Source organism: Puma concolor, chromosome B1 (assembly GCF_028749965.1).
Source record: "Puma concolor isolate L17-30 chromosome B1, mPumCon1.1.hap2, whole genome shotgun sequence".
In the NCBI taxonomy this organism is placed as follows: Eukaryota; Metazoa; Chordata; class Mammalia; order Carnivora; family Felidae; genus Puma; species Puma concolor.
The window spans coordinates 107,369,362-107,657,719 of NC_141670.1; the positions used below are offsets into that span (position 1 = coordinate 107,369,362).

Below are 288,358 nucleotides of genomic sequence, written 5' to 3' on the forward strand. Positions count from 1 at the left end.
CTCTGCCTCTTCAATCCGAGTCGTCGTCGTTTCCATTTTGTTTTGCATTTCCTTTAAAGCGTTTTTCAGCTCCTCCTGACTGTTCCTTAGTCCCTTGATCTCTGTAGCAAGAGATTCTCTGCTGTCCTCTATACTGTTTTCAAGCCCAGCGATTAATTTTATGACTATTATTCTAAATTCACTTTCTGTTATATTATTTAAATCCTTTTTGATCAGGTCATTAGCTGTTGTTATTTCCTGGAGATTCTTCTGAGGGGAATTCTTCTGCTTGGTCATTTTGGATAGTCCCTGGCGTGGTGAGGACCTGCAGGGCACTTCCCCTGTGCTGTGGTGTATAACTGGAGTTGGTGGGCGGAGCCTCAGTCAGACCTGATATCTGCCCCCAGCCCACCGCTGGGGCCACAGTCAGACTGGTGCGTGCCTTCTCTTCCCCTCTCCTAGGGGCGGGATTCACTGTGGGGTGGGGTGGCCCGTCTGGGCTACTTGCACACTGCCAGGGTTGTGATGCTGGGGATCTGGCGTATTAGCTGGGGTGGGTTGGCAAGGTGCACAGGGGCAGGAGGGGCAGGCTTAGCTCGCTTCTCCTTAGGTGATCCACTTCAGGAGGGGCCCTGTGGCAGCGGGAGGGAGTCAGACCCGCTGCTGGAGGTTTGGCTCCGCAGAAGCGCAGAGTTGGGTTTTTGCGCAGACTGAGCAAGTTCCCTGGCAGGAACTGGTTCTCTTTGGGATTTTGGCTGGGGGATGGGCAAGGGAGATGGCGCTGGCGAGCGCCTTTGTTCCCCGCCAAACTGAGCTCTGTTGTCCGGGGACTCAGCAACTCTCCCTCATTTTGTCCTCCAGCCTTCCCGCTTTCCGAGCAGAGCTGTTAACTTATGACCTCCCAGACTCTAAGTCCCGCTTGCTGTCGGAACACAGTCCGTCCGGCCCCTCCACTTTTGCAAGCCAGACTCCGGGGCTCTGCTTGGCCAGCGGGCCGCCTCTCCCTGACCCCGGCTCCCTCCTGCCAGTCCGTGGAGCACGCACCGCCTCGCCGCCCTTCCTACCCTCTTCCGTGGGCCTCTCGTCTGCACTTGGCTCTGGAGACTCCGTTCTGCTAATCCTCTGGCGGTTTTCTAGGTTATTTAGGCAGGTGTAGGTGGAATCTAAGTGATCAGCAGGACGCGCGGTGAGCCCAGAGTCCTCCTATGCCGCCATCTTCCGACCATAGTGTTCTGAAAGGATGATCTTAAGGGAGCTGAGAACCTTTGGTGTCTGACCAGCATAAAAAGTGCAGATCTCCATTTATGTTGCTACACTAGAAAAGAATAGTGATTCTTGGAAGATTAGCTAAGGACTGGAGAGAGGAGAGGTCCCCAATTTTGGCAGGTAAGTTCTATTTTCATATTCCATTCTGTGAGAACTACTGACAATTCATCACTTCAGTAGAGAGCAGTAAATACAATATGGCTTAATTTGGAGTCTCTGAAGTAAGATTTTGTTTTCAAACTACTACTATTTATTAGTAAGTTATGAAATCAGTTTCATCAGTTAAAACGAGAATTTGTTTTTTTGTGAGAATTTTATTTTTTAAGTAAATAAAATAGAATAAACCAAAAGCATAAAATGAGTGTGTATTATATATTAAAAGTAAGGAAAGCATTTCTGTTGGAAATGTATGTTTCAGTTATATATGTACATGATATGAGTACTTGTGAGACTGTTTAATTTTGTATTGGGTTGTGAAGAAAGATATGCTTCTAACAGGATCTTGGTCAAAAATTTAAAAATTACTATCTAAATGGAGCAGCAGGGGTATAAATTAGATAGTCATGAGATTTTTAACATTGAGATGAAAACACTTAAGATTTTTGCTCATTTGCTATCAAAATTTTTAAATATATATTTTTCTTATCATGAGATATAGATAAGAAGTTGGACTGACTCCAATGTGGAGGTTCCTCAAAAAGTTAAAAATAGAACTACTGTATGACCTAGCAATTGTGCAACTAGGTATTTACACAAAGGATACAAAAATACTGATTCAAAGGGGCACATTCATCCCAATGTTTATAGCAACATTATCAACAATAGCCAAAGTATGGAAAGAGCCCAAATATCCATTGACTAAAGAAGGAATAAAGAAGGTATGATATGATATAGATATATATATATATATATATATATATATATATATATATACACACACACATATATATACACGTGTATATGTATATACATATACATATATATATGAATAGAATATTCATATATATATATGAATAGAATATTACTCAGCCATCAAAAATGATGAAATCATTTGCAATGATGTGGTTTGAGCTAGAGTGTATTATGCTAAGAGAAGTAAGTCAGTAAGGAAAAGACAAATGTTATATGATTTCACTTATATGTGGAATTTAAGAAACAAAACAGATGAACATAGGGGAGGGGAGAAAAACAAGAGAGGGAAGCAAACCATTCAAGACTCAACTACACAAAATAAACTGAGTGTTGCTGGAGGGAAATTGGGTGGGGGATGGGCTAAACGGGTGATGGGTTTGAAGGCAGGCACTTGTGATGAGCACTTGGTGTTTTAAGTAAGTGATGAATCACTGAATTCTGTTCCTGAAACCAATATTACACCATATGTTAACTAATTAGAATTAAAAAAAAAACTTGAAACAAACAAAATCCAATTACTAAAGTGTTTGTAAACATCAATTTTATTTTATTTCTTTTAACATTTTTTTCAATATATGAAATTTATTGTCAAATTGGTTTCCATACAACACCCAGTGCTCATCCCAAAAGGTGCCCTCCTCAATACCCATCACCCACCCTCCCCTCCCTCCCACCCCCCATCAACCCTCAGTTTGTTCTCACTAAACATCAATTTTAACATTCTGTAGTAGGTAGGATGATCCCTCAAAGATCTCCATGCAATCCTTGCAGTGTACGAATATGTAATACTAAGGCTATCTGCTTTAAAATTGTATTTGTATTTAAGGCTATCAGCCACATCTTGACAGAATTCTAATTCTATGGAATTGGGAGACAATGCATTTTTGTGTGTGTGTGTGTGTGGTTTTAAACGGCTGAGTTTGTGGTAATTAGTTATAGCAGAGTGGAAAACTAATACACATTCTTAGCTTAAATGTTTACCTCCATATGCTAAAATGATTACAGAACTACATAGTGACAGCTACTCAGTGAAAATAAATATTGTTCTGACAACAATTTTTCAGTCTTTACAGTATTCCAAAAATAAGTCGGACTTTGCTATCGGTAATCAGAGGGGTTATATGGAAGTGCTCACATTTTGTGCGTAACATTTTAAAAGTGATAAATTGTAAAATATTTACTCCTTGGTGATTTCTTCCTTTGATGAGTGTGTGAAAACTTTTGCCACTTAAAAAAACTACCAATCTGGAAACACTGATTTCTTTTAAAATGTATTATTTTTTTAAGATATTTCTTAATGCTGGGCAAGCACAGAAGAAAAGATCATCTATGATGAAGAGTAAGCACACAAAATCGTTTTTCTGATTCGTTCACTTTAAGGTTGCATAAGATAATAAGAGCAAAGAAGAGAAGTTTGCAGTGGCTTTTGTTAAATATGTGCTTTGACCTTAAAATGTTTAATACCGTGCTTTTTGACATAATAGGAAATTTACGAACACATATCTTATTTTCTGGCTCAGTTAACGTTCTCTTTCCTACCATAAATAAACACTACTTTCTTTTTCCTTGTCAAAGTGCTTAAAATTAAAGAACTAGCACTTAAATGAACTATTTAAAAGTAGTGTGCATTTCTTAGAGGAAAACTCTGAACATCACGAGGGACTTACTGTGACTTTTACTTATGTCCTCATTGAACACAAAGTACAGAAATATCCTTAATTTTGTTCTTCTGAGTTCTAAACCTTCATATTTACTGTAATCCTTCATTTCAGCATTCATTCTTTCTTGTCCAGATAGAGAAGAGAAATATGTGAGTAGGTGCACGCACACATGCACACACACATACCTACAAAGACTAAATTATTATGATTTTGAGAAAAGGAAAATTTTTCCTTGGACTTCATGAAAGAAATAGGTGAAAATTGTATACGGTGCAGCACAGGGGAGAGGCAGACTGGGGGCCTTGCTACAAGGTTGGGAGTTGGGTTTAAAGCGAGCTGAGCCTAATGGATCCTCCAGCCCTACGTCTCAAGCTTTGAGACATTGAAATATCTGCCTCATTTTTCAAAAGAAATAGAAATTCTAGTTTGAGAAACAGGTCAAACTAATTTGGTAAAATGAGAAAATGTTTAGCTTTTCTTCCCACACTAAGCTACTGCCTGGAGTCTCATGATTCAGAAAATATTCCTTTAAATTGTACAAGTGGATTGAAGCTAGGTGTATAACATTTTAAATAATATACGAAGACTGAAAAGAATGAACTTTTTTTTAGTTTTGTGGTTATTTTTGACAATGCATACCAAAATTTTAATTGACAAAATTTATTTAATGTGCTTTCCTTCTTATTTAGTTTGAGACTTATTTTTGCCCTTTCTTATCCCTTATTTCTTGTTTTCATATTTAAATTATTTATCTGATAGTTTTTCAATATTTTGGAGGTAATAAATGTTACTTGTAGATAATATGCAGGTAACAATAAATTCATATACAATTTGGAGCATTTGGCAGGTTGTTTATGTTTAGAATATTTACTATATGCAAGTAAAACAATTTTCTCTTTCTAAAATCCATAAAAAAGTAAAAAAAAAAACACGGAAATGCAATGCTTGCATGTAAAACACTTATAAGAAATGGGTAAGAAAAAGAAAAACATAATTAGCATAAACAATAAATTATGTACACTCAAAAACCACCCTTGAATGACTAAGGGAGAGAAAAAGTTATTTCTTCTCATCACAATGTATTGTTAAAGGCAAGGCTGTTAAAAAGACTGAAACCACAGGGGGCATAATGTCAAGAAATGACTTTGTCTAAACCCTAGCATCATTTCTTGAAGGCTGATAGTTATGGGCAGAAGGGTCAGTGCGTGAATGCATTGTCCTCCAGTCATCCTGCAAGAAGACAAGTTGGTCTAGGACTCAGATGAATACTCTGTCAGGCTTTGTTCCTTATAAAGGATCCCATCTTCAGCTGTCCCATTTATATCAGATGAGCTTGATATTAGCCCTGCCAGTAAAGAACAAATTGTTTTCTTGGATCCAGCTGTTTACAGAGATGCTGGGAACCAGTTTCTGAGAAGAAGTTGGAATTTTGTGTAACCCCTCCCCTTTGTTCTGTGGGAAAAAGAGTTGAGGGTAGCTAATCTTAATGGAATGGAAGCCTCAGTTCCTATTTTTATGTTTTCCAGGTTATCTGAAGAGAACTGCCTGGAACATTCACCATGTACAATCCTACCTTCTCCACACTTAATACAATATTAGTTTAAGTTTTGCTTTTGTAAAGATCAGCCAGCAGGGAAATAGGTATATGGAAGGGCTGACATACTAAACCTGTGGTTTTCATTACAGTCTGGGGATCTATACCTGGAAAATAAGAGAAAAGATAAAGACTCACACAAGATATGGTATAAACAATGACACACATCACTTCCACCGACACTTCATTGACTAAAAATAACTCATCCGTGTTCATTTAACAGCAAGAAAGGTGTAGCTACTTTGCTTAGGCAAAGGTACATGGTTCAGCGAACAGCTAGACAGTCTGTGCCACAATGAAAGTAAGACAAAATTGTTGTATTTCCTCCTCAGATAATTGTCCTTTCAAATGTTTGTTGAGACATTTCCTTGAAGCATAACAGTCTTACTCACCTAACAGAGTTTCCTTAACCTAAGTGTTGGAAAGAACATGGTAAATATGGGTGATGATGTCATTTGTTGGAAGGAAGTGTGAGATCTCATGGACCCATCAGATCATGACCTAGGTCAAAGTCTGACACTTAACCAAGTGAGCCACCCGGGCACCCCTAGAGCCTGAAGCTTTTAGAAAGACTTTTGATTTTAAACGATGTGCAGAGTTTTTGAAACAATAACAACCATACTGTAATTTTGTATAATGCTACTCCAGCAATAGCAACAAAAGTACAATTTAAGAAGGAAAACATAATGAGAAATCTGTTAACAGCTAACAATAACATATAAGAAATCAAGAAATAAGTTCATCTTAAATTTATAGAGAGTGCTTGACAAAAAGTATAGTTCATAAACCAGCATTTATCTATTTAATCTTACATTATAATGTTCATTAGTGATCAAAAATTGTTCCCCAAACTTATCACTTCTAGAAAGATGGGAGTTTTAACTTTGATGAGTAACATGGATACTTGTAGTCAAAAATAAATTTAAAGAGATATGCATTTTAATATACTAAAAAATAAAAGGCATAATAGAGAAACTTTGCCACTTGAATCTCTGCTTTAAAATTATTGATAACCTAATATCAAAAGTGTTTAAAATTCAAGACGCCTCTGAGAAATGTATTTTAGGGGAAAGAGAAGAAGGAAAATGATGGAGAGAACGAGAATCACAGCATACCTGCAGTCCTCATTTAAAGATTTCTTGGGGCACCTGGGTGGCTCAGTTGGATGAGTGTCCGACTTTGGCTCAGGTCACGATCTCACGGTTTCCGCGTTTGACCCCTGTGGAGGGCTCTATGCTGACAGCTCAGAGTCTGGAGCTTGCTTCAGATTCTGTGTCTCCCTCTCTCTCTGTGTTCCTCCACCACTCAAACTCTGTCTCTCTGTCTCTCTGTCTCTCAAAAATAAATAAATATTAAAAAAATTAAATATTTCTTTTTTTTTCCAGCAAAGATATTTCAGCTTTTTCAAACATCCCAAGTAGAAGTCTAATGGGGGAGGGAAGGCATTTGGAAACCTTAGCTGACTTTCGTTATTTGGCAGGCATGGGTGGAGTATTACAAATTTAGTCTTGCTGTTAAAAGATTTTGTCTAACAATGATTCTGCTGTACGCAGTGCTCTGCATTCTTATTTGATTAAGCTTTACCTGTTCTTAACTGTATATCTGCACTGTATGTAGCTCCATGTACTCAGATGACAAATAATGGGCTGTCGAAGAAGTGCCTGCTGCTATCAGTCTGACTTGAAAACCACGATTAACAGGATAATGAGTAGAGTACTCAGAGGTGCATGCCTAAGTAGTGGGGAATAATCAGCATTCAGCAAAATGGGGATTTAGTCTTGCCAAGCAAATATTAAAAGTGAGATCCAAAAATAATAAATAGTTTTTGTAATTTAACTGCATATCTAAAATATTTCTTTAAAAATCATCACAGATACTCACAAGAATTTTAAAAATATACAGTTCCCAACAAGGCAAGTTTCATGTTATCTAGCATGCCATAAAAATTACTGAATATGCAAAGAGGTAGGAAAATATAATTCATGATGAGGAAGAAATCAGTCAAATTAAAACTAAAATTGGCCCAGAATAACACAGATGTTGAAATTAGTGTAAAGGACAGTAAAAGTTATAATAGTATTCCATATGTTCTAAAAGTTGAGTAGATGCGTATATTTTTTCTTGTTATAGGAACAAATTTTTTCTCAGACCACGTTTTTGTTCTCATACCAAACCTAGTACCTGAAATCTGTTTTGATGGTCAAGAAACATTTTATTCAAATTCCACCCTTACAGCACAATCTCAGTGTCAATATTTTTTTTATTTTTTTATTTGTAAAATTTTTTTTAATGTTTATTTATTTTTGAGACAGAGAGAGACAGAGCATGAATGGAGGAGGGGCAGAGAGAGAGGGAGACAGAATCGGAAGCAGGCTCCGGGCTCTGAGCTATCAGCCCAGAGCCTGGCGGGGCTCGAAGTCACGAACTGTGAGATCGTGACCTGAGCTGAAGTCGGACGCTCAACCGACTGAGCCACCCAGGCGCCCCAATATTTTTGTACTTCATCTAGAACATCTAGAATGAGATATATGCAGAATATGATACACATATAGTTACACCTTGATCCTCTAGTTATCTAATGAATTTCATTTTATTCTCTAATTCCTCATACAAATTTAAAATAGAACATTTCACAACTTCATAAATGTGAACAATAAATATTTGCATGAAATGAAATTATTCTTGGCATCGTACCATGTTATTACTTCTGTGTTCCATGTGATTTTCACCATATTTCATTTCATTGATTGCTTGTCAAATATTTTCAATTTTCAGAAAGTTTCTGTTCACCCTTACTTTGCCATTACACATGGCTGAAGATAAATGGTCCTCTTATAAAAGTTAAAAAAAATTTTAATTTATTTTCGACAGAGAGAGAGAGAGAGAGAGAGAAAGAGAGAGAGAGAGAGATCGTGAGCAGGGGAAACAGAATTTGAAGCAGGCTCCAAGCTCTGAGCTGTCAGTACAGAGCCCAACATGGGATCGAACTCGTGAACCGTGAGGTCATAACCTGAGCCGAAGTCGGCCACTTAACCAACTAAACCTGGCAGGCACCCCTACATGGTCCTCTTATAAAGGTGAGGTTCATTACTGCAGGGAGGGAAAAACCTGTCTGTCCGTGTTAATAATCTCCAGTGATGGTTGCCTGATGAATACTCCCTGACTCCACTCATTATGCTGTTATACATTAAGTATTAAGAAAACAACTTTAAAATACTTTCTGATTCCAAGAACACATACAACTTCCAAAAATAGCTCATATTTGAATTAACAACCAATCCAAATAAATCTTGAGATAGCTGAAATACTCTTAAAGTTTTTTTTTCTTTTTAGTTTGAAAGTTCTAAAGTTCAAAAAATGTAATGACTCTTTTTATTTTTAAATTTCATAGCTCTTTCTGGTATTAGATCAGTTTTGCTGATCTTTAAGAAAATCAGTGACTGTCAGTGAATCACACTATTTCTTTTCTGGGAGGCTTAGCAATGGATGCTCAGAAAGGTGAGGTAATTCACATAGTTTTCAAACTGTGCTTCATGATTGCCTGGGAGAACCTGCTACAGACTCAGATGTTTCAGTTCCCCAGCAGTCCTACTAACACATCATCTCTGACATGGAGTCCAACAGCTGTAATTTTAACCAGCTTCTTGAGCAATTTTAAATTACTAAGACTGTATCACAGCCTTTGATTTTTATTTATTTATTTATTTATTTTTTAATTTATATATGAAATTTATTGTCAAATTGGTTTCCATACAACACCCAGTGCTCATCCCAAAAGGTGCCCTCCTCAATACCCATCACCCACCCTCTCCTCCCTCCCACCCCCCATCAACCCTTAGTTTGTTCTCAGTTCTCAACAGTCTCTTATGCTTTGGCTCTCTCCCACTCTAATCTCTTTTTTTTTTTTTTTTCCTTCCCCTCCCCCATGGGTTCCTGTTAAGTTTCTCAGGATCCACATAAGAGTGAAACCATATGGTATCTGTCTTTCTCTGTATGGCTTATTTCACTTAGCATCACACTCTCCAGTTCCATCCACATTGCTACAAAGGGCCATATTTCATTCTTTCTCATTGCCCTGTAGTACTCCATTGTGTATATAAACCACAATTTCTTGATCCATTCATCAGTTGATGGACATTTAGGCTCTTTCCATAATTTGGCTATTGTTGAGAGTGCTGCTATGAACATTGGGGTACAAGTGCCCCTATGCATCAGTACTCCTGTGTCCCTTGGATAAAGTCCTAGCAGTGCTATTGCTGGGTCATAGGGTAGGTCTATTTTTAATTTTCTGAGGAACCTCCACACTGCTTTCCAGAGCGGCTGCACCAATTTGCATTCCCACCAACAGTGCAAGAGGGTTCCCGTTTCTCCACATCCTCTCCAGCATCTATAGTCTCCTGATTTGTTCATTTTGGCCACTCTGACTGGCGTGAGGTGATACCTGAGTGTGGTTTTGATTTGTATTTCCCTGATAAGGAGCGACGCTGAACATCTTTTCATGTGCCTGTTGGCCATCCGGATGTCTTCTTTAGAGAAGTGTCTATTCATGTTTTCTGCCCATGTCTTCACTGGGTTATTTGCTTTTCGGGTGTGGAGTTTGGTGAGCTCTTTATAGATTTTGGATACTAGCCCTTTGTCCGTTATGTCATTTGCAAATATCTTTTCCCATTCCGTTGGTTGCCTTTTAGTTTTGTTGGTTGTTTGCTTTGCTGTGCAGAAGCTTTTTATCTTCATAAGGTCCCAGTAATTCACTTTTGCTTTTAATTCCCTTGCCTTTGGGGTGTGTCAAGTAAGAGATTGCTATGGCTGAGGTCAGAGAGGTCTTTTCCTGCTTTCTCCTCTAAGGTTTTGATGGTTTCCTGTCTCACATTCAGGTCCTTTATCCATTTTGAGTTTATTTTTGTGAATGGTGTGAGAAAGTGGTCTAGTTTCAACCTTCTGCATGTTGCTGTCCAGTTCTCCCAGCACCATTTGTTAAAGAGACTGTCTTTTTTCCATTGGATGTTCTTTCCTGCTTTGTCAAAGATGAGTTGGCCATACGTTTGTGGGTCTAGTTCTGGGGTTTCTATTCTATTCCATTGGTCTATGTGTCTGTTTTTGTGCCAATACCATGCTGTCTTGATGATGACAGCTTTGTAGTAGAGGCTAAAGTCTGGGATTGTGATGCCTCCTGCTTTGGTGTTCTTCTTCAAAATTACTTTGGCTATTCGGGGCCTTTTGTGGTTCCATATGAATTTTAGGATTGCTTGTTCTAGTTTCGAGAAGAATGCTGGTGCAATTTTGATTGGGATTGCATTGAATGTGTAGATAGCTTTGGGTAGTATTGACATTTTGACAATATTTATTCTTCCAATCCATGAGCAGGGAATGTCTTTCCATTTCTTTAAATCTTCTTCAATTACCTTCATAAGCTTTCTATAGTTTTCAGCATACAGATCCTTTACATCTTTGGTTAGATTTATTCCTAGGTATTTTATGCTTCTTGGTGCCATTGTGAATGGGATCAGTTTCTTTATTTGTCTTTCTGTTGCTTCATTGTTAGTGTATAAGAATGCAACTGATTTCTGTACATTGATTTTGTATCCTGCAACTTTGCTGAATTCATGTATCAGTTCTAGCAGACTTTTGGTGGAGTCTATCGGATTTTCCATGTATAATATCATGTCATCTGCAAAAAGCGAAAGGTTGACTTCATCTTTGCCAATTTGGATGCCTTTGATTTCCTTTTGTTGTCTGATTGCTGATGCTAGAACTTCCAGCACTATGTTAAACAACAGTGGTGAGAGTGGGCATCCCTGTCGTGTTCCTGATCTCAGGGAAGAAGCTCTCAGTTTTTCCCTGTTGAGGATGATGTTAGCTGTGGGCTTTTCATAAATGGCTTTTATGATGTTTAAGTATGTTCCTTCTATCCCGACTTTCTCAAGGGTTTTTATTAAGAAAGGGTGCTGGATTTTGTCAAAGGCCTTTTCTGCATCAATTGACAGGATCATATGGTTTTTCTCTTTTTTTTTGTTAATGTGATGTATCACGTTGATTGATTTGCGAATGTTGAACCAGCCCTGCGTGCCAGGAATGAATCCCACTTGATCATGGTGAAGAATTCTTTTTATATGCCGTTGAATTCGATTTGCTAGTATCTTATTGAGAATTTTTGCATCCATATTCATCAGGGATATTGGCCTGTAGTTCTCTTTTTTTACTGGGTCTCTGTCTGGTTTGGGAATCAAAGTAATACTGGCTTCATAGAATGAGTCTGGAAGTTTTCCTTCCCTTTCTATTTCCTGGAATAGCTTGAGAAGGATAGGTATTATCTCTGCTTTAAACGTCTGGTAGAACTCCCCTGGGAAGCCATCTGGTCCTGGACTCTTATTTGTTGGGAGATTTTTGATAACCGATTCAATTTCTTCGCTGGTGATGGGTCTGTTCAAGCTTTCTATTTCCTCCTGATTGAGTTTTGGAAGAGTGTGGGTGTTCAGGAATTTGTCCATTTCTTCCAGGTTGTCCAATTTGTTGGCATATAATTTTTCATAGTATTCCCTGATAATTGTTTGTATCTCTGAGGGATTGGTTGTAATCATTCCATTTTCATTCATGATTTTATCTATTTGGGTCATCTCCCTTTTCTTTTTGAGAAGCCTGGCTAGAGGTTTGTCAATTTTGTTTATTTTTTCAAAAAACCAACTCTTGGTTTCATTGATCTGCTCTACAGTTTTTTTAGAGTCTATATTGTTTATTTCTGCTCTGATCTTTATTATTTCTCTTCCTCTGCTGGGTTTAGGCTGCCTTTGCTGTTCTGCTTCTATTTCCTTTAGGTGTGCTGTTAGATTTTGTATTTGGGATTTTTCTTGTTTCTTGAGATAGGCCTGGATTGCAATGTATTTTCCTCTCAGGACTGCCTTCGCTGCATCCCAAAGCGTTTGGATTGTTGTATTTTCATTTTCGTTTGTTTCCATATATTTTTTAATTTCTTCTCTAATTGCCTGGTTGACCCACTCATTCGTTAGTAGGGTGTTCTTTAACCTCCATGCTTTTGGAGGTTTTCCAGACTTTTTTCTGTGGTTGATTTCAAGCTTCATAGCATTGTGGTCTGAAAGTATGCATGGTATGATTTCAATTCTTGTAAACTTATGAAGGGCTGTTTTGTGACCCAGTATATGATCTATCTTGGAGAATGTTCCATGTGCACTCGAGAAGAAAGTATATTCTGTTGCTTTGGGATGCAGAGTTCTAAATATATCTGTCAAGTCCATCTGATCCAATGTCTCATTCAGGGCCCTTGTTTTTTATTGACCGTGTGTCTAGATGATCTATCCATTTCTGTAAGTGGGGTGTTAAAGTCCCCTGCAATTACCACATTCTTCTCAATAAGGTTGCTTATGTTTATGAATAATTGTTTTATATATTTGGGTGCTCCGGTATTCGGCGCATAGACATTTATAATTGTTAGCTCTTCCTGATGGATAGACCCTGTCACTATTATATAATGTCCTTCTTCATCTCTTGTTACAGCCTTTAATTTAAAGTCTAGTTTGTCTGATAGAAGTATGGCTACTCCAGCTTTCTTTTGGCTTCCAGTAGCATGATAAATAGTTCTCCATCCCCTCACTCTCAATCTAAAGGTGTCCTCAGGTCTAAAATGAGTCTCTTGTAGACAGCAAATAGATGGGTCTTGTTTTTTTATCCATTCTGATACCCTATGTCTTTTGGTTGGCGCATTTAATCCATTGACATTCAGTGTTATTATAGAAAGATATGGGTTTAGAGTCATTGTGATGTCTGTATGTTTTATGCTTGTAGCGATGTCTCTGGTACTTTGTCTCACAGGGTCCCCCTTAGGATCTCTTGGAGGGCTGGTTTAGTGGTGACAAATTCCTTCAGTTTTTGTTTGTTTGGGAAGACCTTTATCTCTCCTTCTATTCTAAATGACAGACTTGCTGGATAAGGGATTCTCGGCTGCATATTTTTTCTGTCTAGCACACTGAAAATCTCGTGCCAATTCTTTCTGGCCTGCCAAGTTCAAAAGAGAGATCAGTCACGAGTCTTATAGGTCTCCCTTTATATGTGAGGGCACGTTTACCCCTTGCTGCTTTCAGAATTTTCTCTTTATCCTTGTATTTTGCCAGTTTCACTATGATATGTCGTGCAGAAGATCAATTCAAGTTACGTCTGAAGGGAGTTCTCTGTGCCTCTTGGATTTCAATGCCTTTTTCCTTCCCCACTTCAGGGAAGTTCTCAGCTAGTATTTCTTCAAGTACCCCTTCAGCACCTTTCCCTCTCTCTTCCTCCTCTGGGACACCAATTATGCGTATATTATTTCTTTTTAGTGTATCACTTAGTTCTCTAATTTTCCGCTCATACTCCTGGATTTTTTTATCTCTCTTTTTCTCAGCTTCCTCTTTTTCCATAACTTTATCTTCTAGTTCACCTATTCTCTCCTCTGCCTCTTCAATCCGAGTCGTCGTCGTTTCCATTTTGTTATGCATTTCGTTTAAAGCGTTTTTCAGCTCCTCGTGACTGTTCCTTAGTCCCTTGATCTCTGTAGCAAGAGATTCTCTGCTGTCAGCTCTACTGTTTTCAAGCCCAGCGATTAATTTTATGACTATTATTCTAAATTCAGTTTCTGTTATATTATTTAAATCCTTCTTGATCAGGTCATTAGCTGTTGTTATTTCCTGGAGATTCTTCTGAGGGGAATTCTTCCGCTTGGTCATTTTGGATAGTCCCTGGCGTGGTGAGGACCTGCAGGGCACTTCCCCTGTGCTGTGGTGTATAACTGGAGTTGGTGGGCGGAGCCGCAGTCAGACCTGATGTCTGCCCCCAGCCCACCGCTGGGGCCACAGTCAGACTGGTGCGTGCCTTCTCTTCCCCTCTCCTAGGGGCGGGATTCACTGTGGGGTGGGGTGGCCTGTCTGGGCTACTTGCACACTGCCAGGCTTGTGATGCTGGGGATCTGGCGTCTTAGCTGGGGTGGGTAGGCAAGGTGCACAGGGGCAGGAGGGGCAGGCTTAGCTTGCTTCTCCTTAGGTGATCCACTTCAGGAGGGGCCCTGTGGCAGCAGGAGGGAGTCAGATCCGCTGCCGGAGGTTTGGCTCCGCAGAAGCGCACAGTTGGGTGTTTGCGAGGAGCGAGCAAGTTCCCTGGCAGGAACTGGTTCTCTTTGGGATTTTGGCTGGGGGATGGGCGGGGGAGATGGCGCTGGCGAGCACCTTTGTTCCCCACCAAACTGAGCTCTGTCGTCCACGGGCTCAGCAGCTCTCCTTCCCTTTGTCCTCCAGCCTTCCCGCTTTCTGAGCAGTGCTGTTAACTTACGACCTCCCAGAAGCTAAGTCGCGCTTGTTGTGGGAACACAGTCCGTCAGGCCCTTCCGCTCTTTGCAAGCCAGACTCGGGGGCTCTGCTTGGCTGGCGAGCCGCCCCTCCACCCCGGCTCCCGCCCGCCAGTCCGTGGAGCACGCACCGCCTCGCCACCCTTCCTACCCTCTTCGGTGGGCCTCTCGTCTGCGCTTGGCTCCGGCGACTCCGTTCTGCTAATCCTCTGGCGGTTTTCTGGGTTATTTAGGCAGGTGTAGGTGGAATCTAAGTGATCAGCAGGACGCGGGGTGAGCCCAGCTTCCTCCTAAGCCGCCATCTTCCTCAATTATCACAGCCTTTGATTTTTAAAATTTCACTTCTAGACCTCAGTCTGCATATGCATCAAGCAAAATGTAAATCAATTGTGTTTAAAGAGTGTCTTCAGATTTTGAATGTAAACACTAGAGTCTTCTAGCATAAACACTAGAAATAAAGTTCCTAGAGTTCAACATACTTTTTCTGCTTAATACTGAACTCTGTTAGAGTATTATGCTAAGCAAAGTAGGTCAGACAGAGAAAGACAAATACGATGTGATTCACTCATATGAGGAACTTAAAAAACAAAACATGATCATGGGGGGGTGACGAAATAGAGGCAAATCATAAAATAGACTTTAACTATAGAGAACAAACAGGGTTGCTTAAGGGGAGGTGGTGTGGGTGGGAGATGGGTTAAATGGGAGATGGGTATTAAAGAGAGCACTTGAGGGACCCTGGGTGGCTCAGTCCATTAAGCTTCTGACTTCAGCTCAGGTCATGATCTCGCTGTTCATGAGTCGAGCCCCACATCAGTCTCTGTGCTCACAGCTCAGAGCCTGGAGCCTGCTTCAGATTCTGTGTCTCCCTCTCTCTCTATGTTCCTCTCCTACTCTTGCTCTGTCGCTCTCTCTCTCAAAAATAAACAAACATTTAAAAAAATTAAAAAAAATAGTGCACTTGTTGTGATAAGCACTGGGTATTGTATGGAAGTGTTGAATCACTAAATTCTCCTCCTGAAACTAACATTATACTCTATGTTAACTAATTGGAATTCAAATAAAAACTTGAAAAAGAAAACAAAATACTGAGCTCTGTTTATGAATCCAGAATGACTTTGAATTTGGTTATGCAAACTGAAATACTCTACTTTCAGGTATCATTGCACACATCTGGGGATTCTAGAAGCATCTTATGTTCTTTTCCTAGTTCAGTCATGAAGGTACAGACACTTAGAGTGGGTAAATGCACTTTCAAAATTATGTGGCTGGCAAATGATTTACTAAAGATTTGCATTTTACCATATCTGATTTTACTTGCAGTATTTTCTTTAGTTACCATCTTGTTACATCATAATCAGATGAGTATAACTAATTTTTCTTTTGAGTTAACAAAAAATTGAAAGTAGAATTTTAGTTTCTAATTTTGATGAGGGCAGCTGGGGAGAAACCATGTACTTTAGGATGTTATAGTTATCCATAGCAAATTATTTGAGTCACTTACTACCTTAATGAGACATTATTCTACTTCTCTGTGCCCCATTGTCACTTAGAATAACCTACCATTTAGAGGAATAACAATAAACAGCAATTAAATATAAGCTTTAGAAATCTTTCAAGAAAGAAAAAAATGCATACACTTACAATACGTGTTCAGTATGCACTACATTATTAATAATATAATTGCAAGTTAGAAACTTTATGAGAATACATAACAATAAAATTAGTATAAATTGATAAATAATGCTCTATGATAGCAACTCACATTGAAAAGTGTTGTATAATGGAATTAACAATCAAGTTGTTTCTGTCCAAAAATTAAGAGGAATCAGGCACCTGGGTGACTCTGTCAGTTGAGTGTCTGACTTCGCCTCAGGTCATGACCTCACAGTTTGTGGGTTCACACCCCATCAGGCTCTGTGCTAATAGCTCAGAGCCTGGAGCCTGCTTTGGATTCTGGTCTCCTTCTTTCTCTGCCTCCCCCCACCCCCACCTCTCTCTCTCTCTCTCTCTCTCTCACACAAGAATAGACATTAAAAAAATAAGTTAAAAAAATATAAAGAGGAATCATGCACTGTAAGAAACAAATCTGGTGAAACATTTGATGAAGCCACTCTGTGAATAAGACAGAAGGAAGAACACACAGGGCGAGCTCCTCAGTGGAGGGAGAATAACAGTAGAGAAGTCATGAAAATGTTGGTGGAACTATTTACAGTCAAGCTATATGGGAAAATGAAAGAAAATACTTGAGAGTATGTCGTAGACTCTGGGTATAAAGTTCTTTCTTGTCTAGCAAGAGAGTGGGATGCAGGATGAAAAGTGAGAGATAACTAATGCCCAGGAAAAGACAAGAGCCCCGAATAAGGGTCTCTGCCCTGTATTTATTAGATCAGAAGGATTACAAAAGTGATGGGTGTGTACAAAGAGAAAAACAAAATGGAAACATTAACCTGGGGATGTGAGGGAAAAGGGGGTTTTAAAGATATACAGTGTTTGGGGTTTGGGTCAATATAAAACAAAATCCTGGCACTGGGCAGATGGGCAGATGGTTGTTAAAGGCAGACAGGAGGCGCTGTGTCTGTTTATCTTAGCTAGCCTAGGGGATAAGGCAGATAGGGGGAAAACCTCAGGGTTAACAAGACACCTTTTCTTTTGTTAACCATCTCCACTCTGGGCTGCTTTGCCTGCAGGGCCATAGTCCAATTCACCAATTTACCCAACTTGGCCCTATCCACCTGTGAAAGCAGCTTTTCTGCTATAGTACTAAATTGGGGTTGCTTCCACCCTGAATACCTAATCTTGTGTATTTCATATACCTATGTATTGGGCACTTTTGTGCCCATTCCTATTTTAGGCCTTTGCCTCTCCCTCTCTATTCTGGGGGCTCTGCACCCCCTCTCTATTTTGGGGTGCCTTTTCACCTCCATATTCATGGTGCCTTTGCACCCCCTATTCTTGGGGTGCCAATCTGGCTTACCTAAACTCGGGTGTGAGCATTTTAAGGCTTTGTATTTCTTTATGCCTTGTTAACCCATTGGTATAAGCCCAGGTATAATTCCTAAGCTTATCCCCCACAGAGTATATTTGGGCTTGCTCATGAGAAAACCTGTCTCACGGACACTGTTATGCAATGTAAACTTTCTGGTAATATTTTCAAACTAATGTATTTGCTTTAGTTAATGCAAAGTTGAAGGGAAGTAAGAGTGTTGTCGTATTATGGCTGATTTAATGGCATTAATAACTTTATGTAAGTTATTTTCATGGCTCACTCCTTTGTATCCAAATATGAACAAGCAAAATAGGTCTCTCTTCTGTCTGGTGTGTATGTGTATATCTGTGAAAATATGAGTAAAGAATGCTTATTATTATTTTTTTTTACTTAATACATTCACAAAAAAGTTATAATTGAAACTAACATCAAAGTGTAACCTGTGACTTGACACTAAGTCATAGTGAACAACAAAATAATAGTAGTAGTGACCATGTTATCCAATGTTAAGGGCATTTCATGGTCTTTATTGCCTGTGGTATATCTCACACAGCTATTCTCTCAATTTAAAACTCCTTTTTTTTTTTTTTTTTTTTAATGCATCTCACGTTGATTCCTTTACCTCTTATCTTATCATCTAGTTCTTAGCGTAAATGCCAGTTTTCTCCAGGAAGTGTAAGTATCTTCTCTTTTCTCTTACATAATTCTAAAAATAAACTGTGCGGTTTCCCTGTAATCACACTCTATTGCAATCTCTTGTCTCAGTGCCTGATGTCCCCAGTTAGACTCTTTACTCTTGCAAAATAATGTGTCTTCCAGATTGTTCACTATTATGTACTGACTTCCTAGCACAGGCCTGACCTAGCTAAATTTGCTAACTACCTTTTGTAAAAAGGCTTCCATATACATATACACAAATTCACTGATTCAAAAATGATGTATGCAATTACATAACAAAAACATTTAGTTAACAAGTATTTTAGTAAGTCATTTACATGTATATGTCTTAGAATAATACTGTCTGGGTTTGGATCCTAGATCCACTATATATACCATTTAATTTTCAGCAATTTATTTATTTTACTTGTTTCTTTTTCATCATCTGTAAAATAGTGTAATTGTATTATCATAAGGATATGTTAAGATTAATGTTAAGATTTTTTTTTTTTTAATTTTTTTTTTCAACGTTTATTTATTTTTGGGACAGAGAGAGACAGAGCATGAACGGGGGAGGAGCAGAGAGAGAGGGAGACACAGAATCGGAAACAGGCTCCAGGCTCTGAGACATCAGCCCAGAGCCTGATGCGGGGCTCGAACTCACGGACCGCGAGATCGTGACCTGGCTGAAGTCGGACGCTTAACCGACTGCGCCACCCAGGCGCCCCAAGATTAATGTTAAGATTAAATGAGATAATACATGGCAAATATTTAGAAAAAAAAGTCTAGTAGACACAGAAAAATGGTAAATATAATGATTATCTACTAAACAATGATATGGGCATAAAAAGATTTAAAATTACAGTACTATTTTTTCCTGGAGCACAAATTTAAATAAAGGAAATAGAGATACATAAATACAAACCTTATATATATAAAAAATACTGAAGTACTGTATAAAATATATAAATAACATTCTATGTAAAATTAAAACAGGCATTTTAGAAGATTCCTTGGTCATGGTAGAGTTGGCCTATTTTCAAAAAGGAAATACATAACAATTTTGTATGTTGATTATACCTCAATAAACCTGAAACTGGGAGAAAAAAAAAGAAATACAAAATGTCTAACATATTTGCAGAAGTGGGACTGTAAGTGAAGCAACATGCTTACATTAAGACCAGTACCCCAAAAAAGTCCATAGGATACTCAAGGGAGGCTGAGCCCACACATGGTGAACTGGACACAGGGTGGAATGAAGACATATCTGAAGTTTAATCTGGATAGAGAAGAGCAAACTGTAGAAGGTTTACAATGCTAGACTGAAGAATAAAACTTTCATTCTAGATTTCATGGTATTTCTATAAAATTTTGACTGAGCAAATCGCATATTCAGTTACCTATCTGTAATTCATAAATATTACAATAGAAAAAGTCAGTAAGAAACAAAATTTCATTAAAATGAAGTTTGATATACTTTTTATTGTAATTCTTATTACCTTTATACTCTTACCATAGATTTGAATCAGAATTTTATTTGGTTAGAGAGATAGCAGAGGAAGGCAATCTAGAAAAAAGCAGTTCAATTTGGATAAGAAATGTGATTATTTAAGAATTATCATTATTTAATAATAACATTTTTGATTTTCAGAAGTTTACTCTTCTTTCCAAAAGAGCATGGATTGGAAAATTTAGAAAAGCATGATAGACTAGATTCTAAAATTGAAAACTCAGCCTAGAGAATAGAGAAGGGAAGAAGTTGTGTTATAAGAAGAATTTTACTACCATGAGGGAAATGAACTCATTAAACCACAAGATTTGGAGATGATGACCCTGATGTTAGGATGTTGCCTGGGTCCTGAGGAGTCACCCAATTATCTAGATACTTGAACCTTGTCTGGTAAGATGTGGGTGCTAGTCAACAGAGTCAGAATTTGAAAGTATATGGGCCATGTGATCTGTGGCCACACGCACATGGTTCTCTAATCCCAGGCTGGCAAGTGGTGTTGAAGGCCCAGACATTCCTGTGGCCTACAGAGGCAGGTAGAGAAATGTTTGAGAGGCCAGGATGCAGGAAGGTGTTTGGATTTCAAATATGCGGGGCATGTAAAGGTCTTTATGACTCTAGCCAGTGACTGTGCCAAGGTCATCAGTGTTGGGGTTCTGCTTCACAACCAAAAGCCAGGTGCAATAAGCATCCTCAGTATAGAGTCTGATATAAGCCTGACTCCCTGCTCTTATCCTGGAAGTCCAATCAGAAATTTCTCCTTCTACACACTAGTGAAGAAGTTTCCTGGCTCTGGAAAGCCAGTAGGGAAGGCTAAGAAGGAGGATACGTATAGGGTAGGGCCCCTTGGTGTTTGTGGGAGGTCAGAAGACCAAAGTGTTCTATATGCAATATTACACCATCATGGAGCATGGAACACGCAGCCATCCTTCTTTTTTTTTTTTTTTTTTTTTTAACATTAGTAAGGAAAGAGTTTTGGGAAAAAATATTTTTTTTTAAGTTTTTATTTAACTTCCAGTTAGTTAACATACAGTGTAATAGTGCTTTTGGGTGTACCATATAGTGGTTCAACACTTCCACATCCTTGCTTTTTGAATGAACCCAAACTAACTTTCAGTTTTTTACAGGGAATAATATCTGTTGTTTGTTTAAACTAAGGTTTTTTCAGTTTCTTTTTATAAGTTTTTTTTTAAATTTCAATTAGTTTACAGACAGTGTGATATTAGTTTGAGGTGTGCAATTTAGTGAATCAACACTTCCATACATCACCCGGCACCCATCACAAGTGATGACTCCTTAATCCCCATCACCTATTTCACCCATCTCCCCACCCACCTCCCTTCTGGTAACCATCAGTTTGTCCTTTATAGTTAAGAGGCTGTTGCTTGGTTTGCCTCTCTCTTTTTTTTCTCTATGATCATTTTTTTTTGTTTGTTTGTTTCTTAAATTCCACTTAGGAGTGAAATCATAATGGTATGTCTTTCTCTGACTGACTTCTTTTGCTTACCTTAATACTCTCTAGCTCCATCCATGTTATTACAAATGGCAAGATTTCATTCATTTTTATGACTAATATTCCCTTATATATACACTTTATATAATATTATACATTATATAATATTCCATTATATATGTGTGTGTATGCATATATATAAAGACCTACTTTATCCACTCATCTGACAATGGACAAGGACATTTGGGTTTTTTCCATAATATGGTTATTGTTGATAACACTGCTGTAAACACTGAGCACAGGTATCCCTTCGAATTAGTATTTTTGTATTCTCTGGGTAAATACCCAGCAAAAGACCCCAAATAGCCAAGGCAACCTTGAAAATGAAAAGGAAAGCTGGAGGCATCCTAATTCCAGATTTCAAGTTACATTACAACACTGTAGTGATCAAAACAGGGTGGTACTGGCACAAAAATAGACACATAGATTAATGGAACTTAATAGAAACCCTTGATATGAACTCACAACTATATAGTCAATTGATGTTCCACAAAGCAGGAAAGAATATCCAATCAGAAAAGTTAGTCTCTTTGACAAATGGTGTTGAGAAAACTGGACAGCAACAGGCAGAAGAATGAAACTGGACCACTTTCTTATACCATACATCAAAATAAATTCAAAATGTATGAAAAACCTAAATGTGAGACAGGAAATCATCAAAATCCTAGAAGAGAACCCAGGCAATAACATCCTTGACATTGGCTGTAGCAACTTCTTACTAGACATGTCTCCCATGTCAAGGGAAACAAAAGTGAAATAAACTATTGGATTTCATCAAAACAAAAAGGTTCTGCACAGTGAAGGAAAAAGAAATCAACAAAACTTAAAAGGCAACCTATGGAGTGGGAGAAGATATTTCCAAATGACATATCTTTTTTTATATTAAATATAATTTACTGTCTAATTGGTTTCCATAGAACACCCAGTGCTCATCCCAACAGGTGCCCTCCTCAATGCCCATCACCCACTTTCCCCTCTCCCCCAACCCCCATAAATCCTCAGTTTGTTCTCACTATTTAAGAGTCTCTTATGGTCTGCCTCCCTCTCTCTCTGTAACTTTTTTTTTCCCTTCCTCTCCCCCATGGTCTTCTGTTAACTTTCTCAGGATCCACATATGAATGAAAACATATGATATCTGTCTTTCTCTGCCTGACTTTTAGCATAATACCCTGCAAATGACATATCTGATAAAGGGTTAGTATCCAAAATATATAAAGAACTTATAAAACTCAACACCCCCAAATTGAATAATCCATTTAAAAATGGTCAGAATACATAAATATACATTTTTCCAAAGATTACTTACAGATGGGCAACAGACACATGAAAACCTGCTCAACATCACTGACCATCAGGGAAATACAAATCAAAACTACAAAGAGCTATCACCTCACACCTGTTAGAATGGCTAAAATCAACAATGCAAGAAACAACAGGTCTTGGCAAGGATGTGGAGAAAAGGGACCCCTTTTGCACTGTTGGTGGGAATGCAAACTGGTGCAACCACTCTGGAAAACAGTGTGGAGTTTCCTCAAACAGTTAATAATAGAAATACCCTATGATCTAGCAACTGGATCATATTTGGATATTTACCCAGAGAATAATATCCTTTTTGTGTTCCTCTGTGACTGTGTGCTCATCACATCTCATTTATCTTTCATTGTGTAATTGTCACCTATGCTCATAGTATTTGTCTATGTACATCATGACAAGAATTTCTCAGAAGTCAATATCAGTACTGTATCCTACAAAATTTCCCAATAACTTTTTATTTTAGTCCTATAACTTTTACTGTTACTTATGTCAAAACATCTACGTTACTCAAGATAAAAGCATTTACATTCCTCGTATTCTAATAGCACTGTATTCTTTTGTATTAAAACTATATAGATCATGTACAAAATACCAATCTTTTTTCTATGTTATGGACCTGTCTTAATGGTCTAAATTGCCATAAACCAGACCTCATCCTTCTCAAAACATGCAAATACATTTAACTAGCTATATCAAATAATTATATTTATTTTTAATATAATTTATATTTAAATTTATATTTAATATTAAATTTATATTTAAAACCTATAAAATTAAATCTAAATTTAAATACAAAATTACATGCTTTGTGTTCACATATGCATTTATATTTAGAATAGGCTCTATAGACCACAGAAATTATATTAATGTAATAAAAAATATATTGAATGTTGGCAAGACTTTAACATTCTTAATAATCACTAGAAAAAATGCAAAATCCAGTGTGGGAAAATAAGATAAGTGAATAAAAATGTAATTCAGTAAAGAATAAAATGCTGTTAAGCAAATGCAAAAACTCAGTCCAGTTCACCTAGTAAATTACTGACGATACCTTAATAGGGTGCAGATTCCCTGTCTTTACGTTCAGATTTCTTCTGATTATATTTTATTATCATTTCTGTAATTATTCTATCTGCTCACCATGTATAATAAGTCAATATTCTCTCTTTCAAGACATGGTCAGTTATTTATTTATTTTTGTTAATGTTTACTTATTTTTTTAGAGAGAGAGAGCACGAGCAGGGGAGGAGCAGAGAGAGAGGGAGACACAGAATCCGAAGCAGGCTCCCCGAGCCTGACACGGGGGGCTCGAATTCACAAACCCCAAGATCGTGACCTGAGCCAAAGTCAGATGCCCAACTGACTGAGCCACCAAGGAGCCCCAAATGGTAAGTTATTTTAAAATATTAGTTTGACTATAATATATTCAGGGACTCAAAATATGATTGATACAAAGGTTTTCAGAAAATGACACAAATAATCATCTATCAAAGTCGACTCTTATATGTAGTTATTTCGAGTCTATCTTTAGGTACTTAACATCCCAAACTAACTTTAAAAAAAATATATTGCAACATATATTTTTAAAAGGAACTTTTACATTATCTTTGTATTAAGATGCTTATTAGTATACTAGTTAACACATACATACTTTATAATTAAGAAGTATCCTAAGTGCCTAAACATTTCTTCATTATTTTTTCCATCACAGAAAAGTCATTTCTAATATTAGCCACCCATTATCTTTAAACAGTATGTTTCCAGCCAAATAATTATCCATATATCCACACAGAGCTAGACAACTTTACAGTTCAGAAAAAAATAGTGCAGAGTGGGCACAGTGCTTTTTGCACAAGACCAGTAACATAATATATAATGAGAATTCTTGTATATCCTAGGAAAAAATTAACATTAAAAAATTTTAATTTACTGAAATAGGACTGAATTTAAGGAAGCAATTGAATCTTTAACTTAGAAAACTATTGATAAGTAAGTAATAATGTATTAAAAACTCATGTTTTGGGTGCCTGGATGACTCAGTTAAGTGCCTGAGTTCACTTTGGCTCAGGTTATGATCTCATGGTTTGTGAGTTCAAGCCCCGCACAGGCCTCTCTGCTGTCAGTGCAGAGCCTGCTTCGGATCCTCTGTCCCCCTCTTTCTCTGCCCCTCCAGTGCTTGCACACACTCTTTCTCTTAAAAATAAATGAACATTAAAGAAAAGTCATGTTCACTAGAATTTAGCAATGAGAGCCAAATTTGTGAGAGAAAATGTAGAAGAGAATTTAGTTTCCCCTAATGCAAGCTCCTCTCCAATAAGTGCCTCATTGCACTGCTTCACTTCAAGCTTGAAACTACATTCTAACATGAAAATAGATGGAGAAAAGAAGTAAATTGTGTAGGCATGAGGAATAGGATATAAGCAAATATGATGTGAGGTAATACAAAGGTGATGGAAATGATAAAAAGCCCCTCACAGTTCTTTAGAATGGATTTAAAAGCACATTATCATTCTTACTGCATTAAAATAGGTTGTAGAAAATGCTTGTATTAGAGCATTTAAAATCATGAGCTGCTAATTTTCACAAAACATTGAATAGAAAAGGTCATATAGGGTAGCACTTCTTATTTTCTCTACTTTGAAATAAGACAAAAACTCTTATCAAACCAAAAGGATTCTGTTTAGCTTTATATGTAAACTAAACCTAGGACTGCAACCAATTTCTCATGACAAAATCCCCCATATACATTGCTGGTACCTGTTTTACTGGGATTTGAGATATGGCAGTAAGCAATACAATGTCCCTGGGGCTACAATCAGGAGACCTGCATTTTAGGTCCAATATCACCACATATAAGCTGTGTAAACTTCAGCAAACTATATAGACTCTCAGCTCCTCTCTTTCTTTATCAAAACTAGTAATATGTCAACACTCTTGGGTTCCTGTGAAGATGGGATAAGACAATATATGTGAAGTTTTAATTTCATAATATTTTCATTTCCTCATCTTTCAATCATGATTCTTACCTCATAGAGTGTCACAAATATTCCTAAATAACTTCTTGTAGGTCTAATTATTACATCAACTGGCTTTTATTGCATGATTACTCTAGTTTAGACACTGTATTCAATTTTATATACATTATATAATTTAAAATTCACAACTCTATGAGCTTAATACCATATTTTCAATATTTAGAGTTCCAAGAGCATATGTAACATCTCCCAGTTTATATAGTTAGTGACTTTTCAATTTCAAGTATATCTGACACAAGACAGTACTTTTTTTTTTAATTTTTTTTTTCAACGTTTTATTTATTTTTGGGACAGAGAGAGACAGAGCATGAACGGGGGAGGGGCAGAGAGAGAGGGAGACACAGAATCGGAAACAGGCTCCAGGCTCTGAGCCATCAGCCCAGAGCCTGACGCGGGGCTCGAACTCACGGAGCGCGAGATCGTGACCTGGCTGAAGTCGGACGCCTAACCGACTGCGCCACCCAGGCGCCCCAAGACAGTACTTTTAACTATCACTCCATATTGAAATAATACGAATAGGAAAGATCCAATGAGCAAAGTTAAGTAGAAGTATCCTCTCCTCCACTTTATAAAAAATATATCCTTCCTAAATAAATCCCTAGATTTTCATTACACAGAATCCACAAATGGGCAAAGTCAATCTATAATTAGAGCTTGGGAGAGAAGAAAGAAAAAAAGAAATGTTAAGTGGAATGAGGGTGAATAAGCAGAATTTAGAGCATTGGCAGGGAGAGGTTCAAGAAAATGGAATGTGTGGGGAATTAGGGAGAAGATTCTGAGGCTTAGGAATTGGATCCCATATAACAAATACCCTATGAAGGATCTTTCTGTGTTGTTGTTTTGAGGCTGTTAAATAGGGCTTCTTAAATAAAATACTATCAGGTACTGAACTGTGCTGGTCAGGACTTCAAATGTGTTACATTTCAGGATGTATCTTTGGGATTTATATTCTACATTAGAGCACAAACACAAAATTAAAATAAAATAAAATAAAGCACATGGTCATGGGATAAATTACATCATTCTTGTAGTCCTATAATCCTAAACCAGGAATATTTTTATTGTTTTCTTCTTCCCTACCTCCCTTACCCTCTTCCCTCCTTCCTTTCCTTTCTACTTCTCTCATTCATTTCATTTAAATCAGGAATACTAGAGTATTGCAATGTTGTAGTAAATGAACAAGATCAAATTCATTTGAAACATGATAAATACTGCAATAGTACTAAAAACACCAACCAAACAAACAATCAGGGACACATTACTAAAGCTGAAGTTGTAATTCATGGAAGGATAGCCTTTTCAAAGTTTTATGTCCTCTTCAGAGAAACAAATCGATACAGCACTGTGTAAGCTCACTAAATTAAACACATCCTCCTCACCCCCCCACCCCCAAAACAAAGTCTTTTGAAGTGTCAACCTAGAAATTAGCTTTAATTACAACTTTCACATAAAAATCATTTTTCCTTTTGGAGATTGAAGATGATAGATGCCAATCCTGAAATAAAATACCACTGTTCAGCTTTTCCAGTTGTGACTTAGAGTCTAGGTGTTATTCTCTTTTACAACTTAAAAATTCAAGATTTTTAAAATACTAACCATCATTTTTTTTTATGTGGGAAGTGCTGCACCTGCAAGGACTATCATACAAATTCCATAAGACAAAGCAAGGCCAGATGGGGAGGGTTGCTGCCTTGTATGTGAGAGTTTTCCAAATTCTGCCTCAAAGGACATTTCTATATAGGACCGGACCATTTTTCCAGAATTGGTATATGGCAAGGTGCAAGGTGATTGCAATTCATGTGTCAAATTCAAAGTAATAATGAAGTTGGGGCGCCTGGGTGGCGCAGTCGGTTCAGCGTCCGACTTCAGCCAGGTCACGATCTCGCGGTCCGTGAGTTCGAGCCCCGCGTCGGGCTCTGGGCTGATGGCTCAGAGCCTGGAGCCTGTTTCCGATTCTGTGTCTCCCTCTCTCTCTGCCCCTCCCCCGTTCATGCTCTGTCTCTCTCTGTCCCAAAAATAAATAAAAAACGTTGAAAAAAAATTAAAAAAAAAAACAAAGTAATAATGAAGCAACACTAAGAAAGTTCTAGAAGATCTTTTACTATAAGTAACAGTGGGAAGGAGAATGAGAGACAATGGTACTAATCTGGGGTCCATGGTTCTACGGAGGTCCCATATATGATCTTAAAGCTTCCATGAACCCCAACATTTAGATAAAATTTTGTGTGGAAGTGTGTGTATACATTTTGAGGGAACTTTTTCAGACAAATATGTGATCAAATATTTTTTAAAGTAATACTGGTGGCTCAGAAACACATTTTTCTTAGACTCCATTGGTTCAATATTCAGTAAATAATATTACAATTTCAAATTTCTGAGAAGACCCAGATACTGTGTATGTGACACACACACACACACACACACACACACACACACACACACACACACTTCAGGATAAAAGAGAAAAAGTATGAATCTGTGGCAATTAGTGAAATTTGCGTTCAACTTAGCAGGACAGATGTAGAAAGCTGAAATAACACATGTACAGATTGGACTAATGAAGATAGACCCCTGCTGAGGGTTGGTAGAAAGCTGTAGCTAGACCAACCACCCAGTCTCAGTCAGGCTGGGATTGGGAGACTATGACCTAAATTTACATCTAGAGATTTGAAATGAATACTGATTGAGTCCATTACAGTCATTCACTCATCCCCCGGTGTTTCTTAGACATCAGTATAGGTGAGATTAACCAAAAATGTTTCAAAGATGGGAATATCTTTGTGTGTCTCCAGTCACAGCAAAAGAACAGAGCTAGCAGGCTTTTGCCTGAAAGCTCCTTTCACCTTTCCACACTGAAGGCATAAGTGAATCTTCACTTGAGGAGTAATTAGTGCTGACTTATTTCCTAATGATGAGGATTAATACTGAACTATTTCCTTCCTCAAAACACGTGTGTCCACTTTTCAGTCCCAAGATTTGGGAGAAGATTATACCTGATTTACCTGGGATGAGTTACACACATTCTAGGAGAAAAAGGAGCAAATGTGAGCAATGGAATGCAAATTAAAAGGAGATACTTAGGATGCATTTAAATATTGCAAATAACTTATTGGCATATACAAAGATAGATCAGATTATATAATCAAATATCACTTACTGATGTGGGGATATTATGAAGTTTCTCTCCATCATTAAATACAATAACTCTATCTCCAAAAACATAAATAAAATAAATCCTATAATCTCCAATCTAATTTTTCTTGTTGAATTAGATATGGGGATACATAACCTGGATCCCTCCTCTAAGAACCTTCTTCTGTGTCACAGAAAATGTAGTCAAATGTGATCCAAATGCACAAGACTTCAATAAACTTACATTGAAAAATTCAGAGAAATGGGTAAAAGGCATCAGAAGTATAATAAACAAATAAATAAAAATTTAAAAATAAAACATATCTCTCAGGATATATTTACATGCATTCATGGACCTTACCCACATAGTCACTCAATAAATATTTAGTGAAAGAATAAATAAATATCATTAAAAAAGAAGACAACAAAAAAAGTTAAAAATAAGTGTAACTGATCACTATAAAAGATGAAAACAACTTGGCACAATATCTGGCAATTCTAACTATCAGATAAATGGTAGTCATTATTTTCCCCACATCACGTAACACGAGCCCAAATTCTATATTAAACCTCTTCTTACTTTGTCTTATTGGGATAACTTATACTTCCCCTTGGAGTGTGATCTCTATTGTTGTAAGTAGTATGATATTATTATTATTTCTACAGGTATGTTGTCTTTAGTGAGTGAAAATACATAGTTATGTTGGATGTCTTGACAGATTTTCCTTTCAGTAGCAAAGCTGTGTGGCGAATCTGTAAATCCTTCTTTAAACACTCAAACCACATTCCTATATTCGATATAACAAAACCACACTCTATTTTAATTCTTCATTTGAATGTCTACCTCTCCACTAGAATAAATCTATTCAAACAAAAACACTATCTTTTTATTCTTTAATCCTCAGAAACTACCTAGAACAGTGTAATCATTCTCATATGTTTTGTAAATGAATGAATATTCTTGAATTACCTCTCAAGATTTCCATTTTGAGTTACTAAACGTTATGCACTAGAGAAAGTGTGGTAACAAAATATTACCTTAGAAAGCAATGTCAGAATACAGTAAAGGTATTTGCTCTTATTTATTCATTTTCCTGTAAGCAGTCTGTTGCCAGTACATTTCTGATGCTAAAATATGCGTTCCTTGAGAAGATAATATTGAATTTTAACTGTATCATTTACCCACATGAAAATGACAAATTTTTATGGTGTGTGTGTGTGTATGTGTGGAGAGAGACAGAGACAGAAAGAAAGGGGGGGTGGGGAGAGAGAGAGGACTAGATAGAAAGACAGTGAGACTTGAGCCAAGCACTCAATAAAAACATAATTGAGAGACCAGGAGATTGGAAAAAAGACACCTGAGGGTGAAAGTTTTAATACCATCTACAGATGACATGGGAATTTCAACAAAGGCAATGCATGGAGAGTTAAGAGACAATAAGCACTACTCTAAATGGATATTCTTCACAAAGAGGAAAATTTTTGCTAAGGAATTTTGGGTGGATTCTGTAAAGAACATGAGGATGCATGATATTATCTTTTGGTCACCACAGAATGGATCTACAGAGGACAAGAGAGAGGATGGAGATGTGAAGGTCAGGACTGGGATAAATGAGTGGATACAATTTAATCAATATAGAAATTACAGTATTTGAATGAATATATCACTGGAGAATATTTCATTTGTGGGTAGGATGGTGGAGATTAATGGGATTGTCCAATCAATGACTGCTAGTGTTTCATCTGCATAAACATACGGCCAGATAATGTTAAAGAACAGATGTGATTAACAAGACTGCAATGTCTGCTAATGGTAGCAAATAGAATCATAATGCAAAGTGCTCTTTATTTTCCCTGGAGTTTTTCCTCAGATGGTTTAGATGGGGTTCAAAACAGATCTTAAAATTAACTCATGCTGATATAAATTGCATCACTTTTTAAGTTCTCATTTAGGTAATATAACCTATTGCTAACCTTTACTAAGAAAAATGTTCAAAATGGCATGGTTTAAGTTTATTTTTATTTACCTTCCGCTATTACCATTTAGAACACTATTTAGAAAAATTAGATGTTTAAGTACGACACATTCATGTCAACACAAATGCATAACTACTAATGCTGATCTTAGACACCTTGACAATTAACCTGGGGATATTATTTTATTTTTCTTCATTTTTCTAAATCAAAGAAGTTTATCTGAAAATTAAATATCACATGATTCCAACTGTATGACATTCATGAACAGGCAAACACATAGAGATGGTAAACATATCAGCAGTTGCCATTGGGCTGGGACTGGGGTTGGGATGGGGAGAGGTGAATAAGTAAAACAGGAATTTTTTTTAGGACAGTGAAGTTATTGAATGTGATACATAATAATGAGTGAAAGATATTAAGTATTTTTTAAAACCCATAGGATTTTATAACACAAAGGGCAATGTATGCAAGTAAATGTATGCAAATTAAAAAGAAATTAAGGGGTCAGGGGATCCCAGAAGGGAAGTCAGAAATCTTAAATGAGTTTCACTGGGCTAAAATCAAGGTTTCAGCCAGATGTTCTTCTTTCTGGAGGCTCATAGGTAAAATCTGTTCCCTTGCATTTTTCAGCTTCTAAAAACTACCCGAATTTCTTGGTTCGGTGGCCTCTTCCTTGAACTTCAAAGCCAGATTTGTAGCATCTTCCAATCACTCTCTGACTCTTCCCTTTCTGCGAATCTCTTATGAGGACTCTTATTGCAGTAGGTCCACTCTGATTATCTAGGATACTCTCCCGATATCAACATCTTGAAATTCATCACATTTGCAAAGCCCCTTTGCTGCATAAGGTAACATATGCACAGGTGTCACAAATTAGAACCCGGACATCTTTGGGGTGGCCATTATTCTGTTTACCACAGTGAATAAAATACATAAGTCAAATATGGAAAAATATTAAAATTAAACGAAGTAGAGGGATATAGTCATAGGTGTTCATGAATTAGATTAAATTAGAAAACAATTCTTGGATGCCAGGCTTTTGCATAGTCTAGATCTTCTGAGCAAAGAACATTGAAAGAATGTTTGCAAAACATGCAGCTTTAGAAACTAGACATAGTTTATCTAAATAGAGATAGTATCACTAAGATATCTTCCACATGGAAAGCCACAGAATGATTTGGAAATGTAAAATCCTCTTCTTCTTGACCTTGTAAATTTTTGATACATTTCAGGGTAATAAACCTAGCAGTGCTCTCTCTCTGTCCATCAGAGAACATCTTTCTCTTTAAAGGGAAGGTTGAACAGATGTCCCTGTCATCCCATTATGAGCTCTAAATCTTGTAATTTGGGGGATCCTTCCCTTTGGTATAACCCATTGGTGAATGTTTGGCTTTCACTGTGCTGTTCTTTAGGGAGATTGGAAGTAGGGAACCCATACGAGCTGTGAGATAACATTGCAGATCCTTCAGTTTCAAGGGTAGCATTTAGATATCTATCATTAGTCATAGATAGTATCTTTGTTGTATTTTCTTGCCATGCAATGACAACAGATTAAGATCCTTTTTATGTTATGTTATTCCACAGAGACATTTTTATTCCTCAGAATTGCATATTTTAACTGTATATAGACAATTACCTTTAGAAAAACACATCTTAAATGGAAATAATAAAATAATCCTGAAAATAACAAAACACGATCAGCATAGGAACAGTGGAAGTTCACAACACATGTTGTATGTAGCTGCAGGCACTTTAGATATTTTTTAACAGACCATGAACTCCCAGCTTTCTATCTGCACTTAAACTTTTGCTCCTCGTACTCAGTTAAAAACCTCAGTGAGATTTCTGTTTTGTTAAAAAGCCGGTCAGTCACTACTCTTCCTAGCCAGTTACTTATAAGTTAGAATAGATATTAAAGTGCCTCATTATAAAATCTAAAAATAAAATACAATAAAAATGGAGCTTTGTTTAGGCTTCAGCAATAACTCTGAATAAAACATTCTTCAGTTTAACCCCAAACATGACCAAGTTCACATTTCAATTCCTCTATTTTCATTAATATTAACAGCCATTTCTCCCTGTTAATGTATCCATATATCTATATCTGTTTATATCTAGTGTAAATATATCTTTTTATCTCTATTATCATTAATTTTATTTGTTTTAGTCATGTTATATACTTTGAAATGCCAAATAAAATTAGAGAGTGATCTCTAATTGTTCTATTAGAGATGAGTGAAAGAAATTTTAATATACTTTTCATAACTACTTCTCATACCATTTTTCTACCTCTATTACTACTGGATTTTTTTCAAACTCCATAGCATTTATCCTTATAAGTGGCAACATTCACCATCTGGCATCCCTGCTTCTAGTCTTAAGTCATTAAATTTATTTCCCAAGTAGCTACCAGAATAATCTTTTTTTAAGACACAAGTGTTGTTATTTAATCTCTTCACAAAAATAATTATAGGCCCACAAGATAAAGATCAAGATCTTTTTCCTGATACACAAAAAACGACCCCCATCTATATCTCAAACTTAGTTGTTTCCCCTAACTGCTTTACCAATAACAGTACAATATTGCATATACATTTTCCTTTATTGACTGTGTTTTCTGTGCTTTTATTTGTGGCTGTTCACGTGAATAGACAGTATTCTGCTTTTTCTGTTTCTAGAAAGTGTAGTTCATCTGTCATGTCTTTCTCTACCACCACACTCACACAAATGTTATATCTCTGTCACTAGAGTCTACACTCTTTGAAGAAGAGAAAGCCAATTTTATCTTGTATGTCTATAACACATACACAATTATATATACATACACAGACTGTATAGATATATTCCTATATACATCTATATAATGTATATATGCATATATTATACATAGAGATATATATATATGCATAAATAAATATTCATAAGGTAGAAATAAAGCTACATGTATATAATGAAAAAAAAATAAGACCAATTATTTGAAATGAGTAATTTCCTTTTCAAAATCTTGTTCCCCTTTTAAGGTATCCTTAAAACAAAAAAAAATCATACAATATGGAAGAAACATTTTATTAAAGTTATAAAGAAGTATGATAGTATACTGACTTCAGCTTAAATTCTTTACTTTTTATTTTCTTTAATTCTTTAAAATAGTATTTATTTCTTGTCAGGTAGTATCTCAAACAACAGGAAAACTCAATGTACAATTGCTAAATGTTTTAAATATATTATGCAAAGACAAGAATATTTTAGAATAAGAAAGAGAAGATTTCCAAAGAATATAATGGTATGTTGCATAGTTTGGTATAAATTATAGTTTTATGTAAAAAATGGCCATTTAACAATTTAATATTTTACATAAGCAAAGATTTTTTTTTCTGGAATTATAAGCCATTTATTTTGTTTTCAGTTCAGTATTGTAAATGGCCCTTTCACCTCCAAAATTAGAATAAGTACATTTACTTGTTACTATGACTAATACTTCCTCCTATTTGTATGCATCAGACTCAGGTTCATTTGTTAATATTAAAATTCTAGAATGACTGAAAATTTACTCTTTCATATATGTCCATGAATGGTCAGACTCACCTATATGAAAATATAAATCACAGTAATTGTAACAATTTTAAAAGGGAAATCAATTAACTCCTCTTTTCACATTGTCAGGTTTTCTCCCATCTGTGCAAAAAAATGAATTGGTGTCATAAATCTAGAAGCAGCCAAAAATACAAGCCCACATATAACATCCTACTTATGCAAATAGTGCATCTGCTGCTATATGAGCAGGCCAAAGACTATTTCCAATGAGACTTATACACCCACAATACTGCGAGGATTAAATCAATCAAAACCATATTCTACTAGAAATATGAAAAAAATCTTAATATATTCATGCAATATAATTATGTACAACTAGCTTATGAAGTGTTTTAATTACCCAGCACATCTGAAAGCCAACTCATATTTTGACTACCAATAACCAGTTGTCCACAAAAAAGAAGTTTCCTTTGCATTTCTATTAGTAGATTTTTTTAATTTTTAAAAATGTATATTTATATTTGAGAGAGGGAGAGAGAGAGAGAGTATGAGGGAGGGACAGATAGAGAGGAGGACAGAGGATCTGAAGCAGGCTTCCAGTGGACAGCAGCGAATCCAATGTGGGGCTTGAAGTCACAAACCTTGAGATCATTCCTGAGGTGGAGTCTGATGCTTAATGGACTAAGCCACCTAGGTACCCTAGAATTTTAATTTTTTTTTAAATTAAGTTTATTTATTTTGTGAGAAAGAGAACAGGCAACATGGTGGGGAGAGAGAGAGAGAGAGAGAGAAGAGAAATAATCCCAAGCAGGCTCTGCACAACCAATGCAGAGCCTGATGCAGGGCTCAAACTCACGAACTGTGAGATCATGACCCAAGCAGAAATCAAATCAGAAGCTTAACCAACTAAGCCACTCAGACGCCCCTAGAATTTTTGTTTTTTTAAAAAATATTTTAACATATTAAATACGTTAACTTATTTCCCCCTTCTAACCATACTAAAACTCTTCCATTATTTAGCTACCGAATTTGGAAATTAAATCAAGGGTGGCAAATATGAGATTTTCCTTATATTGAAATATTTTATAGAACCAATCTATCCTTTTTGTATAGAAGAAAATTTTGTTATAGATGTATAATGCTTTAATTTTTATTAAATGTTAAAATAATGTTCAAGATGTAAATGCAAATAATGTTTATTGTTTTAAAATGTATCTTACATGTTATCAAAAAAAAGTGTCACAACCATTGTATGAAGAAAATAAATCAAGTTACATTTTTATATAGCACTTGGCAAATGGCAAACACACTTTTTCAGTAAATGATATAGTCTAAGTGAAAATGAAGTTTTCTGAATTCAGAAGCAGTAACAAACTATGCTGTATGAAGCCATTAGGTTTGTTTCACATTATTTGTAAATTTGCTTATATGTTGACTTAATAACAACAAATTAAAGTCTATTAGTTAATAATAAGTAGTTATTAAATTATTCATAGAATAAATTATTCATAGGAGAAACATTCTAGTGCTTACTTTGGCCATGGGCATTGTTAAGTAACAAACTATGTTAATGATCACTAGATTATAATTTATGAAAATGTCATTAATGATGATTTCCCTTTAAAATTAATTTATATTTTATTTCTACAAATTTATAAGACTACCTACTATAATTGTTCTTTACCTAGGAGTATAACACATTTAAATAAACAACTCACAAGAGATTCAATAGAAGTACGGTAATTAAAAATATAATCTTTGTAATATTATATATATAATATATATTGCATATATTATTACATATATATGTACTCATAGGTTATATATATTGTCTATATGTATATTGTATTTATTATATTGTTATTGTATTGTATATTGTATTGTATATTATATATCATATTGTATATAGTCTATAGTATATATATTGCATTATATATATTATATATTACATTATATATTATATATAATATTACAAAGTTTATATTTTGTAATTACCATACTTCTATCGAATCTCTTCTATTGAATATAATCTTTGTAATATTATATATATAGTATATATATTGCATATATTATTACATATATATGTACATATATATGTACACATATAGGTATATATATTACCTACATATGTAATATATATACAATATATATGTACGTAAATTGTATATATATTACATTATATTATTATATTGTATATTGTATTGTATATTGTATATAGTATATAGTATATATATTGCATTGTATATATTATATATATTACATTATATATTATATATAATATAAAAAAGTTTAGAGGAGAGAGGGAAGATGGCGGCGTAGGAGGACGCTGGGCTCACCGCACGTCCTGCTGATCACTTAGATTCCACCTACACCTGCCTAAATAACCCAGAAGACCGCCAGAAGATTAGCAGAATGGAGTCGCTGGAGCCAAGCGCAGACGAGAGGCCCACGGAAGGGCGGCGAGGCGGTGCGCGCTCCACGGACTGGCGGGAGGGAGCCGGGGCAGAGGGGCGGCTCCCCGGCCAAGCAGAGCCCCCAAGTCTGATTGCAAAAAGCGGAGGGGCCTGACAGACTGTGTTCCAACAGCAAGCGCGACTTAGCGTCTGGGAGGTCATAAGTGAACAGCTCTGCTCAGAAAGCGGGAAGGCTGGAGGACAAAGGGAAGGAGAGCTGCTGAGCCCCCAGACGACAGAGCTCAGTTTGGTGGGGAACAAAGGCGCTCGCCAGAGCCATCTCCCCCGCCCATCCCCCAGCCAAAATCCCAAAGAGAACCAGTTCCTGCCAGGGAACTTGCTCGCTCCTCGCAAACACCCAACTCTGCGCTTCTGTGGAGCCAAACCTCCAGCAGCGGATCTGACTCCCTCCTGCTGCCACAGGGCCCCTCCTGAAGTGGATCACCTAAGGAGAAGCAAGCTAAGCCTGCCCTGCTGCCCCTGTGCACCTTGCCTACCCACCCCAGCTAAGACGCCAGATCCCCAGCATCACAAGCCTGGCAGTGTGCAAGTAGCCCAGACAGGCCACCCCACCCCACAGTGAATCCCGCCCCTAGGAGAGGGGAAGAGAAGGCACGCACCAGTCTGACTGTGGCCCCAGCGGTGGGCTGGGGGCAGACATCAGGTCTGACTGCGGCTCCGCCCACCAACTCCAGTTATACACCACAGCACAGGGGAAGTGCCCTGCAGGTCCTCACCACGCCAGGGACTATCCAAAATGACCAAGCGGAAGAATTCCCCTCAGAAGAATCTCCAGGAAATAACAACAGCTAATGAGCTGATCAAAAAGGATTTAAATAATATAACAGAAAGTGAATTTAGAATAATAGTCATAAAATTAATCGCTGGGCTTGAAAACAGTATAGCTGACAGCAGAGAATCTCTTGCTACAGAGATCAAGGGACTAAGGAACAGTCACGAGGAGCTGAAAAACGCTTTAAACAAAATGCATAACAAAATGGAAACCACCACGGCTCGGATTGAAGAGGCAGAGGAGAAAATAGGTGAACTAGAAGATAAAGTTATGGAAAAAGAGGAAGCTGAGAAAAAGAGAGATTAAAAAAAAAATCCAGGAGTATGAGGGGAAAATTAGAGAAATAAGTGATACACTAAAAAGAAATAATATACGCATAATTGGTATCCCAGAGGAGGAAGAGAGAGGGAAAGGTGCAGAAGGGGTACTTGAAGAAATAATAGCTGAGAACTTCCCTGAAGTGGGGAAGGAAAAAGGCATTGAAATCCAAGAGGCACAGAGAACTCCCTTCAGACGTAACTTGAATCGATCTTCTGCACGACATATCATAGTGAAACTGGCAAAATACAAGGATAAAGAGAAAATTCTGAAAGGAGCAAGGGGTAAACGTGCCCTCACATATAAAGGGAGACCTATAAGACTCCTGACGGATCTCTCTTTTGAAACTTGGCAGGCCAGAAAGAATTGGCACGAGATTTTCAGGGTGCTAGACAGAAAAAATATGCAGCCGAGAATCCTTTATCCAGCAAGTCTGTCATTTAGAATAGAAGGAGAGATAAAGGTCTTCCCAAACAAACAAAAACTGAAGGAATTTGTCACCACTAAACCAGCCCTCCAAGAGATCCTAAGGGGGACCCTGTGAGACAAAGTACCAGAGACATCACTACAAGCATAAAACATACAGACATCACAATGACTCTAAACCCATATCTTTCTATAATAACACTGAATGTAAATGGATTAAATGCGCCAACCAAAAGACATAGGGTATCAGAATGGATAAAAAAACAAGACCCATCTATTTGCTCTCTACAAGAGACTCATTTTAGACCTGGGGACACCTTTAGATTGAGAGTGAGGGGATGGAGAACTATTTATCATGCTACTGGAAGCCAAAAGAAAGCTGGAGTAGCCATACTTCTATCAGACAAACTAGACTTTAAATTAAAGGCTGTAACAAGAGATGAAGAAGGACATTATATAATAGTGACAGGGTCTATCCATCAGGAAGAGCTAACAATTATAAATGTCTATGCGCCGAATACCGGAGCGCCCAAATATATAAAACAATTACTCATAAACATAAGCAACCTTATTGAGAAGAATGTGGTCATTGCAGGGGACTTTAACACCCCACTTATGGAAATGGATAGATCATCTAGACACACGGTCAATAAAGAAACAAGGGCCCTGAATGACACATTGGATCAGATGGACTTGACAGATATATTTAGAACTCTGCATCCCAAAGCAACAGAATATACTTTCTTCTCGAGTGCACATGGAACATTCTCCAAGATAGATCATATACTGGGTCACAAAACAGCCCTTCATAAGTTTACAAGAATTGAAATCATACCATGCATACTTTCAGACCACAATGCTATGAAGCTTGGAATCAACCACAGGAAAAAGTCTGGAAAACCTCCAAAAGCATGGAGGTTAAAGAACACCCTACTAACGAATGAGTGGGTCAACCAGGCAATTAGAGAAGAAATTAAAAAATATATGGAAACAAACGAAAATGAAAATACAACAATCCAAACGCTTTGGGACGCAGCGAAGGCAGTCCTGAGAGGAAAATACATTGCAATCCAGGCCTATCTCAAGAAACAAGAAAAATCCCAAATACAAAATCTAACAGCACACCTAAAGGAAATAGAAGCAGAACAGCAAAGGCAGCCTAAACCCAGCAGAAGAAGAGAAATAATAAAGATCAGAGCAGAAATAAACAATATAGAATCTAAAAAAAACTGTAGAGCAGATCAACGAAACCAAGAGTTGGTTTTTTGAAAAAATAAACAAAATTGACAAACCTCTAGCCAGGCTTCTCAAAAAGAAAAGGGAGATGACCCAAATAGATAAAATCATGAATGAAAATGGAATTATTACAACCAATCCCTCAGAGATACAAACAGTTATCAGGGAATACTATGAAAAATTATATGCCAACAAATTGGACAACCTGGAAGAAATGGACAAATTCCTGAACACCCACACTCTTCCAAAACTCAATCAGGAGGAAATAGAAAGCTTGAACAGACCCATCACCAGCGAAGAAATTGAATCGGTTATCAAAAATCTCCCAACAAATAAGAGTCCAGGACCAGATGGCTTCCCAGGGGAGTTCTACCAGACGTTTAAAGCAGAGATAATACCTATCCTTCTCAAGCTATTCCAGGAAATAGAAAGGGAAGGAAAACTTCCAGACTCATTCTATGAAGCCAGTATTACTTTGATTCCCAAACCAGACAGAGACCCAGTAAAAAAAGAGAACTACAGGCCAATATCCCTGATGAATATGGATGCCAAAATTCTCAATAAGATACTAGCAAATCGAATTCAACGGCATATAAAAAGAATTATTCACCATGATCAAGTGGGATTCATTCCTGGGACGCAGGGCTGGTTCAACATTCGCAAATCAATCAACGTGATACATCACATTAACAAAAAAAAAAGAGAAAAACCATATGATCCTGTCAATTGATGCAGAAAAGGCCTTTGACAAAATCCAGCACCCTTTCTTAATAAAAACCCTTGAGAAAGTCGGGATAGAAGGACCATAGTTAAAGATCATAAAAGCCATTTATGAAAAGCCCACAGCTAACATCATCCTCAACGGGGAAAAACTGAAAGCTTTTTCCCTGAGATCAGCAACACGACAGGGATGCCCACTCTCACCACTGTTGTTTAACATAGTGCTGGAAGTTCTAGCATCAGCAATCAGACAACAAAAGGAAATCCAAGGCATCAAAATTGGCAAAGATGAAGTCAAGCTTTCGCTTTTTGCAGATGACATGATATTATACATGGAAAATCCGATAGACTCCACCAAAAGTCTGCTAGAACTGATACATGAATTCAGCAAAGTTGCAGGATACAAAATCAATGTACAGAAATCAGTTGCATTCTTATACACTAACAATGAAGCAACAGAAAGACAAGTAAAGAAACTGATCCCATTCACAATTGCACCAAGAAGCATAAAATACCTAGGAATAAATCTAACCAAAGATGTAAAGGATCTGTATGCTGAAAACTATAGAAAGCTTATGAAGGTAATTGAAGAAGATTTAAAGAAATGGAAAGACATTCCCTGCTCATGGATTGGAAGAATAAATATTATCAAAATGTCAATACTACCCAAAGCTATCTACACATTCAATGCAATCCCAATCAAAATTGCACCAGCATCCTTCTCGAAACTAGAACAAGCAATCCTAAAATTCATATGGAACCACAAAAGGCCCCGAATAGCCAAAGTAATTTTGAAGAAGAACACCAAAGCAGGAGGCATCACAATCCCAGACTTTAGCCTCTACTACAAAGCTGTCATCATCAAGACAGCATGGTATTGGCACAAAAACAGACACATAGACCAATGGAATAGAATAGAAACCCCAGAACTAGACCCACAAACGTATGGCCAACTCATCTTTGACAAAGCAGGAAAGAACATCCAATGGAAAAAAGACAGTCTCTTTAACAAATGGTGCTGGGAGAACTGGACAGCAACATGCAGAAGGTTGAAACTAGACCACTTTCTCACACCATTCACAAAAAGAAACTCAAAATGGATAAAGGACCTGAATGTGAGACAGGAAACCATCAAAACCTTAGAGGAGAAAGCAGGAAAAGACCTCTCTGACCTCAGCCGTAGCAATCTCTTCCTCGACACATCCCCAAAGGCAAGGGAATTAAAAGCAAAAGTGAATTCCTGGGACCTTATGAAGATAAAAAGCTTCTGCACAGCAAAGGAAACAACCAACAAAACTAAAAGGCAACCAACGGAATGGGAAAAGATATTTGCAAATGACATATCAGACAAAGGGCTAGTATCCAAAATCTATAAAGAGCTCACCAAACTCCACACCCGAAAAGCAAATAACCCAGTGAAGAAATGGGCAGAAAACATGAATAGACACTTCTCTAAAGAAGACCTCCGGATGGCCAACGGGCACATGAAAAGATGTTCAGCGTCGCTCCTTATCAGGGAAATACAAATCAAAACCACACTCAGGTATCACCTCACGCCAGTCAGAGTGGCCAAAATGAACAAATCAGGAGACTATAGATGCTGGAGAGGATGTGGAGAAACGGGAACCCTCTTGCACTGTTGGTGGGAATGCAAATTGGTGCAGCCGCTCTGGAAAGCAGTGTGGAGGTGCCTCAGAAAATTAAAAATAGACCTACCCTCTGACCCAGCAATAGCACTGCTAGGAATTTATCCAAGGGACACAGGAGTACTGATGCATAGGGGCACTTGTACCCCAATGTTCATAGCAGCACTCTCAACAATAGCCAAATTATGGAAAGAGCCTAAATGTCCATCAACTGATGAATGGATCAAGAAATTGTGGTTTATATACACAATGGAATACTACGTGGCAATGAGAAAAAATGAAATATGGCCTTTTGTAGCAACGTGGATGGAACTGGAGAGTGTGATGCTAAGTGAAATAAGCCATACAGAGAAAGACAGATACCATATGGTTTCACTCTTATGTGGATCCTGAGAAACTTAACAGGAACCCATGGGGGAGGGGAAGGAAAGAAAAAAAAAAAAGAGGTTAGAGTGGGAGAGAGCCAAAGCATAAGAGACTGTTGAGAACTGAGAACAAACTAAGGGTTGATGGGGGGTGGGAGGGAGGAGAGGGTGGGTGATGGGTATTGAGGAGGGCACCTTTTGGGATGAGCACTGGGTGTTGTATGGAAACCAATTTGACAATAAATTTCATATATAAAAAAAATTAAAAAGAAAATAAAAAAGTTTATATTTTTTAATTCCCATCCTTCTATCCAATCTCTTGTCAGTTGTTCATTAAATGTGTTATACTCCTCATTTAAATGTGTTATATATATATATATATATATATATATATATATATATATATACTGTGAAAAATAGAGATTTTGTAGATTAAGAAAAGAGAACTAAGGACTGACTTCTGGGACTCTTTCTGGTTTAGAAATCTAACAAGGTTAAATGAGAAGAAGCAGTCAGTGTAATTATAGGATAGTTAGGTAATGTGGAGGCCAAATAGAGAACATACTTCAAGAAGAAAGGAAGATGAAGAAAGAAGGGATCAAGAAGGAAGATCTCCAAGAAGAAAGGAATCAACAACACAAGAAATAACAGGTGTTGGTGCGGATTCAGAGAAAGGGGAACCCTCTTATACTGTTGATGGGAATGCAAATAGGTGCAGGCACTCTGGAAAACAGTGTGGAGGTTCCTCAAAAAATTAAAAATAGAACTACCCTATGACCTAGCAATTGCACTATTAGGTATTTATCCAAAGGGTACAAAAATGCTGATTAGAAGGGGCACATGCACGCCAATATTTATAGCAGCACTATCAACAATAGCCAAATAATAGAAAGAGGCCAAATGGTCATCAACTGATGAATGCATAAAGAAGATGTGGTGTATATATACAATGGAATATTAATCAGCGATCAAAACAAAAAATGAAATCTTGCCATTTGCAGCAACATGGACAGAACTAGAGTGTATTATGCTAAGCGAAATAAGTCAATCAGTGAAAGACAAATATCATGTGATTTCACTCATATGTAGAATTTAAGAAACAACAGATCAACATAGGGAAGAGAAGAAAAAATAAGATAAAAGCAGAGATGGAGGCAAACCATAAGAGACTCTTAAAAATAGAGAATAAACTGAAAGTTGTTGGAGGGGAGTTGGGTGGGGGATGGATTAAATGGGTGATGGGCATTAGGGAGGAGGGCAGTTGTGGTCAGCACAACTAGGTGTTGTATGTAAGTGATGAATCACTTGAATTATGTAACTAAAACTAATATTACACTATAGGTTAACTAACCGTAATTTAAATAAAGACGACAAGGAAGAAGAAAGAAAGAAAGAAAGAAAGAAAGAAAGAAAGAAAGAAAGAAAGAAAGAAAGAAAGAAAGAAAGAAAGAAAGAAAGAAAGAAAGAAAGAAAGAAAGAAGGAAAGAAAGAAAGAAAGAAGGAAAGAAGGAAAGAAGGAAAGAAAGAAAGGGAGAATCAAGCATTAAATGTGGCCCATAAGGACAAGAAAATGAAGGCAGAGAAATGACTATTTGATTAAACAATGTAGAGGCCTATCGTGATGTTGAAAAGAGAAGTTTGGGTGATAGAAGACTGATTAAGTGGGCCCAATATAGAAATGGGGAAGCACAACTAGAAACAAAAAATTCACATGGTTCCTTCCAGTAGTATCTAGTTCCCCATTTCTATCAGTTTCTAGTTCTGGAAACTGATGGTTTTTAGTTCCCTTTATTTCTATCAGTTTTTGCTTTATATATCCTGAAGTGCTGCTACTAGGTGTATAAATAATTATGATTGTTATATCTTCTTGATTCATTTACCCTTTTAGCATTCTAAAATGTCTCTTTTTATGCCCATGTCTTGAAGTTTTCGGCATCTGACAATAAGGCTATCCAAACCTTCTTATGCTTACTGCTTGCAAACAATTTAATCTGGTCTGAAAATATTTGCCTTTTGGTTAAACTGTCTAGTTCACTCATACTGAAGATAAGTGAATATATGACTGTTTTCATGCTACAATGGTAAATGTGAATACTTGCAATAAAGAATGAATACTTTTCATGCTAAATGGCAAATGGTGAATACTTGCAATAAAGGCAATAAGGCCCTAAAATATTTACAATCTGATTCCTTACTGAATGAATTTGCTGACCTTTACTTTAAAGAATGCTGAATTTTGTTCTGTAGAGCAGTTAAATTATTACTGGATTGCTTTAATCGTGTCAGGTTCGGTTTTATGATTTGTTGGGACAGGCAGGTCTGTTTCTGTTTTTTGCTTAATACTGCGCTGGTCCTTTTTCTAGGACAGGTTTCTTCTTAAAGTAAACCTTTTCTGGTAGCTTCAGCTGACTGACTGAATTCCTTAGTGACTACCATCACCGACTACCTGAACTGGAACTTAGACATCTCCAGTACTAGCTAAAGCTGGTGTATCTGTTTAGTTTTCAGCTGTACAGCAGCTACAGTGTTGTGCTTTAGAAAGTCTTTCCTGTGCTGGTCTGGATGTACAGTCCAGACCTCAGCTCAGGGTTAGAGGGGAACAATATGCACAAAAGCCAGCACATGAGTATTTGTAGTAAGTTTGTTTATAATGGCCAAAATGGAAGCAATCAAGATATCCTTCAGTAGGTGAATGGACAAAGAAACTATGGTACATTTACACAATGGAACAGTAGTCCATGCTGAAAAGAAATGAACTATCAAGACATGAAAAGACAGGGGCGCCTGGGTGGCGCAGTCGGTTAAGCGTCCGACTTCAGCCAGGTCACGATCTCGCGGTCCGTGAGTTCGAGCCCCGCGTCGGGCTCTGGGCTGATGGCTCAGAGCCTGGAGCCTGTTTCCGATTCTGTGTCTCCCTCTCTCTCTGCCCCTCCCCCGTTCATGCTCTGTCTCTCTCTGTCCCAAAAAAATAAATAAACGTTAAAAAAAAAAAAAAAAAATTAAAAAAAAAAAAAAAAAAAAAAAAGACATGAAAAGACATGGAGGAGTCTTAAATGCATATTTCTTTTTTTAAATTTTTTTTTCAACGTTTATTTATTTTGGGGACAGAGAGAGACAGAGCATGAACGGGCGAGGGGCAGTGAGAGAAGGAGACACAGAATCGGAAACAGGCTCCAGGCTCTGAGCCATCAGCCCAGAGCCCGACGCGGGGCTCGAACTCATGGATCGCGAGATCGTGACCTGGCTGAAGTCGGACGCTTAAACGACTGCGCCACCCAGGCGCCCCTTAAATGCATATTTCTAAGTGAAAAAAGCCAATCTAGAAAGGCTACCTGCTCTATGATTCCAACTATATGATATTCTAGAAAAAGCAAAACTATAGGGACAAGAGAAAGATCAGTGGTTGTCAGGGGTTAGGGGTGAAGGAGGGATGAATAGTTGGAACACAGAGAATTTTGAGGGCACTGAATCTGTTCCATATGGGATGTTCATGGTGGATACCTATCATTATACATTTGTCCACACTCATGGAAAGAACAACACCAAGACTGAATCCTAATGTATCTATCAACTGTGGACTTGAGTAATAATGTGTTGATATTGGTTCACCAATTGTAACAAATGTACCACTTTCGTGGAGGATGTTGGTAATGACGGAGGCTGCACATGACGGGTGGGGAGTATGTGGGAAATATGTGTGCCTTCCTCTCAATTTTGCTGTGAACCTAAATTACCCTAATTTTTAAATGAATGTGACAGAATTCATATTGCCTGGGTTCCTAATATTTCTCTTATTTCTACTCCCAGTTTCCCATCATCATGCTGCAATTCTGCCTCTGGGATCCACAGGACACCTTGCAAATATGCTTATTGAAATGTCTCATTTTGCTTTGGCTATGTTGATTGGTTTTCTCTTCCATGCAACTAAGCTCCCAACTAATACATGTCTCTTAGAAAATATGTAATTGAAAAGCCTTCTGGCCTCAGCATTTATCAGTGCCCCAACTAATTTTTGGTTAATGGTGTAAGGCGCATCCTGACTCAGCAAATACACACCTTTCTGCCTTATCTCTTACTCTTCATTCCTTGGACCTCAGATTCTGTGACTACAAGTAATGAATATGCAAATAGTGTACTATTTCATAGAATTGGATGCTGTGTGTTTCTTTCTCTTCTTTTTGTAAAAAAATATTTTACCAAAAGATTTTAAGAAATACTATCAGTAACCTGCAACTACCATTCTTCTCTCTGATTTTGCTCTACAAAGCAACATGGTTTTTGTTGTTGTTGTGGCTAAAATCTTTTTTAAATTTATATATTTATTTTGAGAGAAAGACAGAGAGACAGAGAAAGAAGGAGAGAGAGGATCCCAAGCAGGCTGCACACTGTCAACGAGGAACCCAGTGTGGGGCTGAAACTCAACAACTGCGAGATCATGACCTAAGCCAAAGTTGGACACTTAACCAACTGAGCCACCCAGGTGCCCCTCAAACAACATGTTACACTATTGAGGGGCTTATGGTATTTAACACGGTGTCTATAAAGAATGTAATCATGCTGCACTTATTTCTTTACATATGCATTTATTTACTTGTTTATTTTGCATTTTATGTACTCGTGTCTTGCTTTATAAAATGGGGATGTATCTAAAAAAAAAAAAAAAAAGAACACTCACCTGGCTCCCTACACTCCTCCAACTTTACCAATATAGATTTATCACTTTTTTTCTTCCTCCAAAGTTAACTTTTGTAACTTAAGAAATGTAAGCACATATTTTATAAATTTTATAATATGCAGACAGAATATGTTGACTCCTTATTTCTTTATTTTTTTTTTATTTATATATGAAATTTATTGTCAAATTGGTTTCCATACAACACCCAGTGCTCATCCCAAAAGGTGCCCTCCTCAATACCCATCACCCACCCTCTCCTCCCTCCCACCCCCCATCAACCCTCAGTTTGCTCTCAGTTCTCAACAGTCTCTTATGCTTTGGCTCTCTCCCACTCTAACCTCTTTGTTTTTTTTTTTTCCTTCCCCTCCCCCATGGGTTCCTGTTAAGTTTCTCAGGATCCACATAAGAGTGAAAACATATGGTATCTGTCTTTCTCTGTATGGCTTATTTCACTTAGCATCACACTCTCCAGTTCCATCCACGTTGCTACAAAAGGCCATATTTCATTTTTTCTCATTGCCACGTAGTATTCCATAGTGTATATAAACCACAATTTCTTTATCCATTCATCAGTTGATGGACATTTAGGCTCTTTCCATAATTTGGCTATTGTTGAGAGTGCTGCTATGAACATTGGGGTACAAGTGCCCCTATGCATCAGTACTCCTGTGTCCCTTGGATAAATTCCTAACAGTGCTATTGCTGGGTCATAGGGTAGGTCTATTTTTAATTTTTTGAGGAACCTCCACACTGCTTTCCAGAGCAGCTGCACCAATTTGCATTCCCACCAACAGTGCAAGAGGGTTCCCGTTTCTCCACATCCTCTCCAGCATCTATAGTCTCCTGATTTGTTCATTTTGGCCACTCTGACTGGCGTGAGGTGATACCTGAGTGTGGTTTTGATTTGTGTTTCCCTGATAGGAGCGACGCTGAACATCTTTTCATGTGCCTGTTGGCCATCCGGATGTCTTCTTTAGAGAAGTGTCTATTCATGTTTTCTGCCCATGTCTTCAATGGGTTATTTGCTTTTCGGGTGTGGAGTTTGGTGAGCTCTTTATAGATTTTGGATACTAGCCCTTTGTCCGTTATGTCATTTGCAAATATCTTTTCCCATTCCGTTGGTTGCCTTTTAGTTTTGTTGGTTGTTTGCTTTGCTGTGCAGAAGCTTTTTATCTTCATAAGGTCCCAGTAATTCACTTTTGCTTTTAATTCCCTTGCCTTTGGGGTGTGTCAAGTAAGAGATTGCTACGGCTGAGGTCAGAGAGGTCTTTTCCTGCTTTCTCCTCTAAGGTTTTGATGGTTTCCTGTCTCACATTCAGGTCCTTTATCCATTTTGAGTTTCTTTTTGTGAATGGTGTGAGAAAGTGGTCTAGTTTCAACCTTCTGCATGTTGCTGTCCAGTTCTCCCAGCACCATTTGTTAAAGAGACTGTCTTTTTTCCATTGGATGTTCTTTCCTGCTTTGTCAAAGATGAGTTGGCCATACGTTTGTGGGTCTAGTTCTGGGGTTTCTATTCTATTCCATTGGTCTATGTGTCTGTTTTTGTGCCAATACCATGCTGTCTTGATGATGACAGCTTTGTAGTAGAGGCTAAAGTCTGGGATGGTGATGCCTCCTGCTTTGGTCTTCTTCTTCAAAATTACTTTGGCTATTCGGGGCCTTTTGTGGTTCCATATGAATTTTAGGATTGCTTGTTCTAGTTTCGAGAAGAATGCTGGTGCAATTTTGATTGGGATTGCATTGAATGTGTAGATAGCTTTGGGTAGTATTGACATTTTGACAATATTTATTCTTCCAATCCATGAGCAGGGAATGTCTTTCCATTTCTTTAAATCTTCTTCAATTACCTTCATAAGCTTTCTATAGTTTTCAGCATACAGATCCTTTACATCTTTGGTTAGATTGATTCCTAGGTATTTTATGCTTCTTGGTGCAATTGTGAATGGGATCAGTTTCTTGATTTGTCTTTCTGTTGCTTCATTGTTAGTGTATAAGAATGCAACTGATTTCTGTACATTGATTTTGTATCCTGCAACTTTGCTGAATTCATGTATCAGTTCTAGCAGACTTTTGGTGGAGTCTATCGGATTTTCCATGTATAATATCATGTCATCTGCAAAAAGCGAAAGCTTGACTTCATCTTTGCCAATTTTGATGTCTTTGATTTCCTTTTGTTGTCTGATTGCTGATGCTAGAACTTCCAGCACTATGTTAAACAACAGCGGTGAGAGTGGGCATCCCTGTCGTGTTCCTGATCTCAGGGAAAAAGCTCTCAGTTTTTCCCCGTTGAGGATGATGTTAGCTGTGGGCTTTTCATAAATGGCTTTTATGATCTTTAACTATGGTCCTTCTATCCCGACTTTCTCAAGGGTTTTTATTAAGAAAGGGTGCTGGATTTTGTCAAAGGCCTTTTCTGCATCGATTGACAGGATCATATGGTTTTTCTTTTTTTTTGTTAATGTGATGTATCACGTTGATTGATTTGCGAATGTTGAACCAGCCCTGCATCCCAGGAATGAATCCCACTTGATCATGGTGAAGAATTCTTTTTATATGCCGTTGAATTCGATTTGCTAGTATCTTATTGAGATTTTTTGCATCCATATTCATCAGGGATATTGGCCTGTAGTTCTCTTTTTTTAGTGGGTCTCTGTCTGGTTTAGGAATCAAAGTAATACTGGCTTCATAGAAGGAGTCTGGAAGTTTTCCTTCCCTTTCTATTTCTTGGAATAGCTTGAGAAGGATAGGTATTATCTCTGCTTTAAACGTCTGGTAGAACTCCCCTGGGAAGCCATCTGGTCCTGGACTCTTATTTGTTGGGAGATTTTTGATAACCGATTCAATTTCTTCGCTGGTTATGGGTCTGTTCAAGCTTTCTATTTCCTCCTGATTGAGTTTTGGAAGAGTGTGGGTGTTCAGGAATTTGTCCATTTCTTCCAGGTTGTCCAATTTGTTGGCATATAATTTTTCATAGTATTCCCTGATAATTGTTTGTATCTCTGAGGGATTGGTTGTAATCATTCCATTTTCATTCATGATTTTATCTATTTGGGTCATCTCCCTTTTCTTTTTGAGAAGCCTGGCTAGAGGTTTGTCAATTTTGTTTATTTTTTCAAAAAACCAACTCTTGGTTTCGTTGATCTGCTCTACAGTTTTTTTAGATTCTATATTGTTTATTTCTGCTCTGATCTTTATTATTTCTCTTCCTCTGCTGGGTTTAGGCTGCCTTTGCTGTTCTGCTTCTAGTTCCTTTAGGTGTGCTGTTAGATTTTGTATTTGGGATTTTTCTTGTTTCTTGAGATAGGCCTGGATTGCAATGTATTTTCCTCTCAGGACTGCCTTCGCTGCGTCCCAAAGCGTTTGGATTGTTGTATTTTCATTTTCGTTTGTTTCCATATATTTTTTAATTTCTTCTCTAATTGCCTGGTTGACCCACTCATTCGTTAGTAGGGTGTTCTTTAACCTCCATGCTTTTGGAGGTTTTCCAGACGTTTTTCTGTGGTTGATTTCAAGCTTCATAGCATTGTGGTCTGAAAGTATGCATGGTATGATTTCAATTCTTGTAAACTTATGAAGGGCTGTTTTGTGACCCAGTATATGATCTATCTTGGAGAATGTTCCATGTGCACTCGAGAAGAAAGTATATTCTGTTGCTTTGGGATGCAGAGTTCTAAATATATCTGTCAAGTCCATCTGATCCAATGTGTCATTCAGGGCCCTTGTTTCTTTATTGACCGTGTGTCTAGATGATCTATCCATTTCTGTAAGTGGGGTGTTAAAGTCCCCTGCAATGACCACATTCTTATCAATAAGGTTGCTTATGTTTATGAATAATTGTTTTATATATTTGGGCGCTCCGGTATTCAGCGCATAGACATTTATAATTGTTAGCTCTTCCTGATGGATAGACCCTGTCACTATTATATAATGTCCTTCTTCATCTCTTGTTACAGCCTTTAATTTAAAGTCTAGTTTGTCTGATAGAAGTATGGCTACTCCAGCTTTCTTTTGGCTTCCAGTCGCATGATAAATAGTTCTCCATCCCCTCACTCTCAATCTAAAGGTGTCCTCAGGTCTAAAATGAGTCTCTTGTAGACAGCAAATAGATGGGTCTTGTTTTTTTATCCATTCTGATACCCTATGTCTTTTGGTTGGCGCATTTAGTCCATTTACATTCAGTGTTATTATAGAAAGATGTGGGTTTAGAGTCATTGTGATGTCTGTATGTTTTATGCTTGTAGTGATGTCTCTGGTACTTTGTCTCACAGGGTCCCCCTTAGGATCTCTTGGAGGGCTGGTTTAGTGGTGACAAATTCCTTCAGTTTTTGTTTGTTTGGGAAGACCTTTATCTCTCCTTCTATTCTAAATGACAGACTTGCTGGATAAAGGATTCTCTGCTGCATATTTTTTCTGTCTAGCACACTGAAAATCTCGTGCCAATCCTTTCTGGCCTGCCATGTTTCAAAAGAGAGATCAGTCACGAGTCTTATAGGTCTCCCTTTATATGTGAGGGCACGTTTACCCCTTGCTGCTTTCAGAATTTTCTCTTTATCCTTGTATTTTGCCAGTTTCACTATGATATGTCGTGCAGAAGATCGATTCAAGTTACGTCTGAAGGGAGTTCTCTGTGCCTCTTGGATTTCAATGCCTTTTTCCTTCCCCAGTTCAGGGAAGTTCTCAGCTATTATTTCTTCAAGTACCCCTTCAGCACCTTTCCCTCTCTCTTCCTCCTCTGGGATACCAATTATGCGTAGATTATTTCTTTTTAGTGTATCACTTAGTTCTCTAATTTTCCCCTCATACTCCTGGATTGTTTTATCTCTCTTTTTCTCAGCTTCCTCTTTTTCCATAACTTTATCTTCTAGTTCACCTATTCTCTCCTCTGCCTCTTCAATCCGAGCCGTGGTGGTTTCCATTTTGTTATGCATTTCGTTTAAAGCGTTTTTCAGCTCCTCGTGACTGTTCCTTAGGCCCTTGATCTCTGTAGCAAGAGATTCTCTGCTGTCAGCTATACTGTTTTCAAGCCCAGCGATTAATTTTATGACTATTATTCTAAATTCACTTTCTGTTATATTATTTAAATCCTTTTTGATCAGCTCATTAGCTGTTGTTATTTCCTGGAGATTCTTCTGAGGGGAATTCTTCTGCTTGGTCATTTTGGATAGTCCCTGGCGTGGTGAGGACCTGCAGGGCACTTCCCCTGTGCTGTGGTGTATAACTGGAGTTGGTGGGTGGAGCCGCAGTCAGACCTGATGTCTGCCCCCAGCCCACCGCTGGGGCCACAGTCAGACTGGTGCGTGCCTTCTCTTCCCCTCTCCTAGGGGCGGGATTCACTGTGGGGTGGGGTGGCCTGTCTGGGCTACTTGCACACTGCCAGGCTTGTGATGCTGGGGATCTGGCGTCTTAGCTGGGGTGGGTAGGCAAGGTGCACAGGGGCAGGAGGGGCAGGCTTAGCTTGCTTCTCCTTAGGTGATCCACTTCAGGAGGGGCCCTGTGGCAGCAGGAGGGAGTCAGATCTGCTGCCGGAGGTTTGGCTCCGCAGAAGCGCAGAGTTGGGTGTTTGCGCGGAGCCAGCAAGTTCCCTGGCAGGAACTGGTTCTCTTTGGGATTTTGGCTGGGGAATGGGTGGGGGAGATGGAGCTGGCGAGCGCCTTTGTTCCCCACCAAACTGAGCTCTGTCGTCCGGGGGCTCAGCAGCTCTCCTTCCCTTTGTCCTCCAGCCTTCCCGCTTTCTGAGCAGAGCTGTTCACTTATGACCTCCCAGAGGCTAAGTCGCGCTTGCTGTAGGAACACAGTCCGTCAGGCCCCTCCGCTTTTTGCAAGCCAGACTCGGGGGCTCTGCTTGGCCGGCGAGCCGCCTCTCCGCCCCGGCTCCCTCCCGCCAGTCCGTGGAGCGCGCACCACCTCACCGCCCTTCCTACCCTCTTCCGTGGGCCTCTCGTCTGCGCTTGGCTCCGGCGACTCCGTTCTGCTAATTCTCTGGCGGTTTTCTGGGTTATTTAGGCAGGTGTAGGTGGAATCTAAGTGATCAGCAGGACGCGCGGTGAGCCCAGTGTCCTCCTACGCCGCCATCTTCCAAGTTCCTTGACTCCTTATTTCTAAAATGAATATATAAACACCCAAGTCTATAAATGTGTCCCATTCCAACTTTCACCTTCAGACAGCAGCTATCCATACATTTAATTTTGTATTGTCAGCAGACACTCAAATGTATGTTTTTGTCTACAACCATATTAAAATTCCTGCATTTTGTCTTCAGAATAACCCCAAAACTTTAATACTCAACATGTTCATTTATTATATGAATAATATCTTTTATTATATCAATGATATTAATTGTTGGGGTATTTTATAAAAGAATGTTATTTCTTTTTTGTGCTATTTTTTATAAGTTCTATAGAAATGTAATTCACATTCACTAATATAATCCACTGATTTAAAGTAGCATGTTTTTCATGTATTTACAGATTCGTGCACCATCCCCATAATCAACTTAGGGACATTTATGTGTCTCCATAAGAATTCTTGTACCCTTTAGCAGACTCTTCCATTTTTTTCATCTTCTCTAACTTTAAGCAATTTACTTTGTCTCTATAGATTTGCATATTTTAGATATTTCACAGAAATGCAATCATGCAGAATGAGGTAGTTGGTGACTGATTTATTTCACTTAGCTTTAGATTTTAAAGGCTTATTTGTGTTGTAACATATGTATTTCATTTTTTCTTACAGGATAATATGTAATTTTAGGGATAGACCATTTTCATTTATTCAGTCATCAGTTGATGAACATATGTGACATGTTCATCTTTTAGCCTATGTAAATACTGCTACCATGAACATTTGTGTCAAGGGTGTGTGTGTGTGTGTGTGTGTGTGTGTGTGTGTGTGTGTGTGTGTGTTTATTTCTTTTGGAGTAGCAATTCTGAGTCAGATGGTAATTCTACATGAGTTTTTGAGAAAATGCCAGACTGTTTTCCAAAATGACTGTACCATTTTAAATTCCCACCAGCAATGTATAAGGGCTCCAATTCCTCCATATTCTCAGCAACCCTTGGTATTATCTATCATTTTGATTATATTCTCATGACTGATTATATTCAGCATCTTTTCTTATGCTTATTTTCCTGGCCATTTGTGTATCTTCTTTGGAGAAATGTCTATTCATAGTCTTTTGTTGATGTCCAGTTTACCTTTTATTGTTGTTGTTATTGCTTTTGTTTTTGGTGGTATGATTAAGGAAACATTACTTATACAAGGTCTTGGGTATTCATTGATGTTTTCTTGTAAAATATTGTAAAACATTGATATTTTCTTGTAAAAGTTTTATAGTTTCAGATCATAAATTTCTAGGTCCTTGATTTATTTTGTGTTTTTGTTATTTTTGTAATGCTATTATGTAGGGGTCCAACTTAATTATTTTGCATATAGATATCCGGTTTTTCTAGTTGATTTGATGAAAAATTATTCTTTTCTTATTGAATTGTCAAGGCATTCTTACTGAAATTCAATTGACTATAAATGTGAAGATTCATTTCTATACTCTCAATTCTAACATTTCAATTTATATGTTTATCTTTATGCTAATATTACAAATTCTTGATCATTACAGTTTTGATTCCTAGGTTAAATTCCACTTGGTCACGGTATGAAATACTGTTTATATGCAGTTGGATTTATTTGTTAGTACTTTGTTGATGGCTTTTAAATCTACAATTATAAGAGGTATTCGTCTGTAGTTTTCTTTTTTATAATGTCAGTCAGGTTTTGACATCTGTGTAATACTTGTAAAATAAAGAACTATTTCTTTTCTTTTTTGGTGGAGATTGTGTAAAAAAAATTGTTGTTAGTTTTTCCTTAAATGTTTCGTAGAATTCACCTCCAAAAATATTTTGTCCTGGACTTGTTTCTGTGGGAAGTTTTTCTGAATTATTAATTCAAACTCTTAAAAGTTATAAATTTATTCTTATTTTGAAATCTTCTTAAGGCAGTTTTAGTAGTTTGCATTTTTCTAATAATTTGTCCATTTTTATCTGAGTCATTTCATTTGTTACTTTCTAAAGTTTATTTTGAGAGAGAGAGAGAGAGAGAGAGAGAAAGAGAAGGAGAGGAACAGAGAGAGGGAAAAAGAGAGAATCCTGTCTGTCAGCCCAGAGCCCAATGTGGGGTTTGAACCCACAAACCTTGAGATCATGACCTGACTGGAAACCAAGAGTCGGTTGCTTAACCGATGAAGCCACTCAGGTGTCTCTAATTCTTGTTTCCGTAATTCTTACTTCAAAGACCCGTTTTTTGGGTCTTTTGTCTTTTTTCCTTTGGTAAGTTTAGCTGCTTTCTAAAAAATCTTTTCAGAGACCCGCCTTTTATTTCCTCAATATCTCTATTGGTTTTCTACTTCTTTTTTTAATTTTAATTTTTTTTAATAATTTACATCCCAAATTAGTTAGCATATAGTGCAACAATTATTTCAGGAGTAGATTCCTTAGTGCCCCTTACACATATAGCTTATCCCTCGCCACAACAACCCCTCCAGTGACCCTCAGTTTGTTCTCCATATTTAGGAGTCTCTTATGTTTTGTCCCCCTCCCTGTTTTTATATTATTTTTGTTTCCCTTCCCTTATGTTTATCTGTTTTGTCTTTTAAAGTCCTCATATGAGTGAAGTCATATGATATTTGTCTTTCTCTGATTCACTAATTTCACTTAGCATAATACCCTCCAATTCCATCCATGCAGCTGCAAATGGCAAGGTTTCATTCTTTTTGATTGCCAAGTAATACTCCATTATATATATATATATATATATATATATATATATATATATATATACACCACATCTTCTTTATTAATTTATCCTTCAATTTTGGGCTGTTTGCATACTTTGGCTATTGTTGATAGTGCTGCTATAAACATGGGGGTTCATGTGTCCCTTTGAAACAGCACACCTGTATCCCTTGGATAAATACCTAGTAGTGCAACTGCTGATTTGTAGGATAGTTCTATTTTTAGTTTTTTGAGGACCCTCCATAATGTTTTCCAGTGGCTGCACCAGCTTGCATTCCCACCAACAATGCAAAAGAGATCCTCTTTCTCTGCATCCTCACCAACATCTGTTGCCTGAGTTGTTAATGTTAGCCATCTGACAGGTGTAAGGTGATAGGTATCTCATTGTGGTTTTGATTTGTATTTCCCTGATGATGAGTAATGTTCAGCTATTTTTTCATGTGTCGGTTGGCCACCTGGATGTCTTATTTGGAGAAGTGTCTATTCATGTCTTTTGCCCATTTCCTCAAATGGGTTATTTGTTTTCTGGGTGTTGAGTTTGATAAGTTCTTTATAGATTTTGGATACTAACCTTTTATCTGATATGTCATTTGCAAATATCTTCTCCCATTCTGTCAGTTGCCTTTTAGTTTTGCTGATTGTTTTCTTTGCTGTGCAGAAGATTTTTATTTTCTTTTTTTTTTTTTTTTTTAATTTTTTTTTTCAACGTTTATTTATTTTTGGGACAGAGAGAGACAGAGCATGAACAGGGGAGGGGCAGAGAGAGGGAGACACAGAATCGGAAACAGGCTCCAGGCTCTGAGCCATCAGCCCAGAGCCCGACGCGGGGCTCGAACTCACGGACCGCGAGATCGTGACCTGGCTGAAGTCGGACGCTTAACCGACTGCGCCACCCAGGCGCCCCGAAGATTTTTATTTTCATGAGGTCCCAACAGTTCATTTTTGCTTTTGTTTCCCTTGCCTCCAGAGACATGTTGAGTAAGAAGTTGCTGCGGCTAAGATCAAAGAGGTTTTTGCCTGCTTTCTCCTTAAGGATTTTGCTGGCTTCCTGTCTTACATTTAGGTCTTTCATCCATTTTGAGTTTATTTTTGGGTATGGTGTAAGAAAATGGTCCAGATTCATTCTTCTGCATGTCTCTGTCCAGTTTTCCCAGAACCACTTCCTGAAGAGAATGTCTTTTTTTCCATTGGATATTCTTTCCTGCTTTGTCAAAGATTAGTTGGCCACACGTCTTTGGGTCCATTTCTGGGATCTTTATTCTGTTCCATGGATCTGAGTGTCTGTTCTTGTGCCAGTGCCATACTGTCTTGAGGATTACAGCCTTGTAGTATAGCTTGAAGTCTTGGATTTTGATGCCTCCTGCTTTGGTTTTCTTTTTCAAGATTGCTTTGGCTACTCAGGGTATTTTCTGGTTCCATACAAATTTTAGGATTATCTGTGAAGAATGTGAAGGTGTTACTTTGAAGGATTATCTATGAAGAATGCTGGTGTTACTTTGATAGGGATTGCATCGAATATGTAGATTGCTTTGGGTAGTATTGACATTTTAACAATATTTGTTCTTCCTATCCAGGAACATGAAATCTTTTTGGATTTTTTGTGTCTTCTTCAATTTCTTTCATAAGCTTTCTATAGTTTTCAGTGTATAGATTTTTCACCTCTTTGGTTAGATTTATTCCTAGGTATTTTATGGTTTTGGGTGCAATTGTAAATGGGATCAATTCCTTGATTTCTCTTTCCATTGCTTCATTGTTGGTGTATGGGAATGCAACAGATTTCTGTGCATTGAACTTATATCCTGAAACTTTGCTGAATTCATGAATCAGCTCTAGCAGTTTTTTGGTGGAATCTTTTGGGTTTCCATATAGACTATCATGTTATCTATGAAGAGTGAAAGTTTGACCTCCTCCTGCCCAAGTTGGATGCCTTTTATTTCTTTGTGTTGTCTGATTGCAGAGGCTATTCCAATACTATGTTGAATAACAGTGGCGAGAGTGGACATCCCTGTCTTGTTCCTGACCTTAGGGGGAAAGCTGTCAGTTTTTCCCCACTGAAGATGATATTAGCGTTGGGTTGGGTTGTTCATTTATGACTTTCATGATCTCGAGGTATGCTTCTTCTATCCCTACTTTCTTGAGGGTTTTTATCAAGAAAAGATGCTGTATTTTGTCAAATGCTTTGTCTGAATCTACTGAGAAGATGATATGGTTATTATCCTTTCTTTTAATGATGTGATGAATCACATTAATTATTTTGTGGATAGTCAACCAGCCCTGCCTCCCAAGTATAAATCCCACTTGGTCGTGGTGGGTGAATAATTTTTTTTAATGTATTGTTGGATCCGGTTGGCAAATATCTTGTTGAGGATTTTTGCATCCATGTTCTTTAGGGAAATTGGTCTATAGTTCTTCTTTTTAGTGGGGTCTCTGTCTGGTTTTGGAATCAAGGTAATGCTGGCTTCACGGGAAGTGTTTGGAAGTTTTCCTTCCATTTCTATTTTTTGGAACACCCTCAAGAGAATAGGTGTTAACTCTTCCTTAAATGTTTGGTAGAATTCCCCTGGAAACCTATCTGGCCCTGGACTCTTGCTTTTTGGGAGATTTTTGATTACTAATTCGATTTCCTTACTGGTTATGGATCTGTTCAAATTTTCTATTTCTTCCTGTTTCAGTTTTGGTAGTCTACATGTTTCTAGGAATTTGTCCATTTCTTCCAGATTGCCCATTTTGTTGGCATATAATTGTTGATAATATTCTCTTATTATTGTTTTTATTTCTGCTGTGTTGGTTGTGACCTCTCCTCTTTATTCTTGATTTTATTTATTTGGGTCCTTTCCTTTTTCTTTTTGATCAAGCTGGCTAATGGTTTATCACCTTTGTTAATTCTTTCAAAGAACCAGATTCTGGTTTCATTGATCTGTTCTACTGTTTTTTTTTTTGTTTTTGTTTTTTTTTTTTTGGTTTCGATAGCATTAATTTCTGCTCTAATCTTTAATATTTCCTGTTCTTTTTCCAGCTCTTTAAGGCATAATATTAGGTTGTGTATCTGAGATCTTTCTTCCTTCGTTAGGATGGCCTGGAGTGCTATATACTTTCCTTTTATGACCACCTTAGCTGCGTGCCAGGGGTTTTGGGTTGTGGTGTTATCATTTTTATTGGCTTCCATATACTTTTTAAATTCCTCTTTAACTTTTTGGTTAGCCCATTATTCTTTAGTACGATGTTCTTCAGTCTCCAAATATTTGTTACCTTTCCTAATTTTTTGTTGTGGTTGATTTTGAGTTTCATAGCATTGTGGCCTGAAAATATGCACGGTATGGTCTCAAATTTTTGTACTTCCTGAGGGCTGATTTGTGTCCCAGTATATGGTCTGTTCTGGAGAATGTTCCATGTGCACTGGAGAAGAATGTATATTCTGCTGCTTTAGGATGAAATTCTCTGAACATATCTATTAAGTCCATCTGGTCCAGTGTGTCATTCATAGCCATTGTTTCGTTGTTGATTTTTTGATTAGATGATCTGTCCATTGCTGTGAGTTGGGTGTTGAAGTCTCCTACTATTATGGTATTACTATCGATTAGTTTCTTTATGTTTGTGATTAACTGATTTGTATATTAGGGTGTTTCCACATCGGGTGCATAAATGTTTACAATTGTTAGGTCTTGTAGGTGGATAGACCCCTTGCTTATGATATAATGCCCTTCTGCATCTCTTGATACAGTCTTTATTATAAAGTCTAGATTGTCTGATATAATTATGGCTACTCTGGCTTTCCTTTGTTGACCATTATCATGATAGATGGTTCTCCATCCCCTTATTTTCACCTTCTGAAGGTGTTTTTAGGTCTAAAGTGGGTCTCTTGTAAAAAGCATATAGATGGATCTTGTTTTCTTATCCATTCTGTTACCCTATGTCTTTTGAGTGGAGCATTGAGTCCATTGACATTTAGACTGAGTACTGAAAGATATAACTTTATTGCCATTATGGTGCTTGTAGAGTTGGAGTTCTGGTGGTGTTCTCTTGTCCTTTCTAATCTTTGTTGCTTTTGGTATTTATTTCTCTCTCTCTCTCTCTCTCTATATATATATATATATATATATATTTTTTTTTTTTTTGTTGTTGTTGTTGTTGTTGTTTGTTTGTTTGTTTGTTTATTTGTTTTTTTCATCTTTTCTCCCCTCAGAGAGTCCCCCTTCAAATTTCTTGCAGGGCTGGTTTAGTGGTTACAAACTCCTTTAATTTTTGTTTGTCTGGAAAACTTTTTATCTCTCCTTCTATTTTGAATGACAGCTTCGCTGGATAAAGAATTCTTGGCTACATATTTTTATGATTCACCACATTGAATATATCTTGCCACTCCTTTCTGGCCTGCCAAGTTTCTGTGGATAGGTCTGCTGCAAACCTGATATGTCTTCCCTTGTAGGTTAGGGATTTTTTTTTCTCTTGCTGCTTTCATGATTCTCTTCTTGCCTGAGTATTTTGTGAATTTGACAATGATATGTCTTGTTGATGGTCGGTTTCTGTTGAATCTAATGGGGGTCCTCTGTGCTTCCTGGATTTTGATGTCTGTGTCTTTCCCCAGGTTAGGAAAGTTTTCCACTGTGATTTGCTCTCACATAGCCTTCTACCCCTCTTTCTCTCTCTCCTCTTCTGGGACCCCTATGATGCTGGTGTTATTTTTTAAGAGTCGCTGATTTCTCTAATTCTTAAATCGTGCTCTTTTGCCTTAATCTCCCTATTTTTCTGCTTCATTATTCTCCATAAGTTTGTCCTCTATATCACTGATTCTCTGTTTTGCCTCATCCATCCTTGTTGCCACAGCATCCATCTGTGATTGCAACTCAGTTATAGCATTTTTTATTTCATCCTGACTAGTTTTTACTTCTCTTATCTCTGCAGAAAGGGATTCTAATTTATTTTTGACTCCAGCTAGTATTCTTATTATCGTGATTCTAAATTCTGGTTCAGACATCTTGCTTGTGTCTGTGTTGGTTAAATCCCTGGCTGTCGTTTCTTCGGGCTCTTTCTTTTGGGGTGAATTCCTTCGTTTCATCATTTTGAAGGGAGAAAAGGAATTAATGAAGTAGAAGATTTAAAATTAAGAAATTAAAATTAAAAATATATTAAAATTTAAAAAATTGGGGTGCCTGGGTGGCGCAGTCAGTTAAGCGTCCGACTTCAGCCAGGTCACGATCTCGCGGTTCGTGAGTTCGAGCCCTGCGTCAGGCTCTGGGCTGATGGCTCGGAGCCTGGAGCCTGTTTCCGATTCTGTGTCTCCCTCTCTCTCTGCCCCTCCCCTGTTCATGCTCTGTCTCTCTGTCCCAAAAATAAATAAAAACGTTGAAAAAAAATTTAAAAAAAAAAATTAAAAAAATTAAACACACACACACACACAAATCGAATAAATGATGTTAGATCCTAGGTGTGTTTCGGTCTGGGTGTTGAAAGTGGTTTGATAGAGTAGGGCAAAAAGGGGGGGGGGGAAGGAAATCTTTTGAGAATTTGAAAAAAATGAATACACTGAAGTAGACTAAAATGAAATGTTGGAAGTAAAATAGAATTTGAAAAGAAAATACACAAAAGTAAAGAATATAGTGGAAAAAAGTTAAACAAAAATATTTTTAATAAAAGTTAAAAATAAAAATGAATTTTTTCTTTCTGTATTCAAGAAAAAGAAAAGAAATGAAAAAGAGAAAAAGGGAAAAAAAGGAATTGATGGAAATTTGAAAAAGTGAATACACTGAAGTAGACTAAAATAACATGATGGAAGTAAAACAGAATTTGAAAAAATTTACACAGAAGTGAAAAATAAAGTAAAAAAAAATTAAAGAAAATATTTTTAATAAAAATTGAAACTGAATTTTTTCTCTTTCTGTATTCAAGAAAAAGAAGTGAAAAAGAGAAAAAAAAAGAAATTGAATAGATGGACCTGCTAACAGATTGAAATATGACTGAAATTACTTCGTTTTCCCCTAGAAGTTAGACTATGAAGTGCTTTATAGTCCATAAACTAAGGAGGCCATGGGACTTGTGTTCTTGAAGAGCAAGGTTGGCCCAGTTGGGCAGGGCTTAGTGTAATGGCTCCGTTCTCCACTTGATGGCGCTGCTAGCCTACTGGGGTGGATTTTTGTGGCGTTTGTAGGTGCCTATGAACAAGCGCGGGAGTGGTGAAAATGGCGTCACCCAGCTACCCAATCTCTAGTATCACAACTCTGTTCTTCCTGATCAGCAATCGCTCACCTGTCCTCTCTCTTCAGCTCTTGTCTACTCCCTGCCTTTTCACTGTCTGTGACTAAGTCCCAGGTAGTACCTCTCTCCCGAGTTTTGTCTCAGATGCGACTGTTTTCCCTGGTCCCTTACTTCTGAATGGCTTTGACCCGTTCTTCCCTTTTTTGGGAGGATCTCACCGAGCAATGGCCAAATGTTGGTTGTACCCACACATGAATGCTTGCTGGACCCTGCTGCTGCCGGTGCCCCGAGATTGCAGCCAGGTGCCAACCTGCCCCAGAAAAAGTTCGCAGGATAGTGTACCAGCAGCGTTTCAGGGATTATGGGAAATCACAACACATATCTGGCACCAGTCTTCACCCTTAACGACCTTGTTCCAGCACCAGCAAATGTGGATTGTTCTCTGGGCTCTGCAGGGACCAGGGGGCTCAACAGTCTCTACCAAATGTCCTGCCAGCAGTGGAACTGCTTTTCCCTGTGTGGCCCAAGAATCTCCTGGGTCACACTCTGCTCCTGAGGGTTCGCCCTTCCCACCAGAGCACCACCAGTTATGGAGCTGTGGAGTTGCAGACTTTGCGCTCCCCTTGTTTACAGTATTAGTGGAATTTAAACCCTCTCCTTTCTGCTTTCTCCTTTCTCCTTTCTCCTTTCTCCTTTCTCCTTTCTCCTTTCTTTTCCCCTTTTTAGTTTAGTCCCTGGGGCTATTTCCAATTTTCCACTTTCTCTCCAGCTTTTTTTGGGGAGGGGTGCTTTTCCCATATTCTCTTCCCCATGCCCCCTGTCTCTGTTCTCTCTTCACCTGCAAAAGTGGTTCTCTACACCGCTGCAGCTTCTCGCTCCCCAAGTTCAAGTCTCTGTGCCGCGTACCTGCTGAATTCTGTAGTTCAGGTTGTGCAGATTGTTGTATTAATCTTTAGATCAGTTTTCTAGGTGTGCAGGATAGTTTAGTGTTGGTCTGGCTGTATTTTGTGGACACGAGACACATAAAAAACTTCCACGCTATTCTGCCATGTTGGCTCTATTTCTTATTTTATTGATTCCTGCTGCCTGTTTCATATTTTTCTACTTGTTTTGTATTTTGTCTGCTCTTTTCCCTCCTCTGTCTTGAGTTAGAAGTTTAGTTTATGAGGTTTTTAATTGTTTTTAACATAGGGGTTTACAGCTATATATTTCACTCTAAGCACTGATTTACTGAAACTTATCAGTTTTGGTATATTGTATCTTTATTTGCATTTATCTCAAAGTAACTTCTAATTTAACTTAGATTACCTTAGATATCTTCTTTACTCTTTGGTTATGGAGGAGTGTATTATTTAATTTCCCCATGTTTGTGGAAATTTCTTTTTGTTACTGGTTTCTAACATCACTCCATTGTGATCAAAGAACATAGTTTGTATGATTTAAGTCCTTTTAAATTTATTGAGGTTTGTTTTATGGTCTGGCACATTGTCTAGAAGATGTTCCAGGCATACTTGAAAAGAATGTATATCTTTCTGTTCTTGGTTGGAGTGCTCTTGGTTAGGTCTATTAGGTTGTTACTGTTCATGTGCTGTATTTACTTGTGGATCAGTTGTCTAGTTGTCTTATCTATTATTAAAAGTGGGCCATTGAAAGCTCCAATTATTATTTTTGAATTGTCTGCTTCTTCCTTCCATTTTCTAAATTTTTGCTTCATGTATTTTGGGGCTTCATAATTAGGTGCATTTATATTTGTAATTGTTATGTCTTCCTGATGGATAGTTTTTCATACATATTCCTTGGTTATCTATTAAAAATTTGTTTTAATATTTTGTTCTAATATTAATACAGGTTCCCTGGCTTTCTAGAAATTGTCGTTTTCACGATATAACTCTCATTCTTTTATTTTCAACCTATTTGTGTCTTCCTTAAATGTTTCATAGAATTCACATCCAAAAATATTTTGGCCTGGACTTGTTTCTGTGGGAAGTTTTTTAAATTACTAATTCAAACTCTTAAATGTTATAGATCTGTTCAGAATTTTGGAATCTTCTTGAGGCAATTTTAGTAGTTTGCATTTTCTAATAATTTGTATATTTTAGATATTTCATAGAAATGCAATTCTAAACTATGGCTCCTGTATAGAACATGTACTTGGGTCTATTGATTTTTCAAAGCACTCTGGCAGTCTCCACCTTTTGTTTTGATTGCTGAATACATTTTAATTTAATGTTATTATTGATACAGGTGAATTAATGCCTGTCCATGTAACCTTGCCTTTGTATCTCATGGGTTTTTGTTTTTGTTTTTGTTCTTTTAATGCTCCTTTACTGTTTTTCATTAGGTGAATATTTTAGAGTGTGCTAATTTAGTTCCTTTAATTTTTTTACTCATTATTTTTTAACTATTTTCTTAGTGATTGCACCAGGACTCATCAAATACATCTTAACTTATTGGTATCTACTGAGATTTATATTTACTTAATTCCAGTGAGAAACAGAAAGTCTTCTTCTATATAGTTTTATTACATCTTCTCCTTTATGTGTTATCTTTGACATAATTATTACATGCACTTACATTAGAATCCCAAAATACATTACTATAATTATTACTATAAAGTGTTGTATCTATTTTGAAAACTGAGAGAAGAAAGCAAAGCAATCTAAATTTATGATTGTGTTATATCAATTTTGTTTCTTTTTTCTGATTTTTTTTTTATTTGGTCTTTTGGATTTAGTTACTGACTGGCATAGTTTACACTGATAAACTTTGATTGCTATGAACACATATATTTCTGTATATTACACAATCAACAATATTCTTGTACATATATTATCTGATTTTTAAATCAGTTAAGTGAAAAAGGGAGAAATATGAATGGATCATCTTTCATATTTACATAATGGCTTATCCACGCTCTTTGTTGTTTTTTGTGGATTTTAATTACTATATTTAATTACTTGCTGACAGCCTAGAGAAGTTCGTTTTATATTTCTTATAAGTCAGGTCTGCTAGTAACTAACTCTACCAGTTTTGTTTAATCTGGGAATATCTTTGCTTTGCCTTAATATTTTTTAAGTTTGTATGTATGATGTATTTTTGAGAAGTAATTATAAAGTTTTATTCAATTATTTTTAGAAAAATCACTTACTTGAAAATTTATTTATGAATTATGTTCTAATTTGGTTAAACCCTGCATGGATACTTTTTTTGTTTGTTTCAAGTTATTATTTAAATTCAAGTTAGTTAACATATAGTGTAATAGTTTCAGGAGTAGAATTTAGTGATTCAACATTTCCACACGACACCTGGTGCTCATCACAAGTGCCCTCCTTAATTATTTGCTTTACCCATCCCCCTGCCTACCTCCCCTCCAGTAATCCCATTTGTTCTCTATAGTTAAACATCTGTTTCTTGGTTTGTCTCTCTCACTTTTTTCCTAAGGTCATTTGCTTTGTTTCTTAAATTCTGCATATAAGTGAAATCACATGGTATTTGTCTTTCCCTGCCTCACTTATTTTATTTAGATAATACTCTCTAGCTCCATCCACATCATTGGGAAAGGCAAGGTTTCATTCTTTTTATGGCTTAGTAATATTCCAGTGTGTGTATATGTGTGTGTGTGTGTGTGTGTGTGTGTGTGTGTGTGTGTGTGTATGACAGCTCTTCCTTATCCTTTTATCAGTTGATGGACACTTGGGCTCTTTCCATAACTTGGCTGTTGTTGATAATGCTGCTGTAAACATCAGGGTGCATATATCTCTTTGAATTAGTATTTTTATATTGTTACAGTAAATAGCTAGTAGTGCAATTGCTGGGTAGGGTAGTTCTATCTTTAACTTTTTGGGGAACCTCCATACTGTTTTCCAGAGTGGTGTACCAGTTTGCATTCCCACCAACAGTGCAGGAGGGATTCCTCTTTCTCTGCTTCCTTGCCAACACCTGTTGTTGATTTTAGCCATTCTGACAGATGTGAGGTGCTATCTCATTGTAGTTTTGAATGTTGTGCTGGCTATAACATTCTTGGTATATTTTTTTAATTTAATTTTTAAAATATACAATTCTACTCTCTTCTGGCCTCCACTATTTCTGATGAGGCGTCAGCTGTTAATTTCATTGGGGGTCCATTATTCTTGATAAGCGAGTTATTAGTTTATTTTTTTGTTTTGTTTTTCAAAATTGTTCTTTTTCTTTGATTTTTGTCTTTTTACCATAATGTGTTATTATTTTTCTTTAATATTCAATTCAGAAACTTCCTGTTAGGAATCCTTAATCATCACACTATACTTTGGATTGTTACCCTTTAAGTCTGTTATGCCCACTTTGTGAACTCCACTGATCTCTTACTTCAAAATTCATTGTTTTCTTGGTCACATATTCTCTTTCTGTCTTATTTATGTTTTATTTCATTTTTGTATTTATTTATTTATTTATTTGAGTGAGAGAGAGTATGTGCAAGCAGGAGAAAGGGGCAGACAGAGAGAGAATCTTCGTTTTTCTAAGTTTATTTATTTATTTGAGAGAGCAAGAAAACTGCAGAGGGGCAGAGAAAGAGGGAGAGAGAATTCCAAAGCATGGAGCATGTTGTGGGGCTTGAAGAAACCCACAAACCATGAGATCATGACTTGTGCCAAAACCAAGAGTCTGAGGCTTAAATGACTGAGCCACCCAGGCGCCCTGAGAAAGAGAATTCTAAGCAGGCTCAATGTTCAGCACGGAGCCTGAGGTGGGGCCTCATCCCAGGACACTGAGATCACAACCTGAGCTGACATCAAGGTTAGATTCTCAACCAACTGAGCCACCCAGGTGCCCCTAGGCTTTATTTTAAAGGAGGTTCTTGGGGCACCTGATTGGCTCAGTCAGTTAAGTGTCTGACTTCGCCCAGGTCATGGTCTTAGAATTCATGAGTTTTAACCCCACATTGGGCATTTTCTATCAGCACCGAGCCCCCTTCAGATCCCCCCTATTTCTCTCTCTCTCTCTCTCTGCTTCTTTCTCCAACTCTCTCTCTCAAAAATAAATCAACAACGGCAAAAGAGAGTTCTTTGAGTACATTTCTATTACATTCAGTGTGGAAGCTAAAATGTTTGCATCCATGTTTGTTTCAACATATATTACTGACAACTTATTAACCCGGCAATTGCCCTCCGATTACATCTCCTTTTCTCTTCTAAAGTAACCACCACCCTGAGTTTTATGTTAATAATTTTCTTGTTGCTTTTATAACTTTAGCATCTATATAAATGTTCTTAAGCAATGTATTGTTTCTTAAACATTACTTTAAACACTATATAAATGCTATAATGCTCAGTGAATTTTTCTGCGGCTTTTTAAACTCAACATTGTGACTTTTAAATATACCCATGTAGGTGTGTTTGAATTTCTTCCTTATGTACTGATGTATACTATTCCATTTTATAACTTTATCATGATGTATTAATTGTAAAATCAATAGAGACTTTTCCAAGCTTCATCATTATAAAAATTGGTGCTTTGGATAATGAAAAATGTTTTACTGTTTTCCAGTGCACATGTTTAAGAATTCCTTAAGTTTTATATTCATGAGTAAAGTTGTTGGGACATAAAGTTATAGTCATATTAAACTTTAGTAGGTATCTTAGCCAGGGTTTCTCTGAAAAATCAGAACCTGAAGCAATTTATATTATATATAAATATATATATAGTGTGTATATATATATATATATATATATATATATATATATCTCACAACCTCTTTATCCATTCATCTGTTGATGAACACTTAGTTCATCAACTAAATGTTGATGAACACTTAGTTTGTTTCCATCTTAGCTATTGTAAAAAATGCCACATTAAACATAGGGGTACATATATATTTTTGAATTAGTGTTCTTGCTTTCCTCAGGTAAATACCCAGTGTTGGAATCAGTGGGCCATATAGTATTTCCATTTTTAGTTTTTTGAGGAATTTCAATAGAGGATGCATCAATTTATACTTCTACCAACAGTTCATGAAGATTCCCTTTTCTCCACATCATCACCAACACTTGCTATTTCTTGTCTTTTTGATGCTAAACATTCTGACTCACTGTGGTTTTGATTTGCATTTCCTTGATGATTAGTGATGTTGAGCATCTTTTCATGTGTCTATTGTCCATATGTATGTCTTCTTGGGAAAAATGTCCATTCAGGTCCTCTTCCCATTCTTTAATCAGACTATTTACTTTTTTGGTGTTCAGTTGTATGTGTTCTTTGTATTTTTCTGATATTAACCCCTTACCAGATATATCATTTGCAGATATTTTCTTCCATTATATAGATTGCCTTTTTGTTGCATTGATGGTTTCCTTTGCTCTGCAATAGATTTTCTTTTAGTTTGCAAAAGTCCCAGAGATTACTACCTATGTTTCTTTTAGGACTTTTAGGACTTTAGGACTTTTATGACTTCATGTCTCATATTTAGATCTTTAATCCATTTTGAGTTTATTTTTGTGTATAGTGTAAGAAAGTGGCCCAGTTTCATTCTTTTGCATGTAGATGTCCAGTTTTTCCAACATTACTTATTGAAGAGATTGTTTTATCCCCATTGCATATTTTTGCCTCCTTGTCAAAGAATAATGGGTCATATAAGCATGGGTTTATTTCTGGGCTCTCAATTCTATTCCACTGATCTAAGTATCTACTTTTGTGCCATCACATACTGTTTTGGTGACTGTAGTTTTGTAGCATAGTTTGAAAAAAAATATTATTTATTTTGAGACAGACAGAAAGAGTATACGTGAGGGAGGGGTGAAGAGAAAAGGAGACAGAGAATCCCAAGCAGGCTCCACAAGGTCAGTGCACAGAGCCCAGTGCGAGGTCCCAACTTAAAAAGTCTTGAAATCATGACCTGAGCAGAAATCAAGAGTCAGGCACTTAACCAACTGAGCCAGGTGCCCTAATAGTATAGTATGAAATATGTGAGTAATTTTCCCTAGTTTGTGAAAGAGGTCATTACAACTTATAATTTCCCATGTTTAAAGAAACTTATTATTTTAATACATATACATTAAGTTTTCTTTATCATAGAAATCACATGTATAGCACACATAACCAGCATAAGTAGAGGAAATTTTCTCTTTTCTAGGAATCTGTTCTGATTTTTCATGGCTATTTGACTCACTTGGATTAACTTCCTTGTTTCACCACCAAACCAAAACAATTTTATTTAATTTTCAGTCTGCATACCTCCAGCTTGAGTTAATTAAATGTCTAATCACAATTTCTGAGGATAAAGTAGCATATCTGTGAAAGGATATATCATCTCACAAAGCAAAATCTCTATTATATTTGGATCAGGTTAATAATCTTTCAATTTAAATCTGGTGTTTTAGGATTTCTTAATGATCTGACCTCCTTTTTATACTGAAGGATTATATCTGAATCTCATGGTGTATTCATAGTATATTAATTCTTATAATCTTTTATAATCTCTATAAATTTATAATTTATAATCTTTATGAATTTTCCAAACCAAATAAGATTTAGTACTTGAATAAATTTTTAATCTAGTATATAAAACAGATGCCTTGTTACAGAGCTACTAAGCAGCTCTATTCTTGATAATAAAAATAATGTTAATATAAGTAACACTCTCAGTTAGGAAAATGAAAGTTTGCAGCTCAAATTCCCATTTGAACAAATCATCTATCTTTTCTTTCTTTCTTTTTTTAACATTGCTAGTTACTGGATTAAGAAAAGAAGCCATGATATGATAAATGAACTTATTTAAAAAGTCTAAAGACGCAATTAAAAAAACACAAAAGCTAATATATGACTCTGATAAATATAAAACGTACTGAAGGCAATGTAGGAAATTGTGTTCATAGAATTTTTACTTTAAAGGAGAAATAGAGTGAAACAGACACTTATGTTAATTTTAAAGTTTTAAAAATATGCAGTGCTACACAAAAAATTGTAATATGATTATTCAGTACCAACACGAAGACTGTTAACATTTTATTTTGAACTTTAACTTGTATCCAAATTTTCTGTTTATGGGTATGTGATTAATTTGATAATGTGGGAAAATCTTAAAAGAAAACGAACTAATAATTTAATTTAAATATATGTATATCTACAACTATGCATCTATAGATGTAAATGCATATCTGTACCTATATCCATGGCTATATCTTGCAGGTTTCAGAGAATTAAGATTAATAACCAAAATTACTCTCTAAAACATTCCACTTATTTTCAGAAAAATATATGAACATAAAATAAAAATATTATATAATAGCTTTTCTTTTGGCCAGTATGTTCTAACATATAGTAGGCCATGGAAATTACCAGAAATGATCTAGGAATATATCCTTTTATATTTTTACCTTTATCTTCATTTATTCTTCTAAAAATTGTACTTGATTAATTATTTGTTCCATGTTTTTATTTCAAGAAGACTATTTTGAGATAAGCTAGTATCCCTACATTTTACTATTTATTTTTAAATTTTTAAATGTTTATGTAGTTTTGACAAGGGGGGAGAGGGGGAAGGGTAGAGAGAGACGGAGACACACAATCTAAAGCCAACTCCAGGCTCTCAGCTGTCAGCACAGAGCCCATGCGGGGCTCGAACCCACAAACTGTGAGATTATGACCTGAGCCGAAGTCGGATGTTTAACCAACTAAGCCACCCAGGTGTCCCAGTGAATTCTTAAATCCATGGTGGAAAATCAATAAAAAAAAAAAAAAAAAAAAAAAAAAAAAAAAAAAAAAAAAAAAGACATTTCTATTGGTTGCTAACAATTTATTTAAAAAGTCACTCAGTATCACAAGAAATGTGAAATGGCAGGAATTCACAAAAGTCACTGAACACTCTTAAAACACTCTTAAAAGTCACTGAAGTGATTACTGTTTAACAAATAGCCATCACTACAAAAAGGTAGGTGTATATTATAATATATATTAAAAATATTTGTTAAAAATACTTGGATTTTTGTTAATTGGATTTTTCATGATCCCTCCTGCCTTTACCTTAAATTTTGAGTAATATTTAACTTGAGACTTTTTTAAGAGAAAGAAAAGAGATAAATCCACTAGTGTATTTAAACTATGGTGAGTTAAATACCAGAAAACTCCTGGCAAATCATAGCCATCTCAGAGAAGCAAAACAGTTTAGATTCATTAGCCAAGTGCGTTTTGTGCTGGGGCTGAGAGGGTGCTTTACCAAAGATGCAACTAGAAAGAAAAAGAGTACATAGTTTAGTCATTTTGTCTTTTCTCTCTCCCTATATCCTCCTGCATTCTTTTCTCTTTCTACTGACGATGTTATTTTACGAATTGCTCTTTTTTATTTTTTTAATTTTTACTTTTTTAAAGTTAATTTATTTTGAGAGAGAGAGATAGAAAGAGAGAGAGAGAATCCTAAACAGGCTCGGCACTATCAGTGCACTATCAGTGCAGAGCCTGACATGGGGCTTGAACTCGCAGTGAGATCATGACCCCAGCCAAAATCAAAAGTCTTGAGGCTTAACCAACTGAGCCACCATAGTGCCCCATGCATGGCTTTTTTAAAATGCAGTGCTCACACTTGGCCATGGTTCCCTAGATAAAATTTTCATAGTGTAAAATGAAACTATTTTTGAATCCTGGAGATAATATGAATAGTGGCTACCATATGTACTATTTATTGAATTCCTACCAGTTGACAGACTCTATATTAGAAACATTTATTGACTGTACAGTCAAAGTCACTTAACACTGTGGTGGGTTGGAAACAAAATTTTGATTGCTTAAATACAAGCAATACTCATGCTCTTTTGTGTATATCAGAGACCCAGAATATGTAACAATCTCTTCAAAACACACATCTGTGAATGAAAATAACATGTATACATAGCACAGGGTACACAACATAGATTGAGGAAGGAATCTCCATCCTGTTGCTACTAGGTCTTCAGCCCTTTGCCTAAGTAATAGCCGTGATATCCAGTGTTTCTAATTACTTTTGCAGTCAAGAAATTTTTGTTCATATATATCTAATTTTTTAGAGTTAGTTTACTTTTTCTTAATTTTCAAGAGATCAGTGATTAAACACAGTGCCTCATTAAATATATCAAAATATTCCAAGGCTATGCTTAGGTTAACATATGTGGCTTGAAACATTTTTATTAAAAAGAAAAATAGAATACATCTTCATCAATTAGATTATCCAGTAAAACAACCTACAAAATGAACAATGATGCAGCCCTGAGGCAAATATAAAGTTTTAGTATTTATTAGATTCTCTAGACAATTTAAATAAGAATATTTGAATAAATACAATTAAAATTTTTAAAAATTCAGATAAACAAAAGTTGAGAATGGGGGAAATAGATGAACACAAGTGTAGCAAAGCTATTTTCTTTTTTCCCCCAAGTGTTTATTTAAATTCTAATTAGTTAATATACAGTGCAATATTAGTTTCAGGTGTAGAATTTAGTAATTCATCACTCTCATACAACACTGGTAGAGCTATTTTCATATCAAGGACACACATGTAATCAAATTCTTATATGCTAAGTATTTTGAAAGTCTTGACATGTAACTTCTAGGTAAATAAACTAACATATTGATATAAGAAGTATGTAAAGTGATAGATTTGTTAGTTAACTCAATGTAGGGAATACTTTTACAAGGTATACATATATCAAATTATAACATTGTACACTTTAAATATTTTATAATTTTATGTGTCAATTATACTTCAATAAGGCAGGGAGGGGGAGAGGGAAGCAATAAAACGACTGACATACTTGAAAGTCAATTGTACTTTTACTGTAACTTTTGTTTTCATAAGAAAAATTCAAGTAGTTTAAAACTTTAAATTCCTATATTTTCCAAAATTTATTGGAAATAATAATGATCCAGAATTATTTGTACCATATAAAAATTTTATATAATTTCAAGAAACACATGATTCAATGCTAGTGCTTTTGAAGTATATTCAAATAAAAGGAATATTGGAAAACCTGGAAAATTGATAAATTTACTTAAAACTTATTTTTCAGGTGAAATACAAGGATTACAAAAAAGTAGATAAATCACTTAAAATATATCAGTAAAATTTTCAAATAAGTATTTCAAATATATACTTTCAGATAATAGTACATATATAAATGTATCAAATATATTTTTCAAAATTATATATTGCAATATATTAAAAGACTAATAATATGGCAAATAAGGTGATGTTAACTTTTGCTTAGGATTGCAGGAATAACTTAATATTAGAAAGTATTTTTAAAATTTCACTTCTTTTGAGAAAAATATGATTAGCATGACAAGTGCTATATGTGCATATAATTACATTGAACTATCTCTTTAGTGATTTAATGGGAATCACTAACAGCAACTTTGCCTCATGATCAAGTAATTCAGACATCTTCATGCTGAGGGTTAAAACCACCTAAATCAACCTCATGTAGTTACTGAGACTGAGAACTATGACCTGTCAGCATAGCTTACTTTATTCCAAGAAAGCATTGTCGTGGATGATAACAATGTAAACCAATATATAAAATCTACTTCATGAACCTCCTTCGAATAGATTTATCCAGACACCATTTGCTCATCTGGGAAAACGGTTCTAAATTATTCATGTGAATAAGTATTTCTCTTTTTAAAATTTGCTTCAGTGCCCTCACCTCCCTTGTTCAACAATTTTTACTGTATCTTGAATTTCTTCCAGTCCAAATCAGACTCTTGCCATGAAAGTCTCACTCTAAACTACTTAGGCTAAGAGCTCCAAATTCTATTTTCCACTTAATTTCCACTGTTTTTTGTTTTTTGTTTTTTCTTTTCAGAGATACCAATGAAAATTTGTTAAGATAGTGTTTGTTCTATTTAATGGCTTAAAAGTTTTATTTGACCAAATGTTTTTCTTTGTTTTTTTTTTTTTTTTTTTTTTTTTTTTTTTTTTTTTTTTTTTTTTTTGCTGGTAGTCTTTGAAGGGGGAGGGTTGACACTTATTAGGTCTCATGAAGATTCCTTCACCATATTCAGAGCTCTTGACATGAAAACATTGCCTTCCTAGGCACCTTTTTTTTTTTTTTTTTAATTTATATATGAAATTTATTGTCAAATTGGTTTCCATACAACACCCAGTGCTCATCCCAAAAGGTGCCCTCCTCAATACCCATCACCCACCCTCTCCTCCCTCCCACCCCCCATCAACCCTTAGTTTGTTCTCAGTTCTCAACAGTCTCTTATGCTTTGGCTCTCTCCCTCTCTAACCTCTTTTTTTTTTTTTCCTTCCCCTCCCCCATGGGTTCCTGTTAAGTTTCTCAGGATCCACATAAGAGTGAAACCATATGGTATCTGTCTTTCTCTGTATGGCTTATTTCACTTAGCATCACACTCTCCAGTTCCATCCACGTTGCTACAAAAGGCCATATTTCATTTTTTCTCACTGCCACGTAGTATTCCATTGTGTATATAAACCACAATTTCTTTATCCATTCATCAGTTGATGGACATTTCGGCTCTTTCCATAATTTGGCTATTGTTGAGAGTGCTGCTATGAACATTGGGGTACAAGTGCCCCTATGCATCAGTACTCCTGTGTCCCTTGGATAAATTCCTAGCAGTGCTATTGCTGGGTCATAGGGTAGGTCTATTTTTAATTTTCTGAGGAACCTCCACACTGCTTTCCAGAGCGGCTGCACCAATTTGCATTCCCACCAACAGTGCAAGAGGGTTCCCGTTTCTCCACATCCTCTCCAGCATCTATAGTCTCCTGATTTGTTCATTTTGGCCACTCTGACTGGCGTGAGGTGATACCTGAGTGTGGTTTTGATTTGTATTTCCCTGATAAGGAGCGACGCTGAACATCTTTTCATGTGCCTGTTGGCCATCCGGATGTCTTCTTTAGAGAAGTGTCTATTCATGTTTTCTGCCCATGTCTTCACTGGGTTATTTGCTTTTCGGGTGTGGAGTTTGGTGAGCTCTTTATAGATTTTGGATACTAGCCCTTTGTCCGATATGTCATTTGCAAATATCTTTTCCCATTCCGTTGGTTGCCTTTTAGTTTTGTTGGTTGTTTCCTTTGCTGTGCAGAAGCTTTTGATCTTCATAAGGTCCCAGTAATTCACTTTTGCTTTTAATTCCCTTGCCTTTGGGGATGTGTCGAGGAAGAGATTGCTACGGCTGAGGTCAGAGAGGTCTTTTCCTGCTTTCTCCTCTAAGGTTTGGATGGTTTCCTGTCTCCCATTCAGGTCCTTTATCCATTTGGAGTTTATTATTGTGAATGGTGTGAGAAAGTGGTCTAGTTTCAACCTTCTGCATGTTGCTGTCCAGTTCTCCCAGCACCATTTGTTAAAGAGACTGTCTTTTTTCCATTGGATGTTCTTTCCTGCTTTGTCAAAGATGAGTTGGCCATACGTTTGTGGGTCTAGTTCTGGGGTTTCTATTCTATTCCATTGGTCTATGTGTCTGTTTTTGTGCCAATACCATGCTGTCTTGATGATGACAGCTTTGTAGTAGAGGCTAAAGTCTGGGATTGTGATGCCTCCTGCTTTGGTCTTCTTCTTCAAAATTACTTTGGCTATTCGGGGCCTTTTGTGGTTCCATATGAATTTTAGGATTGCTTGTTCTAGTTTCGAGAAGAATGCTGGTGCAATTTTGATTGGGATTGCATTGAATGTGTAGATAGCTTTGGGTAGTATTGACATTTTGACAATATTTATTCTTCCAATCCATGAGCAGGGAATGTCTTTCCATTTCTTTAAATCTTCTTCAATTGCCTTCATAAGCTTTCTATAGTTTTCAGCATACAGATCCTTTACATCTTTGGTTAGATTGATTCCTAGGTATTTTATGCTTCTTGGTGCAATTGTGAATGGGATCAGTTTCTTTATTTGTCTTTCTGTTGCTTCATTGTTAGTGTATAAGAATGCAACTGATTTCTGTACATTGATTTTGTATCCTGCAACTTTGCTGAATTCATGTATCAGTTCTAGCAGACTTTTGGTGGAGTCTATCGGATTTTCCACGTATAATATCATGTCATCTGCAAAAAGCGAAAGCTTGACTTCATCTTTGCCAATTTTGATGCCTTTGATTTCCTTTTGCTGTCTGATTGCTGATGCTAGAACTTCCAGCACTATGTTAAACAACAGTGGTGAGAGTGGGCATCCCTGTCGTGTTCCTGATCTCAGGGAAAAAGCTCTCAGTTTTTCCCCGTTGAGGATGATGTTAGCTGTGGGCTTTTCATAATTGGCTTTTATGATCTTTAAGTATGTTCCTTCTATCCTGACTTTATCAAGGGTTTTTATTAAGAAAGGGTGCTGGATTTTGTCAAATGCCTTTTCTGCATCGATTGACAGGATCATATGGTTCTTCTCTTTTTTTTTGTTAATGTGATGTATCACATTGATTGATTTGCGAATGTTGAACCAGCCCTGCATCCCAGGAATGAATCCCACTTGATCATGGTGAATAATTCTTTTTATAAACCGTTGAATTCGATTTGCTAGTATCTTATTGAGAATTTTTGCATCCATATTCATCAGGGATATTGGCCTGTAGTTCTCTTTTTTGACTGGGTCTCTGTCTGGTTTAGGAATCAAAGTAATACTGGCTTCATAGAATGAGTCTGGAAGTTTTCCTTCCCTTTCTATTTCTTGGAATAGCTTGAGAAGGATAGGTATTATCTCTGCTTTAAACGTCTGGTAGAACTCCCCTGGGAAGCCATCTGGTCCTGGACTCTTATTTGTTGGGAGATTTTTGATAACCGATTCAATTTCTTCGCTGGTTATGGGTCTGTTCAAGCTTTCTATTTCCTCCTGATTGAGTTTTGAAAGAGTGTGGGTGTTCAGGAATTTGTCCATTTCTTCCAGGTTGTCCAATTTGTTGGCATATAATTTTTCATAGTATTCCCTGATAATTGTTTGTATCTCTGAGGGATTGGTTGTAATAATTCCATTTTCATTCATGATTTTATCTATTTGGGTCATCTCCCTTTTCTTTTTGAGAAGCCTGGCTAGAGGTTTGTCAATTTTGTTTATTTTTTCAAAAAACCAACTCTTGGTTTCGTTAATCTGCTCTACAGTTTTTTTAGATTCTATATTGTTTATTTCTGCTCTGATCTTTATTATTTCTCTTCTTCTGCTGGGTTTAGGCTGCCTTTGCTGTTCTGCTTCTAGTTCCTTTAGGTGTGCTGTTAGATTTTGTATTTGGGATTTTTCTTGTTTCTTGAGATAGGCCTGGATTGCAATGTATTTTCCTCTCAGGACTGCCTTCGCTGCATCCCAAAGCGTTTGGATTGTTGTATTTTCATTTTCTTTTGTTTCCATATATTTTTTAATTTCTTCTCTAATTGCCTGGTTGACCCACTCATTCGTTAGTAGGGTGTTCTTTAACCTCCATGCTTTTGGAGGTTTTCCAGACTTTTTTCTGTGGTTGATTTCCAGCTTCATAGCATTGTGGTCTGAAAGTATGCATGGTATGATTTCAATTCTTGTAAACTTATGAAGGGCTGTTTTGTGACCCAGTATATGATCTATCTTGGAGAATGTTCCATGTGCACTCGAGAAGAAAGTATATTCTGTTGCTTTGGGATGCAGAGTTCTAAATATATCTGTCAAGTCCATCTGATCTAATGTCTCATTCAGGGCCCTTTTTTTTTATTGACCGTGTGTCTAGATGATCTATCCATTTCTGTAAGTGGGGTGTTAAAGTCCCCTGCAATTACCACATTCTTCTCAATAAGGTTGCTTATGTTTATGAGTAATTGTTTTATATATTTGGGCGCTCCGGTATTCGGCGCATAGACATTTATAATTGTTAGCTCTTCCTGATGGATAGACCCTGTCACTATTATATAATGTCCTTCTTCATCTCTTGTTACAGCCTTTAATTTAAAGTCTAGTTTGTCTGATATAAGTATGGGTACTCCAGCTTTCTTTTGGCTTCCAGTCGCATGATAAATAGTTCTCCATCCCCTCACTCTCAATCTAAAGGTGTCCTCAGGTCTAAAACGAGTCTCTTGTAGAGAGCAAATAGATGGGTCTTGTTTTTTTATCCATTCTGATACCCTATGTCTTTTGGTTGGCGCATTTAATCCATTTACATTCAGTGTTATTATAGAAAGATATGGGTTTAGAGTCATTGTGATGTCTGTATGTTTTATGCTTGTAGTGATGTCTCTGGTACTTTGTCTCACAGGGTCCCCCTTAGGATCTCTTGGAGGGCTGGTTTAGTGGTGACAAATTCCTTCAGTTTTTGTTTGTTTGGGAAGACCTTTATCTCTCCTTCTATTCTAAATGACAGACTTGCTGGATAAAGGATTCTCGGCTGCATATTTTTTCTGTCTAGCACACTGAAAATCTCGTGCCAATTCTTTGTGGCCTGCCAAGTTTCAAAAGAGAGATCAGTCACGAGTCTTATAGGTCTCCCTTTATATGTGAGGGCACGTTTACCACTTGCTGCTTTCAGAATTTTCTCTTTATCCTTGTATTTTGCCAGTTTCACTATGATATGTCATGCAGAAGATCGATTCAAGTTACGTCTGAAGGGAGTTCTCTGTGCCTCTTGGATTTCAATGCCTTTTTCCTTCCCCACTTCAGGGAAGTGCTCAGCTATTATTTCTTCAAGTACCCCTTCAGCACCTTTCCCTCTCTCTTCCTCCTCTGGGATACCAATTATGTGTAGATTATTTCTTTTTAGTGTATCACTTAGTTCTCTAATTTTCCGCTCATACTCCTGGATTTTTTTATCTCTCTTTTTCTCAGCTTCCTCTTTTTCCATAACTTTATCTTCTAGTTCACCTATTCTCTCCTCTGCCTCTTCAATCCGAGCCGTGGTGGTTTCCATTTTGTTATGCATTTCGTTTAAAGCGTTTTTCACCTCCTCGTGACTGTTCCTTAGTCCCTTGATCTCTGTAGCAAGAGATTCTCTGCTGTCAGCTATACTGTTTTCAAGCCCAGCGATTAATTTTATGACTATTATTCTAAATTCAGTTTCTGTTATATTATTTAAATCCTTTTTGATCAGCTCATTAGCTGTTGTTATTTCCTGGAGATTCTTCTGAGGGGAATTCTTCCGCTTGGTCATTTTGGATAGCCCCTGGCGTGGTGAGGACCTGCAGGGTACTTCCCCTGTGCTGTGGTGTATAACTGGAGTTGGTGGGCGGAGCCGCAGTCAGACCAGATGTCTGCCCCCAGCCCACCGCTGTGTCCACAGTCAGACTGGTGCGTGCCTTCTCTTCCCCTCTCCTAGGGGCGGGATTCACTGTGGGGTGGGGTGGCCTGTCTGGGCTACTTGCACACTGCCAGGCTTGTGATGCTGGGGATCTGGCGTCTTAGCTGGGGTGGGTAGGCAAGGTGCACGGGGGCAGGAGGGGCAGGCTTAGCTTGCTTCTCCTTAGGTGATCCACTTCAGGAGGGGCCCTGTGGCAGCAGGAGGGAGTCAGATCCGCTGCAGGAGGTTTGGCTCAGCAGAAGCGCAGAGTTGGGTGTTTGAGCTGAGCGAGCAAGTTCCCTGGCAGGAACTGGTTCTCTTTGGGATTTTGGCTGGGGGATGGGCGGGGGAGATGGCGCTGGCGAGCACCTTTGTTCCCCACCAAACTGAGCTCTGTCGTCCGGGGGCTCAGCAGCTCTCCTTCCCTTTGTCCTCCAGCCTTCCCGCTTTCTGAGCAGAGCTGTTAACTTACGACCTCCCAGACGCTAAGTCGCGCTTGCTGTTGGAACACAGTCCGTCAGGCCCCTCCGCTTTTTGCAAGCCAGACTCGGGGGCTCTGCTTGGCCGTGGAGCCGCCCCTCCGCCCCGGCTCCCTCCCGCCAGTCCGTGGAGCGCGCACCGCCTCGCCGCCCTTCCTACCCTCTTCCGTGGGCCTCTCGTCTGCGCTTGTCTCCGGCGACTCCGTTCTGCTAATCTCTGGCAGTTTTCTGGGTTATTTAGGCAGGTGTAGGTGGAATCTAAGTGATCAGCAGGACGCGCGGTGAGCCCAGTGTCCTCCTACGCCACCATCTTCCCTCCCGAATCCTCGGCACATTTTTTTCCTCCAGTTTTATTGAGGTTTGGTTGACAAAAATTGTGTGTGTTTAACGTGTACAACATGATGTTTTGATATAACTATATAATGGGATTACCACAATCGAGCTTATTCACATATATATCACCTCACATAGTTACTTCGTGTGTGTGTGTGTGTGTGTGTGTGTGTGTGTGTGTGTGCTGAGACTGCTTAACATTTAATGCCTTAGAAAATTTCAGGTATATTCTACAGTATTTTTAACTATAGCCACCACATTGTGTATTGTCTCCAGAACTTACTGATCATAAATCAATAAAACTTTGTGTCATTTGACCAACATCTCCCCATTTACCCCACTCCATAGCCCCTGGTAACCCACCATTCTACTCTCTGTTTTTAGGAATTCAATTTCTTTTAGATTCCACGTGTAAATGAGATTATACAGTATATGCCTTTCTGTATCTAGCTTATTTCACTTAGAATAATGTGCTCCAGTTTCATCCATGTCACAAATGTCAGGATTTCCTTCTTTTATTTTATTTTATTTATTTTAATTTTTTTAATGTTTTATTTATTTTTGAGACAGAGAGAGACAGAGCATGAACAGGGGAGGGGCAGAGAGATAGGGAGACACAGAATCTGAAGCAGGCTCCAGGCTTTGAGCTGTCAGCACAGAGCCCGATGCGGGGCTCAAACTCATGAACCGTGAGATCATGACCTGAGCCAAAGTCGGACGCTTAACCGACTGAGCCACCCAGGCACTCCAGGAGTTCCTTCTTTTAAACACTTCATTATAGGAGCACCTGGGTGGCTCAGTTGGTTAAACTTCCAACTCCTGATTTCACCTCAGGTTATGATCTCACAGTCATGAGATTAAGCCCTGCAATGCTCACACGTGGGCACTCTCTCTATCCCTAAAAATAAATAAATAAATAAATAAATAAATAAATATTCCATTATGTATTCTATTTTGTGTGTGTATATATATGGGGATGTGTGTGTACATATATATGTATATGTATATGCATATGTATATGTATATGTATATAATATCGTATTTTCTTTTTTCATTCATCCACTGACAGATACTTAGGTTTTTCTATATCTTGGCTGCTGTAAATAATGCCACAATGAATACAGAATTGCCAGTACTCCTCAAGATCCTGATTTTATTTCCTTTGGTATATACCCAGATGCAAAATTGTTGGATCATATAGTAGTTCTATTTACTATTTGTTTTTAATTTTTAAACTTTTTTTCATTTTAGACAGAGAGAGAGAGAGAACATGATCTGGGAGAAGGGCAGAGAGAGAGAGAGAGAAAGTGAGAGAGACAGTGTATGCAAATGGGGAAGGGACAGAGAAAGAGGGATAGAGGGACTCCCAAGCAGGCTCCATGCTCAGCGCAGTCTATCACATTGCTCAGTCCCATAACCCTGGGATCACGACCTGAGTTGCAATCAAGAATTAGATGCTCAACAGACTAAGCAACCCAGGCACCCCATTTCTAATTTTTTGAGGAAACACCATACTAGCTTCCACAATGTCTGTACAAATTTACATTTCTACCAACAGTGTACAAGTGCTTCCTTTTCTTCACACATTCACCAACACATACTATATCATCTTGTCCTTTTGATAATGGCCATCCTAAAAAGGCAAGGTGTGATATCTCAATTTGGTTTGATTTGTACTTCCCTGATGACTAGAGATGTTGAGCATATTTCCATACATCTGTTGGCCTTATGTATGTCTTCTTTTGAGAAATATCTATTCCAGCCCTTTACCCTTTTTTAAACTTTTTCTAAGGAGTTTTTGGCAGTCCTTATGTACTTTGAATACCAATTCCTTATCAGAGGTATGCTTTGTAAATATTTTCTTTCATTCCATAGATTGTCTCTTCACTCTATTGATTGTTTCCTTTGCCATGCAGAAGCTTTTCAGTTTGATGAAATTCTGCTTGTCCATTTCTGCTTTTTTTGCCCATGCTATTGGGATCGTATCACAAAAATCATTGCCAAGACTAATGTCAAGAAGCTTTTCCTCTGTTTCTTTTAGTATTTTTACAGTTTCAAGTCTTACATCTATGTCTTTAAGTCATTTTGAGCTGATTTTTTTTACAGTGTGAAGAGTCCAATTTAATTCTTCTGCATGTGGATATCCCGTTTTCCCTACACCATGTATTTCAGAGACTCTCCTTTTCTCATTGTGTGTTCTTGGAAACTTTGTCAAATATTAATTAACTATAAGTGTGTGAATTAATTTTGGGGTTCTATTGGTCTATGTGTTTGTTTTTATTCCAGTACCATATTTCGTGATTAATGTACTTTTGGGGCACCTGGGTGGCTCACTGGGTTAAGCCTTTGACTTGAGTTTAGGTCAAGATCTTACGGTTCATTAGTTCCAGCTGTGCTGACAGCTTGGAGCCTTGAACCTATTTCAGATTCTGTGTCTCCCCTTTTCTCTCCCCCTCCACCACTTGCATTCTGTCTGTCTTTCTCTGTCAAAAATAAATACACGTTTAAAAATGATAAATGTATCTTTGTAACATAATTTGAAATCAGAAAGAGTGATACCTCCAAGTTTGTTCTTTCTTTAAAAAAGTTTATTTATTTATTTTGAGAGAGAGAGAGAGCACATAAGTGAGTGTGGGAGGGGCAGAGAGAGAGAGAGAGAAGAATCTTAAGTAGGTTCGGCGCTGACAGTGGAGCCGGACTTGGGACTCGAACTCATGAACATGAGATTGTGACCTGAGCTGAGATCATGACCTGAGCCAAAATCCAGAGTCAGACACTTAACCAACTGAGCCACACAGGTGTCACTCCAGGTTTGTTCTTCTTGCTCAAAATTGCTCTAGCTATTTGGGGTCTTCAATGGTTCCATTTGAATTTTAGGATTGTGTTTTCTATTTCTGTGAAAAAATGTCATTGGAATTTTGACAGGGATTGCATTTAATCCGTAGATCACTTTGGGGAGTATGGACATTTTGACAGTATTAATTATTCCAATTTCTTAGGCTCTGTAATTTCTCACACAGGGGTCCCCTTGACCTGAGAAATAGCTCTTCACACCTTGTACTAGTTTTTATAATACTCCTGTACTTTCAGTGAGGAAATCCAATGGAAGAAATTTGTTAAGAACCTCAGGGCTATAAACAAAATAGTCAATATTTACTTGCCTGTGGTATTGAATCCAAATACTATTTTGTAGTCAGGATCACTTGAGGCTGTATATTTTACAGTTGCAATTATGTGTTGTGCTTACTTTAGTGACCCTTTAGATCAAGAGAGCTAATACCTGCTCATTATTTCCTAGGAAGTCACAATATTTCTAAAACTTCAGTCTCAGAGGTTGACTAAGTCTCTTATTTCTTACAAGCCACTAATGAGGAACTAAAATATCTTTGTAACTCTACATTTATCCAGTATGTGAATGATCAATTGCTATTTTTTAAAGGTGAAGTAAACTCTAAGATAGATTCCATTTACTTATTTACTATTTTATTTCAGAGAGACATAAGGTTTAAAAAAATAGATACAATTTTCTAAAAAAAATAGATAATTCATGTGAAGAAGGCAACTTCCTCAATCTGGACAGACTATATGCCATTTAAAGTTTTCCCAGGCTAATCATTAGAATCAATTAAAAGTATTGGGGCGCCTGGGTGGCGCAGTCGGTTAAGCGTCCGACTTCAGCCAGGTCACGATCTCGCGGTCCGGGAGTTCGAGCCCCGCATCAGGCTCTGGGCTGATGGCTCAGAGCCTGGAGCCTGTTTCCGATTCTGTGTCTCCCTCTCTCTCTGCTCCTCCCCCGTTCATGCTCTGTCTCTCTCTGTCCCAAAAATAAATAAACGTTCAAAAAAAAAAAATTTAAAAAAGTATTTGTAGGATTTATTAACTACTACAACAAATAGTTTCTCAACTTCTCTGATGTTTCTTCAGTTCTGAAACTACTTGTGATCAAAACATGAGCAGATATTTTCAGATTTAAAATAAACTCTTCAGTACCTTTCTTCTCCGAGCCTAGCTAATTATCATAAATCTTTCCACCTATACACACACGAACAACCTGGACAATTGATTTAACCTCACAGAAATCATCAGAGACCAGTAGGTTACTAAAACCTCTCTCCTGACCCGGTGTCCATAGCCAGCTAATAATATCTGAAGACCAAAGCATGTTTATCTTCCCAGGATAGAGATTCAGGGACTGAAGAAATATGGTAACTCAAGTAAAGGAAATGTTGATGTTTGGGGCTGCTTTTATTTTTTTCAATATTTTATTTTTGTCTTAAGTTGACATTGAAAAGCATCTCATCTCCTGGAAATTTTGATTGTACTTATTCATATATAGTGATATATTAGTGGTGACTCAAGATGCTTTATGGAACAGTGATTAAATTGATATTTAAAATTGTGCTTTGTAAGCTGGTGCACACTTCTAAGGGTTTTATACAATTTTTACGTAACAGTTATCAAGCAGGAGACTTAAGGGAACACAAGAGCAAAATTTGTGACAGCTTACGGTAACAATAAATATATATATATATTTTTGCTTTTTAATTCAAGTCATTCGCAGTATTTCAAGAAATATATCAGGCAATATAGAAGCAGGTAAAATATTTTTTTTAAATTTCTGATGATCTCAAAAGATGGTCTTTCTGTTCCACTTTGTTGTTTTTATGTATATGTAATAAACATTCATGCTACAAGCTCTGAATTACATTCCTACTGAAGGAAATTCTGTCAAAGTGATACATAACAACTCACTATTTACAGCGGCTACAGATTAGGCCAAGAATATCATTTCCACATCATTGCTCTCAACCAGCCAAAAATGGTGACAATAAATCTTCTTGCCTCACTTTAAAACCTCCCATAATGTCCAAAGTGCTAAACAGCACCAGTTTTACCTATACTGAAGCCGGTTAAACTTTAAAAACAAAAATTAAAAAATAAAAAAGACTTAGGATGAATTTGCAAATGAGCATTGCGAGCTTTCTAATTTTCAATTAAGAACTTCTCAATAATTTTGAATACGTCCATGGGTTTTTTTTTTAAGTTTAAAGAGCTTTTTTACTTAGCACTATAAATAGCAAATCTAATATTAATAATGATAAAATCCATGGGGCGCCTAGGTGGCGCAGTCGGTTAAGCGTCTGACTTCAGCCAGGTCACGATCTTGCGGTCCGTGAGTTCGAGCCCCGCATCAGGCTCTGGGCTGATGGCTCAGAGCCTGGAGCCTGTTTCCGATTCTGTGTCTCCCTCTCTCTCTGCCCCTCCCCCGTTCATGCTCTGTCTCTCTCTGTCCCAAAAATAAATAAACGTTGAAAAAAAAATTAAAAAAAAAAGATAAAATCCTCATTAAGAACAATTTAAAAGAATAATTTTTAAAAGGTCATGCAAAATTTCAGCATTCTTGCAATATTTTCATCAAATAACCAGGATTCAGTAAATGTGTTTGAGAGAAAATATTGTTTTCTGTAACATAAATGTCAATTCCTTGTCACAAGAATTTTAATATTATATATATATATATATATATATATATATATATACATACCGGAAGTTATAATAATCCTTTAGAAGAAATCCTAGTTTATTCAAGACCAGTGGAAAAATTTATTAAATTTTACTGCTATTGTATATACACATATTTATACAATATATGGGATTTTAAAGACATAGCTGAACTAGGACAGGTATTCCATTTTTATTTTAAACATATAACAACCGTGAAAATATGCAGCCACTATAGATTCTAAAGCAATATAAAAGTATTTGAAAATTAGCATGTTCTTTTTCAAAAACTAAAGGGCTTTTTATATCTTTTATATTGTTTCTTCATCCTTTATATTTTTTGAATTGATACACATACCTGCCAGCACTGAGTTTTAACATGGAACATTTTCATACTAATTAACTGTGAACAGAATATTTAAGTGCTTACTACAAAGTTCCCAGACTTTCACATAAAATCCTAACTAACAGCCACACTTCATTAAATATAAAAAAGTAAGCTTAAGACTTTCATCTAGATATTAAATATCGAACACTGACTAATCATATAAAATGGTGTTATTTCACAGTGATTACAACAGTTATAAAAAAGCAACTCAAGTAATGATGCAAATTAGAACAACTTTTGTTTTGGGAAGTTTTTTGTTTTGTCTCTTAATTTGCTCTCTGTTTCTCTTAGTTTGGAGAATTCTTTTGTAGTAGAAGTTTATTAAAAATTTCCATGAAAATGGCAAATACATTTTCCACGAAAATGGCAAATACAATATATATATATATATATATATATATATATATATATATACACACACATATATATATTCCTGAAAGAGAAACTATATATATATATATATATATATATATATATATATATGTCAGATAAAATAACAGACTATTAGAGAAACTCATCTAATTTACAGTTCTAAACAATTTCCTGCTTGGGCCAGCGATGACCCCACTGAAGCCTATTTCTTAAATTTCTACAAGTCTCTGTCCTGGCTATCCCCATCCAGACACTACTGAATCATTGTCAGTTATTCCTACATTGCTTTGCATGCTTGGTAAACAGCTTGTAGTCTACCGCCCTGTCACCTTTGTGGGAGTTGAACAATTTTTGGTTCTAAACAACTGCCAGGAGTCAACAGAGAAGAAATGACATGAAAAAGCAAGAATTTAATAGTAACAAAAACATTTTTCACTCTTATAGAAAGAGTCAATGGGGGTGCCTGGATGGCTCAGTCGGTTAAGCGTCCGACTTCAGCTCAGGTCATGAACTCACAGTCTGTGAGTTCAAGCCCCACCTTGGTCTCTGTGCTGACAGCTCGGAGCCTGGAGCCTGCTTTGGATTCTGTGTCTTCCTCTCTCTCTGCCCCTCCCTTACTCATGCTCCGTCTCTCTCTGTCTCAAAAATAAATAAAAACATTAAAAAATTAAAAAAAAAGAGTGAACAATAAGTTAATAATATTACACAGAAATTTTAAGCATACAGTTCTGGGTATCCTATGGGAATAATTTAAAAGTTTTCATTTATGACTTAATTTCTTTCTTTTCTAAAATGAAAATAAAACAATTACCATCTATTTCACTTAAAATCTTTCCCTCAATGAAAACTGAAGGGTCTTTACTTACAAAACATTTTTGACAGAAAAAGGACCCCAAAATTGGATTAAAGAGCAATTATATGATAATTGATTTAATCTAATTTGATCCAATTCAGGTAGCTAACCTCATGAGAAATTTAAAATTGACCAGGGAGTGGTAATTTTTCTAATTTATGCTCAGAGATTCAATTGAGTCAGTTATTATGAAATATGTGGTAAGTTTTATTTCATTATTTAACAAAAATTCTACATAGTTAGACTTTAGAAAAAGAAAACATGTATTTCAGCCTACATTAAGAGGAAGAAAAAAAGCAGTTAGAACTTTGTGTATAATACTGTGGTAGGCAAGCTCCTGGGACAAGATTGCTGCCTCCTTTATTTCTTTTGCATAGGCAGAACCTGTGAATATAATGAGCTGTCACTCCTGGATTATTTTATGCTATTTGGGAAAAGGGATATTATTCTTGGTGCAGCTGATAATCAAAGCAGAGAGATTTCCTTGGCTGGTTTCACAGGAAGAAGTAAGAAAGAGGCCCTGTTTTCTTAGCAGAAAACAAACAGCCATGTTGTAAACTGCTGATGCGGAAGGGTAGCTTCTAGTCTCAGGTAACAGTTCCAGAACAGTAGCTGGCCAGAAAACAGACAAGAAACTGAACTCTGTCAACAACCAGTGATTTGTAAGGGAATCCTGTACTCTAGATGTGACTCACAGCATTGCCAATATGTTGGTTTCAGCCTTGTGAGACTCAGTAGAGGACCCAGCCCAGCCAGCCTATCCCTGGACTCCTGGTTCATGGGAACTGAGATAATAAATTTGCTGTTTTAAATAGAGACATTTGTGGTAATTCTATATACAATGTTAGAAAACAGATGTAAGTGCAAAGAGAATAAAATGTAAGCTAGACTGGCCTTTCTTTTGGCTTTTGTATAAAGCTTTTGGCTCTTTGTCCCTACTTCTTTTTTTTCTTAATGTTTATTTATTTGAGAGAGGGAGAAAGAAAGAGAGAGAGAGAGAGAGAGAACGAGCAGGGAAGGAACAGAGAGAGAGGGAGACACAGAATCTGAAGCAGGCTCCAGGCTCTGAGCTGTCAGTATAGAGCCTGATGCAGGGCTCAAACCCACGAACTATGAGATCATGACCTGAGCCAAAGTCAGACACCCAACTGACTGAGCCACCCAGGCGCCCTGCTGTGTTCCTACTTCTTAAAGTATGCTCCTTGAAATGATAAGAAGACCCCAACACAACATTCACAGAAATGAGTAATTTTAGTGCATTTGCTCATTCTTTTATATTTGGGTTTACACATTTAGTGTTTGGAAAAGAACTGTCATGTTGTGGAGGCTTGCCCAGAAAAGCCAAGTTGTGTAACTGCCAAAAAGTCTACAAAATAGCCCCTAAACTGGTATTTCCCAAAGGATCAGGCATCTGTTATTGAACTGATTCATTGGCTGACAATGAAATAACATATGAGACTCATATATTAACCAAAAAATAAGTTATCAATTTATAAAACATCCAATATCTCTTCAAATAACTCAACAATGATCGAGTCCCTTACCCAGATGATGCTTGTCCCTGTACCAAGACATCTAACCAGCAGCATTTACAATTGCTTGTATAGTAAACATGGAATCAGAGAGAAGAGGTGCACAAAGTCCTGAACATGGGTTATAAAAAGCTTGGGATTGCCTGATGATATTTATGTGTCTCTATTGAGAATACCAGTTCACCTGTCAAATCCATGTCTTCTAAAGATTGATTGCAACATGCACTCCATAGTTTATTTTATGAATCCTATTAACTTCTGTATTCCAGTCTTAATCATTTCTTCACCTGACCACTTGATTTTTCTTTAGATATATTAATATTGTGTTCAGTAGATCACTGGTCTGAGTAAAGCAGCCAATACTTTAGATATGAAGACATTTCCTGTGCTTTTAATACGTACTGAAAAAATTACTTTAACCTTCAAAGGTCATCCACATAACTCATTTCAGGAAATAGAAGTCATTCCAAATATTTTAATTAAGAAGAGATTTAATACATGGGATTTCAAGCATACAACATAATTGGAGGGATGAGGAAGCAGGTTTAGTGTTGAATGTTCAGCACACATGCCTGAAGCACATACCAGCTGTTAATGAAATTGCCTTTAAGTATCCTAGAAATTGGTGAGTACTCATCAGAAGCTTCAGTACAGAACTCTGGACCATAATGTGAATGAGAAATGAAACTTTATTGTGTTAAGCCACTGAGATATGAAGGTGTTTGTTATAGAGTTATATTAGTAGGATTGATACAAAAATATATACTTGTAGACATTATTACAAAAAATATATACTTTTAGACATTATTAGTATAATTTTTAACCTGTGGTGTATTTGAAAATATGAAAAATATATTCTTTTTAATTTGGAGATGATATGTTTGATTCAGGGTGTTTAAGTATAAGATCAAATAATGGGCTTATACATGCAGCCCAAATCCACAATCTTGCTTTGTATACCAATGTGTTATACATGGATTTTATAATTTAATAATCTGAGAAAGAAAAAAAAACTTTTGTAATAATTCTGTAAATATTACAAATAATAAAATAATTTTATTACAGTCAGTCATATGTTCAGGTGACCCACTCACTGAATCCATTCCTCCTTGGGCCATCTTCATGACTACACATTCATCAAGTTTTCAATATAAGTAATTAAGTGTCAGTAGTGTATCATACTAATTTATATTCCTTCAAACCAAATTTAATCTAGAAATGTAAATAATCCAAGCAATTCTATGTCTCTCAATTGCATTTAATTTTCAATATTTGTGTCTCAGCAAATTGAGACAGTATTTAGGATGACCATCAGCTTGAGACTGCATCAGACCCCTTTATAAATTGTTCTAAATTAGTGTTTCATAAATTGAGATTGTTTTTTGGATACTCAAACTTTTCTGAACATGGCCTTTGTTATTTGATTTAAAAAATATGTAAAATTCCAGCTCGTATTGCCACAAAATATCTGCATACATGCTTCTATTTGTCCTTCCATTTGCTTTGGATCGGCATAAAGCCAAACCATATGTAAGTTTGGTGATGGTTTTCTGTTTCAAATGGTAAATTAAAAATGGTAAAAGAACTGAGTCTTTGTATGATACATGAGTAGCAAGCTGAACTCGAGAGAATCTTTGCTATATAATCCAGGCCCTGTTAATTTTGGAACAAGAGATATTACAATTTTTTTTATTGTACTACTTTATAATAGGTCATTATATGATACTGAAATATGATAAAGAGAAAAAATTGGTTTTGGCTTCTAGCAATAATTGAATTAGATATCCATTTAATGAATATTTCAATTAGAATAAAATGCTATCTTTTTCTGAAGTGAAAGAGACAGCTTTACAAAGTTATTAAGCCATATATCATCAAAATGGAATTTGAGAATTGATGACTTAAAAAGTATTTTGTTTAGAAGTACTTATAAGGGTGCCTGGGTGCCTCTGTAAGTTAAGCGTCCAACTTCGTCTCAGGTCATAATCTCACAGTCATGAGTTTGAGCCCCAACATAGGGCTCCGGGCTGTCAGCACAGCCTGCTTGGGATTCTCCCTTTGTCTCCCCCTGTCTCTGCTCCCCACACCAAAAACAAAACAAAACAAAACAAAACAAAACAAAACAAAACAAAAAGAAACAAAACAAAAAAAACCAAACTTTTTTTAAAAGAAATAATTACTTATTTCACCTAACTAGCAAGTAAACACTGATTTCATTAATATTTGAAGCAGCATATTTACAAACACAGACATTTCCTGCATTATTCTTACTTCATCACATAGAGGAATAGATTGAATGGATAGTTGCACCTTAGGTTACAAGATTTTACCATTATTACCAACATAAGTGACAATGTACGAATAGGTAACATCATCCATTACACTGTACCAGAGTGAAATGAAATTTAACTGATTACATATTTTTGTATTAATATATGCATGAATATTCTTTTCCTTACAATTGATTAAGACCTAAAAGCATAAGAAATTGACAGAGTTTTATTTTTTGATGTATGTATGTAAATTATTACTATGTATAGTAATAATTTAAAAATATCAGCTGTGGGATTTGGGGAAAAAATCTTCGCTTCTGGTATAAAAACTACTAGTTTGCCTTCCATCCATCATCCCCCAGATCCATCTTTCTTCTACCATAGTAAAATATTCATTTATTTTTGGATGGGCTCAAAGCTGTCCAATGATTAACACTCCTTCTTAAGTCCCTTTGATGCTGGATATAGCTTGTGTCTTGTAGCCAAATGACTAACTTCCGTACAATGTGATGTGAATGGAGGAGATGTGTACAACTTTTGCACCATGACTTTAAAGTGAAAGAGCAGATCCTTATTTCCTACCTTCCCTGTTATTTCTGTATTATATTGCAGATTATGTGGTGACCACAAGTCTCTTGTACAGTGAGGACAAAAGTAATGAGTAATGTTAAAGAAGCAGAAGAGGAATAGTCTGAGAATCCAAGGTAGTGGAGCTTCCATAGCAACCCTGGAATATTTAACCATAAACTGTAACATTCTAGACAAAATTTTCTTTTATTTTAGCCACATGTTGTGGTCTCTATCATAGTAGCCAAAACTAGCTCCTAAGTAATACAGATTTTGGTACATAGTTGTAATATTGAATGGAATATAACCTAAAAGTGCCATGAGGTCGTAGAAATTGCAGGCTGGAAAATGATACTTATTTCACTGTGGAAAAAAATACCTATTGGTAAATTTACCATAAATAAGTTTTATACACTTTAAGATCTACAAATTTGGAATGCCTCTCATATTTGACAGATTTTCATAATTGTTTTCAGCTAGAGGGGAAACTTGACAAGGTTGTTATTGCCTATGCCCCTGGATCAAATAGAAATTTCTGTATAACATTCAACTATCCTAGTCTTAGATTTGAATTAGTTGATCTGTAGAGAAAATGGATAGTTGACCGATGCAGAGGGGTTTTATGGTAGAAAACACAGCCTTGGCAACTTGAGGGGTAGCGCCGTGATGGTTCAGCAGCCAAAGAGTGGTCTGGGGCAGAGGCTGACAGTTGTCCCCCATTAGTTATGAAATTAACTTTCATCCATAAATTTTAACATTTCTGAATGGCATTATCTTTTGGCATACAAGAGCAACACTCTAGGGAAGGCAGGTCAATGTGATAAAAGTGGTTTGGGTCTCCAGTTCTATTGGTCTGCCAAAGCAGCTATGGGCTGCTTACTCTGGAACTGTGCCTTGAGCTAGATAAATTACTGAGCTTAATTAATGGCTATTTTAAAGTCTCTATCAGAGCAGTAAGCTATAGCCCCAATAATGTACCTTTTTACAGGGGTTCAAACATTACTCAAAGTTAACAAGACAATCAAATTTTCTTGATATTGTTATAACTGTTTAAAAAAAACACTAAGAATGCTCAAAAGTCCAAAACAAATGATAGTATGATAATCCTTGAGTGTAACAATTTTATTATTACTAGGATAAGTTCTCCAATCATTAAACAAATTTATAAAGAAGTGATACACCAGATATGTTGTGATTCTAAGATGGCAATTGTCTGTTTTAGGATCTGATGGTATTTCCAGTGTAAATACCAATTTTAATAAGCTTATTTATCTTGTTATTTTACACAGATTGGCTTTTTGAAATGAGAAATGTGAGGCGTTTTTGGTCCCACAATTAATTAGTGCATTCTGATCTATTCTACATGTTATCAAAAATCATAGACTAATAGCACTGAGAACAACTCATAACGCTTGTTTAACTTTTTCTTATTACTTTGATAGGAACAAAACCATACGTAAGTTAATGTAAATGGTCACTAGAAATTTAATAATATTCCCCTCAGAAATAGTGTATATGCATTATTTGAGAAATTTCTTCTGGGGAAAGTAAGCCAAGTACCTGTAAAAGTATTATTTCCTAATTTGTTATTATGAAAGAGATATACTGATTCAGAAACTGGGAATTGTGGTAAAAGGAAAGGAAAGATATACTGATTCAGAAACTGGGAATTGTGGTAGAAGGAAAAGGAAAATTTCAAAAGGAAAGTTTGATGTCACGGCAATACTGTAGGTAATAACAAGTGTGACCTTGAAGGATAAATTTATTACCAGTTGTGGCAACAATTGCAGTAGATGAAAGATATGCCTTCTATATTGACAAATCTACAGATGTTTCTAAGAAAATTTTGGTTAATAATTTATGCCTACAATTGCAATCATCAAAATGACTTCACTGGTGAAGGTATAGCATTAAAGACTGGACAAGAATATAAGTGGAAGAGAGTTTTTTTTAAAAACTTGGACAGATTTATTTAAGGTGATATGGTTTTCACTGAAAATGGCATATAAAAAGCGCTATGGAAAGGGATATTAAAGTGATGTGGCACAAGAATGAATTGAATTGTTTTTCTCCATGCTTTAAACTTGAATTTGGGAATATCATTATATGCTTATATAAACACTAGTAAATACAAATTTGAAATCTCATCTAAACAGAGCAGTTAAAAAGGTAAATGTTATTAATTCCAGGGTACTGAATTAACTATTAGCATTTTAAATATTGTGTAAAAAACGAAATTAACTCACACCCAGTTGTTGCTTTATTCAGAAATGTATGGAGTATACGCACACGCACACACACACACACACACACACATATACACGCATACATATATAATGTATTTATATTTGAAATACAAAATAATTTAAGTTTGAAATCTGAAGTCAAACTTTATATGGCTAATTTATTTTGTAATTAGGGCTGACTATGCAAATTAGATTAAAGAGCAAACACCTCAGGGCACCTGGGTAGCTCAGTCAGTTAAGCCTCTGAGTTGAACTCAGGTCATGATACTGCAATTCATGAGTTCAATCCCCACATCATTCTATGTGCTGACAGTCTCTGTCTCTGTCCCTCCCTCCCTCTCTCTCTCTCTCTCTCAAAATAAATAAATAAACATTAAAAAAAAAACACAACACTTCCTATTTATTTATTTATTTATTTATTCTCTTGTTAACATACAGTGTAGTCTTAGCTTCAGGACTAGAAACCAGTGATTCATCACTTACATAAAACATCCAGTGCTCATCCCAACAAGTGTCCTCCTTAATGCCCATCACCTATTTAACCCAACCTCCCACCCCCATCAATCCTGTTTGTTCTCTGTATTTTAGAGTCTCTTGTGGTTTGCCTCTCTCTCTGTTTTTATCTTATTTTTTCTTGCCTTCCCTTGTGATCATCTGTTAAGTTTCTCAAATTCCATATATGAGTGAAATCATGTGATATCTTTCTCTGACTCATTTCACTTTGCATATTACCCTCCAGTTCCATCCAAATTATTGCAAACACCTCCTGTATATTGAATAAGCAAAAGCTACTGGACTATGATTTTGGTACAAAAAAATGTAAGAAAAGTGATAAGGCAAAATTAATAATCTGAAAATATTCCACTGACAAGGATGTATTCAGTTTAACGATATTTAAATGTTCACTCTTCTTGAGTATATCAGCTTCAATAAGGACTCTATAAGTGAACGTGTAAGTGGTCATTTTAAGAAACTAGTAGCTCAAAAAATAAATAAAAATGTAGTAGCTCTTTGATCAGCATTAGTAACAGTATTTGACATTCATCACAGAAATTGAAAGAGTGAATTATTGCAAAATTCATGTATTTTCCAATTAGTTTCCAATGGCTTGTTTAAAAATTTTTTTTTTTAATTATGTCTAATTGATTTGTTAGCTAAAAGGTCATTGTATCAGTCAGGACCCAGTCAGTAGAACAAGCCCATGGTCGTGGTGCAATAGAATGAAATTAGCCCTTCTACTTATGAAGGACTTAGAAGGGCTGAAAAGCTAAAGAGAAAACAGTAAAGCATTAGACACTAGCAACATTAGAATACTGTTAATACTTCTAGAAGCTGGAAGAACAAAGGAAGGAGTTGTGTTAACTAAGTAAAAGCTGCCACTAACGGCTTGCAATACGCCACTTGTCAGGGGGCATTGAAATACATTCCACGACGAAGTGCAGAAAATGAATCTGAAAGCAAACAGGCAAATGGCTGGCATAATTTGCACCTTTTCTTCTCAGCATCCATTTTCTTCCTCCTACATTTATTTGACTCTCATTCAGAACAACATCAAATTTTTCCTTATCCTACTGTAACTTTCCTTCATACTTACTTTCTCGTTTGTAGTCCTCACAAGATGACGGGGTCCTTCCCACCATCTTCCCTGACCTACAAAGAATAACCACCACAGACCTTCACAAGGACATTGGCACTTCCCAAATAATCGATTTAAAGACACATCGCTGGGGGCGCCTGGGTGGCGCAGTCGGTTGGGCGTCCGACTTCAGCCAGGTCACGATCTCGCGGTCCGTGAGTTCGAGCCCCGCGTCGGGCTCTGGGCTGATGGCTCGGAGCCTGGAGCCTGTTTCCGATTCTGTGTCTCCCTCTCTCTCTGCCCCTCCCCGGTTCATGCTCTGTCTCTCTCTGTCCCAAAAATAAATAAAAAAAAAAACTTAAAAAAAAAAAATAAAGACACATCGCTGAAGAAACTAACCAGATAATATAGATAAAAAATATGTTTCATTCCCAACTTGTCATGAGGTCATGTGCCCTACCTAATGTTTACAGATCATGTGTTTGTGGATGAAGGGCAGAAATCAAAGTGAAGAATATATGACAAAATGCAATCTGTGTCAGTCTGGGTATGACTTGGTGCACTCACTTATCTACGTCTGATGGTCCCAGTGCTCCACAAGGGCAGCTTTCGGAAGCTCTTTGGCACAGTCGGGCTGAAGTATATTTGAAGATGACTACTACTCGTATGATACCATCCAAGGAAGCTAAAAATTTTGAGCTCCAAAATATATACCCAAATTGGACAAAGGCAGAAATCATTCATTAGCAACATGTTTCTTGGACAACAGAAGCCAAAATGTCCTTCAAGGAACTTGAGCTAAGTTGGCACAGGTCCAGGACTCACAAACTGAATTTCCCTTAACTGAAGAGAGACATACTGGGGAAAATGACTCATTGTCATCTATTGGTTGCAGAAAATGTAACCAACCTCTTTCAGGAAATAGGGAGAGTGTGGCAAACAGCCTGGAAAATATCACACCTTTAAAAACCATATGAAACAATCTCAACAGATAGTTGGATAGCATGCTGAGGAAGAAAGGTGTAAGCAAAAAAAGCCCAAGTATCTTCACGGCAGAAATGCAAGGAATGAACTTATGGGGACGTATGATCCTTCTAGTGCACCAAAAATATAAATGGAAAACCCGAATACAAAGTACATTCTGTACAACTGAGTGAGGATTGTCGCGTCTGCCCCGGCTAGTTTTCAGATCATTCTAAGACTGCCTGTACTTTCTACTCATGTGACCTTAACCTTTCTTAGGGCTTTATGTAAATATACCCTGTGGAGTCTAATAAGTTGAGCTGACCCTGTGGAATTAGAGCAGTACTGATTGTGTAGTTCTTTGGAGTCATTTCACAGGTGCTCATAGGGAATATGTGATCCTTAAATTAGGGATGCAACAAATTAAGATAATCAACAAATTAACAGTCAACATTCCTCATTTATATTAAAGTCATATGCCCAGAAAATATTATTCCTAAGAGAAAAATACAAGAATTCTCCCTACTTCCTTGTGAGCCTGTGGAAAATGGCCCAAGCCTACTATTGTACCTAGAGGTGTCTAAAAATGAATTCAGGGAGAATATCCTAAGGGAAATACTTAATTATTTCCTAAAGTTGAAGAAATTTTTCAAGAATAAAGCAAAATTTCTTAAAAACTAATAAACTTGTTATTTGAAATACGTGTGCGAACGTTATTAAAACAATGCACCAAAAAATAAATACCTTTGCATGTATTTGTGTGATCACTATAGCATTTTCAGCCCTAAGCTGAAAACAACCAATTTTTCCATATCTAAATGAGTGGTTAGATAAATTTTAGTGTACTGATATTATGGAGAATTGTACAACTATTTAAAATGAAAGTGATACTGAGATAGAAGGAATTTGAGATAAAATATGGTAAAGATAATAAAGAAATATAAATGTAGTGTTTTACTTTATGTTGGAGAGTTTATATATGCATGCATATGCATTTAAATATAGACCAATATCTGAAAATATGTTTATATATTGCTTGAATTTTATAGAACAGGGATATAGTCATAAGATATATAATGGTATAATAAAACTACTAAAATAAATTATTTCTTTTAAAAAATATGTGCAAAGGGGCGCCTGGGTGGCTCAGTCGGTTGAGCGTCCGACTTCAGCTCAGGTCATGATCTGATGGTCTGTGAGTTCGAGCCCCACATCGGGCTCTGTGCTGACAGCCCTGAGCCTTGAGCCTGCTTCGGATTCTGTGTCTCCCTCTCTCTCTGCCCCTCCCCTGCTCATGCTCTGTCTCTCTCTCTGTCAAAAATAAATAAACATTAAAAATTTTTTTAAATAAAAAAAATAAAAAATATGTGCATGTAGCTCTCTACAGATGCACAGAGAAATGTTGAAGCATATTATTTATAATATATATTATATATAATATAAAATGTGTTTTTCCTAGTATTATACTCTAGGTTTATAAAAATGATACAGAAGATCTGTGTGTGGCATGCGTTTATTTAGCTTTTACTTTATTTTTTATAGTTTCCACATTATTTAATATTTGAAAGCCTATGTTGTATTTGTAATAAAATATATTTTTGAGTGTGTTTTCATTTTTTTAAAACTACATTTAACATCCTTATGCATATTTTTTTTCCTGGAGAAACTTTTATTATATCCCGCAGGATATACTGAAGAACAGTTTCTAGCTCAAAAAATTTTGCTGTTGGGGTGCATGTGTGGCTCAGTCAAGTAAGTGGTTGAATCTTGATTTTGGCTCAGGTCATGATCTTATGGTTTGTGAGTTCAAGGCCTACATTGGTCTCCACACCGACAGTGTAGAGCCTGCTTGTGATTCTCTCTCTCTCTCTCTCTCTCTCTCTCTCTCTCTTTGCCCCTTCCATGCATTCTCTCAAAATAAGTAAATAAACTTAAAAAAACATTTTACTGTTTTTAAAATTTTTATTTATTTTTTTGTCAAAAGAATATACTATCTCTTCCTGTCTGGTCTACTAGGTCACATGTATCAGATTACATCTTCTTATGTCTGAATAGGTTGTGTGAGGTTATGTGACTTCTCTTACATTGTCCTGGGAGATAAGTGTAACAATTTTTTTTTGTTTGCTTATAACTGTATAAAGGCAGCTCTTGTGTGCAAAACGTAAAGGATTGTGAAAAGGGGATGCGGGGTGTCATTAGAACAATGAAGCCTCCTGGGAGATGAGGGATACTGACTATGACTAGCTTTGTTAAAGTAGAATATTATTTACAATACTGGTAGTCTCCAGAGAGGTCTATAGTAAAAAAAATGGCCTCTAATGACCTCTAAAGGGTAAGGAAGAATTGAAGCTTGGGTCTGGGTTCAGTGACATGATCTAGAAGTTCATGGGAAGAAGCTAGCATGGTTATAGTATGTGAATGACAGAGAAAATCCTCTAGATCCACTTTGTTCTAATGAACCTGTTTTGAGAAAAATGACTGAGCAAGATTTTTTTCCAAATTGGTGGTTATGTTGGGAATTCAAAAGTGGGAGCCACTGTGGTACAAGTATGGGTCTGGATAATCAAGGCCATTGCCTCAGAAGTGGATAGAAATGCAACTCAAAATGTGGCAATGACATAAAAAAACAGTGGGCTAATCATGGTCTCCAGATGTCTCTGTCTCTGAATGACCTTCAGAAAAGGGGCTCATTCACACAATAGTAAAAGTATCCAGCACTCTTGTAAGATTTAAGACAGTGAAAACCTTAAGAGAGCGTATCTATTACTATCAGAATGGTTTAAGAAATGTATTAGTGATATCGCAACAAGATAATAATGATTCTAGTTCTTCCTATGATCTACAGTTGCATAAGAATGTCTAGAGACTTTTCAGTAATGGTTGTTGTGATCGTTATCTATCATATATTATTCCTCAATTTTATAGTATTGATTTATTGCTTTACCATTAATTTATTGTTAACTTTCTTTGAGATAAGGATCCATCAATCTACTCCTTGTTTGGCAAAAGTATAAAGTAAAAATAAAGGTTGACTTTATTGCCTTTGACGTATTTATTTCAAATTAGAATAACTAAATAATTGTATTTATTAATGCATATACCAATGTTAAAACATTCATGATTATATATGTATTTTATATATGTATATAATTTTTATGTACATTATAAAATTTTTTCTCCACCACTAGAACATAAACTATGAAATTCCATGAGAAAAAATACATTGCATACTTTGATGAATTGTTTTACTCCAAATTTAAATCAGAATCCTGACCATTTAGACACTCAAAAATATACATATAAGTGATTTAATTATCATTTTACTGTGATACTAGATTTGGCTTTCTGGTATTATTTTAGTTTTCTTTTAATTTGTATTATTATTAAATAATTGGAGTTTAGGGATACCATCTTCATCAGATTTTTTAACTTGAATTATATTAAATGCATTGAGACATAAAATTGTTGTACCTTCTCTTTAGATTTTATAGCTTGAGAAAATATTTTCTTTTTTTTTTTTAACGTTTATTTTATTTTTGGGACAGAGAGAGACAGAGCATGAACGGGCGAGGGGCAGAGAGAGAGGGAGACACAGAATCGGAAACAGGCTCCAGGCTCTGAGCCATCAGCCCAGAGCCCGACGCGGGGCTCGAACTCACGGACCGCGAGATCGTGACCTGGCTGAAGTCGGACGCTTAACCGACTGCGCCACCCAGGCGCCCCGAGAAAATATTTTCTAAAAACACTTAGAGACTTTTATCCATCAAACCACTTAGATTGGAGATATTTTCAAGATTTCCATAAAAAATTACTTAATTATATTTTACATACAATTAATGGCACATATTTAAGTGTGCCACTTGCATAGAGATTTCCTTGAAGAAGACAGGCAATAAGCACACGAGAAGATGAGAAGCCACTTCACACCCATTAGGACAGCTATTACTTTAGAAAGAAGAAAATAATAGATTGTTGCCAAGAATTTGGAGAAATTGAAACCCTTGTATATTGCTCGTGGGAATGTAAAATGGTGCAGCTCTTATGGAAAACAATATGACAGTTGTTTAAAAAATTAAGAATAGAGTGCCTATATGATCCAGAAGTACACTTTTGTGTCCATTGCCCATGAATTGAAAGCAGTAACTCAAACACGTTTGTACACCCCTATTCATAGCACTATTATTCACAGTAGTCAAAGGGTAGAAGTTATCTAATGCCTATCAGTGGATGAATGGATCAGGAGGGGCGCCTGGGTGGCCAAGTTTGTTCAGAATCTGACTGTTGATTTCGGCTCAGGTCATGATGTCATGGTTTGTAAGTTCAAAGCCCCTGAGTCCAGCTCTGCTGTCAATGCAGATTCTCTCTCTCCCTCTCTCTGTGCCCCTTCTTCTCTCTCTCTCTTTCTCTAAAAATATGTAAATAAACATTTTTAAAAAATGGATAAATAAAATGTAGTATGTAAATACAATGGAATATTATTCAGCCTTAAAAAGGATATAAATTCTGATGCCATCTACAACATGGCTGAGTCTTAAAGACTTGATGTTAGGGGCGCCTGGGTGGCGCAGTCGGTTAAGCGTCCGACTTCAGCCAGGTCACGATCTCTCGGTCCGTGAGTTCGGGCCCCGCGTCAGGCTCTGTGCTGATGGCTCGGAGCCTGGAGCCTGTTTCCAATTCTGTGTCTCCCTCTCTCTCTGCCTCTCCCCCGTTCATGCTCTGTCTGTCTCTGTCCCAAAAATAAATAAACGTTAAAAAAAAAAAAAAAAAAAAAAGACTTGATGTTAAGTGACATAAGCCAGTCACAAAAAAGACAAATACGCTATGATTCCATTTATACAAAGTATCCAGAGTAAGCAAATTCATAGAGACAAAGTAACATGGCGGCTGCCAGTCCTTTGGAGAGGTGAGAATGAGAAGTTATTATTTAATGACTACATAGTTTCAGTGTAGCAAGATGAAAAAACGTTCTGAAGATGGATGTTAGTTATTGATGCACAACAATGTGAATGTACTTAATACCACTGAATTGTACATCTAAAAGTGTTTTTAAAGCAAATGTTATTTTATATACATTTCACTGCAATTAATACATTTTTAAAAATATAAAGGAAAGAAATATTTTTATTTAACTATTATGATAGCAAAAATATATACATTCAGGTTTCTTAAATTTTAATTAAAATTTATTATCATAAAAGCTATTTCACCTAAATTATTTATTGCTTTTGTATCTTCTTTAAAAAAATTTTTTAATGTTTATTTTTGAGAGACACAGAGAGTAGAACATGAGCGAGGGAGGGGCAGAGAGAGAGGGAGGCACAGAATCTGAAACAGGTTCCAGGCTCTCAGCTGTCAGCACAGAGCCTGACGTGGGGCTTGAACTCGAAAACCAAGAGATCATGACCTGAGCTGAAGTCAGACGCTCAACCGACTGAGACACCCAAGTGCCCTGATGTTGTATCTTCTATTGAGGCATATTTTCATTTTATTCATCAAGAAACATGTTCCACATTTGTACTTTTTCAGTCCACATTATGTCTATCACACAGGTAGTATGTACTGTCTCATATATTTAGGTAATTACTGCATCATGTACTCTCTCCTTTCATCTTGTCTTGTCTCACCAACTGTGTTACATGCCTGCTACTGGTGATACTTAGTTTTGATACTTTTCTGTAAGCAGAGAGAAGTATATTGATATTCACGGTGCATCTAAGGAAAACAAATATGTATGCATTCATTCTATACGATTGTATTATGAAACCCTTAGGATTGTCAAATTCCAAATCAAGCAACAATATTATATGACATATCTATAAAAGAGAAAGACTCAAACTATTTAAGATTATTTTGTGAATAAATAATGACAAACTGCCGATAGCATTTAGGAAAAAAATATCTGAATATGCACAAGCTATGATATCTTGCCTAAATAATGAGGAGGCATGAAATTGTTTTATTTCCTATGCATAAAGTTTACCTTATCTTTTAGTTGCTTTGTCTTTGCCATAATTTCTTCTGAGATTATGTCTTAGAAGTTCTCAATCCAGAACAATTGCTGCCAACTGCTTTTTTTTTAAATAGCAAGTGAGGCCTATAGTCATGGGAAATTTTTCATGAGTCTTTTGGTGGCTTTCATTTTAAAGTTTTTTTTTTTAATGTTTTTTTTATTTTTGACAGAGAGAGAGGCAGAGCATGAGTGGGGAAGGGGCAGAGAGATAGGGAGACACAGAATCCAAAGAAGGCTCCAGGCTCTGAGCTATCAGCACAGATCCGGACACGGGGCTCGAACTCACAGATTGAGAGATCAAGACCTGAGCCGAAGTTGGACGCTCAACCGACTGAGACACCCAGGTGCGCCAGTGGCTTTTAATAAGTGATCTTAATTTTACACGTCCTAATGGACCAGTGTACAGACGAAGAATTAACTCAAGGATCATAAACGTGTAGCCACTAACATTCAAGCACATGTTACATATTAATTAGATATTTTTATAATCTTTATCTAATTTAATCCTTACAAAGAAAACGTTATATCCTTCATTCTATAGATGAGGAACTCGAATTCTAAGATTAAATAAATTGCATACACACACAACTTTCGCACCTCAGATTTGTAATAAAGGGCTTTTAAGATTATTATTGTTGCTTCTGGGTGTTGCTAATCCAAACTATTTGCACTTTGTACCACATTCACCACTTCCCTCAGGTGTATCAGCATGTGTGTGTGAGTGTATGTGTGTGTGCGCACACATCATGACAGCCCCCTTGAAGATATTACTTAGGAATTTCTAAATATTTTCTAAAACTTCTATACCAATAGATGGTTAGCAACAGCAACATTTATCTTTAATTTTTTCTTGAATGATTTATCTCACTTATGATATACTAGTTAGTGACTAATAGCATGTCTTAACTTGGAGAAAGTGATTCTTTTAAGAAAAAAGTATTTTTAGTGTCAATAAGCAACATATAACATGCTTAGTATTCGCTTCATACAACTTTTAATTTAGAAGTGAAAACTTATGTTCCCAAAGGAAATGGCTCACTTTCTGCACAAAGTATTACATTTTTGTGATTTACTGAGATATTAACATGGAAATGGTGATGTTAAACAATACTTTTGATAGCTCTAAAAGTGTAGTGGGAATCATGATTTCATAAGAAGTAAATTAGTTATGTAGGTAACATTATTGTATAATTTCCCACAGGATCTATACATTGGGATAGGTTTTATTATATCCTAAAACAAGTTGCCCACATTCACTTTAGAGATAAAGTAATGCTGAATACAACAATATCATAAGGCAGCTCACAGTGCCGAGAGAAGACATCTGTTAATGGTACCATGAATAGTTATGAACTGAGGTGCTCAAATGGTTTTGCCAGCAAAGCGTTGCCTCCTAATTTATTTTTATAGCAAATGGAAGCCTCATTTTTCATGGTTGGGTAGTTTGCATTCAAATGTACCAATAACTTCAAATGCAATCACTTCTACACAGGATGTTTTATTGTAGAGCATAAGACGGAATTGCTAGTGGTCTGTTGATGGGTAGACATCTCCCCCATCAGCAGTTTTGTCTCAGTCTTTATTTTTCTGTGTTTAAAATAATTTTAAAATAATATGCATTTATTTGTGGTAATATTTTGAAAAATGGATGTTATATGGAGATGTAGTATAATTTCAAATTGTGTAAATCTGAAATAGAGTGTAAGTGTTACTCTCTTTGACCTGAAATTAATTAATATTTAACCCATCGTGTTCTAATTGAAACACGCTGTGAAATAATTTTTATGTAGGAACAAGTATCTATATGCTACGGACTGCATTGTGTCCCCTCTCAAATTTATGGAAGTCTGATTCCCAGAATGACTGTATTTGGAGATAGGACATACAATGAAGTAATTGAGGCTAAGTGAGGTTCTAAGGGTTGAGCCCTGATCCTATGAAACTGGTGCCCATAGAAGAGACACCAGTGAATTCCTCTCTGCCCCCTGTACTCATAAAGAAGAGGTCAAGCAAGCAAGAAAGAACTGGCCTCAGAATGGAACCTACCTTGCCACACTGTCATCTTAGACTTGCAGCCTCCAGACTATGAGAAATAAATTTCTGTTTTTTAAGCCACCGAGTCTGGGGTTATGCCTGTGGATAAGTTTGTGTTCAACAGTCTGAGCAAACTAATATGCTATTAAAATATATTTAAGGTTAAAACTTTACTGAACTCAGGGCTCCTGAGTGGCTCAGTCTGTTGGGTATCTGACTTCAGCTGAGGTCATGATCTCATTGTTCATGAGTTCAAGACCCACATTGGGTTCTCGGCTGTCAGAGCAGAGCCTGTTTCAGATCCTCTGACCCCTCTCTCTCTGCCTGGATCCCACTCACACACACACTCTCTCTCTCAAAAGTAAATAAACATTTAAATAAATAAATAAATAAAACTTTACTGAAGAGAATTTACTTATAAATAAGTCATGAATATGAAAATTTCATTCATAGAACAAAGACATAGAAGCTCAAACAACTGCTACATTAGCAAAGGTAAAAACTTTAAATATTTTAATAGGTTACCATTCCACCATTTTTGAATCAGTATTCAAGAGAAATGATTTGAATTTTCACATATATGTGTCTTCATTCCTGAATTATAAAAAAAAATACTTTTAATTCTGAACCTATAACTCATGACTATCATTTTCTATTTTTTTTCTTTTTGATAGAGAGAGAGTGAGAGCATGAACAGGGGAGGGGCTGAGAGAGAGAGAGAGGGGGAGAGAGAGAATCTCAAGCAGGTCCATGCCCAGCACAGAGCCTGACATGAGGCTTGATATCACAACCGTGAGATCCTGACCTGAGCCAAAATCAAGAGTCAGAAGCTCAACTGACTGAGTCACCCAGGCACCCCAGATACTATGTTTTCTAAGAATTTTATGTTTTTTGCTCTTATATTTATATTATTTGTCTATTTTGAGTTGATAGTGTGAGGTAAGGGGTTAACAAGTATTTGTATGTGCATTCCAGTAGTTCAAGCACTATTTGTTGCAGAGACTTCTTCCCTCATTAATGAATCTTGGCACCTGTGTTGAAAATCAATTGACCATATATGTATGAACTTATTTCTGTGTTCTTCATTCAATTTAATATGTTTGTATATGCCTATTCATATACCAATACTACACCATTTTGATTACGGTAGCTTTGTAGTAACTTCTGAGATTTGGAAATGTGAGACCTCCAACTTTGTTTTTTCTCAAGAAAGAGATTATTTGTGACCCCTTTCAATTTGATGCTAACTTGAAGATTAGCTTTTCTATTTCTGCCAATTTTGATAGGTATTTGATAGGAACTTTAATAGGAATTGCCTTAAATCTATGGATGACTTAGAGTAGTATTTTTATCATAATAATATTAAGTATCCAACCCATGAACATGTAATAAGTTTCTTTCGGTCTTCTTTAATTTCTTTTTACAATATTTGGTAATTTTCTTTTTTTTTTTTAAAGAGACAATTTATTTATTTATTTTTTTAATGTTTTTATTTATTTAAAAAAAATTTTTTTAACGTTTATTTATTTTTGAGACAGAGAGAGACAGAGCATGAACGGGGGAGGGGCAGAGAGAGAGAGGGAGACACAGAATCTGAAACAGGCTCCAGGCTCTGAGCTGTCAGCACAGAGCCCAACGCGGGGCTCGAACTCACGGACCGCGAGATAATGACCTGAGCCGAAGTCGGCTGCTTAACTGACTGAGCCACCCAGGCGCCCCCAATGTTTTTATTTATTTTTGAGACAGTGAGAGACAGAGCATGAACAGGGGAGGGTCAGAGAGAGGGAGACACAGAATCCGAAACAGGCTCCAGGCTCTGAGCTGTCAGCACAGAGCCCAACGCGGGGCTCGAACTCACAGACTGCGAGATCATGACCTGAGCCGAAGTCGGCCGCTTAACCGACTGAGCCACCCAGGCGCCCCATTATTTTGTAATTTTCAACACACAAGTCTCCTTGGTAAAATTTATTTCTAGGTATTTTATTCTTTTGTGTACTATAGTAAATAGAACTGTCTTCTTAACTTTCTATTCAGATTGTTTATTGATGATATATAGAAACATAACTGAATTTTGTGTTTGACCTTGTGCCCTATAATTTTTATGTTTTTTTTCAGCCTGGTTTTCAGTCTGGTAGATTTTTGTAAATTCTCAGGGGTTTTATATATATATATGTATATACATATATATGTATATATTTATACATATATATGTATATACATATATATATATATATACACACACACAAAATTCAGCATATATATATATGTGGATAGAGTTTATATATATATATATATATGAATTTATCAGCATATATATATATATATGAATTTATCAGCAAACAAATATAGACCTACAAAAATCTATCTATCAATCTATGATTTTATGTACATATGAACTTATCAGCAAACAGCTACAGTTTTACTTCTTCCTTCCAAATTTGGATATTTTTTCTCTTGCTTAATTGTATGAGCTAGAAATGCCAATAAAATATTGGTTGAATGGAAGTAGTGCTAGTGGGCATCCCCATCTTATTCCTGATTTGGGGGGAAAAGTTTTTCATCAATAAGCATGGTGTTAGTATTGGTTTTTCATAAATGTCATTTACCCTGTTGTGGAAGAACTTTGTATTCACAGTTTTATAATTTTATTTTGTTTCATTTTTTTAGGTTTATTTTTTGAGAAAGAGAGAGAGATTGGGGAAGGGGCAGAGAGAGAGACAGAGAGAGAGAGAGAGAGAGAGAATCCCAGTCAGCTAACAGTACAGAGCCCAAGGCAAGGCTCATTCTCACAAACTGAGAGATCGGTTTGTGATCACTTTCAACTGAGAGATCACGACCTGAGCTGAAATCAAGAGTGGGACGCTTAAGGGACTGAACCACCCTGGCGCCCCAATTTTACTTTTTAATCAAAGGGTGTTGGATTTTGTCAAAGGTCTTTTCTGCATCAATTGAGATAGCCTGTTTTTGTTTTTCCTTTGTTCTATTAATTTGGTGTACTTCCATTGACTGATTTTCTTACATTGAAACACCCTTGCATTATTGCATCCCTAAGGAAAATCTCACTTGGTCATGGCCTATAATCCTTTTAATATGCTGCTGAATTTTGTTTGCTATTGTTCTGCAGAGAATATTTGCATCTATATGCATAAGGGATATTGATTTGTAGTTTGTAGCTGAAAGAGGAAACTATAAGAAGCTTAAGTCTGACAAAATGTCTACTAGCAGTAATATATGGTTTGGATTTAAAAATATAATCCTGAGTAAATTACCTTGTTCTTTGAATCAGAAAAAAATGAATATGTCATCAAAAAAAGTTTTGAAAAGAAAAAAGAAACTTTGGCTCAACTTTATTCTCAGTTTGTTGCCAGTAGACTGTCCATGCTGCATCAACATCAGATAATGGTCCACCTAATGCATAAGGTTATCTTCAGTGGCAGCTGGAATTGTCTTCTTTATCTGATCAGAGCCTTTTCCCCTCTCAGAAAAAACAAGCACTTATAAAAATCTTAAAATGGTTGAGTATAAAAGCAGGAACACCTTGGGTTATATTTTTTGAAGATAATATTTTTTTATGAGAGCAAATGCAAAAAGTGTCCTATTAACAGTGGATCCTAGGAAGTTTAGTGCTTTAAGTTTCACACCAGTGACATAGATGGAAGACATACTATGCTTTTCTGAAATAGCTGCAGAACCCAGCTCCAGTCCCATCTAAGTCTAACAAAATCTTTCACATTTTGTTCCTAATAAATATTCAGTTAGGGGCGACTGGGGGGCTCAAAAGCGTTGGACTTGGGCTTAGGTCATGATTTCCTGGTTCCTGAGTTTGAGCCCTGCATCCGGCTCTGTGCTGACAGCTCAGAGCCTGGAGCCTGCTTTATTTTCTGTGTCTCCTTCCCTCTTTGCCCCCCGCCACACACACTCTGTCTCTCTCTCTCTCTCTTAAAAATAAATAAACATTTAAAAAATCAGTTAAACATTTTGAACATCAAACTTCTACCCTCAGCATATACCCAAAGACGGTGAATCTGACAGCAGTGATATAGATCAGGGGTTGGGATAATGAGACTCCACTCTTTTTTTTTTTTTTTGGCAAATTTTAAGCATTATAAATAAATCAAAGAGAAATAAATTGAGGAATTTGAATCTGTTGTATCATACATAAGTTAGGGTCAGAGAAAAATCATGCCTCATAAAATTACTAATACTAAATTGAAGATTTTTTTAAATTAAGTACTTGGAAAATGTGCATGGAACATAGGATTAAAACAATAAGTGTCCAGAGGACCTCGGTGGCTCAGTCAGTGGAGTGTCCAACTCTTCAGCTCAGGTCATGATCTTCCAGTTCATGACTTCGAGCCCTGCATTTGGCTCTGTGCTGACAGCTCAGAGCCTGGAACCTGCTTCAGACTCTGGTCTCCCTCTCACTCTGCCCCTCCCCTGCTCATGCTCTGTCTCTCTCAAAAAAAATTAATTAATTAATTAAAAAAACTGAAGTGTCCATGTTCCTACCTCTAGTTTCATAATCCCTATATATTTTACATATAATAATTATCAAGCTTCTTGATAGCATCTTGGTAATCTAGAAGTCGCTAAAGACAATACACACTTGGTTCTCTGGTAGCATAGATCATACCCTAATTCTTAAGTTTTTTGGATACTTTTGGTAGACTATATCAAGAAATGTAATGCTGTCATTTATAGGTCTATTATCTCTTGATTTTTAGGCAAAATTGGTGTCTTAATACCTTTGTATATGCTGTTCTGCAAGAATATATTTCCACATGGGGATTTTATACGTTTTATATGTTGTGGCATAGAAATGACAATTAAACTGAAATAGACCCATTTTATATTCACATATCTATTTTGCTTATATGTAGAAAAAAATAATTATGGTTAAATTAGGTGGTCAATGCTGATGCTTCATATGTAATTTCACTTGAAGTTTTATTGGAACCTTTACACAGTTGGAAACTGTATAAAATGAGTTAACTTTTCTGAACTTGTATTGCCTGGATTACAGTTCTTCAAAAGTCTTTGCTCTTAGTACAATCTGAAATTCCAGGTTATGTACAATCAAACTATTCCAGAATTTTAATTTTATCAAATAGTTTCTCTAGACTATGGCTTAAAGAACGATTTCTGCCATATATATATATATATATATATATATATATTTTTTTTTTTTTTTGGGGGGGGGGATGGATGTAGGTTTATCTTCCTTGAGTTTAGAGCAAAGAACAAAGTTGTTGTAATTGTGAAAGACAATGACCATACTTAATCAGTGCTAGTTATAGTCTACCAGGAAATTATTAAAACAGATAATCTCTGTCCCTATTTTGTGTACCACCAGACAGGATGTGTTTATGTGCACCACCAGTCAGGATGCAGGTCAGGACCTGCATTTTGGGTCTTCAAACATTTTGAATAAATTTAAATTTAAATTAATCTATTATATAGAAAAAATAAGTAATCTGAAATAGCAAAAAAGTAATATTTTGTGTAAATTTTGGATGAGTATGAATATATTTTGCATATAATTGATGTTTAGCTCTACGCTTTTGTATTCCCAAAGCATAACATAGAATTTTTTAAATACAGGGATTTAATGCTATAAATATAACAGATGATGCTTATTTTATACAGACAATCTCAAAGTAAAAAATAATAATAAATGAAACAAGCCACGTGAATGCTGTATATTAGTATTATTGATACAAATAAGTTTATTTTATTATTTTTAAAAACTTAAGTACAGTTGACACACAATTACATTGTGTGCAAGGTTTCGGCCTTACGACATAGTGATTCAACTTTTCTATATGTTATACTATGCTCACCAGAAGTATAGCTATATCATCTGTCACCATACAATGCTATTACAATATCATTGACTGTATTCCCTGTGCTGTGACTTTTATTCCCATGATACATTCATTCCATAACCAGAAGCCTGTATCTCTCATTTCCCTTCATCCATTTTGCCCATCCCACCAACCCTTCCATTCTGGCAACCATCAGTTTGTTCTTTGCATTTATATGTCTGATTCTGCTTCCTGTTTGTTTATTTGTTTTGTTTTTGTTTTTATATTCCATATATGAGTGTAATCGTATAATGTGTCTTTCTGTCTGACTTGTGTCACTTAGCCTTATATTCTCTATGTCCATCCATATAGGTCAAAAATGGCAAGATCTCACTATTTTTTCTGACTAATATTCAACTGTATGTATGCCACAACTTCTTTATCCATTCATCTATTGATGGGCACTTAAGTTACTTCCATATCTGTCTATTGTAAATAATGCTGCAATAAACATAGTGGTGCATATATATGTTTTCAAATTAATGTTTTCATTTTCTTTGGGTAAATACCCAATAGTGGAATTATCAAATCATGTGGTATTTATATTTATTACTTTTTTAAGGAAACTCTATACTGTTTTCCACAGTAGTTGTACCAATTTATATTTCCACCAACATGCAGGAGGGTTCCTTTTTCTCCACATCCTCTATCAACAAAACAAAAAGGCAACCTTCTTAATGGGAGAAGGCATTTGCAAATAATTTATCTAATAAGAAGTTAATATCCAAAATATATAAAGAACTTGAACTACTCACACTAAAAACACAAATAATCCAATTTAAAAATAGGCAGAGGGCCTGAATAATTCTTTTTTCTAAAGAAGACATACAGTTGGTCAATAGACACAAGAAAAGATGCTCAACATACTAATCATCAGGGAAACACAAGTCAAAACCACAATAGGTATCACCTTATATGTGTCAGAGTGGCTAAAATTAAATAAAATTATTTTTAAATATTGCCTACTGGCATTGAAATTTCAATTGGATATTATTAAAATAAGTCTAACATCATTATTTTATATAGAAAATGATGATTATTTCTTCAATTATCATGACTTCCTTTAAATTAAATCATTTAAGCATAGATGGAGATTTGTAGTACTAAAATTAAATAAGATACAGAACTGGAAAAACATCTAGAACTTTTGACTTTTTAAGTTGAAGTTGGTTTTCAATTCTTATTATTTTTTTATTTCACAGGACATCTATAATTCAAACTTTACCAACCTTGAAGATATCTCCTATTTTTCAAAGAAAGGTAAATTAATTTTATTTTAAGAGTAAAGGCAGTGCACACATTATAAGATTTTAGATTGATTCTGTTCTTACTGCTTTCTGAACTTTCTCATCTCCCATCTTTTCAACTATTGTATGTGAGAATAATGTCCGGTGAGAGTGCGAACATTTGAAATGTCAAATGCTCACCATCTATCACAGTGGCCATGTTATAGCTATGTAAATACATAGACAATTTCTGGTTCAATGTTCGTGTGCTTGGTGGCTTCTAAGCTGAGCATAAGATCTATCACAAAATTTTATACTTTTCCCAGATGTTTCTTGTTTTAGTGACAATTAAATTATAGTAATACTTTCAAAAGAATGTTTATGTAATATTTGTAAATGTAATGTTTAATATGTGAAGTACCAAAATATGAATATCTTAATAAGATTTGATATCTTGGTGTATTCGTATCGTATGGCAGTTTTTCCTAGTTAAGGAACAGTCATCCGTCTGTCATAAAATGTTAGTTCTGTTGTAACCAGAGCTTGCTAGTGACATTAATAAAACCATAAATTCTAATGGTGCATTCAAATCATAAGAAAATAACCCCACATTAATCCTAAACACAGAAGAAAATAACAGTAAAATTAAAGCAAATTTTTAAGATAATTCAATTCAGTACACTTAAATAGTAGCCTTGCAATTTTTAGAATGCAATTTCTTTTAACTTGGTCTACTATTAAATATCAATTAGTTTTATAGCACTTTTACCATGCTCCATTTAAAAGGAATTTTTTTTTTTAAATTTAATGTTTCTTTAAATTTATTTTTGAGAGAGAGAGAGAAAGAGAAAGAGAGAGAGCAAACTGGGGAGGGGCAGAGATAGAGGGAGACACAGATCCAAAGCAGGCTCCAGGCTCCAAGCTGTCAGCAAAATGCCCCACGCGGGGATCCAATTTATGATCTGAGAAATCATGACCTGAGCTGAAGTCGGACGTTCAACTGACTTAGCCACCCAGGCGCCGATAAAAGGAAAATATTTTAGTGTTTTCCTTTTGAACACAAATAATATAACAAGAGGTACCTTTCTTACTCTGAGAAAGAAGACTGTATGTCTGATTCACTTTCTCCTGAGAAATATGTACTCATAAGAATATTTTGAACATGTATTTTTAATTATTTATATTTCTGGCATAGTATTTAAGAAATGTGTTTATTAATAACTTTTTCATTAAATTTCTGCCTTGTCAGTTTTATGCTTGAAAGATCTAAAACTTTATAAAAAGAGATATATCTTACAATAGTAGTTGATAGGTTGGATGAAGGATCTAAGTGTCTATCAAAATGCAGAGCATAGTATGAAATAGTCTTAATTTTTACTTTAATGTTAATCAATTTGGAATTTTAATTAATAGTTTTCTGAGATAAAACAAGATTAGGCATAGAAGATACTCTACTACAATAAATAAGTAGATGATACAAGTGCATTTTGACAAAGTAAACAAACACCTGAACAATATGTTTTCAAAGAAATTTCAAAAAGAGAATTGTAGACATCTGTCAAAGGAAACATCAACGTTTTTAAAGATTGCCTTTTATCAACACTGATAAATAATAATTTTAATCTAGAAAGTTCAAAAATGGAAACAAGATGATGTAAAAATAGATTACTGACAGCTCATTAAATATGTTTCACACTTTGCTTATTAACCTCACCCTATTCATGGTCCCCCCCCCCACCCATTTGTAGACAGCTTTGGCTCTTCAAGTCAGTGGAAAATGACTAGTATATAATCATACCACCAATTCATTCCACCCCAATAGAAAATAAGTGTTTGGACAGCTGGGCCAGATTCTTCAGGAATTTAGTACACTGTATATGGGTCCCCACTAAGACAGTGAAAGATCTCTATGTAGAAAACTCTAAGACATTAATGAAAGAAATTAGACACAGAAAAAAAGGAAATATATCTGTGTTCATGTAATAGAAGAGTTAATATTGTTAAAATGTTTATACTACTCAAAGTGACCTCCAGGTTCAATGGAATCCCTATCAAACTTCCAATGGTATTTTTTTTTCACAGAAATAGAAAAACAATCCTAAAATTCATATAAAACCACAAGACCTCAAATAGCCAGAGCAATATTCAATAGGAAGGACAAAGCCGGTGGCATGACATTTCCTGACTTCAAATTACATTATAAAACTACAGTAATCAGAAGAGTATAGTACTGACATAAAAACAGATATAAACCAATGAAAAAGAATAAAGCTCCTAGAAATAAACTCATAGTTCAAACTATGGTTTATTCTTTTTTGACAATGGTGCCAAGAATAAACAACAGGGAAAAGGTAGTCTTTTAAATAAAAAGTGTTGGGGAAATGGATATAAGAAAGAAAGAAAGAAAGAAAGAAAGAAAGAAAGAAAGAAAGAGAAAGAAGGAAAGAAAAAGAGAAAGGGAAAGGAAAGGAAAGGAAAGGAAAGGAAAGGAAAGGAAAGGAAAGGAAAAAATAAATCAGAGAGATGCATCAAATGCAAAAATTAGCTCAAAATGAATCGACTACTTAATTGTAAGACCCAAACCCATAAAACTGGTAGAGTAAATCACAGAGGAAATCTTGACATTGGTTTGGACAATGAGTTTTTGTATATGACACCAAAACATAGGCAAAAAATAAGCAAAAATAAAAAAAAGTGGGATTACATTAAGCAAAAAAGCTTCTGCACAGCAAAAGAAACAATCAGCAATATAAAAAGGAAATCTATGGAACAGGAGAAAAGATTTGCAAACTGTATATCTTTTAAGGAGTTAATATCCAAAATATATAAGGAACCCATACAACTCAATAATAATAATCTAATTACTGTGGGCAAAGGATCTGAATAGACATTTATCCAAAGAAGACATACTAATGTCAAATAAGTATATGAAAAAGCACTCAATATTAGTAATCTTCAAAGAAACATAAATTAAAACAATGAGATATCATCTCATACTTGTTAGGATGGCTACTATTAAAAAAAAAGCAAAAGATAATAAGGGTTGGAGATGATGTGGAAAAAAGAACACTTGTACATTGTTGGTGCAAACATAAATTGGCACAATCATTACGGAAAACAGTATAGATGTTTCTCAAAAAATTAAGAATAGAATTACTACCTGATTAGAAATACAACTTCTGGGTGTATACCTAAAGGAAATAAAATCAGGACCTTAAAGAGATCTGCACCCACATATTTATTATAGCATTAACAACAGCCATGACAGGGAAACACCCTAAATGCTCATTGATAGATAAATGGATAAAAAAATGTGATATATACATGCAATAAAATATTATTCAGTCCTAAAAAGAAGTAAATCCTACCATTTGGGGCAACATTAATGTACCTGGAAATTATTATTATAAGAAAATAAGTTAGAGAAAGACAAATAAATAATTGTATATATTAATTTTAGTAATATAATATTACTAATACGTGGAATCTAAAATAGTCAAACTTATAAAAGCAGAGAGTAGAATGGTGATTTCTAAGATCTGGAGAGTAGGAGAAAATTGGAGGTGATGCTTAAAGGGTACAAAGTTTCAGTTATGCAAGATAAACAAGTTCTGGAGGTCTGCTATTCAGTACAGCTTTCAGTTAACGATACTGTTAAACTTAAAATACATGATATATGGGCATGTATTTTAACCTGTGGCGCAGTTGGCTAAGTTTTGAACTTCAGCTTGGTCGTGATCTCACAGTTCGTGGGTTTGAGCCCTGTATCATGCTTTTTGCTGACAGCTCAGAGCCTGGAACCTGCTTCGGACTCTGTCTCCCTCTGTCTCTGCTTCTCTCCTGCTCATACTCTATCTCTCAAAAATAAATAAAACGTTAATTTAAAAAAAATATATGATATATGACATATAATAGATAAAATATAAAATATAGATGATAGATTTTAGGTTGTATTTTACCATATACATGAAAAAATATATATGTAAATATATAATAATAATTAAAGGGTTGAAAGATACTTTGAGAGAGCCAAAGCATAAGAGACTCTTAAAAACTGAGAACAAACTGAGGGTTGATGGGGGGTGGGTGATGGACATTGAGGAGGGCACCTTTTGGGATGAGCACTGGGTGTTGTATGGAAACCAATTTGACAATAAATTTCATATATTGAAAAAAAAAATAAAACATAAAAAAAAGAAAGATACTTCGAAAGTTGATAGATATGTTTATGCCTTTGATCGTAGTGACAGTTTCATGGGTATATAATTATACCCAAACTCATTAAGTTATATATATGAAATATGTACAGCTTTCTGCATATCAATCATACCTCAATAAAATGGTTAAAAATGAGGTAACCCACAATTTTAGGGGAGTTTGGAAGAAAGTAGAGTCAGGAGCTGGTCTATATACTGATTACAAACAATATGTTTGTCTCTACAAAGTTTAAGTTATATGTGGTGGGAATAAGGAAAAAATAACAAGAAAAAGTGGATGACATATGGGTTAAATTTTTATGATTTCAGACTTTAAGTGATGCAAGTTGAAGACATAGGAAAGTTAGCTAAAGTAGGATTGAAGTGAGACACTTTAAGTTTTAAGGCATGTTTAGTCTAATGTTAGCAAAATTATCCAAACTCTTAAAAAAAAAGGCATAAGAAATTATTGCCCAGTACAGTTCTGAGCATGACATTTTATTAAATAGGCAATTTAAAACTCTTAGGCAGAGATTAATTTATAGATTTTTGTCTGGTAGAGATTGGAATAATACTGAAACATGGAGCCAAATACATTGTGGTTTACCGTCCTATTGAACATTATGTAACTTTGTATCCAACTCAGTAAATCTTTCTTAAAATTTATTGATTAAATTGCTTGCATAGGGGTGCATGGGCGGCTCATTCGGTTAAGCATCTAACTCTTAATATTGGCTCAGGTCATGATCTCATGAGATAGAGCCCCACCTTGGGCTCAGTGTTGACAGCAAGGAACCTGTTTGGGATTCTCTCCCTCTCTCTATGCCTCTTCCTTACGCCTTCTCTCAAAATTAATAATAATAATAATAATAATAATAATATACTTTTATTTTTAAAATTTTTTAATGTTTATTTATTTTTGACAGAGAGAGAGAGAGAGAGAGACAGACAGAGCATGTGCGGGGGAGGGGCAGAGAGAGAGGGAGACACAGAATCTGAAGCAGGCTCCAGGCTCAGGGCTGTCAGCACTGGGTCTGATGTGGGGCTCGAACTCACAGACTGTGAGATCATGACCTGAGCTGAAGTCGGACGCTCAGCCAACTAAGCCACCCAGGCGCCCCTATAATAATATACTTTTTAAAAAGCAAAGTAGCTACATGGTTGTTATTATAGTCAGATTTGTATACATCATTTTTCTTCTTGTTTGCCTTCTCAACAAATAATTTAAGCATAATTGAAATAATTAGCTTACATACAGCCCAGTGCAAATATGTTGTGGATTATTTGAGACAGAATTCATTCTAATTTTCCATTGGAAAGACAAATATTTCCTAATTTGGATTATGATAAACACCACCCTATCTATAAAGGATATTTGTATACCATCTCTAGTGTCAGATTTAGATTATTGCTAGCAGGATTAATTGAAAGTAGTCTAACCTAGTCTAAGAGCAAAATGTAGTAAACCTGTGGTTTAGACTTTTCATTCTAAAACAAATACGTATAATTGGACACCTGGCAATATTCACAATTAGTTTCATTTCACATAATTTCTTTGACATTTTATTATCATCAACACCATCAAGTAACTTGATAACGATCTTTTCTGTTGTCACACAGTTTGAAAAACGATCAATTTCCATGTATTTCTAGCCTTCATGGGACAAAAATTATAAGACAAGCACAGTAATATAGAGTGAAAATATGTTTTCACTGTATCTTGTTCTAATGTGTTTTATTATATATATATGTATACATATATGCATATGTATACATATACATATATGTATATATGTATACATATATATGTCTTTAAGGCCTCTAAATTAAAATTAAAATTAAAATGTTTTATTACCTGCAGAACATTATTTAAGCTATAAACATTTTTTTTATTTTTTTGATATGTTTATTTATTTTTGAGAGAGAGAGTCAGAGCATGAGTGGGAGAAGGGCAGAGAAAGAGAGAGACACAAAATCCAAAGCAGGCTCCAAGCTCCTAGCTGGCAGCACAGAGCCCAACTTGGGACTCAAACTCATGACCCATGAGATCATGACCTGAGCTGAAGTCGGACACTTAACTGACTGAGCCACCCAGGCACCCCTAAATTGTTTTTTATTTTTAAATGTGTTGAATAATAATCCAAAGATGTATTGCTTTCTCTCTGCCCCCTCTACCTTACACTTTCTCTCTTATTAGATAATCGTTTCTTTTAAATTATGGTTTTGTCTCTAATTTGAATATGATGAAATCATATTGCATCAATCATAATACTCAATATGTTGATATAATTATGAAATATATCATATATAGTATATATAAAAACATGCATATGTACGTATACATGTTTATATGAATATCTCTCTCATAGTGTTAAATGTAAACACTTTTATCCACTTTGCTGTTTTTGATTAATCATTTGCTATGAAGATCATGCCATCGTATTACCTAGCACTACTCTTACTGTATTCTTTTTGTTATAGTTTACAGTATTCTATTTTCTTAATGCACCATTGTTTATTCAGTCAGTCTCCTATTGATGGTCATTTGCTCTGCTTTCAGGCTTTTGCTATTACCAGACACCTAATACTTACTGTGATTTCATATTTTTCCTTGTGGATCTTTGTGACAAATTCATGGAATAAAATTGTTGAGCCAAATAGGAAGAAGATGTGCGTATTTAGTTATTGTCAAATTCTCCTTTACAGAGATTATATAAATTTTTATTATTATCATGTGAGAATTGTCCATCATTTTGTCAAATAAGAACACTTTCAAACTTTAAAAATTTTTTCCAGGATGCCTGGGTGACTCAGTTGGTTGAGTTTCCGAGTCTTGATTCCGGCTCAGATCATGATCCCAAGGTTATGGGATCAAGCCCAGCTTCAGGCTCCACACTGAGTGTGGAGCTTGCTTGAGATTCTCTCTCTCTCTGCACCTCCCCCCTGCTCTCAATCTCTTAAAAAAAATTGCTAATCAGATGGGTGAGAAATGTTATCTTAATTTATGTTAATTTTAATTTTTATTTCTCTCATGTTTAAAGAGTCTTAGAATTTTTCATATGGTTAAAAATCCATACATTTTGTTTATATTTCTAGTCTATTTTTTCTTTATGGCTACTACATGTATTTTCAATTTTTACATGTCTTTTATATATGTGAATTATTAGATTTTTTATCTCTGATATACATTGTTTCATCTAGTTTCTCATTTTTCTTATATTGGTATTTGCCATGTAATTTAAAAATATGCACATTTGTTAATGTCCCTCATTGATTCTAATTTTTATCATGCAGTTTTAAAAATGTATATACTTTTGTATATATTTGCATTTTTTATAATAAAAAGGTTTAAAAAGGTAATATCCTTAGTTGTGTTATAAACATTTACATTATTTTCATTAGTGATGTCCACTGTGCAGAGTGCTTGCTCTACACAGATTTTCATACATGTCCACAAATTATTCTGCAGGTTGGATTCTATAATTATTCCATGTGAGGAGCAAGAAAAGCAAAACTCACAAATTTTAAAACAAATTGCTCAAAATCAATTGAAAAAATACAAGAATATTAGAATTTAAAATCATATGTATGACTTTTGAATCCTCACTCATAACCTTCAACATAATGAATAGAAACAGTATATATGCTATTTCCTAATTTTCCTCTTTTAAAATACAATATTAAAAATGTCTTTCATACAACCCTTATTTTGCTTAGATAATTGTGGAGTCAATATATACGTTGTTTTTTGAGAAGTCAGATTGCTAATTTAGGTTAGGTTCAGAAAATATTAGTATATGTGAAAAAATGCAATTCTTTTGCTTATATGGTTGGTTCAGCTAATGAAAGTTAAGCCTAAAAAATGTGAACAAGGATACTTCCAGACTGTAAATGAATGCTATTAATTTATGAAGTAAAAGTTATTGTTACCTGAGTTAATTAACTTCTAAATCATAACATTTAGCTTCTTTTTAAAAACAAATTTCCAGGGGCGCCTGGGTGGCGCAGTCGGTTGAGCGTCTGACTTCAGCCAGGTCACGATCTCGCGGTCCGTGAGTTCGAGCCCCGCGTCAGGCTCTGGGCTGATGGCTCAGAGCCTGGAGCCTGTTTCTGATTCTGTGTCTCCCTCTCTCTCTGCCCCTCCCCCGTTCATGCTCTGTCTCTCTCTGTCCCCCCAAAAAAAATAAATAAACGTTGAAAAAAAAAATTAAAAAAAAAAAAAAAAAAACAAATTTCCAGAAAAATCAAGATCCTCCCTATCTAGAAGGGCAAGTTTTAACTTGGTTTTAAAACATATTCTTCTTCTTGAATTCTTTAAGTAGCAGTGATAGCTAAAGCTTCTATAAATATTGCGTGCATTTAAACAAGTCTCTTTGTTTTCTCCAGGATTGTAAATAATTGATTAGCAGTGCATAAATGTGTTCCTAAAAGCTAACAGTGCCTTACTTAACACTACCGTGTCAGTGATAATGATGCTGAAATAGGACTCAGGATGAAAAGACAGTGGGGATTTACTGCCTGTGTGATGTGTAGGCAAATAAACCTGTATAAATTTGCATTTTGGCTTCACTTTAATGCTGTTATAAACCACTTGTATCTTTAAAATAAAAAGAGGCCAATGTACTGCATATGTGATTTGCTACTTTTTTGATCTACTATGTGTAGATCATAAGTTTGGTTTAAATGAGATCAATGATAGTTTGTCCTCATTTAAAAAGCATCAAAGATGATTAGATAATGCAGCCACCATGTTAGAATATTTGTCTGTAATAAAATGTATTCTTACATTTCATAAAAGAAGCACTTGATTTGTCTGATTTGTGAGCAGTTTTGAAATCTTTCTAAAGGTTCTAAGAGGATCTAGACAGCAACTAATAATCAACAATAATAGACAAATAAGTGAAAACTTTCCCTATTTTGCCTACCACTTGAATTTAGATTGGGAGAATAAGCCTTGTGATTGATTAGAAATATTGGCTAAGCCATTAGGAAGCTACATGGCACCATATCCTAATTAGAACATAGTTCAAATGCCTTACAAACACACTGGACTCTTAAGACAGAATTGCTATCATCCCTTAGTTTTTTAGTCTCTATCTAGGGCACACAGGTACTAAATTAAACACTGGAGATTGATTCAATTCCAGGTATTTTGGTTCTAGAGTCCATGCTCATACCATTCTGTAAATCTAAACAAATCTCTAAAGCAATCAGTTTCAATCCCTTTATTTTTAAGGTAAATCTCATGTGCTTTGAAAGCCACATAGGCAGATGGTACAGCCACAGTACTTTCATGAAAATTAGCACATTTAATAAAGATACATGTTTTAATAGAGAGCTACCCTGCTCTCATAGAAAGTGGGGTAAGGTATTGTAGATTGTGACACTTAATAAGTTTTATGCATATTGTTTTAATAGCATTTACTCTATTAATTGGATTGTGTTACACCTTGAAAATAGAATTATGCATATTTCAAATATTGATATATAATTAACCACGTAAATTTTAAAGAGTCAAAATTGAAAGATTTTTTGCCCCAGGTGAATTTTGCCAAGGTAAAAGAGAAGATATATGATGAAGATATTTTGATCGTTTTATAGATTTTTAAAAACCATGTAATGTTCTATTAATATTAATAAAATATCAAGTCATACATATTTATAAAATTCTAACATTAAATATCTATAATAAAGGTTATTAGATTCTTATTTTATCAATCTAATGCTAAAATAGTTCTGCATCTATTAATAAACATGGAAATTAATGGATATAGGAATTTTTCCACATATAATTAGAAGACAAAAAAAGAGAAAAAATAATATTTTTATTCATTTTAAAACGTATACAATTGATAAGACTATTAGCAATTATGTCCTCGTGACCTTTACTTCTTAATGACAATACTTACCCTGTTCAGATATTTATTTTCTCCAATTGGTCTTATAGTCCATTAAATCTGCCTTCTGCTTCTCAGACTAAGATACTCCCTATGGATTGAAAAGTTCCACACATAGATTGTATTATGCTAAAAAGAAAAAAGAAAGTCAGATAAAGACAAATACTATATGGTTTCACTTATGGAATCTAAAAAAAATAAAAATGAACAAACAAAACAAAACAGAAACAGACGCATAGATGTAGAGAACAAAGAAATGGTTGTCAGAGGGGAATGGGGCAGAGGAGAGAGTAGGTAAAATAGGGGAAGGGTATTAAGAGGTATACATTTAGTTATAAAATGAATAAAATATGAAAATGCAATATACACCATAGGGAATCTAATTAAAAATATTGTAACAACTTTATATGGTGACAGATGGTAGCTAGATTTATTGTGGTGATTGCTTCATTATGTACATAAATATTGAATCAGCATATTGTATATCTGAAACGAATATAATATCGTACATCAATTACACTTCAATATTAAATAAAATTAAAAATTTCCCTTCCATCCAAGTGCATTTTTGTTGCTTCTATCATCATTTTTTTTTTCTCATTTGCATCATCACCTTCCACAACAGTGTTCCTAGAGCCTTCACTTTACAAATTTTAAGTAGGTATCATGACTAATATTTTTGTAATAGGTCATGAGCAAAGACTCACATTATAAATTTAAATTATTTTATAGTCAAATAATCACAAAATAGACAACCAAATTTCAATGTCTCAGAGTCCATCAAACTTGTGAATAAATTTATAAGTTTCAACATATCTCATTCAACATGTTGCCTACTATGAATCTACCAGTTGCGTTTTATCAGTGGAAGGATATCTCAGAAAATGTAAGTCACCAGTTTTGCCAGTTTTTATGAGCCAATTCCCCATAGAGACCTCACTAGCTCTATTACATCCGTTCCTAGGTGACTGCATCTCTCCTTGGCACCACCTCTATCTTTTACTGTTATTCTGAAAGAAAAGAACACAGAATGCTAAATCTTTAATGTTGTCAACACGGAGTTAACTGCTGTTCCACCGTTTCTCGATATTCTCCATGCCTTATCCAGATTACCAGCAAAGCATTTTTTTTTTCTATTCTCATTTGTTACTAAGTTAATCAGAGTAGTTATTATCGAGTAAAAGTAAATGAAATATATTCTTCAATATAAACTGTGTAAAAGCTTACTGTATGTTTAATAATTATTTCCTAAAATCCAACACAAGGTTCATATCAGCAAGTGGCTTGGTTTAAAGTTTAATTTGTGTTAAAATGTCTAAGCATTCCAAAATACAACATGCATGGCATGGTTTATTTAGTCATTGTTTAATAGAGAAGAATAAGTTGTATATTCCTTAAAGATTTAACATCTTTCCAAAAATGAAGGCTGAGATATTTATATTTTATTGAGCCAACTATTAAAAATAATTTTGATTATGCATTAAACTTCCGAGATAGAGCCCCATCCCTCTCCTTATGAATACTCAAAGTCCTCTATACTCAGCTTGTTGCTGTGTCTTTTTTTTTTTAAATATTCTAATATAATTTCAACTGGGTATTTAGAAATCCATAAAAGAAGCATTTTATCAATCTGATTTCCCTGAAGAGTTTTAATTATATGAATTTGATTTTTATATGTCAAACTAATTGAATATTGATTATAATTGAATAAATTTTGTCATAAATCTGAACACTTATCTTTTAGCTTTTCATATGACCCATGAAAGGATAATGAAATCTAGAAGCTGTATTCCTTAAATAGTAAATGTGTGGGGTACCTGGGGGATGAAGTCAGTTGAGCATCCAACTCTTGATTTCTGCTCAGGTCATGATTCTAGGATCATGTGATTGAGCCTCACTTAGAGCTCCATGCTTAGCGTAGAGCCTACTTGAGATTCTCTCCCCCTTCTCTATCTCTCTCCCTCTGTCCCTTTCCCTGCTCCTGCTCACTCTCTCTCTAATATAATAAAATAAAATAAAATAAAATAAAATAAAATAAAATAAAATAAAATAAAATAAAAATGAATAAAATTTAAACGTGCAATTGCTTTGTTAAATGTACTTGTAAATTAATATGAAAAATTATATACTGAACATTACAATCACAAAATTTATGCAATTTACATGAATAAATTGCAGAAAATCTTTTTTTTTTAATTTAATTATTTTGAGAGCGACAGAGTGCAAGTGGGAGAAAGGCAGAGAGAGAGATAGAGCAAGAGAATCCCAAGCAGGCTCTGCACTGTCAATGCAGAGCCTGATGGGGAGCTCAAAACCATGAATCCGGAGATCATGATCTGAGCCAAGTTGGACACTCAACCGACTGAGCCACGCAGGTGCCCTTGCAGCAACATGTTTATATCTTGTTTTTAGTTTTACCCTTTTATGTTTGAAATGCAAATATATATTAATCATATGCAAATGAACATCAAGCAACTATGTAAAAATTATGTTTTTTAGTTATATCTGGAAAATTTTACATGCAAATCTTTTATCTTCCAGCCATCAATCTATTTGTGAGCTGGCAAGCAAGAAAAAACCAAGGCAAGGTGGATATGTTTTTCTGAATTCAGGGAAGCCAGACTTAAATTGGCCGAGGCTCCTTTACTCTTAAGCAAGTTTTTTTTTTTTTTTATTTTTATTTTTTTTTTTAATTTTTTTTTTTCAACATTTATTTATTTTTGGGGGGGACAGAGAGAGACAGAGCATGAACGGGGGAGGGGCAGAGAGAGAGGGAGACACAGAATCGGAAACAGGCTCCAGGCTCTGAGCCATCAGCGCAGAGCCTGACGCGGGGCCCGAACTCATGGACCGCGAGATCGTGACCTGGCTGAAGTCGGACGCTTAACCGACTGCGCCACCCAGGCGCCCAAGTTTTTATAATATTGGGCCAAAAATTTTTTTCAAAGATAATGGTAATATGTACGAATCTTTCAATTTTGTGTTCAGAGTTTTAAGACCAACAGCTAAGTTTTAAGAAAGAAGAAGAAATCCATGAATCATTACTAGAGTTTTACTAATGTAATGCTGAGAAAAGCCTTTGTTAATTAATTACCTGGCTATCCAGTGTTATAATGCCCTGGCCAAATGGAAATATAAAGAAATAAGTAAAACTTCTTTTATTAGCCAAACAAAAATATGAGGAAATAACTAAAAGTCGATCAACTCTCCATACATACATTGAATATAAAATGTAATCAGATGGTATTATTTGCATGAAATATTAACTAGCAAACCCAAAATGGAAATACTGTTCTTTTCTTATTCATAGTGGTATGAGTTAAACAAAATACTCTTGGATATTCAAATTGAGAACATAAGTACAATTGTAAAAGTTAAGTGTTCATCTTTCCTGTTATTCAAATTTCAGTTTAATCTAGCCATCTAAGAAAGGTTTTGCCTGAATACTCAATCAAATTGGTCCACCAGACACTATTTATTATCTTACTTAGTTGTGTTGTTTTTGTGTGGTTTGGTTGTTAGTGTTTTTCTCTGTAGCTCTTTTCACTGTCAAATTTTTGTTCAATCTGTTTACGTGTTTGTTTAGTGCCAGTTTCTAGATACTAACCTCTATGAGGATGTGGAACTTCGTTCCAGACAGAAATATGGAACATATCTATTTTAATTATACTTCAATCAAACTGTGTACCTCATTGTGTGCTTATGGTATGTAAGATCTAGAAAGCTTATGTTTGTAAGCAATGTCAAAATATCAAATTCATTTCACTGCTTCAAATAATGATAGCATCAGTCTATTCAGTCATAAAGCCATTTTAATCAAAATGTTTGAAGAGAAAAACAGTGACATTTGGAAAAAAGAAACTATGGATTTTTTCTACCATTATAAGTCTACATTTAATTTTACTATACTATGAGAATAATAAGGGAGAATAGTAAATAACAATTATCATTAGAAAAAGTTAAAATTTTATTAAAATCTAAAATGCATTGAATAATTGCCTGCATAATGAACTTTTTAAAATATTACGTAATTAATGCAAAAATGGCAGAAAACACATTCTGCATCTTCTAACCTAAAACTAAAAATAAGGGACGCCTGGGTGGCTCAGTAGGTTGAGCGTCCGATTTTGGGTAGGATCATGATCTGGCAGTTCATTCAATCTCCGCGTCTGGCTCTGTGATGACAGCTAGGAGCCTGGAGCCTGTTTCGGATTCTGTGTCTCCCTCTCTCTCTGCCCCTCCCCCGCTTGTGCTCTGTTTGTATCAAAAATAAATAAAACGTAAAGAAACAAAATAAAACTAAAAATAAAATCTGATGTTCTTAAATAAAAGTGTTATTTTAAGAATAAGCTATGAAGGTTTTTTTAAATTTTATTTTATTTTTAATTTTTTTAATGTTTTAATTTATTTTTGAGACAGAGAGAGACAGAGCATGAGCAGGGGAGGGGCAGAGAGAGAGGGAGACACAGAATCTGAAGCAGACTCCAGGCTCTGAGCTGTCACCACAGAGCCCAACGCGGGGCTTGAACTCACAGGCTGTGAGATCATGACCTGAACTGAAGTCGGACGCTTAACCAACTGAGCCACCCAGGCGCCCCGGTTTTTGTTTTTTTTTTTTTTTTTTTTTTTATACAATGAATTGGTACAAAAAACTATTCTACTATATTTTTTTCTCTTCCATAGATTTTTAGTCTCATCTTTACTGGTATTTTTTAATGTACATTTATTTAAATATCTTGATATCTAAAGAAGTTGTTTTAGTCTTTGAATGCAAGAACTAGCTTTCTCTCTCTTTCCAAAGTTAATTGTTTTGTTGTTGTTGTTTGGTTGGGGTTTCTTTTCATTTTCATTTTGTCTTGTTTTTGCAAAACACTGTGATCAATGCAGACACAATTAGCTTAATGTGAATCTGTGAGACAATTTGTAGAAAATGCATTATTTTATAAAGGAAATACTTTAATTAGTGTCTGAATTATTCAAATTTCACAGAACAGGTTGATTGTTATGACATATACATGTTGATACTAACCATGATTTATAGAAAAATAATGCTAGGAGTGCCTGGGTGGCTCAGTTGGTTAAGCATTAGACTCTTGATTTCAGCTCATGTCATGATCTCATGATTGTGAGATAGATCCCCATGTTGATGCCCTGTGGCATGGAGCCTGCTTAACATTATCTCACTCTCTCCCTCTACACTTCTGCTCGTTCGCCTGTGTACTCTCTCTCTAAAAAAATAAAAAAACTTAAAAAAATAATGCTAATTAAGAGTAAGCAATTTCTATGTCACTTTGTAAGTTTGTTTGCTTACTCAGATTCAGTATAAAGTAATAGAAAGTAGATAAGAAAATTATTCAAGCATATCAATAATATTTCATGCAATATGTAGCCAAAATATTTTTAAAACAGAGATATGAATACATTAATGTATTAATGTATTAATAATATTTTAATTTATATGTTAGTGTTATGGTGTTTAATAACAACAAAGTGTCCTATTTGTTGCCATTATCATAGTGGAAATGCATTGTCATTAATAAGTTGCACCTTGTGAACATCTGTTGGTTGCCATTTCAATATTTTCTTCAAGATATTAATTTTTTTTAGAAAATCTCTATACTTAAAGTATCTTATTACACAGAGGGACATATTAAGAATATTAGGACGGTATGAAATCAGTAATTACTTCCTTTGCTTCAATTTTTATTTAATTATAACCTTAAACTAGGATACTGTATGTAGATTTCTACGGTTTCTTTGTTTTTCTTTTTAATGAGGCCCACACTGATGATTTTGGTGTCACTGTGATTTGTGAAAACGTGGGAATAGACTTAGTAAGCAGGCTTGTTTTTTGAGGTTGCTCCAAGACTTCTAGGCTTCTAAGCATAATTAAAGTTAATGAAGAAAAAAATTAATTGCTCTATTTAAAATTGTTATTTAGGGCCTTATAAAACTTGAACAAGTTGGTATATGAGATACTTAATCTCTTAACAATCTCAAATGATTTATTTCATATGGAGCTGCTCTAAGTTCACATTTCCTGTTGCTCAGAATGCCGTACACATTCTGAAAACCAGTGTCAGAAGCTCACCTGTGCTACCCACTCTTTTTATCCTTCTAATTTTCATAGATACTTTTTGTTGGTAAGTCCATTATTGAGTATTCCTCTCCTTCAAAGGAAACATATTCAGTTTTACATAACTAAATAAGGAAATTCTGTGTGCTCTTCCATTAGATAAATGTTGAAAAGATCAGCAAGACAAATCAGTTACCATAATAAGTAAGTTGCAAAACAGAAGAAACGTGTTTATTATTTTTTTTTTTTCAACGTTTATTTATTTTTTTGGGACAGAGAGAGACAGAGCATGAATGGGGGAGGGGCAGAGAGAGAGGGAGACACAGAATCGGAAACAGGCTCCAGGCTCTGAGCCATCAGCCCAGAGCCTGACGCGGGGCTCGAACTCACGGACCATGAGATCGTGACCTGGCTGAAGTTGGACGCTTAACCGACTGCGCCACCCAGGCGCCCCCAGAAGAAACGTGTTTAAAAAAAAAAAAAGGAACCGAGTGAAAATGATGTCTATACATAAATATTTTCCTTAGATGCAAATATAAAATTGTTCAGAAAAAGTACAGAGAAAGCTGTTAACTATGGTTTTGAAGAGGATAGTGATATTGTATGTGTAGGAAGAATGAATTACAAAAATGTTGAAGGACATTTTTACATTTATGCTTTTCACATGTTACATTTATTTGGATACGTTATGATTTTATTAAATTAATATTTGTTAAGTGAATCACAGGGAGCCTGATAGTGAGTCAAAATTCAACAAAAGACCAAGAGAAATAGAAATAGAAAAATATTACAGGCCCTGGCAAAAGTACACAGAACAAAACAGGCAGAGCGGAATAGGACCTGGGATACATGCATTTATTAGCGTCTATAGGTGGAGTGATTTGGGGTTCTCAGGCTAAATCCAGATTGGTCAATTTATTTTTTTATTTTTTAATTTTTAAAAATTTATTTAGTTAAATTCAAGTTAGTTAATATACAGTGTAATATTGGTTTCATAGTAGAACTCAGCGATTCTTCACTTACATAGAACACCCAGTGCTCATCCCAACAAGTGCCCTTGTTAATGCCCTTCACCCAGTCAGTCCATCCTTCCACCCACCGGCCCTCCAACCACCCTCAGTTTGTTCTATTTAAGAGTCTCTTATGGTTTGCCTCCCTCTCTGGTTTTGTCTTATTTTTCCTTCCCTTCCCCTATGTTCAACTGTTTTGTTTCTTAAATTTCACATGAGTGAAATTACATATGTGTCTTTTGTTGATGGTCTTATTTTGCTTAGCATAATACACTCTAGTTCCATCCATGTTGTTGCAAATAGCAAGATTTCATTCTTTTTGATTGCCAAGTAATATTCCATTGTACATATACACCATATATTCTTTATCCATTCATCAATTGATGGACATTTGGGCTCCTTCTATAATTTGGCTATTGTTGATAGTGCTGCTATAAACATTGGAGTGCATGTGCCCTTTGAAATCAGCATTTTTGTATCCTTTGGTTAAATACCTAATCGTGCAATTGCTGGGTCATAGAGTAGTTCTATTTTTAATTTTTTGAGGAAACTCCACAATGTTTTCCAGAGTGGCTGCACCAGTTTGCATTCCCAAAAACAGTACAAAGGGTTCCCCTTTCTTTTTTTTTTTTTTTTTTAATTTTTTTTTTCCAACGTTTATTTATTTTTGGGACAGAGAGAGACAGAGCATGAACGGGCGAGGGGCAGAGAGAGAGGGAGACACAGAATCGGAAACAGGCTCCAGGCTCTGAGCCATCAGCCCAGAGCCGGACGCGGGGCTCAAACTCACGGACCGCGAGATCGTGACCCGGCTGAAGTCGGACGCTTAACCGACTGCGCCACCCAGGCGCCCCAAGGGTTCCCCTTTCTTAGCATCATGGCCAACATCTTTTGGTTCCTGAGTTGTTAATTTTAGCCATTCTGACAGGTGTGAGGTGATATCTCATTGTGTTTTTGATTTGCATTTCTCTGATGATGAGTGATGTTGATGAACATCTTTCCATGTGTCTCTTAGCCATCTGGATATTTTCTGTGGAAAAGTGTTCACACCTTTTGGTCATTTCTTCACTGGACTATTTGTTTTGGGGGTGTTAAGTTTAATAAGTTCTTTATAAATTTGGATACTAACCCTTATGTCAATTGCAAATATCTTTTCCCCTTCTGTTGGCTGCCTTTTAGTTCAGTTGATTGTTTCCTTTACTGTGCAGAAGTTTTTTTTATATTGATGAGGTCCTAATAGTTCATTTTTGCTTCTGTTTCCTTTGCCTCTGGAGACATGTCAAGTAAGAGATTGCTGTGGCTGAGGTCAAAGAGGTTGCTGCCTGTTTTCTTCTGTTGGATCTTGATGGTTTCCTATTTCACATTTAGGTATTTCATCCATTTTGTAAGTTTTATAGGATCCTATCTAAGGGGTTCACATGGGGGAAAGCCCTAGGAAGCAAAGGAGATTTTGATCACAAGGGCTTTGGGGGAAGTCATATCAGGAACTTGCATTGTTTATGACTCTGCAAGCTGTTATTTAGAGCATGGTGGATATGTATGATGGGCTAGTATTAGTTTAGGATCCCTGCTGGCCACTTGTCCAAACAAATGATTCCAGGGGGGGCATTACCATGGAGTAGTTTAGCTAAACTATCCACAATAAGTAAATATGTATATACACATGTATAAACAAAAATCTATTTTAGTTAGTATTTATTTATACATATATAAACCAAAATAACATCACGGCCAAGCAAGATAACATGGTATGAAAAAAGGAGGAAAATAAAGAATAGCAAGCAATTCTTCCTCTACCTACATTCATTTGTTCTGTTTTGAAATTTTCCTCTCCAGGTTTTTACTGTCTACACTATAGCATTTACCAGACAAAAATATATTTGCCAACTTTAGCACACATTTAACAAAAATAGTTATGTTGCAGCTTTCCCTATACAAAGTGTTTGGTTGAGAAGACAACATGCCATGAAAACTATAAACGTTCTTTTTATATTGTCCATTTTCAAGCCTCCCAACAGAATGGAAATTCTGCTTAATAGCATCTTAAATTGACTCAATTCATGTGTAGTTTTTAAAAACTGTGATTAGACGCAAGCATAAAGACCCTGGAACATTTTATATCTATTCTTTCTAGCACAGATTAATTACTTGTTTCTAATTGGTTCTAATCGAAAAGCGATTCTTTTTATTAACATTTCCCAAGCACGATAGTTTCAGAAATGGTGGAAGACCATTAACTTCAAGAGTTAGAGGAGATTCAAGTTAGTTAATTAACTTAACTCATTATCAAATGATGACTGTGAGGCATAAATGAAAGTTGAATGAATGACTCTACCACGACATTCCCTTTACAAGTTTAAATATCATAGTGATAGTAATAGGCAACGTGTATTGAGTATCATTTGCCGCTTTAAGCATTTTTAATATATCACCTGCCTTAATGCTTGAAATACTGTTTTAAGGAAAATACAATTACTGTCTTAATTTTAGAGACAAAGCATAAAGTACCTTGTTACTGAGTAGATTATCTTTTTATCTATTTATCTGGGTCCTACACCTTCAATTTTACCACTGTGTATTGATCTGGTTTTAAATGATTTGGGTTTTAAATATGTAAGATATGACAAACTTTTTTTTTTTTTAATTTTTTTTTTCACGTTTATTCATTTTTGGGATAGAGAGAGACAGAGCATGAACGGGGGAGGGGCAGAGAGAGAGGGAGACACAGAATTGGAAACAGGCTCCAGGCTCTGAGCCATCAGCCCAGAGCCTGACGCGGGGCTCGAACTCACGGACCGCGAGATCGTGACCTGGCTGAAGTCGGACGCTTAACCGACTGCGCCACCCAGGCGCCCCGTATGACAAACTTTTTTAAGGCAAACTTTTTAAAACTAAAAGAACGTTTTTCTTTCCATATTTAGTTTTATTGAATTTTTTAAAAATATTTATTCATTTTTGAAGGAGAGGAACAGAGCGTGAGCGGGGAAGGGCAGAGAGAGAGGGAGACACAGAATCCAAAGCAAGCTCCAGGCTCCAAGGTGTCAGCACAGAGCCCCATGTGAGGCTCAAACTCAAGAACCACGAGAAATCATGACCTGAGCCCAAGTGGGACGCTTAACTGACAGCCACCCAGGTGCCCCCAACATTTGATTTTCATAAAGAAATGATCCATAGTCTAGAGTTTCTGGAATCATGATTTTATTGATGGAGTACCACATTTCATCCTTCACAAAATAATTTTCATTTATGTATACATATTCTAGTCACTCTTAATATAGTGTGTTTATTTTTATTCTCTTCATAAACAGATTCCCAGATTAGTTTATATGAGAGATTTCTGGTCTATAGAGAGTTCAATATTCGACCCTTATCTCTAGCTCAGCATTGTTCAACTTTTTAAACACACGATAAATCTGCCCCATCTCCCAGGCCCCAACGCATATAAGAAGTAATGTCCTGGGTATGACTTCCAAATAGGATGCATTCATTATGTGTGTTTTAAATGGATGTTGGCTGAGAGTATCATCAAGTGTGAGAACTAAAAGTAGCATGTGTCACTGTGTAAACTGGTGTTTGCCAATACCACCATGACAACGACAACACTACTAATGCTGGTGATATTTTAGTAATTCTTAAGAATAGATTAATCTATCTGGTACTGCATTTGAAAGATGGTGCATTTGATCTGCAGGAATTGTGTTTATTATATGAGAAAGGGCACTAGATAAAAAAACCAGGCCAGCAAGATTTTTTTCCCTACTTACACTACTTATTAGTTATGTGAACTTCGGCATATATTTGGCCCACATTGGTTAATGTGTGTTCACAGTTTACAAAATGATTTAACATACTTGAATTTATTTGATTTTCAACCAAATTATTTGCACGCCTACATATTTGAAACCTGAAGGTTAGAGAGTTTATATGATTTCATCCAAAATTTTACCCAGAGTAAGAAGTGAGCCCAGGCAAACTGCTGGGTGTGTGGAGTGCTTCCTTGGCCATACCACACTTTTCTTGATTATATGGGGTTGGAGTTGATAATCAAATGAAATACTATATCTAGAAGGAGTAGGTGAACTCTGAAATATACAGAATACAGTATTTTTCTGTCAATTTGTAAAAAAAATGCATTTAATTTTTATATTATATGTGCACTAATTAAAAAACAAACTGCTGGGTGTGTGGAGTGCTTCCTTGGCCATACCACACTTTTCTTGATTATATGGGGTTGGAGTTGATAATCAAATGAAATACTATATCTAGAAGGAGTAGGTGAACTCTGAAATATACAGAATACAGTATTTTTCTGTCAATTTGTAAAAGAAATGCATTTAATTTTTATATTATATGTGCACTAATTAAAAAACAAAATTAATATTTATTTCTTATAAAATCAAACCCAGTACAGAAGGGCTAAAAAATAAAGTTGTCTATCACTTCTCATTGTTTACTCCATAGAGAATTTATGGTTAGTCTACAATCTCACACACACACACACACACACACACACACACACACACACACACATACACATACACACAGGCATGTCAGTGCTTAGTTACTGAAATATTAATATCTGAAAACAATTTAGGAACTTCATGTCAATAATTTGTGTTAAGATAGCTATCCTGATAACTGAATATGGCCCAGTAGTCTGAGAATGTGATAGTTAATTTTATGGATCAAGTTGGAGTGTGTTTTTTGCTGTGATTAATTTTTAAATTGGTGAAATTCAGTAAGTAGATTGAGTTCTACAATGTGGGTGGACCTTCCCAAATCAGCTGAAGCCCTGAATAGAACAGAAAATGACCGCCTGGAGAAAGAAAGTATTCTCGAATAGATTACTTTTGGACTTCAGCTGCACAATCAGCTCTCTGGGAACTCTGCCTATAAGCCTTTGGACTAGAACTGCAGCATTGGGTTTCTTGGATCTCTGGCCTGCTGGGCTACACTACAAATTTTGGACTTACCAACCCCCATAATCATGAGTCAATTAATTATAATAAATCACCTTTTATATAAATATAGATAAATCTGTTTATATCTATTTATATATCTATCTATATCTATATCTAATCTATACCTATACCTATATATATCTATCTATCATCTATCTATCCCATTGGTTCTGTTTCTCTGGAGAACGTTGGCTAATATAGATGATCATATTTTGTAATAGCATCCAATACTTCACAGGCAGTAAGCATTTATTTCTGAAATAATTTTCTACGGCTTTTACTTGTACAATTTGAATTATAATTTTAGTTAAAAATTCTGAAAATTACTTATATGCGTTTATGCTGCTTTAAAGCCCAAGTCTTAATTGAATATTTACCACATCACAAAGGCATTTCATTTTTAGAGATGTTTTCTTTTTTAAAAGTAGATGTAAAAATGAACTAGAATGATTTATGGAGCATGTCACATGAATTTTAGAGATTGCTGTTTTCTTAAGATTGCTTTTTTATGAAAGCATTTTTCTTACATTCCCTCAAAAAGGAACACCTCTTTTACTGCAAGTAAAGGTTTCTACTTTTTTTCTATTTTTGTATATTTATCTTTTTTACCCTTTAGTGGTTTAGTAAAGAATGTCATTGGATCACCACATATAAATTAAAAAACAAACAAAAATGGACACAAGCATGAATGTCACCTAGTCTTACAAGCCTATGAGAAATTTTTAATCTTTTGGAGATAGGCATAATTGAAAGGAAAACAAAAAACCAGGAAGCTTTGGAGAGCTAATGACCTTAAAAATAGTTTTTAAACTATTCAAGTTTTTTTTTTTTTCTTGAATGTAATCACATTGTTGGAGCTGGATTTTTTGAAAACTGATATATATTGCAAAACCAATTTTAATATAACCCAGCTTATGTTTCTATCCAATGTAATATAACTATTATTATAAAAGTAACAATGATATAATAATTTGATATGATGGTAGATACAAAGTACATTTCTGTATCATTTTTTTAAATTAGATGCCCAAAAAGCTAGACTCCTTCATTGCCATACTGAGAACAGGCCTGTATCTGCTCCATAACTATTTTATAATAAAAAAATTTTTTTGCTGGCTTTTATCATGATTCCTGGAAGGGAAACTGTAAACCCTTGTTATTTCCTGAGTGATAGATCATCTCTGTTATTCACAGTGAGATACTCAAGATCACACATTAGTCTGTTCTCATAAGGTGACTCTTGGTGGGTACCTTGATACTTTATGTAAATAAGATGGTTGGGGTAGGGGGTGGCCTGCCAGAAAGATCAACCAAGTGATTAGAAGTTTGGAGCTCTGATCCAGGTGATATAAACCTGACCTCCTTGGAGAAGATAGGGGCTGGAGATTAAGTTCAAATTATGTGACCAATGATGCCATCTAGCCTGTTTTTGTAATGAACAAAAGTCAGCTTCCCTAGTTAACAATATTCTGTGCATACTGTTATGCATCAAACTGCTGGTGGGGGAGGGGAGGGTGACATGTCTTGACACCAAAGAGAAAACATGGAAGCTTCAAGTTTGAGCCCTCCTAGACCTCACTATGTGCATGACCCTGACCTGTATCCTTTTTGTTTTAATAAAATTGCAATTGTAAGTCAAGGATGTCTCTGAGTTCAATGAGTCTTTCTAGTGAATTGCCATACCTGAGTGATCAGTAGGAAGCCCCAAATTTGTAGCCAATTGGTCAGAAACATTCTATGAATACTTGAGTTAGCCCCTGGTTTCTGAAGTTGACCTAGGGGCCCTGGAGTCAGCACCTGGTCTCTGAAGTAAGGGCAGTCTTGTTGGAGATTGTGCCATTGTACGCAAAGTTAGGGGTCCTCCAAAAGAAAGAAAGACATAGCCTTTATGACACATACAAGACAAGTCATTCTAGACCTCAAGCTATTTTCTATAATCTATGCCTTACTGTGTCTATTTTCTCTAGCACAATTATTGCAGAACTTTCAAGAAGGCATTAGAATTACAAAGGAATACAAAACCTTAATAATTAAAGATTTTAAGGGAATAAAGGGAATACAAAAACTAACAGTCTCTTCCAGGCCAGGAAATAGCCTAACCATATCAGAGACAATAAATCAGTGCTAAAACTCCCAGTGCTGTTTCAGAAGTAATCAAGACTCTTCATTCCTTACTTGAGATAAGGAGCCCCAAACCCCATCCAATTCATACCAGCTCTCAGAGCATACCCATAGCCCCTTGCTCTTGTCCTACAATTACCTCTCCTTCAATACAATGTTAAAATCACCACCCAGCGGAAGAACAAGTTTCATTAGCATAACATAGCACAAGTGTGTAGGCATGCTTTCTAAGTAACCCTGTGCAACCTTACACCCAACTTTACATATGATAATAAAACTCCTTTACTGAATATCTATCCTAATCCTAAATTAAAGAAACCTACTCACCCCCACTCAGAGAGTCACTGCTTTGGGAGTTATTTCCTGTGATCTCCTTACTTGATCCCAATAAAGTTTCCTTTGTGTGACAACTCTAGCTGATATAGTCTCTATCAGTAATGCATCAGGAAGCAAACTCACATTAATTTGGTTACATCTTTAATCTGTGGAGTCTGCACTAAGTCCTGTTGGTCAGTATTGGAAGTCATTGCAGCTACCAGGAGGTTTTCTATTCCCCACCTTATACACTGTAAATCTGTGGTCAAACACAATTTGGGTCATATCGCTTATTATTCCCATTGTCAAATCAGGGACATTTAGTTCAATAGTGTATAACCTTGTATTTGATTACTTTAGATGCTAGTTTGGATAACTATCCATAACAGTTAACAGAATCAGTCAAGGCAAGTTTCATTTTTACACAGCATTAAGTACTCTTGTCTTTTCCAGTTTAGTAGACTGCCCAATATTTTGCAGTTACTAAACACACTCTAGTCTATTCAAATAGTAGAGTCAGAATCAGTTAGATGTTTTTGAAGCTGAATTTACATTGCTAAAACATGAAGGTACAATTCTCTTGATCAGGCTCTATTAGACACCTGAAAGGCTTAGTAAAACAGAGAGTTGAAAATACATTTGTAGTATTATTTTTTAATTGAAATTTCTCAGTAAAATGGAGCAAAGCATTATGTGCTAGATAATATGAAGTTTAACAAATAGAATTAACCTTAACTTGTGAAGTATACTTCAATATATTTGACAAGACAGTTGATAATAATTGCAACTGTAAGTATAACCTTTAGAAAGTTCCCTTGACATTTTTTTTCATCTTTTAATCTTCATTCTCTTTGATTAATTTGTAATTGCAAGCCATTTACTTTGTTTTTAGTCTAACATGTTTACCTTATCAATTTTTGAAACCCCATTTTTTGCATGTTTCCTAATTATCTATTCAGGGACAAAATCCCTGGGATTTTACAAAAGTAGCATTGATTATGTATTACATTATCCCCTGGAGGAAAAGTGTGAAAGCCATTGACTTTGGTTTTTGCCTCAGTTTGACTAAGATGAGTAGGGTAGTGGTTTCAGTACAATCTTTTGGAAATACATAAGACTATATATATAAGAACACTGCTATACGCAAGATGTTAATAATTTTGAAAAGAAGTGCTAAAACTTTCCTCTGAGGTGACAAAGAGCTATTCTCTCACACAGACACAAAATAAACACACAGGGATGGTAGTTCAGTAAGATATTTTTATGAGCAATATAATATAATACATTATATTTACAGTAGAAATTCAATGCAATTTAATCAATCAACCAACTAGGACCCAAAGACAAAGAGAGTCATCTCTAAGTAACTCAGAATCATTTGATTAGGAATAGCCACACCTTTAGACAAAACAGTCTACCATTTTACCATAATGGGAACAATCAGAATAACTGATTTTTATTTTCATTCTTTAACAGAGAGCAGATTCTTTCAGCTGTAGGTATATTCCATTGAAATAACTCTGTGGAAATGCATACTCTCATTCAGACTGATGAAAGAAAGTACTATTTAAATGGAAAAATATTAATTTACTGAAACCATATGGCTCTCCTACATTGCCTAATGCAGAACATGAGACCCTTTTGTAGAATATGGAATTGTGCTAATGTAACATAGGTAAATATAATTCTACAGGTAAAACTTATGTCCTCCATATGTTCCATTACTTTAATTTTTGTTATTTTAAAATGGAGAAGATGAGCTAATATTCACATTTTTGCAGAGTGCTAAAAAATAAAAAAGCAAATTTACAAAAAAAAAAAAAAACAGAACATGAGAACATGATAAGTACGCTACTTCCTTAGTAGGGAAAGATAAAAAATTATCTGTCTATCTATCTACATGTATATATCTGTGTGTATGTGTATGTATACAAATATATAGTAGATATGTTTGCAATGAAGGATAATATCCATTATCTTTTAAATTACACTTAAGATTGATAAACAATTTTTGTAGAATCTGTGTGTTTTTAAAAAAGAAAATTAGGGGCGCCTGGGTGGCGCAGTCGGTTAAGCATCCGACTTCAGCCAGGTCACGATCTCGCGGTCCGTGAGTTCGAGCCCCGCGTCAGGCTCTGGGCTGATGGCTCAGAGCCTGGATCCTGTTTCCGATTCTGTGTCTCCCTCTCTCTCTGCCCCTCCCCCGTTCATGCTCTGTCTCTCTCTGTCCCAAAAATAAATAAAAAACGTTGAAAAAAAATTAAAAAAAAAATAAAAAAGAAAATAAAACCAAGGCAGATCTTCAGAGAATATTATGACCAAATTATTATTATTATTAAATTATTATTATAATTATAATTATTTATTAATTATTACCAATATTATTCCTGGCATGCTAGTATTGCTAGTATAAAATAATCCATTCTCACTGTATTGATATTCTTTTTCTAAATAATATGTATATAAGATGACTCTAGCTGTATTCTTGCATTATTTTGTTTTTCTACTCTATTTTTTATTATTTTTTTATTAAAAAAATTTTTTTTTCACTATATGAAATTTATTGTCAAATTCGTTTCCATACAACATCCAGTGCTCATCCCAACAGGTGCCCTCCTCAATACCCATCACCCACCCTCCCCTCCCTCCCACCCCCATCAACCCTCAGTTTGTTCTCAGTTTTTCAGAGTCTCTTATGCTTTGGCTCTCTCCCACTCTAACCTCTTCTACTCTATTTTTTAAAGTCTATATGATTATGGATCAATCGATTTGAAGACCGAGTATTTATCAATAAAATGTTAAAAGATAAACTTATATATAATTTGTTAAAGGAAAGAATCATCATCCAGAAAGAATAAATTGATCTTAGTAGTTTAGCTTATATAATGTTATGCATTTTTCATTGCTTCTAGGTGTCTATGAAGTGAATGTTTTCAATCATACCTTTAGTAAATCCAAATATCTTCTGAACACATGCCAATAGATGACATTCAATTTCATGAGTGGTGCTATTGATAGAAGAACATTTATAATGTGATTTTAGAAATTCGTTTCCACATACATTCTAAACTCTTCACTTTATAATTCTTCGTAAACAGAAAGAGAGCTATCATATGTCTCTACGGTGCCGTGCAGAATTACATCGAAATTATTCTCCTGAAAGACATTATGGCTCACATATATCATCATTATCTACAGTACTGCTATGACAATAAAGTGAAAACTTTTATTTTAACATGCTCTACAAAATAACAATAATTATTCAGAAAAGATGATCAGGAAATACCATTCCCATTTTAAAGAATGTATTGTACATTTCAGGGAGAACTGTTTCTCCTGAGATTTTGCTTACCCTTCTGCCCCTTTGAGGATAATGTGTCCTTCAAATTGATGAAAGAGTATCAGAAAAATAAAATTTCCATTCTATGGGAAGCAGTCAAATTCATGCATGTGAATCCTTAAAGCCTATATGATGGCAAACTATTCCTGACTAGGATAGGTGATGGCAAGAGCACCACTGAGAAAAGATGAAGATTGGTGGGTAGGCGTGGACATGGGCATGAGGAGAAAGAATTAAAGAGATTATACCAAGCCATTTGACTTTTTTTTTTTCCCAATAGAAACAAAATCTCATGTGTAAATGGAAAACAAGAATGATCAAAACTCACCCACATGAAAATGTTGAAATGGGAGCTGTTGGGTTCCGTAAAGCCTTTCAAAAACCAATATACACAGGGTCCATTGTCATGATCTAATTATTGTTTTCTGGATAAATGATATAATGCCAAGTGGCAATTGACAATGCCAGTTTTAATAAAAAATAAATGATTATAGAAATTTAAAATTAAATGGACATATTCATTTTAAATATGCAAGTTAAATAGCAACTTAACATCTGCTTTGTTGCTCACTTTAGCTTCTTCATTTTGTATTTTAGATCTCCTTACTATAAAAGAAAAAAATCATTCTGTAGCTATTTTATAAATTTACGCAAAAGGAAAACCTCTGTCTTCAGAGTGTTTGAATTTTGCTATTTCAGTTTATTTTTTAAATTGCATTACAAAATTACAAAACACTTAATTTTTGTAATGAGATTGTAACATTTAAAAATGTGTATTATGATAAAAAATAGTCTGCATAAACCCCCTTTTAAAATCCAAACTCTTGATCTATGCTGTATCCATCTATATTCAGGGTCACATCTACTTCCGGAATAAAAAATAATGCATGTTTTTATTCTTCCTTATAAAGTTTATTTTTAAATAATATTTAATTTCCTCAGATTTTGTTATTATGTAATCTAATCCTTTGTCACTTTATCACCTACATTGCCTGTTGTAAACACTGTAGAGACAATGAGGTTTAAGGGACATAAAGCATCTGAGACCACAGTTACATTGTTTCTAAAGTGTCAGGATGTGTCTTCAGGCTGAGAAGAACTGTCTTCAAGTACTCAACGCAATGTAAATTAAGGGAATTATTCAGGAGATTACTGAAAAAAAAAGATTAGTGGTAAAATTAGGCAGAACTGTGCGCCTCTATACCTACTTGATTGCTCTACACTCTCAAATGCCTGAATGACAAAGATAACACCGTTTCTGTACTGTGCTTTTTGAAGTCATTGAATAAATCAGAGTTCTGTTTTTCTAAAAGATTAGTAAAGTAAAAAAAAAAAAAAAAAAAAAAAAAAGAATATGATGTCTATATGGAGTTTCCTTACCCAAGAAGAATCATTATCAATATATACCATTACATATAACAGTGCTATAACATTGTCAGCACTTAGTACATATGCAGTTATAAATGTGATACACTCATTTCCAAAATCAAATAAGTATCAATGACATCTTATGGGGTTTCCCTTAATTCCAATATCTGGAAATACTTTCTAATATTCTACTTTGGTCCTTGATAGGAGTCATAGGAGTCTGTAAAAAGGTGTCTCTTGTTCTATGGGATAGTAATACAATCCTGAACTGGTTAGAAAAGAAAAATTTGGGTTAATATAATGACAAAATAAATAGAGTGCAAGGGTCTTACTGTCACAATGATTGAGATCAACACAGACTTTCTTTACTGTGGTAATTGGTACCTATCATGAAGATACTTGAAATGTAAGAATCAGTTGTGCCAAAGGCAAATTGACCACTCATTAGTAAAATAGGCCCACTAAGGAAGTTGTACCAAGGAATTTATCAAAAACACTATCAGTTAACATCCTTGACATTAACCCACTATCCACATGACTATGTATGCAGAAAAGACAATACACATTTAAGAACTGGTGGATTAAAAATCACATAAACTAAACTTTACATGAAGCAAAACAAGGCAAAACAAAAAACAAGTTACAGCCTGTATGTCTGAAAATAAAAAGAAAATCCTAATATATATCATTAAAATTCTTTATATTAATGCTGTTTGAGTTTTAATTGTGTTGCCATTATTTATCTATATAACAATTACAAATAAAGATTATTTGCAATTATTTCTTTATTAATTTGTTTTACCATCTTTACTGTTTGGAAAATGTAGCATCATACAGTTTCATACAAATCACTCCCATCATTTTGTCTAGCCAGTTGACTAAGGAAGGAGAGCTCTTGGATCACCTGTATGTGGATACTTTCAAAACATATTTAGGGAAGAAATTTAGAGTGTAGTGATTGTTCCAAATTCCTTATATATCATATTGGTTACCATTGGTTCATTGGCACATTAGAGAATCAAATCTGGAAGGGCTTGAGCTCCCTATAGAACACAAAAACAAGCCACCATGCAGGTAGACATCCCAGGCTTTGTTCAAGTGAACTCCACAAGGGCACCGGGTTCAGATTCTTTCCGTGTTTTCTCTATGGTTCCTAAGGCTTGACGATTGTTCTTATGGCCCTAAGAAACGTTCTGTTCTCCCGGTTTGATAGTAGTATTCCAAGTGGGAAGAATGAGGAAGATAGTGCCTGCCAGATGAGTCTACCATCTTCCCCCCAACCACTTCTGTGGGCTTTTGGGAATGAGCCAGCATCCAATCATTTCTGCTTATATCATTAGATCTGTGTCACTTGGTCACCATTCTTAAAAGAACCTGGAAATGTTTTCTGAGACGAGTACATCACTACTTCCACTCAAACTGCAGTTCTTCTTTCTAAGAAGGAAGAATAGAAAAATGGGTATATGACATATGGTGGTCCTTTGGCAATATCTGCAGCAAATAGGGTGATTCATTTAGCCCTCAGAAAAACCCTATAGAGGTTACCCTACATACAAGTACTGTTATAATACTCATTTCATGTCTATATATTACATGTAATATACCCATTTTATACTAATATTTATATACATATATTATAAGCTTCATTTTGCAAATAATATATTTGAGGCAGAAAGAGATCAAATAACATAAAGTCATAGAGTAACAAGAAGTAGAGATAAGATCCCATCAAGAGTAGTTTGATTCAGAGCCATGGCAAAACTCCACATTCAGGGAATTCTTCCCAAAGTCTTTCAAGACAATATTTTAGTAGATTTTAGGTGTTTTTGTGAATAAAAATTTAACATCAATAATTTTTGTCTCTAAAAACAAATCTCTCTTCTAGCCACTACATCCCATTCCCAATTCGCCATTTATATTAGTGTTATTGCTTTAGGTTTCTACATCAATCATTTTTCCCTTCTACATCTCTCATGTTGTACTTTTTTCATTTATCTTTACATTATATTGGCTCCTTTTTATCTGGTTGCCCTCCTTCAAGTACTCATTTATAGTTATGGAAAAGACCCTTTACACTAGGATTCATTTGTTTATTTTCTATGGTGAACAGCATATGTGTGAGGTATTATGCTAATACACTTCAAAAAGAGTTAAAAACATTTGTTAATTCCTTCTTTTTTTTTATTTATATATGAAATTTATTGTCAAATTGGTTTCTATACAACACCCAGTGCTCATCCCAAAAGGTGCCCTCCTCAATACCCATCACCCACCCTCTCCTCCCTCCCACCCCCCATCAACCCTTAGTTTGTTCTCAGTTCTCAACAGTCTCTTATGCTTTGGCTCTCTCCCACTCTAACCTCTTTTTTTTTTTTCCTTCCCCTCCCCCATGGGTTCCTGTTAAGTTTCTCAGGATCCACATAAGAGTGAAACCATATGGTATCTGTCTTTCTCTGTATGGCTTATTTCACTTAGCATCACACTCTCCAGTTCCATCCACGTTGCTACAAAAGGCCATATTTCATTTTTTCTCATTGCCACGTAGTATTCCATTGTGTATATAAACCACAATTTCTTGATCCATTCATCAGTTGATGGACATTTAGGCTCTTTCCATAATTTGGCTATTGTTGAGAGTGCTTCTTTTACTAAACCATTGGTAATTTTATTCTAAAGAAGACACACACACACACACACACACACACACACAATGAAACCTCTTATCAGATACATGGTTTGCAAATACTTTCTTCCATTCCTTTGGTTGCCTTTCACTCTGTTGATTGCTTCCATTGCTATACAAATGCTTTTTAGTTTGATGTAGTCCCACTTGTCTATTTTTGCTTTTGTTGCTGGTACTTTTGCTGTCATATCAGAAAATGTATTACCAAAACCACTGTCATGAAACTTTTCCCCTATGTTTTCTTCTAGGATTTTTACAGTTTTCAGCCTTATGTTTAAGTCTTTTTTTTTTAACATGTTATTGTCTTTTGTTTAATTTAATTTTATTTTTTAATTTACATCCAATTTAGTTAGCATATAGCACAACAATGATTTCAAAAGTAGATTCCTTAATGGACCTTACCCATTTAGCCTATCCCCCCTCCCACAACCTCTCCAGTAACCCTCCGTTTGTTCTCCAAAATTATTAGTCTCTTATGTTTTGTCCCCCTCCTTGTTTTTGTATTACTTTTGTTTATTTCCCTTATGTTCATCTGTTTTGTCCTCATATGAGTGAAGTCATATGATATTTGTCTTTCTCTGACTGACTAATTTCACTTAGTATAATACCCTCCAATTCATCCACATAGTTGCAAATGACAAGATTTCATTCTTTTTGATTGCTGAGTAATACTCCATTGCGCATATATATATATATATATATATATATATATGCGCAATGGAGTATTATACACCATATATGGAGTACATACACCATATATATATATATATATATACATATATATATATATATATATATACCACATCTTCTTTATCCTCTCATCCATCAATGGACATTTGGGCTCTTTCCATACTTTGGCTATTGTTGATACTGCTGCTATAAACATTGGGGTGCATGTGTCCCTTCAAAAGAGCACACCTGTATCCCTTGAATAAATACCTAGTAGTGCAATTTCTATGTCATAGGGTAGTTCTATTTTTAGTTTTTTGAGGAACCTCCATACTGTTTTCCAGAGTGGCTGCACCAGCTTGCATTGCCACCAACAATGCAAAAGACATCCTCTTTTTGCCTTATGTTTAAGTCTTCAATACATTTTGATTTGATGTTTGTGTATGGCTTAAGTGTCCAGATTCATTCATTTGTATATGGATATTCAATTTTTCCAACAAAATTTGTTGAAGAGACTATTCTTTCTCCATTGTGTATTCTTGGAACCCTTGTGCTAAAGTTGACTTAAATGTGTGGATTTATTTCTGGACTGTCTCTTCTGTTCATATAGTATATATGTCAGTCTTTATGCCAGTACCATACTGTTATAGTTTCTGTAGCTTGGTAATACAGTTTGAAATCAGGAAGTAAAATGTCTCCAGCTTTGTTCTTCTTTCCCAAGATTGTTTTGGCTATTCATGATTTTAACCCTTACAACTCTATAGCAATCAAACCAAAACAAACAAAACAAAACAAAACAAAATGAATAAAAAGACTAATGACCAAAATAAAAATGAGCAAAAGACTTGAATAGACATTTCTCCAAAAGAGACATACAAATGGCCAATAGGCATATGAAAAGATTCTCAACATCACTAATCATCAGGGAAATGCAAATAAAAAACAAAATGATAGACAAACTTACAACAGTCAAGTTGATTATTATCATAAAAAACAAGTGTTGAAAATGATGTGACACTTAAAAACTGAGAACAAACTGAGGGTTGATGGGGGATGGGAGGGAGGGGAGGGTGGGTGATGGGTATTGAGGAGGGCACCTGTTGGGATGAGCACTGGGTGTTGTATGGAAACCAATTTGACAATAAATTTCATATTGAAAAAATAATAATAAAAAAATAAAAAATTTAAAAAAGGGAAAAAAAGAAAATGATGTGACAAAGTGGAACTTTTTTTTAAGTTTATTTATTTATTTTGAGAGAGAGAGAGAGAGAGCATGCTTCAGTGGGGAGAGGCAGAGAGAGGAGAGAGAAAATCCCAAGCAGGCTCCACGACATCAGTACAGATCCAGACTTGGGCTCCATCTCACTAATAATGAGATCATGACCTGAGTTGAAATCAAGAGTTGGACACTTAACCAACTGAGCCACCCCGGTGCCCAAAGAAATTGGAACTCTTGAACATTGTTGGTGGCAATGTAAAATGGTGTAGCTGCTATGTAAAACACGATGACAGTTCCGCAAAAACATTGAGAATAAAATCACCAAATGATCATAACACTTCTGGGTTGAAATCAGGATTTTGGAGAGATACTAGCACTCATATATTCATTGCAACACTGCTCAACATAGATGACACTTGAGGATACTATGCTAAGTACAATAAGACACAGAAGGACAAATATTACATGTTTTCACTTGTGCGAGATATTTGAAATAGTGAAACTCATAGAGTGGAGGAGTATAGTGGTGGTTAGCAGAACCTGGAAGGAGGCGGAAATGGGGAATTGTTAATCAGTGGGAATAAAGTCTCAGTTATACAAGATCAATGAGCTCTATCAAACTATTTTCTGTACACTGCCCCTGTAGTAACCCACACTATATTTTACATTTAAAAATTAAGAGGGTTCATCTCATGTTAAGTGTTGTTGCCACAATTTAAAAAATTTTTAAATAAATGGCCTTAATGTTAGCATGAGAAAGTTTGCCTAACCTATAATCGTCATTCTCTGTCTCTCGTTTCTTGTTTCTGTGTCTCTCCCTCCCCTCCCACACTCCATTCTCATAATATTTTATTTGAATTTAATTTACCATACCCATTATATTTACTAGATTAGCATAGCTACTTTTATGAGACAAGTTTTCTCTAGCATCAGCTATTTGAAAGCAGGGCAAGCAGGGCATTGTTGAATATATTCTCACAGCAACGTGTAGTTTCTGAAGTGATAGTGATGTTTGATAAATGTTTGTTGAGTGTATGAATTTTGAAAATGCTTTGTTTATATCATAAATTTTTTTACTGGAGTGACACTGACTAACTACTGAAGGATATATTTTGGACCATTATCTAGCTATTGGTCAGAATATATAGGAATACATATTTTACACACAGGAATGATAACAGAATATAATCTCATATTGAACTTTCATTTTGCATTATCATTTTTTCTTTCTCTACCTATTAAAATTGCAAAATAAAAAAGTTTTCTTAGCTCAAGTTGCTGATTTTAACAAATGAATGCAAACAAATGCAAACTGAATTTGTATTCAAGAAACTATAACTTTTTCTAGGGAAAATTTTATTTCAGTTACAATCTGCATTCCACAGTACACAATCCATGGCTAACGTGTATTTATTTATTTTTATTTTTTATTTTTATTTTGAGGGAGGTACGCAAGTCAACAAGCAGGGGAGAGGGAAAAAGAACAAGCAGGGAAGGGGGAACAAGCAGGGGAGGGGGAAAAACAGGGGAGGGGAGGGAGAGAATGTTAAAAGCAGACTCCACACTCAGCCCTCAGTGCGGAGCCCCAGGCTGATCTCACAACCCTAAGATTATGACCTGAGGCAAAATCAAGAATCAGACACTTAAACAACTGAGCCACCCAGGCACCCTTAACTTGTCTTTACAATGATTGGATCTACAAAAATGAGAGTAAATTCATAAACACCATATTGTCTAGGAAACAATCTCATTCTTGAAAGCTTGAACTATCAGAAATGTTTCTAGTGAATGACAAAGATAAAGGTTTACATCTACTAGATCATTTATTAGAAATAGTGGTCAATATTAGTTCATCTAACATTATTAGTAAGTCTCTGTCCTAAGAAGATAGCATATTTTGAAAAACACTTGGCATGATCGTGAAATCCAGACAATATTTGGTAAAACTCAACAATTTTTTATTTTAAAATGTATGTTTACAATAAAATATATTTGTTAATTTAATACAGATTGCCTATTTTAAGCTAAGAATGAAAAATATACCAAATATGAAATTTAACTTGAAACAGTGGCTTTTAACCTTGTAGGTTATGTCTTAACTATAATAAAATAATAAAAATAAAATATTTTTAATTAAAAAGCAATAGAGTATGATATAAATTAAAAAGTAACTCTGTAGTTTCCTACCACCATAATACACATATGCCCACACATACAAATACACATTACATCCTATCCACCAGGCATCAGTACTATTTACAGTATGGATTGGATTATATCTCTTTAGACATTCCTTCCTGACCTTCCTTCCTTCTTTCTTTCCTTTTTTTCTTTAATTCATTCTTTATTTCTTTTCTTTTTAAAATTTTTTTTTTCAACGTTTTATTTTTTATTTTTGGGATAGAGAGAGACAGAGCATGAACGGGGGACGGGCAGAGAGAGAGGGAGACACAGAATGGGAAACAGGCTCCAGGCTCTGAGCCATCAGCCCAGAGCCTGACGCGGGGCTCGAACTCCCGGACCGCGAGATCGTGACCTGGCTGAAGTCGGACGCTTAACCGACTGCGCCACCCAGGCGCCCCTCTTTATTTCTTTTCAAATTAACTTATATAAGGGCATATCTTTGTCTTTAGGTATATGTGCACTTATGTAATATAGACATAATATAAAAATAACAGTATATATTTATATACTGACATATTTCTATATCATTTTACCCAAACTGTGTCATATTGTACTTCTTTTTCTACAGGATTTTTTTTTTTTTTATTCAACAGCATGGTAAGGATAACTTCTCATATCAATACATACAGGTATTTCTCACTCTTTTTCATATTCATTTATTTATTAAAAATATCTTTTTCATCAGTGTGTTTCTACTCATAGTTGCTGGGACTATGGCAGTGAGCAAAACAGAAAAATGAACACAGGTACTGGAAGATTTCTATTTTATAAAGAGAAATAGAAAAAGCCTATTGGCGCTTCTGGAGAAAAGTTGAGGGTGAGCACATGTAGATATGGGGCGGGGTAGGAGAACTCCAGGTGGAGAAACACAGAGCCAAATCCCTGACAGCACTTTTGTTGTGTGAGATTGAAGCCTGCTGACCAGAGTAGCGGAGGCACAGTGGGAAAGGGGAGAATAGTGCTGACCAAGATCAGAGACATAGACGAGTGGGTTCATTTAAGGCTCTGAGTCATGATAAGGGTTTTGGATGTTGGAAAGTCTGAGTGAGATGGAAAATCACTGAAAGACTTGAGACAGCAGTGACTCTGATCTGGCTGCAGTTCTGAAACTAGACCCCAGGAACATGAAAGATAAAATACATCTCTTTAAAAGGGACTTAGGTGAATTTATTCTGAAAGAATTAGAAGTTACTTTAATTAAGGGAATTGTTTTCCATATTATTAGTTTAACATGTGCAACTTAAAATGCAATGTATAAATTACCCCAAAACAACGAAGTGAGGGGACTATGCTTTTATATGATCTTTGTCCTAGAATATTTAAAAAATGTTTACCCTATTCTACCAATCTTGAGTTAAGAGGTATTTAGAACAGCATGAATTTGGGGCGCCTGGGTGGCGCAGTCGGTTAAGCGTCCGACTTCAGCCAGGTCACGATCTCGCGGTCTGTGAGTTCGAGCCCCGCGTCAGGCTCTGGGCTGATGGCTCAGAGCCTGGAGCCTGTTTCCGATTCTGTGTCTCCCTCTCTCTCTGACCCTCCCCCGTTCATGCTGTGTCTCTCTCTGTCCCAAAAATAAATAAACGTTGAAAAAAAAAAATTAAAAAAAAAAGAAAAAAAAAAAAAAAAGAACAGCATGAATTTAAAGCATCTGGAAGAATAACGAAAGAGTCAATGATCACATGTAAATATTCACTTTTTCTGACTGATTTGAAAAAGGAAAGCTATCATAATCCAACGGCCAATTGTACTATATCAAATAATCATAACCTAGACCGGAGATCAGCACACTTTTACTGCAAAAGGCTATTAAGAAATATATTGGGTTTGGGGGCACGTGGGTGGCTTAGTCAGTTGAGTTTCCGACTGTTGATTTCCGCTCAGGTCATGATCTCACAAAAGGTGAGATCAAGCCCATGTTGGGCTCTGCCTTGACAGCATGGAGCCTGCTTGGTTGTATCTCTCTGCCTCTCTCTCTCTGCCCCTCCCCTGCTCACGTGTGCCTGTGAGCACACTCTCTCCTCTCAAAATAATTACATAAACACTTTTTTTAAAAAAGAAAAAAAGGTATATTGGGGTTTGCTGACCATGTTGTCTCAGTTGAAACTACATGACTGCCATTATAGTGAAAAAGCAACTCGAGATGATACCAAAACAAATGGATGCAGTTGTTATCTACAAAAGCAGTGGTAAGTAGAATTTGGTCTGCAGGCCACAACTTGCCAGTCCTTGATCTACCAGATGAATCTGGTGTGAACTAAGGATTCTTTTCTGTAAAGCCACAGGACCGTATGTCACACATGTGTGTTGTATAATTGCAGAGGCTCTACAGCCTTGCCTTCACTTAGGTCAAATAGCCTATGTGTGTTCTTGCCTACCTGTTGAAAGATATTTGATCTTTAGTAATTACTTTACCTTCCTCTGCCTCACTTGCATTTGTAAATGGACATAATATTCATGCCTACCACATAGAATTGCTCTAAAAAAATTTATTTATTTATTTATTTTTAGTTTTTAAAAAAAAATTAAATACTAGAATGAACTTAAAGCATTTGGAAAGTGTCACACAGTGCATGCTCAACAAACACTGACTCTTATAGGTGTTACTTTTATATCATAGATTTATGATTTTAAAAATGCCATAAAATTCATTGCTAATACTACACAAACATATATAAAATACTTTTCAGAATCAACCATATAAGCAAATTAGTGCATTAGGTACAAAACAGAAAGATCTTCAACAACAGAACTAGAAATTTTAAACATAGGTCTCAAGGTGATTTGAAAAATATAGATTTATTAGATTAAGAAAGAAAATCATCAAACCAATATTTTATTATGTGCAACCTATATTACCAGTTACTTGTATCACAGTGTAGATGAGACAAAGGTGGGAAGGACCCTACATCTATGTATGGCCCAATCAATTCCCCAGAGTCACAGGAGGGTGCACAGTCTGGGCTCTAGATTGTGAGAAAATAAATTACTGCTGTTGTGGTAATTTGTTATGGAAATCAAATCAGTTTCCCGAGAACCTTAAGTGCAGAGTATATTAATTCCTAAGTATCAGTTAGTGGATATTTTTATCTTTTGTCCATATTTTAGGCTTACTCTGACTTAGAATATAGCTCCTGCAAAGGGGATATAGTCTATGTCATTGCAAACTTGCAACAAATTATTTGGTATTATATTTGCTTTGTGCAGTATTAAATTAGTCCTATTACAACAGACTTGTTAAATACCTATTTACTTTATGCCATTCATATTTTTGCAACTAATATATTTTTAAAATTCCCACTGAGTTCCATTTAAGATAAGAATAGGATGCTTTTCTGTCAGAATAAGTTTTATTTTTGTTTTCAGGCTCTCAAATTCTCACAATAGAATGTTAATGTTAGCATCTGTACACTAAAAAATAAGAACTTATCTTCAGTCAGTAACACAAAATATCTATCAGGATATAAGGCATTCATGTGATGTGACAATAAATTAATTGATTTTCAGTACATGGCAAAATTGTAACTGAGATCATTATTATTTGAAACAGTCTGGATGGATTGCTAATTATCTATTCCTTCAGATCTCTAGTTGTCAAGTGTTACTGTGTTTAAAAATCATCTGTTGGACTTATAAGTATTCCAAACTTTTGTTCTCTGATTTAATAAATGTTGAGGAAGAGGATAACATTGATGATCTCTCTCATTTTTTAATTTCCACCTTGCCCACAGTGGGGGAAATTTGTTCCCTCTCTCGTGTTTGCCCTCATGCTCTTGCTTCTGTCTTCCTCTGTGGGCAGCCATCCACTACCAGCTGCTCTAGTTCTCTAACTGAAATGTACCTAAGACACTCATTGTACAAGGTTTTATTTATTAATGGGTGGCAACACTGCCTCATAGTTAAGAACAAGTTTCTGTTACCTGACAGAGAACCGGTTCTGATCTCACATTCTGCTGCTACCAGCTTGAAAATCAATACTCAAGAGAAAAGTGATGGTAGGAAAGAAAAGTTTGCTTCATTCAGGAAGCAGGAAACCTGGGAAGATGATGGACTAGTGTTCCAAAGACCATCTTCCCAGTCCTGGTGAAGCCAGAGCATTTTATTTATTTATTTATTTTTCTTTTTTTATATATGAAATTTATTGTCAAATTGGTTTCCATACAACACCCAGTGCTCATCCCAAAAGGTACCCTCCTCAATACCCATCAACCACCATCCCCTCCCTCCCACCCCCATCAACCCTCAGTTTGTCCTCAGTTTTTAAGAGCCTCTTATGTTTTGGCTCTCTCTGTCTGTAACCACTTTTTTTTTCTTCCCCTTCCCCATGGACTTCTGCTAACTTTCTCAGGATCCACATAAGAGTGAAAACATATGGTATCTGTCTTTCTCTCCATGACTTATTTCACTTAGCATAACACTCTCCAATTCCATCCACGTTGCTACAAAAGGCCTTATTTCATTCTTCCTCATTGCCACGTAGTATTCCATTGTGTATATAAACCACAATTTCTTTAACCATTCATCAGTTGATGGACGTTTAGGCTTTTTCCATAATTTGGTTATTGTTGAAAGTGGCTGCTATAAACATTGGGGTACAAGTGCCCCTATGCATCAGCACTCCTGTATCCCTTGGGTAAATTCCTAGCAGTGCTATTGCCAGAGCATTTTAAAGGGGAAGAAGGAAACAGTGGGGTAGGGAAAGGTTGGGGCCTATGTTTAGAAGAAGATTAGGAGACATGACTGTAAACAAACTTGCTGTTATCTGTTGCAGCTGTTTTTGAATATAGTCAAGCCTTATCTCATGGGAAGTCTGGCCCTTCTCCTCAAGGCCAGTGGTCTGCAAATCTCAAGGAAAGTAGGTTAGTTCTGCCACAGAGCAAAGGGTTTAGGTCAGCAATCAAGGAGTTTGAATCAAGTTAACCCTTAAGACCACTTAGAGTGCTGTTATAGTTCTACCCTTCCTTTTTTACCTGTTGGGATCATGTTTCACAGGATCTTCTTTCATTTTATTTTTCTCTCCATATTGTAATATCACTCTGGATACCATTTGACAGAGGTAAACCCAAGCACATGTGTTAGGTTTATGTAGTGGATTGAGCTATGCGGGAGGTAGAGATGAGTAAGGTAGTATATGTGAGTGGCTTGTCTCATCCATGATTTGCCTATATTGGAGATTTATTTTCCTGTGTGCATTCCTTTCCAAGACTGCAGCAGAAATGAAATGTAGAATTTGGGACTTAAAACTCGACGCTCTAACTTGAACATTCTTAAAAGCTATACATTATTATTGAAAGAAATAACTAATTGAAGAACATTTCTTGATAGATATCAATAAAGACACCACTATATTAGTTAATATTTTGTTGTGTGCATATGTGTGAGAGTCTGATAAACCATAATCAAAAATTACTCATGAGTTTTTCTCATGGGAAAGTTTATATCCCCATGGGCCCTGTATACTGATGCTTATGAAAACATTGATTTTGTATTACAGATGAGCTTGAATTTCTGCTTTGTCTTCTGGGAAGGAAAGTTAAATATTCTCAATTTGAGTAGCAAACATCTGACAAGTTACATGTAGACATTTCTCTACTCTTTCTAAATGTTTCTTGAACATTCTAGGATTTCAATCTCAACTGGAATCTGAACTCACCTTGCAATCTTCCTGGTCACCACTCTCATTTCCTTATCAATTGTTTCCAATTATTTTCCATTTTTATCAAACTACACAGGTTCTCAATAGACAAGCTCAATTTCTACATCTCAGGCCATTATACAGGACCTTCTAAATTCCATATATATAAAAATCTACATCCGCCACAGGTATGACCCCTCTCATTTTTTGTAACAAAGGAAAAGGCTTTTGTCCACTGTTTGAAATTAGTCTCTGTACCTTTGTCAAGACCACATGCCCTCCTTGCTCCACACAGATGTTGCTCCATCTGTTACTTCGTTACTCTTAATCTTCATTCTGTCTCCACTCCTTTTTAGCAGCAATTTGGTTAGCTTTTTAAAACTTTTTTAAATTTTAATTTGTTAACCACAATATACTTTTTACTGTAAAATAACAATAGGAAAACCATCACGTAGATGTTCACAAATTAGAGAAAACAATTACTAACATATTTTAGTTTGGGAAACAGAGTTAATTCAATTCAAAGAGCCAGAGAGCTAAAATCTAGAGATCCAAAATGCAGCAAGAGTAACTACTAGTGGGATTCCTAAAAGTAGCATTTAAGTAATATTCCAGGAATGAAAAAAGGGAAAAGAACTCTAGAAGAATTTTGAGTGTCAATCTGTAGGACAAGCCAAAATATATGAGTATGAAAACAAACACATAAAAACCCTATAACTCTAAGACCAGAAATCAATAATAGCCTGGAAAAGGTAGGACAAAAATTTGGGGTCCAATAAAGTCAGAGTTTTGTCTGAGTTCTTCTCTTGTTCTCATCAATATAAACTCAGGGCCTAGATCAGAGGCTGACATATAATATGTTCAGCAGATATTGTTTAACTGAGTTATCTCAGAGGATAAGTGACTACAGATTAGCTGGTTAAGAGTAGGGGAATCTGGAATGGGTGCTGGGGGAAAGATGTGATGACAGTTGGAACAACTGTATCTTGTTTGTATCTTGTCTTACCCTTTTCTTGCAGCTCGAAATTTTGGGACTTAAATAAATTATGTAATAGTTATTTTTTTTAATATGAAAGAGTAAGAAAGTACTCATGGCTCTAAGAATTCAATACCAAAAAAAAAAAAAAAAAAAAAAAAGCGCACACATGAATGTAACATTCCCACTTGAAAATGGAGAAAGTCTACATCTTTTGATAAAAAGATTTTATCATTTTATAAATTTTATGGATCTCATTTCTTGAATAGTCAGGCCAAAAAAGGTATTTTAGAATTATGAATTACATTTTGAAGTATATTATTAAGTATGTGAAGATGTCATATTTATCATTGGTCAAGACAATATATAGATGAAGATAGTCTAAAATATATAGATGATCAGGATATTATTCTAAATTTTTGAACATTCCAGTAACGTGGATAGAGAGATTTGGGGGAGAATTTTTTTAGAACTTTTATAAAAATTTAAAAATACTTGTTATAGGCACAAATAGTAATGGCACAAAAATAGACACATAGATAACTAGAATAGAATAGAGAGCCCAGAAATAAACCGACAATTATATGGTAAATAAATCTATGGCAAAAGAGCCAAGAATACACAATGGTGCTGGGAAAACTGGACAGCTACATGTAAAAGAATGAAACTGGACCACGTTCTTTCACCATACATAGAAATAAACTCAAAATGAATTAAAGTCTTAAACATGACACATGAAACTATAAAAGTCCTAGAAGAAAATAGAGGCAGTAACTTCCTGCATATCAGCCATAGAAACATTTTTTTAGATATGTTTCCTCTGGCAAAGGAAAGAAAAACAAAATTGAACTATTCGGACTACAGCAAAATAAAAAGGTTTGCACAGTGAAGGAAACCATCAACAAAACAAAAAAGCAACCTATTAAGTGGGAGAAGATATTTCCAAATGACATATACAATAAGAAGTTAAAATCATAATATATAAAGAACTTCTACAACTCGAGACCAAAAACGCCACAAATAATCTAATTAAAAATGGGCAGAGGAGTCTCCTTATGCTTTGGCTCTCTCCCATCTGCTTGATGGGGGGGTGAGAGGGAGGGGAAGGTAGGTGATGGTTATTGAAGAGGGCATCTTTTGGGATGAGCACTGGGTGTTGTATGGAAACCAATTTGACAATAAATTTCATATATTAAATAAATAAATAAATAAATAGAATCAACAACTGTTTTCACTTGATGTCATTGTTTCTACTCATAATTCCACACATTTTTATTTTGATTACCCAAATCATATGTAAAAATATATTATGGGCAAAGTAAAAGTTTCTTTGAAGCACTATAAAAAAAATGGGCAGAGGAGCTGAATACACATTTTTTTTTTCCAAAAAAGACATACAGATGGCCAAAAAATACATGGAAAGATGCTCAACATTACTGATCATCAGGGAAATGCACATCAAAGTCGCAATGATATATCATTTTACACTTGTCAGAATGGTTAAAATCAAAAAAACAAAAAAATAACAAGTGTCAGTGAGAATTTGGAGAAAAAAGAACCTTGTGCCCTGTCCGTGAGAATGCAAGTTGGTGTAGCCACTGCGGAAAACTGTATGGAGTTTCCTCAAAAAAATTAAAAATAGAATTACCATATAATCCAGTAATTCCACTACTGGGGGTTAGCCAAAGAAAATTAAAACAATAATTCATAAAGATTTATGCACCACTATGTTTATTGCAGCATTATTTACAATAGCCAAGATATGGAAGCAACCCAAGTGTCTGTTAATAGATAAATGGATAAAGAAGATGTGGTATACATATAACGGAGTATTAGTCATAAAAAGGAATGAAATCTTGCCATTTGCAACAACATGGATAGACTTAGAGAGTATAATGCTAAGTAAAATAAGTCTGAGAAAGATAAGTATAATGTGATTTCACTTATATGGGGAATTTAAGAAACAAATGATCAAATGAAAAACACAAGACCAAAAACAAAACAAAACAAAACCCAAAACCCAAAAACCTGAAAACAGACTCGGACACAGAGAACACACTGGTGGTTGCCAGAGTACAGGTGGGTGAAAGGATGGATGAAATTGATTTAAAACAATTGTTACGAGGGCCTCCTGTGTGGCTCAGTCAGTTAAGTGCAGGATTTAGGCTCAGTTCGTAATATCACGTTCATGAGTTCAGGCGCTGCATGGTGCTGTCTGCTGTCAGTGAGGAGCCCGCTTAGTATCCTCTGTCTCCCTCTCTCTCTGCCCCTCCCCTGCTCATGCTCGCTCTCTCTCTCTCTCAAAAATAAACATTAAAAATAATAAAAATTAAAAAATAAATTGTTATTAAATAATTACTATTTTCCATTGCAGGTATTTTCTCAAATAGAATTGGGACAAAGTTGAAAAGTGATACTTCTTTATAATTCTTATATAAGGAGAGATGAAGATTTATCAAATATGTCAATGAGTATAATCTTACTGGCTGCTTACCTTACTTCTAGTAATGTGACAGATATTCTCTTGGTTTCCTCTGAGCTTCCACTATTTCTTCCTTGCTTTTTATTTGAAATACAAACAGCAAGAGAGAAAGTGAGCAATATAGACAGCAAGACAGCTTTGGTTTTGTCATCACAACTGAAGGAACAAGAGCACAGAATAACACAGACAAGAGAAAGATGCCATAAGGAATACTGGCTCAAGTAGGTGTCGGTTTATATTAACACTCTTTTTCTACTTCTGTGTAGTACATTCACTAATTAACATAATTAGAAAAATTGTGATAGTTTATCATCCATGACTTTATTTTTTTTCAATATATGAAATTTATTGTCAAATTGGTTTCCATACAACACCCAGTGCTCATCCCAAAAGGTGCCCTCCTCAGTACCCATCACCCACCCTCTCCTCCCTCCCACCCCCCATCAACCCTCAGTTTGTTCTCAGTTTTTAAGAGTCTCTTATGCTTTGGCTCTCTCCCACTCTAACCTTTAAAGCTTCAGTGTATTTTGTGTGAGACCTCATACTTCCAGGGAGTAGAATGGCAAAAATAAAGCTGTATTGTTATTCCATTTTCTTTTAAGTTAGTGAGAAATATGCCTTAGTGAGGACTACTTTTAATTTTGTCTATAGATGCTGTGCAAACACAGAAACTTGGTTGGATAGCATCTAAGTGAATAAACAGGAACCTGTAAAGTGCCTCAACTTTTGGAGAACTGTCCTAATTCTCATTTAGAGATTTAATATACTGCCTAAGAGCTATTGGATAGAAGAAAATACCGTAAAACTATACAGATTGATATAGTTTTGGTAAAATGTTCAATTTTTCTCAATATGATAGTAAACATACTGATTCCCTTGAGTTAGTCAAATAGTTTGGTGTAATCATTTAAGAAAACAAATGCCACATCAATAAGAAAAAAAATAAAATCTTTAATAAATTTAAAATTTAGTTGAGTCAGTAAATCTAGGTGTTGGACGATTCTAATACGCTATATTACAGATATGTACTTTGGTGTCTTTTTTCCATATGTAACATTCTTAATGTCTTCCCAAGTATATTCCTCGTTTATTGTTCTGTAATTCAGAAAGGGTTTGCACTTCCAAGAATTGATTGACCAGAAGAAGACGATATGTTCTGAAAGTGATGACTAGGAGATTAATGTGTGAGGCACAGAGTTTTCTAAGAAATCTTTGGGAAATGCTGGAGTATCCTGACTAAACAGTGGGAATAGGTGAGCGTAGCAAAAAAGAGACAAAGTAGACCTAGTCCCCAAAAGAAAGTGATCCAAACGTGGGATTGCTATGGACTAATGTGAGAAATTCTGCTCCTTGAACTACCATAAATATGTGTTTGCTTTCTTATGCACTGCTGAATATAATAAACCTGCTAATTTTGATATACTGATGTTTATTTAATCTAGAAACAAATCTTCAACAAATCTGGTACATAATATACATACACACACATACATACACACACACACCACACACACACACACACACACGTGTATATATATATATATATATATATGTAATCACATGCAGGATTAATGATCAAAGAACAAGATTTGAAAGATGACTTCAAGCCCACTTTGTCAGAAATACATTCTCTTGAAAATTCTTTTACTTTTTAAAATAAAAATGATGGGAAGACTGACAGTACAAAGTGGAAGATTTACCCAGATCTGATCTGAAATGTGTTCTAAATTTTGGTAAGCTGTGCTTTGTGATTATGGTTCTGAGTGAAGTTCTTTTCTGTTGTTTTGGCTACAAGGCGATGCAGCTGCCTCATTGTCCAATAAAATTGCACATATATTAACTGCCTTTCAACTTACTGGTGTGACTACTGGCTAAACAGTGTGGGCTAAACAGGATGTAAGATACATGTTGCTGATTAAAGAAAGCTTGTTGGGGGCGTCTGGGTGGCTCAGTCGTTAAGTGTCCGACTTCCGGCTCAGGTCACGATCTTGCGTATGTGGGTTCGAGCCCTGCGTCTGGCTCTGTGCTGACTGCTCAGAGCCTGGAGCCTGTTTCAGATTCTGTGTCTCCCTCTGTCTCTGCCCCTCCCCCGTTCATGCTCTGTCTCTCTCTGTCCCAAAAATAAATAAAAAAACGTTGAAAAAAGGTGCAAGGTGATTGCAATTCATGTGTCAAATTCAAAGTAATAATGAAGTTGGGGCGCCTGGGTGGCGCAGTCGGTTAAGCGTCCGACTTCAGCCAGGTCACGATCTCGCGGTCCGTGAGTTCGAGCCCCGCGTCAGGCTCTGGGCTGATGGCTCAGAGCCTGGAGCCTGTTTCCGATTCTGTGTCTCCCTCTCTCTCTGACCCTCCCCTGTTCACGCTCTGTCTTTGTCTCAAAAATAAATAAACGTTAAAAAAAATTTAAAAAAAAAAAAAAGAAAGCTTCTTGTATTACATGAAAAACTATGATTGTGTAGATACTATTACATAGATACTATTTTTCTTAGGTATTTATAACTGTGGCCTAACTTAGATGTTTCCTGATGTGTTTATAATGTTTCTGTTTTAGACTGAATTTATTTCTAAAAAAAAAAAATCAAAATTTAGTGCAACTGAAATGGGAATGCCCCACAGGCATACCCTGTACACACAATAAGTAGTGTCATTCACGATTCAAACTCTGAACCCAGCGATTCACATGTTAATCAGGTTAGAGTCATCATTCATTAATCAATTGATCCCAGCTTATAGTTTGACCATTGCATGAATTTAGAAAAATAAATTGGTTTTAAAAAATCAGTCCAAAGACTCAAGGAACAATAAGTGATTTTCTCCAGAGATGTTCTGTGCAACCTCTTAGCGATTGTTCACTGCAGACATGTTAACATCTTGAAGCTCTCTCCTCATTAACAAAATAGAGTTTAGAAGATTAAAGTCGCCCATATAAATGACTTAGCATATTATCTGGTATATAATGAAGCATATTGCTTTTAATGGTAATAATTTTTTAAATGATTACTTATTGTCTTCCAGACAACTATTTTATAGTATTTTTTTTCCTCAAAGAGAGTTCACCTATTTTATTTTTATTTCTCACTATGCCTTTATTAGATAGAATCATCACAATTATTTTTTCCTCTCAAGATATACGTCATTTCTCTCTGAACTTATTAATTGAATAAGTATTTAAGTGAATTCCTACTATGTACAACATAACACCAGGCACTGGGATAACCAAGATGGCTATTACATAGCTTTGTTGTCAGTCCGTTGGCAAACACAGATCCAAATAATAGTTAAGAGATGCATTTATTTAGCAATGGAGACCTGCATAAATGCTTCCCTTATAGAGAAGCCTTTACTCATTTACTCATACTTCAAATTGAATTTGAATATTTACTCATATTTTAAATTGAATTTGAATGTCTGCTGTGTTTAATATTGTAAAAAGGAGCTTATAGGTATAACTAAAGTGCACACCTCAAGAACTTAAATAAAAGATTTAGAGACTGTCCTTGGTGAAAATGCCACAGGAAAAAAGTAGAATGACATCAAAGCTTATTGAGTGATCTTATAGAATTGATCTAGTTTAAGAACAATACCCAATCCAGTGAGATAATATTTACATAGAAATAAGTATTTTTTTGTAATCAACCTCACAATTTTCCTTCATATACCAGCAGTAAACACAAAATAAAAGATATAATAGCATGAGAATTATAAATTACCTGAAAATCGGTCTAAGAAAAGTTATGTGGGACTTCTTTGTAGAATCGTATGTAATATTATTGACAGAAATTTAAAATGAATAGCACAAATGGAGGGCTATGTGGTAGTCGTGATCACTAAGGGGTCAATGCAAGCAGCAAAAGGAAGTCTTCTGATAGAGTCAAAACATCAAATGAGACCAAGAAGGAGAAGCCAACATAGAAATAAAAGTTTTAAAGTAATCATCACTTTTGTTATACATCATCAAATAGACACTGAGGAACTTTGCACCAATATATATTCTTGTAAGCCAAGCAAAATGGCTGGTTCCGGCAGCCTCACTAATACTACTAATTTCACATCTATAAAATGTGTGTAATTATTGTTTGAATTTAGATTTTTGGTTAGCTGAAATTTCTCCTATAACAAATGAGAAAGCTTCTAGTTTTCATAAATGAGTAATAATAGAATAACAAGTTATTTCATAATGTTCAAAAAACTAAAATGGATATTAAATGTTAAGTAAGGCTCACTAAGCATAAAGTAACCATATAATTTTTTTTCATATTCACTGATGTAATATTTTAAAAAACTCATATAAAGCAATATTGATATTTCTGGAAGCCACTATATATTCTGATATGACAATAATTTATTGAATGTAGTAATTATCACCTATTTATATTATAATTAATACATGTGCACATATGTTGATAATTGAAACTATTCAGTAACATGAGTTTATGATATAATTGTCAGGTGCTAGTGTAAGGCTTTTCCCTCCTATTTCCTGCCCATCATGCTCAACTGTGACTCTGTCACAATTTGCTGCCTCATTGAAGGTCCCAGAGTAATGCTAATGGAGCAGTCTCTATCTGGAACATCATCAATTGCCAAATAAGAAAGTTTTGATAGCTAATTTTAGAAATGTTGTAATTGTTAAGATTTTGAAATATAATGTCATAAAAAAAAATAATTAGCTACCAAATTGATTAGCTGGATATTTATGTTTGTCTCAGGGTAATATGATATACTTGAATTAAATTTTGAAAGTGATTGGGGCACCTGGGTGGCTCAGGTGGTTGTGTCCAACTTTGACTCAGGTCATGATCTCTGGGCTTGTGGCTTCAAGACCTGCATCAGGCTCTGTGCTGACAGCTCAGAGCCTGGAGCCTGCTTTGGATTCTGTGTCTCCCTCTCTCTCTGGCTCTCCCCGTATTCACACTCTGTCTCTTTCTCTCAAAAATAAATAAACATTAAAAAATTTTTTTGAAAGTGATTAAATTTACTAACATAAAAAGGCATTATTTTGAATAAAATTCTTAGGCATTCTTATTGATTCTCAAAGTATTATTTCAGGAGCTGATGTTTCAGTAAATGTTTTCTGATCATCAGTAAATTGTTAATATTGGTTGCCCTTGACATTTTATATTTTATGACTATGGAGGGCATGGCAGAGTGGTTGAACTCCAGAACGCCGAACTGTAAAACATTCAGAACATATCTTTTGTTGATGTAATTAAAAGACACCTGTGCATTTTCAATGGAAAGTCCTCATTATTATTTATTTCTGTACTCTAATAAAATGTGTGTGTGAAGGGGAAGATTTCACTTGAAATCATTAATGACATAATATTTTCAGAGAATAGCTAAAGTGAAGGTAATTCATACCTAGATAGATCAAATCCCAAATTTCTTCTATGCAAATAATCAATTATATTTTAATTAGGAAAGCTCTAGCATTATCCACAACATCAGTAACAATAACTATAGGTATTTAAGAATAACTTTGAACATTAATTAGTACTGTGTCAAAGGTCAAAGTAGACTAAAAGGAAGACATCTGTCAGCAAATTGACAAATATAGTTTGATAATACAGGATATAATCTTAACAGAGTCTTCAATATAGATTTGAAACAAACTCAACTGTTAGCATTCCCCCTTCTTATAATAGTTTCATAAATATTAAGCTTTTAAAAACATTTTATGAAAAGGAATATTTTTATGCTCCACAAATATGATCTTGCCTGGATATAAAACAATGAAATATAACTGCTATAGGGACACATAACATTGCAATGAAATCTAATATATCCCATTGTGTTACTATTCCCAAATCTATAACAAAAGTAGCTCATATCTCAGTGAGGGATGAATGTATGCCAGTAAATGGGAAGCCTCTGCTAGGAACCCAACTAAACCCTGTGACACAATGTCTCAGCAAATGCATCATCAATCAGCTAGAAATTCACAGGGTCTGTTCTGAAATATTGTTTTCTGTTCTCATTCTCCCTACGTGGAGTCTGAATTACTCTATGTGTGGAAGGGGGTTGCTGGTTACTTACTAAAGGTCAGAGCATTGATTCAGACAGCCCTTGACAGTAGTGGGTGCAATAGGGGATAGTCAGTTATAGAGAGAATAAAAATGATGTAGTGTCTAGTTACAAGTGCATGGTCTGCAAGTGGGATGATGGGAAGTTATGTTTTGTCTTACCAACACATTGCTTAATGTATTCTGAATGGCAATGCCTTCACTCTTTCACCTTACCTGAGTATTGAATTACTCTGCATTTGACAAGTTACTCTAACTCCATTGTGATTGGCCCTGAAAGGCATCACATTCACACCTCAACAGCAGGGAAATGTTTCCTTTCATTAAAATTTGTACTTTCTGTAAGTTCAACCACTATCAAGTAAATAAGAGAACTAAATTTGTTACTTCATAGTGAAATTTAAATGGAAATTTGTTTTTTACTCACATTTATGCAATGTTATATTTAATGTTTAACACTGCTGAGATACTTCAAATCTAAACCTTTGTCTGGAGTATCAATGATGAAATGATAAAGAGTGTGACTTTTGACAATATGGACAGGTATAATTCTTAGTGTAATCGATAAAATAATTGAGTACTTCATTAAACAAAAAATTACCAAGCATATACTAAATACATGCTAATTGATCGGGCACATGAATATGAACACTAAAAGATATTATAATTTGGGTTGCCTAGGTGACTCAGTCAGTAAGCGTCCGACTCTTGTTCTCAGCTCAGGTCATGATCTCACAGTTTGTGAGTTTGAGCCTCGAGTCCGGCTCTGTACTGTCAGCAGAGCCTGCATGGGATTCTGTCTCTCTCTCTCTCTCTGCCCCTTCCCCACTTGTACTCTCTCTCTCTCTCTCTCTCTGTCTCTCAAAATACAGAAATAAACGTAAAAATAAGATATAATAATTCTGAATTATGCTTAAGGATTTCAAGGTGCAGTGGCTGAGTGACGTTTTATTTTTAATTAAAAAAGAAGGGTTATGAAACTAAACAATGAATTGGTTGTACCTAAACAAGTAATAGGATATCAAGAAATGTTTTAAATTACAAGTAATACTTTAGCTTAGCCTTAATTACGTTTAACCCATCAACATAACAGAGTGGGGTAGAAGTGTTTTCAGGTAAAATAAAAAGTAAAGAATGGAAGGCTATGGAAATTTTCCAAAGCATGAAAAGGTACATAAACAAATTGATTTGGAAGAAGAAACGAGTGAATATTGGCTTCATGGGAGATGAGATTAGAGGTTAGGTGGAAGAAGGATATTAAATCTAATTTATTAAAAAGCAACAGACAATATGGAAGCATTTTTAAGCCAGGGAGTAACATGATTAGCTCTTCATTTTTAAAGAAATTATGCTGGCAGTGACGGGACAAACAAAGTAGGAAGATCTTCAGTCTCAGGGTAGTTTGATATTAAAATTTTAATTAGCTTTCACTGGCAGAAGATATCATAGACATTTGTATATAGTGGTTAATGAAATGTATTGGCTCTATGGAAAAGGCTAGAAAAAAAGATCAGAAGCCTCTGTCTATCTCTATTTTCCTTGCTCAATTATTTCCTCTAATTGGAGAATGGACATTAAGTACCAAACTATAATTGTCTTTCTCCCTGTAAACCTAATAAATTAGCACTGTTTGATCTGCCTTCCCTGTAAAGGCCAATGACAGTACAGCCCAGGAAGCATTCTATAGTGATTATAATGGCTGGAAAGAAAGCCACACATCCATTATGCACTGTTTATCGCTACCCTAAAAGTGAATTTCATTGCCATAATAGTCCAGTTTTGCTATTACGTGTATTGATTATGTGATTTGGGTCATTTAATAGTTTAACTTTTGTGAAGCCCACACAGTTTCTTTAACCACCATGCACCTTCATCTGTTCTACCCAACTCATTACTTTGAGCTTTAACAGGTAGGAAAATTGAGAGATGGGCTATTGTTGGCCCTAGAAATGGATGGGATGGATAAACACCCTTAGGATAGTTGTAATTCATAATATTTCTTAAATAAATAAAAACCTTTTTAAAGGTTGAGAATCCAAGGCAGGGTCCACACTCTCAGCTCAGAACCCAGTGTGGGGCTTGATCTCACAAACCTTGAGATCACAATCTGAACCAAATTCAAGAGTCAGATGCCTAACTGACTGAGCCGCCCAGGTGCCCCATCATAATATTTATCCAAGAAAATATTATGTTTGAAAATATTTTCGTCAAGAAAAATGTGAATGTTCAGCCAGACAGCATGAAAGTCTACTCTGGTTCTAAGATTTTATTTTATTTTATTTTATTTTATTTTATTTTATTTTATTTTATTTTTAATTTAATTTTATTTTTATTTTTATTTTATTCTTGTAGATTGATTTTTCTGGCATATTTAGTATAAAGCAAATGAGACTTTCTCCTCAATAAACAAAAGAATGTATTGAAATATTTAGAGAATATATAATTTTTTCAATTGTGAATATAAATCAAAGAGAAGCTTGGAAATGGAACCCAGATTCAAATTCAACTTAAAGAATGTAGTAGAAGGGTTAACATCTGTACCCAAGAATGGTAAATACTAAAGGAAATCCAATTAACAAATAATTTTTTTCAGAAATAATTATTGATGTAAATTTATGACTAAGTTATTGTTTATAATCAGTTTTGTGGTATAATTGTTTTATTTATTCCCCAAATACATTTTAAGAAAATACTAGTCTTCACAATATAGTAGATAACAAAAGAGGTTAAGATTTTATTCATAAGAGAACTTACAGACTTAGGCAAGTGATACAAATAAATATGTATAATGTACAGTATATGATGATAAACTGTAATAATGAGAAGAATTCTAGGGGGAAAAAGTAATTCTAGGGGGAAGTTCTGAGGAAGAAAGTGTAATGTATCAGGTAGTCAAGAAAGGGTCAATAATGTAACTATTAACTAGAATCCCAATGTAGCTGAGAAAGTAAGCTAGAAGTGTTCCTGAAGGAAAAGTATTATAGGCAGAACAATGAGCCCTAGGATGAGGTTACCTTGTAATATTGAAGAATGACAATGTTAACAAATACAAGTAGGAGGGAGAATATTAGAAGATGAGGCTAAAACATAACAAAAAAGTAGATTATGTAGGGTTCCATTGGTCAAAGTAAAATTCTTTACTTTTTACTGATTTAGGTGAATTGGAAAACTTTGACCAGGGCAGCAAGTTGATATGGTTTATGTTTTAACAAAATCACTGTGGCTGCTATTTTGAGAACAGTTTGCAAGGTGGTGGGATGACAGAATTGGAATCAGGAATACGATGGTGGTGTGGTCCAAAGTTGTAGTAAAAGAGGTGATAAGAAACACAGTAAAGGTTTGGATTGCAAGCAACTTGTTCTGCGAGTGTTCCACAAGATGATCAAACATTTCTAATAAATTTTAACCTGATAAACGAGTGATGTCTAGCAATATGAGACCAAACATCACGTGATTACAACTGAGCCAACGGTTCTTGAAATTTGCTGTGATATACAAGTGCTTTGAATTACAACCATATTTCTGGGATGAATTATGTTTGCAAACTAAGGTTTTACTGTACTGTATTCTGTATATCCTGGAAAGAAACAAAATCTTTTAATATATTGTATTGGCACAGGATAATTTCAAAAATTTTGATTGAGTTAGTAAAAAGTAAGATTACCTTAATATAATAGAAGGAAGATTATGACAGGAGCAGTTTCGAAAGGGAAGTTCAGGAGATTAGACATGTTATATCTGAAATCATAAAATGTCTGTAATTCATATGTCTGAAGTTCAGAGAAGAGATCTAGACTGTGCATAAATTTGACACATTTCAATATGAAATTGGATAACATCACCTTTGCAGTGAGTGTGGATAGTATATAAAATGATTCTGTAAGTAAATGCTCAAACAAGAGACTTGGAAGAATATTAAGGAGCAGTATAAAAAGAGACACCAACAAACTCAAAAGAAAACCAGACTGTGAAGATCTGGCAATCAAATAAATGTATCAAACACTATTTTTTTCCATTTACCTACTGAAGGAGATCTTGGTTGCTTCCAAGTTTTGGTAATTATGAATGAAGTTTCTATAAACATTTATGTGCAGGTTTTAGTGAGGACATATGTTTTAATATTTTGGGGGTAAATACTAAGGAGCATGATTATAAGATCATATGATAAAAGTATGTTTTGTTTTGTAAGACCCACAAAATTATCTTCCAAAGTGGCTATACCATTTTGCATCCCCACCATCAATGAATGAGAATTCTTGTTGCTCTATATTCTCACCAGCATTTGGTATTATCAATGGCTTGGATTTTAGCCATTGTAATAGATGTGTACTGATATCTCATTGTTGTTTCAATTTGCATTTCCTTGATCTTTGGCTCATTTTTAAATTGTGTTATTTCCATGTATATTTTCATTATAATCCTTTATCGTGTGTTTTTACAATTACTCCCTTTCAGTTTGTGGCTTGCCTTCTCATTCTCTTGACATTTTGTTTCTCAGAGAAGAAATTTTTTAATTTGAATAAAATCCAGCTTATCAATGACTCCTTTCATGGGTTGTGCTTTTGACCCTGTACCTAAAAAGTCATCATACTCAAAAGCAACTGCATTTCTTCCTAGGTTGTCTTCTAGGAGTTTTTTTTTTGTTTTTTGTATTGTGTTTTACATTTAGATCTGTTCCATTTTGAGTTAATTTTATGAGGGGTATAAGGTCTATGTCTAGATTTGTTATTTTGCATGAGGATGATAATTTGCCTTAGAACTATTTGTTGAAAATAGTTCAACAAATTGAACTATTTCAATGCTCCATTGCATTGCATTTTTTCCTTTGTTAAAGGTCATTTGTTTATATTAATGTGAATCTATGTCTGGATGCTTAATTCTGTTCCATTGATCTGTTTGTCTATTCTTCATCAATACCACACTGTCTTGATATTGTAGCCTTACACTAAGTCTTGTAGTCAAGTAACATCAGGCCCAGTACTTCTCTTCAATATTATGTGAACTATTCTGACTCTTTTCATTTCCATGTAAAATTTAGAATCAATTTGTCTATATAAAAAAATAATACTTCCAGGTTGTCCAATTTGTTGGCATATAATTTTTCATAGTATTCCCTGATAATTGTTTGTATCTCTGAGGGATTGGTTGTAATCATTCCATTTTCATTCATGATTTTATCTATTTGGGTCATCTCCCTTTTCTTTTTGAGAAGCCTGGCTAGAGGTTTGTCAATTTTGTTTATTTTTTCAAAAAACCAACTCTTGGTTTCATTGATCTGCTCTACAGTTTTTTTAGATTCTATATTGTTTATTTCTGCTCTGATCTTTATTATTTCTCTTCTTCTGCTGGGTTTAGGCTGCCTTTGCTGTTCTGCTTCTATTTCCTTTAGGTGTGCTGTTAGATTTTGTATTTGGGATTTTTCTTGTTTCTGGAGATAGGCCTGGATTGCAATGTATTTTCCTCTCAGGACTGCCTTTGCTGCGTCCCAAAGCGTTTGGATTGTTGTATTTTCATTTTCGTTTGTTTCCATATATTTTTTAATTTCTTCTCTAATTGCCTGGTTGACCCACTCATTCGTGAGTAGGGTGTTCTTTAACCTCCATGCTTTTGGAGGTTTTCCAGACTTTTTTCTGTGGTTGATTTCAAGCTTCATAGCGTTGTGGTCTGAAAGTATGCATGGTATGATTTCAGAAGAAATGGACAAATTCCTGAACACCCACACTCTTCCAAAACTCAATCAGGAGGAAATAGAAAGCTTGAACAGACCCATAACCAGCGAAGAAATTGAATCGGTTATCAAAAATCTCCCAACAAATAAGAGTCCAGGACCAGATGGCTTCCCAGGGGAGTTCTACCAGACATTTAAAGCAGAGATAATACCTATCCTTCTCAAGCTATTCCAAGAAATAGAAAGGGAAGGAAAACTTCCAGACTCATTCTATGAAGCCAGTATTACTTTGATTCCTAAACCAGACAGAGACCCAGTAAAAAAAGAGAACTACAGGCCAATATCCCTGATGAATATGGATGCCAAAATTCTCAATAAGATACTAGCAAATCGAATTCAACGGCATATAAAAAGAATTATTCACCATGATCAAGTGGGATTCATTCCTGGGATGCAGGGCTGGTTCAACATTCGCAAATCAATCAACGTGATACATCACATTAACAAAAAAAAAGAGAAGAACCATATGATCCTGTCAATCGATGCAGAAAAGGCCTTTGACAAAATCCAGCACCCTTTCTTAATAAAAACTCTTGAGAAAGTCGGGATAGAAGGAACATACTTAAAGATCATAAAAGCCATTTATGAAAAGCCCACAGCTAACATCATCCTCAACGGGGAAAAACTGAGAGCTTTTTCCCTGAGATCAGGAACACGACAGGGATGCCCACTCTCACCGCTGTTGTTTAACATAGTGCTGGAAGTTCTAGCATCAGCAATCAGACAACAGAAGGAAATCAAAGGCGTCAAAATTGGCAAAGATGAAGTCAAGCTTTCGCTCTTTGCAGATGACATGATATTATACATGGAAAATCCGATAGACTCCACCAAAAGTCTGCTAGAACTGATACATGAATTCAGCAAAGTTGCAGGATACAAAATCAATGTACAGAAATCAGTTGCATTCTTATACACTAACAATGAAGCAACAGAAAGACAAATAAAGAAACTGATCCCATTCACAATTGCACCAAGAAGCATAAAATACCTAGGAATCAATCTAACCAAAGATGTAAAGGATCTGTATGCTGAAAACTATAGAAAGCTTATGAAGGTAATTGAAGAAGATTTAAAGAAATGGAAAGACATTCCCTGCTCATGGATTGGAAGAATAAATATTGTCAAAATGTCAATACTACCCAAAGCTATCTACACATTCAATGCAATCCCAATCAAAATTGCACCAGCATTCTTCTCGAAACTAGAACAAGCAATCCTAAAATTCATATGGAACCACAAAAGGCCCCGAATAGCCAAAGTAATTTTGAAGAAGAAGACCAAAGCAGGAGGCATCACAATCCCAGACTTTAGCCTCTACTACAAAGCTGTCATCATCAAGACAGCATGGTATTGGCACCAAAACAGACACATAGACCAATGGAATAGAATAGAAACCCCAGAACTAGACCCACAAACGTACGGCCAACTCATCTTTGACAAAGCAGGAAAGAACATCCAATGGAAAAAAGACAGTCTCTTTAACAAATGGTGCTGGGAGAACTGGACAGCAACATGCAGAAGGTTGAAACTAGACCACTTTCTCACACCATTCACAAAAATAAACTCAAAATGGATAAAGGACCTGAATGTGAGACAGGAAACCATCAAAACCTTAGAGGAGAAAGCAGGAAAAGACCTCTCTGACCTCAGCCGTAGCAATCTCTTACTCGACACATCCCCAAAGGCAAGGGAATTAAAAGCAAAAGTGAATTCCTGGGACCTTATGAAGATAAAAAGCTTCTGCACTGCAAAGGAAACAACCAACAAAACTAAAAGGCAACCAACGGAATGGGAAAAGATATTTGCAAATGACATATCGGACAAAGGGCTAGTATCCAAAATCTATAAAGAGCTCACCAAACTCCACACCCGAAAAGCAAATAACCCAGTGAAGAAATGGGCAGAAAACATGAATAGACACTTCTCTAAAGAAGACATCCGGATGGCCAATAGGCACATGAAAAGATGTTCAGCGTCGCTCCTTATCAGGGAAATACAAATCAAAACCACACTCAGATATCACCTCACGCCAGTCAGAGTGGCCAAAATGAACAAATCAGGAGACTATAGATGCTGGAGAGGATGTGGAGAAACGGGAACCCTCTTGCACTGTTGGTGGGAATGCAAATTGGTGCAGCCGCTCTGGAAAGCAGTGTGGAGGTTCCTCAGAAAATTAAAAATAGACCTACCCTATGACCCAGCAATAGCACTGCTAGGAATTTATCCAAGGGACACAGGAGTACTGATGCATAGGGGCACTTGTACCCCAATGTTCATAGCAGCACTCTCAACAATAGCCAAATTATGGAAAGAGCCTAAATGTCCATCAACTGATGAATGGATAAAGAAATTGTGGTTTATATACACAATGGAGTACTACGTGGCAATGAGAAAAAATGAAATATGGCCTTTTGTAGCAACGTGGATGGAACTGGAGAGTGTGATGCTAAGTGAAATAAGCCATACAGAGAAAGACAGATACCATATGGTTTCACTCTTATGTGGATCCTGAGAAACTTAAGAGAAACCCATGGGGGAGGGGAACAAAAAAAATCAAAAAAAAACAAAAAAAAAAAAAAAGAGGTTAGAGTGGGAGAGAGCCAAAGCATAAGAGACTGTTGAGAACTGAGAACAAACTAAGGGTTGATGGGGGGTGGGAGGGAGGAGAGGGTGGGTGATGGGTACTGAGGAGGGCACCTTTTGGGATGAGCACTGGGTGTTGTATGGAAACCAATTTGACAATAAATTTCATATATAAAAAAAAAAAAAAAATAAAAAAATAATACTTGCTGAAATTTTGATTGGCAATGAATTTATAGTTATAAATTAATAAGTACTGAAACCTTGACAATATTTAGTCTTTCTCTCCATGACCATGGAATATCTCTCCATTATTTAGTTCCTCTTTGATTAATTCATCAGTTTTATAGATTTTTTTCATATATATCATGTACATATTTTGTTAGACTTTAAGTTTAATTTCAGTTTTTGCATGCTAATTTAATGGAATTGTGGTTTTAATTTTGAATTCCATTTGTTCGTTGTTTTTATATAGGAAAGTAATTGAATTTTGTGAATTAATCTGACATCCTGCAGCCTTGCTATAGTCTCATTAATTTGAGGAATTTCTCAATTTTTGAATATTCTCTATAGATGATTATGTCTTCTGTAAACAAATAATTTTATTTTTCTCCTAATCTGTATTTCACTCATGTGTGGAATTTAAGAAACAAAACAATCATAGGGAAAAAAAAGAGAGTGGCAAACCAAGAAATAGATTCTTAACTACAGAGCACAAACTGATGGTTACCAGAAGGGAGATGGATGGGGGGATGGGTTAAATAGGTGATGGGCATTAGGGAGGGCACTTGTGATGTGCACTGTGTATTGTATGTAAGTGTTGAATCACTAAATTGTACACCTGAAATTACACTGTACATTAACTAATTTGATTTAAATAAAAACTTTAAGAAAACACAGGCCATAGTATGTAGTGAAATGGGAAATCATTCTATAGTCCTATGATTTGGGCTCAGATTTTGGTGAGACTATGCACTGAATTATGAACTTCACCATTGCCTTTCAGGGATTTTCCCCTTTAGGTGGAACAAAATGGAAAGAGGAGGCTGAAATTGGGTATTTTCCCTTTATGTGGAATATTAGAATCACCTGGAGTTGAGTATTACCATGCCTCAACTGGGTTAGGTTCTGAGACAACCCTAGCAGGTTAGGCTCTGGTAAAAAATTTCTTTTGAAGACAGGTCTTATTAAAAACAGAATGCTCTAGGGGTGCCTGGGTGGCTCAGTCAGTTGAGCATCCGACTTCGGCTCAGGTCATGATCTCACGGTTCAGTTTTTGGGTTTGAGCTCCGCATCAGGCTCTGTGCTGACTGCTTGCTCAGAGCCTGGAGCCTGCTTCAGATTCTGTGAATCCTTCTCTCTCTGCCCCTCCCCTGCTCATGCTTTGTCTCACTCTGTTTCTCAAAAATAAATAAAAAATGTAAAAAATAAAAATAAAAAAAAAACACAAAAAACAGAATGCTCTAAGCACATCTCAAAATGGTTCCTTTTCCCTCACCTTGCCAGATGCATGAGCGCATTTTTCTCCAGTATTCACTGCAAAGGACCTGTGGTACTCCTTTCCATATAAATCATAAATTTGGGGTCCTCTGATGACTGGATCCCCCTGGAGATTTTAATTATCAGACTTGTCCTCATTGAGACTCTAGAAATTTGTCAGTTAGTTTGCTTTCCCTACCCAAAGAGTGCTTTCTGCAGAAACTGCTGCTCTGGTTAGTTGTGATACTTTATATATACTTGTCTGTTCTCCAATGTTGGAATCCTATGACCTCACTTCTCTAATAAATCTAAGAAAAGTTGTTGAGTGTTCAGGTTTTTCAGCTTTTTACTTGTTAGGATAGAATCATAACTTCTAAGCTCCCCAGCTGCTTGAGCAGAAACCAGAAGTCAGACAGTTTATTTGTAAAGTTGGGAGAAATAACCGTCTATTTGAACATTGTACAAAAAATACAGTAGACAGAGAAAATTTGATGATTCAAGAAAATCCTCAAACTAAAATAATTGAATAAGTGATATAAGGTGGTTCTAGGGAACAACTTGGATTAATTTATTAATAATCTGCATTGAATCTTTTGGAGTTATCAAAGTATTAACTTCTCAGACAATGCATTCAAAATAATTCATACTGGAATTTAAATGCTGAGTTTCATTGTAGATCTTACATTCTTTACATAAACAATGATTACTTTGAAATACAACTTTCACTGTAATAGCAAGCTTTTTGTGTCTTTATTCAAATTACTTTCTGCTCTTGGAAAATAAAAATTTATTTTTCAACGTTTTTTATTTATTTTTGGGACAGAGAGAGACAGAGCATGAACGGGGGGGGGGGGGGGGCAGAGAGAGAGGGAGACACAGAATTGGAAACAGGCTCCAGGCCCTGAGCCATCAGCCCAGAGCCTGATGCAGGGCTCGAACTCACGGACCGTGAGATCGTGACCTGGCTGAAGTCGGACGCTTAACCGACTGCGCCACCCAGGCGCCCCTGGAAAATAAAAATTTAAAAGCATATTTGCAATATTTTCTTTATGAATAATTTTATGATAGAGTTAGGATGCTTTTAAAAACTACTCATCTGGTGATCCATTGCTACCTTTAGCATTTTGTTTTCATCTTTAAGATTTTCAGATTGGAGGCACCTAGGTGGCCCAGTAGGTTGTGTCTGACTTCAGTTCAGCTCATCATCTCACAGCTTGTGAGTTGAGCCCCACACCAGGCTCTGTGCTGAAAGCTCAAAGCTTGGAACCTGCTTCAAGTTCTGTGTCTCCCTTTCTCTCTGCCCCTCTCTGGCTCACGGTCTCTCTCATTCTCAAAAATGAATAAATGTTAAAAATAAAAAAAAAATCCCCGAATTGATTTGTTAAGGAAGATTAGCTCACATAGTTAAACCCAATACTTAAAAAAAAGATTAATTAATTATATATTTCTAAAGTTCTCTCTTCTCCAACTTAGTATTTCTTAGAAGAATATCTTTTTAAATTAAAGATATTAGAAAAACATTTATGTGAAAACTGAATTCTATTATTTGTAAAAAATAATGTGAGTGATAACTGAATACTACAATGATTTTTTAAATAAATTTGATGTTATAATTACTTGGGAGAAATAAAAACAAACAATATTTTGTATTTCAAAGTTGACTTGTCTCTGAAGAACAATTGTGGGAATTTCCAAAGCCATGTTGTATAAAACTACTAAAATAAGAGAGTGAAACAATAATCAAGGATGATAGATAAATGTACGCTTTTAATAATATCAATCTTTAGCATGTCTTGGATTTCTGCTCTTGGAATGATTTCTTTTTTCCTTATGAAAAATAAAATGAAGTTTTTAATATATTTATAAGATCACTCAAAAGCGATGAATTGTATATTTCCAATGCTTCAGGCAATTTTATACCATGTACAAAATGAATAAGAATTGATCTCTGCCTTCCTAAAGGCAGATAAGGACTTGTCTTTCAAATTTACATTACTTCTAAAACATAACTTTTACATTTGATATTTGTGTCTTGATCGATGCTAATGCTGCAAATGATTTCTAAAACTGAAAATTAGTTCTAAAGATTTGTTCCAAGGGATTAGAAAACTGCCATTGAAGTATGGAATTGGGGTCCAAGAACTGTGAGAGCAGAGAGGGGGTAAACATTTGTTGTGATCATTTCCCAAAGGTGCTGACACCTTTGTCATCAGTGGTTGAGAAGCTACGAATCTGAGAAGAGCTTTTGACAGGCTGAGGAACACAAATCAAAATTCAGAGTTCACTAAGGAGTAAGGTCAATGGAAAACACTTAACGTTTTTGTTGGTCTCTTAGCAGCAGAGGTGAACAGGACATATAATAACTTTTCTGGGTCAAAAGCCCAGGTTTAAGTTTGAATTTCTTCATGATTTAAAGTAATCAGGCAAAACTAGTGTCTCCAAACTAGGTACCAATTAGAAGAAGAGAAAATTGATATTGGGATGCAAATAGTATACCAAGTTTCAATTAACAATAAAACTTTTCATGTAAAACATAAAGTGCACAATCAAAATTTGTCATTCATATGACAAAGATGAGCCGTGACAGAGTAAGAAATGAAAAAAGAGACAGTACAGACATGACTCTCTCAGGATTAATCAGATACTTTAAGTTAATTATTATATTAAGCAATGAAAATATAAAATTGAAATATCAAGAAAGAACCAGAAATTATAAAAACAAATGGCTGTTGAAATGAAAAAATATATTTATTACATAAATTCAATAATGCGAACAGAATTTTGCTTCTGTTTATGATGTAAACAGAAGTGTTTAGAGAAGTGCTAAGAGAAACAGAAGTGCTAAGAGAAACAGAAGTGCTAAGAGAAAAAAAACTAAGATAAGTAAAGTGATGGATACATAAAAGTCTTGGTGCACTAATTTGAAGTGGGCAGAGTATTTCACAGATGAGTAACAAGCTATTGTAGTTCAGATATTAGGTCTGTGTACTGGCAAAGCAAAGAGGTTTTTTTTGCCAAACACTGTGAGGTCATTGCATCTAGAAGAGGCAAGTGAGATATAAAATTCAGACTGGGACAAATGCAGCAGTACTTTGCGTGGCATAACAACCCTCCATGCCCTTTTAAAATTTGCCTAGATAATGGAAGAGTAGCACTGATAAGCAGAAATTGCCTATAGGGTTTTGCATATTCATATTGTGCCTGGAATGTCTAAATACAAGGATCTTATGAAAGTTCAACTCTCTTCAGGCATCAACATCAAATATTTAAGTAGATATACTGTTAGGCAATTACAGTCAAAGCAGGGTAATTTTATGAGTTTGATGAAAAATGTACCTACCAATCCAAGAAGCTTACTGAATCCTAAATACTATACAACCTCAAAAAAATCAAACAATATATTTAAAATACTAAAAGAAAATGTCAACCTAAAATTCTAGATGCAGCAAAAAAAATTTAAATTCATGGTAGAATAAAGACATTTTCAGAGAAACAAAAGCTCAGAGTATTCATTACCAGCAAAGATGTATTATATTAAATATTAGAAAAAAATAAGATCAAACTCTCTGGATTAAAGAGAAAGCATACCAGCAGGAAACTCAGATATTTAGGAAAGACTGAAGAGTATCAGAAATATTACAGAAAAAAGTAAATATAAAAGACTCATTGAATATTTTTTTTTAGTTTTATTGAAATACATTTGATATCTCAAAGTGAGATCTCCTTCCAACAGCCTCTCAATTTGTTAGTGTTGTCAGTGAGTCACTTTGAACCTCAAGCCTCCAGCCTCTGTCAAGTCTTTAGATGACTGTGGTCCCAGCAATTATATGACTGCAGCCTCATAAGATAACCCAAGTTAGAACCACCCACTCAATTTGTTCCAAGTTCCCAACAAAGGGAAACCATGAGAGTTAAAATGGTGGTGGTGGTTTTAAGTTTCTAGTGTGATATGTTAAATTGATACCTAACACATATATCTCTGCTGATAATGACTTTAATTTTCCTTTCACATTTCAATCATTTATTTTCTTTTTCTTGTTTTATCACACTAGCTAAGAACTCTTTAACAAGGTTGAATATAAGTTGCAATAGCAGAATACTTGTCTTATTCCCAATTTTAAGAATAAGTCATTTCACCATGAATTATGATGTTTTCTGCAAGGTATAGTGTATATGCTTTATTGTATTATGGAAATTTTTTCTATGCTTAGTTTGTTTAGACATTTATAATAAAGAGATGCTGAGTGATATTTTCCCATTTATTAGAATGTTTATTTAATGTATTTTTTATTTATAAAGGTAAATGTCATTGATGTTCAAAATGATACTATCATTGCCTTCCTAGAATAACCCCCACTTAAAGTGAATTGACATTTCTATACATTCTTGCAATTAAATTTGAAAAGCTATGTAGAAATTTTGCATCTGTACTTGTATAAGTGACTAGTCAATGATTTCCTTTCCTCTTATCATGTCTTTGTCAGTTGTTATCAAGGTTTTCTGGCCACATAAATTAGATTGAGAAGTAGGCCTAATATCTGTATTACTGGAAGAATTTGTATTATAAGATTAGTGTTGTTCTTTTTTTTATTTATTTATTTTTTGTTATTCGCTCTTAAATGTTCAATAGAATGTACTGGTGAAGACATCTGAGCCTGGGTTTTGTATTTTATGTATTTATTTTTTATTTTTATTTTTTTGATGGAAGATTTCCAACTGGAATTACCAAAAATTCATGTTAATTTAGTCAGGGTCTGCTGTGGTTAATTCTTTAAGTTTTCTCTTAAATAACGTTAATTTTTACCATTTTAAAATATATGATATTGGATAAAGAATTTGAGCTTAGCAATTGTTTTATTTCAGTACTGGCAAAAGCTCTGAGACCAAAATAAAATAAAAGAAGATTTGTGGCAAATAAATCCTATTTGAGGAGAAAAACTTCCCTCTTGGGTAGATAAAGAAAATGAAGTCATATTTATAGTGAAGCAGGATTTCAAATAGCCACATTCTTGGGCAGAGGACAGACATTGAATAAGATATAATTGAATATGGGAAAAACATTAGAGATGATCTGTTCTTGTTCTTTTATTTTAAAGACAAGGAAAAGAACATCAGACAAATAAAATGACACTTTAGAGTTCAGATAGCTTGTTAGTGGCAAAGCCTGAATATGAACTCATGTCCTCAATTCATAATCTGAATTGAGAGTAATTTATTATATCATTGGTTTAAGAATATGAGTCAATGAGCAAAATGTGGCATTACATATGAAAACAGTAGGGAAAAACTCAAAATTAATCAAGAGGCCCTAGTGCTAGGAACTCTTAGTAATGTTTCTATCCGAATTTCCTGTAAGGAAATACATATATCAAGGTAAGTTTTATGCATGTGGTTCCATACATTATATATTTTAAATTAACTCTGTAGTAAAAATATTGACACTTTTATACTAGCAGACTAATGTAGTATGTTAATCACAAATGAGCATCATATGGTACTGAGCTGTGTTTTGGAGGTTAGCACCATTGGTCATACAAGCATATCGCAAAAACAAACACATATTAAGAATTAATTACACCAATTTTTAAAAATGCAAAGGAATTCAAGTAGCTGGAAATTAACGACTCTTCTTTTTAATTGCTTTGAATATTAACCAAGGTACTGGGCAATCATTTTTTTAAATAGGGTTTTCATGATGATTTCAGCTCATTAAGGAGTCATTAGGTGCCAAAATTACCACAAAAGGAAAGACAGTACTTTACTGTGTGAAATTTTGAGAAGTGAGTTGAGGTTTGCTGACATTAGCACCATAATATGTTTGTAGACAACACCAAGTATGTCATTTGAATGGTGAGTACTATGGGCTGTATTGTGTCCATTCCAAACTTTATACAGCCTTAAGCCCTCCTGGGACTGGATTGGAGCTAGGGTTTTGGAGAAAGTGAGTACAGTTAATGAGGTCCTAAGAGTTGAGCCCTGATCCAATAGATCTGGTGCCCTTAAAAGAAGATAAAGAGATACTAGAGCCCTCTCTCCCTCTGCCATGTGAGGACACAGTGAAGAGGAAGAGAGTCTTTACTAGAAACCAACCATTCTGGCACCTTGATCTCAGACTTCTAGCTTCTGGAACTATGAGAAAATAAATTTCTCTTGTTTAAGCCATCTGTCTATGGTTTTATTATAGCAGCCCAAGCTGACTAATATAGTGAAGTATGCATTATGTTTTCTGATATGACTGAAATATGACTCCCTAAATATACTCTGTCAATCATTCTAGCTATGATCCTAAGTACAAGCCATGTCTTTCCCTTTCATTTTGTGTTTATCAAATTGATTGGTTATTTTTAACTTCTCATTTATCAGTAATGACAGAAAATCACAGTCATTCATCCAACAGGCAGAGGATGTAATAATATTTGTAATTTATATGTTATGTGTGTTATGAACCTTGATTTTAAATCATGTAGTCAATTAAGGATAACTCAGAAATATTTCCTTGCAAATGGAGCACACTTATATGCTTTAAAAATAGCAGCATCAAAATGAATAATGTATATTGATAAAAATATATTTTCATGGTATTTCTATATTATTGACTTGATTGTCTTTAGAGGTTTAGAATATTTTTGCATTAAACCGGGTTTTCTGTCTTATTGATCATTTGTTTTGATGCATACAATTTCCTGGAAGAAATAACATAGCATATTTCGTCTCCAATTTTTCAATTACTATGCATTTGGAGCTTTTTTCAAAACCTAGTTTGATGTAATGACTTATCTAATCTTGAGTCACTACAATTTTCATAATCTTAGGTAAAGTTTAATCAAATTTTGTTAATTTTATCAACTCACAAGATGTTGAGTACCCACGAAACTTATAAAAGAGACTTAGAAAAACAACCTAAATAATTTCCCTAAAAATTTTAACATAGGTTCATGAATAAACACTGTCTGCCCTACGCATCCCAGATTTCTTATTAATATCACTTATGTATTAACTCTAAATAATCCTTAAGAATTAACACCCTGATTCATATGCATGCTTTTTAAAGGTATCTTTGATATTCAGAAGAAAATGGAAAAAGAAAAGATAAATGCAACATAGGGCGAAGTGTAAACCTGTTTTCAGTTTGAAGTGCTTGCTAAATGGACAGTAAGTCTTCTACCTGTAACAAATTGTTTATATTTCTGCTAGGTCTTCCTTGTAAAGATAGGAAGCTGCAGGGAGAGTGCATGGCTAGAGCACAGTATAATGACTTGTTTCTTAAAAGGGCAGACGGAGAAAACCTAGAAACAAATGATATTAACAATAAAACCACACCAAACATCCTAGTTAACAAAAGAAGACAATTAAGTGAGTTCTCTTTTCTATCTACCCACCAGCTGGGAGAGCTGCACTCTGCTCCAGGGAGCCCACACTATGTAACTGTTTTCTAAATAAAAATTAATGCATCCACTAAAAAGACTACAGAGAGAATTCATTTTCAGATCTCTAGGGGTAGTTACTCTGATGTATTTCACAAATTGTGTTATGATTTAACAACTATATATTTTTTTATATTTAGATGGAATTGTTTTCAAAGCAAGACACTCAACCTATATAAAATCATTATTTAAAGTTCATAATTCATAGGCTACAAATAAGTGTTTGCTGAACTTGAAAAATTTGTTTTTCTAAGCAATGGCAGTAATAAAAGATCTTACTTTAATATTGTACTAAGCTACCCTTAAAAATCCTGCTTAGTGCTTGGACCAAGTTCAAATACTCCCTTTGCCTACATATAGTTTAAAATTTTCATAGTTTTTCAAGTTTCATGCAGCCCAAAAAGAGCAGCATAACATGTTAAAATGTGAAATACTTCTTTTAAATTAGATACATCTTTTGAATAAATATTAAGTAATTCAAGAAGAAAATAGTATAGGGGCGCCTGGGTGGCGCAGTCGGTTAAGCGTCCGACTTCAGCCAGGTCACGATCTCGCGGTCCGTGACTTCGAGCCCCGCGTCGGGCTCTGGGCTGATGGCTCAGAGCCTGGAGCCTGTTTCCGATTCTGTGTCTCCCTCTCTCTCTGCCCCTCCCCCGTTCATGCTCTGTCTCTCTCTGTCCCAAAAATAAATAAACGTTGAAAAAAAAAAAAAAAAGAAGAAAATAGTATAAATAAGCAGAGGGAAGACTAAGTGAATTATGTACATTTTAATAATTTTACTCATATATGGCTGAATCTTATGAACTGAATTGTGTTCTCCCAAATTTATATGTTCAAGTTTAAACCCTAATGTGATTATGTTCTGAGATAGGGCCTTTAGGAAGATGATTAAGGTTAAACAAAGATACGGTGTGGTCATACTCTGATATGTCTGGTGTTCTTTTATGAAAAGAAAGAGACACCAGAGCTTGCTTTCTTTGTCTGTCTGTCTGTCTGTCTGTCTCTCTCTCTCTGTCTGCACATGTGCACGGGGGAGAGGCCATGTAAGTCAGGAAGAGAGATTTCACCAGATACCAACCCTGCCAGTACCTTAATGGTGGACCTCCAGACTCCGGACTGGGAGAAAATTAACTTTTTGATTTAAACCACCCAGTCTGTGGTATTTTATTATGGTGGCCCTACAAGACCAATATAGTATGTTCATCACAAATGAGTATCACATGGTACTGAGCTGTGTTTTGGAGGTTAACGCCATCAGTCTAGCTATTTTCAATACTGCTGTCTATCAGATAATGCCTAGAGACAAATTTGATCATGGTACTACAGCTGCTTAAAGGTTGAAAGATTCATGAATGGGTGTTTTAAGCAGAAACTGTGCTTTCTTCTGTGTGTTTATCAAAATCATCATCTCTAGGGATCTTGTGTCAGGAAAAGAAAAAGAATGTTCACAAAACACTGGGTGTTAGTTACAGCTCTTTATAAGTGGGCCTCTAAAATAACCACTCAGGGTGCTAGAGGAGATACTGTAGTGGCTTTTAAAAATGGGGAATAAATGGTCACTCTGTTTAATAAAAATTTTTTCTATTCATAATTACAGAGGTTATTCAATAATAATGTGACATTGCCATTCCTTGTAGTCAGCCAAAGATACTGATTACCAAAGCAAGTTATATGGTAAGCATGTAGATCAGTAAGCACTTAAGTATGCTTTTTTTTTGTATGAACCAATGGTTCTAATCCTGGACAGCATCCAGATTTGAACAGAGCACTGACTACATATGGCACCTGCCCTCCTTTATGTCCCAGATATTTCTAGAGAAAGTCTTCTTGTTAAATTGACTGAACTTCCAAGTGTGCCTAACAAAAAGGATATTAATACTGCCAAATGAAAGAAAGGACTAGGCATGCACTGTGTGTTAAAACCATACAGAACCTCATGCATGGATAAATCTCATTAAGACAATGGTAGGCACATAAATGCAGAAGGGAATAGATAAGTGGTGTTATTTATTTACAGTTCAAAATATATATAAATGTTATATATGTTATAATATATACAAATGTAATAACTGTTACAAGAAATTTATAAAGCATTCCAAACGTATCTGTGGTCTCTAGATAAGGAGAGAAAGGATGGAGTTGAGGATATATATATATATATATATATATATATATATATATGATCATCACAGGTATTAGAATTAATTCTATCCTTTAAAAATGTTCGATGCAGGGGCACCTGTGTGGCTCAGTCAGTTAAGCATCCGACTTTGGATCAGGTCATGATCTCACAGTTCATGAATTCGAGCCCTGCGTTGGGCTCTGTGCTAACCTCTCAGAGCCTGGAGCCTGCTTCAGGTTCTGTGTCTCCCTCTCTCTCTCTCTCTCTGCCCCTTCCCTGCTCACACTCTGTCTCTCAAAAATAAATAAACATTAAAAAATTTTAAATGTTGATACAAATATAAACAATCAATAGAATTAAACAGATTTAAATAAAGTCTGTAATGTTATTCTTTGCACTGAAAAAACTAAATAACTCAGCAATGAATAAAAAAATACACTAATGCACATGACATATTACCACAAATCTACCATTTACTGATTATTATTACCATTTTGAAATCACATTACTCTCTCAAAATAAGATTGTTGGTAATATAGTTGTTATTGTTACTAAATCTATTCATTGCTAAAATAAGTTTTTCAATTATTTAAACTTCCAGTTCAGTTTAACCATACTCTAATCTTTCTAAAAATTTATCATTTAAAACATAATTTTTAATTGTCAGTCACTTTGTTTTTGTTTTGTTGTAGTTCAGGTAAAACATAAATAAGATAAGTTATGTAGCTTGGAAGTACAAGACTCCATCCAGTTTGGTAAAATTTGGCAACCCCTGCACTCATCACCATTTACATCCAAATAGAAGCTCTTCATCATTCCAGAAAGTTCTCTCAAGGGCCTTTCCAGAAAATAAGTGTTTATATGTGCGTGTGTACCTTCAGATACTTTATTCTGTTTTATTGACCCATTGTCTATCCTTACAACTTGTAATCAGATGTTGTAGGATTGAAAATAATGATGTTTTTCAAGATCATTTTCACTTCTAGGTCCTTGTTTCACTATGTAAAACAAATCAGTTAACTTCTCAATTTCTGCAAAATCTCTTGTGATTTTTATAGGATTGCCTTCAATCATGGATCCATTTCATCCCATGAGTGTTATTTTATAGTTTTCAGTATACAGTTCTTACGTATCTTTCTTTAACTTTATTCTTAAGTAACTGGACAAGGAAAGTGTTTTGGCGATATTTGTAATTGAAGTGTACTATTTTAGTTTGCTGGAAGCATAAACAAACAAAATATCAGCAGAGTGTGGAATTGGCAAAGCAGAATCTGTGAAAACCAGTCAGTTAAACTCTGACAGTACAGGGTTTGCCCAGCTTATCTGATCGTAAAAATATAGCAGTGGTATTCATAAATTCGTGGTCACAGAACACACATAGCAATGGCACTCAAGAGAAAAACATTTTGCAGTTCCAAGAAGTCCTGGTTATTTTCTACATTGCTCAGCTCTTGCTACCTGACTGCAAGTGCAAATTGCTCTTAAAACTGCCAAAGAGAGAGATACAAGGAGTTCTGTGCTTTGGATGATATAATGAAAACAGACATAGCTATAACTGAATTAAGTTGGCTCCAGATCAATAATGTAAATCAAAGGAAAATAAAACAAAAACAAGGAAGGGATAAAGAAGTAGGGCTCAATTCTGTTGGAAACATAAAAACTATGATTAAAAGTCCATTCCAAAAGAAAGCAGAGAATAACTTTAAGCAAAGGAGGTATTTGATCACCAGGAGGAAGTTAAGTGCAACATGCAAATACAATCTGTCTGAAAAGATTGTTGGCAATCAAATTTCTAAGGTTTTATTGTCCACTTGCTGGTCTGATCTATTAAAATCATAACACTAAAAGGGAGAAAATAGGAATCTATTATTTAGACAGACTTTGGAGATATTGCAAGTTCAGTACCAGACTACTGCAATAAAGCAAGTATCACAATAAAATGACTCAAAAGAAAAGTTATGTATACAATATACTCTAGTTCACTAAGTGTGCAGTCATATTATCTCTAAAAAAAACAATGTATATACATAATTAAAAATACTTTTTGCTAGAAAATGTTAACCATCATCTGAGCTTCCAACAAGTCCTAAACTTTTTGCTGGTGGAGAGTGTTCCTTCAATGTTGATGGATGCCAACTGATGTCAACCAAAATTCATGGAATGCAAAGATTCAGTCAGAGGCAAGGAAGAGTTGTATTGCCATACAGTTTGCAAACTGGAGAGACGTAGCCTTCAGCTATAAATCTGAAGTATGCTCAAGAGGGGATGGTTTAGGCTAGAGGTTAAATAGGCAAAACCTGCAAGTTCTGTGCCTTTTAGGTTGGTCAGACTCAGGTCCCAAACTACAAACTTCAACAGTGAAGTGACAAATAAGATATAGCCCGTTATTTCTGATAGCAGCGTCAGGATGTGGCAGTTTCTGAAAAGCATGACAGAATGGGTTGCAGGGGTCCTTCTGTGAATTTTGCTGAATTTTGTGAAAGTTTTTCACCTCAGACTATGCTGACTGGTTTTGTTTTCCATGGTCTTTTGGCCTGATTAAAATTTTACTTTCTCTCCCTTGACATGAGCAAACCCATCTTGTCTATTAGCTGTTGCTAATTATTGGAGTCTTGTTTTTACTGATCAGGGTAGTGTTTGCTGAAGGTTGGGGTGACCGTGGCAACTCCTTAAAATAAGCCAACAGTGAAGTTTGCCGCATCGGTTTGCTTTCCTCTCGTGAACAAAATCTCTGTAGTATGTGATGCTCTTCAGTAGCATTGTACACAGAGAACTTTCAATATTAGAGTCATTCTCTCAATCCGTGCCACTGCTTTATCAGGAAAGTTTATGTAATATTCTAAATCCTTTGTTGACATTACAATAATCTTCACAACATCTTCACCAGTAGACTCCAACTCGAGGAACCACTTTTTTGTTTCATCCATGAGAGTAACTGCTTATGCCTTAAAGTGTTATCATGAGATCTTACCAACTGAGGCAAAATTGTATTCTTAGTTTTCCTGTGATGTCTACCTCATCTGCAGTTACTCCCCCCATTGGTCTGGAACCCCCCAAAGTCATCTGTGACAGTTGAAGTCAGCTTCTTCCAAATTCCTGTTCTTGTGTATATTTTGACCTCTTTCCATGAATTACCAATGTTATTTCTATCATCTAGAAAAGTTAATCTTTTCCAGAAGGTTTTCAATATACTGTCCTCAGATTCATTAGAGGAACCTCTGGCTTTATGGCCTTACAACATATATTTCTCAAATAATAAGAATCGAAAGTGAAAATTACTCCTTGATCCATCATCTGAAGAATTGATATTTTGTTAGCAGGGACAAAAAAATTAATCTCATTGTCCATCTCCGTCAGAGCTCTTGGGTGACTAGGTGCATTGTCATTGAGCAGTAAAGTTGTTTTTTTTTTTTTTTTTTTTTTATTCCTTAAAAGTAGTTTTTAAGAATTGTTTTAAAATATTGGGTAAATAATGTTGTCAACAGTTGTATCCTCCAGACTTTGCTCCACATAAAATAAATAGCACAGGAAGAGTAGATTTAGCATAATTTTTAAAAGCCCTGGGATTTTTACAATGGTACATGAACACTATCATCAACTTCAAGTCACTAGCTGCACTACTCCTTAACAAGAGAGTCAGCCTGTGCTTTGAAGCTTTGAAGACAGGCATTGACTTCTCTCTAGCTGTGAAAAGTCCCAGATGGCATCTACTTCAAATATAAGGCTGTTTCATTTACACCAAAAATCTGTTGTTTACTATAGCCACTTTCGTTAATTACTTTAGCCAGATCTCCTGGAGAACTCGCTTCAGCTTCTACATTAGCACTTGCTGCCTCACCTTGCACTTTTATGTTATGAAGACAGCTGCTTTCCTCAAACCTCATAAACCAACCTGTGCGAGCTTCCAACGTTTCTTCTGTAACTTCCACATCTTCCACCCAGGTGCCTCGAAACTGTTTCACTTTCTTATCATTTGTGTGTTCACTGGAGTAGCACTTTTAATTTCCTTCAAGAACTTCTCCTTTGGGGAAAAAAAAGAAAAAAAAGAAAAAGAACTCCTTTACATTCACAACTTGGCTATTTGGCAATTAAGTCCACTGTCTTATCTGGGTGTGGTTTATGGTGCCCCAAAACAGTTACAATAGTAACATCAAAGATCACTCATCACCGATCACCAAAACAAATATAATAAGAAGGAAAACGTCTGAAATAGTGTGTGTGTCTTGACTGGTCTACCAAAGGGCCATTCCCCTATCTCACTCCCTTGCCTGGAGCCTCCCTATTCCCTGAGACACAATAGTATTGAAATTAGGCCAGCTAATAACCCTGCAATGGCTTCTAAGTGTTTCAATGAAAGGGTCACATGTCTTTCATTTTAAATGAAAAGCTAGAATTAATTAAGCTCAGTGAAGAAAGTTTGTCCAAGCTGAGATAGGCTGAAAGCTAGGCCTCTTGTACCAAACAGCAAAAAAGCAATACAGTTTTTTTTTTTTATGTAATCGTGTATTTAAAAAATATTGATATATATATTGCTCTTGCATACATAACAGACTACAGTATAGTATAAATATAATTATTATATGCACTAGGAAACCAAACGATTTGTTTAATTCACTTTATTGTGATACTTGCTTTTATTATGATACTCTGGAACTGAACCCATGATATCTTTGAGGTATGGCTCTAGTTCTCCATTTTCCTGGGGAGAAAAGAAAACAATTGAAATATAACTTCCGGAGTTTTCCTGTGTTTTGTTTTAATTATAATTGAAGTCTTTGTCCTGTCATTTATTACCTCTGTGACATATATTTAAAGAAATGTTATTAGACAGCTGTTACAATTTATAAATGTAAGGAAGCATTCCTGAGTAAAAAGATGTTTCTGTGAGGAAATGTGTCCTTTTCACACCCACTACTAAAGCAGCAATACAGATTAGTTTAATTTTCTGAGTAGATGATCCATTGCTACAAACACTTATTTTCTTTTTCACTCTGGTGTTTTCTTGTGTATATGTGTGAGCTGGTTAGAATTGACCCCACTGAGGCAGTTCCATGCAAGGCTGAACTGATCCTCCTCTGGATGCACCACCACCACTCCTATTTCCTTCTAGATCTAGAACTAGACTCAGAAATTTGGGAAAGATGTGTGGGAATGAAAACTAAGAGTATTCAATATAGAACAATTATGGAAAGAACATATAGGTTTATAAATTAAACAAACAAACAAACAAATAAATAAGAGGAGACCCTGGTTCACTCAGTCGCTTGAGCATCAGACTCTTGATTTCTGTTCAGGTCATGATCGCAGGGCCATGGGATCAAGCCCCATGTCAGGCTGAGCCAAGCATGGAGCCTACTGAAGATTCTTCCTCTCTCTCTCTCTCTCTCCATCTCCCTCCGCCTCTCTCCTCAACTCATGCTCTTTCTCTCTTTCTCAAATTAAAATATATATATACATATATATATATGTACATATATATAAAATATTAAAAAAAGGAATTTGGCAATATTAAAAAAAAAGAAAGAACATAAGCCTGGATCAGGCAATACTTCTTTATGAGGGCTCCCAAAACAGAGATTCTGCACTTAATTTGCAGCTGGGCAGTTAGAAAGGACTCTAAAAGTTGTTTTGCATGCTTTGCTGAAACATGGACCAAAAGGAGACCTACCTTTTGGTGAAATAAGAAATGCAGACGTTAGTGGAAGGAATTTGAATGGCTTAGGGAAATTGGAATTTTAGAGTAAAGTAATTTTAATTTGTCATTTAAGACCTACTCACAGTGGGAGGGTACAGACATGCCTTTCACCAATACTGCGTGAACTAAATTTGTGAGGGGAGCCTGGGAATCTCTGAAGAGCTCCATAATCACTCTTCTCTGTAGGACTGTCCTTACAATGGGAACTGAGGCCACTGAATTGAGAAACCTAAATGCAGTGGGAGTAATTAGATTCTGGGGTAACAGGGGTAAGCGGTGGTGCTCAACTGCCCAAAACAGGCATGGTATATTTACTGTGATGCCAGCAGAGTCAAAGTAGCAATCAGAATAGTCCAATTCACCCAGACCTACAGCATTGGCTGGTTGATCACAGTATTCCTAGAAGTGAAATAGAGAAGAAGCTTACTAAATTCTTATTTGATATGTTTAAGCAGAAACATTCTGGGTCAAATAAGCAAAGGTCTGAATCTGAATCAAAAATAGATTCAGAGCCCCTCAATCAATTCCCAGAGCTGTGCCAGTTTACAGACCCAGAGTTCCTTAAATGAAGGGGAGGGTGGGTCCTTTTGAGGAAGGACTTGGACCCCAGTAGGTAAACTACTGGAAATTCATTTTGGTTAATCTTTTACCTGGCCTACCCCCAAAAGGACCTACAGCCTCTTACCAGGCTAACTGAACTGCAAAAATGAAATAATTAAACACTTCAGGGACTACTGGACACTGGCTATGGACTGACACTAAATCCAAGAGACCTGAAGCATCACTGTGGTCCACCAGTGAGAACACGGAGTTTATGGGAAGTTGGGTGAGTAATGGAGTTTTGGCTCAGGTCCATTTTACACTGTGCCTACTGGGTCCCTGAATCCATCCTGTGATTATCTCTCTAATTCTGGAACGCATAATTGAAATAAATATACTCATCAGATGGCAGGATCTGTGTTTGTTCCCTAACTTGTGAAGTGAGGTCTATCTTGGTGGGAAAACCAAGTGACTTTTCCATAGTCCTAGAGGGACTGACGTGATTAGCACTATCATCAAGGACTTGAAGGCTGTAAGGGTGGTAATTCCCACCACATGCCCATTTAACTCTCCTATTTGGCCTGTGCAGAAGACAGATATCTTGGAGAATGGCAGTGAGTTAGCATAAACTTAAACAGGTGATGACTCCAAATGCAGCTGTGGAAGCAGATGTTTCATTGCTTAAGCAAATTAACACCCCTCCCCCCCAACAGTACCTGGTATTGCAGCTATTGGCCTGGCAAAAACTTTTTTCTTAATAAGTATTATTAAAGACTACCAGAAATGGTTTTCAACTGGCAAGGCCAACAATGAGCAGTCACTCTTCTACCTCAGTGGTATATGAATTCTCCAACCTTATGTCACAATTTCAGTTTGCAGGGATCTTGATTGCCTTTCCTTTCCTTTCCTTTCCACAAGATATCACTCTGGTCCATTACATTGATAGCATTATGCTGACTGAGACATGGTAATCAAGAAGAGGCAACTATTATAGACTTCTTAGTAAAGCATTTGCATATCAGATGGCAGGAAATACTGTAAATCCAACAAAAGTTCAGGGACGTTTTACCTTAGTGAGGTTCCTAGGGGTATAGTGGTATGAGGCGTGTCAAGATATGCTTTCAAAGGTGAAGGGCAAGTAGTTGCATCAGGATCCTCCTATAATAAAAAGAAAAGGGGTACAATACCAGATGAACCTCTTTGGATTTTTGAGGTAACTTATTTTTCATTTCAGTGTGTTACTACATCCCATTTGCCAAGTGATCTGAAAAGCTGCTAGATTTGTGTGGGGCAAAAAGCAAGAAAAGGCTCTGCAATAGGTCTGGGTTTCTGGGCAAGCTGTTCTGCCACTTGGGCCTTATGGTCCAGCAGATCCACTGGTGCTTGAAATATCAGTGGCAAACAGGGATGCTGTTTGTTGTGTTTGGCAGGTCCCTGGAGGTGATTGTGGTACAGACCTTTAGGATTTGGGAGCAAAGTCCTGCCCTCCTTCACAGATAACTACTCTTCTGCTTGGAAACTGAGCCTGCTACAGAACCTTGGTAAATATTCAACACTTAAACATGGGCCACTGATGAGCTGCCTAAGCTGCCCACTGTGAACTTGATATTGTCTGATGCACTGAGCCATCATGTTAGGAGTGCACAGTAGCACTTCATCAACAAATAAAAGGGGCATATATGTGATAAGGACCAAGCAGGCCCTGAAGGTGCAAGGAATTTACATGAAGAAGTAAACTCAGATGCCCATGGTCCCCACTCCTGTTATACTGCCTCCTGTCTCACAGTCTGCACTGATGGCTTCAGGGAATGTTCCCTACAATCAGTTGAAAGAGGAAGACAAGAGACAGACAGGTTAACAGTTGGTTTCCAGGTAAAATACCATGACCAGCTTAGGTACTTGCTGAAGGCAAAGGGAATATGGAATAGATTGTAAAAAAAGGTAGTTATGAATACCAGATATTACCACTAACTGGTTATGGAAATAAAGACTATATTGTCATGAGTATTTCCTCTTATTTTGTTATGCATACATTTGTGTGTGTGTATGTGTGTATATTAAGCAATTTTTCTCTCCTCTCTTATTCTATTATGTAACAGAAGATGTATTACTGTATATCACAGTATTTAAGTATTTTTTAAATTTTTAACAATATTTTCAACTTTATTTTTTTGAGTTTATTTGTTTTGAGAGAGAGAGAATGTATGCGTGAGAAAGCAGAGGAGTGGCAGGGGTGGGGGGAGAGAGAATCCCGAGAAGGCTTCGTGCTGTCAGTCCCAAGTCAGATGCTGGGCTCGATCCCTTGAACTGTGAGATCATGACCTGAGCCAAAATCAAGAGTCAGACACTTAACTGATTGTGCCATCCAGCTTCTCCCTGTATTGTCAACTTTAATAAGGTATGAGATGACAAAAAATATCACTCAAGGACCTTACATGTTTTCTGTGGATGAGGTTAGGATGTTTTCAGTTGTGTGCAGGGTAGTTGTACCAGGTTAGATAGAATTACCCTTGTTATTGTGTTTATTTAGGTATTAAGTATGGTTTTCAGAGATCAGTTTGAATGTAATTAACCACTAAGATGATTAATTTTATGTGTCAACTTGACTGGGCCAAGAATGCCCAGATGTCAGGTTAAACATTGTTTCTGGGTGTGTCTATGATAGTGATCAAAAGAGATGAATATTTGAATTCATGGACTAAGTAAAGCAGATTGCCCTCCCCAGTGTTGAGGACATTGGTCAACTCATTGAGGACTCAAGTAGAACACAAAGAGGAAGGTTGAATTCTTCCTCTCCACCTGATTTCTTGAGACATTGGTCTTCTTTTGCTCTTAGGCAGGAACTTACACCATTGGCACTCCTGGTTCTCAGGGGTTCAAAGTTGGATTGACATTTATTCTGTCAGCTCTGCTGGGTCTCCAGTTTGTAGATTAGATAGCAGATTATGAGACTTCTCAGCCTGCATAATCATGTGAGCCAATTCCTTATGTTAAGTCTCCCATGTCAATGGACATATGTATACATATATTTTCTATTGTTTTTATTTTCCTCAGTAGAACACTAATACAGTGTGGGGGGCCGGGCCCCGGTGCCAGGCTGAGACCGGGTCGAGCAATGTTCCCCGTTGACTCAAGCCAACCCTGTGGTTCCGCCTCCCATTCCCCCACTTTCAAGGGCATACGAAAGCCTTGTCAAGGCTGAGAAAGTTAATTCCTGAAGCCTGTGGTCTGCAGGTGTTGGCAGTAATGCTACCTCCCTTTTTCTACCCCGAGTCAGATAGACACAAACATGGGAACTGTGTTTTGCTAGCAATCTATCAACAAGGTCTTGTGACCCGTTCAGAAAGTTCACAAGGTACACAGAACTAAATGTTTTGGCTGGCAGTGATCATGTGAAACCTGTTTATTCTTAGAATGGCCTGATCCATAAGAGTCTTATATTATAAAAGATTGTGTACAGCAACAATAAAGCCGTCACTTGGGCCATCAGCCCAGGGGACTCTCCTGTTCCCAAACTTTCTCTTCTTTTTTCTTGCATTCCCCTACCCTCAGGACCCTGACCTCGGTGATTGTCACGCCGGTTGCGACAATACAGCATGTGTGTGTGTGTCTAGAGTGATGGAGAGATAAAGGCAGGGAGATAGCAACAATAAGGAGTTATATATACACCAAAAATTAACAGTGAATGGACTTAAAAGAAAAAAATCTATTTTCACTTATGTAATTTCCCAAGGTTTTAAAGAGTATGATGTACAATGCTATCAGAAATATATAACCTTCATTTTTTAAAAGAAAAATTGGAGAAAGGGATGTTTTCCCATGAAACTTGATGGATAATAATATCGTGAGGAAGATAAAATTCATGTATACCATCCATCTGTATAGAGAAATTCAGAAGAGGTCAAGAGCTATTAGATTTCTATTTTCTAATTATTTAGAAAATATTAACTTGTCTCTATTTAAATGCCTTCCTTGGAAGACAAGGACTCAATTAATTACACTTCTGTAATAGAAGCATGAGTATCTGGTTAAATTTCATCAAATGCTTTACTGTATCTATTGACATGGTAATGTGACTTTTATCTTTCATTCTGTTAATGTGCTGTGTCATATTGATAAATTTCCCTATATTGAACCATCCTTGCATCCTAGGGATAAATCCCACTTGATCATGGAGTATTATCCTTTTATTTTTTATTTTTTATTTTTTTTTAAATTTTTTTTTTCAATGTTTATTTATTTTTGGGACAGAGAGAGACAGAGCATGAACGGGGAGGGGCAGAGAGAGAGGGAGACACAGAATCGGAAACAGGCTCCAGGCTCTGAGCCATCAGCCCAGAGCCCGACGCGGGGCTCGAACTCACGGACCACGAGATCGTGACCTGGCTGAAGTCGGACGCTTAACCGACTGCGCCACCCAGGCGCCCCAGTATTATCCTTTTAATGTGCTGCTGAATTTGGTTTTGCTAATATTTTGTTGAGAAATTTTTTCTCTCCATATTCATCAGGGTTATTGGCCTGAACTTTTTTTCCTGTGATGTTTTTGTCTGGCTTTGGTATCAGGATAATGTTGACCTCATAAAATGAGTTTGGAAGTATTCCCTTGTCTACTCTTTTAGAAGGGTTTAAGAAGGATTGGTATTAATTCTTTAAACATTTGATAGAAGTCACCAGTGAAGCCAGAGTTTTTCTTTGCTGACAAGTTTTTTTTTTTTTTTCAACGTTTTTTTTTTTATTTATTTTTGGGACAGAGAGAGACAGAGCATGAATGGGGGAGGGGCAGAGAGAGAGGGAGACACAGAATCGGAAACAGGCTCCAGGCTCCGAGCCATCAGCCCAGAGCCTGACGCGGGGCTCGAACTCACGGACCGCGAGATCGTGACCTGGCTGAAGTCGGACGCTTAACCGACTGCGCCACCCAGGCGCCCCTGCTGACAAGTTTTGAATGTTAATTCAATCTCCTTATTTGTTATTAGTCTGCCAGGTTTTCTACTCCTTCATGATTCACTCTTGGCAGGTTTTTGTGTGAACTTATCTATTTCTTCTAGGCTGCCTTACTTGTAGGCATATAGTTATTAACAGTGGTTCTTTATAATCTTTTTGTATTTCTATGGCATCATGTGTAATATCTTCTCTTTAATTTCTAATTTAACATATTAATTTAAATGAAATACAGCTTTTGCTGTATCCCAGAAAGTTTGGCATGTTGTGTTTTCTTTTTTGTTTGTCTTGAGATACAAACAGAATGGTATAGCAAGGCCTCTAGGAGCCAATGTACTATTATAAAATGATTCAGTTATTTTACTAATCAATTTGCTTGGGGGAGCTGCATATAACTTCATATGACTCCCTAGTTCCAATTATATACCCCACTGTATCAAGAAATTATTTTTAAAATACTTTTTGTTTCTTGGATGGAAGATCTAACCTATAGCATCTCTGGGTTATTATGAGGAGTGATTTTTAGGAGCAAGGTTTTTTGGTCTTCCCTAGAAGTCTGCGTTTACATCAAACAGGCAATCTGGGACTGGAATGAGTTTTCCAGAATTTACAGGATGGGTACTCTGGCATTACGCAGGGAAGAAGTCTTATAATATTCTAAGTTTAAGATATGAATCATACCCTCAACTCTTTTTATTATATTCACAGATACTGGCCCACATTTAAAATAATAAAAATAAAAGCTAAGTGGGTTTCCACTCCAATCGTGAAAGAACAACAGGGATAGGAGTTAAATTCCTGCTGTACACTGCTAAACAAACTGGCCGAAATATGTGAAAATAACATTTTTCAACATTGCTGTGAGCTTTACTTACTTCACCTCCCTCGATGACACAATCCATGCCAGGGAGCAGGGGTGGGACTGCCAAACAGAGCTTGGTGATCACCCTAAGTTGAGATGATCAGAATTCAGGGAGGCTGAAGTGACTGTAAGTTGCAAAGCAGAGTTCCAGAGAGAAAGAAGCAATGCTAAAATATAAACGGGGGATCTCAGCAAGGCAGCTGAATACGAACCCAGCCATAGAGGCATCAGGCAAGATTCCCCAAGGCTGTGGAAAAAAAAAAAACAACAAAAAAACAACTCACGCATGGTAAACAGTTGTGTAGTTGGAACAGAAAATGCTCATTCATCACCTGAGGCTTTGAGGGGAGATCCTAGAAGAGTTAAACATTGAATAAGAGAAAATTTTCCACAGGTTGAATACTGCCCTAGGTACACTCAGCAATAGGTTTAAAGTAAATCTCTAAAACATGAGTGCACAGCCTTTTCTTACCCTCTAGTAAATATATTATACTTTGCAGGCCACATATGATGTCTGCGACATATTTGTCTGTGTTCTGCTCTGCTTTGTTTTAATAACCCTATAAACATATGTATTAGTTACTAAGGGATGATATAACAAATTACTATAAACTAAGTGACTTGAAATAATAGAAATTTATCCTCTCAGTTCTGGAGGCTAGATTTCACGGTGTCAGTGGGGGCATGCTCCTCCCCAAGGCTCAAGAGAAGAATCCTTCCTTGCCTCTTGTAGATTTTGGTAATCTGCTGGAGAGTCTTTGGCTTGTAGATGCATCACTCCAATCTCTGTTCCTTCTTTACTTGGCCTTCCTCCCTGTTTGGATGTATTTCCATGTGCTTGTGTCACTTCTTATATGGAAACTGGTGACTGGATTTAGGGCCCAGCCCAATCCAGTGTGACCTCATCTTAACTTGATTACATCTGTAAAAAAGTATTTCCCAGTAAGTTCACATTAACAGGTACCAGATGGACATGAATTCAGGGCGGGCGGACACTATTGTGAAAACCATTCTTAGTTCATAGGCCATAAAATAGCCCATGGGACTAGATGCCGTAGTTTGCTGACCCCTGTTATAAGTTAGTAACATCAACTCAAACTACAGTAAAGCGAAAGGCTTTATTTTTTACTATGTGACTTAACTATGAAAAGTCCAAATATGACAAAGTTACTTTTAGATGCCAGCATATTTTGTCAAGTATAGCATACCAGGGGCTATCTTATTAAAGAAACAGAGTAAGGTAGAGCACACCCTAATAATATTTAATTAGAAAAGATAGTCCTGTCAAGTTCGGCAAAAGGCACCATAGTTTGAAACAGATTGTGTTCTTATTCTTAGTTAAAAAAAAAATAAAGAATTCACCACTACAAAGTTTAGGTGAAAAGCAAATTCTAATTTTAGCACGTTGTTTCCCTGACAGAGTCAGAGAGATACTATCAAGTAGTAATAAAGTACAATAGAGAAAAAAAGCCGGCACGTCCTTTTTAATAATCATTTCTAACCTTCATTGTCCCCTTCTCTTCTCCAACAAGGCAGCTACTTCCTTAACTGCAAATTTACACTAAAGAGTTTCTTGATTTTAGCCTAATTTCATGCCAGTAAAATTTTAGATGAATACACTTGGGTCAACATCACTATGTTTTAAAGTAAGTTTTCTTATTTAAGAACATTTTTACATTAGCATAAAAGTTGTCAGGCTACTACAGCAATTTCCAGCATACCCTATATCTTACATTCCAGTACTACCTCTGTCACAACTAATGAGCCAATAGTAAAATGGGATTATTAACTAAAATTAATGCTTTATTTAGATTGTCTTTGTTTCTGTGAAAGGACCTTTTACCGTTCTATCTATACAGGTTGCCCTGCTGTCCAAAAGGAGAACGTTCCTATGACACCTTGCATAAACTGAAATGGCATAAAGTAAAGAAGCAATTGCCATTAATTTTTTAAGCACATATATTTATTTTGAGAGAGAGTGCAAGTGAATAGGGGAGGGGCAGAGACAGAGAGAGAGAGAGAGAGAGAATCCCGATCAGGTTGCATGCTGTCAGCACAGAACCCTATGCGAGGTTTAATCCCATGAACTGTGAGATCATGACCTGAGCTGAAATCAAGAGTTGGCTGCTTAACCGACTAAGCCACCCAGGCACCCCAGCAATGGCCATTAATTTATGTAGAGACATTTTTGAGCATTGCCAGAGCTCCAAAATAACCTCTTAGTTTTTCTGATACCTGAGGACACATCTTGCTAAGAGATGCACAAAATCAATCAATATCAAGCACAGATGCTCACAGGCACAGTTCTAAGCTATGGTGGCTTGATGCTGAGATGCTGAGTATCATTCCAGTGGAAGGAGCTTGGTGGTCCCACTCTTGGTTTCCAGGATGTGCACTGCCTTTATGACAGTTTACTATAAAATGAACACTAAATGCTATTTCTTCCTTTTGCCTTTTTTGAAACAAACAAAAAAAATCACCTTCGGATTTCTTTCAGTTAACAGGTACTAATATATGTATTTCAAAAGAATAAATGGCATAATCTGAACTTTCAAAAATCAGGGGTTACCTAAATGTAATACCATACTACTTTTAGTTATTATGCTTCCTTAGACTCCTCTGGATTATAAATGTCTTTCAGACGTCCCTTATTCTTATAACCTTGAGAGTTTCAAGGAATACTGCTCAGGTATGGTGTGCAATGAATTTCCCTCTATTCATGTTTGTCTGATGATTTTTCTTTCTTTTTTTTTTTGTATTTTTCCCTTTTTTAATTTTATTTTTTATTTTTTTTTAAATTTCAATCCAAACTAGCATATAGTGCAACAATGATTTCAGGAGTAGATTCCTTAGTGCCCCTTACCCATTTAGCCCATCCCCTCTCCCACAACCCCTCCAGTAACCCTCAATTTGTTCTACATATTTATGAGTCTCTTCTCTCAATATGTTTTGTCCCCCTCCCTGTTTCTATATTATTTTTGTTTCCCTTCCCTTATGTTCATCTGTTTTGTCTCTTAAAGTCCTCATATGAGTGAAGTCGTATGATTTTTGTCTTTCTCTGAGTGACTAATTTCAGTTAGCATAAGACCATCCAGTTCCATCTACATAGTTGCAAATGGCAAGATTTCATTCTTTTTGATTGCCGAGTAATACTCCATTGTGTGTGTGTGTGTGTGTGTGTGTATGTATATATATATATATATATATATATATATATATATATATATATATCACATCTTCTTTATCCATTTATCCATCGATGGACATTTGGGCTCTTTCCATGCTTTGGCTATTGTTGATAGTGCTGCTATAAACATGGGGGTGCATGTGTCCTTTCAAAACAGCACACCTGTATCTCATGGATAAATGCCTAGTAGTGCCATTGTTGGGTTATAGGGTAGTTCTATTTTTAGTTTTTTTGAGGAACTTCCATGCTGTTTTCCAGAGTGGCTGCAGCAGCTTACATTCCCACCAACAATGCAAAAGAGATCCTCTTTCTCTGCATCCTCGCCAACATCTGTTGTTGCCTGAGTTGTTAATGTTAGCCATTCTGACAGGTGTGAGGTGGTATCTCATTGTGGTTTTGATTGTATTTCCCTGGTTATGAGTGATGAGCATTTTTTCATGTGTCGGTTGGCCATCTGGATGTCTTCTTTGGAGAAGTGTCTATTCATGTCTTTTGCCCATTTTTTCACTGGATTATTTGTTTTTTTGGGCGTTGAGTTTGATAAGTTCTTTATAGATTTTGGATACTAACCCTTTATCTGATATGTCATTTGCAAATATCTTCTCCCATTCTGTCAGTTGCCTTTTAGTTTTTCTGATTGTCTCCTTCGCTGTGCAGAAACTTTCTATTCTGATGAGGTCCCAGTCTGATAACTTTTCTAATAATCGGACTGAGGTCATGGTGATACTGGAGACAGGAAGTTCTCTGTGCAACAGCTCTCAATCACCCATTGGTGCCAGGTTCTTGACTTTAATGAAAGAAAGAATTCAAGGAAATGTCAAAGTAAAACATAAAAAGCTTTATTGCAAAGCAAAAAGTACACACTTGAGAGGGGAGTGTGGGTGCACTTAGAGGATCTGAGTCATGCCAGGTATGTGTGGGATTCTGGTTCCTATAGGCAGTTGTAATCATGGAATGGAATATCCATATAGGGTTCTGGAAAGAGGCGGGGATTTTTAAGAATTCTCTATGTCGTTACACCTGCTGTATAACAGTAACTATGCATAGGTGCAGTCTGAATTGTTTTGCTTATACTCCAAATGTACTCAGGATATACTAAGAGTCTGCTAGTATCCCCAGTAGAGGGATGATTCTCCATCAAGCTAACTGGGACTTCATGTGTGTGCCTGATGGCAGTTGAGGAAACGTGTGGTATTTCTGGGGCTTCTCATGGTCACACCTCTTCTATATTGTCTTTCTCTCTCAGACAGTCGAAACCCTTACTGTGTTCCCAGGTTGAGTAACTAGCATGTTATACCTGCTGACAAAATTCTTCCTAATATTATTACAATACTAATTTACCCTGAATTTCTAGCATCATGTTGCACATGCCTATCACACTATGCGTCTTAGAACTTGTTATTTAATACTCAAATATGCTCCCTATTAACAAGTAGTTATTCTACTTCAAAAAAAATTATGTCATGGGGTATTATCAAAGAAAGATGCTTAAATCAATCTTAATTTGCAAAATAAAATACACAATGACCCATTATTTCTTATCCAAATTTTTTTTGCAATTTAATTAGCTAGTAAGAATGCATTGGTTAAAAGATAAATTAGCACTGAAAAAAAAACAGCTTGTGGTTGTGAAACCATAAATAATTTCACATTAACTTAATACTTCCAAAAAGCATGAATTATTGGAAGGCAAGAGTCACAAAAAGATACTGCACAAAATTAGAGCACTTTTAGTTGCATTATTTGCAAAATTTTAGGTTTTATAACAGAAAAAATAAGGATTTCTCTCAGCCTTGGGACCTTTATTGTAAAATATTTCTACTTTGCTTTCAAGATGCGGGTTTTTCTCTATTATTTAATTATCAGATTGTGTGAAAAGATGCAACTGTCCATTTTGTGACATTGTCAATAACTTTGTGGCAAGTGTCGGAAAGACAATAACATCAAATGGTGGTGAGCCAACAAAATGGGTACAGAAATGGATTTCTGTTCTCCTGCAGTGATAGGCTGTAACTGAACCTGTATGAGGGCCTGCAAGGTGAAAGAGTTTCCAGGAGGTCTACAAACCATGACTTCCACAAAAGTGATATCCTCTGATTGATGTATTCTATAGAAAGGAATTTGTGAGAAAGGTGGTATGTTAGGGATATTAAAATCAGTTTTTCTTGTCAGAAATAAATGGTGCACAGCCTTCTTGGCCCTTGCTAACATATTGTAGACTTGGGTTTTCAAGGTATTTGTATTTCATGGTATTGTATATAAGACAATTTTTTTAAAATTAAAATTAATTACTGTCCACAACCTAAATCAACCGAGAAAAAAATGGACATTGGTAATTAATTCATAGAACTACTACATAAAAAAGAACTTTCTTCTCTAGGTTAGACTTCAAACTTCACTTGTAGATTCAATCTACCAAAAACTGGATTTTCATACCTTGCATTTTAACCAGAAACTTGGAATACCTTCCATGTCACTTAGTGCCATGAGAGCTGTTTTGATGGAATAGAACTCAGTAAGACCAAAATGCTGTGTGATGTCAATGGTCGTTTCAGCAACAAATGTTTGTTCACAAAAAAATTGATTAAAGACCAGAAGAAACCTAACTTCCCATCATATTTTGTAGACATCAAATAATCCATATATAGCAAACTTGAACAGATTTTAACATCTTCAAATCATTTCTTTCTAAGATAGAAGAAAGTTACAACAATCTTCTCCACCATCAGAATTTGTATAGCATCCCTTTTATTGCATTCTATTCATCAAAGAAAATTGCATGGTGAGCACAGAATAAAGGGTTGAGGGCAACACTGTCCCCTGAGGAGAGGAGCTGCAAACATTTGTGGCCATTTTGAATAAACCATGCCCACTGATGAAGGCATCAGTATAAGTATGCAGATGTCACTATTCAGGATTTTATTTTCTGAGCCAAAGCTGTTAAATTCCCACTACTCTCCTACTATTTTCTCCCTATTTTGACCCACTATCTAATCTACATTATATTCTTATGTGAGGAACATTATTGGATTATTTTCTTTCCTTTGTCATTAAGACAACTAAAAACCAAAAGCCGCTCAAGATATAAATAATATGTTTGCAGTACAAAACCTTCATTTTATTTTTTTCCTCAATTAAATCTGGGAAATGTGTAAATGTCCTAGAACAAAATATTTTAAACATGCATTGGGTTGTTTTAGTGGAAGAAGCCGGACACAACAGGCCATATATTGCATGATTCCACTTACATGAAATGCTCAGAATAGAGTATTCCATAGAGCTAAAAATAGGTAGTTAAAATAAAAAATAGATGGGTAAAAATAAAAAATAAATAAAATGAAAAATTTTAAAAGATGGATAAAAATAGATGGTTATTATAGGCTGCTGAGATGGAGAAGTTGTGAGAGACTGCTGTGAGTATGAATTTTTTTAGGGCAGTGATATAAATATTTTAAGATTAGTTGGTGTTAATGTTTGCACACCTCTGTGAATATAGTAAAATTTGCTGAAGTGAACACTTTACAGACATGAATCTTATGTTATGTGAATTATATTTCAATTAAAAAATATATGCTAGATTCTGGGGTGCCTGAGTGACTCAGTTGGTTAAGCATCTGACTTTGGCTCTGGTCATGAGCTCATGGTTTGTGAGTTTGAGCCCCCATCAGCCTCTGTGCAGATGGCTCAGAGCCTGGACCCTGCTTCAGATTCTCTCTCTTTCTCTCTCTCTCTCTCTCTCTCTCTCTCTGCCCCTCCCCTGCTTGTTCTCTCTCTCTCCCTCTCTCTCTCAAAAATAAACACTTAATTTTTGAAAATAGTAATAAATAAAAACTATATGCTGGATTCTTTCATGATGAATGTTGCAATATCTTTTAAAAGACCATTGTTGGACTTTCTAATTAAAAAGGACATTTTAATTTTTTAGTGGTTCAGCAAAGTTGAATGATGTGTCAGATCAGCAGTTTGACTAGTATCTGTGATTATATGTCTATAAAATGAACATGTAGTCTGCTAGATAATAATATTAATTAGTGTCATAAAATCATTGAACAAGGTGCTTTTAACAATAGGAAGAATCACAACAAGGTGTTATAAGATTTGACACTTTTCAATAATTTTAGACTTACTGAAAATCAAAACTAAATTTTAATGTATTTATCTGCATTACAATTTTAGTAATTGATTTTTTCTTAGGGTTTATTGCAAAAAAAATCTGTTTATCATAAGCTTATGCTTATTTATGGCAAAAACACTATAGAAAATTACATCTATAGACGATAAACGTTCAGCCATAAATGGTGTATCAGTCAGTACTTACTTAGGAAAATACAGCAAATGTTTTATGAGAATGGATGATTTACAACAGAAATTAGACCTTACATAAATATAGGACATACTGGGGAAGGGAAAATCTTGGTAATTGAAGGGATTTGGAGGATCAGAGACAGTGAAGGGCTGAAGCATCGGTGGGAGATAGTTGGTTTGAGTTTGTAGGAAAGTTCCAGATGCTTTGCATGTCTGACCATCAAAGAAGAATCAGAAAGGGAGAACTCATAGACAGGTGTGTAAAACCTGCCAACGCTAAAAAAAAACTTACAGCCAGATGCTTAGGGAAATGCTGCTGGTCAGTGGAACCAGCAGTTGGGAAGAAAAGCTGAAAGCCGGAGTCGGCTGGCATGTCCACAGTTGCTGTCACTCTGCCTGAATGCTGTCATCTTCTGAGAGTAATGGTTTCTTCTTACTCACATTCCATTTAGTAGTTAAAAATGAGAACGACGTGGATGGAATTTTTCATTTCTGTAAATGAATGTTGGGTAAATCAAAATTAAATTGTGCGATAAAGTGTAGTATGATATCATATGTAACACTTAAAATACCAAAAATACTATTCATTGATTATGGTACAAAGGGTTTAAACTGAGTTCATAATGTTATAGCTCCTTAAAAAAAAAGACCATGAATATATAAGAATGTTAAAAAAATTAATGTGTGCATTGGGAATATAAATGCTCTTTCTATTATATTCTCTAAATTTATTTGCACATTCAAAATATTCTGTAAACAGGGGCGCCTGGGTGGCGCAGTCGGTTAAGCGTCCGACTTCAGCCAGGTCACGATCTCGCGGTCCGTGAGTTCCAGCCCCGCGTCGGGCTCTGGGCTGATGGCTCAGAGCCTGGAGCCTGTTTCTGATTCTGTGTCTCCCTCTCTCTCTGCCCCTCCTCCGTTCATGCTCTGTCTCCCTCTGTCCCAAAAAAATAAATAAACGTTAAAAAAAAAAAATTAAAAAAAAACCAAAATATTCTGTAAACATTTAAAAGAAAATTCAGATGGGAAAACTTTATATTTTGGTTTTCACTACATCTTATTATAATCAAAAATATGAAAATAAACATTAAATAATATGGAAATTGTACATTTATATTATAGTCTATTTCATGGTCATTAAAAGAGTGTTTTGAAAATTATATCACAAAGAAATGCTTATTTCATAATGCTAAAGTTAAGCACAATTCAAAATATTCAAATTCCATTCTTAATTATGTATGTATATATATGTATGTGTATGTATATATACTCATATATAATTAAGGATGGAATACCCATATATGTATATATATGCATAAACATATACACATGTATGCACACGTGTATATAAACATATATATACAGACCTGCACATACACATATATTAATATGTACTGAAATGCCTAAGAGAATGTATATTTCAGCAGGGCAATTTTGAGATAGTGTGCGGGAACTTCAAAATTATTTCAAGTATTGGAAATGTAATGAACTGCCAACTAAAGGGATGATTTTCCTCACTAGTAAGTAACCCAAACAAAACTTACTACCTACAGGGGTGCCTGGGTGGCTCAGTCAGTTAAGTGTCTGAATTCAGCTCAGGTCTGTGCTCACAGTTCTGTGCTATCAGCACAGATCCCACTTGAAATCCTCTGTCCCCCTCTCCCTCTGCCCCTCCCCACCCTCTCAAAAATAAATAAACATTAAAAAAACTGAAAAAAAAACCTTACTACCTACAGCAGGAGCTACGGAGAAGATTCATACATTACGTGAAGGTTTTGATCATAAGATATTCTTTCTAATATTTCAGCCAAATTGCAACAGTACTACCATATGATACTGAGTTTGATGTTCTTTACCTGATTAGGCAATTAATATGTTGCCAATCAATTTCATTTATTTATTCACATATTTCATTATAAAGACAGTTGTAAATCTGATTCTCTGCAGGCACCATTTAATTTCTAAAACATTTACTCAGCAATATGTACTAAGGACTTTGTGCCAGGCACTATTCAATGCAATGGGGATATCAAAATTGATAAAATTGTGATTCCATCCAGTTATTGCTTTTGATGAAATATAAATATAAAGTCTGCCAATAACCTGTTGCAAAAATTATTGCTAGGCATTCAAAAACTTAAACATAAAGGGAAACATCACTTTTGAATGTAGAAAGCATTTCCCCACCTTATGGATCAGTATTCAAGAGATAAGGTTGTGCAGGCTTATTGCAATGCTCACACAATTTCTATGCTATTTATCACTATGGTATTTTGCATGTGTAATTTCCTATTATTCTCTCTCATCACTGACCCTATCTCAGTCACTGTTCAGTTGCAGTTTGGTTCCATGATTATTTGCTCCTTTAGAATTTTTTTTTCTATAATCTCTAAAAGTTAAGGCATTTTAGCATGTATTAAAGGCTTTGATTAACTGCAAAAATGTTCATAATACACAGTATTCATTATTTAAAAATTACTTGAAACTTATTCATTCATGTAAATACATGATACCTCAAGGCAAATGAGATTAATATAATCCATAAGGGGTGCCTGGGTGGCTCAGTCAGTTAAGCGTCCGACTTCAGCTCAGGTCATGATCTTACAGTCTGTGAGATTGGGCCCCACATCAGGCTCGGTGCTGACAGCTCAGAGCCTGGAGCCCGCTTCAGATTCTGTGTCTCCCTCTCTCTCTGCCCCTCCCCTGCTCATGCTCTATCTCTGTCTCAAAAATAAATAAAAACATTAAAAAATTGAAAAATATATAATCCATAAATCATAAGCACATTGTTTTTGTTTTTTTAATTTTCAAGTTAGTTAACATATAGTGTAGTCTTAGCTTTAGGAGTAGAACCCAGAGATTCATCACTTGTGTATGACACCCAGTGCTCATCCCAACAAGTGCCCTCCTTAATGCCCATTACCCATTTAACTGTTTCCTCCACCCCTCATCAACCCTCAGTTTGTTCTCTGTATTTAAGGGTCTCTTATGGTTTTTCTCCCTTTCTATTTTACTTATTTTTCCTTCCCTTTCCCTATGATCACCTGTTAAGTGTCTCAAATTCCACATATGAGTGAAATCATGTGATATCTGTCTTGCTCTGACTGATATATTTCACTTAGCATAATGCCCTCCAGTTCCATCCACGTTGTTGCAAATGGCAAGATTCCATTCTTTTTCATTGCCGAGTAGTATTCCAGTGTGTGTGTGTGTGGGGGGGGGACTCTTTCCCTAATTTGGCTCTTGTTGATAGTGCTGCTATAAACATTGGGGTACATGTGTCCCCTTTGAGTCAACATTTTTGTATCCTTTGGATAAATTCCTAGTAGTACAATTGCTAAGTCACAGGGCAGTTCTACTTTCAATTTTTTGAGGATCTTCTATATTGTATTCCAGAGTGGCTACACCAGTTTGCATTCCCACCAACAGTGCAATAGGGTTCCCCTTTTTCTACATCATCACCAACATCTGTTGTTTCCTGAGTTGTTAATTTTAGTCATTCTGAATGGTGTGAGGTGGTATCTCATTGGGGTTTTGATTTGTATTTCTCTGATGATAAATAATGTTGAGCATCTTTTCATGTGTCTGGACGTGTCTTGACATCTGGACGTCTTCTTTGAAAATGTGTGTATTCATGTCTTATGCCCATTTCTTCACTGGATTGTTTGTTTTTTGGGTGTTGAGTTTCATAAGTTCTTTATAGATTTTGGATACTAACCCTTTTATCCAATGTCATTTGCAAATATCTTCTCTCATTCCATCCATTGACTTTTAGTTTTGTTGATTGTTTCTTTTGCTGTGCAGAAGCTCTTTATCTTGATGAGGTCCCAATAGTTCATTTTTGCTTTTATTTCTTTTGCCTTCAGAGACTTGTCAAGTAAGAAGTTGCTGTGGTCGAGGTTAAAGAGGTTACTGCCTGTTTTCTCAAGTGGAATTTTGATGCTTTTCTATCTCACATATTATAGGTCTTTCATCCATTTTGAATTTATTTTTGTGTATAGTGTAAGAATGTGGTCCAGTTTCATTCTTCTGCATGTTGCTGTCCAGTACTCCCAGCACCAATTGCTAAGGAGACTGCTTTTTTTTCCATTGGATACTCTTTCCTGTTTTGTCAAACAAAGATTAGTTGGCCATACATTTTTGGGTCCATTTCTGGGTTTTCTACTGTATCCCACTGATCTATGTGTCTGCTTTCATGCCAATACCATACTATCTTGATGATTACAGCTTTGTAGTATAGGTTAAAGTCTGGGATTGTCATGTCTCCAGCTTTGGTTTTCTTTTGCAACATTACATATTCTTAAATTATATAAGTAAATGAATACTAAGAAAGTCACACTCAAGTACATGTTCCTGTGACTGCCAACAGTTAAAAATTATTAGATATATTTTTCAGGGGCAAATAGGGGTTTATAGGACATCGAAGGTGCCACCAATGTGATCTATGTGCTCAGTATGCCCAGAACCAGGGCTGTAGCTGGAGTGGTCAGTGGATAGTAATAGCCAGAAAAGCTGCAGCAATCACAGTGTATAAGTTCCCCTGCACTTGGCCTCAGCCATCTGGATACCAGACGCCAAGGGAAATCAGCCTCCTCCCCATTCTGCTTTCCTTCCAGTGTTGTCTTCATATTTATACCATACACAGAATGCCACAGGAAAGATCCATCTCTGCCCGTAAATTGCCTTGTGCTCCAGGTGACTTAGGTCACAAGAGCCCCTTCCCCTCTCCCCAGTAACCCTGAAGTCATTTAACTCTAAATAACCTCAAACACAGATACCCATCACTCGTCCTCGCCCACATGATGTCCTTTCCACAGAGCTGGTGGTAGGCTGACCAGTTTTCTGGCAACAAACACTCCATCCTGAGTTAGACTGCTCAACTTCCTGCTTTCACTCTGGCAATTTGCGATCCTCTATGAGCTTCAGTTTCCTCATTTTTAAAGTGGAGGGAATGGTACCTACTTTAAAGAATTATTACAGGAATTAAATGAACTCTACCATACATAAAGAACTGAGCAGAGTAGAAGGCCAGAGTAATCTCTCAATAAATGGTAACTCCCATTTCTTTCTATCTCTATATAGTAAATGAGCCTATGCTTCCTTTAAGCTCAGCTAGGGATAGTTATGCTTCATCATTAACTGCTTGCACACTCATTGGACAGAATTAGCACGTGAAACTAGGAAATCTAAATCTTGGAGAAATAGGTCTGAGAAATTTTTGTGGAGAGATCAGGTGCAATCTATGTTGCCATTTTGTTCTGGAAACAGGAATCAATTTCATATCATGACTTAACTCTCAAAGCCTCAGGAAAAATAAACTTAAATATATTTTTTTTCATTCAAGCTCACTAATAATCCATTTTTATGCTTACTAGCATTGGGATATTTGCATGAGAAAGCTTCTTCTAACTGAGTTTTGTTATATCATGTAGCAGAGTTTCTAGATGGGGAAATTCAGCACTAGTCCATGTGTAATAAACGGAAGAATGAAAGAGTTGACGAAAGACTCTCACTGAATGAGAAAGTCCTCATCAAGAGAAAGGACAGTATAATGTTCCAGTCTGCTTAAAATTTCCTAACATTATTTGGGCAGTTATAATTTTTGGATATTCCTAAAAATCATTATTCACTTTTAAACAATTAGGAATAAGTGTTCTATTACCAGACTTAGCATATCTAAATTAATTATATAAACTAGCAATACATAAAGGAATATTAGTCTCTTTCAGCATATATTTTGAAGCATTGTTTAAAGGATCAGAATACAAATAGATTAGAAATAAAACACAACAACAAAACAACATAAAACAAAAACCCAAAAAACACAAAACTTCAAAGGATATCCACCTCAAAAGATTCTCAAATTACTTTAGTGTTTTATGACCCTTAGGTCAACATGATAAATCTCTCTAAAGGAGAATTTGTCAATGCTTTAAGTGACTCTAAGAATCATTTCTTTCATGCAGAAATATAAAGTAATGACATTTACAATGGGTATAAAAATAATGTTTATCATATACGTGGTTTATTGAAGTTAGATTAACTCTGTTCACAAAGTTTTTAAAACAGTTAAGATACTATGGAATTTTCCATCTATATTAGCATCAAAATAGAATTGCAACAATACTGCTAAAATGATCATTTACTTTTCATGGCACTTTAACTTTTGAGTTCCTTTTGTTTTTTCTCTAAAGAGAGAGAGTGCAAGCTGGGGAAAGGGACAGAGGGAGAGAAGGAGAGAGAGAGCATCTTAAGCAGGCTCCATGCTCAGCGCAGAGCCCAGTGCAGGGCTCAATCCCACAACCCTGGGATCATGACCTGAGCCAAACTCAAGAGTCAGACGCTCAACTGACTGAGCCACCCAGGGTTCCATGAATTCCTATATATATAAAAAAATATATATATAAATATATATATCATATATATATTTATATTATAAATACTATATATTTATTTATATATATTTCATATATATAATATATTTATATTATAAATATTATATATTTATTTATATATCTATTATATATATATGTATATGTATATATATATATATATATATATATATATATATATATATATATGTACATACAGACCCCTAGAGAGAAAAAATTTGGGAAATCCTATAGAAATCATTGGAGAGGGATTGATTCTGTCAAAGTAGGTCTTTTGAAGAAGTCATCTAGGAAATGGCTACTGGTCAATTGAACATGGCTACCAAAGACATAGACATAATTGTATCAGCATTGTTTTCTAAATGTAGAAAATCATATAAGGGGTTTCCCATTATATTCCAAATGAGTTTTAAAAAAATAGAGGAATACTAGTATCACGGGAATATCCCTCATCTATTTAATGACTTCATAGGCAGCACCAAATTTAGATATTAAAACAAAAAAAAAAAAAAAAGGAAAGGAAAAAAAGAGTCATGAAATACAGTAGTTCAATTGTAATGTTTACAAATTGCAGTGATACTTTTGTACTTTTGTCCCTTCCACAAATAGTTATTTCATGCAGAAGCCAAAGTGCCCCTTTAAATTAATGCTCAGTCTTCTTGTCAATCTTAGACCAAACTTCAAGGTCCTTACCATGTTCTACAAGGCATTACATGGTATGCCCCACCACTCTACCTTTGTCAGCCCTCTCATTCCACTCTTATTCTGGCCTCTGCTGTTTATGGAACAATCATTCTTGCTTTTGCCTCAAAGCATTTGGACTGCTATGTCATAGGACATTCTTCTCCAGATACTTGTGTGGTATTCTCTAACTTCATGCATTCTCTATTCAAATGTGTCCTATTCAAAGAAATTTTCCCTGTCCTCTGTCTACCCTATCCAAAGCAACCACACACATTCTGCTTCATTGTCTTATCCATCTTCCTTGTCTAGCATTTTTCACTATCTTTCTGCCAATTATATGTATAATGTTCAGGTCCTCTAAATCTCCATGTAAGCTCCATGAAGGTGGGTTCGAGGTCATTTTGCTCAATGAAAGTGGCACTTGACCAAATAAATTACTAAATATTGTTTTTAATTGTTATCAATTATTCAATTTTAGTGAGAGACTGCCTTTAATAGCCTATTTTAGGAGTTTATCCTTAAACAATGCTTCATATTATTTTTACTTGCTAGGTAACTAAATAAAAACATTTGCAAAAAGGTGTTTTAGAATTTAGAAATGCTATGTTAAGTTTTTTCCTTATAAATTAAATATTCAATCATATTGCAGAATGTGTTTTTAAACAGTCTTTGTTTTCACATGTCTTATCAGTTATAAAAATGAGTTAAATATAATAAATATCTCTTTAATTGAATTACTCAAGACTGAATCAGTCAAATCTCAAGAGACTGTAATTTCACGCACAAGCTAAATTGTATTATGCTTTGCTTAATGGAGCTAAAAATTTGGTGATCACAGTTAATTATGACTACTTGTTATGCTAGTTACAAACATTGATTTAAAGTGACTAGGGTCTGATTTTTTGAAGCAGTTATTTTCCAATATATTACTTCTTTAAATGCTATTAAATTCTAGTGTGTTTCTTTTTTATAGAATTTATTGTCAAATTGGCTAACATACAGAGTGTAAAGTATGCTCTTGGTATTTGGGGTAGATTTCCTGTGGTTCAATGCTTCCACACAACACCCAGTTGTCATCCCTAGTATTTGGATATCTATTTCATTTACTTGAGTTATCTAAATTTGAATGATTAGAAGGTTTTTAGTACAGAGGTATACAAACATATTTTTTACATTGTGAGATAGAAAAATATTAAAAGATGAGGCAAAGTCTATATGATAAAGTTCCGAATGTACTTCATATCTTATCAAAATTCACAATCAATGTCAGTTTATCTATTTTGGAAAATCACATTTCAAAAAGACACATAGTGTGCTCACTTCAGCAGCACATATATGCTAAAAAAAAAAGACACATAAGTAATTGAAAAGAGGTTTTTAGCTAAGCTATTTATATAAATAATAAATGATAAAATACTAACATCAAAATGTTATATTGCATACCTAATGAAAAGAACTAATTATTAGTATTGATTTAAGATATAGTATCTAAATTATAGTGCGACTTTCTACCTACTTTTTTAAATCAAGTGTTTCATATAACAAAATAAATATAGCATTTTAAAACATACTTTTCCCAAGATTTGACAATAGACATGGAGCCTTCCATTCATCTCCTGGTTCTACTGGAAGGTGTTTGATGGAATGTTAATTTCTTGATGTACTGTGGTATATTTGATACGCCATAATTAATAGTATAATCGACAATTATATCAGAAAAACAAAAATTAACATGAACAAATTAACATTATTTAGCCTCTAGGGTCTTTTATCTTTTATATATATATATATCTTTTATATATATATATCTTTTATTATATATTATATATTATATTACATACTATATATATCTTCTATATATATCTTTTATATATATGTATAATACATATATGTATTATACATTATATATATATATATATATATATATATATATATATATATATATATTATCTTTTACCATTTCCCAGGGAAGGGGACTGAGTTCACATCAAAGATTTCGGGATTTTCGGGAATTTAAGGATAGATCCCTAGATCCCATAATTATTATTGACCATTGAGTACTGTGTACATCCCATTTGCCTACATCTTGAATATAACTGTCTATTGCCTTTATCCTATGCCTTTGGTGTATGGGTGCCAGAAACCTCTCTTTAGTTCACAAGTCTTCAGATGAAGAACAAATGTAACAAAGGAAAGAACCCAAGGAGCCCTTCAGTGCCTGGATCAAATTTAGCTTTCAAGTTCCTATGTAATAAACAAGACTGTGGCTATATTGGCAAGACACTTTTGTTTGCAGAAGGGAGAAACAGTATATATTTAATGTGAAAGTAAACATTTGTTACCAAAGGAAAGAAGGTAGATACCTAAAAATTACCCACAAATACTGTGGGATACTACTTATTGAGGTGATGTCTATGTTCCCCACCTTCCCCTGATACTACTATTCTATACTACTCTACCTTGAGCCTGAAAGTTCTGTGCCTACTTTGACCAGAAAAATGCTATGATTTTACTTCTAATGGTAGGTCACAAAAGGCCATAAAATTCCTGCCTGTTTCACAAGAAAACTCATTATTGGGACCTATAGCCCCTGCTCTATGACAGTACCATATGGAGAGGCCACATACAGGCATTCGGATGGATAGTTCCAGCTGAACAAGCCTCTGCTTCGTAATTTTTATTAGATACTAGACAATGTGAATTTCACACTGTTGAGGGCTGGATCTTTCTGGCAGAGTAAAGATCCTTGCAGGGCACCTTGATCCTTTCAAGACTTCTTAAAAACTTCATGTGGGCAAATGTGAATTAGCTTTTTCCTTAGGGCAAGTTTTGCTTTACTTTTTCCTTGGGTCTCTACTGAAAGTAGAGTTTCACAAGTATTCCCAGAAAATTCTAATTTCTTTTTTTATAATGTTTATTTATTTATTTTGAGAGAGAGAGAGAGAGAGAGAGAGAGAGAGAGAGAGAGAGAGTCCGTCCCAAGAAGGGTCCATGCTGTCAGCACAGGGCCTGACAGGGGGCTCCATCTCACGACCTGTAAGATCATGACCTGAGCTAACATCAAGAGTCGGATGTTCAACTGACTGAGCCACCCCCTCTGCCCCAAGAATTCTAATTTTTAACTGTTCCAAACTTAAAAGTCTCCTAGTCCTGTTGGGATTCTTGGAAACTTGTATATTTCCTCCATCGTTCTTTGGTTGGCTTCATGTATTTTAACCTTATGCATGTAGGACTTAATACTAGTAGCAGAATCTAGAGAACACTTATGCAAAGTTCTGGAGCACTTGAATCACCTAACTTTCTCTGCAGTTACTATGCCTAGCAAATACCAGTGGCCTCAGCATCTCCTAACTCCTGTCTCTCCTCAATTCAGCAAGGTTTCCAGGCTTTTCGTAGGTGTTCCCTCCATGTGTAAGTGAACCAACACGAGTTCTCTCCTTGGTGAGCCAGAAACTGCACCAAGTTAAGTTGGAGCTAAAGTCGGATGCTAAACCAACTGAGCCACCCAGGCACCCTTATTTATACACAATTTTAAACTAATTCATAATGACCTTCCTTTTAGTAATAAAATAACATTTCACATCTACGCATAAGTATTTGTGCTCTTCACTTTGATATGTACATTATCTGAAGGCAAAATCTATTGCATTTGCAGAGGTAGAGTTGGAAAGCCTACCAAAAATAAGCCAAACAGAAATATAAACAGAAGTTTCAGCTCAGGAATTATACAAGTATTTTTTATATTTAGTTAGTATGCCACAAAACGGTCACAGCCATTGTATACTCCTATAGAAAGACTGATGAATTCTATATTTAAAATTAGTTTCAAAAAGGTAAGTATGTATTTTTCTGAATAAACTCTTGATAATTTCCATAAGGCACCGCTCTTCTCTTTCACTGTTTCCTCCTGACTGCTTTCAACAAATTTGATCTTTTTTTTCATTTCTTGATGTCCTAATTTTTGCACCTCTATTTGTCATTCCTCACTGATTTAGTTAACCTCAAATAGTACTCATAATTGAGCTGTCAGAACCAAGAGCTGAGTAATAGCTAGGAAAACCAAATAGAGACTTCTTCTTGTGGTACAATAGGTAGTACTTTTCCTAACTCAGGAACACCGTCCGCAACAAATTCCATATGTAACTGTTTGGCTATTTTAGGAAATGCAGGCACACTGTCCATTGATCAGAGTAGTTTGTTCAGTCTCTTAAAAGTAATTGCACCAGTTGGACTGCATCTTTTGTTAGTGCACAGCTTGCAGAGAAACAGTGATAAAAGGCATTTGGCCATTCTAAATTTAACGTGCGCTTTATTCTTTATATCATGTAGTACTTTCCTTCTGAAATGTATATTCCAAACTTCAAACTTTAACTATCAGTAATGATAATGTCTCATGGGACCCAGAAGAAACAAGAAAATGCTGTGGATTCCAAGAGAAACTTGAAGACCGACAAGAAATTTGAATTGAGCAAGGCATTAGCATTTAAAAAAATGAGCTGTTTTTCAAACGTGTATTTTAGCAAATTTATATACAACAATCATAAAAAATGAAAAATGAGGTTCTTATCTGCTAGAGTAGGTAAAATCAGTTTGGGGCTTTACAGCCAAAATACTTTCCTATGAACTGATAAATAGCTCTCTCCTTCCAACCATCACTCCACCTTTAAAATTATAATAAATACAGTTAATGCCACAATTGTTATTGCTAACAAGGGAGTTATTTTTTAGTATGGTTTGTTGTTGCTGTAATAAAATACTTCCACGAGTGAATGATTTACAATAATAGGTAAACTATTATGTACAATATTATTATGTACAATAGGTATATTATCATGCACAATACAGTACAATAGTCAAGAGCACATGCTGTCTCTGGATCCAGACTGGATTCAATTACTGGTTCTGACATTTACCAGCTGTGTGATCTTAGGCATCTCACCTAACCTCACTGGACTTCAGTTTCTCATCTGTAAAAAATAATAATAATAAAAATTAAAAAAAAAATGATTATCACCCCGTATTTACCTCATTGGGTTTTCCTGAAATGATACATTTATAAATATAAGCGAAGTGCTTAGAACAGCACCTGGTAAATGCTAAGCACTAGGAGAGTTTGCTTCTATCATTATTACTATTATGCTGTTTTCATAATCACCCTGATGAAGAACAACCAGAGTGCTGCCCTGCTTTGTCATGACTACTAAGGAAGATGCCATTGGAAAATAATTCAGGAGCCTCTCGACGGCGGCAGTGGCTATCAAGAGGCGACGATCAACGTGCGAGATCAACGCTCGCAACCCCGGGCCTGACGCCGGGCAGGGGCGCGGCGCTCGATTTCCTTTCCTGCCTCCGCCGTCCCCCTGGTGCGCATGCTCAGTCCTGCTCGGCCCTTGCCTTTGATTTATTTCTTTCTGGGCGGCCGCGGCGACCCGGGACCGGCTCAGGGATGGGAAGTGAAGCCCCCGGAGCTGCGGCAGCGGCGGCGCTGTGAGGAGCAGCCAGGGGGAGGCAGCTGCGGCTCGTCGGTGAGTATCTGGGAGGCGCTACCATGGCGTTTCGTAAGAAGAGCACCAAGAACCCCCCAGTCCTGAGCCACGAATTCATCCTGCAGAATCATGCGGACCTCGTCGCCTGTGTGGGGATGTTCTTCGTGCTGGGGCTTATGTTCGAGGGAACAGCAGAAGCGTCTATCGTTTTTATTACTCTTCAGCACAGCGTTACCTTCCCTGCAGCAGAAGACCGAGCCACAGAATCAAAGTTCCTTTACTATTACGGCATCAAAGACCTGGCCACGGTTTTCTTTTACATGCTAGTGGCAATCATCATTCACGCCACAATTCAGGAGTATGTGTTGGATAAAATTAACAGGCGAATGCAGTTCCCCAAACCGAAACAAAGCAAATTTAATGAATCTGGTCAGTTCAGTGTATTCTACCTTGTCTCTTGTATTTGGGGCACATTCATTCTAATTTCTGAAAACTGTCTGGCAGACCCAACTCTCTTATGGAGGGCTCATCCCCATAATATGATGACATTTCAGATGAAGTTTTTCTACATATCACAGTTGGCTTACTGGTTTCATGCCTTCCCCGAACTCTATTTCCAGAGAACCAAAAAGCAAGATATCCCTCGTCAACTTGTCTACATTGGCCTTCACCTCTTTCACATCGCTGGAGCTTACCTCTTGTACTTGAACCATCTAGGACTCGTTCTCTTGATGATGCATTATTTCGTGGAATTACTTTCCCACATTTGTGACCTGTTTTATTTTAGCGATGAAAAGTATCAGAAAGAGGTTTCTCTATGGGCAATTGTGTTTATTTTGGGTCGACTTGTGACTTTAATTGTTTCTGTACTGACTGTTGGCTTTCACCTGGCCGGAGGGCAGAATCGGAATCCGGATGGCATTACTGGGAACGTAAATGTGTTGGCAGCTAAAATTGCTGTTCTGTCCTCCAGTTGCACTATCCAGGCATACATAACATGGAATTTATTTAATGTTCAACTTCAGAGGTGGATGGAGGAAGATGCTACTCTTCAGGCCCCAAGTGTGAAGAAGAAACGGACCAAAGGGAGGTCTTCTAGAAAAGGGACAGAAAATGGTGTGGCAGCTTCACACAGAGTAGACTCTCCCCATAAAAAGAAAGAGAAATCTTCATAATGAATTGCAAGCTAATCGATTATGGTCCCCAAAGAAGTCTGCTCTTTACTACAAGATACCTTTCTGTGCTAGAGATTTTTCTCTTCTTGAAAATAGTTTGTGCTGTCTTTGGTTTCTGATATTGTACTGTGTAATGTATTTTTTTTTAAAGGTATTTGAGGAGAGGATGATCATCATGAGTGGAAAAAATTTTGATATAGATTAAGCGACTCATCATCAAATGGTTCAGGGATCACCACCATAATTTGTTTAGTTCCCTTTGAACATTTTCCTAATGATGTGTAGCTATAACTACAAAATTCCGCATATCAGCAGCACAATTTCTGGCTCCTGCTAATCTTTTATAACATTAGCAAGGTGGTCTGTTATAGCAATGTCGTATTTTTTAAAGTTCTCTTTTAGGATAAAGTGGAAATATTATGAAGGTGGAATTCAACTTTGTTATATTTTCAGTATCCTCTAACTCTTACAATTTTTTTTATTTCTATTTTTGTTTTTATTTTTATTTTTTTAGAACTTACAACTGGAGAAAAAATTTGTAAAGCCACCAAAATAATGATGCGTTTTATAGGTAGTGGTGGTTAGTGTTACATCGCCCTTAAAAATAAAAAAAAAAAAAAAATACTAATGGGGAATGTGTGAAGATTTATTACCATATATTAAATCAAAATATCTTGAATTAATATAAAAGTATTACTGAAGAGGTAAAAACATTCTTGTCCATTGTAAACACTTGTAAACTAGAAATGAAAAAAAATTAAATATTTACTGTAAAAGGAAATCAGACTTAGCTTTTTTTTGCTATGTTTATTAAAAATTATTCCTAATGAGGCTTGTTATAAGTTTGGTATCCACAGCATCTTGGAAAAATATTGTTTAACCTGTAAATCATTTTGAAAACCAATGCTTACTTGATTTATATCTATAAAAAGAGTGGATAATTCCGTGTGGAAAACACAATACATTAAGTAACTTACAAATTAGGGGGATATATAGTCTTATGAAAGGCTTTTCAAAAATAATGTTATAATGATAGTGCTGTTTCCATCTTTAATTGGGAAATGTTCATCTGTATGAGCCTTATTTTGGATATGTGTGTATACTAAAGTGTATGTGTATATGTAGATATATAGGTAGTATCTTTACCAAAGCCAATAGAAAGAATGGGCTGTAGTGGGTATTTATTTTATTTATTGCCTTGTCTTAACCTTCATTTTAACCACCATAATGTAAGTGTTTATACTTTTCTTAGGAGACAATGTTTAAAAACTATGCTAGAATAGGGCCATATATATATATTTTAATGTTTTAATGTTTATTTTTGAGAGAGAGAGAGAGAGAGTGAGTGGGGGAGGGAGGGCAGAGAGAGGGAGACCCAGAATCTGTGGCAGGCTCCAAGCTTTGAGCTGTCAGTACAGAGCCTGATGCGGGGCTCTGAGATCCTGACCTGAGCCCAAGTGGGACCCTCAACCCACTGAGCCACCCAGGAGCCCCAAGACTGTATATTTTCTGTTTCTCTCTGTTTTCCCCCACAATGTCTCTCATCTCTCTGCTTTTGATAGCCTTCTGTTGTGGGTAATTCAGCTTTAACAATTATGGGGGTCCTTGAAAATTAAACTTACTATTCTAGTATTACAGAGGAAAGACAGGGGAGCCACTCTTGGCCAACCTTTCTTTTATGTTTGATTTGAGAAGTGCATGACAAAGCAATATTGTTTCTTTTTAGGCTATAGAATCCATTGTCCTACTTTTCCCCCTCAATTGCCTAATGCTCTCTTGTTAGTAGCACATGCCTTGAGACCCAAATTACAATAACTCCACTTTAACCAACCATTGTGCAATTGTAAAACAAAGATCTTCGACTTCTGTCTAGAGTGGTCTTTCTCGCTTCCCTTACTTGGAAAGAATTCTAGCCTGTTATTGAAACCCCACTCCTGGTAACAAATTTCTTATGCATTATATACTCATCTGAAAATAAGTGCAGGACTGACTTAAACTGGTAAATGATTACAAGAAAATCGTTATCTTATGTGACTAACAATGCCAAGAGTTAAACTGGGTTTGACGTTAAATATGATTAAGGCCCAGATGAATTTCCCTGGGATTCTCTTGACTTTATCCCTCTCAGATTAACTTTCTGCTTGGTAGCAAATGACTACAGCTATTCTAGACTTCATATCTGCACACTACATGGTAGAGAGTAAGAGAGAAAACCAGATTTCTGGAATTCAGAATACTGAGAGTTACCTTTAGTGAACGCATTTAGATAAAGGGGTATACTGGATTGATTGGTCAAGTGAGGTTATATGCTTCACCTGTGGAAAAAGGCACAGCAAATTTCTTGTAAAATATGGGTTCACGAAAGGCAGCAAGGTTACTGAAAGAGAAAAGGGGAAAGATGTCATGTACATCTCAACTATTCGTAAAAATTAAATAAGAGTTGCCAGAATATAAATGTATGCCAAATATATGATGAAAGCAATGTTACAAATGACATTCTGCAATACAAATTGTTAAGTCCCTCATTAATAGTACACTCCAAAAAAACCATGCTATAATATATCTCATTGTGACAATTTGGTTCTGTCAAAATGGACCACGTGGAAACAAAATTTCCATTATGATTATGCCAGATATTATTAAAGCAGGCATTTATTAACCCTATGAAAACTCAACTAATCACCAAAAGTTGCAAAAATCATAAAAGTATGTGTGATATTTGAATTTAGAGATTCTGTTCTGATTTATTGGCCTCAGTGATTGCCAAACTTTATTCCTTAAATAAGTTTACAAGAATAGATTTACTAGGATGGATTTAAAGTGAATTTTCTTTACAAAAAAAATATTCTAGCATTTAGCTAAAATTGTATCCCATTTTTCTTAAACAGTGTAAATGTGTTTCTCGACATACATATTTGTAAAAGACAAGCAAGTTTTAGGTCCTATTATTTTCCTGGGGTCAGTATAATTCTCCATTTCTTTTCAATAAAAATAAACGATAACCTTGTTTTCCTCATTTACTCTCATAAGTATTTGTTCACCTGTAGAGGAAATGTATAGCCAGTAGTGTATTAACCTGGAATAGATTCAAGAAGATTATTTACAACATTATTTTAAAGCTTTCTTGAAGACAGAATATATTCTGATATTATTTTAATTTAGAAAAACAAGGGAAAATTTTTAAATTCTCAATTAGACTAAATGAGAATCTTTTATATAAAGTAATAAAAGACTACTGATGATTTATACTAGAAATGACATTGGAGCAGTTCCTACGAGGAAGTGCTTTCAGAGAAAGGATGGTTGAGAATGTGGCATATGGAGCAGGCTAGGATTTGGGTACTCATATTATGGCAGAGGATGCCAGTTGGGCTCTCTGTTGGGAGCCCAAATCATTGTAATCTGGAGATAGAAGGGTGGCTTGGAGGGCAGGAGAGGGTAAACATTATGAGTGGGTATATGGAGGTAATTGAGATTTAATATCAGATCAGATTTCCAGAGAATTCACAAATACTCCCATCGCTGAATTTCTCTGGAAATAGAAGAGTTTTTGTTTTTGTTTTTTTCACTGCTATCTTTCAAACAAACCCATATCCTAGAGGAACTATCCACACTGAATAAAATAGTAGTACCTACAAATTCCTATCAACTATGTAGAAAATTATTCTAAATCCATCATACAAAAAAAATCACACAATCCCAAATATTAGAATTTTCCTCATGATTCCACAGTCATGTGACTGTCTAATTTTAACATCTAAATCCATATAAACAAACCTTTTTAAATCCCTGCACCACCGCTGGAAGTTTTAAGTATTCAATAAATGTGAAATAAGTCAAAAGTTGGGATATTGCCCAAGGTGATTCACCTGCTTCTTGCTCAATCCTGGCAGGTGCCATCACCGTGTTTGGGGCTATGGCATTGGGTCATGAATCTATTTTTTGTTTGTTTGTTTGTTTGTTTTATAATTTGAAAAATACGTTGATGTACAAACTGACCAATAGAGGATATTTACCTAATTTAAGAAATGAAAGTGGAATGTGACGTGGTTAAAGTTTTGCTTGATTTAAAAATGAACAGTTAAATTAACATCACAGTAACAATATACTAGCATTGCTGTTAAGAGATGTGGCTACTCAATAATTCAGGCAAAATATCTATTTTATTTATTTACTTTTTTTTTCTTTAAGTAAGCTCCATGCCCAATATGGGGTTTGAACTCACAACCAGGGAGTAAGAGTTGCATGCTCTACCTGCTAAGCCAGCCAGGCACCCCAGATAAAAAATCTGTTTTAAATAAAGGGGAAGTGAATATCCCAAATTAAAGGTAAAAATTCCTCAGTTTCAACACCACCAGCACAATTTAACAAATCAAGTTATGTCAGTGCCTAGAATCTCATGATGTGAGAAAACATGAGAAAGCAGAACATTCCTAGTGCCCAGTAGAGATTTCACCTAAGCCATCACAGACTTGCATACCACCATAGAGTTCATATTCCCACCTCTTGCTGGCCTTATTGCTTCATTAATATAAAAAAGCTGTCCCTTAAATGAACCAATAAATACAAAGTTGCCAACAAAAATATTAAAATATACTTTGTAAATTTTAATACTATTTAAAAAGATGTTTCCAGTTGTATGGATATAAATTCAGCCAAAGAAAGGTAATAATATGATTATAAATAATGGTCAACAAAAGAAATCAGAGTTGTCCTTGCTGTGGTCCTTAGAGCTGTGTGAGCTTTGGAAAATGCCTAAGTATTCTAGGTCCTGGATGGCATGTCACTAAAATGACAAAGATGTTTATCTCAAAAAGCTGCTATGAAGATTAAAAATATATGTCTATACACTGTCATAAACTGTGTGTGCATAGACTGATTCATATAACCTATATATATAAACACTTAATGGTCTCATTTAACATATACATATGTGCATTTATGCATACATATATATGCACGTATGCACACACATAAGTAGATATTTCCCCCTATACATTTTCTTGTTTATTTTTTAATAGACTTTACTTTTTAGAGAAGTTTTAGTTTCATAGCAAAATTGAGCAGATAATACAGAGTCCCATATAATTATTAATTCCCTCCCCCACACAACTTTCTCCATTATTAACATATCCCCTGAATTAGTATCATACATAATAGTTGCGTTGTCTAAAAGTCCTCTGTGCTCAATCCATTCATCCTCTCCCCTATTCATTTTTAAACACTATATAAATGTACGGCATTGAGTTTTCCCGTCTTAGCAGGAGGAATTGGGAAAGTATGGTGATAGTTCAAGTATAGCAATAGCTCCCTCTGTATCTAGTTGATATTTTATAAGAAATATTTTCCTGAATGTATGATTTATTGTTGACTAAATAATGCACATTACAAATACACATATTACTATATTTAAAACAAGTAGAATTGTCTTCTGAGTAAATGCACTTATTTTCAAGAGTTACTAAATTCATAGTAACTATTAACTATTTTTCCTACATAAATGACAAAATACAAATTATATCATGTGACAACTTTTGAGATATATATATATATATATATACTTTTGAGAGAGAGAGAGAGAGTGTGTGTGTGTATGTATGTATGTGCACGAATGGGAGAGGGGCTGAGGGAGTGGGAGAGAGAGCATCCCAAGCAGGCACTGGGCAGTCAGTACAGAGCCCCACGCAGGGCTCCATCTCACTATTATGAGATCATGACCTCAGCCAAAATCAAGTGTTGGATGCTTAACTGACCGAGCCACCCAGGTGCCCAAGATATACAATAATTCTGAAGATAGATCTTTATACTTATTTGAAAACATTGGTCTAGGTAAATTACAGTACCAATAAAAACTCAGTTCTTATGTATTCAAAATTACATTTCAGGCTGAATAAATTATCTAAGCATTTACATAGGAAAATTCACGAAAGCATCAACAACCATTTCAGTAGTTATGAGTACTAAACAACAAGCTCTTTGGTACCAAGTAGTATACATTTTTCATCATTGCATTTTCATTAACTGTCTCTAAGTATCTCTTAGATAGTAGTTCTCAGAATTTGGTGAAGTCAATGGAAATAAACTTTTATCTCATAATTAAAACAAATAAGCACACCAAACTTAATGTAACATTCCTTTGCTGTCTTTTCTAATATTGACTTCCTTTCCCTTTTACACCCTTTTGCAGTTTTAAGTATTACTTATTGATTTATTGCCTGTCTCCTATGCCAGTTTGAGATCTGGGGTCATGAGTCTTTAAATCACTAGGGTAAAGTTAGCATCTACTACACTGGATGCACACAATAAAAATGTGTAGTCTGACAATGTACTTGATTTGTGGCAGAGTATACATTATTTATTGGCCTACACATAGCTTACAAAAACGAACATATGTAAACAAATAATTTGTTCTTCAGCCACATAAATGAAAACCATGGTTCCAAATATGAGACATTTCTTTAGAAATGGCTGAAAGTCATGTGTCATCCTAATGGTGTTTGTGATTTGTCAAAGTCTGAAACTTGAATGCTTTTTCTAAGAATTAAGCTAGTATTGCTTCTAAATGTGAAGCTACTGTTAAAACCTTCAGTATACGGATCAGCGTGCCATTTTTAATGCACACGTGAGTAAAAGCATTGCCACATCCTCAAAAGCTCTTTTGTAATGATGAAGAACGAGGATAACAAAGCTATTTGAAAAGATGAAAGGGGCTCCTGGGTGGCTCAGTCAGTTAAGCCTCCCTCTTGATTTCAACTCAGGTCAGGATCTCACAGTATGTGAGATGGAAGTCCTTGTAGGTGCTCTGCACTGGCTGCCTGGAGCCTGCTTGGGATTCTCTCCCTCCATCTCTCTTTGCACCCCCCCCCACACTCATTCTCCCTCTTCCTCTCTCTCTGTCAAAATACTTTAAAAAAGAAACAGCTGCATACAACACACACGTATAAGCAGATGTACACATCGTCTTGCCTTTATGCTATATTATTGCATTATAGTAGATATTAGATTTTCCCATTACAACCATTAAAATCCAAGCAGAGGTAGTAATGTAAAATATTTTCAAGGATGCCATTAGTAGATCCTTGTCCGTCTTTTCAATATGTGTTGTTCTAACTTAGATAAGTTTTTTTTTTCTCTCAGAAGTGAAAATTGAAACTGATTCAAATGGAGAAGACCTTGAACTAAGCATTTGCTTTTTCTTTGGCTAACATATTGACAAACAACTCATATCATTTTGTAAGGGTTGGGTGGATGTCTATTTCAGTCAATTAAAGAACTTGTCAACCCAACAGAGGGTAATTATCCCAAAAGAACAGCAAATTGCCATCCAAAGGGTTGTGAAATGTGTGCAAATACAATTTATTCAACTAAACAAAATTTATTGCTTCCATTAGCATGTATTCCACACTTCTCAAATCCTAGGAGTACTTTAGATGCATAGAAGTCCTCTTAAATTATTTTTAATGATGCAGCACATAACCATTACTCATATTAGTAACTATATGTCCATTATAAGATTTTAAAGTTTTATTAAAAAAAAAAAAAAACAATTCTAGGGGCAACTAAGTGGCTCAGTCAGTTAAGCGTCTGACTCTTGATTCCAGTTCAGGTTATGACCTTATGATTTGTGAGTTCAAACCCTGTGTGGGGCTCTGCACTGAGAGCATGGAGCCTGCTTAAGATTTTCTCTCTCTCTCTGCGCACCCCCCTGCCCCCCACTCACACTCTCTCTCTCAAAATAAATAAACTTTAAAAAATATTTTAAAAAAACCACAATTCTAGAATTCCATGGGTTCAACGATCTACGTTGTTGTTTGGGAAGCTAAGCCATTTGTTCAAAGTAATTCAAGCAACCAACCACCAAATATCTTTAAACTCTTATCAGAAAATAGCTTAACCCAGGCAACTACAATCTCAGAACCTATACAGTGTTTTTAACCACAGAATTACTGCTGGAGTTTTTATATATGTTACCACATTCCAAGTTAGAATTGAAATCAATATAGACCTGCTGAAACTGGATGAAATCTAATATCCACAAATTTTACACTCATGATACTAGTAATTAAAACCATTTTCAAGAACAAAGTGTACATTTATAAGATTTTTTTTTGTTTAATGCTTCATATCCTTAAAATACCTATAGCAAAGTCTAAAGTGCTAGATCGTATTTATATATAGCAGAGTCAAAACTGTAACTAAATCTGTAATTTTTAGGGGAAAAAGTCAAATAGTTAAAAAAAATGCCAGCAAGCTGAATTTCAGCAAATACTGTATACATGTATGGCATCAGCAGATAATGAATAGATATTTAAAAGTAACATATCTCTAGCCTTAATGGACAGAGATCTTTTTTGCTTTATTTTTGCTTCTTAGTCCAATTTTTTTTCCTCTTCATCTCTATTTTTTGAACAAATTCAAATAATATAATGGATTTCAAAGGCACCAGGTGCTGTTCATTTGATTCTGAGAAAACTGGAAATCTGAGCTGTTTTTTTCCTTCTAAGTGAAGTTTCTATCTTTCCATTCAATTATGATAGGATTAACCAGAGCTAATGACAATCAAAAAAATAAAAGGAAAGAAAAGAAAGTATGCCTTACTGAAAATCCACACCAAGAAGAAAAAGGCCAGCTGATGTTTTTAATCAGCTTCATTATTCCTGTCATTAATGCCAATCCATAACAAAACATCCAAAGACTCTGAGATTCATTAATGCCACTTAAATATCTAATTTTACTACATTTTGGAGGCTGACTTTTTAATATCATTATGTGTTCACAAAAGGGATATATTTTGAATGCAATTCCTCCCATTTGAAAATAGCCTATTAGTCACATTCTATCAAATACATACATATTAGTATGAAATAAAACAACATAAATTTTATGAATAGCTGACATTTATATAACATGTCTGATAAATTTTATGAATAGCAGACATTTATATAACATGTCTGATAAAATAATTTGATTGCGTAGAGAGAGAAAGAGATCTAAAAGATAACAAGAAAACAGCCAGTAAGGGAGGGCTTCAGTGAACCTCTGGGAAGTTTCCTTGGGTATTCAGTTACAGTGCGTAAGTAAGTGTCACATGAAACAGTCATTCCAGTTAAAACCGCACGGCTGTTACTTGAACTTGCTCCAACTTTGGTGATAACAAAGTTCTGTAAAACCAAAGAACTGTTCTCCTAACCTAAACTTCTTAGGCCTAAACTTCTACTCTGTTTTCTTTAGAAGAAAAGTCTCAGTAACCACAATGAAGTGCCCATTCCTCAAATATTTATTAGGCATTTTCCAGACTTGGTGGTAGGCAGTGAGGATGTAATGATAAGTAACATTCCCATTGACAGACTGTAGTCAAGTGGTGTGTACAGCTTGAGAATCAGCCACTGTGCAATATTCCGAAGCTGTCTAGACAAGCAGCCTGTCAAGTGACATTACAAAGACAAATCCAGTAGTGCAGTGTGCATCGTCCTTGTAAGGCCTCCAATAGCAATGCAGAGGTAAGTGACTCTGAGGCAAATAACATATATCATGACTTCAGCACAGTCTTGAACTAGCTGTTCCAAAGAATAAAGTCAGTAACCTCAGCATTGCTACCATATGAGTCTTCAGCTTCAGTGTAGACAAGATGGCTGGTGCTGAGGGTAGTGGGATAGCAGAGTTCCCCAGCTGTGCAGAGGAATCAGTGGACTGGGTGGAAGGGTAGCGGTGGAAATGGCACAAAAATTTGCTCCAGGGAACATCATGTGCTGACCTGAGGCAAAGTGGAAATGGTAGAGGAAAGAACAGCTGGAACCAGCTTGGGAGAGTGTGTGTGACAAGACACTAGAGAGAGGAGGGCAAACTGAAAGCAGTCAACAATTGCTGAAGCTATGCTTGTTGGAGTTAAAGTCACTGATGAAACTCCCGCTGGAAGGATGTTGTTGGTGAGATCTGGAGATAACAACTAGCTCACCGAAATATATCGTACTCAAGACACAATTTAGTGTGATACATCACAGGAAAGCCATTTTGAAAAAAACTCTGAGAACAGGTCTAATTTACCGAAGCATAGGCATATCTGAGGTTTCATGTATAAGTCTGTGAGAATAGTTGACAACATAAGAATATTTGTAAATCAGAAATGTAATCACGTGCATCCACTTCAAGCTTCCTAGGAAATTTTATGACAGCTGTCTGAATTAATCCTTGGTGCCCTGATGGCAACATCTCTGTGCTACATCACTTATTATCTACCTGCATGATGGTCCTTATATGAATAACTAAGCCCTTCAATAGTCTCCTCATTGAAGTCACTCTTTGGAATGCGACATTATTAAAGAGATACTTGATCTCAGTTTTCAACCTTGGAGAAAAGAAACCATGACTGGGTCAAATGAAAGTGTCAAGCAGGAATAGGCCTGGCAGGGAAATCTATAGTGGAGTGCCAACTCCTTCTCCACGGGGGTGGTGTTATCAGGATGACCTCCAACTCACTCAGCAGCGTTTTAAATGTGCAGTGCTGCTGGCCAGCCGCACATATCCTGTGAAGTTCTCAAAGATTGATTTTGCTTCCTGGGGAAATGCTATTTATTCGCATCTGTTTTCAAGGTTTTTAAGAAGGAAAAAAAAAAAGCAAAAAACACTTGCCTTCCCACTGCCTGTAGGCAGGCTTAGAGAAAGACATTACCATGCCTTTTAAAAATATTGAATTAGTTGCCTAATAATGTTTTCTTTTAAATTATTCTAAAAAGAAAAACAGTTGGCATATATTGGGGCATGTTTTACATAAAAAAGCAATTTCAGTAATGACTGAACTAATTTAAATCAATTGTTCTAGTTTTAAACAATAAAACATAAAGAAGGGAAGAAAACTTCTCTTTTTAGTTACTTCTATGCATTTCACTTAAGAAATACATTTTCCATGTTAGAAAACTTGTAAGAAAGTAATGTTTCACTATATTAACACTGATATTGAGATATAGGTAGATAGAGATGGATACAGATCAATGTATCTTCTATCTATCTATCTATCATCTATCTATCATCTATTTATCTATCTTTAGTTTCTACACTATAGAGTTAATCCTCATGGTGATTATGACAATTGCCTTAAATTCTTTAAGTTACTATTATTTCCTCATTATTTAATTTCTCCTTCTCCCCCCTCCCCCTGCCACTGCATTATTTTAAAATATTGGAAGAAAAAAAATCCCTAACTGTTAGGGATGGAAGGTTTTGCTGAAGTCAATCTATGTATGAAAATTTATGAGAAAAAATTATTCACAAGTAAGTAAGACTTAGAGTCTCCATTTTCATTATCATTCTTGAAATCTGTTTTATCAACTGAAATACATATAATAGAGAGGTCAGAAGATTTATATGACTGTGCATATCAGAAAAAATACACAGCTAAATTTAAATGGCATTTTTAGAATAATTATATTTAGATTTGTTTTATGTTATTCACCCGCTAGATTCTGTACATTATTATAACATCAAATATGTCAAAGCCTCGTAGCTACTCAAGCTAGTTCTGATGATTACATACTGTTGCATTCTGATTAGGGGCGTCATTGCAATCACTATGCTGCTTTAAATTACATATTTTGATCACTATCTCTCTCACTAAGCTGTAAGCATGTGAAGGAAACTGAAAATGTTTGTGGAATTGAATGTGTTTATTTACAAAATGTTTATTTTTCAAATTGGATAAGGATGTTCTTATTTATCATGGAAATGGTATTCTTTACAGGCAAGAAATTGGGCTTCATTAGGGGTTAGCAGAAGAGAGGCATGATAAAATTTCAAGGAATCATTAGGATAAATTGTCCAATGATGTCCTATTTGAATTGTTCTCTGTAATATGTATTTGATGGGAGTAAACAGCTTATTGTTCATTATCTTTATCTGCTTACATTCATAATAGGTTTATGTAATTTATGGCTAATTAAACTATAACCACTTGAGTAAAGAGATCTTATGTTTCATTATATGCCTTAAATTCCACAATATACAGTATGATGACCTATTAAAATGACACTTAAATTATATATTTTATTGATTATATAATACATATATATACTCAATATAAAAGTGTAATTCACTCTCAACTCAACAAATGTTAACTGAGTGCCTACTGTGGCCAACGCCATGCTCAGGCCCACAGGTAAGATTAAGGAAACACAATCCCTCACTGAAAGAGACAAGTTAGGAAGCAGGTATAATAGTCTACGGCCAGCAATGTAACCTGGTGGGTTATTTATGATATGAGACATACTAGTCTCATCTTACTGGTTTATGGAAGAACATCAAAGAGCTAATGACTATGAAGAGAACTTTAGGAAAGGTAAAAGTTAAGCAGTTTAAACAGTGGAGTGCACAGTTTCCAGACAGAGAAGAGCATATGGAAAGGTTCAGAACTGCAAGATGACAAGAAGGTCTTGAGCACTAATAATATTGTCAGAACATAGAGCACAGCTGAGGTAGGAAAGTAAGATCTTGAATATTGTATTAAGAAATTTATACTAATCTAAGATTAATTTCTTTTCAATATCTTCTTTTGACTCTTTGGCTTGGGTAAATGAACCACTGGAGGTACTGTTTTCTGAGATAAAATAAAAGGGAAGAAGTCAGTTTGTGGCCTAACAGCAATTGAGTTTTTAGATATTTTGTAATTGAGATGCTCTTGAAACAACAAAAATATCAAAATAGAGAGTATCAATACTACCAAAATATACCAGACTTGAAATGAGAAAGAGCTCAGATGGAGATACATACACTTTGTAAAGTCATCCTTATGTGGGTGACAATTGAAGTCACATAGGTTGAAATCTCAAAAATGAGTATGTAGAGGAAAAACATTCAAGGGTTTATGAAGTCTCTGTGGATTGATAGGTCAAGAAAAAAAATGTGAAATTACCTATGAAGAATCCTTAAAACACTGAGCAGCATTTCTAGGAATGGACAGACAGTGTCTTTACCAAGGCAAATGCTTAAGCAAATCAATAAAACCAACAGGATCTATTCCTGGGAACTATCTTCCATGTGGGTCCAACAAAATGCAGCCTGAGATAAGAGTTTGAGACATTAAATTGGCTACATTATTTAACAAAAGAACTTCTTTCATTCAGTTTTCCAGGGAATTGTTTAAATCAGTGCCAAAAATTATTTTACAAAGAAATATGCATCTCACAATAAATCAAATAATAACTAAACACGCAAGGAAGCAAAGCATCATCAACATATGGTACATGACTAACAGACTTTTTATATACTAATGTTAACAGATTTCTTGTACTAAGTACCAGAGATTTTAAAACTATGATTAGTATGTTAAAAGAAATAACACAAGTGTAAACATATTTTCAAGCAACAGAAAACTACAGAATGTGATGTAGCTGATTTGGATAGAAAACAGAAGTTGAAGGAAAAAAAAAAAATATATATATATATATATATATATAATGAGGAAAATATAAAACTCAATGAAAAAGTTGGACAACAAATTAGAAACATATAAATCTGGAGGAGATGTCAAAAAATTATGCCAAAATAACACAAGGGAACAGAGAACATAAAGACTATCATGAGAAGGTTTAATGTGCATTTAACTGGAATTCCAGAAAGAAGCGAAAGAAGAGACAGAGAGCATATTTTAAAAGGTAACAGCTGGAAAATTTCCCAAATTGTCAAACAACACCAATCTTCACATCCAACAAGCCTAATAAATTTCAAACACAATTAAAACACACACATACACACATAGACATGCCTCATCAAATCATAGTGTCACTTCAGAAAATTAAATGCAGAGAGATGGTCTTAAAAATTGTTAGAACAAAAAGAGAAATTAAACACAGAAAATGGATGGTCTGAGAAGAACTGATTCTTCACACTGATGGTGATGGAATGTAAATCTCTGTAATGACAGAAACTGTCAAGCAAGGAGTCGAATCCATAAGAATGATTTTCATGTAGAAATAGTACTACTCTCAGATGATTCGTAGGCAACAGTGACTCCTGCCCTGACCCTTTGGCTTTAAGGTTTCTTTTCTGGGCCTCTTTTCTTTTTCTTTTTTTTTTTTTTTTTTTTTTTTTTATGTTTTTTAAATGTTTTTTAATTTAATGTCTTTCTTTCTTTCTTTCTTTCTTTCTTTCTTTCTTTCTTTCTTTCTTTCTTTTTTGAGAGACAGAGAGACAGAGCACGCGTGGGGGGAGGGGCAGAGAGCAAAAGAAACACACTCCAAAGCAGGCTCCAGGCTCTGAGCTGTCAGCACAGAGCCCAGCGCGGGGCTCAAACCAAGGAGCTGTGAGATCATGACCCGAGACAAAGTCTGATGCTTAACCAACTGAGCCACCCTGCTACCCCACTAGGCCTCCTTTAGTATGATGCTAACTGACAAGGCTGTGAATCTATAGGGACCCAGGATATGCCCATCAAAGCGCAGGACCTGTTTCTTCCTAAATTGTGTTCTATGGATCTAGAACCCCAGAATTCTGTGTTACAGTAGTTTCAAATTACTTTTCAGCCTGTACAGGACACATCCCCAGGCATATCTGCCACTGGCTGGACAAAAAACTCTGCTATAACTCTTATCGCACTCCCAGGCTTGAAGACTAACCAAAAGATGGCTCTTTGAAGAGACAGGCTAGGTTTTGAACAGTCATGTGAACAAGGTGTCTACACTCAGGTGCTCAGGAGCCCAGGAGGTCAGAAATGAAGGAGGGAGGAGAAGGACCAGGAGTCTCCAAGTGTAATCCTGCACTGGGCTCTAAAAATATTGAGGGTGGGTATGTATAAAGAGGTTTTCAAGAGAGTTCCTTAACAGTGGAATTTTGTTACAGAATTGTTAAGGCAATGTTTCACTCAAAAGGAAAAATGAAAGAGGAGTTACAAAATCTTCAAATATTCAAAAGAAAAGAAGGATAGAAAAATAAAAATTAAGTGAGACCAATGGAAAACATAAAACAGGACTAAATAAAAAATAAAATTATTAGTAGTCAGCTTAAATCTAAATGGTGTAAATATGCCAGCAAAAGATAAAGAGTATCAGACTGGATTAAAACCTATACTCAACCTTTATACTGTTTAAAAGAAGCACATGTAAAATATAAAGAATGAAAAAGGTCAAAATCCAAGAACACACACACACACATACAACACACACCCATAGATGTGTGCATAAATTTATATTTATACATAAACTCTGCACAAAAGCAGTTGTAGCCATATTGACATCAGACAAAAGAAACTTTAAGGAAACAGGGAATACTGGCTATCTATATGAAAACTTCATGGTGAGTAAAGCTTCAACTTAGCAGGAAGATTAAAAAATGTGAAGTTAGCATGCATCTATGAACATAGCTCTACAAAGTGTCTTTGAGTCAGGGTTCTCTAATAGAAAGAATAACAGTAAGAATAACTAGCTTAGGTGGGGGAAAAAAAAAACTTTTGATGCAAAATGAAGTGATTAGCTCATGATGTCTGGAGGGCAGAAAGACAGTGAGGAAATGGCTAAGAATTCTAGGCTTTAACACCTGCACTCAAGGACATGGTGCAAAGGGGAGTCAGGGTGTTGAGTCACCGTGGGCAGCTGGCACTGCATGGGACTGTCACTGCTGCCACCACCAGGTGCCAGCAGCGCTTCCACTGGGATGTCTTGGTGAGTCCATTGCATACTCCCTGTTTCATCTTTGAGTGACTTGTTAAAGGTCAGAGGTCCAGAGGAGAAGTGACCCTGTGTGTCTCAGCTTTTAGAAATTAGGGAAGAAGTCTATCCCTTTGGGCTCCCATGTTGGGAATAATGCAATATTGTATCCTCCTTTTTTAAATATATTTTGTTTGGATTAGGGGTGAGGTAAAGAGCTTCAACATTGAGGCAATTGCCTCCGTTTTCCGCAATACTAATTACCATATAATTTCCTGAGAATTACACGACCACTTAGAATGAGGTAGGTGTGTTTGTGTTTAAGAATGTAAAACATCCAACTTGGGGAACCTGGGTGGATCAGTCTTTTGAGTGTCTGACTTCAGCTCAGGTCATGTTCTCTCAGTTCTTGGGTTCAAGCTCCACATGGGCTCTGTGCTGACAGCACGGAGCCTGCTTCAGAATCTCTGTCTCCTTCTCTCTCTGCCCCTTCCCAGAAGAATGCTCTCTTTCTCTCTCTCAAAAATAAATAAGCATTAAAAAAGTTTTTAAAGAAGTTGAAACATCCTGACTACCAATTCTGTCTTGTGTTCTGCCCCCCCCACACACACACCCACATCCACATCTACACCATAGATACTCACATTTATCTAGCAGTGGCATTTAGTAAAAAATGAAATGAACTGAAAGACTAAGAAATACTAAGATAGACTATTGCTGTAACAAATAACAGAAAAAAAAACTTCCCTTAAAACTATAGCCTAAGGTTCAAAGAATCAATTTTTCATGGAAATTACTACGGAGAAGGAATTCAACTTGCCTTTTCATGCCTAGCTCTGAATGGTATTTCTGAATTATTGATTCACCTATAAGAAATGTTCCTAAAATAACCTTAATAATTAAGGGAATGAAATTCAATTTCCAGATAATAAATAGCTTGTCTCACACCACTCTGACCACACGCACACGCACACACACCCACACACGCATACACGCACACCATACAGAATTGAGACCTTTATATATGGAGCCCTGCTTGCCACAATCACTTACTAAACAGTCTTGAGATGTGGCTGGCAATTTGATAGGGAGAGGCAAGTTGACAGCTTCTCATCAAATATCAAGCACTCCTGTGTTTCCTATGTCAATCTGGATTTGACATTTAATTTAAAAAGTATCTTAACATAGGTTTATATACAATAAAACAGATGGCAGCTACAAAACAATTTTGTCTTATTTAATGCTGAAAAATGCCTGTTGCCCAGAAGGCAGAATTATTTTAAGAGAAGCATCGCTGCTTTAATTCTGGGAATATTGGCAGTACTAAGAAAAAAGCATTTTCAGTAGTTCAAGATATTGCATTTGGCTCAGAAACAGAAAGTAATGGTGTCTAATAAGAAAATAGTGTTACTGTGAATATAGAATTTTTATTGATATGTTTAGTAACCAACTTGAATAAAAGTATACTGCATGTGTGTGTGTGTGTGTGTGTGTGTGAGAGAGAGAGAGAGAGAGAGAGAGATGTACATAAACCATAATTATATAAGAATTGGCACATTGTGTTTCATAGATTATTTCTTTCTTTTTATTTGAAAAATAAACACTTTATTTGCTCATGAAAAATAGAGAATAGAAATGGCAATATTCTGATTTTACAGAAAAACAAGTACATTCCTAGTATAAAATAATTAGTGATAGAATCAATGTTTTCATCATATCATCAACCTGATAATAATTGTTTTGAAATTATCTAAATGTGACAAGCTAAGGAAAAATAACATTTTGTAGATAATGATTTCAGTGTACTACTTTCAGTGTATTAGATTGTATTAGGAAATGAAAGCTTAATATTCATCATTATCTCTTAAATTTCAAAATTACATTATAAGACTATGCTAAATTTAGCATAATCAAAATCATAATCAAATTAATTAATACCATAAAAATACTGGGTAGCAATGTATTAGGATAGCAAAAAAAAGTCATGTTTAAAATACTAGGGCTTTGTAAACTTCGTAAACTTTGCATTACTACCATTTCAGGTACTACTTTCTTAGTACTTTCTTCCCTCAATGGTTTCATATTAGTACTGGCCGGTGAATGGCTCCATCTTTAATATGAAAAACAGAAGTAGGGAGAAGTCATTATATTCTCAAGAGATACTGATCGCAATATGGCTGCTAGTTAGATTTCTTAGCAATTTCCAGCTTTCCTGTTGCAAGTTGATACAGTTTGTAGTATACTATTCAAATGATTCCCAATTGTGGTGTTTTCCCTGCAAAATTTCAAAAACCATTTCCTTTGGTTATGCAGGCTGATGTCTTCTGTGACGGTTTCCATGACTTTCCAGTAGCAACCCCATGATCTGTCTGTGCAGCCTCTGATCTTTCTACATTTGTGAAATCCCTAAGTCCTTTATTAATCCCTTTTGTCTCATAATGCTTAATGTGGCTCTGTTTAATTGAAAAAATACAGAATGTTGACCTTAACCAAAAGATGTATGGCTTACACATTAATGACCTACACTGAAGACCTATAACTATACTGGCTATAAAGTAGTTTTACAGCTTCTGGGTATTTGCTACCTCTATGTGCCATCTGATGACAGGGCTGGCCCATTATCCAAATAAACAACAATCAAAAAAAGCAACAACAAAAAAGCAAAAAGCTGTCCTTCCACATGGAAGTTAATAATCTAAATTTTAGGGGTCCCTGGGTGGCGCAGTACATTGAGTGTCTGACTCTTGATTTCAGCTCATGTCATGATCCTAGGGTCTTGGGATGAAGCCCCACATTGGGCTGTGCCGAGCATGGAACCTGCTTAAGATTCTCCTCGCCCTGCTCTCAAATAAAATTTCAAAAAAAAAAAAAAATTAAAGTAACTTAAATTTTATTCCTTAATAGCAGTTCTTGGCAAGGTTTTGTTTCCTCTTACATAGGAATGCTTGAAGTGGTATTGCCCTAAACAGAATCATTCATATATATCTTATTGTGAATAACAAATCTAGGGCTGTATTCTCTACCCAACCATGCTGTTCCAATGTTCTTTATTAATTTCACTTCTATCTGGTTTTAACTTCTCTCTTCAAGCAGAGAATGATTATCATCTTTTGCCTGAGACAATACTGGTCTTTAAAACAAATTATCAGTGTTGTCGTTTTGGGAAAAATAAATGAAGAGGTCTATCTCACTCAGATAATATTTTGTCCTTTTCTTTCTAGTGTAAACTGATTGCAGGTAAAAAACAAACCTTGTTTATCAATACACGCACCTGTTGCTTTCTCAACCACAGCTTACAGCACAGTGTCTAGCACATAAGTAGGTACTCTCTGAATGTCTGTAATTAAATAATATAGTTTCAGTTCAAGTGAGGTGAGAGACAGGGATGTCACAGAGTCCCTCACTGGACAGAGAGTCATACTGGGTAAAATAAAAAAACAGAAACAAACAAACAAGAAAGAAAACACAAAACAAGAAAACACAAAATGGTCAGATTATACTTATTGCATAAATGCGGTAGGACCAGTCCATGGTATTGTAAGAATAATAACAGAATGACAAAGATAGACCATCTTTCATAGGAGGCTGTTAACTTTCTTCTGCAATTATATATGTACACATCTATATAGAAGAAAAGAGGCCATTGTGTTTTACTTTTTGAACTTGTCAAAATTATTCTATATGTTTCATAAACTTTGACACTTGTAATAATCTTATGTAGGAGATATAGCCACTACTTACATAATCAAATTCAAATTTCTCATATATCAGTTCCTCTAAGAAGAGTTTGTTTTCCATCTCAAATCAAATATTCACTCCCCTCTTTGTGATTCCATTTTATATTACACCAGATTTTACCATAACGATTTTAACATTTTATTGTACTTGTCTCTCTACAAAATTGCCTACCCTGGAGAAAGTAAGCATTAAAACTACATACTTCTAGAAGTGCTTGGCTGGCTCAGTCAGTTTAGCAACTCACTGGTTTCCACTCAGGTCATGATGTTACGGACATGAGATTGAGCCCCTTTGCAACAAGACCCTGTGTAGAGCCCTGTGCTGAGCATGGAGCCTGCTTGGGATTCTCTCTCTCTCTCGCTCTCTCTGCCCATGCCCACTCTCTCTCTCTTACTCTCAAAATGAATAAATAAATATTACAAAAAAATACATACTTCCAGAGGTGCCTGGATGGCTCATTTGATAGAGCATCTGACTCTTGAGCCCAGAGTCATGAGTCCCAAGTTGGGCGTGGAGCCTCCTTAAAAAAATATATCCTCATCAGCTAGTATAGTTCCAAGAACACTGTTTGTTGAATGAATAAATGAATGAATGAATGTTTCTTCAATGAATGTATACAGAAACTGTTTTTTTCCATATAGGCTTATTCTTATTTGAAGGCTTGGATATGATGTTCTTCATTCCTAAATCAGCCAAGAAGAATGTAACAAGAGAGGGCACGGAGAAAGGTAAGAGAATATTTGGCTCATTACTCACAAAGTAGATTACACAATATTAATCTACCCCTGCACACTTGATATAGTGAAGCTTGGAATTATAGTTTGTGTGCACAGAAAGAAGAGGAGAAATATAAACATTGGTAAGCACCAGCATTCCATGCCACAGCAGGCGATGGCTGTGTAGTATGATTTTACAACGTCTGTTTTGTAGAGAAGATTTTTTCGTGGGAGAAAAACCTCATGGGGAATAGAGAGAATAGAGGGTAGATGATGACATGCTTATTTCCTTTGTGGCACCAGGAAAGAAACGTGAGCCACTGCAATCAAGGGGTGAAGGCCATAGGTTCTCAGGATTGCAGAGGAAAACTGTGCAAGTCTCTGGTCAGAAGCCCATCTAGGTTGATGTCCAGGTGACCACACAGGATTATATATTGAGAGGAAACCCTTTTTGTCTACCACAGGGGAAACTGTGTATCATTCTGACTCTTTAAGGAGGAGAAATACTCAGAGCATTGGGTGTTAGCATCTCTGGTAACGATGCGGGCATTTCAGTGTGGTGACTGGCAGTGGTGAAGCTTCCACAAGCAAGTGTGTGTGGAGCAGGTTTGGACAAGTGGCAGATGAGATCGTGGTGGGAGAGCAAGGCAGCACAGTACAGGACTGCAGTTCAAATCCACAGACAGGTGTGTGTGTGTGAGTCTTCCCTGAGAGCCCAGAAACCAGCACAACACACTGCGGAAGGAAGAGCTGTGCTCACACCATTGCATAAGTCAGGGCTATCAGACACAGAGTCATTTGAGTACAAAGGATTTGAGTAAAAGGTTCCAAGGGCCCAACTGAAATTGGAAACTATAAATCTGCCCCACCTGGCAAAGCTATGTGATTTTCTCTAGGAAAACACCGCAGCTCAGAAGATGGAAAATGTGATTAGAGAGATCCAGGTTGAGAGTGTGTTCAGATGGAAGTGGAAGAAAGGCAGGATCACAGGGAGATTGAAGACAAGAATGATAGGAGGTGACTCAACATGATGATGAACCTCATTAGGAATATAAACCCAAGAAGCATAATATGAAAGAGAGAGAGGAGAGAGAGAGAGAGAGAGAGAGAGAGAGAGAGAGAGAGAGAGATTTAAGGCCTAAGTGAATGAATGGTTATATTTATTGAGGAGAAACATTTGTTATTAGAGAGAGAGATTTAGGATGCAGTTCAGTTTATAGGATTATAAATCTTGTCTTTGGACTCAGGAAGAGTTTACCAAAGAAAAACGATGTGCTATCATTGTCGTAAAAAATATTTAAAAATTTGGAATGCAATAAAGTTACTCAGCCTAATGAAAACTGTGGAAATGGGGAGAAACAAAATGAATGGCCCATCACATTCTTCTTGGAATGAAAAGCTACAGCCTGGCATTTAGAAGATGTATTAATTAAGAAAAGTATAATAGCTCTTCTTAATATTCTCAAATTTTGTTCCTTGAAACCAGAAAGCTCTATTTTTCATACATGGCATAGTACAAATGACTATGTGGCAGGGTGATACGGGGACCCAGGATCCTTTCAGGCGCTAGGGCCCTTGGCAGGATTTGCTTCATGTGGTTGGAAGACAAGAGATGGGATAGTGAGGAGGTAGGAGTGAGGTGTTTTAGGGACTAGCCCTGGAAATGATACACTCCAAGGAAGTGGTACATTCTTTTCCATTGGCTGCAACTCAGATGGCACCACATAACTGCAAGAGAGCTGGGAATTATAGTTTGTGTGCACAGAAAGAAGATGAGAAATATAAACATTGGTAAACACCAGCATTCTCTGCCACAGCAGGTGATGGCTGTGTAGTATGATTTACGATGAAGGATGACAACAACAACAAAAAAGGTTGTAGTCTGGAAGGCTGATGTAGATCTAGAAAAACTCTTAGCTTGTCCCCAGACAAGACTTTTGTGAGAAAACAAATAACTTTCTGAGAATCTTGTCAGGAGAAAATATTATTCAACTTGTGGGCCCTAAATATAATCTGCAACAACAATGGGAGCAGATTAACATTTTGGGGGTCATTGTATCAAAGTGAGGATTAGTCTCAAGTGTTTGAGGAGAAGAGGGATGACTTGGTGAAGAACTGAGTTCCGATGGATGAAGAAAGGATTCTCCACATTGGTATCACAGGATGACATGGAAAGGAGAAAGGACCATCTGACAGGGAGAGAATAGGGAGGCCATATATGCCAAGGATTTCAAGCATAAATTCATAGAAATAAATTATTTAATTATCTATAAATATTACTGTCAACAGTAATATTATGGCACAGAATGGTTATGAAGGCACAGAAATAAATAACTTGTAACAGTTATCAGCAACATTTCTGGTGGTATATTTCTGTGACAGGAGAAAAAAAAACAATATCTTATTTATTTATATTCAGGAAATATTTATCTATGATGTATCATACATATTAAGTTATTAATATTTTTATTCTCTACAGTTTTACTCATTTTTTTTCAAATAATACATGTTTAGGGTCACTTTTAATGTACTTTGTTAGACACTGATAGAGGAAAAAAAATGGGACAGTCTGCCCTCAGACTACTTAAAATATAGTAGAAATAATTTTGGATATACAGGTGAGTGCCACAAATGAAAGAGGTATACACAAAGAGTTTATGTACATAAATATGACCGGAATAAGAGAAATATGACTGAAGTGGATAACACTTACACAATCGTGTAGACCTCACACACACATTAGAGAGCTTGCTTGACTATCCAAGAAATGTGTGTGGTGTGTGGTGTGTGTGTGTGTGTGTGTGTGTGTGTGTGTGTGATGGGATAGAAGATAAAGAGAGGAAAGAACAGTGCAGAATGGCATGCTTCCCCAGTAGTAGTCACTTTCAGGGAAATATAGTGAGACTTCTGTGTAGATGAGGAAGAGGGAACACCTGAGGCATTGGAAGGAGACAAAACTGTAGAAACTGGTACCTTCCAGAACATGAAACCACTTTGGCTCAACGTTAAGGCATTTGAGCCCCTAAGAATCCACTGAAGAACCGTAAATGGAGAAATGGCTTCACCAATGAATGTTATAGGAAGGTCATCCTGGTTGTTGGGTAGAAAAAAACATGAGAATAAGTATGCAATTTATTAGGAAGTTAATTCAGTTGTTCAAGTAAAACTAGTAAATCCTAAATGAGGTAACTACTGGTAAAATTGAGAGAAGAGAATGAATATAAATGATACTAAGAATATAGACTCTAACTCTATGGGTTATTGCAAATATAGGAAAGTGAGATCAGAAAGCCTGGAAGTGATCTTGGCTGAGTGATTTCATTCACTGAGACAAGGAGAACAGGATAAGAACATATCATAAATATCTTGTATTGAGATGCCTATGTGGAGATGCTTTGTATGTGACTTGGACCTTTGGTATGGCACTCAACAGAGATGGCTTGGTTGGAGATCTTACTCTCAGATTTGTTAGCATTTACATGGTACATAAAGCCATATTGTATATGAGGTCACCTGGGAAGATACAGATAAGAATAAATGCCCAGGGCAAAGACTTAGGAATATAAAATGTAAGAGATGATTGGAGGAAGAAAGTAATGAGAAGGAATGAAATAAATAAATTTAAGAAGGAAAATCAGACATTATAAACTTAGAGAAATAAGGAGAAAAGAGCTTCAAAAGGGAGAGAATGGTCAACAGTTGCAAATAATGTAGAAAGCTCCAGGAGGCAGGAATGTATTGATTCAACTTTATGAGCAGGAGGACAAAACCATTATCTTAATTATACAAATTGTAGAGACATTACAGACATCAGGGTGATGAATTTTTCTAAAAAGAATGCTTCTCTTGGCAATACTTTTCCAAGTATTTCCAGAAGTCTTCTAGGGTCATATTTCTATTGTAAAAGTAATTTGAACATGTGGCCATGTATGCATATTTAATACATAAAGATACTGCTCAAGATCTTTGTTTAAAAACACAAAAACAAAAACAAAAAAAGAAACAGCAATAAAATAGATACAAAAGAAACCGTGATTGGAGCAGCAGAATGTTGTCAAGGAGTGACTCAGTTAAAATTATATCTTGACCCCAAGATTAAAATATGGTACAGAATATGGAAGTTCCATATTTCCTGTAGTTGATTTAATGTTTAGAGAGGATTCAGCAAAGAGATGAAAGTAAGTGATTTTCTTGTGCATGTGGACTTTAAACACCTGAGCCTTAAAGAAGATATGACTAATACTTTCATAAAATAGATTACAAGACTGATTCCAAGGCAAGCCACCCTCATTATAATGAAACTCTACCCATCCATAAATTGTTTCACAGGTCTTACTTTACTAAAATTAAATACTCAAGCTCATTTCTTATATAGCTAATGGCTTTATTTTTCTGAGCAAGGAAAATATGACTAAAATAGTGTTCTAAATAGTGAATATTAATACAAAGGTCTTCCAAGTGGTTATGGAGGTCATTGATTTGTTTTAAATTTTAGCTTTCTTTTTTTTTTTAAATATTTCTAATGTTTATTTATTTTTGAGAGACAGAGAGTGAGCATGAGCAGAGAAGGGGCAGAGAGAGAAGGAGACACAGAATCTGAAGAAGTTTCCAGACTCTGAGCTGTCAGCACACAGCCTGATGCAGGGCTGAAACCCACGAACCACAGGATCATAACCTGAGCCGAAGTCAGAGGCTTAACCAACTGAGCCACCCAGGTACCCCTAAATTTTAACTTTCTTAATTGCAATTATACATTTTCTGAGGATTAGGATAAAGTCATTATTATTACTTTACTTTGTAAAATAAAATATTGAAAAAATTAAAATGGGGAAACTAGAATGTGTCTTCTTGTGAAAAGGTTTCTCAGGCAATCTCAAGGACTAACCAAGAAGGAAGTCATTGGTAAAGAGGGTATGACAGCCACTTGGGAGAGAGTAATCATAATCAGGCCATCTTCACATTTATGATAGCAATGCAAATGAAGGTGTATCATAATTACCCATGTACCCTGTAGTTTAGGAAAACGGGCTCTTAAAACTTCAGATGCAAGTTATTTATGCCATACCTCTAAAATGGACAATATCTCAGGCAGTATGGAAAGCACAAAAAGGTACATCTCTCTGTGCAATTATATATAATAGTGTAGAAAAAGAAATGGAGGTGTATTTTAAAAGTTAGTATAGCTGCACTTGAGTTACAAGAAAATTAAAGGATGAGAGAGTATTTACCTAAGATGGAAATAAGGAACATAAAACATATGAAGAATTTACCACAGAATTTTAAGAATAATATCGGTGGGTCCTAAGCTTTAGTAGAGCTGATTTGATTATATGAGCATTAACAATTGCTAATAATTTCAAATAATGCTTTATTAAATGTATTTAGAATTAAATGATGTGAGAATACTTGGATCACTGCTTGAAGCCAATGGCTTAGTGTTTATGGATAATATCGCAGTTGCAGAATCCAACAATCCTATTCACTTCAGTTTTCTCTAGACCAGATTTCTTGAATTGAAAAAGATCTAGGAATCTTTTCCACAAATGAATTGACATCTAAGATGAAATAGTGATTATGTGATCACCCTAGCTTCTCTCTGTAAATTCAAGTTTCATCATTAAGAATAATTGCATCCATTATACTGAAAGTAGCTGCAAATTAATTGTTTGACCAGGGCAAATAATGACTGAGTAATGATGAAAACAGTAGAAAATTACCAGACCACTGAGAGCAGTCAAGTGTGATTATTTTAATCTACTCATTTTTATGTTGGTTTAGAAGTAGATAATTAATCAATATTTTAATAAAAGGTGATGTAACCACTATCAGTATAGATACATTCATGTTTATAAACTATCCTATGCTTTATTCTCAATCTTGCTCTGTTAAACAGTGGCAGTGATACGATCAGAGAAATGGAAAGCAAGACTAACATTTAGCTGAGGTGAAGAATATCTCTACATAAAGGAAAAATGAGAAGGTAATTTAAATATCAAGCTTTCATTGTGTTGGACTTAATATATTCATTCATCCAACCCTCAAATCAACCTTATAAGTTAGATATTATTGTATATATCGTGATTGTTAGTTATCTGTCAACTTGATTAATTCAGAGTGCCCAATATCCAGTCAGACATTATTCTGAGTGTGTCTATTAGGGTATTTTTGGAATATTTTTAACATTTTTTAAAAAATTTTTTGTTCTTTATTTTTGAGAGAGAGAGAGACAGAGTGCGAATGGGGGAGGGGCAGAGAAAGAAGGAGACACAGAATCCAAAGCAGGATCCAGTCTCTGAGCTGTCAGCACAGACCCTGATGTGGGGTTTGAACTCACTAACCATAAGATCATGACCTGAAGTCAGATGCTTAACTGACTGAGCCACCCAATCACCCCTGGGATATTTTTAACATTTAAATGGATAGATTAAGTAAAGGAGATTGCTTTTCCTAATGTGGGTGGGTGTCATCCAATCATTTGAAGGCCTGAATAGAACCAAAGGCTGAGCCTCTCCTAGTAAGAGAATTCCTCTTGCCCGACTGCCTTCAAGCTGAGACATTGTTTTTGTTTTTGTTTTTCCTGCCTTCAGACTCAGCTGAAACATTGGCTCCTTCTGGGTCTCCAGCCTGCCAGCTTTCAGACTGGGTATACACCATGAGCTCTCCTATGTCTGTCTCTAGCTTGCTGACTATAGACCTTGGGATTTTGAGACAATTCTTTGTAATCTCTCTTTCACTGTCTCTTTGTCTCTTTCTGAGCCTCTGTGTATGTATATGTATATGTTTTGTTTCTCTGAAGTCAATTCATGTATATTATATATATATATATATATATATATGTATACACATATATAGATATATATATACACAGACATACACATACACATATATAGAATATATATATTCTATATATATATTTGGAGATCTATTGGTTTATTCTTGGGAGAACTCTGACTAATACACATATTTACGGTTGAGGTAACAAAACCCTAGAGGACATCACTAAATAATTGCAACTCACACAGCTGTATGTGTGAACTGAGATACAAATCTACACCTCATTGATTCTAAAACCTCAGCTCACTTGACTACCTCACCTTGGCTCCAGCACAGACTGGAAGGTGAGCTTAAACTCTCAGAAGATATAGTTGAATGGTTTAAATAAAAATGATGTGCTCTAGGACACGTATTGAAATGATCCAACTGAATAAAGAGAGACTATAGCAACACACATGAAAATGACATATGAGGGTTCATTCATTTCCTTAGTATCTATTAAGCACTTCTGTGCCAGGCACTTTTTTAAGAATTGGGGTTACAAAAGTTAAAAAATCTCTCATCTCCTATAGTCTACTTTCTAGTAGATGAAGATTGTCAATTAACAATACAATTAAGGGAAAACAGTACATTAGATAAGGATAAGTGCTAAGGAGAAAAATAGAACAGGGAAGGAGGATAAACACTATTAATAGGAAGGATGCAATTTCTGATAGATTAATTAGGAAAACCTTCACTTGAGTAATGAAAGAGGTAAAGAAAGTAGCAACGTAAATATCTGATGGAAGAGAATTTAACAAGCCATCATTTTTTTCTTTCTAGTATCTCTTATTGAGATAAAATTCAACATAAAGTGAACCATTTTATGGTGTGCAATTCAGTTGCATTTAATATATTCAGTCTATCCAGTTCCAAAACATTTTTATCATGCCAGAATGAAACTCTGTACCCACTGCCATTCCCCCAGCCTCTGACAACCACTGACCTGCTTTCTGTCTCTGTGGGTTGACCTATTCTTGATCCTTCATATAAATGGAATCATACAAAATGTGACCTTTGTGTCTGACTTCTTTCAGTTTGTTTAATGTTTTCAAGGTTCATCCATGTTGTGAGTGAGAACAGCCAGTGCAAATGTCTATAGCAAAAGGATTCATTGGATGTTGGAGAAATTAATGGAAGATGAGTTCTAACACGTAAAAGGGCTGATTATGCAGGAGATTAGCTATTATGTGTGCACAGTTTGCAAGGTAATTTAATACCAGCAATAGCATTATGGGAGGGAGGGTTGAGAGATGAGAAAGGACCTCCTTGCAATATGAGGAAGCAGAGGTCTCTCACGTCATTGAAAATTAAAAAGTCAAGCAAAAAAGTGTGGAACACTGTCGTCTGAAAAACTAGGAAAGGCTAATTCAGGTTTCACAGCATGACAAAGCCCAGAGTGATGTTTTGAGGCTCCAGTATAAAGCCCATAGTACAGGAGCAGAGTCAGAAAAACATGCAAATGGAATACCAAGAATAATTGTAACAGGCTAAAGGAGGAATTTCAAATATAATTACCAGGAAAGCTCAGTTACGTCCATGGTTTGCTTTTTATGAGCCAATGTATTGTTTAGGGCAAGTAAAGACTGAGAGACAATTTATAATATCCCCTTCCCGTAACATCTCTCCTCTTGTGATGTATGTTGGAGTGGCGGTTCAGACTTTACCATGGTGGAAAATCCTGAGAAGTTCTAGGCTGTTTTTGATATTTATTGAAGATGGCTTCCATGTCACTTTCCACTAGAGGAGCTTCTCTGACCTTGGATAGCCCCAAAGGGATTTTCTCTGTTTTGTGGCATTGTCGGAAGAACTGTATGCTTATGAGAGGAGGGATGTCAAATAGCATCCCACAGACCATCTGACACAGTGCCCAGAAATGCCTGCCATAGGCTCCAAATCACTATGTCCTATTTCAGAAAGTAGCATAAATTACCTATAGCTTCACTGAGTGGGATACAGAACATAATCTGTATACATGGAATTGGAGGATAGTGTGTACTATGAGTTCAGAATCTGGTGTCATCGTTTCACTTCAACCTAACTATTCAGCCATTTTTCAGCTTGACCTTGGAACACCACCCAAGAAGTGATGGATAACTTTATTTATTAAATATTTTTTTTGAGAGAGAGATAGAGCAGAGAGAGGCTGAGAGAGAGGAAGATACAGAATCTGAAGCAGGCTCCAGACTCTAAGATGTAAGCACAGAGCCCAACTTGGGGCTTGAACTCTCGAACTGTGAGATCATGACCTGGGCTGAAGTCGCCGCTTAACCGACTAAGTTACCCAGGTGCCCCAAATAATTTCTATTATTAAACAAGTGAAGAGTTGACCTGGGAAAGGAAAAGATTTTAGAAAATTTTTCTGTGAACATATTTGAAGTAACAATTTTTTTCTTTCATAATTAGGGCTTTACATTGATTAAGTGTATACCTTAGAGGAATTAAGGATTCTTCTGGTTAGAAATCCTTTGGTAGAGAAGATTATATATATATATATATATATATATATATATATATATAATATTATATATAATGGTATAACTTTGGTTAACCTCATTTCTTCTATTACAACATCCCCGAATTGAATGACTCAAGTTCCTGCCATACCCATGAGCCAGCATAAGTGCATGTGATCACACACTGATTATCTCTCCCTCTCTAAAAGCAAATGTTTCCAACTGGCAGATTATTGTCCTCAGTGTGGTGATTCAGGCACAGGGTGTAACCGTGAAGTTGGTCTGCAATTCCCAGAGCCATACTAATCATCATGTCCCCCCAGAATTGGAGGAGTAAAGGGGACATATTCTCTTCTTAAAAGATTTGGCTCCCACACAGCAGACATCACGTCTGCTCACATTTCACAGTTAGAACCCAGTTATATGGCAATGTGTAACTGCAAGGGAGCTTGTAAAATAAGGTTAGTTATAGCTAAGAAAAAGCGGAAACATTTTTTCGTAAATAGCAGCATTTGCCACACCAGCTATTGGTTGTTCATTTCCCGAGTTACCTTAGAGATTCCCTTATATGAGTCTGTGTGTCATATTTAACCCAATGATCATGAACCCACTGGCAATATTTTCGTTACTAATAAGTTATAATTATAGATTTGCTATGAATAAAAATTTTCCCATGAAGTTAATCTAGTTATTGTTACAATAGGATTTTTTATTAGAATTTGGGTAGCGTAATGTATATATCCTATGTGTATTTTGTCAGATATTTGACAAAGTTTCTTTACTAATTATTTTGTCTAGGGAGTAGAAATATGAAGTGGATTTTGGCTGAATTACATAAATTAACACCTGTAATAATAATTATATTCAAATGGCATCAATAAATATATTCAATGTTTGTCTCTTGAAGTGTCTTCAGTGATGTGGCTCAGGGCTCAGACTTGACCCTTTAGTCATTAAATGTTTTCATTACCAAAATGTTTTTTTTTTATCATTCTTTGCCACAAAGTAAAAAAGTATGCTTTTAGAAGCATAATTTTTGAAAGATCTGTTCAGTTTGTCATGTGGTCCATAATAAAATAATGGGACTGTGTATGGACAACGAGAAACTGCTATTTTAGTCTATTTCCAGAGCAACTGTAGTAACCATCAGTGAGGAAACTGGTCTAATTATAGATCATGTGAAAAAACAAAAACAAAAACCTCCAATGGGCTATCAGTATTCCATAACTGCAAAAAGGAAGGAAATAGTTCTCTCTAGATTCTGTACTCTCCTCAGGACATATCTGGAATGACTTTTTGTTCTGGGTATCACATTGTAAGAAACAGTGAATGATATGTTCCAAAGATAAGCACCTAGAAAACAATTCTTATAAAGAATAATTGAATAAAAAAACATTTTATTGCTTAGAAAAATAAAAGCCAGTGAAGTAAATATCAAAAAACTTTTCCAGTGACAGAAGAATTGGGTTTAGGATATCTAACTAGGAACTAGTGAGCAAATTATTTTGGAATAACTACATGACAAAGAATAATCGCGCATAATGGACTACTCTGACACTGGGTCTTAGAATTTAGGTGACGTGCCAAATTTGAAAAGGGATGAATACAAGTCCTCAGCAGTCACTGGTTCCTCACAGTTCTGAAGTCTCACTGGGCAAATGTTGCCAGATCCCCTGGCTGCAGGTCCTATGTATTCCTTCATTAGGTCAGGTCTGCTCTCTGAAAGAGTTCTCCAAGGCGGTTTGCTCCTCAGTTCTGCTAATCTTTGTCAGATTCTGCTAGTCTCAGTTCAGCTTCCTCCTTCTAATGGGTTTGGATGGTTTATGATGGCCTGGTTAGAATGGCAGGGCTTAGCTTCCAATCAACTCCCATCCTCTCTGTCAGGCTTGTTTACACGGCAATGGCCATGCCTTCTGAGGCCTGGATTACACATTAAGGTACTGTCACTTCCACTGCTCTCTGTGGGCTAAAGCCAGTGACAAGGTCAGCCCAGATTCAGACAAAGTGACACTGTAAACCACATAATAACAGGGCCGAGTGGAGAACTGGTGTAATTTATATAATCTATATGCAACAAGAAGTATAATAAAAGTATTATAACTAAGAGAAACATACTTTGTTTACCATAAATATAAACAATTATTCTGGGCTCTAATGTTCAAATGTTAGCTTCAGTATTTTTTATTAACTTAGATACAAGTAAGTTAAAAAAAAAAACATTTTAATCTCTAATATTGGCGTTTCTTATGTGAAGCTTTTTTTTCCAGAAATTTGTGGTTTCCAGGGACATAAACTTTAATAAAAGGGAAAAAAGATTTTAGAGATATGTAATAAAGGGGACTGAAAGAAGATTTTCATGGAAAAATATATTACTGGTAATGATTTGGACAAAATCTATGATATATTTAATGTGGGTAAAACTTATAAGACTTTCTTTCTTTGATCCATTTAAAATCCAATTTAAAGATAAATCTTAAATACTTAAAAGGAAAATCAGTTGTACCAGGCAGTAAATTGTAAATGTCAAATTAGTTGTACATAATATGAATTCTGTAAAAATTCAAAGGAGAGTGATTTAACTAGTCTGTCTGAGTGATCAAGAGACTTCTCTTGTCTGATGAACAGCATAAGCTAAGGCTCAGAGAATAATGCACACGTCATGGTTAGAAGCCTCTGAGAAATGTATTGCAATGTGGGGAAACTACAGAGAAGCCATGAAGATTAACTGAAATTGAGATTAATCACAATTGAGAGACTTAAATAAAAGTTAGAACTGTTAGGCATTTAAATTATTAAACCGTGAAACGCTAAAAAAAATATACAGGGTACTTAAGTAATTTTAAAACAGTTATATTTTAAGAACACAAGGTGGGGCTAATTTTGTATTTATTTAAAAAAATTTTTTTAATGTTTATTTATTTTTGACGGAGAGAGAGACAGAGCATTAGCGAGGGAGGGGCAGAAAGAGAGGGAGACACAGAATCCCAAGCAGGCTCCAGGCTCTGAACTGTCAGCACAGAGCCCGATGCAGGGCTTGAACTCACAGACCGTGAGATCATGACCTGAGCTGAAGTCTGATGCTCAAGGGACTGAACTACCCAGGTGCCCCGACTAATTTTGTACTTAAATTAGAAACTGATGAGACTGAGAGATCCACTGGACACTGTTGCCATAAATTTTAAGACATTGGTGTTCAATGTTGCGATTACAGTTTTGATGATGAAATAGAGGAATTTATAATGGGACTTTCATTAAAAGGGAAGCGAAAGGTAAATACCAGTAAGTGCTCTATCATCAGTGCAGTTGCGTCTGTTTCTCTAAGTTGTCTGATGGGAATATACCTGCTGAGAATGCAGGACAAGGGAGGTGCAGGCCTGACCTAACGAGGTTGGAGAAACAAAGAGGAAGGCTCTAGCCTAGTTGCCCTCACAGAGAGCTGGAAACTGCCATTTTTTTTTTTTTTTTCCAATTTGAAACCATACATTATCTTCGGAAAACCACAAATAATTAGAGCCACTTTCCCTGATACATCTGTTGGTCAGCTGAAGAGCAAATTGCTTCTCTTGACACCTTCCTGCCAAAAGTTCACCCAGACTCCCTTTTCCACAGACTCAATTTTGCCTTTATAAATGTTACACTTGCCTGTGTTTACAAACTATGTGATTGATGTCTTCAGTATGTGAGAATGTTCAGCTGTGTTCTAACATCTCTGAGTTACTCTTTGACACTGCTGACAAAAATATGGCCAATGATGGCTTCCACAAGCGATACTACCCAGTATTGCTATGATTTCCAAATCCCAGTGAATTTTTTTATACCAATGTAATTCACAGTTTCATATAGAAATCAAGATTCTGAGTAGCCGGGTCATGGAAAAAGCTTTTCAAAACAAATTTCACTACATAAGGACAGGTACCAATCATAATCAAAGTATTGTTAAAATTTATCCCCAGTAATAAATATCCCAGGATAGCAAAATATTTACCTATCAATAATATTTTTCTCACATTATTGTTACTCAAGCTATATATAACAACATATTAAACTGTTATAACAACTGCTTTTTCTTCTTGTTTGTTGTAACTAGAACAATAAAATACTGATTTTGAGGATGTTTATTTAAATGCTTAATAATTTCATAACATATTTATTTGGTCATAATTTTATTAAGGATTTAGAGAAAGTAAGGGAATATTCTAGTGCTGTGGACACAGAGATGACAAAGCTCCCGCTGTCAGTTTCCCACATTCCTGGTGGTAAAGCCTGAACCAGAAGGCTGCTGGGACTTACCAGAGTGGAAATTAGGAGGGGGGCACTGACTGTGCATAGAGAAGTGAAGAGAAGTTTCCCAGGAAAGGTGACTTTTGAGGTGAGTATTAAAGAATAAGTAACTTCTGGAGGCACATGGGTGGCTCTGTCAGTTAAGTGTGGGATTCTTTTTTATTTTTTAAATGTTTATTTATTTTTGAGAGAGAGAGAGAGAGAGAAAGAGAGAGAGTGCCAGTGTGTGGGGGGGAGGGGGGGCAGAGAGAGAGAGAGAAGGAAACACAGAATCCGAAGCAGGCTCCAGCCTCTGAGCTGTCAGCACAGACCCGGAGGGCTCTAACGCATGAACCAAATAGTGAGATCATGACCTAAGCTGAAGTTGGACGCTTAACCGACTGAGCCACCCAGGTGCTTCTAAGTGTGGGACTCTTGATTTTGGCACAGGTTGTGATCTCACAGTTCGTAGGATCAAGCCCTGTGTCAGACTCTTAGCTGACAGCATGGAGCCTGCTTGGGATTCTCTCTCTCTCCCTCTTTTTCTCTCCTCTCCTCATGCGAGTGATCGCACATTAGTGCCTCTCTTTTGTGCTCTTTCTCTCTCCTACTCTCTCTCAAAATAAGTAAATAAACATTAAAAAAGAAAGAATAAGTAATTTCTCTACACAACAATAGGGGAATAATTCTTGATGCAGGGGCTATTGTACTAAACATTCTTTACATCAACATTTTTCTTAGGGATAACAAATGTGTGCACTCTATATAAGCAATAAGAATGGACCCGGTTTCCATTATTATAGATATTCTGTATTATCTAAAATATTTAGCCAAATCTGGTATTTGGAATTTACTGAATGGACTGGTAGGAGAATATGTGCTTTGGGAGAGGGAACATAGGTCTTAGGTATATGTAAGGAGAAAGGAAGCAACAGATCACTATGCTAAGATTATAGAAACAAATAGGATGCAAATGTTTTCCAGATTAAGCCCTGAGAACATATTCTCTTAATGGCCTATAAGAGAACATAGAAAGTTTCTTGTATGACTTAATGTATATTTTTTTGGCTTAAAATAAATACAGATAAATTGAGTTTAAATGAATTGATTGGTCAATTGCACAATATTCATTTATAATCATATCTCTTTTTATTTTGACTCTTCTAATATAAAATGCCATGCATTTGAAAGCTTCAATTGAATTCCTTTTTTTCTTTATGGAAATTTAGAAAATGTACAAAAGAGTCTAAGGGCACATGTTAAACCCCCACACCACTCTCTATTTTTAGTTTTAAATGTAGGAATTCCTGACTCAACAAATGGCAGCTATGAGGAACATCTACTATGAACCTAAAAATAATTGGAAATAAGAAATTTAAAAGTTTAAATTTATTTTTTAGAAAATTTATAAAAATGCTTTACTTTATAAAATTAAGCCATGGACTTTATTATTTGATTTTTCTGTGTGATTTAAAAAATAAATTTGACTGAATGATTCCTGACTAAACAAATTTATTTGACAAAATGTTCTATATTGCTGTCAGATTTTAGAAAGAATACATATTTAATTGGTGGAGTTTTCTAGATTAAAATATATCCAATCTCTAAATACTAAGAGATCTGCTAAGTGCTACAAACATAATATGCTACCTCTAACTTTCTGATATTTAAGAAGAAAATTAAACACAAAAAGTTAAGTAGTATTTTACTCTTTTATAAAATTTACCAAGATTTCCCTATTTCCTTTACCTATTTTATTTTTCTTCCCCTATTGTTTTTGTATAATAATACCATATTAAGGTCATTGTGTTTACTTTACAACTAAGATAAATTAAAATCAGGTTAGAAAGCTCCATGGCAAATTTTTATTTTATAGAAAACTCTTTATTTCCCAATGTTATTATTCTCAATCTAACAACAAAATTCCAGTTCTTATTTTGTAAATCTGCACTGATAATTATAAACACCTCAACTGTCCAATGTAATACATGCCAAAGTAATAGGTATAATCAAATTGTGTCACATAAATAAAATGTATTTTGTATATCATTGCCCTACTAGTAATATTCCTTTTTATTTTTAGTGGTCCTTCTAAGATGAAAATGTTGCCTAATTATACCCTAATGTTTCTTCACCTTAATATTTCCATTTTATTAAGGCATGGCTAAAATGACAGGGGAGTCATTGTAGATGTCATTAGTTTTTATATCACTAAAATTCAATTCATAAGAGAACACCTGTGTTTTAGGATGCATCCTTAATTTTATTTCCTTAGCTTATTTTAAATATATAATCACTTATTTGGGGGAAAAGAAATGTTTACAGTTTGAATCTAGCATTTCTTTCCCTTTTGATATATTTTCTTAATTTGCAGAGATTAGAGTGGGGTGATGGTCATGTGGAGTTTTTAGATTAATTGGAATAGTTAATTAAAAAAACAATTTTACTTCAGAGCATCTGGGTGACTCAGTTGGTTGAGTATCCAACTTCAACTCAAGTCATGATTTCCCGGTTCCTGAGTTCAAGCCCCACGTCAGGCTCTGTACTGACAGCTCAGAGACTGGAGCCAGCTTCTGATTCTGTGTCTCCCTCTTTCTCTGCCCCTCTCCCACTCGTACACACTTTCTGTGTCTCTCTCTCTCTCTCAAAAATAAATAAACATTAAAAAATAAAAAAAAAACACAATTTACTTCAACATCAAAACAAAGATTGTGAAATCATATAGTTACATGAATTTTAAGATTTGTTTTCATTGGTGAATTATTTGGTGCCTGTTACATGCCAGGAACTATTGTTTGAATGTAGTAAAAAAAAAAAAAAATTAATCGTATTACCCAATTGCTAATTTTACTTTTGTAGTCACAATTATGGGAAGGGGAAGCATATTTTGTAAAATATAGCTCTCATAAATTTGGAAACATTTGTGGGTTGTCTATTATGGGCCAGGCAATGTAAAAGTGCTGGAGTGTCCTAAAAGATGAATTCACCAGAGTTTATTAACTCTGAGAAACTTACTGAATTATAAAATCTTGATGATTTTTTTCCCGTGGGCATTTTTCTATACAGTGAAAGTTTCTGGTTCATTTTTTTTTTACAACAGATTTGTTATCACTTTTGGAGTAAGTTTGGAGAATTTGTGTATGTGTCCATTCTTTAAAATAATGGCATGTTAAATTTATGAAAACTCATGAACTGTAGAATAAAACACTGGACTCACTAGAATATAAATCTATAATTAGCTACAAGGTAAGCAAAGAGTAAAGATATACTACTTTTGTGGCTCTGGAAAAAATTCCTTCCTTAAAGCTAAAAGAAAAATACATTCAAATACAAAAGGCCAGGTTCATGAAATGCCTCAGGTCAAATACAAAGGTATTGCACTGAAGATCCATACATAGGAAAGACAGTGATCAAAACAGAACAGTGAAAATCATGAAGAAGCTTGGTGTACTGAGACAAGTTTAAATCCTTACCTTTTATTTTTCACTTATTTGTTTTGATGCCAGTAAGATATTATATGGCAATATTTTGTCGAGGAAAACTCTAATCTTTTTTTTTTTTTTTTAATTTTTTTTTTTTTTTTTCCCAACGTTTATTTATTTTTGGGACAGAGAGAGACAGAGCATGAACGGGGGAGGGGCAGAGAGAGAGGGAGACACAGAATCGGAAACAGGCTCCAGGCTCTGAGCCATCAGCCCAGAGCCCCACGCGGGGCTCGAACTCACGGACTGCGAGATCGTGACCTGGCTGAAGTCGGACGCTTAACCGACTGCGCCACCCAGGTGCCCCACTAATCTTTTTTTTTAATTTTTTTTTTTCAACGTTTTTTAAATTTATTTTTGGGACAGAGAGAGACAGAGCATGAACGGGGGAGGGGCAGAAAGAGAGGGAGACACAGAATCGGAAACAGGCTCCAGGCTCTGAGCCATCAGCCCAGAGCCCGATGCGGGGCTCGAACTCACGGACTGCGAGATCGTGACCTGGCTGAAGTCGGACGCTTAACCGACTGCGCCACCCAGGCGCCCCGGAAAACTCTAATCTTGAAACATTTTATTTTATTTTATTTTATTTTTTTAATTTTTTTTCAACGTTTTTATTTATTTTTGGGACAGAGAGAGACGGAGCATGAACGGGGGAGGGGCAGAGAGAGAGGGAGACACAGAATCGGAAACAGGCTCCAGGCTCTGAGCCATCCGCCCAGAGCCCGACTCGGGGCTCGAACTCACAGACCGCGAGGTCGTGACCTGAGCTGAAGTCGGACGCTTAACCAACTGAACCACCCAGGCGCCCTGAAACATTTTATTTTTAAGAGAATAAAAGGAACAAAACAAGCTATCAAAATCATGTATTGTTCTTTCAGAGAAAATATCCAGTAAGGCATTAATAACACAGTCCTAATCTTTAAAAACAAATTTTAATGTCTATTTATTTTTTGAAGGAGAAAGGGAGCACAGTGCATGCCAGCAGGGGAGGGGCAGAGAGAGACAGGGAGACCCAGAATCCCAAGCAGGCTCCAGGCACTGAGCTGTCAGCACAGAACCTGATGCAGGGCTTGAACTCCCACGCTGTGAGAGCATGACCTGAGCTGAAATCAGATGCTTAACCAAGTGAGCCCCCTAGGTGTCCCCCTTGGTTACTCTTTATCCACCCACACCCCTGTCGGTCTGCTGTCACTCTGTAGCTTCACAATGATGATACTGAGTAATTATCTAATTTTGTCTGGTCATTAAAACTGCTCTCCAAGGCCCATCTATATTTGGTTTTTAGATTCATAATGTTTTTTCTATTTCAGCTCCCATTGACAACTTTGTCTTTTTGAGTTTCTATTTTGTTTTTGGAAATTGTAAATTTCCTTATCTTATTTTAAAGCTGAAGCCACACACACACACACACACACACACACAGATAGATATAGATATAAATACAAATATAGATATATATACAGAGATACAAAGTCAGACAAGAAGAGACAGAGATATAAACAGAGAGGTGTGTGCATGTGTGTGTGTGTGTGTGTGTGTGTGTGTGTGTGTACGCACACGCGCAGGGATCTTTTCATACTGATTTTATTTATCATGGAGAAAAGCCTTTTAAAACTGAAATTGGATAAAAATGAACTCATATTTTATAAAGGAACTGGACTGATTTCTAAAGATTCCTTTACTTAGCCAAATATAATTTTGGTTCTATGTAAGCATTAAAAATTATGTAAAATTAGAGAATAGTCTAGGAATATTTGAAGAGTCCTTTTTGTAACCCAATTTGCAGTAGTTGCAGAAGATGTTAAGAATTGTGGATATGTTGGCTATCTTCATGGATTGAAAAAAAAATATTGTTTAAATGCTCATACTACCCAAAGAAATTTACAGATTCAATACATCCCCATCAAAATCCTAATGGCATTTTTTTTCATAAATAGGAAAAAAAATGTCCTAATAACAATAGGAATGGGAATAATAATAATAGGAAAAAATCCATATAGAATTTCAAGGGACTGCAAATAGCCAAAAGAATCTTGAAACAGAAGAATAAATTTGGAGGCTTCACACTTCCTGATTCCCATACATATTACAAAAAATTATAATGCATACATATAGTACTAGGATAAAGACAGACACATAAACCAGTGGAACAGAATAGAGAACCTAGAAATAAATTCTTGCATATACAGTCAAGTGGTCTTTGACAAAGATGCCAAGACAAAACAAAGGGGAAGGGACAGTCTCCTCAACAAATGATGCTGGCATAGCCATGAAAAATTATGCAATTGGATACTTACATTATACCACGCACAAAAATTAACTTAAAATAGATTATAAAACTAAACATAAGATCTAAAGCTATAATAATCCTAGAAGAAAACATAGGGCGGAGGCTTCATGACTTTGGATTGGGCAATGATTTCTTGTATATATCAAAACATAGGCAGGAAAAGCAAAAAGAGACAAATCAGATAGGAAACTCAAAATCCTCTGTGCATAAAAACAAACAGGCAATCAAGCGAAAAGTCACCTTATAGAATGGGAGAAAATATTTGCAAACCATGTTCTGGTTAGGAATTAATACCTGGAATATATAAATAACTCCTACAACTAAAAAACAAAAAAAAGTAATCCAATTAAAAAATAGGCAAGACTTGAATATATTTCTCCAAAGCAGACATACAAATGGCCAACAAGCATATGTAAAGATGTTCAATAGCAGTAATCTTTAGAGGAGTACAAATAAAAACCACAATGTGTTATCATCTCACAACTATTATGAAGCCACCATGAAAACAAAACAAAACAAAACAAATAAAAAAAGAAAACAGCCAACCAACCAAATAAAAAAACAAACAAAACCCCAGAAAATAGCAGGTATTGGTGAGGATGTGGAGAAATTGGAACACTTGTGTACTTCAGGTGGGAATATAACACGGTGCATCTGCCAAGGAAAATAATAATATGGAGGTTCCTCAAAAATTAAAAATAGAATTACTCTATGATCTATCAATCCTACTGCTGTGTGTATATCAGAAGTAATTGAAAACAGTACCTTGAACAGATATTTTCACATTCATGCTCATTGCGACTTTACTCACAATAGCCAAAAGGTAGAAGTAACCCGATGGTCCGTGGAAGAATGAATAAAGAAAATGTTTTATGTACATACAATGGAACATGACACATCCTTATGAAAAAGGAAAGCCTGTCACATGTTACAATATGGATGAAACTTAAGAACGTCTCATTAAATGAAATAAGCCAGTATTAAAAAGAAAGATATTGTAGGGTTCCAGTATATCAATGAAACTCATAGAAGTAGAGAGTTGAATCGTGGCTGCCAGAGCTGAGCTGGGGGGAGGAAGAGAAATGAGGAATTGTTCAATAGATATTGAGTTTCAGTTTTGCAAGATGAAAATTTCTAGAGACCTGTTGCATAACAATATGAATAGAGTTAGCACTAACTACTAAATTGTACATTTAAAAATAGTTAAGAAGCAATTTTTTTTAATTAAAAAATTAAAAATTAATTGGTACATAACTCTAGGGCTTTATCAGCCCTCTAATACAAACAAAGTGAAGAAGAAGAAGAAGAAGAAGAAGAAGAAGAAGAAGAAGAAGAAGAAAAATTCTGGATACGTAGACAATACATTAATTATGTAATTTAAACTAAATCATTTGTAATGTTCTAAAGAAAGCAGATAAGAGCACACATTGAAACAATGTGAACAGGTTCATCTGAAAATCTTACATTTCTTGTATCAGTACCTGATACCTCACTAGTAGAAGCAGAAACCACTTACTCAGCAGCCAGCCCATGAACTCAGCGTCTGATGTAATGTTTTATATTAAACACGGCTATCCACTGCTGCATCCAGCCTTCCTCCTGCAATGTGTGTCAACATCACTACCCCAAGCCAGCTCTTTGGAGCTGTGCTCATCTGACATGTCTCTAAGTTATAGCACTTTGCTGCACAACTAAACTTATCATTTATGCACAGTGAAGAATGTACTGGGCAGCCTGCCTAACATATGCTGTGTTATTGCCTTTTTAAAAAACATGTAACACAGAAACATCGCACATCCTTTTCTTTATAAATATCACTCATAACATTTTATTTATCTCTTCTCTCCCAACATTGTAATACTTACCTGCTGTGATAACAGGAGCCTCTGATTATGATTATGATTATGATTGATTATGATTATGCCAACCTATGATAACAGGCTGTGGGAGCACTAACATAGTGGTTAGAATTTGAATCCTTTAAAAATTTGGAACAGAATGGGCTCAAGAAGGCATTTCACCTGTCAGAATCTTCAGGCTCAGAGTCTGAACCTACGAACAGGACTGCTGTCACCCTCAGAATGAACAGACATCTGGAATGTGCATTTCTAATATTTTGATGAGAATATTCTTATATTCTAGTAGCAAACTGTCCTGCTAATAAGCGATGCACACCATTTATATGAGAAACTGCTTCTTAAGTTTCTCTAATTGCTAGTGCTTAGGCACTTTTTAAGGATTTTTATATTGGACGTATTTATTTCAGAAACATTTTAAAAGTGGAAGACTTTATTATTAACTACACATAAAAGGTAATCCTGTAGAACATCATTTAGGACATCTCAAATATCATTTTGATAAGCAGTATAAATAACAACATTGTCTCTATCAAAGATGTCTAATTTGGGCATATATTTATGTTGCTACTGAGAATTATAAAGGCCAGATTTCCATAATTTTATTGTCACTGAGAAATTATTTTATATTTGCTTGGATTCCTTTCATATCCCAGAACACAGAACACTTTTTCCCCATAGTTCTCTATATTGCCTGCTTCAAGCTAGATTGAACATTCCAGAACGTACGAATCCTGGGAATAAGGACAACGGACATCACACTCTTAAATAAGTCTCAAGGGAGATATTATAAACAATGTTGGTTTCCAAAGTTAAGGGCATGTTTAATTATTAAACAATAGCTTTTGAGAATGGGTTCTACTTTCTGGTGGTGTCAACATTGGCTTTGTCAGAATCCTAACCTCGATGGCAAAATGTGTATCAGTGGGAGTAAACATTCCAGGAACCAAGAGATTTTCAACAAAGAGAACTGTCAGCAGCACCTACCTAATTTGTGGGGCTCTGTGAGAAATCAAAACATGGGGCCACTTGTCCAAAATGCAGGGGAAAAATGCCATTAAAGGTACTAACACAAAGAGGCTTTTCCATATTTTCAGCACTTTCTGACTTCTTATGGTATTTTTCTGTGCTATTTAATGTCAATCTGAGTAAAAAAAATATACTTTAACTTTCTCTTTAACATAGGGGTAAGCAACAGAGGAGGCAGCTTTGTGTCTGCTCTGACAGTGATCCCCCCTTTTTTCCCAGGATTCTCTTTACCAACAGAGAGGAGAAAGGAGACAAGATGGCAGCGTAGGAGTACGCTGGGCTCACCGCGTCCTGCTGATCACTTAGATTCCACCTACACCTGCCTAAATAACCCGGAAAACCGCCAGAAGACTAGCAGAATGGAGTCTCTGGAGCCAAGCGCAGATGAGAGGCCCACGGAAGAGGGTAGGAAGGGCAGAGAAGCAGTGCGCGCTCCACGGACTGGCGGGAGGGAGCCAAGCAGAGCCCCCCAAGTCTGGCTGGCAAAAGCGGAGGGGCCAGACGGAGTGTGTTCTGAAAGCAAGCGGGACTTAACATCCGGAAGGTTATAAGTTAACAGCTCTTCTCAGAGAAAGGGAGGGCTGGAGGACAACGGGAGGGAGAGTTGTTGAGCCCCGGAGGACAGAGCTCAGATTGGTGGGGAACAAAGACGCTCGCTGGCACCATCTCCCTCACCCATCCCCCAGCCAAAATCCCAAAGGGAACCAGTTCCTGCCAGGGAACTTGCTGGCACCGCACAAACACCCAACGCTGTGCTTCTGCGGATCCATCCCTCTGGTGGGTCTGACTCCCTCCTGGTGCCGCAGGGTCCCTCCCAAAGTGGATCTCCAAGAAAAATTGAGCTGAGCCTGCCCCTCCCGCCCCTGTGCACCTTGCTGATCCACCCCAATTAATACGCCAGATCCCCAGGACCACAAGCTGGCAGTGTGCAACTAGCCCAGACGGGCCATGCCACCCCACAGTGAATCCCGCCCCTAGAAGAGGGGAAGAGAAGGCACACACCAGTCTGACTATGGCCCCAGTGGTGGGCTGGGGGCAGACATCAGGTCTAAATGAGGCCCCATCCACTGATGCAAGTTATTCAAGACAGCACAGGGGAAGTGCCCAGCAGTTCTGCACCACTCCAGAGACTATCCAAAATGATGAAACAGAAGAATTCCCCTCAAAAGAATCTCCAGGAAATAACAAGAGTTAACAAACTGATCAAAAAGGATTTAAACAATATAACAGAAAGTGAATTTAGAATAATAGTCATAAAATTAATCGCTGGGCTTGAAAGCAGTATAGAGGACAGCAGAGAATCTCTTGCTACAGAGATCAACGGACTAAGGAACAGTCAGGAGGAGCTAAAAAATGCTACAACCGAGATGCAAAATAAAATGAAAATGACCACGGCTCAGATTGAAGAGGCAGAGGAGAGAATAGGTGAATTAGAAGATAAAATTATGGAAAAAGAGGAAGCTGAGAAAAAGAGAGATTAAAAAATTCAGGAGTATGAGGGGAAAATTAGAGAACTAAGTGACGCACTAAAGAGAAATAATCTATGCATAATTGGTATTCCAGAGGAGGAAGAGAGAGGTAAAGGTACTGAAGGTGTACTTGAAGAAATCATAGCTGAGAACTTCCCTGATTTGGGGAAGGAAAAAGGCATTGAAATCCAAGAGGCACAGAGAACTCCCTTCAGACGTAACTTGAATCGATCTTCTGCACGACATATCATAGTGAAACTGGCAAAATACAAGGATAAAGAGAAAATTCTGAAAGCAGCTAGGGATAAATGTGCCCTAACATATAAAGGGAGACCTATAAGACTCGTGACGGATCTCTCTACTGAAACTTGGCAGGCCAGAAAGGAATGGCAGGAAATCTTCAATGTGATGAACAGAAAAAATATGCAGCCAGGAAGCCTTTATCCAGCAAGTCTGTCATTCAGAATAGAAGGAGAGATAAAGGTCTTCCCACACAAACAAAAACTGAAGGAATTCGTCACCACTAAAGCATCCCTACAAGAGATCCTAAGGGGGATCCTATGAGACAAAGTACCAGAGACATCGCTACAAGCATGAAACCTACAGACATCACAATGACTCTAAACCCATATCTTTCTATAATAACACTGAACATAAATGGACTAAATGTGCCAACCAAAAGACATAGGGTATCAGAATGGAAAAAAAACAAAACCCATCTATTTGCTATCTACAAGAGACTCATTTTAGACTTGAGGACACCTTCAGATTGAAAGTGAGGGGATGGAGAACTATTTATCATGCTACTGGATGTCAAAAGGAAGCTGGAGTAGCCATACTTATATCAGACAAACTAGACTTTAAATTAAAGGCTGTAACAAGAAATGAAGAAGGGCATTATATAATCATTACAGGGTCTATCCATCAAGAAGAGCTAACAGTTATAAATGTCTATGCACAGAATATGGAAGCCCCCAAATATATAAAACAATTACTCACAAACATAAGCAACCTTATTGATAAGAATGTGGTAATTGCAGGGGACTTTAACACACCACTTACAGAAATGGATGGATCATCTAGACACACAATCAATAAAGAAACAAGGGCCTGAATGATACATTGGATCAGATGGACTTGACAGATATATTTAGAACTCTGCATCCCAAAGCAACAGAATATACTTTCTTCTCGAGTGCACATGGAACATTCTCCAAGATAGATGACATACCGGGTCACAAAACAGCCTGTCATAAGTATACAAGAATTGACATCATACCATGCACACTTTCAGACCACAATGCTATGAAGCTTGAAATCAACCACAGGAAAAAGTGGAAAACCTCCAAAGCATGGAGGTTAAAGAACACCCTACTAAAGAATGACTGGGTCAACCAGGCAATTAGAGAAGAAATTAAAAAATATATGGAAACAAACGAAAATGAAAATACAACAATCCAACACTTTGGGACGCAGCGAAGGCAGTCCTGAGTGGAAAATACATTGCAATCCAAGCCTATGTCAAGAAACAAGAAAAAACCCAAATACAAAATCTAACAGCACACTTAAAGGAAATAGAAGCACAACAGCAAAGACAGCCTAAACCCAACAGAAAAAGAGAAATAATAAAGATCAGAGCAGAAATAAACAATATACAATCTAAAAAAACTGGGTCAACGAAACCAAGAGTTGGTTTTTTGAAAAAATAAACAAAATTGACAAACCTCTAGCCAGGCTTCTCAAAAAAAAAAAAAAGGGAGATGACCCAAATACATAAAATCATGAATGAAAATGGAATTATTACAACCAATCCCTCAGAGATACAAGCAATTATCAGGGAATACTATGAAAAATTATATGCCAACAAACTGGACAACCTGGAAGAAATGGACAAATTCCTGAACACCCACACTCTTCCAAAACTCAATCAGGAGGAAACAGAAAGCTTGAACAGACCCATAACCAGCGAAGAAATTGAATCGGTTATCAAAAATCTCCCAACAAATAAAAGCCCAGGACCAGATGGCTTCCCAGGGGAGTTCTACCAGATGTTTAAAGCAGAGATAATACCTATCCTTCTCAAGCTATTCCAAGAAATAGAAAGGGAAGGAAAACTTCCAGGCTCATTCTATGAAGCCAGTATTACTTTGATTCCCAAACTAGACAGAGACTCAGTAAAAAAAGAGAACTACAGGCCAATATCCCTGATGAATATGGATGCAAAAATTCTCAATAAGATACTAGCAAATCGAATTGAACAGCATATAAGAAGAATGATTCACCATGATCAAGTGGGATTCATTCCTGGGATGCAGGGCTGGTTTAACGTTCACAAATCAATCAAGTGATACATCACATTAATAAAAGAAAAGATAACCATATGATCCTGTCAATCGATGCAGAAAAGGCATTTGACAAAATTCAGCAATGTTTCTGAATACAAACCCTCGAGAAAGTCGGGATAGAAGGAACATACTGAAACATCATAAAAGCCATTTATGAAAAGCCCACAACTAACATTATCCTCAATGGGGAAAAACAGAGCTTTCTCCCTGAGATCAGGAACACGTCAGGGATGTCCACTCTCACCGCTGTTGTTTAACATAGTGTTGGAAGTTCTAGCATCGGCAATCAGACAACAAAAGGAAATCAAAGGCATCCAAATTGGCAAAGATGAAGTTAAGCTTTCACTTTCTGCAGATGACATGATACTATACATGGAAAATCCGATAGACTCCACCAAAAGGCTGCTAGAACTGATACATGAATTCAGCAAAGTTGCAGGATACACAATCAATATACAGAAATCAGTTGCATTCTTATACACTAATAATGAAGCAACAGAAAGACAAATAAAGAAACTGATCCCATTCACGATTGCACCAAGAAGCATAAAATACCTAGGGATAAATCTAACCAAAGATGTAAAAGATCTGTATGCTGAAAACTATAGAAACCTTATGAAGGAAATTGAAGAAGATATAAAGAAATGGAAAAACATTCCGTGCTCATGGATTGGAAGAATAAATATTATCAAAATGTCAATACTACCCAAAGCTATCTACACATTCAATGCAATCCCAATCAAAATTGCACCAGCATTCTTCTTGAAACTAGAACAAGCAATCCTAAAATTCATATGGAACCACAAAAGGCCCCGAATAGCCAAAGTAATTTTGAAGATGAAGACCAAAGCAGGAGGCATCACCATCCCAGACTTTAGCCTCTACTACAAAGCTGTCATCATCAAGACAGCATGGTATTGGCACAAAAACAGACACATAGACCAATGGAATAGAATAGAAACCTCAGAACTAGACTCACAAAGGTATGGCCAACTAATCTTTGACAAAGCAGGAAAGAACATCCAATGGAAAAAAGACAGTCTCTTTAACAAATGGTGCTGGGAGAACTGGACAGCAACATGCAGAAGATTGAAACTAGACCACTTTCTCACACCATTCACAAAAAGAAACTCAAAATGGATAAAGGACCTGAATGTGAGACAGGAAACCATCCAAACCCTAGAGGAGAAAGCAGGAAAAGACCTCTCTGACCTCAGTTGTAGCAATTTCTTACTTGACACATCCCCAAAGGCAAGGGAATTAAAAGCAAAATGAACTATTGGGACATCAACAAGATAAAAAGCTTCTGCACAGCAAAGGAAGAAATCAACAAAACTAAAAGGCAACCAATGGAATGGGAAAAGATATTTGCAAATGACATATCGGACAAAGGGCTAGTATCCAACATCTATAAAGAGCTCACCAAACTCCACACCCGAAAAACAAATAACCCAGTGAAGAAATGGGCAGAAAACATGCATAGACACTTCTCTAAGGAAGACATCCAGATGGCCAACAGGCACATGAAAAGATGCTCAATGTCGCTCCTCATCAGGGAAATACAAATCAAAACCACACTCAGATATCACCTCACGCCAGTCAGAGTGGCCAAAATGAACAAATCAGGAGACTATAGACGCTGGAGAGGATGTGGAGAAACGGGAACCCTCTTGCACTGTTGGTGGGAATGCAAATTGGTGCAGCCACTCTGGAAAACAGTGTGGAGGTTCCTCAGAAAATTAAAAATAGGTCTACTCTATGACCCAGCAATAGCACTGCTAGGAATTTACCCAAGGGATACAGGAGTACTGATGCATAGGGGCACTTGTACCCCAATGTTTATAGCAGCACTCTCAACAATAGCCAAATAATGGAAAGAGCCTAAATGTCCATCAACTGATGAATGGATAAAGAAATTGTGATTTATATACACAATGGAGTACTACGTGGCAATGAGAAAGAATGAAATATGGCCCTTTGTAGCAACATGGATGGAACTGGAGAGTGTTATGCTAAGTGAAATAAGCCATACAGAGAAAGACAGATACCATATGTTTTAACTCTTATGTGGATCCTGAGAAACTTAACAGGAACCCATGGGGGAGGGTACAAAAAAAAGAAAGAGGTTAGAGTGGAAGAGAACCAAAGCATTAAGAGACTCTTGAAAACTGAGAACAAACTGAGGGTTGATGGGGGGTGGAAGGGAGGGGTGATGGGTATTGAGGAAAGCACCTTTTGGGATGAGCACTGGGTGTTGTTTGGAAACCAATTTGACAATAAATTTCATATATTGAAAAAAAAAGAAGATATACTTTATTAACATGAACTTTGCCATTAATTATCATCTTGCACACTGACAGTTCTAAATGCAATACAACAGCTTTTACTCATATACAGAATCACCAAGATCACGCAATCTGTATTCCATAGCTTGTGTATGCATGTGTATTCCATTCTTACCAGAACAGGGAAACAATACACAAACCAACTGAAATGTTTTTGTTTTAGTTCTTTATACACACACAGTCAACCAACACCTTCTCCTTTCGCCTTACGCTGTATAAGAACTGAACGGAGTTAAGGATTTCACTCCACTTCCCATTCCTTCTGTGTCATCATTTAAGTGGTTGATTCGAACAGCCAAGGGTTGTTCCTTGGTTGCCACAGTGTTCCTTAGTTGTCCGTCTTTCACAGAACACCATTGCCTTCTTTATGCATTCAAAGCAAAACCTGTTTCAGGTGAAAAGCTTGGCCTCCCAGTGCTGCTGGTGCCCACACTTAATCACAGACCTCATGTGCTTACCCTGTATTTGAACTGAGTCTTGCTGGACTCCTTTCCTATGGATTACCGGCTCACCAAATCCTATGCTCATGTGGTCTCCTGAGCACATCCACAAATGAACGTATCTCCTGTACTCACATATTTGTTCTACTCTCTTAATAAGTTTATAAAACATAAATTCTGAGATAAAAGGTTTAGTAATTTTAAGAGAGTGACAGCAGAGCTTTAAACGAGGCCTGGGGCCCTCCTCAGTGCAGGACCCTCCACACTTGCGTGTCTACTGGTCACCTGCCTGTGAATTCAACTCGGAATGTTCTAGTAATCCAAAAGGATTCAGGAGTAATTTTATTTTGAAATTGCTGCATTCTATAATTTTGACAATAAAAATTATTGGGAATCATTGTTAGCAGCTCATTGTTATATAAATCAGGGAAACCTGAGCAGAAAACTAACAAGTAGTTATGAAATAGTGTGAGTTCTGGCCCTGGCCCTGAGCCTGGTAAGCAGTAGGCTCTCATAAAGATGTATTTTAGAATTGTATTATTTAATTGAATCAAGTATCTTATCATGGCTCATTTTCATTCCTTACTATTTTTAAATTGTTGCATGTTTAAAAAATAACTCCTGCAGCCCTGTATCCCAGGTACAAATCTCACTTTGTTTGGTGAATAATTTTTTTAATGTATTGTTGGAGCAGTTGGCTAATATTAGTTGATATTGATATTAGTTGGCTAATATCTTGTTGAGGATTTTTGCATCCATGTTCATCAGGGAAATTGGTCTATAGTTCTCCTTTTTAGTGGGGTCTCTGTCTGGTTTTGGAATCATGGTAATGCTGGCTTCATAGAAAGAGTTTGGAAGTTTTCATTCCATTTCCATTTTTTGGAACAGATTCAAGAGAATAAGTGTAAACTCTTCCTTAAATGTTTGGTAGAATTCACCTGGAAACCTATCTGGCCCTGGACTCCTGTTTTTCAGCAGATTTTTGATTACTAATTTGATTTCCTTACTGGTTATGGGTCTGTTCAAATTTTCTATTTTTTCCTGTTTCAGTTTCGGTAGTCTACATGTTTCTAGGAATTTGTCCATTTCTCCAGATTGCCCATTTTATTGGCATATAATTGCTCATAATATTCTCTTATTATTGTTTTTATTTCTGCTGTGTTGGTTGTGACCTCTCCTCCTTCATTCTTGACTTTATTTATTTGGGCCCTTTCCTTTTTCTTTTTGATCAAACTGGCTAGTGGTTTATCACCTTTGTTAATTCTTTCAAAGAACCAGCTTCTGGTTTCCCTGATCTGTTCTACTGTTTTTTGTTTTTGTTTTTGTTTTTTTTGGTTTAAATACCATTAATTTCTTCTCTCATCTTTATTATTTCCTGTCTTATGTTGGTTTTGGGCTTTATTTGCTGTTCTTTTTCCAGCTCCTTAAGGTGTAAGGTTAGGCTGTGTATCTGAGATCTTTCTTCCTTCTTTAGGAAAGCCTGGTTTGCTATACTTTCCTTTTATGACCGCCTTTGCTGCGTCCCAGAAGTTTTGGGTTGTGGTATTATCATTTTCATTGACCTTCATATACTTTTTAATTTCCTCTTTATCTGCTTGGTTAGTCCATTCATTCTTTAGTAGGATGTTCTTCAGTCTCCAAGTATTTGTTACCTTTCCAATTTTTTTCTGGTGGCTGATTTCAACATTCATAGCATTGTGGTCTGAAAATATGCAGGGTATGATCTCGATCTTTTTGTACTTACTTAGGGCTGATTTGTGCCCCAGTATATTGTCTATTCTGGAGAACATTCCATGTTCACTGGAGAAGAATGTATATTCTGCTGCTTTAGGATGAAATATTCTGAATATATCTGTTAAGTCCATCTGGCCCAGTGTGTCATCATAGCCATTGTTTCCTTGTTGATTTTTTGATTAGATGATCTGTCCATTGCTGTGAGTGGGCTGTTGAAGTCTCCTACTATTATGGTATTACTATCGATTAGTTTCTTTATGTTTGTGATTAACTGATTTGTATATTAGGGTGTTCCCACATCTGGCGCATAAATGTTTACAATTGTTAGGTCTTGTTGGTATATAGACCCTTGATTATGATATAATGCCCTTCTGCATCTCTTGATACAGCCTTTATTTTAAAGTCTAGATTGTCTGATATAAGTATGGCTACTCCGGCTTTCTTTTGTTGACCATTATCATGATAGATGGTTCTCCATCCCCTTATTTTCAATCTGAAGGTGTCTTTAGGTCTAAAGTGGGTCTCTTGTAAACAGCATATAGATGGATCTTGTTTTCTTATCCATTTTGTTACCCTATGTCTTTTGATCGAAGCATTGAGTCCATTGACCTTTATTTTTTTTTTAATTTTTTTTTTAATTTTTTTTTTTTTAACGTTTATTTATTTTTTGGGGACAGAGAGAGACAGAGCATGAACGGGGGAGGGGCAGAGAGAGAGGGAGACACAGAATCAGAAACAGGCTCCAGGCTCTGAGCCATCAGCCCAGAGCCCGACGCGGGGCTCGAACTCACGGACCGCGAGATCGTGACCTGGCTGAAGTCGGACGCTTAACTGACTGCGCCACCCAGGCGCCGCGAGTCCATTGACCTTTAGACTGAATACTGAAAGATATGACTTTATTGCCATTATGATGCTTGTAGAGTTGGAGTTTCTGGTGGTGTTCTCTGGTCCTTTCTAATCTTTGTTGCTTTTGGTATGTATATATATATATATATATATATATATATATATATATATATATATTTTTTTTTTTTTTTTTTTTCCATCTTTTCTCCCCTCAGAGAGGCCCCCTTGAAATTTCTTGCAGGGCTGGTTTAGTGGTCACAAACTCCTTTAATTATTGTTTGTCTGGGAAACTTTTTATCTCTCCTTCTATTTTGAAGACAGCCTTGCTGGATAAAGAATTCTTGGCTGCATATTTTTCTCTTTCAGTACATTGGATATATCCCACCACTCCTTTCTGGCCTGCCAAATTTCTGTGGATAGGTCTGCTGAAAACCTGATCTGTCTTCCATTGTAGGTTAGGGATTTTTTTTCCCCTTGCTACTTTCATGATTCTCTCCTTGCCTGAGTATTTTGTGAATTTGACTATAGTATGCCTTGTTGATGGTCGGTTTTTGTTGAATCTAATGGGGGTCCTCTGTGCTTCCTGGATTTTGATGTCTGTGCCTTTCCCCAGGTTAAGAAAGTTTTTCACTATGGTTTGCTCACATAACCCTTCTACCCCTATTTCTCTCTCTTCCTCTTCTGGGACCCCTATGATTCTGATGTTGTTCCTTTCTAATTAGTCACTGATGTCTCTAATTCTTTAATCCTGCTCTTTGGACTTCATGTCCGTCTTTTTTTCTGCTTCATTATTCTCTGTAAGTTTGTCTTCTGTATTGCTGATTCTCTGTTCTGCCTCGTCCATCCTTGCTGCCACTGAATCCTTTGGTGATTGCAGCTCAGTTATAGCATTTTTAATTTCATTCTGGCTATTTTTTCTTCTTTTATTTCTGCAGAAAAGAATTCTAATCTATTTTCGACTCCAGCTAGTATTCTTATGATCATGATTCTAAATTCTGGTTCAGACATCTTGCTTTTATCTGTGTTGGTTAAATCCCTGGCTGTCATTTCTTCGTGCTCTTTCTTTTGGGGTGAATTCATTCATTTTGTCATTTTGAAGGGAGAAAAGGAATTAATGAGGTAGAAAAATTGAAATTAAAAAGAATTAATATAAAAATATTAAAATTAAAAATTAACAACACGCCCACACAAAAAATTTGAATACATTATGCTAGATCCTAAGTGTGTTTTGGTCCAAGTGTTGAAACTGGTTTGAAAAATTAGAGAGGAAAAGGGGGGGGGGAGTAAAAGAAGGAAATTGTTTGAGTCTGAAAAAATGAATACACTGAAGTAGACTAAAATGAGATGATGGGGGTAAAATAGAATTTGAAAAAATATACACAAAAGTAAAGAATATAGTATAAAAAATTAAAGAAAAATATTTTTAATAAAAATTAAAAATAAATATGATTTTTTTTCTTTTTCTGTATTTAAGAAAAAAGAAAAGAAAAAAGATTAAAAAAAGAAATCTTTTGAAAATCTGAAAAACTGAATACACTGTAGTAGACTAAAATAAAATGATGGAAGTAAAATAGAATTTGAAAAAAAATTACACAAAAGTAAAAAATATAGGAATAAAAATTTAAAAATTATTTTTAATAAAAACTGAAAATAAAAACGAATTTTTTCTCTTTCTGTATTCAAGAAAAAGAAAAGAATTCTAAAAGAAAAAAAGAAAAAAGAAGAAATTGAAGAGATGGACCTGCTAACAGATTGAAGTAGGACTGAAATTGCTTCGTTTTCCCCTAGAAGTCAGTCTACGTAGCTCTTTATAGTCCATAAACTAAGCCAGCGGTGAGACTTGTATTCTTGAAGAGGTAAGTTGGCTCAGTTGGGCGGGGCTCAGTGTAACAGCTCCGCTCTCCACTAGGTGGTGCTGCTAGCCTACTGTTGTGGATTGTTGGCCTGCTCCTAGGTGCACATGCGCATGTGCAGGAGCACTGAAAATGGCGCCACCCAGATACCCAGTCTGTTCTCCTGGATCAGCAGTCGCGCACTGGTCCTCTGTCTTCAGCTCTTGTCCACTCCTTGCTTTTTCACACTCCATGACCAGGCCCCAGGCAGTACCTCTCTCCCGAGTTTTGTCTCAGATGTGGCTGTTTTCCCCAGCCCCTTACTTCTGAAGGACTGTGGCTTTGACCCGTTCTGCCCCTCTGTGGGAGGGTCTTACCAAGCAATGGCCAAATGAGCAATGGCCAAATGTGGGCTGCAGCCAGGAACGCCTGCTGGACCCTGTTGCTGCTGGTGCCCCAAGACTGCAGCCAGGTGCCAGCCCACCCCAGAAAAAGTTCGTGAGACAGTGTAGCAGCAGCATTTCAAGGATTATGGAAAATCACAACACACATCTGGTACCAGGCTTCACCCTTAATGACCTTGCCCCACAACCAGGGAATGTGGCCGCCTTCTGCGGTCCGCTGGGACGAGGTGGCTTCAACAGTCTCTATCAAATGTCCTCCCAGCAGTGGAACTGCTTTTCCCTGTGTGGCCCGAGAACCTCTCAGACCCCACTCTGTTCCTGGGGATTCGCCTTTCCCACCAGAGCACCATCAGGTATCAAGCTACGGAATTGCAGACTCTGCATTCCCCTTATTTACAGTGTTAATGGAATTTAAACCCTCTCCTTTCTCCTTTCTCCCTTTTTAGTTTAGTTCCTGTGGCTGTTTCCAATTTTCCACTTTCTCTCCAGCTGCTTTTAGGGAGGGGTGCTTTTCCTGTATTCTTTCCCCCTCCCTAGTCTGTGTCCTCTCTTCACCCCCAATAGGGGTTCCCTACCTTTCATGGCTTCTCGCTCCCCAAATTCACCTCTGAGCGCCACGTACCTGCTGAATCTGTGGTGCAGGTTGTGCAGATTATTGTATTAATCCTCCAATCAGTTTTCTAGGTGTGTAGGATGGTTTAGTGTTGGTCTGGCTGTATTTCATGGATGTGAGACACACAGAAAACTTCCATGCTGTTCTGCCATCTTGGGTCTTCCTTCCTGAGGTAATTATTTTTGATGCTGTTATGTCACTACACTTATTTATTTCTTTTTCTCAATCTTGGGGAATTACATTTTGCTTTTTATTTTATTTTTGTGCATTTAAATCATTCATAAATTTTCAATCCAAACCTTTAAGATATATTTAAAAGTCAATGTATGTGTAGAGAGAAATTTTCATTCCTTTTCCTAGCTGAAAAGTATGTTAAGTGGTTATAACATAGCTTCTACAAAAAGTCCTCCCTTTTCATTTTCCTGAAAGATAAAGCACTATCTACAATAATGCTCTCTATGCTATAACATTTGAGTAAGGACTCAGTGGGGAAAACTTACACAGCTCATATAAAGCAAGTCTAATTTTGTTGTTAGTGCTAGTGACCATATTGCCGTATGAATTGTCAACTAAATATTTATAACAGAGTTATGAAAATGTATTCTCAATTTGAAAAAAGATATCACTTTATCATTTTGCCGTTATTCTTTCTGTTGCTTAAGCCCCATTATTACATTTAAAGTATTCTCTGTAATTATTAGCTATTGTTAACATGATGGGTTTCATTCTGGATAGCACTTTTGTTGTTTTCTTTAGGAAGGGTAAAAGTGTAGAGCATGTTACCCCAAAAGATGCCACTTTTATATATTGAATATTTTGAATTAAAGGCACTTGAGAAACAACAGATGAAAGAGCGACATTCTGACCTTTTTTTTTTTCTTCTTTTTTTAATTCCTGAAAACAGGAAATAAAATTCCCACATGAAAGTTACCCTCCTATACCAGAAGAAAGGAAGGGAGACACATTTTTTTTCTTTTTAATCTTTACTCATTTTTCAGACAGAGAAAGAGAGAGAGAGAGAGAGAGACAGAGTGTGAGCAGGTGAGGGGCAGAGAGGGAGAGAGAGAGACAGAGAATCTGAAGCAGGTCCAGGCTCCAGGCTCTGAGTTAGCACAGAGCCCGATGCAGCACTCAAACCCAGGAACCATCCGATCATAACCTGAGTCAAAGTTGGATGCTTAACTGACTGAGCCACCCAGGCACCCAGAAGGGAGACATTCTACCTGGAGATGGAGAGTCAAGGCTGAGAGGAACCCAAGGAACATGTCAAACTAATCATTATCTTCTTAATTACTTATCTTCCATTAACTTCCCTAATCCAAATACCTTTGCTGTCATTCTTTCACAATTACTACTCTTTGTCCAACTTAGTATGTAAGTGATCACCTCTAACTGCTTCTTTGGGGGTCTTCATTTTTCTTGTGAGTGCTCTCACCTATTATGAAAAATTTACTAAAAGTTGTATGCTTTTCTTCTATTGAACTGTTTTATATCAGTCCCTGCAGAAGAAACTGAGATGGTAAAGGAGAAATTATACCTTGTCTATGAAAGTAGTTATTAAATCAACTTTACTCTTTTTCCACACCGAAGTTTCTGTACTATCAGCTTTTTCCATTTTTTTTTTTTTTTGCTTGATTCACCTTGATGGACCTCCAATTTGTGGCTATTAGAATATTTAGACCCGTTTTAAACAGGAAAGCCCGTATATCCATCTGTTGTCATTATTTCACAGGATTTTTTTTTTCTATGTTGGCTAAACCATTACTCTCATTGTTCAACAGAATAACCAAACCTATTTCAAAGCCTACACGTAGAGACACCTGGGTGGTTCACTAGGTTATATGTCTGTGTCTTGATTTTGGCCCAGGTTGTGATCTCACATGAGTTTGAGCCCCATATCGGGCATTGCACTGACAGTGTGGAGCCTGCTTGGGATTCTCTCTCTCCCTGTCTTTCTGCCCCTCCCCTACTCACTCTGTCCCTGTCTCTCTCAAAAAATAAATAAATAAACAAACAAAACCTACACATATGTTTCAAAGTGCAAATATGGAAATGGGCTATGGGTGCTAGCTTATATTGAATGAAAGTATTCTATTCAGTCTAATCATTTTCTGATAATATTGAGATAAATAAATTTGTAGCACAGATAAAGCTAAGGATCTATCACAGATTTCATGCACTTGGAAACAAAGAATATAGTATTATACATACAGTGTATCCAGCTTTTCACAGTTCATAGCATCCTAATAAAGACATTCCCTCTCAATTTATTTTGTAAAAGATTTCTACCTTCCTTTTGCTCTATTGCCTGTAGGAAAAGTGTTCACATCACCTTGTTTTAAAGTATAGAAATTCAAATACATAAATTTGGTTATTTAGCTGAGAATTTCAGTCCTGTGAACAATAAGCTGAGCATGAGTATTTCATTTTCATTATGTTGGTAGACCGCAAGTCTGGAAATGATATTAAAAATAAAACTTCTTTCCATAAGCACACATTATGCAGATAATTACTTAATAAGATTTTTAAGTGTCCTTCTCTACTAAGGCCTGTGCTAGCATTCCAAATCATACATACAGGCTCCCCTCACAACTTTCCCTCTCCTGCAATTTCTTCCACCTCAGACCTATCTTAGAAATCTTTGGGATTGAGTTGCATGGAAAAGGAAAAAATCAAGGGTACCTGTAGTTTGAGGGATGACTTTTATCTGACACCTACAGTACAATAATGTGCACAGCAGAATATCACAGTGAAAGGGAACCTCAAGTGCTCACTATTTTCAAATTTACTTCCCTCTCTCTAAATTCCTGTATTTCTAGAATTCCTACTACAGTGTGTAAATTTGTCTTCCAAAGTAACATTTTGGATGCTATATAAGGAAACTGACAAATATCCAGTACCTTCCATCACACAAGATCATAATGATTATTTTAACTAATACAGAATTCTTATACATTGCTAAGCAATTTCCATACCTTAACTTGCTTAATTTTCACAACCAATCTTTTAAGGCATGCAAATTTATTAACACCATTTTACAAATAGGAACAATGCCAGTAATTGGTAGAGCTGAAATTTACACTGACACCATCAAACTCCAGATTCTGTGTTCTCATTCAGTCCACTCTATTGCCTCTTGGGTTCAGTTATTGACTCTTACTAAGTTATGCAATATTGCATGAGCCATGATACCCACTAAAGATCACTGTGTTATAGAGAATAGAAAACATGGATTAGAAGAATAAAATCAGTATTTGAGATTTGAGCCTGGAATGACTTTGTTCATTTGAATTGTTCATTTTTGAATGCTATCTTTAAGAGACTCAAATTGATGTACAATGTACATAAAGAAAAGTTCACAATAAAAAGTATACATCTCAATGCATGTTCAAAAAAGGAACACATTTGTTTAAGCAACACCCAGATCAAGAAACAGAACATTATTAGTATGCCCAAAGCCGGCCTTGTGCTCCTTTTCAGTCACTAATCGCCTTTATTTTCTGATGCCCAGTAGCACAAACTATTTTTTCCTGTTTTTGTTTATATAAAAAGAATCCTACAGTGTGTATTCTTATGTGTTATATCTTCTTTTGTTTAACTTATTTTTTCCCCTCCCCTCTGGCAACTCCTAGTTTCTCCTCTGCATTAATGAATCTGTTTCTGTTTTGTTTGTTCATTTGTTTTGTTTTCAAAATTCCACATTTAAGTAAAATCATATGGTATTTGTCTGTCTGACTTATTTTATTTAGAGTGATATCTTTTATATCCACCCAGTTTGTCAAAAATGGCAAGAGTTTAGTCTTTTCTATGACCAAGTACTATTGCATTATGTATACATACCACACCTTTATCCATTCATCTAATGATGTACACTTATGTTGCTTTCATATCTTGGCTATTGTAAACAACGCTGCAATGAACATGAGTGCATAACTCTTTTGGAACAATGTTTTCATGTTCTTTGAATAAATACCAACACCTGGAATTGCTGGATCAGATGGTATTTCTATTTTCAGTTTTTTGAGGAAACCCCATCCTGTTTTCCATAGTGGTTGCACCGATTTACATTCTTACCAAAGGTGCACATTTCTCCACATCATCACCAACACTTGTTATTTCTTGTTCTTTGGTAATAGCCATTCTAACAAATGTGAGGTGATATCTCATTGTAGTTTTGATTTGCATTTTTTTAAATAATTATTGACATTGAGCATCTTTTCATGTGTTTGTTGGTCAACCGTGTATCTTCCTTAGAGAGATGTCTAGTCAGGTCCTCTGCCCATTTTTAAGTAGATTGCTGGTTTGATATTGAGTTGGTATGAGTTCTTTATATATTTTAGATATTAGTCCTTCAGCAAATATACCATTTGCAAGTCTGCAATGGCTTCTGTTAACTTTCTTGTCCCCAGTTTTCTCATCTGTGAAATAGAAAAAAAATGCTCCAATACAGTTTTAAGAGTACAATGAAATGGTTAATGTGAAAAGACACTGAAACTGTAAAGAATTACTATGTAAGGCACATTTTTTTCCTACAATATAGCTCATTTAAATATTAGAGTATTTAATTATTAGAGTATTCTTCTGAATACTGACATCTACCCACCTAATATGTGCCCACTAAAGTTTTTCCTTTTTGGTTTTTTTTTTTTTAATTTTTTTTTAACGTTTATTTATTTTTGAGACAGAGAGAGACAGAGCATGAACGGGGGAGGGTCAGAGAGAGGGAGACACAGAATCTGAAACAGGCTTCAGGCTCTGAGCTGTCAGCACAGAGCCTGACACGGGGCTCAAACTCACGAACCGCGAGATCATGACCTGAGCCGAAGTCAGCCGCTTAACCGACTGAGCCACCCAGGCGCCCCTCCTTTTTGGTCTTAAGGGTTCAGGTTTTTCAGTACACTTTCTAAATCTTTCGTCTTCCTCTTGATAAATTCAGATTTGAATACTGCTCCAGATTATTCAACATTGTTTTCAAATTTTACATAATCCTCTGGATAACTCCAGTTTGAAAGCAGTGCTATGTTAAAAATATACCAAGAAAAAAACCTGGTGTAACCAGTGCATATATATTCCTAGGTTTTCTGAAGACCTGTTTTCTCAGTTATTCTAGGTATGTACATATGTCTACTACTAAAGACTTTTTTTTCTTTCATTTTTTTTCTTTTTACTTTTTTATTGGCCTCCACACATCATTAATGCTAAATTTGAATGTATTCAAAGATCTTTATATCTTTGCTGTAAATCTAGAAAAGTGTTTGACCACACATATAGGCAGATTTAAAAAGAAGTCTCACACCAGTCAAATGATTAAACTGTGGATTTGGAAACAAAAACAAAGAGAAAGTCAGTGTGTGTGTGTGTGTGTGTGTGTGTGTGTGTGTGCCTATATTATAATCTTAAATTTGTACTCACTAATATAACTTGTAGAAATATGAATAGCTGAAATGTTCTTTGCATCAACCACTGAGATCATTGCTTCTAATCCAGCCCCTTCCACATACTTATAAAAGTAATAATGTTTAAGAGTTTTCTATTGCCTTACAGACCATTTTTAAGAACATGGACAGTAGTAAAATCTCAGAAATGGTCATTTGAAAATATGGGCAGCAGTGAATGAATTAAGAAGAGAATGGAAAGAAAAAAATTATCCTATGAAACCTAACTCTATATGTATTTATTGTAAGCTAATTGGAAGATGCCACTTTAGTTGATATTAAAAGTTCAAGCTAATCTAATTAGGTACTTCTACAAATATACATGTTTCTTCTCAAAATAAACAGTTGAGGGGAGGATTTTTATGACCATTGGAATAAACAAAGCTCACCCTGGGTACCTGATTGTAGATTGCCCTAAATTACAAAATGACAAAATCCTAATAGAAATTCTCTTTAAAGACATAGTTATAGAGCAAGTTTAAAGAACCTAGATGTATTTAATCTATTTTTTTTTCTTTTGGACAGAGTTTCCGGAGTCTGAGACTTGGTCACTTATAGTATCTCCTTCAGTAATACCAGCCTGACATATTCAGAAACCTGTTAAATTTTATCTCTTATAATATGAATTATGCTCTTTTTAAATTGAAGTATAGTTACCACACCATGTTACATTAGTTTCAAGTGTACAGTATCCATTATAAGATGAAGTAATTGCACTCTTTAAGGAGTATCTGTGTGCGTGTGTACGTGTGTGTGTGTGTGTGTGTGTGTGTACACAAAATTGTGGTAAATTATCTCTTTGACTCAAGGTGAGACTTGGCTTTCTGACTAAGAAAAACTTCTTAATGCTAACATGGGATAATTTTATTTTATCTTTTTTAGTACTGTCCATCAAACATAATCCTTGGAGACAATCTTAGATCCTACAGAATTATTTTATTTCTTTCTTCTTTCTATTTTCTTTCTTATGCAGGAAAATGGCACAACTTTCTTCCCATCCCCTGTAAGTGTCATAGTAGTATCATTGGCAGCTGCTTAGTCATTTAGTTAATGGAGCAGAAAGATGGTACAACAAGCCTGTAGTGTGGTAAGACCAGGAATATGATGAGAGTACCTTAGAAAACACACTTATTTTAAGTCAAGATTCTAGACTGAAGTTCAACAATTTCAGACACTTTTGACAATCAAAGAGAATCTTGACGTTTTCTTCTTGGACATATAAGTGCTCTCTGTCATCACAGAAAGCAGCTTTTGCAAAGCAGATCTGTCTGTGGAAAACATCTCAGTGAGAAAAGTAAAGATCAAGTAGGTTCAATTTAAAATGATATTCACATAAAATATTTAAAAAGATGAATGGATATACATTAAATAGAAGTACTATATGAATATGAACCTAACAGAAATAAAAAAAATTAAAAGGTAAAGCAATTATTGAGGGCATTCCAACATCTGAGGAGAGTAAAGTATATGCTTTATAAAATCTTTTTCGGTCTCAGATATTAATGATTTGATTCATTAATTCACATTAATATGAATATTTTTGAGATGGGATTTTTAATCCCAGGGGATGTTTTTCATGAGTATTTAACTCACTTTTCAGATTGGATTTCAATTCCACAATTTATTGGTTATGTGGATGTGGACTTAGGCAGATTATAAAACCCTAGTACTTCCATTTCATTCTATGTAAATTGAGAATAAGGGTACTATCCTCAAATTGTTTGATATCATTTTTTAATTTTTTTAAGTTTAGTTATTTATTTTTTTTTCAACATTTATTTATTTTTGGGACAGAGAGAGACAGAGCATGAATGGGGGAGGGGCAGAGAGAGAGGGAGACACAGAATCGGAAACAGGCTCCAGGCTCTGAGCCATCAGCCCAGAGCCTGACGCGGGGCTCGAACTCACGGACCGTGAGATTGTGACCTGGCTGAAGTCGGACGCTTAACCGACTGCGCCACCCAGGCGCCCCAAATTTATTTATTTTTGACAGAGACAGAGTGCGAGCATGAGCTGGGGAGGTGCAGAGAGAGAGAGGGAGACACAGAATCCGAAGTAGGCTCCAGGCTCCAAGCTGTCAGCACAGAGCCTGAGGTGAGGCTCGAACTCACGAACTGTGAGATCATGACCTGGGCTGAAGTCAGATGCTTAATTGACTGAGCCACCCAGGCACCCCAATTGTTTTGATATTATTAAAGAGATAATCCATATAAGGAGTTCAGAAAATACTTTCCTCATGAGTGTTCAATAAGTAAGTTATTATTAAGGTAAATGTATTATCCATATTTATGACCATAAATATGGTGGCAACAGTTTGTATAAATTTATGATGTGCAATTTGTGATTTTCAGAAGCCCAAATGGTGTGACTCTTGGCTTTGTTTTTGAGCAGCGTTTGTGATATGAGACTTTTGGGTTTAAGCTTCTAAATTATACAAGCTTTAGATGATCGTTTACATGAGGTTAAGTGTAAGTGGGTTAAAAATCATGCGAGATATATATCATGGCTTTGGGAAGTAGAAAAAGGAAACAAAGTTTCCCAGTGCTATCAATTCCCACCCTTGCAATAATCCAGTTAGGTGGCAAAGAGAGAGGAAGAGAAAGGCAACAGGAGCTCTCTATTATCAACTTCATCGTATCAAAACAAGCAAGCACAACACGAAATGAAAGCGCTTTCTTAGAGCAAACATTTTCCCCTGTGTGTTTACTATAAAGAAATATGTTATTATCACCCAATATATAATAAAAACTAAAACTTAACAAATGGATGAGGTTATAGGCTAAAATACCATTAATAGAATGTCTCTGTTGAAAGGAAGAAAAAGTAACTTCATGCCAACAGATACTGATCTGAATAAAAGATTCACTGAAGCAGAGATAGGGCAAGAGATATAGAGTTTGCAGATCCCGTTGGGCGTCACTCGAGGGAACATTTGGGCTATATGCCAGTTCTCTTTGAAGATTTCCTTTCAGGCAAGTACCAGATGGATTGTGTATTAGAAAAGATTTTGTCTGGAGCATTTCCAGATGTCATTATACAGATACTGTCTTGTGAGTCTTTACTGCAGCAATCTAGGTTGACTCCTTTATGAAACCTAAGCAAGAATGTATTATTTCTTAGTGAAATAGAATATAATGTGAATATATTGTTGCTGGCAGGCCAGGAGGTTTTGTTGTTGTTGGTGGTGGTGGCATTTGTTTGTTTGTTTGTTTTGGTTCTTTCAAACAGATATTTTGTAAGTTGTAAATAAGTATTTAATAGTTCAGTATCCACTTCTAACTGAAAGAATAAATATCCTTGATAAAACATCACTTGCAATAGAAATCTATATTTATTGCCTGGAAAGTGACAGAGCCAAATGGCATTGATTCTGGCATAATGTATGATAGCCCTCATCCATCTGTTAGAGACTTGATGCAGCGTTCAATTTGTTCTTTGCCTGGAGTAGTACAAGGCATTCCCTCACTTTAGACATAGAGTCTTTATATTGTTGATGTGATTAAACAACAATCAAGGTCTATTTTAGAAGCTTTATTTCCAACATAGTATACAAAGAAAGCTTTTACCTCAATTTTTTTTTCTGATCAAAGTTTTGTCTTCATATTTTTTTGTTTCAGTTCTTGAAAATCTATCACAAGACAGTTTTATAAATTATATCTTTTGAGACTCCTAACTGAGTTTAAGTAAAGGGCATATGTATAATAATCTAAAACCTAGCACTAAGTGCAATGTAACTCTTTTTTTTAATTACCAATAAATATTTATGATAGAATATTACAATGCAGCTTGAACACTGTTTTAAGATCTCTGCCTTGCAAACAGGCAGTATTATATGCTTTATATAATTGACACAATTTTGTAGGTTTGAGGATTGTTTCAAATGCGTCTAAATTTGTTGATAGATTTTTTTCAAGACTAAAAATAAAAACTATTAAACCTGTAGTGTAATGCCAGGACAATGTTAAACAATTAAAATTTTTATACTGCTTTAGGGGCACCTGGGTAGCTCAGTCAGTTAAGTGTGCGACTTTGGCTCAAGTCATGATCTCACAGTTATCTCACAGTTCATGGTTTGAGCCCCGCATCAGGCTCTGTGCTGAAAGCTCAGAGCCTGGACCCTGCTTCAGCTTCTGTGTCTTCCTCACTCTCTGCCCCTCCCCTACTCATGCTCTGTCTCTTTCTGTCTCTCAAGCATAATAAATAAACTTTAGAAAATTTAAATTTATACTGCTTTAATAATTTTATGGCCATTAGTATAATACACTAGACATCTGAAGTGTAGATTGTTCTTCAGTTTAAATAGATTCACATAAAGCAGAAAGAATTTTGTTCTTCTGAGTCAAAAAAAATTAAGAGCTTTCCATTAAAAGGATTATAATATAAAAATGCCTGCGATGTATGCTTTACTTCTGGATGAGGGGAAGGGTCTTTGAGATAAATAAGTGATTGAATACATTCTTATAGGTCCCTCTTTCTTTCCATACAATGTTAGGTCTTACTTAAAGGACATTTAAAAAATACATTTGTACCTCAGAAAGTAATTTGGCATAAAAATAAAAAGCAAAGATAAACATTCTCACACTATGTTGAATACTCAATGATTCCAACTGATTATATCTGAGGCAAACCAACTGTGAAGCAGTGACTTTTACTTAACAGATATCTATACAAGTATGTCACAGTTTTAGAAAATGTGGCAGAGGTTTTAATTTTGTATTAGTGGGTAGCCTATTGACATCAATAAAATGTTTTGCAGAAAACGAAAACAGAACCATGGTTACCATCAAGGACAAATAATGGAATATAACTATTGTTTCCCAGGTACCACACTATCCATATCTGCAAGCTTGATAGTGACTAGCTCGTGTTATCCTTTGAAGCATTATTTAATAACTGATCAGAAATCTTTGGTATCAGTTGTGTTCCTGGTGATATGTGGTGTAAGGGGTTAAAGGACAGTTTGTGGAAAACACCTGAAGGAATTTTAAGACAGAAGATGAAGACAATTGACCTACTAAGCCTTAAATTGAATGGAAACAGAAGCCGTGTTAATAATTATCAAGAAATTATAAACCCACTTACGGATGGGAATTTGAATTATTTCATATTTTGTTACATATGGAGAGACCTTTAACCAAAATAGTTGATTATTCACTGGACTCTAATATTTTCTATATGGCATAGTGATAGAAAATACTCTTCTGGATTAAGGATTGGGTTTATGACATTGATAACACTGATTGCCAAAAAGCCCAAGATTATTGATAGAGCAGTTATCAACTTGTGATATGGTTAGAAAAGTAGAATTATATGTTTAACTAAAATAAAGACAATAATTTAGCCTCCAGACCTTACATGGATGACTTCATTTCAAAAATTTGAACACTAGGGCACCTGGGTGGCTCCATCAGACAAACATCCAACTCTTGATTTCTGATCAGGTCATGATCTTGAGGTTCATGAGTTTGAGTCCTACATTAGGCTCTGTGCTGACAGTGCAGATCCTGCTTGAGATTCCTTTTCTCTCTCTCTCTCTTTCTCTCTCTCTCTGCCCCACCCCCAATCTTACTTTCTCAAAATAAATAAACTTTAAACAATTTTGAACACCATAAATTATGTAATAAATTTGTAATACATAAGTTAATGAAAACATAGGACAAAATATATCCAGAAATTACTTTGGGCTATTTTATGACCTTTCAAGTTGCAAAAAAAAAAAAAAAAAAATACGAGATTATCATGGGTATATGTCAGTATTTTTAAGTAGTTTCTGATGTTCAGAAATTCATAGGAATTTGAACTTTCCAGAGAAAGTCACTCTTTAAATGTAATTTGGATTTGAAACATATATAGTGCATATGAAGAAAATAACATTTTTAAACTGGATGAATTCATACGTTTAGATTAATATTGGAAAAGATACTCCAATTTTTAAGTGCTTGGAAATAAAACTAAAGCAGAATACCATGTTTTATATAACAACAGACTATACAATCTTGGACACAAACTTTAGTGAGGACAAAGGGGTGATTAGGAAAGACAATTTGGGGGACCCTGGGGGGCTCAGTCAGTTAAGCTTCTGACTTCCGCTCAGGTCATCTCAAGTCATGACCTTAGGGCTCTTAAGATTGAGCCCCATATCAGGCTCTATGCCAACAGCTCAGTGCCTGGAGCCTGCTTCAGATTCTGCGTCTCCCTCTCTCTCTGCCCTTCCCCTGCTCATGCTCTATCTGTCTCTCTCAAAAATAAACATTAAAAAAATTTTTTTAAAGACTTATTTTTTTTTCTTTTTTGGAAGAGATGGGTTTGGCAACAATGACTACTGCTGCTGAGCTTTAACTTCACTCATCTGAGTGATTTAGTTCGAGAAGTATTTGTCTTAGGCTCTTCTCTGTCACCTGGAATCAGAGCAACTGTACTGTTTGGGGAAATGCAACCTAAAAACACAATAGTTATTTTGAAACCTCTCAGGATGCTGGGAGCATGGGTAACACAGGCATCACTTGTTCAAATTTATGATGATCTCACTAAGATCTTGTACTTTGCAAAACCAAACATGAATAGGATTAGTACCCTTATAAGAGAGATCCCAGTTAGCTCCCCCAACTGCAGTCAAGTGAGGACAGTCAAAACAGAGCCATCTATGAACTAGGAAGTGAGTCCTCACCAGACACCGAGTCTGTTGGTTCCTTGATCTGGACTTCTAGCCCCCAGAACTACGAGAAATCAATTTCTGTTGTTTGTAAGACACCCAGGGTATAGTATTCTGTCAAGCAACCCAAAAGGACTGACATATTATTTATGTTAATCATAACCTACATGAAATATTAAGTTTTGGGTTTTTGGTTGTTGTTGTTGTTATGTAGTTTCATGTGAAAAAAAAAAAAACAACAAGCTCCTTTATCTTCAAGAGTCCATATTTGAATTCTTTCACTTAAAGGCAATTCTTTAAAAATGAAAAAAAAATTGACCTTCAGAATTGAGCATATATTCTCAAGAAGGCATATACATATTAAATGATAATTTTGTGTCCATTATTCCTAAACATATTTTGTACATCAGCTTTTTTGAGTAATTATCTAGGTTATTTTTCCAAATAAGTGGTGACTACTTAGTAGGTTTTATATTTTCTTCAACATGCCTTCATTGCTTGAATTTTTTTTTTTTTTTTTTTTTTTTTTTTGCAATTCCACTCATAATCTATCTACAACCCATTCTCTGAATATCTTCATTGGTGCCCACAATTCTCTGGTGCTATATTTAAGTGGTGTGTGTGTGTGTGTGTGTATTTAATAGCCAAAATCATTTGGAAATCATGCTAGAGGATTAGGCAGTTGATCATGACTAACCACCATGACTAACCAAGGCATAATTTAATAAGATTGTTTGTCTTGGTATAGAAACTATTTTTCACAGTCTAAAAGTATCACAATTACATACCCATTGGATAAAGTGTGCAGGCCTGAAATTTGACTACCAGAAACTGTACAATAAGTAGTAGCTGTGTAACTTCAGATACATCTGTCTAATTGCCATTCTTATGATTGACTACACTTCACATGCAATTGTGTTTTCAGTGATTTATATGATTAGTTTTAAGGGAAATAAATAATGTAACCTTATTTGTATATATAAAATTTATATATTCTTGTTTTGATTTTACTTTTATTATACTGTTTTGAAAGTTTATGACAAGATAAAGAGCCCATTTCTAGACCGGGATTCCCATGAGTAAAGGAAATAGAATGTAGAATGGACTAGTTTTTAGTCCCAAAAGTGGAATTAACATTTTCTCTCACCATTTAACCCACACCTAGCTCAAGCCCTCTTGTTTCTATGAAGTCAGAAAAAATGTAGCTGTAAGCTGAATGTTCACTTAGTTCAAAATTTTCCCAATTTTCAGGTGATTTGTGAAAAAAAACCTCATAATTACTTTGAACATAATTGCATCTGTATTTAAAAAAAAAAAAAAAACAAAACAACGCACTTTTGAACATTTTTTCCAGGCTTTGTCTCTAGTTTGTTAACTACATTTGTTAAGTTGCTGAAAAGTTTTATATCTCTTACATACACACCCCTCCCTAAAAGAAATATTCTCTTTTAGTGGTATTTGCTTAGTTGTCTATAAAGTCACCAAGTTTCAGAGGTCAGAGAAAACTATAGGGATGATTTCATCCAACCTTTCACTACATCATTTCATGATGAGTAAATGGAAACCCAGAACCAAGAGGTGACTTATATGTATCCAAAATTCTTAGCCTACCAGTAGGCTAAGTTATGATATATGATAAGTTATAATATGTAATATATAATTAATATATAATTATCGTAATTGAATATGTCAAACTAAGTTTTAGAGTGTGAATTCTATATATGGAAAATATATATATATATATATATATATATATACACACATATATATATATATATATATATATATTGGCACAAAATACAGGACTTCTTGTTATCTCCTCACTGACTCCTCTCAACACCGATAAAGAAAAAAAAAATTGTTCTGGCACTTGTTAAAGACACAAAGAAGGCTTTACTTAAGACAATTATAGTCAAGGTCATAACTATTGCAATGGGGGAAAGAGATTGTGCTCAACTCTAAATACAGCACAGATAGCTGGAGATTTCTATTTAATAAACAGAGTATAGTAGTCAGTGGATAGAAAATTAGTAAGGGGAAAAATTGAGGGTAGGTAATTCTTGCTAAATTGGTCTGACAGGATTCTTGTAAAGGCAGACCAAGGATTTATCATTAAAGGTGGGAGATGAGAAACTTGATGAGGTATCACAGGTGATCAGATATCAAGGGTGGGGATGACCCACTAGGATTCTTTTCTAAGCTGGGGATGGGCAGCCCAAAGACAGGACAGGAAGCCAAAGTTGAAGCCTAGTCAGAAAGAGTGTTCTAAGGGTGTGTGGGTGGCCCAGTCAGTTAAGCATCTGACTCTTGGATTTTGGATCAGGTCACGATCTCACTGTTCTTGGTTGGGATGGAGCCCCGTTTCTCGCTCTGCACTGTCAGGGCTTGGGATTCTCTCTCTTCCACTCTCTCTCTTTCTCTCAAAATAAATAAATAATCATTAAAAAAATAGTGTTCTGAGGAGCATCATTAAAATTTAATAACAGAGTCTGTCACCACTCCATGACCTATGTTTAAGAGCTAGTATACTTTTCATTATATTTAGGTAATATCAGAAAAATGCAACCATATACCTGTGGGAAATCTCACATATATTCTTTTATTCAATGTCTTTATTTTATAGACTTACATATGCTGATAACCAAATGAACAACTTACAAATTGAATCCAGGGTAGAATCAAGTTCATCTGACACTAAACTCACATTTTAGTTTGCTTTATTTCTTTCTCCTCACATAGATATTATCTTTTTTTTTTCAAATACGATAATTTTTCCTTTCTAAACAGAGAGTAAACCTTAATAGGGTTTATTCTACCAGGCAAAAATGAAACAACATCTTCTTTAACTTCAAAATGATATTAAGAAACTGTTAACTCACTGTGAAGTCTTTCTGAAGTTCATATTAAATGATTCCTTGGGAACTCTTCGAAATTATGATCCAAATCTTATAACTAAAGTTTTATTTTTGGCTATGTAGATAGGCTCTAGGACACATTGTGTATTTAAATTCAAGTTCAAAAAGAAAAGAAAGATGAAGAAGAAAGAGAAGGAAAAGTAGGAGGAAAAAAAGAAAGGAAAATAAAGAGAATATGCAATAGAGGGGAAACTTTGATTTAGCTGGATTATCTAAGTGCCTAGCTTCATTAACTTTAAACTCTTCATGTCAAAGTAATATGTTAGCAAGAAAATTAAATAAAATATTCTTTTGGAATCTGTCCATTTTAGTTTACTATCCAATATAACACTTTAAAAGTGTCACAATATATTATGCTTTACATGATGTAATATACAGATAATTACCAGAAAGTTCATACATATCTTTTGGGATTGACTAAACAATTCAATATTAAAGATCAAAGGAGAAAATGTTTTTAAATAAAAGAATATTTCAGTAAATATTTGTTGAATTATTCCCCTTACTGGTACAGGGGACTGAACACTTGGGTCTTTCTATTTTCTTCAACCCAAAGAAAATTAAACTGTTGTTCATGATAAAATGTGTATTTAAAACATTTATTAAATACACTATATTCATGTAAAACGTTCCTTCCAACATTCTTTTTTGTAGATTTACCCTGTTGAATTATTTTTAGTCACTTATTAAAACCACAAAGGATCGTTTGCAGAAGTAATACATTGCTGTTGTTACTATTGTTGGCAATGGGAATGAAAATTACAGGGTTAAATTTCATTAATTAGCAATAATTATTTATCTCAAAATTGTTACAGCTGAAGCAAGGATCTCCAGTTCTTTATTATTTAGAAGATACCTTCCCAATGCTGTTATTCACCATTTGGGAAAGATATATATATATATATATATATATATATAGAGAGAGAGAGAGAGAGAGAGAGAGAGAGAGGTATAATAATATTTAATGGAGATTATATATTTACATGTGTGTGTATATATACATATATATATAATTTTGATAATCTTTATAACAGTCACAAAATGTTTATCTCTAATTACAAAGATAATCCAATTACCAGCATGCTGTTGAAAAAAATAGCCTTGTAGTGTCTTAAACTCTAGTAAAATCTTTGATACTAAAGGTAACATAAGTCCTTTATCTGAAATAACATTGAACTCAAAAGGAACCACTTGTATGGACAGAATCTATCGTGTATTTAATCTAAAATGCTTTCTGGCTGGGGCACCTAGGTGGCTCAGTCAGTTAAGCCTCAGACTTCAGCTCGGGTCCTAATCTTGCAAATTAAGAATTCAAGCTCCACGTCAGTCTCTGTGCTGACAGCTCAGAGCCTGGAGCCTGCTTCAGATTCTCTGTCTCCCTCTCTCTCTGGCCCTCCCCTGCTCATGCTCCATCTCTGTCTCAAAAATAAATAAAAACATTTACAATAATAATTAAGAAAATAAAAAAAAAAGTTAAAATGCTTTCCGACTAGAAAGAAAGAACAAATAACAAAACTTAAACTTAATATAGAAATAACACAAAATCTAGCAGTACTGTGATATTAAAATTTGGTTGGGTTTTTGTTGTTGTTGTTGTTGTTTATTTGTTTTGGTTGTTTTTTGTTCTGTTTTTTTTTTTTTGTTTTTTTGTTTTTTTGTTTTTTCTCATTGGGCCTCTCACTGGGCCAACTAAGGCTTTGTGCCTATTTTATTTCTAAGGGAAAAATTACTGCAATTACAGTAGCTTAAATACCTTAATTAAAATATTTTAATTCTGGGGCACTTGGGTGTCTCAGTCGGGTAGGCTGCTGACTATTGATTTTGGCTCAGGTAGTGAGATCCAGTCCCATGTTGAGCTGAGAGTGGAGCCTTCTGAAGGTTGTGTTGAGTGAGTCCACACGACTACTCTCAGGTTTGATCATTCAGTAGAAGGATTCATAGAACTCAGAAGCTATCGTAATACAGAAGTAATGCAATGTATTGCAGTTAAAGGATACAAATTCAAAATCAGCAAAGAGAAAGGGTTCAGGGAGGCACAGTCCAGGAAAAGCAGTCTCAAGCTTCGAGCTATCCCTTCCCATTGGAATCCTTCGAGGATGCACTTAATTCTCCCAGCAACACTGTGTAAGAACACATGCAAAGTGTTGCCAACCTGGGAGGGTACTGAGGTGGGTCAGTTGGTTGAGTGCCTTCAGCTCAGGTCATGATCTCACAGATGATGAGTTCAAGCCCCACATTGGGCTCTGCGCTGACAGTGCAGCTTCAGACACTCTGTCCCCCTCTCTCTCTGCCCTCCTCTGCTTATGCATGTGCTCTCTCTCTCTCTCTCTCTCTCAAAAACAAATAAACATTAAAAAACAACGTTGCCAACCTGGGGAGGTCACCCAAGCTTTGGTGTCACAGGAGCAGTGAGTGCCCAGGTGACTGACCTCAGCTACCCAGAATGCATCCTCCAATCTCCATGACAGGCAATCATGATCTATCACATTGTAGGGTATACTTATATCTTCATACAGCATGGCTACTTATCAGGCAGAGTATTCCAAGGCCTCAGAAGTTATTTCCTAGGAACTGACTGAAGGCCCTTCTTTGAAATATGAAGGGTATAAGCAACCAGTTCTGCTGAGTTAACACTTTTCTGACCAGTGAGCCAAACACTGACAAGGGAGATGGGTGTCATAGCTAGGCTAAACTAATCAGGGCCCGCTCCTGGACTTGAAATATTTTCTTAAAATTGTATTTGTTTAACCAAGGGCAGAAGGATGGAATGGATATTAGGTCCCAGTTACGACAGGGAAATTTCCCCACTTGTTGGCACTGTATAGCCAAACATAAAAGTGAAAGGAGTAAAGAAACTGATTAGGAAAAAAAAAATGTCAGTGAATAAATATGCCAATGAATGGAAATAATATTTTCTTTTTTTGTTTAATTTTTTTTAACGTTTATTTATTTTTGAGACAGAGACAGAGCATGAACAGGGGAGGGGCAGAGAGAGAGGGAGACACAGAATCTGAAGCAGGCTCCAGGCTCTGAGCGGTCAGCACAGAGCCTGACGCGGGGCTTGAACTCATGGACCGTGAGATCATGACCTGAGTCGAAGTCGGCCACTTAACCGACTGAGCCACCCAGGCGCCCTTGGAAATAATATTTTCAAGTGTCTTAAATACAAATTAGCTACCTCCCTATTTGGAGAAGCTAAATGACTATTCATTAGAATATTATTTGCTCTTTTTCAAGATCGTGAAAATAGTAAATACATTATATGTAATTTTTAAAATATAGAATTACAGTATCAAAGCAAATCTAACTTTGAGTATATCAATAAATCATTAACTTACAATGTAGTCAATTAATGACTTTTTATGAATTACAAATGTTATACTAGCTGCTTTAAGAGCAAAGTTTATATAAGCATGCCTTGGAGATACTGTGGATGTGGCTCCAGGTAACCTCAATTAAGTAAATATCACAATATAAACATTAGGTTTACACTATACTGTACAAAAGTGTGTAATACCATTATGTCTAAAAAACAATGTACATACCTCAATTAAAACAAATTTAATGCTGGGGCACCTGGATAGCACAGTCGGTTATGCTTCTGACTCATGATTTTGGCTCAGGTAGTGAGATCTAACCAGCTTAAGACCATCTCTCTCCATCTCCTTTTGCCCCTCTCTCGCATGTGCACTCTCTTTTTTCTCTCTCTCAAAAAAACAAAAACAAAAACAAAACAAAAAACACCTTTAATGTTAAAAAATGCTAAACCTCCTCTGAGCTTTTAGTGAGTTCCAATCTTTTTGCTGACAGAGGATCTTGCCTGCATGTTGATGGTTTCTGACTAATCAGAGTGGTGGTTGCTTAAGGTTGAAATGACTGTGGCAATTTCTTATAAGATAGCAATGACCAATTGAC

At 35.9% G+C, this 288,358-nt stretch overlaps 1 protein-coding gene and 1 long non-coding RNA gene across 2 annotated transcripts; both read left to right on the forward strand.

The window, feature by feature from the left end:
* The first annotated feature begins 1,073 nt into the window (after positions 1 to 1,073).
* LOC147581798 (uncharacterized) lies at positions 1,074 to 239,937 on the forward strand. The gene is made up of 4 exons (XR_015249762.1): positions 1,074 to 1,365; positions 23,941 to 24,105; positions 235,153 to 235,239; positions 239,775 to 239,937. It is a non-coding gene; the product is annotated as an uncharacterized LOC147581798 (long non-coding RNA).
* On the forward strand, positions 213,876 to 215,925 carry TRAM1L1 (translocation associated membrane protein 1 like 1). The gene has a single exon (XM_025922051.2). The coding sequence runs from the start codon at positions 214,032 to 214,034 to the stop codon at positions 215,142 to 215,144; it is 1,113 nt and encodes a 370-aa protein (XP_025777836.1). The 5' UTR covers positions 213,876 to 214,031; the 3' UTR covers positions 215,145 to 215,925.
* Positions 239,938 to 288,358: the final 48,421 nt, after the last annotated feature.

What these genes read in the sequence shown, in the direction of transcription:
- TRAM1L1 (XM_025922051.2), top strand. Translation starts at nt 214,032, where the DNA reads ATGGCGTTTCGTAAGAAGAGCACCAAGAACCCCCCAGTCCTGAGCCAC.